This window comes from Candoia aspera, chromosome 1 (genome assembly GCF_035149785.1).
Source record: "Candoia aspera isolate rCanAsp1 chromosome 1, rCanAsp1.hap2, whole genome shotgun sequence".
NCBI lineage: Eukaryota > Metazoa > Chordata > Lepidosauria > Squamata > Boidae > Candoia > Candoia aspera.
The window spans coordinates 72,384,949-72,673,306 of NC_086153.1; the positions used below are offsets into that span (position 1 = coordinate 72,384,949).

The 288,358-nt window shown below is 38.9% G+C and overlaps 7 protein-coding genes and 1 non-coding gene across 13 annotated transcripts; 6 read left to right on the forward strand and 2 right to left on the reverse strand.

Moving 5' to 3' along the window:
- The first annotated feature begins 1,456 nt into the window (after nucleotides 1-1,456).
- GNG4 (G protein subunit gamma 4) lies at nucleotides 1,457-17,880 on the forward strand. Its single transcript, XM_063306562.1, has 3 exons — nucleotides 1,457-1,740; nucleotides 10,755-10,863; nucleotides 16,400-17,880. The coding sequence occupies exons 2-3, from the start codon at nucleotides 10,765-10,767 to the stop codon at nucleotides 16,526-16,528; spliced, it is 228 nt and encodes a 75-aa protein (XP_063162632.1). The 5' UTR covers nucleotides 1,457-1,740; nucleotides 10,755-10,764; the 3' UTR covers nucleotides 16,529-17,880.
- Nucleotides 17,881-30,556: 12,676 nt separating this feature from the next.
- Nucleotides 30,557-67,332, forward strand: B3GALNT2 (beta-1,3-N-acetylgalactosaminyltransferase 2). Of its 4 annotated transcripts, none has more exons than XM_063306628.1 (12): nucleotides 30,557-30,806; nucleotides 36,909-37,056; nucleotides 38,097-38,197; nucleotides 38,636-38,829; nucleotides 41,819-41,914; nucleotides 49,469-49,579; nucleotides 53,002-53,080; nucleotides 57,565-57,748; nucleotides 59,667-59,792; nucleotides 61,635-61,794; nucleotides 62,883-62,939; nucleotides 64,944-67,332. In XM_063306628.1, exons 1-12 carry the CDS (start codon nucleotides 30,695-30,697, stop codon nucleotides 65,076-65,078), a joined length of 1,503 nt encoding a protein of 500 aa, XP_063162698.1. In that variant the 5' UTR covers nucleotides 30,557-30,694; the 3' UTR covers nucleotides 65,079-67,332. The 4 variants fall into 4 exon arrangements, with proteins under 4 accessions (XP_063162698.1, XP_063162675.1, XP_063162682.1 ...); XM_063306605.1 differs by having other exon boundaries at nucleotides 61,641-61,794; XM_063306612.1 differs by lacking the exon at nucleotides 41,819-41,914.
- Nucleotides 66,112-98,886, reverse strand: TBCE (tubulin folding cofactor E). The gene is made up of 17 exons (XM_063306594.1): nucleotides 98,772-98,886; nucleotides 97,486-97,624; nucleotides 95,377-95,461; nucleotides 92,641-92,836; nucleotides 91,936-92,020; nucleotides 90,716-90,815; nucleotides 89,834-89,936; nucleotides 88,796-88,872; nucleotides 77,843-77,938; nucleotides 74,002-74,066; nucleotides 73,855-73,919; nucleotides 73,127-73,279; nucleotides 71,022-71,175; nucleotides 68,967-69,035; nucleotides 67,817-67,876; nucleotides 66,568-66,659; nucleotides 66,112-66,319 (listed from the first exon to the last, which is right to left on the reverse strand). Exons 2-17 carry the CDS (start codon nucleotides 97,583-97,585, stop codon nucleotides 66,227-66,229), a joined length of 1,593 nt encoding a protein of 530 aa, XP_063162664.1. The 5' UTR covers nucleotides 97,586-97,624; nucleotides 98,772-98,886; the 3' UTR covers nucleotides 66,112-66,226.
- Nucleotides 98,887-103,584: 4,698 nt separating this feature from the next.
- On the reverse strand, nucleotides 103,585-110,283 carry GGPS1 (geranylgeranyl diphosphate synthase 1). Its single transcript, XM_063306640.1, has 4 exons — nucleotides 110,038-110,283; nucleotides 107,820-107,922; nucleotides 105,664-105,734; nucleotides 103,585-104,569 (listed from the first exon to the last, which is right to left on the reverse strand). The coding sequence occupies exons 2-4, from the start codon at nucleotides 107,887-107,889 to the stop codon at nucleotides 103,808-103,810; spliced, it is 903 nt and encodes a 300-aa protein (XP_063162710.1). The 5' UTR covers nucleotides 107,890-107,922; nucleotides 110,038-110,283; the 3' UTR covers nucleotides 103,585-103,807.
- A 132-nt stretch (nucleotides 110,284-110,415) lies between these two features.
- Nucleotides 110,416-201,745, forward strand: ARID4B (AT-rich interaction domain 4B). 3 transcript variants are annotated; one of them, XM_063306571.1, is made up of 24 exons: nucleotides 110,416-110,783; nucleotides 111,810-111,872; nucleotides 134,188-134,298; nucleotides 136,907-136,972; nucleotides 140,538-140,628; nucleotides 141,889-141,968; nucleotides 142,821-142,912; nucleotides 153,957-154,095; nucleotides 156,289-156,368; nucleotides 157,785-157,858; nucleotides 159,697-159,846; nucleotides 160,616-160,684; nucleotides 161,726-161,820; nucleotides 164,572-164,669; nucleotides 165,696-165,948; nucleotides 171,865-172,028; nucleotides 181,672-181,920; nucleotides 184,715-184,799; nucleotides 185,995-186,181; nucleotides 188,194-189,378; nucleotides 195,804-195,914; nucleotides 196,426-196,641; nucleotides 198,358-198,504; nucleotides 199,992-201,745. In XM_063306571.1, the coding sequence occupies exons 1-24, from the start codon at nucleotides 110,433-110,435 to the stop codon at nucleotides 200,120-200,122; spliced, it is 4,287 nt and encodes a 1,428-aa protein (XP_063162641.1). In that variant the 5' UTR covers nucleotides 110,416-110,432; the 3' UTR covers nucleotides 200,123-201,745. The 3 variants fall into 3 exon arrangements, with proteins under 3 accessions (XP_063162641.1, XP_063162649.1, XP_063162653.1); XM_063306579.1 differs by lacking the exon at nucleotides 181,672-181,920; XM_063306583.1 differs by lacking the exons at nucleotides 196,426-196,641; nucleotides 198,358-198,504; nucleotides 199,992-201,745 and adding an exon at nucleotides 196,159-196,231.
- A 7,396-nt stretch (nucleotides 201,746-209,141) lies between these two features.
- On the forward strand, nucleotides 209,142-226,029 carry RBM34 (RNA binding motif protein 34). Its single transcript, XM_063306661.1, has 11 exons — nucleotides 209,142-209,236; nucleotides 210,015-210,186; nucleotides 216,269-216,405; nucleotides 216,950-217,163; nucleotides 219,712-219,771; nucleotides 221,823-221,866; nucleotides 222,920-223,003; nucleotides 223,152-223,215; nucleotides 223,305-223,347; nucleotides 224,421-224,539; nucleotides 225,693-226,029. The coding sequence occupies exons 1-11, from the start codon at nucleotides 209,145-209,147 to the stop codon at nucleotides 225,972-225,974; spliced, it is 1,311 nt and encodes a 436-aa protein (XP_063162731.1). The 5' UTR covers nucleotides 209,142-209,144; the 3' UTR covers nucleotides 225,975-226,029.
- Nucleotides 226,030-230,212: 4,183 nt separating this feature from the next.
- TOMM20 (translocase of outer mitochondrial membrane 20) lies at nucleotides 230,213-237,318 on the forward strand. Its single transcript, XM_063306674.1, has 5 exons — nucleotides 230,213-230,407; nucleotides 233,616-233,662; nucleotides 234,453-234,534; nucleotides 235,215-235,357; nucleotides 236,928-237,318. The coding sequence occupies exons 1-5, from the start codon at nucleotides 230,284-230,286 to the stop codon at nucleotides 236,970-236,972; spliced, it is 441 nt and encodes a 146-aa protein (XP_063162744.1). The 5' UTR covers nucleotides 230,213-230,283; the 3' UTR covers nucleotides 236,973-237,318.
- LOC134488688 (small nucleolar RNA SNORA14) lies at nucleotides 232,776-232,912 on the forward strand. Its single transcript, XR_010067007.1, has one exon. It is a non-coding gene; the product is annotated as a small nucleolar RNA SNORA14 (small nucleolar RNA).
- Nucleotides 237,319-288,358: the final 51,040 nt, after the last annotated feature.

Below are 288,358 nucleotides of genomic sequence, written 5' to 3' on the forward strand. Positions count from 1 at the left end.
TAGTGTTTTCTGTAGGATATGTGAAAAGTAGATACACACACACACACTATTCAATATGTACCAGGGTGCCCTAAGTTTTGTGTATAGCAGTGAAGTGTTTAGGAACACTTGTCCTTCACACTTTTTTTGTGGTTAATATGGGAACCATCTGTATATCTTTGGCGAACATGATTCCTACCCAAAGTGTGAACAGTTCTTACTCACCCCTCACTTGTCTTCTTAAATTATAGACTGGAACTGGATGACCTTTTTCTTTTAAACAAATTTGACTCTGTTGCTTTGTGCCGGATATTTTATTGGAAAACCTTTTCAAGGGTAAATTTTTTAGTTCATTCACATTTTTCCTTCTAAAAAAAGTAACATCAACTCCAAATTAAATTTGTCTTTTAAGTTGTAACATGAACATTATATGTATGTAATATGAACTGTATATATAAAGTTAAGTCCAAGACTGGAAGTAATTATTGGAGTCATATTTTTTTTCTGATGCTTTAAAAAGCTTCACCTTTCCTTTAGATTTCTTTGGCAGGGGAGACAGCTGATTTTTTTCCAGTATAGCTCTGTTGCATTGTTTCTATTGTGAAGCCCACACTCCCTGCTGCCTGCATTCCTCTATGTCCTCCTCTGAGCTTTATGCCTGTTTCTGCACTCCTAATAATTTAGAGCAATGATGAAGGCCCTAAAAAAAGGCAGCACGCTGAGCAAATTAGTTTCCTATTTTAAACTCGGTAGGACCAGGAGCACTGTGTTTGCTTCTGCTTCCCTGATACCGAACATATTTATTTGGAAATAAACTTTTTTTTTTTGTTTTAAAGGGCAGTTATTGTCCATTATGAAAAATGGAAGAATAAAAATAATATCCTTCCAGCTACAAAGCTGAGTCTATTGTGCCCATTCTGAGCCTATTTACACGGCCGTCATCAGCAGCCACTCTCCTAGCGGTTCCTTGGAAGCTCCCGGGCTCTGGCCCCGAGGTCTGCGGCTGAAGGTGCTTGATCGCTGGCCTTCGCCGCACGCTGACGACTAGAGATAAGGCGCTACCGACGTTCGGCCTTTTGCGCTGGGAGACCAGTCCTCCCTCTCAGGCTCTCCTGAGAGGGTGAAAAACCCTTCTCGCCGCTGCTTCTTGGAGCTCGGAATTCCTGGCTCTTTTTTTCTGGTCCTGTGTTCACGCGCGTCTTCTTTACTATTTTCTCATCTCTGCCGCCGTTTCCAGCAACAGAGCATACGTGCCTTCATCCCGCCGAGGCTGGACCAGATGACGCTCGCGCTGATGGCCGACATCTTCAAACGTAGAGGAAGAAGTCCACGGCCGCCCGAGGACGCGGGACGCGCGCTCTCCCTCGCCCCGATTGACGTCATAAGCTGGAATTCCTCCTCGCGGCGAACACGGAGGCTTGCGCGCGCTCGCGCGCGCGCCCCCAAAAGCTCGACTAGGCACAGCCACAGCCACAGCCACAGCGAGCGAGGGTGAGCGAGTCGGCTAGCGGCTCTTTCGGAGACCAAGAGTCGCGTCCAGGGGGCGTGACGGACAGGTAGCCGTCTTTTAAAAAAACAAAAACCAGCAACCACACAGACACACAGACACACACAGACGGTATCTTTGCCTCAGCGTGGTCGGAGCCTTTTTCCGGGCATGTGCAAGCTCAACACGTTCCTGCTTGCGCCCGAGGTGTGAGTGTGGTGGCCTCACGGTTCGAATCCTTCTGACTGCTAAAATCCTCCATTTCTTGCTGCACGGTAAGTCTTCGAACAGGGCGAAGGTGGGGGAACTTAAGGAAAGCCCCACTTCGGGGCATTGGGCTGCTGGCAGTGTGTCTCAAAACCTATGGGTGGGGGAGGAGAGGGGGAATGGCTTCTGGCAGGTGGCAGATTCATTGCTTGTAGAGTTGGGGTGTGTCGCAAGTGTTTTCAAGGCATGCATGTTTCATTCTTGGTCTTAACTGAAATAATTTGTTCTAAAAAGTTGTCAGTGGAATTGCCAGAAACAGTAGAGTAAGGCAGTATTTCAGTGATGAGGCCCTCATTCTGCTTCCCATTTTTGCTACTTTCTGCATTAAACAGACTTCTCACATAATTAAGAACTCACCTTACTTCAAATATATAAATCAATGTATGGCAAGAATTGGCTTAGATGACTGTCTTTCTGCTGAACTGAAGGAGTCCCTATATATATGAGTTGGGATTTAGTATCTTGAGCTGCTGGATACTGTATTCCAGGGCCATGTGGCACCTGATCTAGAGAAGCTGAGAAGGCAGAGATGTATGTGTGTCCACAACACATATATGAGGGAGGTGGTAGCAGTGCATCAATCAGAGAATGAAGGTCTGTGGGCAGAAGGCAAATATTCTGTGGAAGTAGGAGATTATAAACTGGCAGCCTTTCATGTTTGTGCCTTTTTGGGATGGAAGATCCATGTTAGTGGATGCTTGTGATTAGAGTAAGCTGGTTTCTGATGAAATTTTAGCCATATGATTAGCTACTGGATGTAGCTGCAGAAGGAAAGGGCAGTCCTGAAAGAAAAAGGTGTTGGAAGCCTCAAACCTTCAAAGCAGCATTCTAAGAAAGGTTGCTTTTTTCTCTACTGATAGGCAGGCAGGATCGAGGAATCTCAATTGGACGGATAAAATAGTGCCAGAACAGATTTTTAGTGCAAAACAAACAGACCATTCCAGTTGTACGACACTGATAGAAGCAGGGTGCTAGCATTAAACATGAAAAAAGATCACAGAGATTTTAAACTGTTTTCAGGGCAAGAGATGGGGAATATCTAGCTACGGTAAGTGTGCTTTAGAAATTATGAACATGTTTCAGAATGTTCAGAATTTGGTGACAAGCATACAAAAACAAATAGCTATTTAGAGATACCAGTCATGGAAAAAATCTTATCTATGTGGTCGTTAGGAGTCAAAACGACTTGAGGGCATGTAAACAATCAATCAATCGATCAATCAAGGCAGGGTGACCTTGGGCCAGTCACTCTCTCTCAGCCCAACCCACCTCACAGGGTGGTTGTTGTTGGGAAAACAGGAGGAGGAACATTAGGTATGTTCGCCGCCTTGAGTTATTTATAAAATAATAAAGGTGGGATAGTAAGTAAGTAAGTAAGTTAGTAAATAAATAATCGTGCCCTGGTCCTCTGATTCAGTTAAAAAACCCTGAGGGGTAACTATTTGCCCCAAACAGTTCTGGATCCGTTTGAAACGAAAATAACTGGCCCTAGTCAGCTGTGTTATTTGGATTGTCTGTTATGTGAGGAGTCAGTGGAGGTGATTGACTCCTCTTCGTTCTGTGACAGAGTTGAAGTCCTAGAAGGCTCAGAAAATGGGTCCTTTCGACGTACTATATAATTTTTTTCAGTTTTTACCTCCTCCTCTCCCTCAGTGCCACACAATGGATGGGATGGGAATAGCCCTTGCTCTGCAGTACAACAGATTTTTTAAAGATGTTTTTGGCTGGTACAAAAATAAACAACAAACCAGAAAATAGAAAGGGGAGAGCTGAAGTCCCAGTGGTTTGGGGGACTGTAAGCATGGCAAACAGGTGATTGATTGGGATATCCCTGTTTTGGTCACTGGGATAGAGGGAGATGATGATGGGGAAGGTAGGAGGCATGTGCATGTAAGAGTATTCATGGGTGCACGAGCAGACTCCCAGACTTCCGGAGAAGAGTTTTCCCCCAGCATTCCAGGGACAGGAAGGAGAGAAGGGGGAAGACTCTTCTCCAGAAGTCTGGCATGTGGTGATAATGGGTGACTTGCTGCTGAGAGGACTGGAGTTGGCAACTTGATATCAAGTTGACATTGATATCAAGGGAAATGTGTTGTTTCCCAGGTGTGAATATCCAGGATGTGATGGGAGAGGCACTGACCTGATTAATCAATCCTATTGATCACTATCCCTTTCTTCTGTTTCATGTTGGAACAAATGAGACAGCCAGAAACAGGCTGGAAGAACTATCAAGGGATTATCAGGAGTTAGGCAGGAAAGCAAAAGAGGTTGGAGCACAAGTGGTATTTTTGTCTATACTTCCAGCCCAAGATCAAGGCCTGAGGAAGGAACAGGGGATTCTGGAGGTAAAATACAGCTCTCTAATAAACTGAGAATAAAAAAAGACAAGTTTTAAAAAATGGAAAGAAGGACATATAAAAAAGCAAAATTTCATGAAATAGCCTGAATTTGTAAGGAAAGGATCAGGAACGCTATGGCGCAGAACAAACTGAGAATTGAAGTGAATGCCAAAAATCAATAAAAAGTGGTTTGGGGGTATGTGTGGAACAAGAGAAAAGTCAAGGAAATTATCAGTCTTCTGGTTAGAGAAAATAGCAAGGTGGTGATGGACATAAGGGAGAAGGCTGAACTGTTTAATTCCTATTCTGTACCTGCCTTTTTGCAAAATGAGAAAGAGATCCAGTCTGTCAGAAGCTCTGTCGGGGAGGGGGGTGCAGAAGAAAAATGCAGGTCAAAACAGACTGGTAGTAATAATTTTTTTTCACTGAAGAACTGTGGCAAATCACACATCTAATTCTTGGCAGTTTATGCCAGAATTTAGGGGTGCAGTTAATAAGGGTCACAAGCCATTTGGTTTGAGGCCCAAACACAAGCCGCAGGTTGCCCATTCTTGCTCTAGATGGTGCTGTTGGTCTGTATTAATGGTTTATTTGATTTACATTAAATACTTAACAGCCAATAATTAAAATACAAAAAATAATAATAAAAATAGCCTTACAATTATTAACAATTAAAGGCCTACATCTGATTATGTTTTTCTTTTTTATCTATACCCATGTGATTAAAACCTGGAATCATGATATGGCAGAAAAAATCAGAGCAGTGTTACAGAGATTTCAGTTCTGATAGGTATTTGTAGGGTTAATGCTATATTTATGTAGTAATTTTGTTTGTAAGCTCTGTCTGAGGACAACCTCAGTTTAACTCCTGAGATATGGTGCTATGAGAGGTGATACAGGAGAAGTGTACAGGAGGAGTAAATACATGCCCAAATGGAAATTTTAAATTTTCAACCAGTGGCAAGACATCTTAGAAATCAAAGGCTGAGTAGGCACTGAACTTTTAGAAGAGAACTCATAAAAAAGTGACATTTGGGTTGGGAAAAGATTTGGTAGAAAATGCCACAAAGAATTAGGGAAATTTGGTCTGTGTTCTAAATCAAAACTGGCATACTTCCCACTTTCTCTTCTAGTTCCAAGTATAATTTGGATGGAAACAGTAACAGAGCAAGCATACAAAAATTACCCTTATTGTCTTGTTCTAATTCAGATATATTTAACTTTTATTGAACATTTTAAATTCTGTGCCTCTGCCATTCTTAATACTACATTTATTAACATGAAATACAGGGATACAGAGGATAAAATTTGGTTTCTTTTTCTAACAGAAAAGATGATAGTAGCAAAAATAGGATTTAAACCAAAAACACAGTGTATTTTTCTGGGCCAGGTGGAGGCTTGAGGGTACAGGAGAATTGGGACCTGAACAGGTATGTGTTCTAAGAGTCCCTACTGGAGAAAATATAGTAATGAATCTTAAATTACTATATATTGATGTCAAAAACCAGACAAATATCTTTATTCATGGAGCTAAACCCTGATTTTATAATCCTGTGTTGTGCTTAGAAATTAACCTGGCATATAAATTATAACAAACCTCTAAGGAAAATCAGGCATGATCTTAACCCAATTCAAAGCAATGCTGTAAGTCAATTAAAAAGCTGCCCATTTTTTGTGCTTGAAGTGCTACAGTCTATCCAGAATCCCAATGCAAAATATATCTATGCAGCAGCATCTACATGATGTCAAAATAATGACACTGACATGATGAGGCCATCACACAGTTGCTACCATTATATACTTGCATCCTGACATTTGACTCAAGTGCTTAAGTTGCAGCATTTGCTTGATAATGTTGTCACATACATATTGCCATTTGCTCCCCCTGCAGAGGCCCATGCTTGGGATGAACCTCATTAGAAGCCAGTCTATTGTAGTAGTTGCCCTTATAAACAGATATAAATGGTACGTCCTTTGAGCAGACATTACAGCAGGCTTACAGAACAATTAGTTATTATTTGCTATAGATTCATTAGGAATATATGACTGGACTTCTCATCCAGAAGAGGCGTCCTCTCCCTGCCTCTCCCTGGTAGGAAAGTCATTGTATGAAATGGGCAAGAGAATAAATTCACTTCTATGAAAAAGTGTTAGGATTTTCTGAATTTCTGCATAATTTGCTATTGAATGTAATCAGAGCTTCACATGGTCTGGCTAGTATCTATATTGACTCTGAGTGAAAAAATAATTAAAGTTTCATTTGTGTCTTATTCCATAAACAAAGGTCATCCAGTATGATGTGCCAGTGTGAAAAATGTAATTGCCCCTTAATTCAATCAGTTCCGTTACAGGGATCACCAGGGCTAGGTGTGTGAATACTTCATTAAACAATCAGGGCTGATTTGTGCTAGCAAGCCCTACCTTATGTAAATCTCACAAACTTTGGCTCCTCTCATCACAGTGAAAGTCTCACCACATCAATTCTAGAGGCATGTTCAGTCTGGAAACAGTGAAAAACAATTTCTGAAGCTCTGGGGCTCCACTGATCCACAATCAAGAGACAATTTGGAAATGGAAGACGGCTTGAACAATAGTGAAGCCTGCCAACAGCAGCCATCCTCTCAAAACCATTCTAAGAGCACAGCATGAAACCATCCAAGAAATTAGAAAGAACCCCAGAACAGCATCCAGGGGTCTGCAGGATTTTCTTGCCTTGGCCAAAGTCAGTGTACATAATTTACCCATCTGAAAAGCACTGGTTAAAAATGGCATTCTTGGGAGCATGGTAAGCAAGGTAGAAGCCACTGCTTACTAAGAATAGTAATTTTTTTTTATCCGTTCAATTTTGTCCAATTCTTGCAGACTGCCTGGACAAGTCCCTGCAGTTTTCTTGGTCAGATTTGCCAAAAGGCATCTGGATAACTTTCCAGATTTCTGAAGGAATGTTTTATGGACAGATGTGTCAAACATGAACATTTTGGGGCTACATGGATATTGTTATGTCTGGAAGAAATCAAATGTTGCATTTTACAGTAAGAACCTCATGCCACTTCTCAAGCATGAGTTGTCATGGTTTAGAGATGATTTACTGCCTTAGGACCTGGATGACTTGCCATCACCAAAGGAAGCATACATTCTGTTTTGAATCAGGAAACTCTACAGGAATATATCAGGCCATCTGTCCATCAGCTGAAACTGCAGCACAAGCGAATCGTGCAGGAAGACAATGATCCCAAACATACAAGGAAGTCTACAAGAGACTGGCTATAGGAGAACAAATTCAATGTTTTGGAATGGTCAACTCAAAGAGAAAGGGGGTAGAGTCTGAAATGAGCAATTCATTCTAGTAAACTTTCAAGTGTCACTGAGCTGAAGCAGGTTGCCACAGAGGAATAGGCCAGAATTTCCAAACAGCTGAATGAGAGACTGACAACCAATGAGAGGAAGCATGTCATTGTAGTTAATGCACCTGAATGTGGTGCAACTAGTTACTATCTCTAAGGGGAGAAGACGGCAATTCACTGGCACATCACATATTGGGTAACTTTGTTTATGAAATAAATGAATCAAGCACCAAACTTTGGTTGCTATTTGCTCATTCACTTTTCTCACTTCACATGCCATTCTTAGGATATTCAGTGGCAAAGGTATGCAAAGAAAAACTTATAGGGAGTGAATATTTTTTTGCATAATGGCTCTTCCTTTTTTGCTCACCACAAAAGTTTTTGCCTGCCAGTGACTTTCACGCACCAACTGATTATGTCTGCTTATTTTGGCTGCTTCATGCCTTTTTTCCCACCAAATAGGCTAGGGTTAGGGTTATTGATCAATGGTTGACAATTATGTCTGCAAATTTATATACCCATGCTGTAATCAGAACAGGGATATTGCATCAATTGATTATGTCTGCAGCAGGCAAAAACTTTTTAGACATGAGATTTTAACACTGGTGGCAGGCCAAAGAGGAACAAGAATCCACAGGACAAGTTTTTATGTGTGCTTGAGTAGTTCTTTAGTTGCATTTGAACTACTCTTTCAGAGCAGTTATGAGGCTGACAATAGGCTTGTTTGTCCAAATATTTTACTGGTTTGGGAAAGGACTTAAGAGCTTTCAAATCCAAGGTCCCTCCCTCCCTTCCTCCCTCAGCCACACCATATCCATTTTCATTCTTTATTTCTTTTATTCATTCTTTTTCATGTCGCTGTTTCTATCTTCAGGAAGAGCTGGTCTCAGTGGCCAGAAGGGCAAATCTAAAACCTGCCTCAAAGAGGAAAAATCTGATGTGCACTGTGTCCTTTGGGATTCTTTCTCAAGACCTATAGGTGTGCAGCCTAGCTTATTCCCTATGTTCTTATTTGCAAAACTTTAAAATAAATCAAATCAAATGGGCTGTGGAAAGGAAATCTCACCTGAAAAAAATACAGACATTTCCAGAGAGAAATCCAAATTCCTGACAAAAATTATGTTCTTGTTGTTTCTATCTCATATTCACATTGAGTGGAAGCAAGCAAAGCACAAGTTGGCTTTTGCTTTTACCTTTTTTAAAAAAACCTTTTAAGAAACCATTGATTCTCAGCACTGATTGCAATAAATTAAAGTGTCTTTTTTCCCTGTCTTTAAAAATAGTGAATTTGATGTGAGTGTTCAGGAGTAATTTTCCCTTTTTTGCCACTTTGCCTTTGGGCATATTATTTGGGAATGCTTTAATCTGAATCTGAACCTCTGCTGCCTCATTTAGTAGCAGAATTTGCAGAGGTTTTGCTATTTTTTTTTTAAAGTTCCTGTCACTCACAAATATTCAGTTCTCTTGTAGCACTTCTCTTCCTCCTGGGCTATGTGCCTACACAATGATAGCTTGTTGTTCTACATGTTAGTCCTCTCATATTCTGAATGTATAATGTTAGCCTTCTCATATTCTGTAAGTCTGCAAAGCTAGAAGAGAGCAGCACATCTTCTTGTCAAATTTTTTGCCATCCCTTTGATTTTCAGATCAAATATCCCAGGAAACCTTAAATTGTGATTCTAAGCTAGATTTGCTATTATTTTATTTATTGATATTCATAAGAAAAATTGTTTCCACTTTTCTGAGCTCTCATATTACAGTACTCAAATTATTTACCTCAGGTAAAACTGTAATGTTGCAATAAAGTATGCATCAGAACAATACAACATGAATGATACATAAAAAGTTTCTTAATATCGAAACCAAGACCTTTACTAACCATCAGTAACAGCAAGAGAGGTAGCCAGGCAAATCAAAGGAAAGTCATATTACAGGGTGACACTGATTCTCAGATTACCTGATTTTTACTGATTATTTCTTTCAAAATCTGGTTGTAACATTTCTTTTAAGACAGAAATAAATGGGTTCCTTTAAGGTGTAAATAAATCAATTGATTCCAATTTTCAGTTCTTTCTTTGCAGTGATTCTGTTTCTTACTATGTTGGTATTAACTCTAGATACAGCCTTTTATACATAAAAATGTGTTATACATTCAGAAATTTTAACCATTCATAAGCATTTCAGTACTACTTTAGTGGGGGTTCACATATTGTGTGAAGGCAGGTTTGTTTAACTATTATTGATTGAATAAATTGCCATAGGGTGAATTAGCATGTGTTAAGCCATAAACCATGATTTATAAATCACAGTTGCTGGGTTTACACAGTCAGTTAAGATAAAGCAGAGGAGAAGGCAGGGGACAAATAGGTAACATTCTGTGTTTTAGTATGAAAGAAGAAATGTACTGAGAACCTAAAACTAAATTACTAGGAAAAAGATATACAAGCTGGTAAACTGTTTTAGCTTCAACATTATTTGTTTATTCTCTAGAAATTACATTACTAGATTTGGAACTGAAAATATGAAACAGAGAATAGATTAAATTTTGTATAGTGCAATTTATGTCTTACAGTTCTATTTGTATTTTGATATGTTGGAAGCCATGTTGGGCACGCTTTTACCCTTAAATCTGGCCTACAGTGTTTTAAATAAACAAACAAATATCAATCTTTTCCAAGGCCGAGATTTCATTTGAAAGACAAATGCACAATTCACTGATTTGTAAAACAAGCCCAGGTTTAGAGAAACTAAGATGCAAGATGTCTCTCTCTCTCTCTCTTTCTCTCCAAAGCTATTGTGCAGGAATGGGTAACTTGTGGCCCCCCCAAAGAAGTTTTGAAGCCCCAGAAGCTCTCAGACAGGTGGCTGAAAATCAGTGGTATTATTTTCCATCACTGAGGATGTGTACTTTCCTGATATTTTGAGGCAGGAAACACAGAAAAAGGCCAATTAAAGAAAGAAGCCAAAATAAAATAAAAAGCAACCTCCCCTGTTCCAAATAACTGGGGGGGGGGGGACTGGAAATCCTGCCAATGCAGCACTTACTCAGTCTCAAATCTGGGGGTTGCCCAAAGCTGTTCTCTCCTGCTATAATGAATGACTTAATTTTGTATTAAATATGATACATTTATTATTAGGTAACCTGGATACTGAATATATTGAAAAACCTTGGGAATGCAAGATTGTAGAGATAAAATTTCATACTGAGAGCTGAATGAGGATTGATCAGTGAAATGAAAGAAGGATCTAAGAAGAAACTGGAGCTAGAAAAATATATCTAAGAGTTGTGTATCTTTGGAAAACAAGCATTTTGTAATGCTCTCATTTTTGTTGATCTAGGAAAATCAGAATGAAGGAGGTAATGCCTAATAACAGTACAACAAGTATATCTCAAGCAAGAAAAGCAGTGGAGCAGTTAAAAATGGAAGCATATCTGGATAGGATAAAGGTAAATTTGAACTTGTAATAATATTTACTAATTGTTACCCCCTGGCTGGACTTCTGCAGAAGTTACTCAGATGTTCAACACAGCATGGCTAGATAAGAATGTTCATGGCATACTGGCATCTGCGCTAGGTTGAAACTAGTTCATTTATTTATCAATCATATTTTTATCACTGCCCATCTCCCCCACATGGGGAGATGCTTGCTTGCCATCTGTCAATATGAGAGTGCAATTTCCCCTTATGTCCAGTGCAGCTTAAGTCTGTAGCTTTCCCACCACCACCATTTTTCTCATAGCTTAATGGACACCTGTTTTGCTTGTCTCAGGTGGGGTGCTAGGTGGCCATTGACACAACCATCACTCCTGCCTTGGCATGCTCCAGTTCTCAATGTAAATCCCACAGATAATACCCTGTGATATTTGTTGTTGGGAGGTTGTAACCAATTACAATAGCCTTTCCTGTTCATGGAACACAATCTATTGCATAAAAAAGCGGGGAGGTATTCTTCCCCCTGTAACCGTAACCCCTGGATTCTCAAAATCTGATGCAGAGAGCTTGGGGAAATCCCAGAGTGGAATGGGCTTATGGTCAGCAGTACGGAGTTAAAGAGAGAAAAGTCCTACTGTTCCAATGTAAATCCATTTGTGCCATGTTGGAATTTACTTAAGTTGCATAAATGTTTAGGTTTTGCTGAAATTAGGGCTATTACTTATAGGGTACAGCATTTATGCTTGAAAGTCATTTGTTCATGAAGGATCAGATTACCCTTAAATTATTTCTTCAGCAGCTTTGCAACCACCTTATTTTATAGATAAATCTCTCTCTGTTGAGAAAAGACCATCCCTCATCCTAACTTAGGAAAAAAGTAGATTATATCCATTGTCACTGGAGTTAGCAGATTTATTAAATGATAGATCTGATACATCCTTTCCCAGCACAATTTACTGGTTCTTGAGTGAACAAAGCAGTATTTTGAAGTGTTTTAAAGCCTTTGACATTCCTTAGATTTTCTTTCCACAGTACAGTACAGAGGACATCTTCGCTTGCAAAATTAATTAAATGTTACAAGTTGGCTCAGTGACAGTTCTGTGATGTTTAAAACCTCCCAAAAACACCTCACCTGCTGTCTTCTCCTCTGTCAGCTGCACTACTAAAATTGTTTGTGAAGGACCTCTTAGGTGCACATGCTCTGAAAACATTGCCTAAGCAGATTTTTCCATTTGTGGTTTGAAATCACTGCTGCACATGACAAATTTTTGGCTTTGAATGTCTTAGAAATTTAAGTTGTGATATTTACATTCATTAGATAAGCAAAATGAACTTATACACATTTACGTTTCTCTGGAAATGAAGCAACAAGTAAGTTGTAGAATAATTAAATTTTATTATTTTCTCAAATAACATTCCCACATAAACATGTACTGTACATTTCTGCATATGCATAAACAGAAGTGACTCACTTCCACAAATACTATACAAAACATTCTGAATGATACATTTAAATTGAAATTTTGAAAAAGCTGATGCTGAGGATCATGAGGATCAGTTATGTTGCTTTATTATATTATATGCAAAACTGCACCTCTACTGAGCAACAGAAACTTTTATGCCTTTGGTAAACACTGTTACTGCCTTATAAAATTGAGTTCATAATTGGGTCCATGTACTTAGCTATGGTTTATATAACCATGGTTTATTGAAAAGCCACCATTGGATGGGTTTATATAATACTTTAAACCATTACCCATTGCATAAAACCCACAGTACTTGGATTCGTATATTTTAGGCTAGTAGCCAAGCAAAGACATAGCTCTTTGTGTTCAATGAATCAGTTCAAAATATATTTAATTTTTATCCCGCCTTTATTATTTTTATAAATAACTCAAGGCTGCGAACATACCTAATACTCCTTCCTCCTCCTATTTTCCCCACAACAGCAACCCTGTGAGGTAAGTTGGGCTGAGAGAGAGTGACTGGCCCAAGGTCACCCAGCCTGCTTTCATGCCTAAGGTGGGACTAGAACTCACCATCTCCTGGTTCCTAGCCCAGCACCTTAACTGCTAGACCAAACTGGCTCTCTTATATGAAGAACATGCAGCCAGGTAACAAAGAGATTAGGTCTCAAAATTATGAAAAGGAGATGACGAAACAAACCGGGGACTTATACTGTTTCTTGGCTATCATTTCCTTCTCTTCCAGAACATTATCTAACATAATTTTATTTCTAAAGCTAAACAGGCCCAATCCTATATATTGCTTGGATGATCACACATCTGGAAACCATATGCAAGCCCTGGGTATGTTCAGATAATGGGCATGTTCAGATAATTACATTTTTATTATTAAGCTGAGAAATACATAATGTTTCTTTGTATATGGAGCTTATTTGCATAGCTATAAGTAAACCCAGATGCCTCTAATTTAACTATTGCTTCCTTTTTTTCATATAGCTAGTGACTTAAAAAAAGCTATTAAACCGATTTCAAAATATTGTAAAGTTTAATATTTTGGTTTCTGCTCAAGTTGTAATAATAGTTTCTCAATTCAGCCAAAATAAGAAACTATGTGGGAGTCTTCTTGGTTTAATCACTGTTTGCGTGAGCAAGAGACCTGTGCATGTTCAAAGTTAATAAGTAAAGACCTGACTGCCCAAACAGGAACTGAATGATAAAACTGTAAAACGTTCAGAATAGTGAACAAAATTCACTGAAAAATTAGACCTCTATTAAAACCAGTAGCTATGATCCAGAAACTAATGCACTGTAGAGAAATATTGCTGCTGAAAGAGAATTCCTTGTTTTAGAAGAACAGTGAAATTGAAAAAGTTAGAGTCTGGTAGAAGTAATTTGTGTAACTCAAGTTTGGAGATACCTTTCAGAACAGCAAAACTATGCTGCTGACTTCTACTCCAGAAACACTGGTTTTTAGCACAAGTATCATTGTGAACAATTGGTACAGCAGCTATTGTGCTTTTCCCATTCTTCTTTAAAGATGGGATTGTTAATTATTTCTAAAATAGTGTTGTGAAATCAACACTGGCATTAGTGAGATGTTTGTGGATGTGCTCATTTTAGATACAAAGCAAAAGCAGAGTGGGAGTCATGGCATGAATAGTAATTATGTCTGTCTTTTCATGGAAGGTGACTGTAGTAATTGCAGCATTTTCTCTTGTCACTGAATCTTATAATTATAGGGTATCTAACAGGATTATGTTCTAACTTGGGCTGTTTTTAATCACCTTCTTTACTCTGAAATGTAATGATAACATTTTCTAGTTCTTTCAAAGACTGCTAACTTTCTCCTAAATCACAAATATCTGGTAACTACCCTCTGAGATAGAATTTGGGTAATATGCATCTATAATAAATAAAAAGGGGTGGAGAACAAGTATAACTTTTCCATTGATAAAGAATGATGAAGCTAGAAAGCATCAAGAAAATTCTTCCCTATCTTTCTTCACACCCTCATCTCTTAATTAGTCTGTATTCTGAAATAAATCAATCTTTGATCAGTGCTATCTTGACAATACAAATACCCAAAATATTCAAGGGTAAGGATGAATTGACCTTTTTAGGTCACAGGGAAGTTGAATTAAGTCACAGAAATTTAAAATTACTTAGAAGGCTTTTGTGAATCATAAAGTTTGAAGGGACATCAGGAGGATTATATAATACAACCATATGTTGATGCACAATGTCCACTATCTCTCCTTAAATGTCATTAAGGAAAAAGATAACCCCTTTTCTGAGACTTGTTTATTCTCATGAGAGTCAATCAACTATTGGCCTTGTACAGTTACATTGTCCTGGATTGTGAGATCTGGAAACCAGTTTATCCGAAGTTGTGTCTAAACGATTCCAAGATAATACTGCTTGGTGAAGGCCACAAAGTCCAAAATTTGACATTTTCCTCAGGTGTGATGTGAGATGATCTACAGTGGTTTCTCCTTGTTTTCCCCTCTGTTACCATTTTACATTCTGTTAGCACAAAAATAACTGACAAATCTAATTGAGCTTTTCTTTTTTTCTTTTTTGAATATTTGTACTTGTGCCAGAATGTACCATTTGGTACATTATCATAGACTAAAATAAAACATGTATAGGAGCTATATATGAATAAAAAAAATTGCTTGGTCATAGCATATCTTGGTGGGCCAACCCAGTTACAAAGTTTCACATGGCTTCCTCATAGCAGATGACCTTCTTTGGAGTGACTTATGGCTGGTAATAGAGCAAGGTGCCCTGTTTGGACCACACAACTTGTGCTAGCTCTTCTGCTTGGTGCAGCTCTGTCATATTGGAATGGCCTCTTGACTACATCACTGGACTCTAATGTAGCCCGCATATCAATTGCAGCAATTGGAGTGAGCTGTGAGTGGTCTGCAGAAAGCACTAGCGTCCAGCCACTGAGTGTTAGTTCTGCCTGCAGCCCATTCAGAGTTCACTCTGAGCATTGCATACAGATTGTTGACATCAGTAGCATACAGTGTACAGTTGACATATCATCAGAAAGAGCTGTGCAAAGCAGAGAAACCATCATGAACCACTTGGTATGAATGAGATGACTCCTTCTATCACCATCTGAGGGTATACTCCAAAGAAGAGGGTCAGTTGCTGTAAAGAATCTATCTGGAGTACTGTCATTGGGGATACCAAAAATAGAGCAAGGAGAAAGAGGAGTAAATACAGTAGGTGGTGCAGAAGAAGAGGATAATTAATCCTTCAATTCTCATATACTCAAGGTTCCATTACTTGTAGTTTGTGGTTTTATGCTGGATGAAACCCGTGAGTAATAAGGATCACCTGTATTGTATTTCTTTGATTTGAGATACTGTATGATGCAAGGAGGCCACTACTTCTTACAGAGGCTTTGCTGTTAAATAGGAGTGTCTAATAAATCATTTAAGTATCTGACAAAGATCCTGGTCACTTTTTTAAATAATTCAGCTCATTCTTTTTGTTTCCTTTTGCATTTGTCTTTGTTCCACTTCTAATGGCACTTTTCTGAAGATTTCCACATTGCTTTTAAAAATATCATATAAAAGATCAAGACATCACATTCTTCATATTCGTTCTTGGACTCTTCCCCATACTCTATACGGGTGCCATCTTTAGAAACATACTATGATTACAGAGAGATTAATAAATAACACACTGAAATAAAGTCTCAGATGTGTATGTGCCTCCGGATCACATTTTCAAAAAAAATCTGATGGGTCAAGGCAAAAGCTTTAATATAATTTAATTAACGTTAAATTGTTTAACTATACGTGTTTAGTACTCTTCTGTTTCTGCCTCATTCAAAATTACAGTGCAGAGAACTTTGGTGAAAGGCTGTGGGAGATACACAGAAAGCTTTCCAGGGTCACATGCAGGCCTGTGGCAACTGGTTCCCCACCTATGATGCAAAGGAATACTTCATAGAAATACTCTTACTGGGTGAATCAATCCATTAACACTACTGCAGGAGTAACAATACTCAGGTAACCCTTCCCCCAATTTCCTTTTATTCTTCTTCTTCTTCTTCTAATGCTCCTAGGTGTCCAAGGCAGCTGCTGATTTATTGGCATACTGTGATGCTCATATGGGAGAAGATCCCCTTATTATACCAGTGCCTGCATCTGAAAATCCCTTCCGGGAGAAGAAACTCTTATGTACTATCCTATGATTCACCCTGTGATTAAAAATGTTACCTGTGAAAATACATTACTGATGGTGCATGCTTTCCTCAAGGTTTCTCCCATATAGTAATTTAGTCTAAAAGTAACCCTTTCTAGAAACACAATATATTCTAGGTTAATACATTTTAAGTGAAGGTCTTTAATGTCAATTTTTCTATCAGTGGTATGTGTTCAGCATTTCTATTGTTCTCTATTTGTGTTTTGTAATAAAAGAATCCTATTTGTTTTTAAGTATGTGATAAATTAGATTTTGTCAGTTAAATTTCATGAACTGTCTTTGACTTGTTTGTACAGTAGACTTACACAATAATGGCTAATGAATTAACCAAAATGCCTGATGGAACACTACAGTGAATCATACATCAACCCTACAGGTTAGGTTCGCACAACATGCTGAGTCACAAACTGGCCAATCACCTTTTAGCCTCATGTGTTGTGCAAACCCAGGCTGTCTTTCAAAGAGACTAAAACTATGATGAGCAATACCCACCATCAATTTCTTAACTTTTTTTTTCTGTTTAAAAAGTGGGAATTCAGCAGAGAACGTGTTTGATGAATGTTTGAACTATGAATATTAAAATCAAATCAAATCTTCCCAACTAGCTGCCTTATGCCGAGTCAAACAACTTATCAACTTACTTGGAATTATCTGTGTTGATGGGCAGCACTTTTTCAGGTTTTGATCAGGAGCCTATTCAAGCCCTACCTGAGATGCCGAGGATTTAATTTAGGACTTTTAAAATGTAAAACATGTTCTTTATCATTAACATGTGGCTCTTCTCCATTTTGGGATTACAGTATGCTAATTGCAGTGGGCAGTAGCACTACTAGTAATGATTGTAATAATAGTATCAGCACATGGAAAACCTGCAGGTCAAATTAAGACCATGCTGATTTCATTCCATAGATCAAACTGGTGTAGTGTGGAGTGCAGTTCAAATAATGAATCATTTCTCAAAATCTTACACATGTTGATTATAGTTTCTGTGGCTACAGATTCCCATTTAACACTATAAAGTATGCAGCCTGCAGCAAAGGATGATGTCATCGAGATATGTTCCTTAATATTCCAGATTATTCCAGATTGGGATAAATACCTCCAGTCTTTATAATATGCTAAATACAGATTTTAGTAGAGTTCAGTGTGTATTAAGCAACATAGATTTCTATGGTCTTTATGTTGGCTCTTATCTTAAAAAATTTCTTAAGCCAATTCTGGCAAAAGATTGTTTGATTTCAGACAATTAGTTACATAGTTCATTTGATATATGCTGTATGATAAAATGTGCTGTTAATCATATTCTTCTTTAATATTTTAATAAAAGTTACTTTTAATTTATGATTGCATTTGTAATAATCTGTCTGCCTGTTGGAGTGATACAAAATATTTAATATAAAGTTGTGCATCAATTTTAAATGATGGGGGTTAAAATTCCATTGATGCCATTGATTCACTGAATGACTCTGGGGAAATAGTTCTTTTTCAGCCTGTTTCTGGTCACAGGTAAGTATGCTATATTTTAATACCCTAAAAATGGGCAGTCTTATTTGTATAGTAAGCACACATTGTTTTAGCTTTTTAAACATTTTAAAATGCAACTCATTTGTGTATATATATTGATGGAGCTCAAAACTTTAACTCAAAATTGTGCACTAGATTGGATTTATTTATTTATTGGATTCACATGGCCATCTCTGGGATTTAAGTCTGGGCAGCTAACACAATAAAAAAATCAGTACAAAAATAAAAACACATCAAAAAGAAAAAAATGGCCACCAAGGATAATCAGACAAACAATAAATCCATATAACTCACAAGCTATATATATCCCAAATCCTACGCCTGAAAGAAAGGTCATGTCCAGAAGTCCAGCAAGTTTTGGGCTAATCTAATCTCAGGAGGGATTGTGTTCCAAGGGGCTGGCACTGTTACATGTTTCCTGGGTCCTGTCAAGTGTCACTCTTTGATCAACAGGATCCAGAACATGCTCATTCTGCCAGATCTGATGGGGCAGGTAGAGACAATTGGAGAAAGGCGGTCATTCAAATATCCTGACTCTGTGCCATGAAGGGCTTTATAGGTTCCAACTAGCACCCTGAATTGCAGCTGAAAACCTACTGGGAGCCAGTGCAGCTTGCAAAACAAATGTGCAACATAGGCAATTAATTAAGGCAAACCCATAATTGCTCATGCTGCCAATTGCAGCTTTCCTTTGAAGAAAGGATAGCTCCATGTAGAACATGTTGCAGTAATCAATTTGGGAGATGACCAAAGCATGAGTGACCGTGCACAGTTGCTCCTGATCCAGGCAAGGTTACCACTGGTGCACAAAACGAAGTTGTGGAAAAGCCTTCCTGGCCATCAAAAATTGAAGAAATTGTGGGGTCTAGCAATGGTTCCTTTAGGAGGGGTGGAAATTGGATTGAGAGGAAGTTAGAGGAGACAATTAAATTTGAGTGGTGCAAACTGAAAGCTGTTCCAAAATTGTGGAGGTGGAGTGTGTAAAGAAACCATAATATAAACTCAGCGTACCAGATTTACATTAATCTGATATTTTGTTCCCACAGTGGCCAGCCAGACCAATGGAAAGCCTAACATGTCTAACTTTAAATGGCAGTTTGGAATTTGGGCAAGCAACCATCCAATAAAATGGTCAGAATCTGCACCTTATAGAAACCCTATTCACCGGAAATAATGATAATTCTCTTTTAGAATTTTGAGGGTTAATATAATAAAAGGACATCAGTGCAGTTATTCTGTACCTAAATAATATTAATGGTAATAATAATAAGAGCCAGTTTGCTGTAGTGATTAAGGCACCAGGCTAGAAACCGCAAGGCCATCAGCCCTAGTCCCAACTTAGGCACAAAGCCAGCTGGGTGACCTTGGGCCAGTCACTCTCTCTCAGCCCTAGGAAGCAGGCAGTGGCAAACCACTTCTGAAACCTTGCCAAGAAAACTGCAGGGACTTGTCCAGGCAGTCACCAGGAGTCAACACTGATTTCAAGCCCCAAAATAACAACAACAACAATCTCCTACCAAGGCACTACCATGCCATGGTTGAGGGGTTTGTGTGCTCTAAGGAAGAGAGCTATGCCAGAGGTTCAACCATACTGGACAGGTCTCATCAGAGGAGCCAGACGAAGAGTGTCTCTCCCAAAAACAATATGGTGAGAGGTAACTTAAAGAAACTTATACCAGATTGGTTGTCACCCAGGTCCACAAGGGCCACGCTAGGTGTTGGAGTTTCTGGACATCTGGTGACATGTGGGCTACAGGACCCAGAATTGTTGGCTGAGCAACCAGGGCCAGCAGCTGTAGGATTACTGGAAGAAAAGTTGCTTACTTGTTGAAAATACACAAAGACTGAAAAAAGAAATAAAGATTTGCTATTACAAATCAAGTCCAATGAGAAGAACATATCTTAAAAGAATGCATCAGTTCTGGAAAGAACAACATCCAGAATTGGAAACAACAGAACAGAGGCTAGCAGTTCAGCATCAATTTATAATACAAAATGAAGTATTCACAGAAATAGAATTGGAAGAACTGCAAAGGTCTACCCAGGGCAAAGAAATTGAAGCCTTGCCAGAAGGTCTACCCAGGGCAAAGAAATTGAAGCCTTGCCAGAAGTAGCTCAGATAGTAGAGACGAACTAGGGGCGGTCAGTAGTAGAGGAAGCCAGCGTTGCTATTGAACCATTTTTATTCCCAAACCAGGCACCCTTTCCTCTACCTTCTCCTCAGAAAGAACAAAGTCCACTAACTGAAAAACAAGAGGAACTGAAACAAAGAATAACTGAGCATCTAGAACAGCACAAAAACAACAGAATAAGGTTGCCTGCATTGAAGCTGGTTACAAAAAAACAGCTAGCACAAGTATTAAAAGATGCCAATACTGTAATATCAAATATAAGCACCAGCTCACTGCAAGAAACAAACCAACTGATGTCCAGCCCAGTTGCAGTTATAACAGAAGATCTTAGATGCAAAATCAACAAACAAGAAAAAAAGCCAAATGATGCATCACCAAAATGGAAGCTCAGGTTGGAAAATAAGATCAGCATGCTAAGATCAGATGAAAACAAGCTAGAACAGATGAAAGAAAAGAAGCTGGAGAACAAGAAGACAAAAGAATACCTGATCAAGAAATATTGCCTAGAGACAAGGAAGATCAAGGAAGCACCGGAAATAATAAAGCAGCAAATAACAGCCATAGCCAAGAAAATCAGCAGATAAGAAGCTTGAAGCTTGAATTGCACACTAAAGGCAGAATCTCCAATTTCAGTCGAATCAGAAACATTTCTACCAATCCGTCAATGGAGAGGCTGCAATAAACCAGCCAACACATGACAAAGAAGAAGCAGTGTAGTTCTGGGCACAGCTAACCCCCCCCCCCCCAATACAACAAGAATACAGCTTGGATAAAGGAGGTAGAAAAGGAAAAAAAAAAGCTGAAATGAAAGAACTTGTAATAACAGCAGAAATAGTGGAGAAAAGGACAAGGAAGATCAAGAATTGGTCAGCACCAGATAAATAGCATGGTTTTTGGTTGAAACATTTGACTGGTCTGCACTCACTCATCGCAAAGCAGTTTAACAACCTACTGCAAGGAGGTGAATTTGAAGATTGGTTAACATCTGGCAAAACCTACCTGATAATGAAAGATCCAACAAAAGGGGCAGCACCAGGCAGCTACAGGCCAATTACCTGCTTACCAACAACTTTCAAATTGCTGACTGGTGTTGTAGCTAATGCAGCCTACAAGCATCTAGTTGAAAACAAGCTCTTTCCCTCTGAGCAGAAAGGAAACCGCCCAAACAGCAGAGGGACAAAAGATCAGCTCCCAACTGACGACGATTTTAGAAAACTGCAAGAGAAGGAAGACCAACTTGAATGTAGCTTGGATTAATTACAAGAAGGCATTTGACTCCCTGCCACATGACTGGATAATCAAATGCCTAGAAATAACAGAAGTCAATAGAAACATCAGAAACTTTGTGCAAAGATCAATAGCACAGTGGAAGACACAGTTGCTGGTCAATGGTGATAGACTGGGAGAGGTTAATATCAAGAGAGGAATCTTTCAAGGAGATTCACTATCACCACTACAGTTTGTCATTGCATTGATTCCTTTGTCAACAATATTGAACAAGTCAGGCTATGGCTATCAAACATCAAAAACATCTGCCAGCCTATCCCACCTCCTTTACATGGGCGAACTGAAGCTGTATGGAAAAATACTATCTGAAATGGAATCGCTGCTCAGCACTGCTGGAATATATAGCCAAGATATTGCAGTGGAGTTCAGACTACACAAATGTGCCACCCTTACCACCGACAGGGGAAAAATAGTGCAAACTGAAGGAATCAAGATGCCCAATGGAAATAACATCAAGAGTCTGGATGAAGAAGATCACTACAAATACCTGGGCATCCTTCAGGCTGACAACATCAAGCACACTGATGTCAAGAAGAAGGTTAGTAGTGAATATATCAGAAGAGTGAAGAAGATCTTAAAGTCCAAACTCACTGGTGGAAAGACTATCAAGGCAATTAATACCTGGGCAATACACCTGGAATAGTGGACTGGACTCAAGCTGGACTAGAAGCTCTGGATAGGAAGACCAGAAAAATAATGACAATGAATCATGCCCTTCATCCATACAGTGATGTTGACAGACTCTATTTACCAAGGAGCATAGGTGGGCGTGGAATGTTGCAAGTACACCAGTCTGTTGAAGAAGGAAAAAGGATATCTGAAGGACAATGAAGAAGATGCACTGAAGCTGGTACACCATGAAGGCTTACTGAATACCAAAGAAACCAGATAGCCTATAAGGAAGACTAAATAAAGAACAGAAAAGAGACATGGCAAGGCAAAGTATTACATGGCCAGTACATAAAAAAACTAGCAGGCACAGCAGATATAAGACTTGGCAATGACTAAGAGCAGGAAAGTTGAAGAAAAGGACAGAGTGGCTAAATCTGGCTGCACAAGACCAAGCCTTAAGAACAAATGCATATAAAGCCAGAATTGAGAAGACAGGAACAGACAGCAAATGCCATCTCTGCAAAGAAGCTGAAGAAATAGTGGACCACCTAGTTAGCTGCTGCAAGAAGACTGCATAGACTGGTTACAAACAAGGGCATGACAAAGTAGCAACAATGGTACACTGGAATATCTGCAAGAAATACCACTTGCCTGCAAGCAAGAACTGATGGGACCAAAATAGACAAAGTAATTAGAAATGAGGAACTAAAGTGCTCTGGGACTTTAGAATTCAAACAGACAAGCATCTGCCACACAACATCCCAGACTTAACAATTGTTGATAAGACAAAAAGGTCTGGATAGTGGACATTGCAATACCTGGAGACAGCAGAATAGAAGAGAAAGAACTGGAGAAAATCACAAAATATAAAGACCTGCAAAATAGAAGTAGAACGACTGTGACAAAAGAAAGCAAAGATAGTACCAATAGTAATAGGTGCCTTGGGTGCAACTCCAAAACATCTGGAGCACCATTTGAACTCCATCAGCATTGACAAAATCACCAACAGTCAATTGCAAAAGGCAGCTTTACTTGAAACAGCTTACATCCTGTGACAATACCTTTAATATTATTAAACAACAACATCTACCTATCCCAGGTCCTTGGGAAGGACTTGATAGGTGGACAAAAATGCCAAATCCAGCCTAAACATCTGGCTGAGCGTGCAACCAACCATAATCATAATAATATACTTTAATCAGGATAATATAGTCATTATCCTTGGAGTGAACCTCTAACTAGAAGGCTGTTTTATGGTGTATAAAGTTAATTGTTGAGAAGCAGTGAGAAGCTCTGCTTAACGGTACCATATTAGATTTGCTGACTAGCATTCCAGCCAAACCCATTATGCTGATTTTGCCAGCTTGGTGGCCTTCAGATATGTTGATCAATGAGAGCTGAACCCCAAATATTTGGAAATATCAGTTTGGGGAAGGCTGCATTCCATGGAAATAAGTTTAGAGAAAACCAAAACTTACATAATTGATAGATGTCATTCATTACACATGCCTTTTTAAAACTATATATGGGTTCTTCATTACAAAATTTAAACATGCACAGTTTAAAGAGAAGTTCTTGTGACAAAATGCTCCACTAAGCAATGAAGAAAGAAATGTGACGTCTTCAGTAAGATACTTCTTCCAAGATTTCCTTTGTTTCTGTCAGTACCATTTTCACACTTTCATCCTATTGCCCACTTTCTTAGGACTACATACTGTAAAGATGCCACCACTCTCCAAGTAATTTCCAGAATCTTCCCTCATTGTGTAAACACTTTTTAACTGCAGGGGTTAAGCTGTACGTGCATATGTGTGCATGTACAAAAACAAAGATCAGCAATTCTACAGTAAGTGTCCGCATGTGTATGGAAGTTAGATGAAACAAGAAATTAGTATTTCATCATATTTCATTCTTCCACCATCAGTCCTAGCACCATAATAAAACTGCAGTTATTACTTCTTAATTTAGGTTTATCAAGGCAAAATCTTATTTTACTAGTAGCTTTGGTTTCTAGAATTGTATGTGTGTAGAAGAGCTACCTCCTTCCTTACATCTACAATGTATTCAATCTATACTTGTATTTAAACAGAAATGGCAATATTTAAATATGGTTTTGGAAAGCAAGAAAAATAATTAGTTGCTTCCTTCATCTGACACTCCACTAGGGAACCCTTTCAACATCATAATTGATTTAATTTTAACAAGGCTGCATCAGTTCCCATGGCAACATATTTACTTCTGCTTTTCCAATTGACAGTGGTCTAACTGGCATAGTGAACATTGAAAATATAAGCAGGGAGTTTATACTCTGAAAATGTAAGCACAGTGTTTATTCTCTTTCCCTCCTATCCAGTGTAAGTAGAACTTATAAGATTAAGTATGCATATAAGCAATTTAATATCATACCACTATATTAATTCAGACAGATTAATTTTTAGAAGGTAAATAAGAAAAACATGATGACGACGATTGTTGCATGGGGGAGGAACAGCTAGAACCCTGAGGTATTGTGAAATATAACTTCCATAGGGCAGAGCAGAATCTCTCAGTTCAACCTTATACTGTAAAAATGGCTACTCAAGCTGGAATAAATTTGTTATGAAATAGTGTTCCTAATAACCCCTTCTGCCAGCTTCTTTACAAGGATACTGTGATCAGTTGTCAACACCTGGCAGGAGGACAGGTAAATTAAATGGCTACACTTCCACATATTTTCTTCTGTCAAAACCAGAATGGAAAACAGTTTGAAATGGATCTAAACTCCAAATGATTGGAACTGCACTGGCATTGTTTGTTCAAAACCTTGGGCCAAAAGGTCAAACCAACTGATAATAGAAAACATCAGCAGAATAGATTAAGGTCTTTTTTCAACATTTAATAACATTTAACAAACTAATACTAAGGATTCATTCATTTATAACTACCTGCATTCAACAAACCAGTTTTGTTCTTATCAAAAGAAAACTGGCGGGTAGCACTTTTAAGCAGTTTGTTAACACCCACAGGTCTCCACAACTGATCTTTTTTCTAAATCTGGTTCAAGTGTGTTCTTAATCCAGTCCCTGTGGCGGTATCTAAATTGACATCAGAAGTTCTGCAGATCTATAAATTTATTCTCAAAAAGCTTAGCAAATAGCCTTTAAGAGTTCTTTGCTATCTACTTTTGCTATTTGATTTCTGATGGAGAAGGCCATGTACTATCTGGAGAAGCCGGGCTTTAAACAGTTTCCAGTATTAAAATAACAACTGTTGATTTGCAGATGAAAAGCAAGAATTTGGGAGAGGACATCAAGTATGGTAGATATAAGCATACAACTAATCAAACAAACAAACAAACAAGCAAAAAAATCAAAACAAAATTAACAATCCTAAATTATTGGGGTTTAGTGGGTTTTCTATTTGGGGTTTTATTTCTGTAAGCCACCCAGAGTCGTCATGAGTTGGGCGGCCATATAAATTTCTTCAATCAATCAATCAATCAGTCAAGTTCATCTATACCTTTTATTACCAATGCTATATGAACCAGGCATTATCAGTTTGCAAATCATACTTCCCTGTTTCATTACACTATTTATATATTTGATAGCCATATTAAAAGCTATTTTATTTTGGCTGTAGTATACTATTGTCTAGCCTCAGTAGCTACATAAAAATTCAAGCTAAAACTTTCGCTGTATAACAATGTGTACTTTTAATTTGGTGATTTATTGTTTTTGTTAGAGGAATATTATCCAAAAAGTAAGGGTTGTATACAGCTACCAAAGTCTCTTTTTCAGTTGATTTGTAAGCTGAAGTATTGCTGCCATCTGCTGGATAAAGAAATAAAAATTATATATATGATCCCCTAATTCCATTAGGTGTTGATGACCGGCAGGAAGCTCTGGCGTGGGCTGGTCCCTGAAGTCACGAAGAGTCGGAAGCGACTAAATGAATAAACAACAACAAAAAATTCCATTAGGACTCTGAAAAAAAGACTTCAGCATTCAGTAAAAAGCAACTAAGTGTATATTCCTTTATATACTTAACTGCTTGCAGAATGTTATTCTTATTATAATAATATTTTGCTCTTTACACACATCATCTGAAGGAAGTCCATATGCTCATGAGAAAAACAGAAGTGGTAGATGTAGAGGTGGGTGGATGTGGCGGGGAGTGTTACTGATTGAGTCAATATTCAAAGGTCTCCTTGGATAGTTTAAAATGCAGCTGCCCATAGACGAATTCCTCGTGTAAATAAATCCCCATGGGTGTGCTCTTGATGAAGAAAAAGCTGTTTATTCTCTGCAGACTTTGGAAATGACATCAGGTAGTGTAGTGCAAAAAGAGAGACAGCAACAATATCGGGCTATAAAAAGAAGTGGTACTGGCCCTAATTCAAATGTTTAGACTTATTTTATTCTTTAAAATCTTATACAGATTCCATATGTTATGATATATGGAATCTGTATAAGATTTTAAAGAATAAAAATGCAATTTCATCAGAATAAAATAAAAAACCAATTACATGCAAAAATTTTAATAAGATCTAAAGCAGGGGTTGGCAACTTCCAGCTCCTAGCTCATTGCATGTCCCAAAAATTTAGTGGCAACTCCATGGATTTTCTGTGACACCTTTTTCCCATTTCTTGAACCAAATTAAGGGAAGCTTAAGGACTTAAGACATTCATTTTACTGTTTAAAAAGTGCTTCCAAATTCCAGTCGGCTAAAAAGAACCAATAACTCTGATGACATCATCACATCAATGGCCATGTCCTCTGCAGCTCTCAGAAGCCAAACTTTTCCAGCACAAAAATGCTGCATATACCAAAGCCTCCTCATAAAAACTAAAACTAACCAATTATAATCAACACAGAGTTAGATGCCATCAAGTCAGGTCTGACTTCTGGTGACAGCATGAACTATAGTTTGCTTTGCTTTCTCAACCTGCCTCAAAAAATAAACTTTAGCTCTTCTGAGGATATACAGTAGCTCCCCCTCCTCCTCCTCCTCCTCTTCATTCCATCTTGCCAAAGATGGTTGTGTTCTGTAGTCCATCATCTGCTTACACTAGTGCCAAAATATGTGAGTTTTTGCTTGCTAATCATCACCACAAGGAAGCAGTCAGTCTTTACTTGATCAGGACTGATTAATTCATCTTTCCTCATGATATAACTAATCTTAAATAGATGGGATAATACTTAAACTATGAAGATTCTTTACAAATGTGTTTGGAAAATATGGGGAGAACTTCCCTGTAAAGATTTCTTCACCCCATCTCACATCACTTTCTTTTGCATTGAGCAGACACATATTCTTATTGGGCCACAATCTTTCAAGATGCCTGAGTGACAAGTTGTGGACAAGGAAGTTCTTTGCACCAGTGACCTGTTACACAGGCTATTTCTGGACATACCAGAAATGCCTTCTACCAAGGCGCTTCTGTATTGAAAGGATTTGCTGGTGATGTCACCGTTCCCTGAGGATGCCCGAGGGGGCTCCTTTCATGTCCCTGTTATTTTCCCAAGTGGTACCTATTCATCTATTTGCATGCTTTCGAACCGCTAGGTTAGCAGGAGCTGGGACAAGTTGATGGGAGCTCACTCCATCATGTGGCTCGTGCTCTCGGGTTTCGAACAGCCAAGCTGGTGACCTTAATGGTCCTCTGACTCAGCGTCTTAACCACTGAGCCACCACGGCCCCCTAACGTTCCCTTGGAAGACTGCTAAACCTGTGTCTAAAAATAGTCCAATTGACAGGTCATTGCATCCCATGGCTCTCCTCTACTCTACCAACATGTCAGCTGGGCTATTTTGGACACAGATTTAGCAGGCTTCCTGAAGAGAGTTCGACCTATGTCCAGAAATGGCTTTAATGACAGGTCACTGGTGTGATAGAGTTCTCCCCCATTTCACCTTGCACCCCTCTATTGTATATGTGACCCATCTCTTGGGCTAAAAGGGGAAGCAGAATTTTCATTAATGACACCCCAGCTTTTATATATTTCAGGTTGATATATGACAGCCTGAGGGTTGCAAGGAGCATTGTGGGCACTCTCCTTCCCACCTCATTCCATAACCCTCTTCTTCTTCACCAACCTGTCAGCCAGACTACCTGTGGTTATGGGTCCCAAGGAAATGCTAGACCCACGTTCAGAAATAGTCTGAATAACAGTTCACAGACACAGTGGAGGGATTGTAAGATGCATCATGCTCCCTCTCAACTTCACTGCACACCTAGTACCTTGACTTGTCCCTTGGTCAAAAGGGGGCAACTCTTGCAAAGAACTCTTGTTAGCTCTCATATATCCCAAATTGATGGGTGCTGCAGGGGAATGGCAGTGTTGGCAGTGAAGAGCCATGACCGGTAGCACTCAGATGTAGCTCATGTAGTACACAACCTGGTGTCACTGCTCCCCACAAAAGTAATGAAAATGCTCCTTGTCCACTGAAGTGGCATAAAACCTATAACTTGGGACAGAATTAACAGCATCCAGCTAGCAGAACTCAGGTCTTTTTCCTAGTTTAAATTGACTCCCTGTGCCTTCTGACCTTCAAAAGACAGATCTAGCACTCTTTCGAACGACTTCTAAACACATATTTTTAAAAAGTGGTCTAGTGCTCTACCAGAGGAATGCTATGCCTATGTACATAAGGAGCATGTAATTCCTGAACAACACTTTGCAAAGTGCACTTTGCTGGTCAGGGATTATTTAGGCTAAAGCTTTTGTAGACACCAGATGTCCAGTCTCCCCAATAAAAGGTAAAGGTAAAGGTTTCCCTTGACGTAAAGTCCAGTCGTGTCCGACTCTAGGGGGCGGTGCTCATCTCCGTTTCTAAGCCTTGGAGCCGGCGTTGTCATAGACACTTCCGGGTCATGTGGCCAGCATGACGACTCGAAACGCCGTTACCTTCCCGCCAAAGCGGTACCTATTGATCTACTCACATTTGCATGTTTTCGAACTGCTAGGTAAGCAGGAGCTGGGATTAACAACGGGAGCTCACCCCGCCGCGCGGTTTCGAACCGCCGACCTTCCGATCGACAGCTCAGCGGTTTAACCCGCAGCGCCACCGCGTCCCTGTCTCCCCAATAGCCCAAGCCAAAATAGCCATGGAGGGCCTTGCCAGAGACTGGAGGGGAGGAGCCTCAAGTGCCAATAGGACCTGGGCAGATCCCATCCCTGACCTTGTCATCACCCACATTGTCAATGAGATGTCATAGATCGTTTGCGTGGCAAGGCTTGTACTGTATCAGAAGGAAAACACTATTATCATGGTTCCTGCTCCAATGTTCCTGAAACATCGCAACGAGTTCTCATGCCATGCTGGTGCTGACACGGGTTGTTGTACAGGAAGGGGCTGCTACTGTTCCTTTGTGCCAGGCAGTGAGCTGGATGATGCGAGTATGAAGGAATGCATGTTTGGGCTAACTTGACTGGTCAAGGACATTACCCGAAGACTGCCAGCAACCGTTAGGAACACCTGCAAAGGGGATGGAATTATACTGACTCTGGGGGGAGGGGTTTGAGATTGCTTGGGAATTAATTGGGAGAAATCCCGTGCTTTTGGTATTCTCAGCTTTGCCTGTGTTTCTGCATACTATTCATTATTAAATTAGATATCCATAGAATACCTGAGTCTGATTGCTATTTGGAATAGGCAGTCATTACAGCTATTTTAACACTGGAACAACTAGAGGCACATTTAGGCTGCCTCTGTGGTGGGCTGGTTATAAATGAAAGTGATACCATGAGGATATTTCCTTTAAAATGGTAAGCAGGGCATCTTCACACATGATTGCTGGGACATGAGAACAAATTGTACATTTGTACAAATTGTACATTTCTTCAAAAATGACAGTTTCCCTTATGGAAACTACCTTTACAAACTTCAGATCTTCCAGAGGATTTTGCATTCCCATTCAATCCTACCTTGCTTACCAAGGTGCCGGCGCTCCATGCGGGGGCTACTCATTCGCAAAATTTTGTTTTAAAAAGATTTGCTCCACACATTCCAACAATTGAAATGGTGGGGGGGGGGCTCAAAATGGAAAGGCTCTGAAGAAAACATCATCAGATGTCTTAATAAAGGCGGGATAAAAATTAAATAAATAAAAATTTTCCTATTCAGTGCCTATTTTTACCTTCACGTCGAGGGACTCTCATTTTCTTTTTTTAAGGAAAAAAGCCACAAAAACAATAAGCGGCGCGGCCCTTTTCCTACCTCCTCTTTCTTTCTTCCCTCTTTTCCACGGAGCTACCAGGAGTTGATTTCGCCTCGAAGCGGGCTTTACTTTCCTCTCCTCCAGCCTCCGCTTCTTCCGACGTGGCGGGGAGGCATCCTCGGGAGAGGCGCTGTCGGCTCGCAGCAAGGTCAAGCCGCTTCCTCTCCGCGGTGAGGCATTGTGGGGATTGTAGTGCAGAGGCCCGGCTCTGCGCACACGCTTTCCTGGTCCGGGGCGGGACTCTGGCTTTGGGCCGGCGGCAGGAGGGGCCGGCGAGGGTCTCAGGCGCTGTGCTGCCGCCCGGAGCGAGGGCGGGCGGGGGAGACCTTTACTGTCCCTGCGGGTCGTCCCGTCTCTGCTCCGAGAGAGGCCGCGACGGCTGGGCAGCGGCCGGCGGCCAATGCGAAATTGGTTGGTACTTCTGTGCCCGTGTGCGGTCGGGGTCGTGCTGCACCTCTGGCTTCTCCTTCTCAGCTGCCCGGCCAGCGGCCCCGGGAAGCAACACCCGGCAGGTAGGTGGCGGAGGAGGGGCCGAGCCACCCAGCCTGCCCGCTTGCCTCCTTCCCGCAGGGGAGGCGAGGGGGCAGAGGCATGTTGTAGGAGGGCCTCCTTTGCGCCCAAGCGACGGCGTCGCTGTGCCGGCGGGCTCACGGCTTCGGGGAGTGAGGCAGGAGGTAGCGGAGGCGGGCAGCGCTGTTTCCTCCTCCTCCCAGCCGAGCGGTGGGGCAGAATCCGCGCGCTCTGGAGGGAAGACCGAGAAGAGGTGGAGTAGCTCCTGATCCCTGTAGAGAAGAAGGGAATGGCCAGCGCCCCTTCTAAGCAAATAAGGCTACTTGGGGGAATAGACGAGACCGCCTCAGAGAAGTGGAGAGTATGTTGGTCTCCTTCATGGAGGAAAGAGCTTAGGAATGGAGGGCAGGGGGCTTGGGTCGGGGGAGATACCCTTTCATCAGGCAGGAGAAAAGGTGCAGTTAGGATATACAGGTCATCAGTCCCGCAAACATTTTGAGAGATGCTGGATAAGAATAAGAGGGAAATGGTGATCTTGTAGATGCTGAAGAACAGGATGGGCCTGATAGTCTTATATTTGATTTTTTTTTTTTTTTTTGCTTTTTTGACTAGTTCCACCAGCTGGAGGCATATGTTTGCCTAACTGCAATTCTTCAAACAGTTAAGGTCACAAATCCTTGCTAATCTACTGCAAATCAGATACAGCTGCCAGTTGATTTGAATAATTTTTTTTATCATTCCTGTTGTAAAGTAAAATGTGGAGCAGAAGTTGAGAAATGGAAGAAAAGAGATTAAATTGCTTTCTGTGTAGACTCTCCTTTAAGTCAAAGCTTAGTTTCTGGTGATTTCATGGATATGTTCATGCAGTTTTCTTGACAGCTGTAGAGAAGCTCTGGTGTTCCAGGAGGTCAGACTTTGGCCCAGATTGGGTTAAGATGCTGCCACTTTTTGAGACATCTTGACTGTAGGAAAACTAAATAGCAATAGAAGGTTCCTCATAGAACAAATGTATTGATAACAATGTTTTAGAAATAAATTCTAAACATGCTTATCAGTAAACAACTACAATGAATTTTCCTCCTAAGGAAGTATTAGAATTTGAAAATTTCATCTAAATCAATCAATCACCTCTTGGGTCACTGCTTATAGTTCCACTCACCACCATATGGATGTATGCCTCTTGTGTCAACATTTCATGCATTTGATGACGTAGGCTCTAATACTTGTTTTGCTTCAATGGATCTATATGATTGGCTATTTGAAGAAACTTGAAGTGGTTGTCTGGAATCTGGGTGGTATAGGAGAGCTAGTAAATGTCAAGCTAAGATTCTGGTTTTCAGTATAGAAGAAGAAATTAAGTGTTGTGGGTGAATTCTGTCAATCCTAATAGTTATAAGAAGTCAGATTTGGAGTAGATTAAGGCCTTCTGTTTGCCTGAACATTAGTTTTCAGTGATACTATGAGTGACTTTGTCTTCAAAATCAAAGGATAAGTCCTAAAAGCATTGTTCCTATAAAACAATGTTTCCCAACTTGGCAACTTCAACTGTTAGGATGCCACAGAAGACTGAAAAAAAGATATGGCTGTTTTAAAAAGCACCTGCGTTTGCAGTACCCTAACCCTAACCATGCCTTTCAAATCATTTTGAAGTGTGCACATCTTTGAAGTGTGCGGGTGTGTATCCCAGAAACTTCACTCCAAAAGAAAAAGGGGGGGGGCAAAGCCAGGACAAATCAACATATACCAACCATTCTCTTTAGCACTCACAAATTTCTTAAAGCACTATCTCCTTTGGGAGAAACAGTCAAAGAAGAATAAGAACAACCACAGTCACGAATGGTGATGGGGTAAAAGGAAGGAGAGGGGGAGAAAATAGAAATTTTATTCTTATCAGCTGGCAGATTATAACTCCCTCCCCCAACTCATAGGTATTATTTGGGGAAAAAACATGGTTTTCCTATTGGGTAAATACCATCTGTTTATATCTCCTTCTGGTAATTTGGGCCAGACACTTCTTAAGATCTTGATTTGCAGTGAAGTAATGCTTTAGTTTGAAAAGGTAGCTAGAACTTAATTATTCATTATATCTGCTTCATAAGTGGTTTTGGGAATTTGATTTCAATTCCCTCATGCTTCTGTTTAATAATCTGCAACAGAAAACTTCAGTGTGTTCATGAAGGTCTGTATTTTTTATTAGCTTCCTGCCTTCTACCATTACTCTGGATGTAGAACTAGGGCTATATGCTGCTGTGATTTATGCCTCGAGATTTGTTGCTCTGTGTCTGTAACCATGTATCTTGTGTGCTCTATGGCCAGATCATGTAACCCTTGAAAAGTGTTTTCTGTGAGATTTAAAACTATAGTTGCAGTAGATGTAACTGTGTTACATTATACACTCTATTTTGTATGGAGTCTATAATTAATCTCTTACTCACTTAGAAGTGCAGAAGTGCCTATTGGTCTCTGAATTTGTTTTTGAAGTCCTGTATATTCTCTTGTTTTTTTAAAAAAAACTGTCTCTGTAGAAAAATTGGTAATCTAAGGAACCAAGGTTTACAGAGAGAACTTCTCTGACTGAGCATCATGAGCTATTACTTGTCATATCTGATTAAAGTCTTGTCAGACTTTTTTTCAAATACTCCAGATGATGAAATAAAAGCATGCTGTTCATCAAAAAACATGCTTTGCATCTCAGTGATAAAACTCAGGTATAAGACCTGCATCTGGGCATGCTCATTGTGTGCTAATAATAAAGTTGTGTGAATTAGCCATGGTTTATGGCTTGGCAGTTGTGCAAACTCATCTGATACATGGTTTAAACCATAGTGTATAAACTGTAGCTGAGTGTGATATGTGGATCCAGTTGCAGTTCCATTATTTAGATTAATTTCTAAAAAGAAAACTCAAGACAAATTCTAACATAGCTTAAAGCAGTGCTGTATACTACCTTCTACAGATTTTGGCTCAAACCCTAGTTATCGGACTCTGCTCCTTACTCTTGACCACGCAGAGGCACGATAATCCCTAATTTCCTCTTCAACTCTAGACTTGGAATGGGGAGAAGAAAATAGTCGTGTTTTGGTAATGAGTTTCTGAGGGATTCAGGGATTTTCCATTTAATGTTCTCAGAGCTACAGCAACAATCTGTCTCCTTTCTTCCAACAGCAGGTGCATGAGCAAGAGGCTTGAGTAATTAACATTCAACTCCAGGCATTTTTGGATGACGTTGATTATCAGGATCTATTTCAACTCAGATTTAAGTGCAGTTTTGAGTCTGACACAGCCATGATCTTCCCAGGGATGGCATTTACCAATAAAGAGACAGGGAGAACTCTGTTAGCTCTCCTGAATCTCTCAGTCGCTTTCCATATCATCAATTATGGTCTATTTCTGAAACAGGCATCTTAAGTTACTGAAATTGGGTTTTTGAGTGATTCTGCTTCTGTTCAGGTGTTTAATTTGAGAAAATAGTGCTGAAGGATTGCCATAGAGCAGAGCAGTAATATTACAGGTAGTCCTCACTTAATAACCATTCGTTTAGTGACAGTTCGGACTTACAGTGGTGTTAGAAAAACGACTTACAACTGGTTCTCACACGACTGTCACAGCATTCCCACAGTCACATGATCACGATCTGGGCACTTGGCAACCAGTTCACATTTATGGCTGTTGCAGTCTCCCATGGTCACAGGATCACCATTTTCAACCTTCCCAGCCAGCTTCTGGCAAGCAAAATCACTGGGGAACTGCATGATTTGCTTAACGACCACGTGGTCTGTTAATGCTTGCAGTGATTAGTTTAATGACCACTGCAAAAAGAGGTCATAAAATCTGGTCTGATTCGCTTAATGACCACTTCGCTTAGCAACTGAAATTTTGGTCCCAATTGTGGTCGTTAAGCAAGGACTTCCTGTATAGGGTTTCCTTGAGCTCTGTTTTATCTCACGTGTTTTATAACTTCTACATGTAACTGTTGGAGAGATTATATAAGGATGTAGGCTGAATTATATTAATCTTATATGAGGATGAATTAGCATTATTATATGAGGATGTCATCAACATATAGCTGACATGCAGTTTTTTTCCTAATTTCACCTCATTCAAGTGAGGAAGTGAATGTCCTGAATCAGTGTCCAGCTGAGTAATGGACTGGACAGAGACCAAAGTTCAGTCCAGACAAGTTAGATGTGCATTTTGTGAGTAATTCACCTGCTAAGTTTTTCCTGAATGCATTTCAAAATATGACTATTGCTATTAAAGCCCCAAATAATTGGGGGGCAGGGTGTCTGGAGGAATTATTTTCCTGCGTGTACTTTTAACTTGGATCATCTTTGGGATCTCTTCTTTAGGTACCTCTGTTGACTGAAGTTAAATGAACGACTACAAGAGAATGGGTGATCTTTTTAGCTGTTTCATCTTGTCCATGAAATGTTCTGTTCAGAAAGGCTTGCCAGGTGGCCACATTGTTTTTGGTGCCAAGTTAAGACTTTCTTTTATTCCAAGCATTAAATAACTGATTTACAGAAAATTTAATCCCTTGTGTTAGAATGGCTATTTCTATACATGTTATATTCTTCAAGCCGATTTTTATTGAATTTTATTGTGCTTTTACTCTTTTTGTGTAATCTGCCCATAGAAATTTATTACTTGATGAAAAAATAATAGAAAGATCAGTCTTGCTGGGGATGACGGAATCCTCACTGATGAACATAGTGAGAAGAATTGTAAAGTGTGGGGCAGTTTCCATTCACATAGCTGCTCCCGAGGAAAAACCTTAGTTTTTATGACACTAATTCAGGCTACATGTCCTTTTACCCATATTTGTACATTGGTTTTCAGCTTATCAGCAACTCATTTTTTTGTTCAATAATGTATTAGTTAAAAGGAACCCAACTATGTTTACACCAATTTTTCTTAACTAAAAAAAGAGATAGTCTTGTGACTTCAAGTTTCAACTGCTGATACTATAGGGCGGCAATGATAATCTGCATAAATGTACTGTATTAGAAGACAGTGATATTTGGAAGATCATCAAGCTACTAGATCTGGAACACACAATTTGTTGTTGGGTTTTTTTTGGGGGGGAGTTCACACTAAAATTAAAACTCTGAAATTATATCTTGTACATTATGCGCAGTCATTTTTCTAAACAGACTTGGCATTTAGTTGATTTGACATCTTAATTTTTTTATTCTAAAATTAAGTGGCATGAGATGAAACTGATCTTTTGCCAGGGCTAAATATAAATCTGAATATATCCATTATAGAATAATTTATTAAAAATAAACCATGGATACATGCTATTATCCATGATAGAATGTAAATTACTTGTTTATTGGACTTAGGAAACCATCATAGTTAAAACTTAATCACTGTATTTTAGTGAAGTTTTTTCCCATAGTAGTTGGGTATAGATATGCATATCTGAGTATGTATCTGCAATGGGAATCTGGCTCATCAGATGCTTCTGAAGTACATTTCCTAGCATTCCTCACCATTGGCATTGTCAGATAAAGCTACTGAAATGGGAAATGTAGTTCAGCAATATCTGGAAAGCCTTAAGTTCCCTACCTTCCTGAAATACTTATAAAGCATGCATATCGCTCATTTTCCACTCCTTGATTAAGTTAACAGTTGTATTAACTGTATAACACCTTACTTTCTCATTTTTAGAATAATTTTATCACATCTAAGAGGTATCTGTTTTATCATCTAAACACTTCGATTTGTTTTTGTGAAAATATAGTAAATAAATATTAATCTTTCAAGGAAGAGAACTTGTCATTGTTGTAATGTAGGAAGCTTACGTATATAACACACACACACTCATATTCATATTCAATATTGATATATATTCATATTCAATTATCTGTGCCAATTTTTTGGTTATCAAAATATGTGAAACTGTATCTCTAGTGTCCTCTAAATTTAAGCAAATATTTTCTTGTAAAGCCTGCCTTCTCATTTTATGTGGGTTTGGCTTGTTTATAAGAATTCTTGCTAAAATGTTTACAAATAATTGAATAAGTTATTTTTTACAAATCCGATCTGCATCCCTGTTTGCTTGTTTCTCTGCTAAGGCATTTTTAATTTATATCTCTTAGGTCTACTGGCTTTCTTTCCTCACTGGAAACCAAAACATTATGACCTTATTGTAGGGATACTCTCTGCACGACACAATGATGGATTGCGGAATGCTATAAGGAATACTTGGTTTAGGCATTTGAAGCAGCACCCAACATTAAGCCATCGGTAATTACCCATACTCAACTGCCTTCTCTCATGAAAATGTAAATCTAGAATTTATAGGTATTTAGGAAAAATCCTCATTGGTTTAAGTGACTCATTTCAAAATATCCTTAGAATCACTTGGATAAAAGCCCAACCCTTATGTTATGCAGAATTCTGGCATGTCTTTCCTGAATGTTCTACAAGAAGTCTTGCTTTTCTTAACAATTTCCGTGAAGTTCTCAGAATTAGCCTATATAGCTGGAATTTTCCAGGCTAATACTTTGATATAAAGATCTGTATTATTGCTTTAAAAAATTGGTAGCAGAACCAGGCTATTGGGCATGTTTCCATGCTAGTTTTTTTAATATGCTATATTTGTGATTATTAATTCATTATGTAGTAAACATTTAGAACAGCCTTCCTTTCTAATGCTTTTCTGAATTACCACTTCCATCATCCCCAGCCCCAAATCCGAAACACATCTGGATGGTATCAGAGAGGCTGGTTTAGATACATATTGTCCTAACAACCAGGAAACACACTGAGACAATGAACTGGTCTCTAATATTTATTGCTAGTACTTAACAGGAATCCTAACAAACTGAAGAAGCGTGGGAAAAACCCAGACATATAACCCCCAAGGGTTAAGGCGGTCCCGATCTGTGTCTCTTTGAATGGCTGAACAATTCATCAGTGCTACGCATGCGCTTGACAGTCTGGATGGGAGCCCCCTGCTCGCCATCCTTACTCATGACATCTATATTCTTAATTTAATAGTATTAATCTGAAACAGTTACAACTTTCTGATTTTCTGTTTCAAATAATTGAGGGATAGTGTCACAATTCTATAGAAACATGTATTAAACATACAGTATGGTGTCCCCTCTCTACTAGTTCCTTTAATCTTTTGGAAAGAAGTAAAAGTGGGACAAATGTATTCTGATAGATATTATGTTATGCAATCTTTAAAACACACACCAGTTAACTTTTCTAAAAATTAGTTAACTTGAATCCATTCTGAAGATAATAGGAGAAAAAATAAGTTATTAATCTTATTTTAGTGTCCTTGTGAAGTTCATAATTGGTGCACATGGATGTAATGTGCCAGTGGAAGATAGAGAAGATCCTTATTCATGCAGACTTCTGAATATCTCTAATCCAGGTAAGAACTGCAGGGTTGGGTGGGGAGGTACATTATGGTACATTCCCATAATCAGTCATACAAAATATTGTAGCCGCTATGATTTCTTATCTGCAGAAGTATTGTTAATCTTAAATGCATTTAAATAGGAGCTCAGTATTTTCAAGTAGCTGTGATAGTTTAGCAAATTACAATTGCCTTTTCATTGTAGTGAGCCAGAAAATAAACCACAATCCCACCTATCCCTGTTAATTTGAATAAGGCTCAAAGTAAATAGGCTATAGTTCCAAACTAATATATTAAGGTTAAGGAGTAAGGTGTAAATACATTTATGCACTGCACCTGCTCTTGATGGTAATTAATATAGAAACTTTCCATATCTAAGAGAGTTACTGAGTCTTGACTGCCTTCTTATTTTAGATGAGCTTGTTTTGCATGCTTTGTTAATTTTTTTCATAGTTCTGAATCAAGAAATTGAAGCCTTCACTTTGCCTGAGGATGATACTTCGATGCTGTCAGAAGACAGAGTTGTCAGTGTGCATTTCAAAGTCCTTTATCCAATTGTCATCACTAGTCTTGGGGTATTCTACGATGCTAAAGGTGTTGGATTCCAGAGAAACATCACAGTAAAACTCTACCAAGCAGAACAAGAGGTATGCCACGCTTCTGTAGTTCTTTTAATAGAACAGGCCAAATCCATAGTCTCTTTAGGCAGTGGGACTAAGTGGGGACTATTGGAGTAGGTATCCATGAAGAAGGAGCAGGCAAAAAGGCTTGTGGTGCTGTTACCTGCAGTCAGTTTGACTATTTTGTTTCCTAATTGTTGTTTTTAATTGGGGCCATTAGAAGTGGCTAGTAATACAGTTAGGGTAAGTGGGAAACGGAATAGCGGTGGGGAAAAAAAAGAAGGACAAGAAATCAATTATACCTGTGATACTGTATATATTTTGTGAGCATTTAGAACTCTGGATGTGGCAATGTGGTAGGGACAATTGTTACGTCATAAATTTTTTGATGTCTTCAATCTGTACTGGAGTAAAGAGGCTCATAGTACTAGAGGGGAAGAACACAGGCTTACTAGGCGGTAAAAGTTGATTTTGTAGAGATCAAAATTATTAGTGACTTTGGAGCTTGATGTGGGGCATGGTTTGGTTTGGCTTGGCTTGGCTTAGCTTTCTTGTTGGCTTCAAGAGCCACTATTCTACAGCAAGGATGTTAACTTTCAATGGCTCAGGGCAGTGCTTTGGATTTTTTTTTTTCTGACCAAGAGCCATACTGTTCATGACACAGGGCAAATAGGGCCAGGGGAAAAATGTGAAAAAACAAGCAGCATTTAAACTTTAAAGCAAACACTAAAATTAAGTTTCTAGCTGTTGAGACACAGTTTGTCACCAATTTCTAACCAAAACAATGGGAAAGGGGAAGTTGGAGATCTCATGGGTCTCAGCCACCCTTGTTCTACATTTGCATTATGTTTAGAAGAGTACAGATATTTTTCTAGCATGCTTTTGAATGGATGGCTTGTGTTTATTGGATTTTTGTAAATTGTATCTCTCAGGTTTGAACATTGTAAAGTGAAATCTAAATACATCAGCAATGTAGTCTTGTAGCCTCTTCAGAAATAAATCCAACAAAGCTCAGTGGGCCTAACCACTAAGTAGATATGTAAAGCATTGCAACCATAATATGAATACCAAATAAAGGCCCATGTCTTGCAACAGTTATTAAAGGCAGAGATTCTTAAGTTAAGAATGTGTGGCCATCTTCCTCAGGTCTCATGAGGCAACTGCCATGTACCACCTTAGGAAGAAAATGTTGTGGGGCCAGCACTGCCTTGCAAAGGGCCAGGCATGCTTGGTCAGCAGTGGGACCAAAAAGATGGCAAAGGTCAGCAAGGGTGGCAGGGGCAGCGGAGTGCAGGAGACCAGAAGGGGGAGTTGGGGGAGTTGAAGGGCCCCTGCAGGTGGGTTGCCAAGCACCCGAATTTTGATCACGTGATCGTGGTGGTGCTGCAATGGCCGTAACTTTGGGGACCGGTCGTAAGTCCCTTAGTTTAGCATTGCCATAATTTTGAACAGTCACCGAACAAATGGTTGTATGTCAAGGATTACCTGTAGTATCTACATTAAAAGTAGGGAAGTGTATAACAATTGGCATTGTATTAGCTCTAATCTTTTGGAATTATTTGTAGGAGCATTCCTGTGTAACATAAATTATAACATGGAAGGCAAGTTGCCATATCTTCATGTCACTGCAGCAGATGTGTTTAAGTCTAAAATGTATTATATTTGTATTTGTATTCAACGATTAGACAATAAAATCGCCTTTACTGGAATTCTGATGCAGAGGACAAAATGTTCATCTGAACACCTCCCCAAAATGACAAGTCAGTTGCATCTGAAATAGTCCTGATTAGTTATGTTAAATTAAGATACATTATTTACATCTAGGTCACTTGTGTAATGTTGTAAATGGGTACAAATAATGTAATTAGTGCCATTTACCTAAGGATGTCATTACCAAAATGATATAAATTCCTGCAAATGGACTATTTCAGGATGTAGTAGACATTGAGGAGTAAAGACACCCCTGCCTCTTCCCCCTGTTAAATCAAGGTTTATTGTATTTGAATACTAAATAATGTTTGCTTTGTAACACAGCTGAGGTATATGTGTGACGTGAGAATTGGTTTCATCAGCTGATATATTTTCCTCTATATCTATTCAATGTCAATTTGCTATGGCCATGTATCTACAGATGAACATGTTTGATGTCTTGGGGTAAATGCCTGGCTCCTTCCAGAGGAGTGCATTGCAGATCACCCTCTAGACGAGAGAGTGCTCATTTATGTTGTAACTTGAATATGGTAAGAAGTGGTAGTAGTTTCTTCGGAGCTGTGCAAGCTGTCTGCTTATTCTCCAGGACAAATAATAGAAGAATCCTCTGCATATGCTAGCTGACTTAAAGAGATTAAAGATGCATTATGGTAATGCCAATATGACTGGCTTTAAACAAGTAAGACCATTTCATCCACAAGTCTGAACATTTTTAAGTTATTATTTAGGTTGTGTAACATTGGATTACTACTGGTAATTAAAAACATAATTTAATGCAGAGGTGGATTAATGTAGTCTGTAGATACCTTGGAGATATTTTTATAAACCTCCAGATGATTGTTTATATCTTTGTTAGGTATGTCAAACTATCTAAATTATTTTTGTTCTGACAGTGATACATTTAAGCATGAAAGGAATTGATTAGAGTGATGAAGTTTTGCAACAGACTCTGTAAAACATAGTCAACTTCTTTTTTAAGCTCGTCTCTTTGTTTTCAACAGTGTCGTAATATTTTTGTAGTTATTAGGTGCAGGATTATTATTATCAAAATTTAATCACCGCCCATCTCCCCCAAAAAGGTACTCTGGGCAGTTTACAATAAAATCAAACTATAATCATAAATGTTAAAATCTCATAAATACTTAGAAGCTTGAATTTATCAGAATCAATCATACATAAAAGTGGTTTATATGTTCTGCTTTGTTCTAAGACCAGTTATATTTTTTTTTCATGAATTGGCCAAGAAGGTATGACTTTCATGAACGGTTTTCCTGGCTCACAAATGGGTTGCTTATTGTTTCCATAGGAGGCACTCTTCAGCGCTCGTTTTAGTCCACCTAGTTGTGGAGTGCAAGTGAGCAGACTTTGGTACAAACCTGTAGAACAGTTCATTCTGCCAGAGGTATGTGCGGTGTATTTCTGGGACATACATAAAACTGATTCTTCTCGATGACATTTTCTTTTCATTTATTCCTATTTGTTCAGCGTTGTGTTGTAATTAATAAATTATTTAATTTAATAGAACTTTGAAATGTCTCACATAATACCCACTAGTCTCCTTTTCGTTTTGAAGTCTAAAGATCTATGATACTAAAGTAACTAAAACCTTTTAATGACCTTAATAACTTAATAACATGAGAGAAATGAGATATAAGCTTTTGTGAGCATTGTCTCCACACTTCGTATAGAAGCAGAAGATTGTACGTAGGGTTTGTTCATGAGGTGAAAAGAAATATATTGCATTCTGGAATTACAAAAAAATTGAAGACTTTTTCATTATTTATATAGTGAAGGGTGAATAGATCAGGACAGATAAAAACAAGATGGATTTAGATTTGACTTCAAGATCTAGCTCAGGTGCAGACAACTCGTGAACTCTAGAGTAAAATTCTGTTTCACAGCCTGATTTCTGTAAACTTGGCCAACTTCATTCATAGCTCTATTCTGAGATTGAATAAAAAAAAAAAATCTACTAAGCAGCATAGAAAGCATTCTCAATGAACAAAAATGTGTGTAGGAAAGGTACATTATCTGAGATCTTATAAGGTCGACTAGGTATTACCACATGCTGAGATCCCCCAGGGATTGATTATATTTAATTTGAAATAATAAAAAAGAACAAAAATCATGCTGCTGACAATACTTTTCCCTACAAATTTGAATGGCATGATTCTGGATGGTTCTTGGGAGTGACATGTTGACCACCCTTGATTTGACCTATGATTAATGAACAAGACAGAATAATAAATCATCATTTTATCTGGTTTATTTCAATAAATGATAATTTAAGATGAATACAGTATCACTGAGATTAGATATAATGGAAAACTTTTGTTAGTTTAAAAGTGGAACCAAAAACCTCTGTTGTCCTTGCAGATATACCGGAGGAGAATGGTAGGACAAGGAGGCTTGTGCATATTCTTCTATCACAAGAATAAGCAATCGTTTCCACACATTCTGGATTATAATTTCCATAATCCCTGATTCTTTGCTATACTGTCTGGAATTTAGTGAGAATTATAGTCCAGAATATTTGAAAGATTTACTTTAGCAAAAATGAACTTTAAAACATTTGTCATGGTTTCAGAGAATGGCAGAATTAATTGTTTTAGTGAAGTTAAGTTTTCATATGTTGAGAAGATGCTGCCGTCTAGACTGAGTATCGTTAATTGTGAACACAAAGGGCTTTGTTCTGAAGAGAACACTTCTGTTCAGTTTGAGCAATGGCACTCGCTGCCAGGCAGCTATTCAAATTCTGAGAATAAGGATTAGGGATGGAAGACAGGATTGTGGATTCAGACAACCACATTGTTGAATTAAGACATATGTGAGGTGTTAATTCAGTAGCACAATGAATGCTAATTAAATGCTTATTCCATTAATTAGACATTTTGCCACTTTATATATATGTTTTTAAAAGCAATAACACCAAAGTTGCAGAGCCTTTTTTATCAGCCTTTTTTGTTATTTTTCTAACATTTTATTTGAATCAGTATTAGAAATCTACCTCAGGCCATCATTTTCAGACATTCAGTAGTTTTGGCAAAAACATTTAAGCGATCATTTTATGTTTATCAGTGCTGCCTATATTCCCCTTCCTTTGAATCTAAGCAAATAATATTATTTATTTTATTTTATTTATTTTATATCCCGCCTTTATTATTTTTTATAAATAACTCAGGGCAGGGAACAAACCTAATATTCCTTCTTCCTCCTCTTTTCCCCACAACAACAACCCTGTGGGGTGAGTTGGGCTGAGAGAGAGTGACTGGCCCAAGGTCACCCAGCTGGCTTTCATGCCTAAGGCGGGACTAGAACTCTCACTCTCCTGGTTTCTAGCCCATTGCCCTAACCACTAGACCAGACTGGCTCTCTGGATAATATTATTATCCAACAACAGAAAATATTAAAAAATCTATTAATATAACATAAACACAACTATAGGAAAAAAGTATAAACCATAGTACTAAGCAACACCCACACATATACTGGGCAAGACTTCGTTGCCTCCACAATCTCCGCATGCCTGCTTAAACACCCAGGTCTTCAGCAGCTTTCCAGATGTTAACAGGGAAGATGCTGCTCACAGAGGATAGCTGGTCCCACAGGAAAGAAGCTCTGGCAGAGAATGGTCACCTCCAGGACCCCTCCCAATACACCTGTGGGGTAGGGGCAGGGGGCGCTCTTAACATGCACTATCTACTTGCAGACCTTGGGCGGGCAGATTCTACTTGGAGGAAATGGTCTTTTAATTACCCAAGCCATGCACAATTTTATAGGTTATTACCACACCTGGAAATGCACCTGGTATCAAGATGGCAGCCAGTGTAGCTCTCTCAGTATAGGTGTTGTATGTCAGTATTAAAGCACTCCTGTAAATATGCATTCTGTGCTAACAGTGGCTTCTGGGTGGTCTTTAAGGGCATACCCATGTAGACTGAGTTATAGTAGTCTGGTTGGGAGGTGGTGAGGAAATGAATGACTACTGCCAGTGCCTCCTGTTTCAGAAACAGACATAACTGGTACATCAACCAAAGCTGGACAAAGGCTCTGCTGTTCACAACTTCTGCCTGCTGATCTGCAGGAGCTGTGAGTCCAGAAGAATCCTCAGATTATGTACTAGATCCTTTTTGGGGAGCATAGCTCCACTAAGAGCTAATGTCAGAATTGCAGCATCTCAGTTGGTTTATGCATTAATAGCTACTCTGCCTTATTGGGTTAAGCCTGAACCTGTTCCTCCCCATCCATACCCTTATAGCCTCTCTACCCTGGGGCAAGACTTCCATTTTATCTGCTATTCATTCTAAGGTAGATTTGTACAGTTGGATGTAATCTGATTACTGATGATAATGTACACCAAACTCTCAAATAATATACTCTTCCAGTGTTTTCATGTAGATATTAAATAAAATGGAGAGGGTCAAACCCTGGGGCATCTCGTACTGCAGTGCCCAAGACTTGACCACTTATTCCCCCCATGCATCAGATGGAGCTGCCCCCTCATAAAGGAACAGAACCACTGCAGAATGGTGCCTGCAACCCCCAACTCTTGCAGATGGTCCAGAAGGATACCATGGTTGATGGTATTAGAGGTCACTGAGAGAGCCAGCAGGATGAGGAACATTGCATTACCCTGTGTGAGTCTCATCATGCTTCACAAATGTGATTAGTGCCATCCCCTGCCTGGATCTAAACCCAGATTGAAAAGGGTCCAGATAATCTCTTCGTCTAGAGTTCTTTGTAGTTGAAGCACCACTACTTTTTCAATAACCTTCTCACAAAAGTAGAGATTGGAGATGGGACAATAGTTGCCTGGCCCTGCTGGATCCAAGGTTGTCCCTTAAGGAAGAGGCATACCAGAGCTCTCATCAGGATCCCTGATATTTCCCTGCCCCAACCCCCAGGGGTTCACCTGACTCTAAAAACTGGCCCATTCTATACATAGATTAGAACCCTTTCCTGGATTAAAATATGAATGTGGACTTGTTCTAAAAATACTAATTTTACATTATTGATATTATTTTTTTGTGGATATTGATTTATCACACTGAACTTTTTAGTGCCTGGATAATATGATAGAAGAGTAATTTTAACAGTGGCTTGTTGAAAATGAAGGTGAGATTTGTCCATCTTCTGATCTTTTTCATGCTTTTAAAGGTGTTAGTGAAAGGAAGATTAATACACTTTAGGGTTTGGAAGCTTCAGACTGATTAAGTAAGGTAGTCCCCAGCTTAAGAATGAATTCCATTCCCAAGGTCTGTCCTTAAGTGGAATTTGTATGTAAGCCAGAACAGTATTATTGTATAATACTGTATAAGTAGTATTGTGTAATTAACTTGAGCCATTGTGTATTTAACTGTATATTACTGCCAGAAGAAATAGCTAAAGAACTAGAACCTATAAGAGATTAATTTAAAGGAACATTGATTTGTTTATGACTCTTCATATTTTAATGCTTTTATTAATGAGCTATGGAACAAAAACAGATAATGTACTTTTGGACATTTTTAAGAGAGCTGCATTATTTAAGTACATCTTTTGGGATACATACCTAAGTTATACTTAGGACAAGCTGGTTTACTTTTGCTTTATTGACTGTAGCAAGGCCTTTGATTATATCAATTATGCCAAAATGAGGAACATATTAAGGTTAATGGGTGTGCCAGAACACCTGATTAGTCTTCTTAGGATTCTTTACAATGAGCTAGCAGCTAATGTGATAACTGAGTTTGAAGAAATACAGTCCAAGTGAAAGAAAGAAGATAAATGCCTTTGAATTAATGGACTTGAAGGCTGTTAGTAAGAGTGCCATGAACTGCAAGAAACAAAGCTGAATACTTCTTTGAGGAGATGTTGAGCAAGCAGAAACTCATATACTTTGGGCTTGTGATGTGAGTGGAAGGTGAGCTAGGAAAAACAATTGTGCCTAGCCAAGTGGAGGGAAGGGGGAAACAGTAGATAAAATGGATATATGAGGTCACAGCTGTCATTGGAAAGTCAGTGAAAGGCTGTGTGTGTCAGATGTCCCTAAAAACAGGATCAGAGAAGAACAGCCAAGGAACAATTATCTCCAAAGTAAAAAAAAAAAAAGGTTGAATTCTGTTATATACAAGCAATTCAAAGTCTTTAGATTCTGGCTTTATTCCTCGTCCACTTTTTGAAAAGCTGATGTAGTGTGCACCTCAGTATCGTTTACATCATAGCTGCTAGCCGCATTATCGGTGTGAGATTCATCTCTTACGGTGTAGATTGTTTCTAGAGACAGGTCAGTATGAAGGGCATTTGTCCTTTCAGTCATCAGGAGACTGGTCTAGCTGGATAGTACCTAATTAAATAAAACTGCAATTTTTCTCTGCACATTTATCTGGGAGTAAATCCCACTGAATTCACTGGGACCTGCTTCTGATTCAGCATTTCTAATACTGATAAATTGATTATTGCATAATGTTTTTGCTATTCTGGTGGGTTTGAATACTATTCTGAATATATTCAGGCTCTAGTGATGACTGGTACAGAATGGTATCATTAATGTTTATTGCAATTCCTTTCTCTCTGTATTTTCTATTTAGTACCTACTTCCTAGTAATGCATATACAATTGGAATATGAATCTTATGGAGTACGTTCAAATCTGCAAAAAATTATGATGTGATTCATTTATAAACGTGAAGGTGTCAGTCTCTCTGCTTCTTGTTGCAACACAGATTAATAGTGGCTGCCCCTGTGAAAATGCTCAGCATTTTATTCTGATGTTCGAGCTGCAGATGGGGAGACACCTACTGAAATGAAGGAGTGATATCTGACTAAATCTGGCTATAAATTAGTTTTGGGGTTATTTCTGTCAGCTTCTCCTCTTTGATGTGCATTAATTGTCTTAATTACCCCCCCAACAAACATTCAAATTGGCTAGCTGCATTTTCAGTGCTGTGTGCATACCTGGAAAGTCAAGTTAATTGTATAACCCCTGGTGCAAGTAACCATGCCATGGATGTATATTTTATGAGCAAGACCACTGTGCCGTGCACTTGGGAGCAGTGCATGATAGATGGTTTGTTTCTCTAACTTTTCTTTGTGCTTCTTTGTAGTTTGTAAAGGAATAGAGTGTCTCTCTCTTTTATTAAACGTCATGGCAGCACATTACACATGAGCCGTAAACCATGAACTTCTCAGGATTACTATCTTCTTCATCTCGTTCTTGTCAGATTTCTTTCTGGGGCCTTAGTCGCCCCAGATTTCTAGAAGGCAAAGCCTCAGATTGGGCTTATTACTTACAGATCTGCCAGTAATTCGCCAAGAGGAATACTGTGGTTTCCATCCTGGGAGTGTAGAAGGTAGGGCCTGTGGAGTCCTTGCTGCTCTCTGAGCCTTGTTGTTTTCTTGCAGACGTTTCATTGCCAGACTAGGCAACCTCTTCAGTGCAAAGAGGGAGTGGGCCTTGCTCTCCGTTTATATACCGTGGCTTGCCCTGCTTGTGTTGGTGGGGGTGTTGTTCTCTCCTTGGGAGTTCCTTGATTGGGCTGTTTCCTGCTTGGTTGATTGACTGAGTTAATAGTTCCTTGATTAGGGTATACTGTGCTGTTTGATTGTTCATCTGGTGTTAATCCTGGTGTTAAGGGCCTGGAGGATAGTCTTCTCATTTGTGGCCCCTCTCTATGGAATAGCTTGCTCTTGAGGTCAGGATAGTTCTTTTCCTTTTGTCATTTAGGAAAGACTCTGCTTTGCCACACAGTCTTTGGAGAGGAGAATCTCATATAGGGTTGACAGCTTTTAGTTAATGAGTGGGCCACTATAATGTTGGCTATGAATTTATGGTGATTATATGTAATGTTATTGTAATCTGCCTGGAATTCATAGAGTAGCATCATATAGAATAAATAAATAATCTAAGTTGAAATTACTATAAATAAAAGGAACTAGCACCATGCAGTTTTTCTGCACTGATATAGTAGATGAGGCTTCTAATTTGTGCCTGTGTAAAACAATAGCTATGCTTAAAAGACAGAGGATATTTTGGATTTAGACAAAACTTTACCAATACAGATAAAAATCTGTGCTTTGTCAGAAGGAAATTCTAGCATATTCAGTAGGGATTGCTCTAATTGCTAGTACGCTGACAAATCAAGCATAGCACTCAATATGAACCAGGCTATCATAGCCTGGTTAGGTAACTGTACTTTTAAAATGTCCTAGGCACTTGCTAACAAATCAACGTGCCAACTTCCCTTGCATCGAACTGTACTTACGAAATATTTTTGGCACCTTTGCATGCTGAAGGAGACTAGTTTTATCTGTCTCTGTTGATCTTTGAAGGTTGCAGTATTTCACGAACTGCAGATATCAGTTGCCTGTATCTTTGACAGGTGTATAAAAGAACTCTGGTGTTTTACTAGTCTGGGTAGTACTTTTTAAAAAACTAAAATTCTATTTAACCACTTAAGAATTATTCCTCATGACGAACAAATGATAAGCTTTGTCTTATCACTGATTTTTCGTTACCAAATATTCAGCTGTTGGCTCAGCTAGGCATATATTTTGGGCTGTTGAAAGCATTCAGAACAGGTGCTTTGCAATGAGTTTTAGTCTGGGCAAAGCACTATAGCAGCCATATTATTTGGAATTCTTGCTCAATTGCTTTGAAGGCTTTCTTTGGGGTTGCCAGTGAAACAGCTGTGCCTACACACACATGTAGACGTGGTCAGGAAAGCAGCTGCAGAGGCCTTCCAAAACATGTGGATTCTTCAGTGCATTGAGGACAGGTGCTTGGCACGTTCTAACAGCTCATTGCAGAGTACTTTTTTTGAATGCTCTGTGCAGCTCTAGTCTGTGTATCAAAATTAAATAACAATTCTTTAGGTTTGTTCTGTCTTCAAAGCATTTTAAAGGATTTCTGAAATACATTTACCTAATGTGTCACATACTGATATACTGTCAATAGTATATGGTGGCTGTTTTGACAGAGTTTTGAAGGCACCATTGTATGGGAAAGCCAGGATCTGCAAGGCCTTGTTTCTAGAAATCTTCATAAAGTGATGGTGAATGATGGCGGCGGTGTCTTCAGAATCACCACGGTCTGTCTTTTTATTCCCATTTCTTTTAAGCAAGTATTTTGGTAAACTTTCTAAATGTTTCAGATTCTTAAATACTTTATTTTCCTCTCTGTCCATACTGATTTATATATCTTTCTCTTTCAATGTTATGTAGCTATATTAATTCACAGTTGAAATATATACCCAGAAATTAAATGCTAGTGTTTCCAACACATGTAGCTCCTCATCAAGGACTTCATTTAAAGCCACTAATCAGATAAACTTTCTTAGCTTAAGAAGGATGAGACACATTTTAGCTAGGAACTATTTCTGAACAATTATACCAAAAGAGTTTTAAGAAAATTAGAACTTGCTGAAGTATAAAATAATTATAAAATATCCTAATTCCTTTCTCTGTCACCATTCACTTTGAAGGTTATGTTCACTGAAAAAGGAACATAAAAGTGTAAAAAAATATTCTGCATAATTTTGGGCAGTGATGGACATCTTGTGCAGATATATAAAATTATATGTATTTAATTGATTATGTGTCATCAAGTTGTTTTCAGCTCCTAGCAACCACATAGATAGAGGTTCTCCATAAATATGTATTTAATAAAATGGGGGAATGTAGGGGTTTTGGGCTGTTAAATACACACATATACCTTTATGCTGTTCTCTTTTGGGGTAAGCAGTGTATGCAAACTGTAGAAAAGGTATAAGAAGTATTAAGCCAAAGCAATTAAAGGCATGGGATAAGAAAATGAAATGAAATATAGCTAGATCTAGTTTCACCAACACTGTTTACTGACTTCTCCAATCCTTTTGAACTTTGCAAGGCCAATCCTTGTTTCTGCCACATTCATCTACCACATTCCCTTTTGTTCTTTATTTCTAAAATGTACATGGAAATATTCAGTGAATGCAATTATTAGTGTTGGACTTCTCACACAAGAACAGAACATGATGCTTGAAAGACTGCAAGCATTGCTAAGGCAGAAGCTAATAACAAAGAAATTATTTTTCAAATCTAGATGCCCTAAATAACTACAGCTAATTTGAGACCAAAGTAACCATTAAACTCCATGTATGACTTCTGTCAAAAACAGCTGCTGTGTGCTATTTCTCCTTAACTGAAGGCCATCCAAAAATGTGGGCTACAGTCCTCCCACTTTTTGTTTGCAGGAGTGTTTGGAACTCTGTTACTGATGCTTACTCAATTGCAAACATAATTGGGTTGACCCGTGAGTTATCAGTTAAAATATCTCAGTTGGATTGCAGTTCTAATCCACTGTATGCTGGAAGCCAATGGTCCTCCTGAGTTGTAGTTTACAAATCATGGATATAGACTAGGGGGCTCTGTATCCAGGACCATTCTTTTATCAATAGTTAACTTTGTCGAGACTCTGTAAGCTTGAATTCCATGAAGGGTATATACAAAACAGAAAATATGTTTTTTTCTGACTGTGACACAAGCCAACGTAATCTGGAAATTCTGCCAAACCATTTAGGGTCAGACACAGCACGACTGAAACAAAAACTGGAGTGTTTTGGTTGTTCCAGATTTTGACTTGAACAAAAGCCAGAGTGGTCTCAGAGTGATTTTATGGGGTTGAGAAGCCAAGCCTGATAGGCATCGCCCACTCTGCATAGCTTATGCACCGTCCCGGCTTCCCAGTACATTCCTCCCTCCTTCCTCACCTCCTTCCCCAGCATAACACATTCCACCCCGCTGCTGGTCTGTGATCTTCCCAAAACCTTCCCTCCCTGCCTCTTCTCAGCTGCTGCCATCAATGTATTGCTGTGCATTTGTCCCTTACCACAACAGTCTCCGCAGTGGGACACAGGCTCCCAGCATGGCATATCCACCAGCTGGCCTGCCCCCCAATTTTCCCTTCCCTTCCCCTCCCCTGCTGCTGCCGATGTCCCAGTGAGAGAAATCCCACTGGCTGGCCTGCCTGCATGCCTTCTGAGCTTCCCAGTGCCTTTCTGCTGTTGTCAATGTCAGTATATGCGACCACCAAGAAAACACTGCAGCTTTGGGATTTTCCTGCTGTTATTTCTGAGCCATTGCTGTCTGAAATAATTGTGTTTTGTTCTGTCTCAGGAAAAAAAGAATCCAGTATAGAGACTAAAACATCTGAAATGTGCATGTTTTGGTTCAGACATGGACCACTTGAAAATAGCTATTCCAGGCATGGAATGTTTTGTGCACAGAATATTTTCCACATTGCTAAATTCTTCATGTAGTTTATGATGTATTATTTCACATTGGGGAGGGGCAGTTCTCTCTATGCATCTGTTTTATGTGAACTGCAATGAATGAGGGTGATCTTGCAAACAGAATGGTCTTCTGGCAAAACCCTTTTATGTCCCTAAGGAGTTGCTGTGAAGGGACAGTCTTGATTTATACTCCTTTCCATGATTAAGGACTGTTAATCCAATATTAGCTGTTTAGGTTTGCACATGTACAATTGATTTTATAGTTTCCAGGATGAGCTTAGGGTACCATGTAGCTTAAGTCCTGCATCATGTCCCATATGTCCCTTCTGTGATTTGCAGCACCATCTGGTGACAGTAGCTGTTTTCAACATAAGTACTGATGAAATGGTGTTACGTTCCAGCTTGTCTCCTTTCTTCTACTTTTCACCATTGTGTCCAGATGAGTATTTTAGTCTCATGGAACATAGAATAGCCAATTTCAGGAACTGGGACATTAGCTGCTAATTTTAATGGAAGTAAAGCAGGGATAAGGAAACCTGTTGCCCTTGAAATATTGTTGGAATTCAAATCATAGACACCGAAAAAGGCAGAGTTAAACCAGAAAAGTGTGTGTTTGCTTAAAAGCCCTACAAATATATCAGCTGGTGGTGCAAAGCATTTAAAGTATATGTTCTGGTTTTGTAAATTATTGCAATATAATTACTATTTGCTCTAGCACATGGCTTCAGCAACACTGAAAATAAGATAAAACTTCTGGATGCCTTGACTTAATGCTGGAATAAAAATCACATAAGCCTAATCTACATTTACATTATGTAAGTGCTTAACTATATCTAGCTCAAACTTGTCTGAAATATTATTTGATGCTTTCAAAATCATAGAATGCATCTTTTGTGACATTTTACACATATCCATGTGTTTGCATGTAGATACATTTTTAGAGAGAAAATGTTGGATCTTGAGAACTGCCAAGTTCTGTTCTATTTGCAGAATAGGATTTTCCTGCCATTTCCCTGGCTTGTTGGCCTGTGTCCATCTCCAACTGAAGGTTTTAGGATTCTTGGGAACAGTAGGAGGCAGAGGCTGTGATTCATAGATTATCAGAGCACTAAGAAATGTGTTCTTAAGAAGGAATCCTGACAGTAGAATCAGAGTTATCCCGTATTAATTGGGCTAAATGGAATAAGTACAGAATACTGTAAATTTTAACTAACGATCTTTTTAATCACTGTCTGCAATAGGCAGGAGAAGGATCACTGCCACATGAATTTACACAAGGTGTGGAGGGGATCGCAGGCGGCTTTATTTATACAATTCAAGGTAAGCAGCAAAAGATACTGATGCTTCCTTCTTTAATGCTAAGCAGGTAGATGAAATACGTATCAGGTCTGGATGAATTGGTGGATTTGTGTTTTCTGATCAGCTACCTCAATCTTGGAGCCCCTATCCAACTAGAAACTGTTGCAGTTGTCTGACTACTTAAAATACGGATGGCAAAAGGGACAGAATTACTGAGGCATGAAGTGTCCAAACCCTCAGTCTTGTTTGGAAGTTTGTCTTTGTTCCAGTAGAGAGGAAGCCTCAGTATTTTGTGGGTTATGATCCACCTTGTGAAAGAAGTTTTAATATATCTTTAGCCAAGTATGGTTGAGAACTCTAGTTTTCTCATCTTGCAGATTTTTTTCTTAGGATTATTATCTATTGCAAAATAGTATGAATTTAAAGAAATAGCAGAGAGACAAGACTATACAAAATAGCCTTGCTTCTGACATAAGGACTTCCATCAGAGGGATGGGGAAGAGATAATTCCACCACTCTTCTGTAGCTGCTACTACTCTGGATACAGTACTCTATATACGGTTTGACTACTAGCTGGAGATTTTGGCAGAATGTAGAGAGGGAGAAGTGATAGGGAAAGGCGTTTTGCACCCATAGAAATCCATTTGTATGGTTCATTATTTTGCCCAATCATTTTTCAGAGTCCCTAATATTTTATTTCCGCCTAATTCTTCATTGGCTTTTGTACTTGACTGCACAAGTTTATTGAACTGATAAATTACCTATGTTGTTAGCTGCCGCCTAGTCGTTTACGACTTATGGTGACCCTATGTATAACAGAACGAAAAGCTATGGGTCTTGCGCAGTATGAGGGAGATGGGCAGTGATAAAATTATGATAAATAAATAAATATGCCTGTCCTAACAGTCAGGAAACCACGCTGAGACGAGGAATAGGTCTCTAGTGTTTATTACTACTACATAAGACAGAAAATCCTAACAAACTGAAGAAGTGTGGGAAAAACCCAGACAGATAAACCCCAAAAGTCAAGGCGGGTCTGTTCTGTGTCTCTTTGAATGGCTGCTTAACTCCTCGGTACTACGCATGCGTTTTCTCCCGTGGATAGGGGCCCCCTCCTGCTCACCATCAGTACTCACGACAATGCCTGAATGTTCCAATGTTTGCATCCATTGTCGTGGCAATTGCATCAATCCATCGCATTGAAGGTCTTCCTCTTTTCCGCTGGCCCTCGACTTTACCAAACATGATGTCCTTTTCAAGCGATCGGTCTTTCCTGACGACGTGCCCAAAGTATGAGAGTCTAAGCCTAGTTACCTTCGCCTCTAGGGAACATTCTGGTTGTATTTCTTCTAAAACTGATTTTTTGTTCTTCTGGCAGTCCATGGTATTTTCAGTAATCTTCACCAACACTACGGTTTGAATGCATCAATTCTTCTTCTGTCTTCCTTTTTTAATGTCCAACTTTTATAGACATACGTGGCAATTGAAAAGACCATGGCATGAGTCAGACGCACCTTTGTTTTTAAACTGACTTCTTTACTTCTGAAAACTTTAGATATGTCTTTGATGGCAGATTTTCCCAGTGCAATACATCATTTGATTTTTTGATTACTACTTCCCTTGGTATTGATCGTTGATCCGAGTAGAATGCAATCGTTGACGACTTCAATTTCTTCTCCATTTATTGTGACATTGTTCGTTGGTCCATTTGTGAGAATCTTCGTCTTCTTCACATTCAGGTGTAGTCTGTATTGCTGACTACCATCTTTGATCTTCATCAGCAAGTACTTCAAGTCTTCTTCATTTCCAGCAAGCATAATTGTATCATCTGCATATCGCGGGTTGTTAATGAGTCTTCCACCAATTCTGATACCCCGTTCTTCATACATTCCTGCTTCTTGAATTATTTGTTCAGCGTACATATTGAATAAGTAGGGTGAAAGTATACAGCCTTGCCGCACACCTTTTCCTATTTTGAACCACTCAGTGTCACGATTTTCTGTTCTAATGACTGCCTCTTGATCCGTGTACAGGTTCCGCATGAGTACAGTTAGGTGCTCTGGAATTCCCATTCTTCATAATATTAGCCATAACTTGTTATGGTCCACATAGTCAAACGCCTTTGCGTAATCAATGAAACAGAGGTAAACATCTTTTTGGTATTCTTTACATTCAGCCAAGATCCATCTGACATCAGCAGTGATATCTCTCGTACTGAGTCCTCTTCTAAATCCAACCTGGACTTCTGGTAGTTCTCTATCAATGTAAGGCTACAAACGTTGTTGAATTATTTTCAGTAAAATTTTGCTAGCATGAGAAATCAACAAAATTGTTCTATAATTTCCACATTCTGTTTGATCTCCTTTCTTTGGAATGGGCATGAATATGGATCTCCTCCAGTCAGTTGGCCAGGTCGTTGTCTTCCAAACTTCTTGACATAAAAGAGTAAGTGCTTCCACTGCTGCATCTGATTGTTGAAGTATCTCAATTGGTTATCTATCAGTTCCTGGAGCCTTGTTTTTTGCCAATGCCTTCAGTGCAGCTTGAACTTCTTCCTTTAGTACCAATGGTTCTTGATCATATTCTACCTCCTGAAATAGCTGATCATTGACTAATCCTTTTTTATACAGTGATTCTGTATGTTCCTTCCATCTTCTCTTAATACTACCCACGTCATTTAATGTATTGCCCGTAGAATCTTTAAGGATAGCAACTCGGGGCTTGAATTTTTTCTTCAGCTCTTTCAGCTTGAGAAATGCTGATTGTGTTCTTCCTCTTTGATTTTCTAGTTCTAGGTCTTTGCATATTTCATCATAATATTTTTCCTTATCTTTTTGAGCTGCTCTTTGAAATTTTCTATTTAGCTCTCTTACTTCATTCTTTCTTCCATTAGGTTTAACTACTTGGCATTTAAGAGCAAGTTCCAGAGTTTCACCTGACATCCATTTGGATCTTTTCCTTCTTTCCTGCCTTTTTAATGATCTTCCACTTTCTTCACATATTATGCTCTTAATGTCTTCCCACAATTCTTCAGTCTTTGATAATCAGTTTTTAGTGCATCGAATCTATTTTTGAGGTGATCTCTAAATTCAGGTGGGATGTTTTCTAGATCATACTTTGGTACTCTTGGACTTGCTTTAATTTTCTTCAACTTCAGCTTGAACTTACAGATGAGCAATTGATGATCTGTCCTGCAGTCAGCTCCTGGCTTTGTCTTAACTGTGTAATCCATCTGGCGAGGTCCATTTATATAGTCGACTGTGTTGCAAAAAGTATTGCAAATAAATAAATCATTGGTCTTACAGAATTCTATCATGCGATCTCCAGCGCCGTTTCTGTCACCAAGGCCATATTTTCCAACAACTGATCCTTCTTTGTTTCCAACTTTTGCATTCCAGTCGCCAATAATTAACAAAGCATCTTGATTGTGTGTTCAATCAATTTCAGATTGCAGCATTTCTAAAAGTTTTCAATTTCATCATCTTCAGCATTCATGGTTGGTGCATAAATTTGAATAATAGTATTAACTGGCCTTCCTTGTAGGCGTATAGATATTAGTCTATCACTGGTGGCGTTGTGCTTTAGAATTGATCTTGAAATATTCTTAATGATGAATGCCACACCGTTCCTCTTCGATTTTTCATTCCCAGCATAGTATACCATATGATTGTCAGATTCAAAGTGGCCAATGCCAGTCAACATCAGCTTAACTAATGCCTGAGATGTCGACCTTTAGGTGTTCCATTTCATTCTTGACAACTTCCTATTTTCCTTAATTCATACTTCGTACATTCCATGTCCCAATTATTAATGGATGTTTGTAGCTGTTACTTCTCATTGTGAATCGTGTCACATTAGCAAATGAAGGTCCCGGAGGCTTTACTCCATCCGCGTCACGAAGGTTGGCTCTACTTTGAGAAGGCAGCTCTTCCCCAGTAGCCTATTGCGTGCCTTCCGACCTGAGGGCTCATCTTCCAGCACTATATCGCAAAACGTTGTGTTGTAATCCATAGGGTTTTCATTGGCACGTTTTCGGGAGTAGATTGACAGGCCTTGCTCCCTAGTCTGTTCTTTGTCTGGAAGCTCTGCTGAAACCTGTCCACCACAGGTGACCCTTTGGTAGTAGTACTACTGGTGGCAGAGCTTCCAGCATCATAGCAACATGCAAGCCACCACAGTATGACAAACTGACAGGCGGGTGGTGGAAATTACCTATAGTAGCATAGTTTTGCCTTTCACTGAATGCATCTGCTGATCAAAACAGAATCTGATAGTGAAATTAATTCCTTCTCCATTTGCACATCCCAGATCAGATTTGGAGGGTTGAGGGACTCTGTGGCTCCACATTTCAGTGGAATGGGGAGAAGAACAAGAAATCCCATGGTACAAGGACATCCACTCATGTAACATTCGATGTAGTTCAAATGAAGTATATCAGAAAGTCTTCAGTGTAAGGACTGTAGAAGATTGTAATGTGAGATAGCCTTTTCCTGCTTCTATTTCAGAAGGTGAGATGCTTTTGCAAACCCTGCAGAGTCGCTCTGAAAGATTCGTGCATCATATGAACAAGCTAGAAAAGGAGGATGCCTTACTGAAGGAAGAAAGCAACACTTATGATGATATAGTTTTTGTTGATGTTGTTGATACATATAGAAATGTTCCAGCCAAGTTACTGAATTTCTATCGATGGTAAGCTGGCATGTGGGGTGGGAATATCAGAGAGGTTTTATTTGTTGATTTCTGGTATAGAAATAATCAACACTTTGACACTGAATACCTGCAAGCCTGAATGAAATGTAATTCTGTTCCCTTTCAAGGCAACCAGTATTATGTAGAGAATAGAAAAAGAGTAAGAAATAAACAGAATAAAGGCAGGAGTAAAAAGAAGAAAAAAAGGAACTTTAACTAAATTTAGTTCATGCCAACATCATTTACTGTAGCTTCCCATGCCTTTCTATTCTATCAAACCATCCCTGCTTCCTTCACTGTGTCCACCCACTGCTTCATACATTGCCTTTTGTTTAAACTTCTCATCTCTCTCTCTCTGAAGATCTCACCAACTCCATCCAACCACAAATTATTTGGTCTTCCCTTTCAATCCATTCACTTTTCTTTCATATATCTCTATACAACTACCTCTGTACAACTTTCACTTCTATGTATCTATTCATTAATTTCACATCATGAGATCAAACCACCTTTAAACCTATTATATATTTCCTCTTATTTTGCCAAACATACAATATATCTATTTTTCTTTCATCATTATTTCATGCTCTTTACCAATTACTCCTTTTACATTTCAGGTCACAATCTTCCATATGCCATGGTTGTCAACTGATGAGCCCATGAATATTGCCCTCTACAACCCAATCATATCTTTGGTCAGTTGAGGTTTTCACATAACCCTTTTTAGTTAAGATAGTGAAGGTATAAACTAGGTGTAGCCTTAGCTGTACCTATGCCACATGTGCAACATTCCCTGCTGAAGTAAGGATAGTACTGGTCAATTTAGGACATTTTGGCTGGTATGTCACAAGCACAACCAAAGCCAATTTTTATCCCAAGCATGCTCACACTATTTTGTGCAAACTAAGATGTACCCAAAAATTAGTTTGCAAAACCACATACTGTTGCCTACATCCCATTCAGGTGGAAGTACAGGCAGTGTACTGGCATACTTAGGATTCCCCAAGAATAGATGTACATTAAAATGGGCCCCAGGTTAGTTTATTCCTGTTATAATTGACTGGGCTATAATTGTACATCACAGAGGCACCTGTTCCCCAGTGTCTGTAATATTAATATTAAGCTATAAGACTATGCAAAATGTTCGAAAGGGGCACTTTGTAAAGCACATTGATGCAAGCAGAGTACTCCCCCAAGTCTTAAAAGCTGCCGCATTCTCTTGTATGTTTGCTCAAATGCTTTCTCTGGCTGTGCATATGTGTGCATGTAGTTCCATCTACCAGTAAAGCAAAGCAGCTCTGTGTATGCATTACATACACTAGGTACGTGAGGAAAATACTCCAGCTGTTTCATTTGGGTCAATGTGCTCTGTGAAGTGGTCCATTAAAATACTTTGCACAGTCCTAATAACCCTTCTTTCTTCCCCAGTTCCCTCATTTTTCTTTTAAATTGTGTGAACTTTTACAGTCCTTGGTTTTAAAAATCATTGGTAGATCTCTCTCAAAAGGCTTCTGTATTTAGGCTTATCAGCAAGGTTAATGATCAGTTTCCTTTTCTTTGCTCCTCTACTAAATGTAGCCTTCAAGGATTCTTAAAGACGTTTGAGAGCTGCTGGTTACCAATGCTGGAATAAGCTTCTATCCTATTGTTTAAAAAAGGGCCAATAACAGTGTGGTTTTCCTTCTGTTGCAAGGCTGTTCTTTCTTTCTTTCCAGTACAGTATAAGAATGAGATATTCTGCCATTTGCTATGTCACAGTTTAATATATTCTTAAAATAAGATGATTGTTTTATTTGCCACTATGGATTTAATTAAAATCTTTATTAGAGTAGTTGCGATCCACGACAAAAAAGCAAGCATATTAACAAATACTTTTTAGATGACGACGATGATGATGATTTTGATAATTTTGATATAGGACTGTAGAAGCTGCAAGTTTTGATGTATTGCTGAAGACAGATGATGACTGCTATATAGATTTAGAGACAATATTTAACAGAATAAAGCTTAAAAACTTGGGCAGACCAAATATCTGGTGGGGAAAGTGAGTATCATTTTACAATATATTGTGTTGTTATTTATAGTTAGTGTAAAGAATTTCATAGTAATCAAAATAGATGCACTGCAGTTAAAGAGAGTTGACTGTTGAAAGAGAGAAAGGGAAAATCTTTTTAACAGGAAAAAACAAACATTTTAAACACTGAAAATATGCTTGATTTGTTCTTTTTGTGACGTACCACTGGGAAGACATCAAACAATGATTAAAATGTTGTTTTAAGAACCTTGTTTCAAACTGTCTTGCTTTGTTAACCAAACTACATTGAGCTATTTTGATTGGTTCTGCATGTCCATCTATAGGCTGTCAGAGTCCAGCCCTGTTGGATTGTGACTCCCATCCTCCTCCATCCTGATAAATCAATGGTTTCACTGGCTGTGGAAGATTCAAGTTTTAGAACAACATATACAGGACATCTAGTTCCAAGAAGTGTGCATGTGTATACTCACTTCGCAAGTTGTGATTATTATGATTTGTTCTGATTAGAAGAAGATTCCAATAAGGTGCAAAAATATGACGGGTGTTTAATCAAGGAGTTGGAAGGGACCAAAGCCAAAAACTTGTATTTCTTTGGCAGGCTTTTTTCTCTCTTATGTTCTCCTTTTTCTTCCAAGACCTGTTTCTGTTTTCCAAGCAGTAAGCTGCTGGTAAAGGACAAATACTTATCGGAAGTCTGAATTTATCTCTCGCAGAGGAACTTTGAAGCTAAGTGCTGGAGGTTTCCCGGTCCTGACTCGCTGCTGTGTGCAGATCCTGACAGAGAGAGTGAACAGGAGTATGGTGAAGCCTCGCTTCACCTGACAAGACTGAGGGGAGGAGTTCTGTGGTTCAGGATTGTCCATTGCATTGCTGAGCTTGATGTAATTTGTGCATTGGTCTAATTTGCCTCAATTTACATCAGTGGTTTTCAAACATGGCGACTTTAAGATGTGTGGACTTCAGCTCCCAGGATCCCCCAGCTAGCATGTCCTGTTTTAACTTTTTTCAAGAATGGTGGGCCAGCAGCACCCAACCTGATTAGTAGTTGGTTAGGAGACTTCTAGAAAATTCTGAGGTTGTAGTCTAGACTGTGGGAAGGAAACAAAAATCTCAGCAGAAGGCAATGGCAAACTACTACTAACATTGCTAATTGTCTTGGAATAGAGTGGAAAAGAATTCCAAATAATTGAATTATTCCTTCGGGATCTTAAACCTGCCTACGGAATTTACAAGAATAATACTCCAACATGCCTTTATTTATTTTTCTTCCTCTTTGGATTGTGTATTTTAATTGAAAATTTAAGTAATAGGTTTTACCCCAAGGTTAAAACATGGTGATGCAGATACTGTTCCTCTGGTACATATGAGTTAATAGAAAACTAAGAAAATTGACTGACCTAAAACACTCAGAAATACTAAGTTTACAATAGAGTGACAGTGAAGACATTCTTTTGGGGGGAGAAAAGATACTTAAATAATCTCTGGAACTGTTCTGTGCTAGTCACTATCTCTCACACTATAAAATGCCCACTGAAATGATGTCTTTTGGCCAACCTCTAAAAGCCAGGAAATGAGTTGCACTCTTCTGTTACTTAAGCCTTTTGATGAATTATTAAAGGGGTCTACTTATCCGCCCTATAAAAGAGCAAGAGGCAAGCTGGGGAATAAGCACATCACTTCTAAAGAAATGGACAAGGCAATTTAAATGTCTGTTTGACAGTGCTAGAGAAAGGACTTAAATCTGCTAGTCAAGCCTGTGAAAGAGAGCTTAGGAAAGCTTCCTCAATTGCACAGATAGGTTAGAGGAGTATTTATTAATTTTGTATGAAAAGAATGATGTTTTGGTTTAAGTTTCAGATTAAATTGGGCAGTTGATCGGACTGGGAAGTGGCAAGAGTTGGAGTACCCAAGTCCTGCGTATCCAGCCTTTGCTTGTGGGTCTGGTTATGTTATTTCCAAAGATGTTGTAGAATGGCTAGCAAGCAATTCTGAAAGACTCAAGATATATCAGGTTAGTCTTTTGACAGGTGGGGAGGGCATGTTTAGAACGAAGCAGGATTCTACCTACTGAATAAATTAGATCATAATAAAAACCTAGCTGATATTAGAGTAATTTTAGAGATAAGTTGTCCTAACAACCAGGAAACACACTGAGACAATGAACTGGTCTCTAATATTTATTGCTAGTACTTAACAGGAATCCTAACAAACTGAAGAAGCGTGGGAAAAACCCAGACATATAACCCCCAAGGGTTAAGGCGGTCCCGATCTGTGTCTCTTTGAATGGCTGAACAGTTCCTCAGTGCTACGCATGCGCTTAACAGTCTGGATGGGAGCCCCCTGCTCGCCATCCTTACTCATGACATAAGTAGCCCCTTCCAGAGGTTCTTTGTGCAAAATTTCACATATTTCCTCTTTGTTGTAATGTAAACTATATACAATTAGAATAATGGAAACATTTGCACATGTGGTAAGAAGGTGAATGGGTGGTATATATGGAATTCTGATTGAAGACAGAATTTTCATATTATACTAAACCAGTGTTTCTCAACCACACCAATTTTCAGTTATACGGACTTCAACTCCCAGAATTCCCCCAGGCAGCATGCTGGCTGGCTGGATTCTGGGAGTTGGTCCCACATCTTAAAGTTGCTGAGGTTGAGAAGCACTGCACTAGACAATCTTGACTTATCCCCCCTCCCCAAAAAGCTATGCAGAATTAGACCCGATTAATACTTGCATGAGACCATAGGAAGGACTGGGAAGTTGAAAAAACCCAGAAGGTGTCAATGGCAAACCAGTTCTGTATTGTTGCTCAAAAAAATCACAGCTAAATCTATGAAATTACTGGGAATCTGCTGTGACTTGTGGGAGTCTTTTTCTTTAAGAAGGTGCTTAACTTCTTCATTATGCTTCTCTTGTCCTGTATAGGGTTGTTAGGGTATCTGTAATCTAAAGAAATGTTGTAAACATAGGTGTTTAAAAAATAAAACAGAAATTATTTTATGAAGCATGTGCCTTGTGTAGCCAGTTTCAGTTCTGATTTTTATTATTTACTGCACTCCTTGTTTTTTGTTTTGACTTAAATTATACGCTTAGGGTGAAGATGTGAGCATGGGTATTTGGATGGCAGCCATTGGGCCAAAAAGATACCAGGTAGGTGTTACTATAAGATTTTCAGAGTGGAATTTCTGAATAAATCTGTATGAGTCAAGGCAGTAACTTTTACAGACCCCTAGTGCACCCCCAACATTTAAAAATAATACCCTGAAATCAATTTTGTGAACTTCTGAAATACATATTTAAGGGGAGGAGTCATGAATGCCTCAAGAAGTGCCTTTTCACAGATACTGACTTATGCTTGTGAAAATGTATGACATCAACTGATAAACACTTCAGATAATTTTGTCTTACTACCTAAAATAATCCCCCAATGATTAATCAAATAAAAGGTAGATTTAAGGCAGAGTTCAGTACTTTCCAAACCAAATTAAATTTCCAAACTTGTTTTTCAGTTGGCCTTTCCCTCTACTCCAGTCTCCTGGCAAATTGCTTTGAAACCTGAGTAGTTTCAACAATTTGTAATACAGTAAGGAGGAATCAAAAGAAGAAAAATTTACTCTGCCAAATTCCTTTAATTGCTTTTTTAAGGCAATTAAAAATACTATAGGAAGAAACATACAAATAACTTTATATGTAAAATGTTTAGACTAAATTTGATTAAATTACTCAAAAGGCCCTTCCTTCTGTCAAATTATTGTTGCAAATCAAGTATAGATTTGTCTATCAAATGTTGTATAATAGTCCATTTATTTATATTCCATGATTGAAGTACCCGTAATGGTGTGTGGATAAATTCTGTATGCTAAATTTATAGTAGGGATGTAGATGAGAGGAATTGTTAAAATTCAAAGCCCTACTGTGGACTAGATCCAGCTTCCTGCTCTCTGTATACTAAAAGAAAAGGTATTCCATGAGAATATTGAAGAGAATGGTATTTAAAATCTAGTATTTGTAGCCCTTAATATGGGATGTTATGATCTAATTCTCCAAAAGAGGTATGTTTTCCAATGTCCACAATTCCATATTTAAATGATTATTACTAGAATCAATGTAACAGCTGCTCAGTGAAGGCACACCCACTCAAAACTTTTCCGTTTTTATTGCTGAGTGTTATCAGTGTTCATTGTTTGACCCGGTCTTTTCCAACAAGAATATGTATTCCTGGAATACTGAAGAGACTTACTGATGCGTGGCCAGACCTTTATGTATTATCTTTGAGAAAGAATGTATAAAGTAACTTACAACTGAAAAATGTCTCCAACTGAAGAACAGTTTAACATTTAAACTGTTTAAACATATCATAAGAAGTTAACATATCATAAAGAAGACATATCATAGACATTATCATAAAGAAGTTGACTGAGAACAGTGCTGTGATTAGCAGAAATGATTGATTTGTCAAGAAAAAGCCTTCGCCAGACTAACATCATTTTATTTATTAGGTAAATTCAATAAATTCAGAAAAGCTGGGGATGTAATATATCTTGATTTCAGCAAGGGACTTAAGGATGGACTGTTTATCTATTAGGTTGACCTTCCAACTCTATGATATTAGGCTAAATTCTTCAACTTGGAAGCTTTGGGCAGGTCCGTCTCTTTCAGCCCAACCAACACTGCCTTGAGCTCTTGAATGCAATACATAAATACATGAAATTTATACATATTACCCAAATTAAGACTTGTATCTCAAGAACTTCATCTTTATTCAGGCAACATCAAAGCTAGATTTATTCTTTGACATATTGTCCACATCTTAAGGAATTCATGTGTGGTTTTTGGTTTTGTTTTGTTTTATCCAGCTTTTTAAACAGCTTATGGAAGGACAGTGCAAAAATCATGTTTTGAATAAAATATTGCCTCTGCCTTTCTTTCCTTTCTTCAAATTGTTTGCTTACCTTGCCAGAACCTGCCTAAACTTTGAACAGATCAACGTATATAATTTGGATTCTTGCCTACCTGTTATTTTTTATCTTTATCTCTATAAATTATGTATCCCAAGAGAACATATATCTAAATCAAGTCTCCTGAAACTGGTTTTGAAGGTATGCCTGCAATGGTGTAGCAGTGTTTACAGTATCTTGCTTTCTCTTAAAACAGGACAATCTCTGGTTATGTGAGAAGACTTGTGAAAGTGGTATGCTGTCCTCTCCTCAGTATTCTCCAGAGGAGCTTGCAGAGCTTTGGAGAATAAAGGAACGTTGTGGAGACCCCTGCAAATGTGAAGAAAGATGAAGGGTGGCCAACGCTCTAAGGAAAACAGTAGAGAGGAAAGGAAGGGAAGGCCCCCAAAAAGACGTTCCATCAGCCTCCTATATAGTCTGTTGCTGGTGACAAACATATGAGTATGTTGCTAGCAGATTTATGCTTCTATTTCACTGGTTACATACAGTGTATGTTCATTTCAGTATGGCAGTGAACTACAGACAAGCTTCACACATTTTTCAAAGAAGTGGTTCATGTAGATGATTTGTCTTGTGTGAAATGGCCCTTAGAGCTATGTTTGCAAACATATCCCCTTTTTAATAAACGGATACATTTCATTTTTGAACATACTTTTACGAAACCAAATATAAATATGAATTCTTTATTAATGTATTACAGAAGTAGATGAACTTGACTCTTCATGCATTTAGTGTATACAAGAGCAAGGGACTGAGGCTAAATTGAGAAAGGCAGATACAATACTGTACATATTGCATAATTAAACTTGCACTTCTCTGCCCATATGCCTTGCTGTAGAAGTCACTTAACAGAGGCAGACTGCACATGTGTTGGCTTCTTAGGAATTGTGGATCAGATGGATGTTTTAATTTCTGTCTGTTTCAAAAATGAGGGAAACAGTGCCTCTTGCTGGGAATACTGATATATTATCACATAACTTCTGTAAAGAAGGAAGTTAGATGCTGTAGTAATTCCATTTATCCTCTGTGTACTTTCAGCCAACATGTAGAGGGACTAAGACAGCAGCCCTTTCTCCCATATGCATATTAAATACTACCTTTTTTTTTCTGTTAAGTGATTTTTATGCTTTCTGGTATTCTGTGGCTACTGGGATGGGTTGGTAATGAAATACCTCAGCTTTTAATTCTCTCAGATACGTTATTTGTATAGTAGTGAGTGGAAGGTTTGTTGAGAGTCCCACTGATTTCTCTAAGTTACTAGTGTAGCACAAATGAATTATTTTTATTTGAAGCTGGTAAAAGCTTTCATTTTCTCAGAGGCGTGATTTAAAAAAAAAGAAAAAAAAAGAACACAAAAGCCTCTCTACCAAACAGTGATATGTTTTTATAAAGGTTTTCCCCAACAATACAATTAAAAATCAGCCTATAAACTTTGCTAGCAGTGTGCAAGTATTCTTCAAAATGTATTAAAGGCAGCTTTTACCATCGTACTAGAATGCAGTCTTCATTTTCAATAGAGTAGAACTGCAAGGGCTTTAGGTCATTGTCCAATTCAAATTCCTTGCCTTTCATCTAGGATAAGAAAAAGATTCAGACAGGTATTAGATTTCCACATTTTAATCTTGTATATTTTTAAAAGACTAAGATGGAATAAAAAGGAAAGGAAGCTAATCAATCTCAAAACGGTAATACTGCTTTTCTTTAAAGAAATCAATCATCCAACGTTAGAGTGCAGTGTATTGATTTTAGCAGTGTAACAAGTTGTATTATTCTGGAAAGTCTCGATTCATGTATTGTTGCATTACTGAATTTGAGCTTACTTTAGAACTTTCATATGATAGTTTCAGTTCTGAGCCTGGAATTTTAAGTAGCCGATACAGCAATCCTTTGACCTTCTGGATAGTCATAGAATCTGTGCATTAGAGAGAGAATTATTTAATTATAGATAGATACACTGGATGCCACAGCACTTGAAGTTCTAGCAAAAGTTGATCCTGAAATAGATTTGTGGGAGTTGAGCTCCTGCAGTTCAGAGGAACCAATTATTAGAACAATTTAAATCTGACATTGAAACAGTACTCCTACTAAACAAACCGTACCAAATTAAAGTCTCAACTTTATATCTACAACACACTGACTGACCTAAGTGACCTTCAAAACATTGTTTATGGCATTAGCTCTTTTGTATTTTAACACTATGAGTGAAGCCTTTTCCTCTGCAGAAAGACTTTGTGGTATGAGGTCCCCAAATCTTTATGTGCTAATTTGTCCAGATTACCATTAACCTTATGCACTTGTATTTCAAATTAATAACATGAACATGAAGGTGTATTTTTATAGTAAGAGTTAAAGGAGTAAAAGTATTATAAATCTGACCCATCTAGAGATCAGCTATGCTGGGTAATTTCCCCCTTATTTCATTTAAAGCTTTATCTGAAGGTACAGCAATAGTGAGTTACTCCTCTATTGTCAAAAATGTACTTTAAAGTATTTTTCTATTAACTTTTTGAAAAAGCTGTATCATTTTATGCAACTTGTGATAAATGTGATTTTTATTTTGAATAAATACTTTTCAAAATACAAGGCTCAAATGGTTTTTGAGTATCTCATTATTCTAATAATCCATTATCAGTGCAGTGGAACAGAGGGAATACATTTTTTTACTGGACATTTTACTGAAAATGAGCTTTACATCTCTAAACAAAATGCACCTCTCCACTGACATGAAAAAAAAATTAGGGACAGATGTCCATTTTCTTTTATACATTATACATAAGAATCTATGTGGACATACAAAGAAACAATCCTTATTGATACAGAAAAAATCTAATTAGAATACTCTGGATTAAATGTACAATAGCCTATTTTCTCTGTATTGATTTCTCTTGTTCTGCTTCAAAACAGATGTTGGCTTGCATTACTTTTGAAGGCTAATGCATTTGCAATGACTTTAATAGGAAAAAAATATTTTCAAGAGTGTTACCACCCTCCTTACTGCAATATGTATAAAAATGACTGAAATAGTTGTACCGTGCAGAAAACATGGAATACAGACATTATTTTCCTTACCTGGAAGTTTCTTCTCTATGGGCTTCTGATCAGCTTTGTCAGGGCACATAAAAGTCAAAGCTTAAGAAATTAAAAAAAGAGAAAACTAACATAGTACAAATATTCTATAAACAAAGTGGTTGAATCTAGAATTTATTACAGCCAAAGTACACCTAGTGAAGCCAACTGAATAAAGTAGGCAAGAGTAACATTTCCCACTGATTTTAATGAATTTAGTTTATCACTGAATTGACTCAAATACAAATATCTAAGGGGGAAAGCACACATTCATTTCCATTCAAACCTTGATGCACGGACTACAAAAACTGGAGGGCAAGCGAGCATCTTTAAGGTAATATGCATGCACTGGTTTGCTGATAACACTTTGGCATGTTTAATTCTAACAAATTTTATCAGGGAATCATGCTCATAGTGCTTATGCAATTGGCCATTTCACAACAAAAGTTACTCATGCATGATGGTTGCAACACAAGAACTACCTTTAGATCAAAAGCAGAAGTCACAATGCTGATTGTGTTATAAAATTAATATATCCACCCCACCCCCAAACCATTCCTATCTTACAAAGAGTAGGGCTGTGCAAAGCATCTGAAAAGGGTGCTTTGCAACATGCATCATGGTTGGTAAAGCACTCTATCAAACAGTTAAGCAATTACATCTTCTAGAAGGATTGGGGTGGTGGTTTCAAAGACTTCTGTCTATTCCAGGGGTCAAACGGGGGGTAATTACCTCCAAAGGGTAATTTGGGCATATTCTGGGGTAATGGAGTAATTTTTAATTGCTTGTTTGTGAGCCGAGGATCCAGTTTGCGACTGCCACTGCTGAAACGCTTGCGTAAACAACTGTCTTCTTTCTTTCTGGAGGTAATGACACTTAAGACCAGGAAAAGGGGTAATTGGGTCAAGCAGTTTAAGAACCACTGGTCTATACAATCACACCACTGCTAATTAAGGCACGTCTGCTCAGCAGGAATCCCAAGTATGTATGTAGAATGCAAACTAGATACGAATAATAGCTATGGGAGTACATTGTAGACATCAAAGTAATTTGCATTGCTAGGAAAACTTAATCAGCATTGTTTACAGATACTTAACAATTTCTCAGCATAGTATTATATATTTAGATTAATTAGTATAAATTTGTGTCTTACTGAGCAGCTGATTTTTGAGAGAGAAAGGTTGTTCTCTTTCCATCTCTCCATCTTCTGGGGCACCATAGACTGTTGAGAGGGAAAACAATAACGAAAGTATATACTAAGCCAGAACATTGCAATATAAAGGGCAAAATTCGTATAGGATGTCAAATTTTCCAATTTATTTATACATAAATAAGCCGCCTAGAGTCACTTATACAGTGAGATGGGCAGCATATAAATTTTGTTTATATATATATAAAAATAAAAATGTATGTATGTATGTATGTCTGCCTGCTTAAGAGTAACAAAGAAGAAAAACCTACTTCTAAACTCTGCTTTAGAAAATTTGTCAGAAACCTTTAGGAAGTCCAAGTACATATTGTTGAATCAAACTGGCCCCAAAGTCTCAGAAAATAAAGGATGTTAAATGATTTCTGTTTTTCAATATAGCACTTAGGTTTGTGAGAGACGTACCAATTCTAAATCAGCAGGACATGACCTTCTAGATGCTTAGTAATTTAACATTTTCCTCAAATTCACCCAGAATAAAGGCTAAAGGTGCATGCAAAATGGAAAAGGTTTTGTTTCAAACCAGAAACAAACACAGTTTTCTAAAAGCCCCGTTGAACCATTTCGGGTTGGTCTTGGATTGGCAGAAACAAAACCTGAAATATTTTGATGGTTCTAGCTTTTGGCCGAAACTAGAACCGGAGGGATTGCAGAGCGATTTTTACAGTGTGAGTAGGACAAGGCTAGTGCTCAGCACCCCTCTTCTTCCACATGGCCTTAGCTCCTTTTCTCAGCCATCACTGACATCCCAAAACAATATAGCCCCTGGGCAATCCGGTCCTGTAGTCTCACCAACACCTTCTCTTCTTTCTCTTTGCTGCCACCATTGCTTGCTTGCAATGCTGTCACCACAAACATCTCTCATTCTTGGCTTTTGCCCAGGTTCACTCCCCTGAAACACTTTTGCCCACATGTTCAGGTTGGGCATCAACTGTTCAAGACTGGCTACTCAGTGCATGGAAAGATTCAGGCATGAAACATTTTGTACATCCTTAATTAAAACTAACCAGCAGTTCTGAATCCCTTCTTAAAACCTGATAGTACACTGGCCACTTTCAAGTCCTCTCATAGGGACACAGGTTTTTTTTTAAGATCAACATTTGTTTAAAAAAAAAAAATACACACACACACACACACGAATGAATGAATGAATGAATGAATGAATGAATGAATGAATGAATGGATGCCATCTGGATCCAGTTATTTTTTTTAAAAAAAAAATTTCAAACTGCCAGTAGCAACACCTCCTGTTACCAATTTTGCTGGATGCCTATTACCTTCCTTTAAGTAACTTTGGGGACTGGTATCTTCAGTCCTATATTGAAGGTAGATACAAATCATCTATTCAACTCCTCTACAATCTCCTTTTCCTCCTCTAAAGCTTTTTTACTTTTCATAATCTCCCCCTAACTTGTTGCTTGCTCCAGTTGCAGTTATTATCAGATTGAAAAAAATTAAACTGGTTTCTGGATACAACCTGGAAACCAGGTTCTTCCTTTGCATCTTAACAAAGTACTGTTACTGTAGGAAGTGAAGGTGTTAAGATATATGAGAACTCTCTGCCTGTTCCTCCCCTTAGAATGAGAATGTAAAGTTAAAGCTATGGCTGCCTTTGGAAGAGAAATTTAGGGCAGATGTCTAGAAGTTCTGCAATCCAGGGGCTTCAAATGAAGCTAGAAAATATGAGAATGGCAGCCACACAGAATCAATATTCACTAGAGCATGTTGTATTGGCTGAGATTCAAACTAAGGAAATTAAGATGGCAAGTAGCTTGGATGGAGCTGGTTGGCTAGTCCAAGAATTTTTAAGCTAGAGAAAGACAATAGCAAGACCAGCACGAACCACAGGGGAAAAGATTCATCAAGCTGTGCAGCAACGTAGCAAGCATGCAAAATTGCCTTCTTCCTATTCATCTGCGAAAGAATCAGAATCAAGGCAGGCAGCTGGAAACTCAAGAGAAAATGCCAGAGGACAGAAACCAAGCTTCCTGCTATACTTACGGTCACAGAGTAACTGAAATCTTGGATGAGCAGCAAGGAATTCCTCACTTGGATTATTTTTCTTTGGATCTTGATTACCACCAGCTTTTAACCAGTGAACTCCATATTTTTTTCTATAGTCAAGTTCTGCTCCCTTCCTTTCTTCAGGAAAAATCTGGGGCAAAACAAGTCTGTATTATATAACATCAGAACAGCCAAATCAAGTTATATGGCATCTTTTAATATTGTTATTTATGGCATTTCTGGTTGGAGCTTTTCTCTAAGAAAGTAGGAATGGTTCAATTCAGAGTCACTCAAGGTTTGAAGATAACAATTACAGGCGATGACCTAAAGCAATCCCCTATTAATCTTATTTATAATTCTAACCTTCCTCTTTAATGCTCAGTAGCGCCCTCTCAGATGTTCTAAATGAAGCCTCCATTCCATTAACCCACAAACATAAGCCTGTCTGGAATGCTGAATGCTCCAGGCCCCATTCAAGAGAATTATATATAAGAGAGTTATATAGATCCTTTCTCATCCCCAAAACAGGCTTTGGACTTGAGCTCCTCAAACAGTAGGCCCTCAGCATATTGCAAGCTTCAGTTTGGCCTCAAAGAAAAACCACAGCAGAAGCAGTTTTTTTGAATGCCAGGTGCTGTTTCCATATGGAACGATTAGCCCAGCTTCTCACAGAAATAGAAAACCGTGATAAGCCAACTTCATTGCAGGCACTTTTAAACATGACTCAGCATATTATATCTGTTCCAGATGTAAATATCAGTTCCAAAAGTTTAGGGCAGACCAATGTCAAAGCCAGTGGTTTATTGCTCCCTTTTTCAATCTAGTGAAAATGGAAGAATTACCGAAGTCTCATATACATGTACTGAAATACAGTACTGGAATTGTATGCAATTTGCTAGTAAGATGGATCTGTTAATAGTGGCCTGCCGCTGTTTTGAGGCACTTTTTTCTGTACGGTATCAAAAGCCACAAATATCTTCAAGACAGGATGGACAAGCTGCTCTTCCAGCATCCAAATTTAAATGACCTAAGTGTACCAAAAGTAGAACCTTTCCTATTGATGTCTGACCCATGGGATCAAATTTGTCACTGTTTGAGAAAATTCAATAGGTGATAAGACTGTACTGGGCAGTTTTATTACATCATCATCATCATTATTCCCTAAAGCAAGGCTTCTTAGACTATGGGTCACAACCTCTTAAGCAGCTGTGAGCAAATGTGAGGGGATGGCAATCTCTCCCACTCTGTCCTCTCCAAGTTGTGCACAGGATCCAAGTATCAGGACTCTCCTCTAAAGGCCCTTGTTTTCACAGCAATGATTTCTGCAGGAGCCCCAACCTATTCCTAGGGGCCATCCAAGGTGACTCAAACAGGCTAAAATATCCTGGGCAGCTAGATCATCTTGAGTGACATTCATATTGCCACTGCTAAAGGAGAGCCCTGGCCTTGGAAGTGAGTTCTGGGAACAATTCATCATTAGGTGTGCAAATGTGGCTTGCACAAGTGTAATTGGATCACCTTCAGACTGCACTCCCACTCTGTCTGATAGCAAAAGCCCTGTCAGAATGCATCCAATATAGATAGTCCTCGCTTAACAACTACAGTTGGGACTGGAACTTCGGTTGCTAAGTGAAGCGAATCCAACCCAATTTTACGACCTTTTTTGTGATGGTCGCTAAGCAAATCACTGTGGACATTAAGTGAAAGTGGTCATTAAGCGAATCATGCAGTTCCCCACTGATTTTGCTTGCCAGAAGCTGGCTGGGAAGGTCAAAAATGGTGATCACGTGACCACAAGAAGTTGTGACAGTCATAGATGCGAACCAGTTGCCAAGTGCCCAAATCATGATCATGTGACTGCTGCGATGGTCGTAAGTCAGTTTTTCCAGCATTGCTGTAAGTCCAAACCATTGCTAAATGAATGTTTGTTAAGCGAGGACTACCTGTAGTTTTGATTCAGGAGAGGAAGTTCACACATTCATTTATTATTGTTGAGTATTTTGGCACCTACAAAGTTTTAGAATCCATGGTTAGCCAACAGCTCTCAGAAAACAGTAACATACATGCCTTCTTAATATCGCTAACGAAACATAAAAATATACCTGCGATTTGTTCAAAAACTTTAACTGGCCTATTTTGGCAATAATAAGCTGTTTCACAGTCTCTACATTTTGGTCTGAATCCATCAAAGGGTTATTCCGACAATCAAATGATTCAAGTTTTTGTAGCTTGTCAAGTTCATTGATAACAGACCACTGAAAACAGAAAAATGGAAAACATGGCAACTTTGAACCGTTAAGTCCGAAACCAAAAGGCGTTCTGTTACTGCTTACATAAAGTTATGCAAGTTATGCTATGCAAAACTCCCTTAGTGACACCTCTTGCAATGATTTAGAGATATCAATCTTATTTATTAAAATGACATAATTGATGAAAATACAAGTTAAAAAATTAACTTACGTAGTTAGCTTTGCAAATGCTCTTCATGACACTTAATAAAGCAATCAAAATATGTTAAATATTTTGATTATATTTAAAGCTGTAGTCTATTACAACTTCAGTCTGACAATGCTATTATTGCTCAGTAATTTCCCATTCATTTCAGTTGGCTTAGGGAATTAACTTTAACAGCAGGTCATATGGTAGATGCAGCAATGGCTATATCCTTGTATACTAATTGCCAAAAAAACATAAAAACCAAATAGTCTGACAAGAAATTATACCATCTTTACTGTGCATTTTTATAAATGATTGACATTTAAAAAGATAAAAGCTGTAGTAAATGAAGAGAATTGAATTCATAACCCAATTCATGCCACAGGTATCTTACTTTTGCTATTCTATTGTCTTTTAATATAAGATGTGTTAATGAAGGAAACCTTCTAGTCTTGTACCCTGTAAAAGAGAAGAATAAACTGGTGAAACAATAGTGACAAATTAAATTACAGACATATGTAACAGTATTTAATTTACATACCAAATGCTGCATCAGGAAAGTGTATAGAAGAAATTCCATTGTTCGTAAGTATTAATCTTTCTAACCTGAAATTTAGAAGTCAAACCATTAAAATATAAGCCAGTAATTTGGATTTCATATCCAATAGCTTGTGGTAAGTCAGAAATTAGCACTGTACTATGTTAAGTCAAATCAGAATGGAAGACACAGGTTGTAACTACGATTCTTTATTGTAAGGCTACAATGAAATGAAAAATAAATCAGGTAAAGTAAAACAATTATTTGAAAAGTAAAAGTAGAAACTGAATTTTTATGACATGGAAACTGTGACATTTTAGTTAAAGATTAGGTTCTTTCCCACTGTGCTGCCTGTAGACTATATGGTATCTTTGAACTACACGCAAGCCAAAAAGCTAGTGATGCAAAGATGGAGTGCTACTGAATATCAATCTGAAGTCAGCTCACTCTCACAGCTCTAGAATCCGCCTAGACAGATTCCAGGGAACCAGCAAGTCTCTTGTACACTCTCACTTCCTCTAAATAAGGAATGGATTTTTTAGGTGCTCCCATTGACGCTTCTGTATGACAGGTATGCCAACATCCCCATACTCCAGCAAACAAGCTTTGTGACTGCAAGGAGACTGAAACCATTCAACATGTCCTCCTTTACTGTAACTTCTACAAGGATCTTTGAAACAACATCTCCTTTTACTCTGAGTGCTGGGGAGAACGGATGATTTCTATACACACTACCTGCTTCCAGAGTCAAATCCTGGTATCACTCCACGGTAGCCAGATTTGTTGCTACAGCAGTCAAAACTAGGCAACAGTTAACTTCAGATTCAACCTGAGAGCTCACTGTCCTTAGACTAATTTATTTTTCTCTTCCTTCTCTTTCTTGCTCTTCTTAGGGGTATAAAAGATACCCCTAAATTATGATTGTAATAAGCATCTAAGTAAATATTAAGTTGCTGCTGTTGTTGTTGATTTCTTTAGTCACTTCCGACTCTTCGTGACTTCATGGATCAGCCCACGCCAGAGCTTCCTGTCAGTTGTCATCACCCCCAGCAAATATTAAGTAAGCATCATTTATTTATTTATTTATCAAATTTATTCACTGCCCATCTCATTCAGAGAGCGACTCTGGACGATTTACATAAAATAAGAATACAGTATTAGTTAAAATACAATAAAACAATACAGTAAAAACAATCTTCTTAATAAATAATATGTTCCAAGGGGTAGACGGCAAAAAGTTCTTAATTTAATTTCCAGCGAGTGTCTTTAGGGTGCTAACCGCCCCCAGGGATGGTTACTGCTCTTCATGCCCCACACGAGAGGACAAAGCCGGGTCTTCACTCCTTTCTGCCTGCCTCACCTCTGGGGGGAAGAGTATTCCATAGGGCGGGGGCAACAGCAGGGAAGGCTGTCTTCCTGGGGCCCACCAGATGTCATTCTTTTGGAGATGGGACCCACAACATGCTCAAAGTACTCCAGGTAGAACTTCCATATTTTACCAGCACATTTTTAATTATCTAAATGTTTTAATATATTCATATTTCAATACTCTACTAAACCATTCAACAGCAATATAGCTTTGTACATACTTAACAGTTAAGCATCTCTTGCAATCTTTGCTGCTTATATACTTAGATATGGTCTGGTGTAGTGAAGAAAACAAACCTAGCAAACAAAATGGAGGTTGCACCCTTTTCTTCCTTGTCTTTTAGGTATGACCTAAAAGGGTCAAAAGCCAGTTCCTCTCTCTGCCTAATCCCACCAGACACAAACTGATCCTCCCTGCCCCAGACAAAGCCCCCCTGCAGTCCCATCTAAACCAAAGAGAGGCCTCCTCACCAGCTCACAGCATACCCCAAGGATAGCCTTATAAGGAAATTGCAACCTAGAGAAACCCCCACCTTCCATCCTCTATCAGCTGATGACCTCAACATTCCATCTCCTTCACAGTGAACTTCCCCAGCTCTGCTGCCCTCCTGAAAGGCCCATTGTGCCTTACCAACCCCAGGGACACTGACAACGACCTGCCTAGCTTCCCCAAACTGGCCAGCCAATCAGATCCCTAGGATTTCCTGCCTTGTAGCCCTCAACTTCTATAAAAATCTTTGCTTTTTCATTGTTTGGGGTCCTTCTTTCTTGTAAAGCAGGTGCCCAGTGATCATTGCAATAAACATAGTCCTTCTCAGTGTTGTGCTCCTTCTTCAGACTGAATCCGCAACATTGGTACTTCAGTTTTCACTTGCTCTTTTTACCTTTTCTCTCCTTTCTCTTCTATGTAAATTCCTTAGCTACTTTATCCCATTCCCTTTTCACTCCCATAATATTGTCACTGAATTGTACCTACATCTGGTCATAAAAGGCTTTGATCTGATTCGATACATAAAAGCTTCCTACAGCAGCAAGTACTTCATACAGAGGCATAAATTATTTGACTAAAACAAATGCCAATATTTTTGGAGCTTTTGTCTTGTGTAAATAAGCTAACATGGTTTTATTCCCAATCTAGAAAAGAACCCAACCAGATGAAGCTGTGCAAAGACCTTCCTGGCCACAGCTGCCACCTGCTTATCAAACAGCTGAGAGTCCAGGAAGACCCCCAAATTACAAACCATTCTTGAATGGGGGGTGGGGAATGCTACCCCATCCAACGTTAAAGATGGAATATCCCCAGATTTATGTGGCACTAACATTCACAGCCACTTGGTGTTGATAGGATTGAGTCAGAGATGATTCCTCCCCATCCAAATCTACATAGCCTCCAGGCACTGGGACAGAATCTTGACAGCCTCATTTGGCAAGCCTGGGGTTGAGAGATATAATTGGGTATTATCAAAGTGCTGATGATACTGAACCACCATCCGGCAGATGACTTCACCCAGAAGTTTCATGTAGATGTTGAATAAAAGAGGAGAGTGAGCTGGATCCTACAGCACCCCACAAAAGAGGGGCCTAGGGAGTGACCTCTACCCCCAACCAACACTGACTGAAACTGGCCCCACAGGAAGGAAGAAAACCACTGTAAAATGCTGCTCTTTATCCCCAACCCCCGGAACCAGCCCAGAAGGATATCACAGTTTATACTATTGAAAGCTGCTAAGAGATCAAGGAGCACTGTCACAGGTCACCTACAGGAGCAACAAAGGCTGTCTCCATACTAAATCCCAGTCTGAAACCCAAATGAAAGGGTCTAGATAATTCCCTTCCTCCAGGGTTCTCATCAACTGCAGAACAACCATCTTCTCAACAACCTTCCCTAAAAAGCAAAATTTGGAACCTGGACAACATTTGAGAAGAGGGCACACCACCACCCCCTTCAAAGCAGGAGGTACTACCCCCTCCATCAAAGAGGCCAACACCATGGACCTACCAGGGAAAGGAGGCTGCCCTGCCAAAAAATAGCTGAAGTAGCCTCCCCTTCCTGATGGCTCTTAAGGTGATACAACCTTTCATGATGAGTCCTTCTCTTTTCTCCCAGTTGCTTTTTGACAGGTGCACTACCAGATCCCAAGTGTCTGAACTGAAAATTAATTTTATGCACAAATGTAGGAAAGAAAGGGCAGAGCAAGTATTTCATCATAGTTTGTAGGCACTGCATTTGAGGATTCCTAAACAAGTAGAGCCATGGAACAATTTTTGGAGCACTGATCTAAATAGTTTGGCAGAAAACTGAAACATCAACTTCACCACTGTGTAGTCTTGGTTCAATGCAAAGATAATGTACCATGACTAAGAGATCAGGAAAACAGTACGATCATGTTCCACTCTGAAGAAAAATGTATTTCTGCTGGATAAAAACAATGTTACATTGACACTGAGATTAACAGTAGAGCTGTACAATGATTACCTGGGAAGATCTGCAATTAGATGAAGTTGATTTTCATCAGTTAGCTGGTTGTTAGAAAGGTCTAGCCATTTCAGATTCTGGAGGACATCAACAGGTCTGTAAGGAAAAATCCTTATTTAAGAAAATTATTAAAACTTTACAATATCATAACTCCTTCACAATAAAATATTAAAAAATACAGTTTACTGTTTGCTACCCTGTATCATACAGAAATTATTTTCTGCCTTATTTTTAAATTTTAATTGTTTAGAAGAGCCATGAAGACTTCGCTTTGGCGAGGGAGATTGAGAGTGAGACCTCTTGCATCATTGTGCTTGCCATCTTTTATCTTTAATGTTTTATTGTAATTTCTTTCTCTGTTGTGAGCTGCCCAGAGTCATTGAGAATCAGGTGGCATACAAGCTTAAATACTACTACTACTACTACTGTCTTTTCCATACTTAGTATTGTTTTCATGTTATTCTACACTAGAGTTTAATGATCACAGATCATAATGCATCCAGGATTGTCTCTACTAAACCATTTATACTTGAGCACTAAAAGGTCCTAAAATGCTAGGAAAGTGTACAGACACCTGTACAAAAATCAGTTCTTCTTTCAGTGCTTTCTACCCTGACAGTGCTATAACTCAAGGTGTTTGTACTAGCATACATAGAATTGACACGGGGTTCTTACTCAGTTTTAACTCTTCTGAACCACAAAAGCTCCATGCCAAAATTATATAGTCCCTGCTTAAATACCCTACGTAGCTTTTATTGGAAGAATTTCTAATTGCCATCCCAGCCTTGCTGCAACCTAACATCTAATGGGGATGCCCTTCTTTGTATCTCTACCATAGTGGAAGTTTAGTTGATGGAGAGAAGGAAAAAGGCCTTCTCTCTCTGACAGGTTTTCAGCAGTTGTTTTGCAGGAATTGTAAATTTTATCTGATATTCTGGTTTAGGTAGTGTACATGTTTGCTTGTTTAATATATCCCTTCTCTGTCATTGTTTCATATAATTTTGAAAATCCATTGTGGTTCACCACCCTGAATACTGTATAAGTGCTAAAGAAATGGAATATAATTTTCATGTAAATAAATGCAATGAATAAACATCTTTTTTATCCATACATTTCAGTTATCCTAACATATTTTGGAGGTTGTTTTCTTCTTAACTAATATAAACAGAACACCAGGAAAATATCAAATATAAAGCAAACAGTAATTAAAAGTGAAAAATACTAAACCATTAAAGGTAAACAAAACCAAAAGTGTTGTACACACAGTCACATTTTTTACTGTTTCTACTCAGAAAAACACCAATATAGTTGAAGATAATATAAGAAGTTAATTGATTAGAGGTATTTGTTTATATACACAATAATGCTGGGTTCTTACAGACTCCACCCCATCCTGGAAGTGCAGTGATCACACAACCTAAAGTTTACTCCTCAAGGTGGACAGATAAAGCAGCAGACTTTTTCTGAACTACATACTCCTATAATCACCACTTATCTCCCCTATTCTACTCAAAAGCAATTTCCTGCTTCTGATCTTGGTTTGTGGCTTTTCTCGAATCAGGACTGAAGGTGCGGATATCATGCAAAGCCTAACAGTCTTGACTGTCACCAAACCACCCTTCATTAGTATGTAAAAGAGCTTTCTACTGGATAATCCTTCAGCAAAGGATCGTTACCTTGTGGTGGTGCTGGAGCTTGAGCACCTCAATGATGCCATGAGCTAAACCGTGAAGGGCCACCCAAGACGGGAAGGTCATGACAGAGAGGTCAGACTAAATGCGATCCCTCGGGAAGATAATGGCAACCCACCCCAGTATTCTTGCCATGAAAACTAAATGGATCAGTACAACCAGAGATATGTCGGTATACCATTGGAAGATGAGACACCCAGGTCGGAAGATGGTCAAAATGCTACTGGGGAGGAACAGAGGATGAGTTCAACTAGCCCCAGACGTGATGACGCAGCTAGCTCAAAGCCGAAAGGACGGCTAGCGGCCGACGGTGCTGGTGGTGAACGGCAAATCTGATGTTCTAAGGATCAACACACCATTGGAACCTGGAATGTAAGATCTATGAGCCAGGGCAAATTGGATGTGGTTATTGGTGAGATGTCAAGATTAAAGATAGACATTCTGGGTGTCATGAGTAAGGATGGCGAGCAGGGGGCTCCCATCCAGACTGTCAAGCGCATGCGTAGCACTGAGGAACTGTTCAGCCATTCAAAGAGACACAGATCGGGACCGCCTTAACCCTTGGGGGTTATATGTCTGGGTTTTCCCCACACTTCTTCAGTTTGTTAGGATTCCTGTTAAGTACTAGCAATAAATATTAGAGACCAGTTCCTTGTCTCAGTGTGTTTCCTGGTTGTTAGGACATCAATCCTAACAAACTCCTACTCCCATCGAAAGAGGGAGGAACAAGCAATTAAGGAGATACGTTTAGAAATGTCTTCAGAAAACCAAGAAATGCGGCTCGCCATCCAACAATTAGCAGCAGCCCTACAACAACACCAACAAGTAGATCTCCAGATCAACACATTACAAGCTGCCATGCTACAGCAGTTACAACAACCAGTTCCGATTAACCCACAACCGGCGCCAGCAGCAGCAGAAGCAGCAGCAGCCCCACCAATAGTCTTGAGATCCCAGGGCAGTCTACCAGAGAAATTTGGAGGAGAAGCAGGACAGCTGAGAACCTTTCTCACACAGTGCACTATGTTCTTCGACAGCAGACCCGCAGAGTTCCCCACAGACAGAACCAGAGTCACCTTCACCCTAGGTCTGCTAAAGGGACCAGCAGCCAAATGGGCTATTCCCATGGTGGAGAACAACGACCTGATTCTCAACGACTACCAGAATTTTTTGGCAGAGTTTCGAGCACACTTTGACGACCCGATCAGAGAGGCCACGGCCAGCCGAGAGATTCGGAAGCTCAAGCAAGGTAACAAGAGGGTGGGAATCTACATTGCTGATTTCAAGTTGTTAGCAGGAGATCTGGACTGGAATGAGAGTGCCTTGAAAGACCAATTCAAACAGGGGCTGGATGAGAAAATTAAGAATGAATTGGTGCGCCAGGGAACACCAGCTACGTTAGAAGCCCTATATCAGTTATCGGTGGTCATAGATGCCAGGCTAGAGGAGCTTAGGCAGATGCAGCCGGGGAGAAGCAGGACCCTAAGAGCGTTTTCAGGATTTCCAGCTCTCTCTGTAGCATCCTCTCACTCAGCACAAGAGGAGCCAATGCAGATTGGGGCAAGCAGGAGACTGATTTCCGAGACTGAGAGGCAGAGAAGGAGAGAGAGAGCCCTGTGTTTCTACTGCGGAGCCCAGGGGCACATGGTGAGAGCTTGCCCAGCGAGAGGCCAAGCAGCTCCAGTAAGAACCCCAAGGCAAGCAGCTGAAACAGGGACCAGCTCCGCCTCTATTCCCAACCAGGGAAACTCCAGCGGTCTCCCTCCACAGAGCTCAGCAGGGAGACCATCAATCAATTAAGGAGGGCTCATTCCGAAGATTCCAGGAAAGCCTTTTACTACTTACCAGTAATAATCCATGTCAACCCAGAGCACCAGGTCAAGCTAGAGGCCCTCGTGGATTCTGGAGCTTCAACTAATTTTATTGATGCGCAGACCGTACAAGACTGCAACATACCGACCAGAGAATTACCATGCCCCATAGAAGTGGACACCATTGACGGCCAGCCTCTCAAAGCAGGGCCGATTAGAAGGCTCACAGAACCGGTGCAACTGACAGTGGGAGACCACACTGAGTGGATTCAGCTTTATGTTACTGCATCGCTAAATGTGCCGGTAATCCTAGGCACGCCTTGGCTGAGGATCCACAACCCGTTGATGAACTGGACTACAGGAGCAATCTCCTTCCCAGCTAAGGAATGCCAGGACCACAAGATTCAAGCCGCTCCACGCTCTCCAGCAACCAACGCAGTCACAGTAGCAGGGGGAGTCCACTTGCCAGCCAAGTATGCAGATTTTGCAGACGTTTTCAGCGAACAAGAGGCCACAGCAATACCCTCCCATAGGGACTGTGACTGCACCATTGAGTTGATACCAGGAGCCAAGATTCCAGCAAGGAAACAATATCCCATGTCCCCCAAGGAACTAGCCACCTTAAAGGATTACTTGGACTCCAATCTCCAAAAGGGTTTCATCCGACCATCTACTTCCCCAGCGTCTGCTCCTACCTTCTTTGTACCAAAGAAGCCTGACCCGTTGGCACCTGCAACCCAGGAGACACCCATGAGTGGTCCACGACTTCAGTTTTTTAAATAAACAAACAAAAAGAGAATCCTATCTTCTGCCCTTAATCTCGGATCTGCTAGATCGCTTACAGAAGGCACGCATTTTTACCAGGTTGGATCTCAGGAGTGCGTACAATCTGATCCGGGGGAAAGAGGGGCACGAATACCTGACTGCCTTCGACACCAGGTTTGGAAAATTTGAGTACCTTGTTATGCCCTTTGGCTTGTCTAATGCAGGAGCCATATTTTCCAGATTTATGAATCACGTTTTTGCTGATTTACTAGATAAGTATATGGTCGTTTATCTAGATGACATATTAATTTTCTCTGAGGATGCCACAACTCACGTAACCCACGTACGTAATGTTTTGCAAAGACTGAGAGAGAACAGGCTGTTCGCCAAGCTAGAGAAGTGTGCCTTTGATTTAACTGAAGTACATTTCCTGGGTTATATAGTATCCACAGAAGGCATATCCATGGATCCTGCTAAGGTCCAGGCAATTCTCTCTTGGCCACCTCCCCGAAATGTTAAAGATGTACAAAGATGGTTAGGATTTTGTAATTTTTATCGCCGTTTTGTCCGGGCCTATAGTGATCGGACCAGACCATTCACACAGCTCTTGAAGAAAGGTTCAAAATTCATATGGGGGGAGAGGGAGCAAGCAGCGTTCCAGGAATTGAAGCAGCTTTTTGCTTCCCAGCCGCTCTTAAGGCACCCTGACCCCACGAAGCCATTCATAATGTCTTCAGATGCTTCAGATGTTGCCATTGGGGCAGTGTTATTGCAATATACAAACAAGGCAGAGAATACATTGCTTCCTTGTGCCTTTTTTTCACATCTACTCTCACCAGCAGAGAGAAACTATGATGTTTTTAACAAAGAGTTGCTGGCAATTAAGGCAGCATTCCAAGAGTGGAGGCACTGGCTAGAAGGGGCGACCTTTCCAGTGAAAGTTTGCACCGATCACAAAAATTTACAGCTTCTACAAAACACCAGATCCCTCACCCCATGCCAAATCAGATGGAGCCAGTTTTTCTCCTGTTTCAATTTTGTTGTTTCTTATGTGCCTGGGGCGCAAAACTGCTTGGCAGACGCCCTGTCTCGATCCTTTCAGGCAAGCCCCCCACTCACCAGGAAGTACAGGCTGCTATATTACAACCTCACAACTTTGATCAGTCTATGAGGGGGAACCAAACAGAGATTTTAGCAGCAGGCAGACAAGCAGAGGACCTATTTTCAAGAGCCAGAGCTCAGCAGCAACAGGACCCGTATGCCAGGGCCAGGATGGATGACCTCCAGAGGGCCCCGCAAGACACTGCCTCCCCATTCAATGTGGAGGCAGGAATCCTCTGGCATAGTGGGCGATTGTATATTCTCCCTTCATTGAGGGAAGAAGTACTGAGACTGTGTCATGACCACCAAACGGCAGGCCACGGAGGCGTTTTCAAAACTCTCCATAGAGCTCTGAGAGACTACTGGTGGCCTAAGATGGTTGCAGACATTAAGGGCTACGTTGCTTCTTGTCACACCTGCAGACGAGCCAAGCCTCTCCCAGGGAAGCCCACAGGACTCTTGCAACCCCTACCCACCCCCAGTAGGCCTTGGGATACGATCTCCATGGATTTCATCACTGATTTACCCCCGGTCCAGGGCCTGACTTCCATACTGGTGGTGATGGACCTTTTCACAAAGATGGCACATTTTATTCCTTGCAAGGGCCTCCCATCTGCACCAGCCACAGCGCAGTTGTTCATAGACCACGTTTTTAGGTATAGAGGCATGGTGAATCACTTGGTGAGTGACAGAGGCCCACAGTTCACTTCCAGGTTCTGGAGGGCCCTTTTCCAGTCATTAGGGGTCCAGATCCACCTGTCATCAGCGCATCATCCTGCCAGTAATGGGCAAGCCGAAAAAATTAACCAGTGGTTACAGCAGTATCTCAGGTGTTACACCACTTATCGGCAAGACAATTGGCCAGCCCTGCTGCCCATGGCAGAATTTACTTATAACAACTCTGTGCAGTCATCTACCCAGATGTCTCCGTTCCAAGCACTCTACGGGGTTAACCCTCGGGTGTTGCCCACCTCCTCCCAGCAGGGAACTGTTCCAGCCGCAGCTGATTTTCTTAAAGAGCAACAAGCCGCACAGGAGTTGTTAAAGGAGCAGCTGAACAGGGCAAAGAGTGCTTACAAGAGGGCGGCAGATGCTCACAGACAGGAGGGGCCAGCGATTGCAGTAGGAGACAAAGTGTGGCTCTCTACCAAGTTTTTGATCTCTACCAGACCCTCCAAGAAATTGGACTCTAAGTTTGTCGGCCCTTTCACTGTGGTGCAGCAGATAAATCCAGTAGCTTATCGTTTACAGCTCCCACCATCCATGAAGGTCCACCCAGTGTTTCACAGAGCCTTGCTAGCCAAAGACCCTCCCCCAAGTAACTTGCGATCGCAACTGCCCCCTCCACCTCCAGTAATTGTGGAGGGAGAGGAAGAGTACGAAGTGGAGGAGATTCTGGACTCTAGGAGGAGGGGAAGGGGCATCCAATATTTCATACACTGGAAAGGGTACCCTGAGGAAGAGCGCACGTGGGAGAATGCCAGAGATGTGCATGCACCAGAACTGGTTCATCGTTTTCATCAGCTTTTCCCTCACAAACCCAAGCCTCGCACTCTACCAGAGATTCCTCTTTCGCCTGAGCAGGCCGAAGAAGCCCAAGCAGAAGAGTTCGTGAGTGTGTATTTCCCCCCCCCCCCCGCCTGAAGCCTTCACTCCACTTACAGAGGAGGCGGGGGAACCGCAACCCTCCACCTCGGGCTTGCATTTCCCAGGGAGGGGGGCTGACCGTGCTAACTCTCTAGATGTTTTCCAGCAGCAGCCACCTGGGCCAGAGGCATTATCGGACTGGGAGGGCAGCACTGCTTCGTCCTTGGAGGAGTTTTCCTTTGAAGACTTGCCATCCTTGCCCAGTTCCCATGGGACTTTAGAAGCAGACGGCACATCTTATCAAGACTCTGGAGGGGAGGGGGCTGAAATGGAATGTGAATCTGGAGGGGAGGGTGATGTCATGAGTAAGGATGGCGAGCAGGGGGCTCCCATCCAGACTGTCAAGCGCATGCGTAGCACTGATGAATTGTTCAGCCATTCAAAGAGACACAGATCGGGACCGCCTTAACCCTTGGGGGTTATATGTCTGGGTTTTCCCCATGCTTCTTCAGTTTGTTAGGATTCCTGTTAAGTACTAGCAATAAATATTAGAGACCAGTTCCTTGTCTCAGTGTGTTTCCTGGTTGTTAGGACACTGGGCGTCAGTGAACTGAAATGGACTGGAATGGGCCACTTTGCATCAAATGACCACCAGATCTACTACTGTGGACAAGAGGACCACAGAAGAAATGGAGTAGCCTTCATAATTAATAGTAAAGTGGCTAAAGCAGTGCTTGGATACAATCCAAAAAACGATAGAATGATCTCAATTCGAATTCAGGGCAAGCCATCTAACATCACAGTGATCCAAATATACGCCCCAACCACAGATGCTGAAGAAGCTGAAGTAGAGCAGTTCTATGAGGATCTGCAGGACCCACTGGACAACACGCCTAAAAGAGATGTTATTTTCATCACGGGAGACTGGAATGCTAAGGTGGGCAGTCAAATGACACCTGGAATTACAGGTAAGCATGGCCTGGGTGAACAAAACGAAGCAGGACATAGGCTGATAGAATTTTGCCAAGACAACTCAATGTGCATAACAAACACTCTCTTCCAGCAACCTAAGAGACGGCTTTATACATGGACTTCACCAGATGGACAATACCGAAATCAGATTGACTACATCCTCTGCAGCCAAAGGTGGTGGACATCTATACAGTCAGTAAAAACAAGACCTGGAGCTGACTGTAGTTCAGATCACGAACTTTTTATTGCACAATTTAGGATCAGACTAAAGAGATTAGCGAAGACCCACAGATCAGCTAGATATGAGCTCACTAATATTCCTAAAGAATATGCAGTGGAGGTGAAGAATAGATTTAAGGGACTGGACTTAGTAGACAGGGTCCCGGAAGAACTATGGACAGAAGTTCGCAGCATTGTTCAGGAGGTGGCAACAAAATACATCCCAAAGGAAGAGAAAACCAAGAAAGCAAAATGGCTGTCTGCTGAGACACTAGAAGTAGCCCAAGAAAGAAGGAAAGCAAAAGGCAACAGTGATAGGGGGAGATATGCCCAATTAAATGCAAAATTCCAGAGGTTCGCCAGAAGAGATAAGGAATTGTTTTTAAACAAGCGATGCATGGAAGTGGAAGAAGACAATAGAATAGGAAGGACAAGAGACCTCTTCCAGAAAATTAGAAACATTGGAGGTAAATTCCAGGCAAAAATGGGTATGATCAAAAACAAAGATGGCAAGGACCTAACAGAACAAGAACAGGTCAAGGAAAGGTGGCAAGAATATACAGAAGACCTGTATAGGAAGGATAACAATATTGGGGATAGCTTTGACGGTGTGGTCAGTGAACTAGAGCCAGACATCCTGAAGAGTGAGGTTGATTGGGCCTTAAGAAGCATTGCTAATAACAAGGCAGCAGGAGACGACGGCATCCCAGCTGAATTGTTCAAAATCTTGCAAGATGATGCTGTCAAGGTAATGCATGCTATATGCCAGCAAATTTGGAAAACACAAGAATGGCCATCAGACTGGAAAAAATCAACTTATATCCCCATACCAAAAAAGGGAAACACTAAAGAATGTTCAAACTATCGAACAGTGGCACTCATTTCACATGCCAGTAAGGTAATGCTCAAGATCCTGCAAGGGAGACTTCAGCAATTCATGGAGCGAGAATTGCCAGATGCAAAAGCTGGGTTTAGAAAACGCAGAGGAACTAGGGACCAAATTGCCAATATCCGCTGGATAATGGAAAAAGCCAGGGAGTTCAGAAAAACATCTATTTCTGTTTTATTGACTATTCTAAAGCCTTTGACTGTGTGGACCATAACAAATTGTGGCAAGTTCTTAGTGGTATGGGGATACCAAGTTACCTTGTATACCTCCTGAAGAATCTATATAACGACCAAGTAGCAACAGTAAGAACAGACCACGGAACAATGGACTGGTTTAAGATTGGGAAAGGAGTACAGCAGGGCTGTATACTCTCACCCAACCTATTCAACTTGTATGCAGAACACGTCATGTGACATGCTGGGCTTGAGGAATCCAAGGCTGGAGTTAAAATCGCTGGAAGAAACATTAACAATCTCAGATATGCAGATGATACCACTTTGATGGCTGAAAGCAAAGAGGAACTGAGGAGCCTTATGATGAAGGTGAAAGAAGAAAGTGCAAAAGCTGGCTTGCAGCTAAAGCTCCAAAAAACCAAGATTATGGCAACCAGCTTGATTGATAACTGGCAAATAGAGGGAGAAAATGTAGAAGCAGTGAAAGACTTTGTATTTCTAGGTGCAAAGATTACTGCAGATGCTGAGTGCAGTCAGGAAATCAGAAGACGCTTAATCCTAGGAAGAAGAGCAATGACAAATCTCGATAAAATAGTTAAGAGCAGAGACATCACACTGACAACAAAGGTCCGCATAGTTAAAGCAATGGTGTTCCCCATAGTAACATATGGCTGCGAGAGCTGGACCATAAGGAAGGCTGAGAGAAGGAAGATAGATGCTTTTGAACTGTGGTGTTGGAGGAAAATTCTGAGAGTGCCTTGGACTGCAAGAAGATCAAACCAGTCCATCCTCCAGGAAATAAAGCCAGACTGCTCACTTGAGGGAATGGTATTAAAGGCAAAACTGAAATACTTTGGCCACATAATGAGAAGACAGGACACCCTGGAGAAGATCCTGATGTTAGGGAGAGTGGAAGGCAAAAGGAAGAGGGGCCGACCAAGGGCAAGATGGATGGATGATATTCTAGAGGTGACGGACTCGTCCCTGGGGGAGCTGGGGGTGTTGACGACTGACAGGAAGTTCTGGCATGGGCTGGTCCATGAAGTCACGAAGAGTCGGAAGCGACTAAACGAATAAACAACAACTGGATAATCAACATGTCTGTAGTAATATTTTAAACAGTGCAAATGTTCTCTTATTGAAAGTTTTTTCTACATACAGAAATAAGATATATAGGCCTAGGATTGTACCTATACACATTATAAAAACATCTAATGCTTACAGTCACATCAATTAGTATGGTTCATAATTAAACATTTCAGTATCAAGTCATGCTGAAAATATGCAATACAAAATCCTTGCTTACTGACCACTCGTTCAGCGACTGTTCGAAGTTAACAATGGCAGTGGAAAAGGAGACCAGTCCTTGAAATTGCAGGCACTGCAGCATCCCCATGGTCATGTGATTGCAATTTGGGTGCTTGACAACTGGCATGCATTTACAACAGTCGCAGCATCCTGCAGTCACCTGATTGCTGTTTGTGACCTTCATAGCCAGCTTCCGACAAGCAAAGTCAATGGGGAAGCCAGCAGGAAGTCGCAAGTCGCAGTCATGTGACATTACGCTTAATAACTGTGGGTGATTCACTTAATGACAGCAGCCGGAACTAACGAACTGACGTTGTAAGTCGGCCTGTTCACATGACATTTCACTTTACAACTGCATCACTTAGCAATGGAGTTGCTGGTCCCAATCTTTATCATATTTGCAAAATACAGGCTGTATGTGTAATTAATCTCATTACCTTTTTAAATGTGAAATGCTATTGGAAGCAAGGTACAGTTCTTCAAGAGCAGGCCACCCTGCAGCACATAAAAGAACCTAATGGGAAAACACCATTTAGTACAAAAAGCAAACTTCATGTGCCTTTATAGGCACAGGATACATTGAAGTCAAGTAGTACCAACTTTACTAACTTATTTCAGAAACACGCAGATCTATCCTGAAATTTATTCCATGGCTAGGGACCTATTTTCACTAAAAAAAAAAATCAGTTTCTTTCTGGGAAAGTATGTTGAGGTCAATAGTCCAAAGTGGATGGAGCTATCTTACTAAAGACAAATGCAGAGAACTTGAAACCAAACACACTCATGTCATAATAGAAAAAGTAAGTGAACAGTGAAGACCTGGGAAACCACCTTTCATGGTACTCTCTGTACCTTCATGTACCTTGAAATGGCAGCTTCTAGAGGGAAGGGAGGAAATTGGACAGGAAACTCTACTGAGCACTTCATGGGCAGGATGGGAAATCTGTAATGGGAAATAAGCTCTACATCTGACTCGGAAAAGCTAGAAAACATTTCAGCAGCTGAAGTAAATTTCATGTGGGTATCATGTGGGAAGTAAGTTTCATGTGGGAAGAGGAGTATCTACCATCATGACATGCAAAGTTAGTAGTAAAACACTGCTTTATTGGAAAATCTACTGTTCTTTTGATTTTTCCAGGATTCAATGTAAGCAAAGTTTACTTAGCATCAATACAATCAGGCTCCTTTAAATAGCTATAAAAAATACCATTTCATGAAACAGAGTAAGGATTTATTTTTTCCCTCAGTTTTCATAAGAAATGTTCTATAGGAACCACAGAAAGAAAAAAATTATGATGGTAGCCAGATCCCTTACCTAAAAAAACCTGCATATATAAACTTTTGCAAAGATTGCATATTTTATAAGGGTATAGGATTATATAACTTTGGGTGTTTTATCAGACTTACAAATCATATGATTATGGTTATTTCCTAATATTTGAAATTAACTTTTTCCAAGAACAAAATTGTATTACCTCACTCCATGTCACTCCAGTCTGATTAAGCGCAAGAATCCTGAGTTTACAAAATGTCCTTGAAGCAGGTGGTAGAACAGATGGAAATTTCATTTTGTTTTCACTATTCCAAAATTGAGGAAAAAATACATTAGAGGATGGAACTAATTCAGCACATTGGTCTTTCTGTTATAACTTAAGGCAAAGTTGTATTATCTCTTCTTTTAAATTTCTGTTAATTTATCACATTTGCTTATATTGGTCTCCCATGTTTTATATCAGAAAGTCAGGCACCACTGAGATTTCAGAGACGTAAAGTAACTTGCAAGTCATTATCAAATCTATGGTATTAGTTTAAGATCTAAGATTCTAAATCCAGAATCTAATTACAGGCAGAACCCTTGTTTTTAGAGTAAAGAAAAGAGCCCCATATTGGTGTTGCGCATATATTCAGGAGAGGAGTTCATCCTTTCCCATGTAACTGTACCAGAGGAGGAAAACAACCATTTGAGGAGAATGCTGAAACCAGCAGGGACTATAAAGTGAGTACTGGTATCCATTAACATATATATGTAAAATGATTTGACACTATTTGATACAGACAAAGGATTGGCTTCAGAGTGTTCTTTCACAAATGGAAAGGCTCCTTCATTTTCAAGAAGGGCAGAAATCCAGCAGAGACTATCATTGGAAGAATGGAAAGGGAAAAGGTGATTTTCTATGATTCTTTTGTGCAATCTCATACTGTTCAAGGGAACTCTAATCCCCCAGAGCAGCTTCTCCTGGGGCACAGTGAAAAAAGAGGAATCAGTGAAAATCATCTTACTCACTTGGTCCAAGAAAAAGTTTCCCAAAAACATAACTCCAAGCCCATCCACACATTATGAAATTATTTGTGAATACCTGAGATTAAGTGTTTCTAAATGTTCAACTTGGCAGGCGATAGCTAACACTTCTTTCCAAGATGATAAAAGATTTTTTGATAGATTTATCTGCCGAATATCTGAGCAAGCATGTTTAAGAAAAATTTTGCAACCTTTAGTTTAAGAAATATGACCTTGCACTGTGCTGGTTTTAGGACATCATGACTCAAGAAGAAATAGTAAAGCTTAAGTAAGGAGAAGGCAATCCCTTGATGGCCAGAGACCATTCTTAGCATTTGGGGACATGAGTCAAAGCAAGCAGAGCCACAGGTTGGGCCACTTCATGCACATGGCAAGGCCAGCCACGTCTAATGTTCTTCCTATTTTTCTTAGGAAAGATTGATTTAAAAAAGGAAGGAAAATACAGTCTTAACCCTATTGTATGGCTTATATATAAAATGGCAGGGAAATTGCACCATCCATTTTCAGTCAGAGGAATACTAAAACAAACTCCAGGGCTGTAGGTTAAATTCAGTTTAAGTCAGCATCTCCATAAACACACAGAATTCAGACTACAGAGATTAATTCTAACATTCTCAAGGAGAACTTGTATTTTTTGATGTTATGGTATTCTTGTCATTTTTGTAATTTTAGCCATGAAAATCAGCATTACTTTTAATAAGTTTATTCCAACTGAAAACAAGATTATTACTTTCTATCTGTTTTTATACAAGGTTCCATTTGTATAATCTTCTTTTTGTATTTAATATTTCCTTCATCATTCATTATTTTCTTGATACATCAGGGAGTTTAATCTTATTTTGCATTCCCAGAAATATATTTTATTGAGAATTAGCTAATTTTAAAATTCATGACTTTTTAAATTTATTTGTGATGTATTTTCCCAAACCCTTATCATCTATTTACTGACTGATGGGACATATTTCATTATTTCTATACAATGCTGGGCATGTACCACCACTAGGTTGGACTTTTCCTCTGCATTATCTTCCGAATTTGCTCCAACTCTTTTCAACAGTTTTGAAGGGCACATGGACGGTGGTCACAGAAACAATAGCAAAAGAAAATGCTACCTTTCATAGTCTTTTTCAGAATCCTTTAATTTTAGACTACTACCAATTTTGTCTAAGGAAGTTTTCTATACTCCTAACCTCATATGCTGCTTGAAATCAACACTATGCTTCAGAAGGAATTCTAAAATACAAACCACATATAAGTTTAGCAACTTAAAAAGGATACTAGGGCATGATTTTCTGATTTCTTCTTCTCGACCTGCAAGGCTCACTGCACACGCATCTACTGAAATGTCACTCAAGGTAGTCAACTGCCTACAAAAGAGTGTCTTATTAGAAGAGCGTTGTCCTTTTTTTTCCTGAGAAGGTACAGTTAACAACAGTGAGGTATTGGGCTACTTTTTTTGACAGACAGAAGAGAGAGCTAGGCAAGGTAATGCAAAGCAGGGCAAAATGCCATTGAAACTGGAACTCTTTAGGCAAAAAGAAAATTAAACACAAGAGAAAAAGTTATGTACTTTCCCTCCAAACCTGATTGCCTTACTTTAATTAATTACTGAGTTTTTCTAATCAAAGGTCTGCTGAAATCCTGCATACTGCCAAATCAGCAGGACCAATAGAAGCCCTTCTCACACGAGTCTTTTATGCAATAGTTCTGTGCAGCACCAAAGACATATCACCACTATAAAAGGAATATTTCTGAGAGGGAACATGCTACAATACATTCAACAAACAGCTAAAGGGCAAATCTAAGAAATAAGACAGTAAAATTATAGAAAAGTTGCACAAGGGCAAGAACTGTAACAGTGAGCATGAAATATGCATATGGATGCATCAGTGGCATGGATGTCAGCTGGGCAAGGTTTCATATTCCAACAGCCTGGAAACACGTTCAACATTCTGATGCTGCTCATTTTCGGAGGAACTGCACTTGCTTTTGTTTTTCTTTGATGGAATCAAACCCGACTGTTTCTACAGTTTTCCTTCCAATTACTAATGACAGTTCTGTTTCACTCTCGGCATCTTGCTCATTTTCATTCAATCCGTACTTCTCCTTAACAGCGGAAAGGAAATCTACTCCAAAATCTGCCTTGTTTGGGCGGATAAAGGATCCTCCTGTAGGATGCCTGGAAGGAAAGTGACACAGTTTTAAAAAAGCAGCGTATGAGGGACGTGCAAAACAACCTGTGCGTGAAACAGTTGATTCCAGGTGACCTATTCCTGAACCAAAATACATTACTTCAGATGTTGTTCCATAGACCAATACAGAGCTGATTTGTTTCAGATATGGTCTGAAACAGAATGGATACAGTTGTTTTTAAAGTTCTGTTTTAGTTGCCATGGTTGGAAGTTGACTTCTGCTGGGGTGATACCTTTTGCATTCTCCTGTGTGGGCCAGTACAGCAGGAGGGACCAGTTATGTCTCTACTGTTATTAGCCTGGGTGGGGCACTCTATCCTGGGTAGAGTTTTGGAGGTAAGGAGAAAGCTTTGGAAGAGCACATGGCACAGTGAGTACCTACATGACAATGACCCTAAACACTCCAGTAAATCTGCCAAGGAATGGCTGGGGGGAAAAAAGGAAGAAATGGAGGGTTCTGGATTGGCCAAATCAAAGCCCAGACCCAAATCCCACTGAGATGCTGTGGGGTGATTTGACATGGGCTGTGCGTGCAAGAAACCGTTCAAACATTGCACAGCTCAAAAACTTCTGCATGGAGGAATGGGAAAAAATTCCTCCCAATTGCTGTTAGAGACTGTAGATAGTTAGAAGAAATGCCTACCTGAGGTTGTTTCTGCCAAAAGGGCAATACCAGGTATTGGTAAGAGAGTGACCTGAATAATTTTCCTATATTGGATTTACCAAAGAGGTTTGTTAAAGCTTTGAAGAATTATGTGAGAAGGGACAAACCAAAAAAAGAAATCAAGTTCTAGGACATTATTTGATCAAGGTTAAAATAGATGCATTGTTATCTCTAGTAACCCTTAATGGGCTTTTGCTGACCCCAAGACTGAAATGACAAGGTTTTAAGCATTTGTTTATAGATAAGAGATAGGATAATGAACGAAGAGATCATTTGTTGTATTTTAAGGGAAGGTGATAAGTTACTAAAATTGTTTATATGTTCTGTGATGAAAAGGGAAGTCACTTCTTTATATATTTTTTTCTTTACTGTATTAATTTTTTCTTTTCTAGTTTTCTATTTTTTTTTCTGCACCTTTTTTCTTTTTGTTTGTATTAGTTTGTATTGTTGTGAATTGTAATCTTTAACAAAATTACTATTTTAAAAAAAAGATTTTGGGCTCTGTATTCCATTAAGAGTTTGCACTTAAAAGTTGCCAATGGCATTGATGCACAATAGCAAAGTTGCATGGTCTTTGAATCATTTAAAGCCAGAGTCCTTGAAGGCCATTTGCATTATAGTGGTTCGTTTGCCAATGTCTTTGTACAACAAGCCAGTCTCATCAGCATTGAAAATCTGCTCTTCCACATAACCCTTTTCCTGTATAGCACTTACTTGGTATTCTTTAAATTCCTGTGCAGCCTCCTGATTGGAGAACCTGCCTCACCTGCAAGTTTAACATTTTTGATGCCATATTGCCTTTTGAAATGTGCAAGCCATACAGCACTAGTCGAGAATGGTTTAACATTTTCCTGACGTGGAGTAATGTGGCTGTAAATTTCTTTAGCTTTGAGCCTCACAACATTGTCTACTATGCTTTTTTTTAAATCGGTCATCTCATGAATCTACAAATTTAGCCACTTTTCCAATTTTTCCATTGCTTCATTACACACTATAGATGTTACTTTGGTGCTTTCAGGAGCAGCCTCATGTACAGATTGGCAAATTTCCTCCTCCTTTTTCTGGACGTATCTTATTGTTGATTGATTAACACCGAACACACGGCCAACAGCACTATAAATCATACCTGAAGAAAGCCTACCTGGTATGTGTATTTTCTCTGCAAGGCACACCACAGCCTTCTTGTGCTTCAGAACACTAGGCTTGGGGGCCATTTTAACCAGCGAGATCACCAGTATGAGAGAAGACATGCGCAGAGCAGCAACTCAAAATTTTCACTGCTCTGCACATGTACACAAATAACCAGGAATGCGTCACAAGTATTGATTTTGAGTTACAAATAAATTTTAGCGAACAGGTGAATTTGCAAATACAGAACCTACACAGAACAAGGATTGCCTGTACTTTTTTGTTTGGTTGGTCTACTGCTTAGGAATATGTGTTTGTGTATTCTGTGCATGTGCTTTGTGATATTCAGCATGCCTTTATAAAGTAATCTTCAAAGCTCAGAAAGCCCCATAATCACAGGAGAAAAGAGAAAAATTAAACTTGAAATATATGGCAGGGAAGGGCAATCAAAAACAAAATATAGATACATAATTTAAATAGTATCTGACCCCCAATAATTCAAATAAATCAGGCAGTTGACTGAGAATTTCAAGAAGATTTAGTAGAGCTTGTAATAAACACCTACATTTCTAAGGCAAACTGTTACAAACATCCAAAGCATCCAAGTTACTGTATGCAATGTAACATTATTAAGACTCAAAAGAAAATTTAATCTTCTTATTGCCTGATTCATTTATAATTTGCATATACTGTTTATTTGTTGAAAAAGTAAAATTTACTTCAGAATTAACTCACCTACATTTGAAATACTGTATTCCTTCATGACTACCATTATGTTTTCCTCTTTCATGGTTGTCCCATTCCACTCCAAGCCAAATTCCTAATATTATTAAAATCGATGCTTTATAAATGCAACTTTCAAAATAATTCAACATTAAACCTCTAACATTAAATTAAATGAAAATTAAAGCTACTCTGCTGATGTGATCTGTCCCCTCTATGCTCAAAATTACATAGCCTGCCTCTTCCTGATGAAATTACTTATATTGACAGAATGCCTACTTCTAAATTTTGAAAAGCTACACTATCACAAATGTATAAAAACATGTATCGTAATATTTACAAGTCTGATTTTAAAAAAATATTTTTCTCCTGGAAGAGCAATTGCTTCAAAGCTACTACGTGTACAGCACTAGGGTTTGTCTCAAGCCCTTTATCAACCACCTCCATCCAGAATTAGTAATACAACTACACAATCAGCAGAAGAACTGAGTTTCCTAATGGTACGTAAACCTTAACATACAGTTTCAGCATATTTAGGTTATAGCTATAAGACAGAAAATCCCCTGATAAATTAGCATTTTCATTTCAAAGCGATACCAATTTCCTTTCTACCCTGAGCAAGGGCTGGACCCAATTGCCAAAATGAACCTTTTCAACTCTGTGATTTTAGCATTCCAATATTAAAAATTATACTGACTGAAAATTCAAAAGAATCTCCCAGATCAGAACTCTATTATGCTATTACGTAAAATGTTAATTGAAATAGATATTCTTCCATCTCAACTATATTCACAGTTCTTGCTTTCTATCTGTATAGTGGAAGGGGCTGCGGTGGCTTGGTGGTTAAGATGCTGAGTCAGAGGGCCATTAAGGTCAGCAGCTCAGCAGTTCGAAATCCAAGAGTGCGAGCCGTGTGATGACGTGAGCTCCTGTCAATTTGTCCCAGCTCCTGCTAACCTAGCAGTTTGAAAGCATGCAAATGCAAGTAGATGAATAGGTACCACTGGTGGGAAAATAACAGGGACATGAAAGGAGCCCCCTCGGGCGTCCGCCGGGCAACGGTGATGTCACCAGCAAATCCTTTCAATACAGAAGCACCTTGGTAGGTGCTTCTGACACGAAAAAAAAATCTGTATAGTGTACTTTGGCTGCAAATCTTATAAGCAATTAATGCCCAGAATTTTCCTAGACGCCTTCCCAAAACTACACAGTGAGTTTAAATCACCTAGAATAAACTCAACTTGAAGACTTAAGCTTTAGTTTGCAGTGCACTGTTTTTTAAGCAGGGGGAGCAACTACTTGCCTTAAGCTACAATTCTAGATTTTAATGAGTCTTTCTCCTGAGTAACCTGCACTGAAAGTATTTCTAACTTTTATTGTCACTTCAGATTACTTTACTATCTGCCATGGAATCACTGCATTTCTATCAGTATTTGCCAAATTGAAGTATACTTCTAGATTCATTGAGGATTTCTTTTCTTTAAAAACATGGCACGAAGACCCAAAGCTCTTTTTCAAAGGGATATCAAGCTGCATGATACATAATTCTAGCAGCTAGTTTGAAGGGCACAAGGGTAAGCCATTTTAAAAGAACAGTTTATGGTGAGAGGCTATTTTTTTCAACTATTACTTCAAAATATACCAACCTATAAGCAAACAAGAGAAATATTTGCACTCACACATCCATATCTGAACTCAAGGTAGAAAAAAATTGGAAAGAAACCTCTGGAAGGCAAATATGGCAAAAGGAAGAGTGATTTAATTCATAAATTCTAAGAGGAATTCAAGGCAACAATCTTATTAGTAGACTATACACTATGGAACATGCTGCCCCCACACATACACCTGGCTTTACCCCTCCCTGCGTTCTGGGAGAGTCTTAAAACCATATTATTTCAACAAGCTTTTGGATACTGATGTGATTGTTTATGACCATCAGAGTGATTTTTTATTGATTATATTACGTCTTATAGATTTTGATTATCAGTGCTATTTTTCTCCTTGTGACTGCTTAGAGTCTTGGGGCAGCTGATAAATATTACAAAATATTTAGTAATATTTTAGTAAATATTGTCACCTTTTATTTTACAATAATACATGACATAAAAATATTATTTCTACCTGTTGTAGGAGGAACTTTACCAACATAAAGTACTGTTCCATATTCTCCATTACAGAGAATTCTTCGACCAACTGCATCAGAGGGAATGGTATCGCTCATCAAGAAAAATAGGGGAGATCAGGATATTTCTTTATGGATCTACAGAAAAAATAACAGTAGTTCTTATACATTATGGTATTGATATAATTAATCACATACATAACATGAAGGTTCAAACTGAGCTAGACTCGTAGTGACTACATAAATATTACCAAGCAGTTTTCTGTTATCAATACAGAAGTGGAGTGCCATTACATTATTCTGGGATGTTATGGTTTTCCATTCAAGCAATCCTGCTTCATTTCCAAGCCCAAGCAAGGTCATTCATATACTGCTACCTACTGAGACAATAATATACATACCTTAAGGAATTAAACATCATCTACCTTAAGGAATTAAAACTGAAGGTGGCTAAAGAGCATATTAAAGACTCAACAGCAGAATGAGTAAATCTAGTATCAAATAATCTTAATTCACATTGCAATACTTCAGAGGAACTATGTAGTAATATGTCTATTAATATTTGGGTCTTCATAGGATACTTACTCAACTCAGGCAACCTGCTGTACCAAACACTAAAGACCAGGGTGGGTTTACTAAAACTAGACTAAAATGCAGTTTTACCATGAACTGCACCATAGCATGATAGGCCTTTGTTTTGTTAAAAGTTCACTCCCCAATGTCTTGAAGTGCAAGAAAGTTTGTCAAATACAGTATTAGCACTTCTGAGGTCAAGAACAGGGTTTTGTGGGTGCGCAATTCCCAAAGAACTTATTTAATCCCACATTTTTTCCTCCAGCCGAGCCACTTCCTCCATAACGTGGATTCCTGAGTTTTGTGGAAACTTTGTATGAAAGTTTCATACAAAGAGAATTAAAAGTCTGTGCTGTTTGAGTGACTGTTACAACGCCAATTATGTCCCCTTTCTAGAACTCCGAGCATCTTTAAAGAGATCCAATCCTCCCATCCAAGCTTACAGCCACCCGGAGACAGAGCTCAGTTACACATCGCTGACACCGCTAAACTTCCAAAACTGGGAGCCGGTGGTCCGTAGACACGGCGGACTATAATTCCAAGGCAAAAGAAAGCAGAGGAAAAGACCAGAGACTCACATGAAGAATGAAAGACAGAAGGGAGGCGCGTAAGGGACCCGCCGCCTCTCCCGCCGCTCGAATATAACAGGCTCCCGAAGCGAACGGAGACGACCAGTGGAGCGAGAGTCAGCGGCGCGGCGGCTTCACCCTACCGCGGCCTCCTCGGCTTCCTCACCGGCCTCGGCCACTCCTCGGCCCGCCTCAATCCAGTAGCAAAAAGCAGAAACCCCACCCCTCCCGCCTAGATCGCTCCTCCGCCTGATGGAGGGAAAATGCGCCACCGGGGCCTGTTGGCGCAGGCGCGAGCTCCTCCCCCCTCCCGTTTCAAGAAGCCCTCTTCGTTTCTCTCCCCCTCCATTTTCTCATTCTCCTCTTCGCCTTCCCGAGGCATCTCGGGAGCTGTAGTAGCGGCGAAGGAGAATTCCCTCACAGACTGCGGCAAATGGGCGGGACAAAACCATGTTACCCAGAAGGCGCCACGACGCCGAGTCCCTGTTTCCATAGAACTGGAGTGAGAATTACATCAGCGTTTCTGAGCCAGCGGCTAATGGCGTTGGCAAGTAGGCGGTCCGGTCGGGTCACGCGCCAATGGGGAGCAGGCAAGGCGGAGAGAGGGCGGGCGTTGGCCTGTCAATCAGGCGTCGGATCCGGGGAGGGGAGGGAGCAGCTTGGAGCTGAGCCGCTGCTGTCGCCGTCGCCACCGGGGTTCGGACGGGAGGGAGCAGCCTCCTCTTTGCGAGCCCTCCCTGCCCCAGAGCCAGACCGGCGATCGCTTGAGGGACCGACGCGGGATTGGGGGCCGAGCGATTGGGCCCGGCGTCGAGAGGAGGCTCCGTCCTCCTCGCCCCCCCGGCAGGTTTGGGGGGACCAGCGAGCGGGCGACAGCCGTGGAACAAAGGTAACGTTGCCCCGGGAAGGAGGCTGCGGGTCCCCGGCCGTTCGCGGGGCTCCCTGGCGAAGGCCGAAGCGTTTGCAGGGGGATCGGCGAGCGAGCGAGCGACGCGCTTTCTGGATTGTTGTTTTTCTGCTGGTTGCGGCGGCGGCGGCACTCGTCGCTTCAGCTTCCCGGGAACCGGGACCTCTGAGTCTCGGAGGAGAAGGCGGGCAGTCCCGGGGCCGCCTGCGGAGGGAGGCGCCCCCCATTGCCGCCCCCGAGCGTCGCTTCTCCGGCTTTCCGACCATCTCCGCTGGAGCAGGGAGCAGGGAGCTGCGGCTGTTGCTGAAACTCCTGCCGCGGAGTCAGCCCGGGGGGAGGGGAGCGGAGCGAGAGGGGCAGGTTGCGGGAAAGAGCGGGGAGCCGCGGCTTTGGACGCGGGATGCAGAGGGGGGGACGTTGAAGAGAGCTGAAAGTCCCTCTGTTCTTGGTGCTGCCGCTAATATTTCTTTGGGGGGGGGACAGTAATATTAGGTTTCTCCTGTATGCAAATGAATATTCTGTATGTGCAGAATATTTCAGCACTGGTTACCTGAGAATTTAAGCAGTATTTCTGACAGATATGTAGGATGGTTGCATAAGTATGCAAACGATTGTGCCTCTAAGAATTAATTTGTGCCCAAAATCGTTTTAGCATACTCTTTTCCTTTGGAGTCTAGTTTGGGAATACTGTGATTGTTTACTAAGAGTTTAGGATCTACATAAGCATTTTCAAGATGAGAAAGTAATTATCAAGACCAGTATATTATGCAATGTAGTGAATCAAAACCACTAAGGGGTTTCAAATAGGAAGGTACTATAGTGTTAAATCTAATTGGAACACTTCTTTTTAAAGTATACTGAGGTAATTCTTGATCCACAAAACAGTATTTTGCTAGATTCTAAAACATAAAAACTTTATAATGCTGATATTGAATACTTGTAAGTTGTCATCTTGACGATTAAAACACAGATGTTATATAATTACCAGTTCATGATTTTCAAAGTATGCTTTATTTTACTTACCAAATACTTTCAGAATGTACAATTTGTAAAATCAACATGCTCTCAAACCCATTTCCAACAAATGGTATGGCTTACATTTAAATCCTTTGGATGCTTTCCAATGACATGTTGCATTGAATGTTATACTTAATGTACTTACTGCTTAATGTTTAGAGAAGATCTTTTTTTTAAAAAACCACCCAGAACTAGTTAATAATGATACATAAAGCCACAAGCCTCCAGAGCAAATTTGGGAGGCATTAAGTGAGGAATTGTTATTTTAAGTCAGGTACTGGCAAACCACAACATTCAATGCAGTGGACAAACACAACTTCCTTGACTCCTGCCCAGCTGCAGATCTGAGCTGGCTTAATTAGGACAAGTACTTCTGCACTTGTTTCTTTTTCTGTTAATTGAAAAAGGGTGACATCTATTTATGGAAATAACATGTCTTCATGAGTTAATACCTCTCAGCTCATGAAATACTGTTTCCACTTTCCACAGTAGGCTGGAATTTCAAAATACCAGCCTGTCTTTGTCTCCCTTTCAGAAATATTGGCCAGCTATACTTCTGGAATTGTGTTGTGAAGACTGATGAGCTGAAAAGGAGCAACACCTGTGGAGGGACTGTCTTCAGTGAGATGGAGACAACTTAAAATTTAGGACTAGAATAACAGATATTCAGCTATTTGACCTTGGTGTCTCCATGGTGATGTCATAGAATGGTAAGAACAATGGGCATTTTTTTTCAGCCAGGAATCACACTTTATTGTCAATATTTTGGTAGAAAAATTGACAATGACATAATATTGCCAGAGTGACACTGGTTGTTTTGGTTTGAGATTTTCTCCATGCTTTTTGGTAAGGACCAAATATTATTTTGCTGAATTATTAAACTATTGAAATTCTGCAACGTGATTGAAGAGGAAGGACAGCTCTATGTTACCCATACTGACATTTCTACCTAAAAGGGGGTGGGGGGAGAGATAAAATTATTTGATTTTATTTCAGTCTGGATTTTGAAATGGACACTAATCAGGATGGCTCTGCAATGCTTTGAATTTCCAAAAAGGTAAAAGGATGACAGCCTCACCTCCCAGCTGATCACTCACCAGTCAATGGCAAAATGCTGTTTTGTGGTCTTCTGGCTGTGACTAGGTGTCTGGAGGACATGAGGGGTGATTCCTGGGGTTCTCCTTGCTATGGAGAATACTTCTGGGCTCTAGGGAAGCCTGCCTGAGCCCAAGAAGTTGCCGCGCTGCCAGTCTAACCCGAGAAATGGGAAAAACCTGTTCAAGCCACCATGGTCCCCACCAGAAGACTCTTTAAAGCAGCAACATCTTTTCCCAGGATCATATAGTAACAGCGTGATCTTGGGAGAAGATGTACCCATTTCAGAGAGTTACAGAGAGATGCTATGTTTCTGCTGTGAATTTTGGAACTGAACCTGAAGTTACATCACCAGCTGTAATAATTACAGAAAGTGGTTCAGTTCTGCAAAAATAGCTACAATTTAACCATTTTTGTCAATTTGTAAAAACAGCTAATTCATATTAGCTGTTCCTATTTTTAAAATACATATTTAAGCATCTGTATCAAGTATAATCATATTTTTTACGTACAAGTGGCAATGTTTGCCAATTTGTAATATCAAGAATTAGCAAATTCCAAGCCCAGCCAAAAGTATTCTACAACCTGAAATGATGCAAATGGGACTTCCAGTAAGAGGTGGCACAAATGTTATATGCTATTGATAGATCCATCCAAAAATTTTAAAGATCAAAGGTAGGACTAGAAAAATTATTTGGCATAATCCTTCAGCTAATGGAATTGTGTGTCTTAATACATATTGCCTGTCTACATTAGTTGTAGTTATCCTACATAACACCCTCTACAAGTCAGACTTAACAGGTAAAACTATCTTGTTTTTTTGGGCGGGGGGGGAAATAATTGATCTTACAGTTACCTCATCCTTTTCTTGCTTTTACATTTATTTATTTTTGGCCTGTAAGTAAGGTTCTGGGCCTGCAGTGATGTAGCTGCAGAAAATGGAGTTTGGGAAATGTATTAGTATATTCACTTAGAGTAAGATTAATTTTCTACAGTTTTTGAGTTCTTGAAGAAAGGCAGTACCTCATTTATAAACTGTTTGCACTTTTTTCCCTAGGTAATAAAGGATGGCACCAATTTAATTCCTTGCCAGATCCTATTTTTCCATATTTTGTAAGATATACATTAAATATTTTTTATTGTAAACCACCCAGAGTCCCCCAGAGGGGCGGTAATATAAATCTAATCAATCAATCAGAACATTCCATAGCTACCATAAAAGGTAATAGAAACAAGTCAGTTTACAGAGTGCAGAGGGAAAGTTAAATATCCACTTGTCCTCACTTACTGACCGCAACTGGGACCAGCAACTTCATCACTAAACAATGTGGTCATAAATTGAAACGTGATTGCACCAACGTATGTCAGTTCTGGCTGTGGGCATTAAACAAATCACCTGTGGTCATTAAGCGCAGCATCACACGACCATAGCTTGCGACTTCCTGCCAGCTTCCACCTTGACTTTGCTTTTTGGGAGCTGGCTGTGAAGTTTGCAAATGGCAATCATGTAACTCCGGGACCCTGTGACTGTTGTAAAGAGTGGTTGCCAAGAGATCGAGTCATGATCACATGACTGGAGATGCTGTGACAGGTGCAACCATGAGGACAGGTTGTAAATCTCCTTTTTCAGTGCCGTCACAACTGAACAATTGCTGAAGCAGCGGTCGGTAAGCAAGGACTACCTGTACTCTGCTTTGGCAATAGGAACTGTATAAAAAGCCTGTAAATAAATTACATACTTCACATATGCAGTTCTCTTATGTCCCATTTGCTTCATACTTCAGTAAAGTTGATCAATTCTTATTTTAAAAAAAATTTTGGGTAGTGCCATCCTCTACCCTCCATTTGATGATTTCCCCCCATCTTAAAACATCTTAGGTCATACTGTACTCATTTTTGATATATGTCTTATGATCAGAATTAACTACAAATCAAAATTATAGTGAGTTGAAAGCTATTTTAATTGGCGTTTGTCACATGATTTTGCATAAGCAACTAAAAATGGAAGTTTCAAGATAATATATTGTACACACAAATCCCCAGTTACCCCTTAAGATCTCTTTTAGCACAATTCATGTGCAGATTAGATACTGTAAAATGAATCTTACTTTTCTTGATCCCTTAAAAACAATTTCCAGAAAAATTCAATTGATAACTGTGTTAATTTTCATTGTCCCTGAACATTTTACTTAAATATTCAAGTAATGCTGTAAGTTCAGGATTCCCCCCAAGCAATTCAATTTGTTTATAAGCGTCAGACTCAAGTTCTTCTAATGTTTTCCGGGTATATTCAAAGGATCCCACATTCTCAAGGTAATGCACACAGTATTTTTTTATATCCACATTTTCAGTTCTCTGTCGCAGAATATTCTGAACCTGTGTGCTGTCTGGCCTGGACTGTATTGCATGAATAGTTGGGAATGAGAACTTCCCTTCAGTTAGGTCTTCACAAAAGCTTTTGTTTTCACTATATTCTTTGGAGTGTAAATTTGCATAGTCATCTCTAATTTGAAAGAAGAGCCCAAGAGTGTTAAGGAGCGGTTTCAAATCATTTTTATAACTGGAAAATAATTGCATAAGGCCCACGGCTAGTCCAAAAAGGCCACCTGTCTTTTGCAGAACCATGGCTTTATATTCTCCTTCTGTAGGACAGGTATAAGTATCTCTCCAGTAAATATCCAAGCCTTGGCCCTTATGGAGTTCAAGCAGTTGACGGGTGAATACTTTTACAGCATCTGGATGATCAAGTGTTAAAACCTTTTGTAAACCAAGGAAATATATGAAGTTTGCACAGTTTATCACAGATGGTATTCCATAAATGCTGTGGGCCACTGGAAAACCACGTCGCAGCTTTGAATTGTCTTCTATGTCATCTATAAGCAAACTTGCATTATGCAACATTTCTGTCACTTCAATTATAACCTAATAAAAAAGACAAACAATCAAATCCTGTCTTATACTATTATTCTTCTATAACTATATTTAGATTCCCCCATATTTCTGTTGTCATTTCTCCTTGCAATGTCAATTCTCTGTGCTAATTAGGCTTTTAATTCCATCTTACTGGCTGCATAAGTGCCATTCCCATTGGGAGCATGCACCCTATTGTCTGTGTTTCTATAAATTTGTTTGTGTAGAGGCTTTTTAGTGTGAATGAACATACACAGTATAAGTGATGATGGCTAACCTACAATCACAATAACTAACAAATGAAAACAAGCTATGTATATATGTACAGAAATCAAATGTATTATACCTGACTACAAAATTAATGCTTGTGATATTACAACACACATGTAACGTTCAATCTTGTGATTAAAGTATTTAAATGTTTGAAAACAGCAATCAGGAAATGAATGCTCTGGCTTGGCATGCTAACCAGGTTATTTGTGCTCTTCATCAACCCTCTTTCATCATATTGTTTACAGAAGAGGCAGAAGTATATGTGACGTGATGCAAACAAGCAGTTTTCCTCATGCCTGTATGCCTGGAGACTTGAGGGAGAAGTAGATTCATATCTCATCCTTGCTGATATTTTGAAAGAGCCCATAAGCCCTCTTTTATAAAAGTATAGTGATGGTGTAGTATAGGAGAGAGTTGCCTTCCTCAGTGCATAGCACAAATTACTGTGCAAAAGGAAGGGATGTGTTTCAAGAGGTACTTGCCCCCTGATGAACAGGTACCCAACATTTATCAAGGTAGGCATCACTCATGTAGGTATTAGATTAACAGCACAAAATAAAAAAATTTTTTTAGAAAGCCTGAACTCTCTTTTCCTTGCCACCAATGTTCTGTTGCAGGATATCACAATCTGAAGCAGCTGCACAGACCATAATATCTTGGCTTTGGCCACCACAGAAGTTTACATGCTATATTATTGCAATGTATTTATTTTAGTTAAAAGATTTAGATATAAGCGGAGTGAAGAAGTAGTTATATTTCCTTTCACCATGTTAATACATGCATTATTTTAAAACTGTATTAACTGACAAATCAATTTAACTTACACAACTCACCTGGAGTTTATCTTCAGGAACATTCAACCAGTGATTAAAGGCTTGGGAAAGTTTGGTTCTGACCTGCTTACCTATGATTTTAAAAAGTACAGAGAAAATACTATACATTTCCAGTCTACATCATTTATTTATAATAAGCCCCAGGAAATGTATTAAACAAATAGGGGTAGTTTCTATCAAACTGCCTTGAGCACAAAACTTGAGTATTTTGGAAATACTTCATGCCTGAAACAATGTTATCATCATTTATAATTTATACTATTTTATAATATCATCTGAAAAATTCTGTCACAGCTAATCCTAACACCATTTTAGACTATTAGGACTGATTATACCATATAGAATGACTGACATTTTTGGAATAAAGGCTTAGGCAGATGAACTACTAGTTTATTTACAGACCACACCGTATTATATTGTGAATCATCACCACTGGGCCTTTGTTCACTCAGAAGAACTTTACACAAGGCAGCTGCAATTCTTAATACTAGCCAAAGAATTGTAATTGGCATTTTTTATCAGCATAATATTGGTACATTATTTTCCATTATTATATTAACCCTAAAGCACTGCTAGCAGAGGTGACAGCTTCATAGAGCACTGTAGTCTACTGTAGTCTGCAAATAGTCTACTGAGATGCAAGATAATCTGGAAACATAATCCAAATCTTACTGTCTACTACACTGTAGTTTGGCAATTGGTAGAGAAGAAGAAAAAATCTTGTGGACGACACAAAGATACTAACTGAAGGCTGAAATTGTATCCCATGCAGGCTTACCTGAAAATCTTACAGAGCAAAGACTTTTTTTCCAAGGAAATAATGCATGGGATCAAGATTTAATATCGAGAACTTTCCAGAAGCAAGGACAAGGAATTTGTTTTCTATACCAGGTTTAACTCTAAAATTCATAGTCATCTTTGTTAGGACAACTCAAAAACCACAAAAAACATAAGCTTTCAAGAATTTTAGAGCTCTTCAGATGCTACAAAAAGGTAGGAGAGAGAAAAATCTGACTACATACAGAAATCTGTAAAGCTAAATTAAAGTAGAAGACAGCAGATTTTGGACACTTAAATATAATTCTTGTAATATCTTGCTGAATAAAGAGATTAAGATCTTAAAAGCACACTGTTAAAAAAAAATCTTGCTCTATTTTTTTTTTTTATATATCCTTACATCTTGTTGTGGTAAAAAAGAGCAACCACTGAACGAGCAGTTTTGATTCCTGGCTGCTCTCTTCATTTCTGTTGCTTGATAGATCACAAAAAATAATCAGAAAATCTATATTTACATTTATTCATAAATGCAACTATATTATGGCTTTGCATGGTGATGTACATAAAGGTATCAGCAAACCACCATATAAATGCTTAAAATATGTTCACATATCAGCTCTGCCCTAACAGTGAAATTTTCTCCATTTTGCTACTTAATAGACAAAATGGTAAATTAAAATTCCAGTCTTAAAACCACTTAAATAACTTCTTGAAATAATTATTCAATATATATAAACTATAATATCACTGATTTTAAGTGACAGAGATTAGCATGCATCTCATAATGCCATTTTAAATGAGATTAGTATTTAACCCATAATGGGTTAAACACAATATTCATGCAAAACACAATATTCCACTAAGCCATAGTTTATTAACAAAATACAACCTGCTTGCTTTATACAACAACCTAAGTCAAAAGCAAACAATTCATATTAGGCTGGGTTCACACATGGCACAAAGCCAGAAGCAGTTTATTTTTTGCTTAGTGTATGTAAGTGATCTGCAAAAAGAAACTGGGTGTTTAAAGAAACCACTATTTGATCATGTTTGTTGCTATCTCTGAACCCAGAATCTTTGTTTATTTTTGGCTTTTGTGTTCTTCTCAGATTTTGGCAGAACAAATTAAAAAAAATGGTCCAACCATTATCAATTTACTTATCTGCAAGACAGACTGATTTGCTCAAATCATCGTTAAAATAAATCTTGGTTTATATGTTAATAGCCATATCATTGCAGAACAAGGCTAAGTAAATTGAATACAGAACAAAGGCTGATTTGGGGCAATAAATGAAAAATGTGTAGCTCACAGACCAAAGAGATTGCTATGGCTATCCCAATTTATATGTATCACTAGAATTCAAACAATAAGATATTACCGGGGAGTTGAAGTAGGTAGTTGTATGGCTCTAAAAGAATCCTCTCGGATGAATCTTTTAGTAGTTCCATTTTTAAAAGGTGATTCCAAAGGACTGCCTCAGCCTGTTTAACCAAAAAAAAAAATGTTACAGATTGTTAAAATATATACAGCTGTCCTAATAAAATATGATGTAGGCAGGGGAAACAGAACAGGAAAGGTCACAAAGCATTGACTATGTGCCAATATAGAAGTGACAGGTACTACTTCTCTAAAGTATTTATGATGTCATTTCAAGTAACCATTTAATACACTACCCAAGATCAACCAATCACCATATTACTCAGAAGATACTATGAAATTTTTCTGAACATGTTATATACTAATGTGTCTAATATATATCATTTCATAATCCAAAGCCTCATCCTTCAGACTAACAGTGTTGCACATAGGACACTTAACATCCTCGGATATTTAGTCCAGCTCTTCTTTGGGCTTCGTCTCTTTTTTCCCTCTCCTCTCTAAATGTTTCTTACTGCACTGCAGCTGCTGTAGATTAAAACAATTTGTCTCATGCAATTTAAATACAGAACCTGCAGTCATAATATGGTCTGTGCCAATCTGACAATCATACTGTTGACTGGCTAACACCTAACAAGTTGTTATCTAGCATATAATTTTAACTATTTTCCAATAGCTTTACTTTTGTTTTATATAAAGAGAACATGTTAGTGCAACATTTTAACTGTAGTAAAATGACCAATACTAACAAACTACTTTAAATCCACAAAGCACTGGAATCCATATACTGAAATGAAAACCTGAACTGACAGCCTACTCATATCAATGCAGTCTAAACTAAGCAAGTGCCTAATACTCATTAAAATCGTGTAAGCCAAAATTAATTAAGTGAATCAGAATTTAACACATGGTGAGCCCAACCCAAGGGTGGGGCTGCACACTTGCCTGATGTCCTCTTTACATATTAATTGCATTTTTGTTCAGTCTAAATTTCCCCAAACATTCCTATATGTATTGAGAAATTTCAGCAGAATTGGAGCTGTTAGTTCTTCATGGAAGACCAATGAAAAATACAGTACCAGAATTGTAAACTAGACTGATAAATTAAACAAACTAAACATCCAGAAAAAGGCTGTGGTACACTTTATAATACACTGTTCCTCGTAGTCACTGGAAGTCAATTGGAGGCTATAGTACTGTATTTTCAAAGCTCCTGTGGTTTGTAAATATTCTTTCAAAACTTGTACCACAAACTCTATACTGACTTTTATAATGAAATAACATCAGTTTAATTTATTAAACTACTTTAGTCTTAAATCCATTTGACATTCACTGCTGAAATAAAATTTCAAACCTCAAGAATTTGACAGTAAATGGTTAATTACACAACCAATTAACAGCTGAAGTAGTTAACCCTAGTTTATGTTCCTATCTACTAGTTTTTTTTATGTTACAAAAAATTTGGACAAGACACATTTTCCTTACACAATGAATTCTGAACTTATTTTCCTAGGCACCTTTAACGTTCAATTTAAAAAATGTGAAATAGTTCACCAAGACACAATTCAATACTGTATGTACTCAGCTAAGAAAATTTCAGTACGGTACTGAATCCGCTTTAGAAACTTAATGAAAACGCATCAAATGACATCAACATTTTAAAAAGGTAGAGCTGATCCCGCCTGTTCTGCCAGCAATTGTATTTAAATACAACTTTGTATTTAAAAGAAAATCCACAAAATAGATACTGTATTTTTTACACACTTCAATACTCCAAACTGAATAAAGTGATTACCCCCCAAACAGCCATTAAACAATCAAATTGGCAAAAGACTAGGCCAAAAAGCTACCAATTTACATTAAAGGTTTTAAAACTAGAGCCTCTCATAAACATCAAGCGAGCCCGGCAAACCAGCAAACACGTTTCCACGCAAGAGCCGCCCCCTTTTCATGCCGGCTCAAGCGAGAACACCGAAAGAGGAAGGGGAGGCAAGCTAGCGCGCCAACACCCTCCCCGGTTGTTTACCAAAGGGCGACTTTCCCCTCACAAAGGAGCACCGGCCTTCTCTTACAGCAGTGACCGAGATCTGACGGCAAACAGAGGGGGGAGGCGCGTAAGGGACCCGCCACCTCTCCCGCCGCTCGAATATAACAGGCTCCCGAAGCGAACGGAGACGACCAGTGGAGCGAGAGTCAGCGGCGCGGCGGCTTCACCCTACCGCGGCCTCCTCGGCTTCCTCACCGGCCTCGGCCACTCCTCGGCCCGCCTCAATCCAGTAGCAAAAAGCAGAAACCCCACCCCTCCCGCCTAGATCGCTCCTCCGCCTGATGGAGGGAAAATGCGCCACCGGGGCCTGTTGGCGCAGGCGCGAGCTCCTCCCCCCTCCCGTTTCAAGAAGCCCTCTTCGTTTCTCTCCCCCTCCATTTTCTCATTCTCCTCTTCGCCTTCCCGAGGCATCTCGGGAGCTGTAGTAGCGGCGAAGGAGAATTCCCTCACAGACTGCGGCAAATGGGCGGGACAAAACCATGTTACCCAGAAAGCGCCACGACGCCGAGTCCCTGTTTCCATAGAACTGGAGTGAGAATTACATCAGCGTTTCTGAGCCAGCGGCTAATGGCGTTGGCAAGTAGGCGGTCCGGTCGGGTCACGCGCCAATGGGGAGCAGGCAAGGCGGAGAGAGGGCGGGCGTTGGCCTGTCAATCAGGCGTCGGATCCGGGGAGGGGAGGGAGCAGCTTGGAGCTGAGCCGCTGCTGTCGCCGTCGCCACCGGGGTTCGGACGGGAGGGAGCAGCCTCCTCTTTGCGAGCCCTCCCTGCCCCAGAGCCAGACCGGCGATCGCTTGAGGGACCGACGCGGGATTGGGGGCCGAGCGATTGGGCCCGGCGTCGAGAGGAGGCTCCGTCCTCCTCGCCCCCCCGGCAGGTTTGGGGGGACCAGCGAGCGGGCGACAGCCGTGGAACAAAGGTAACGTTGCCCCGGGAAGGAGGCTGCGGGTCCCCGGCCGTTCGCGGGGCTCCCTGGCGAAGGCCGAAGCGTTTGCAGGGGGATCGGCGAGCGAGCGAGCGACGCGCTTTCTGGATTGTTGTTTTTCTGCTGGTTGCGGCGGCGGCGGCACTCGTCGCTTCAGCTTCCCGGGAACCGGGACCTCTGAGTCTCGGAGGAGAAGGCGGGCAGTCCCGGGGCCGCCTGCGGAGGGAGGCGCCCCCCATTGCCGCCCCCGAGCGTCGCTTCTCCGGCTTTCCGACCATCTCCGCTGGAGCAGGGAGCAGGGAGCTGCGGCTGTTGCTGAAACTCCTGCCGCGGAGTCAGCCCGGGGGGAGGGGAGCGGAGCGAGAGGGGCAGGTTGCGGGAAAGAGCGGGGAGCCGCGGCTTTGGACGCGGGATGCAGAGGGGGGGACGCGGAGGAGGAGGAGGGCAGCTTTATCGAGCCGCCCCCATCTCGGCTTCTCGTCCTAGTACAATGGAGAAGCCTCCCCTCCCGCAGGGAAGAGTCTGTGTGTGTGTGCGTGTGCCCGGGCGAGAAAGCGTCTTCGTCCGGACTGGACACCTCTCGACCTGTCTCGCTTCCCCCTACTTAGCCCCACTTTGTTCGGGGATAAGGACCCCTCCTAGTCAGCCGATGATGAAGAGCTTGTTCCTTCTCTGGCGGTGCCCAGAGAGTAGCTTGCATGGAGGGAAGCGAAGGGAGGGGGTTGTTAAGAAGCGGTTGTTGTTGTGGCAAGTTTCTGCTCTGACAGAAATGGCGTCAAAGGCAGCGGGTGAGGGGGAAGCCAGCCGCGGTGTGAGGCTCCGAGAGAAGCGGCTTTTTGTGGCTGGAGCGGCGAGGCGGCGTGGAGAAAGGGGGACTGTGGAGAGGGCATCGGAGAGGTAGGCTGAAACGGGGGACTGGGGGAGAGGTTCCTGCAGAACGGCCCCCTCCCCACACTTGCCGAGAGCGCCCCGGTGAAAAGGGGATGGTGCGGTGGCTCAGTGCTTTGTTTTAAATTTCAGGTCCAGCCTTGGCAGCGCGTTCGCTTTCGGATTTTTCTGCTGCAGCCTGAGTTCATCATGAAGGTAAACCTCTTGTGGGAGGGGGGAAATGGGGCGTCGCGGAGGGTTATGTTTCTCGGAGCTCCACTCCCTGGTGTGCGTATTGTAGCCGTTTTCAGTTCCAGACTGCGGATTATTTTCTTCCCTTTAGCTTTCAGGAGAGGTGTGTGTGTGTTGGATTTTTTTTTTTTTTTTGGTGTACCCTTGTTCTGTGTGCTGAAAGTAAAATGTAAATCCTGCGTGCTAGAGTTTTTCTTCTGCTACACCTTTTCAAAGGGAAATGAGGACATGGCTGCTTAGGCCAGAGCTGGTAGTTTGCTGGAGGAAAAGGGAGGATTTCCTTTATTTCTGGGGTGCTGGGGAAGCTTCTTTACCTCGTTTTGTTTTCATTCATTGAAATTAAAGGATCGGTGTGATGCATTTTCTTTGTTCTGAAGTCTGATGAAATAATTTTCAGAGTTCCCAGAAGTATCTTTAGAAATGATTTATTAACTGCCTAAATATTGCTGCAAGCTGTAGAGATCGTTTGTAGAGATTGTTGCAATCTTAAAAAACCTCAGGTTTTTACCAGAGGATACAATGAGCATTTGTTTATATGTCTGTTAATTGAAAAACACTGACAGCTGGTGATCAGAATCTTAAAAGTAAACGGGATAAAAGAAATACCTGTAGTGGGTTCATTTTTAAACTTGTATTATCCACAAATACAGCATCTGGTATAATATCCAGATCATGAATATCATCATTTTTAAAAACTGTGATAAAGTTGATTTTAGTTTCCTTATAGCCTGCTAAAGATGTTTTTGAATAACTGAAAATGGAACATTGTAGAATACTGGAATGGTAAGCACGGTCTACCATCTTTGTTATTAAATATTGCAAGTTACTTCATCTGTTAAGGAAGGCTTTTCTTGAGAGTTGTGGATAGCTGCAATTATACATCAGCTGTGCCGGAAACACTAGGAATCATATCATATCAAATATTTCATACAAGTGTGGCTGTTTTCAGCTAATAAGCTTCATCCTGAATCTTTTTTCATCTGATAGTTGTTCTTTCTGAAATAATTAATATTAAGGTTGTTTGCAGCAACAAGGAGAAGCAAAGGAACATTTTTCTTAGTGCAGTGTGTTTGTTTAAATAATATACAGAACTTATTTTCATTGTTTATATATGAAATTCAAAAATAATTTAGGATGAAATATTCATTTTGTTTAGAAACTATGATTAGAGCAATAACCACACAGTTTTGAAATATATGGGTGTAGAGTATTGGAGAAGTTGTGAATAGAAGAAAATATTATAGTGCCATCTTTGCTCTGTAACAGCTCAAAGACTTGTATATAATAAATTCTTTTTAATGGAACTGGTAGTTATAGTTTTGAACAAATTCTTGGATATGTATATAAAATGAAAGTTACTTCATAATTCAGACAGTGGTGTGTATGGACACTGATGCCTAATCCATGCTTCAACAAGTGGCTTTCTGGTATCATATACATTAAAATATTTTAAAACATTAGAAATAAAATGAATCAATATACTGCATAAATAATTACAAATGGGTAGTAAAAGATTATAAAAATTAAAAATAATGTGATTCTTTAAGGAGTAATCTGCAGTTTTGCAAATGAATGATCTCCCAGGACCCTCTCTTTTTGTATACATACCAATTGTGGATTTCTGTTGTAGAAGTCAGAATAGTATCCATACTATTACTAACCATGGCACTCTGATACTCCTGTTTCAATCTGGTATCTCTTGTGTTTAGAAGCATACATGAACCCATTTCTCTAGGCTTGGCCATATGTACTGCCATAGCTGAATTCAAGAGTTAGGGGAGATTTCACAGTCTGTTTATCTTACTGTCCTACTTCTCTTTCAGTGACAGAAAGCTGATGTACATGTTTCTTTCTTACTGCTTTATCCTGACAATAATATGCCTGTTGGATAGTATGCTTAGATGACACTAGCTGAAGATTATTCAGTGCACTTTGTGCATGAGTGGGGATTTTAACTTGCGTTTCTTTGTTCCTAATTTTGTAAATTGTGTGAATTGAGCCTATCATTCTAAGTTAATACAACTAAAGATAATGTAGAATAGGAGAGGGTGGAATGGATATAGAGTTTTCAGAATATATAAAGGTAAAGATGACTGCTCTTCTTCAGATTAAAATTGCAAACTGGTACTTTTCTTGGAATTTGTTCCGCTGTGCTTGAGGTCTTTTAAACTTAAGTAAGGAACAGCTCGTCCTTTTGTTTTGATCATTAAATAAGTTCTGCTTGGACAAGCCTGTTCTGGATTGGCTATCAGTTGGCTACCTGATGAATCAAGATCACTGCCCCTGTTGACATGATCACTTCTTGTTTCTATTGTTTGTAAATAGGATGTAGGAGTTGTCTCAGAAAGTATGACCAAGATCCTAGCATTCTGACTTTGCAAATGGTGAATAACAGAGCTACTAGTGAACTATCCATTCAAATGGCTGTCACTTCTGGCAGTAAAAAGGTAAAGAACTTCTCAAGCCATGCTTAACTCATGACTCCATCCATCCAGTTTCTTGGCAGTGTTAGCAGTGGCTTGCCTTTGCTTCTTTTGGGATGTTTTTTTCAACTTCCTTATCTAACCACCAGCTCCAGAATTCCCAAGTGGTCCCTCATCCAGATAATCAACACCAACCCTGCTTAGCTTCTGAGAGGTTGGTTAGGTGCTGTCATCTTCTGAGCCACTTCTGGCAGTAACAGTCTTCAATTAATGTAGAGACAAAAATGATGTCCCATGGGTCTAGTTGGAAGCTAGTTTCTAATATGTTCCCAATTAGTTAACAGTGGAATGGTATTGTTTAGGAAGTAAGTTTAGAGTTACACTTGAACTGTAGGAATAAAGGAAGAGCCACATTCTGCCAAATTTTGAACTTTGTAACTTTTTAGAGATACAGGTAACCAGTTACAAAAGTAGACAAGGAAGAGGAGGGAATTCCAGCAGGGGAAGATTGCATGACAAAGCACACCTGTAGACATTTGTGCTTCAACACTCCATTCAGGGTTGTTGTCTGCTTTTGTATCTGATTGTGCTAATTTTATCCTCTTTGGAGAGGACAGTATGAGTACATAGGAACTAGAGTGTACAGTGCAATAATACTGGTAAAAATTATGTGGTGCAAGAATATTTGCATGAACTCAAATGAAATTTATTATTGGAGATGGGAAAAGATCTAGTAAGTGCTTACAAGTAGTATTGTTATATAAAACTGTATATCAGTTCATGTATAATCATAATGTACATGGCACAAGCAAGAATTTTTCTCCATTTGGTTGGGAGGAGGAACAAATTAGGATTTAGTTTAAGCTTAGCAGATTTCCTAGCTTGTGATGGGCAAACTGGGAATCCTGATTAAATACATTCTAGTCAGTCTGTTAAACAGTGCACCATGGGTACTTTTGCTGGCTTAATTAACACACAACAGTTTATTTTAAATCACAATAAATAACATAATTACAAATCAGGAATCAGCTAAAATAAAAATGAAGTTTAGTTTTTTTTCCCCCCAAGTCAGACTGAAGAAGGTGAAAAGAGGGAGGACCGTGCCAATTTAGTGCTTCCTGTACACTCATCCCTGTATGTGCAACTTTATGGATCATCTTTGTTTATGAAAGTAGCACATGTTTCATTCTTAGAAGAATCGGAGCTAAGAGCATGTGATAAATATGTGGCTGGATGAGAGGAGAAACTCATCTTAGTTTAAGCTGAGCAACAAACATATACTAAGAGAAAGCGTTGAGATGAAAGAAATTCTCTGTGTAGCAAATGAAGTTATTTCTTTCCTCTCCCTGTCCCCTTGGTTCAGATTTCTGACGTTTCTTACTTAAGTGAACCATATTTAGGTTTTACATGTCTGTGCAAGTATTCAGATTAAGTACAGCAGTATATAATTGAAAATGTCTCTTAGAAGGATGAATAAGGACTTAAAAGTTTATTGAAATCCCGTAGTTTCCTGGAAGTAGTAAAATGTTGAAATGTGACAGATTTTGTGGATCTTTGGGGGATTTTTCTGTTTCTCTTGCTTGCTTCTGATGCTAAAGAGTGTTCTGCTGTTAGAGCTGAGAAGACCATGTGGAAAGTTGCATCATGGATTCACTGAAGTAATTTCTTTGATCTCTTCTAAAAAAAACCCTTCCTAAAAATGCCAGGTGTGTTTTTAATGTTTGCTCAAAAGTGGTTATAAGTGAAACTAATTTTTAATTTTGCTGAATTCAGATTGGTTTTTAATAGGGAAAGTAGAAAATGTATTTTGATTGTATTTTAATGCAAACTAATTCATCTTTCCTGTACTGGTATAAGAATCAGAAATCAATTATTTTTCATTTTTTACACTTCTCCAAGTTGTGGTGATCATTCATATATTCTGTCTGTCTATCTGTGGTAAAATTATGAAAAATGCATTGGGGAAGCTGTGTAAAACATGGCATATATTAAGGAAAAGTGCTGAGAAATTGGTGGATATTGTACAGAAAAATGCACACAGTTTTATGCATGAGCTTAAAAAAATCAAGTTGATGCAAAAATATATCAGGAATTGATTTCTGAAGAAAAATGCAAACAATATAGAAATCAGAGCTGATGACTTTGTCTGTTTCTAGCTCTGAAAACTAAGCCAGTTACATTCTAATCAGAACTATTTTTCATAAGTTTCATAATCTAAGGTTGTCTTTTATCTATGCTGAGAGGCAAGCAAATGTGACATTTCCAGTAATTTGGTGGGAGAGAATCAGGAGAGTGGTAGATAACATGCTTTATATACAGAAAGTCATAGCCTTGTTTATATTGTCTTTTGAAATGGATAGTACTAAAGTTGATGACATTGTCTGACATACTCGAATAGTATATGCATCCATAATGGGGCCAGGTTATTTGCAAGACTACTTTCCCCTGAGAGTATCTGCCCATCCCACCAGGTTAGATAAGAGTGGGCACACTCCAGGTCTCTTCCCTTAAATGCTACCTGCTTATGAGACCTAGGAAGTGTCCCTTTTCTGTAGCAGCCCCTGTCCTGTGGAACTTCAGAATCCATCAAGCCCCCATCCTTTTAACATTCCAGAAGGCCATAAAGAGCTGGCTCTTTCCTCAAGCACTGGGATAAGGTGAGGTGGGAGCCTGTGGATAGTCCCGTTGGATGCATTTGAGGAGGATGGCTGGAACACCATGTTTTTGGTTTTGGTTTTAATTGTTGTCTGGTTTTTATTGCTATTCTGAGCTGCCCAGAGTTGCCCAGAATTCTGAACACAATTTAAGTGCAAGGACATACCTGTTTGCACACATGTAAATGACTTGCCTTTGTGTATTGGCCATTTGTGCCAGTACCTCACTTAGTTATGGTTATTTAACCCTATTACCAAATTCTCTCTTGTCCTCTTCTGAAATCACAGAAGTTCTGTAATGGCTGAAGTTTAACATAGCAGGCATTTTCTCTTGCTTAAGTTTCTCTGTTTGAGGTGCTATATTGTGTTGTGATTGGTTCTGGAATTGGTATAATCCTGTCCAAGCCTTGTAGATGAGGACAAAAGTACCTTATGCAGTTTCACTTATTTATTGATGTTTATACGTTGCTTTAATAAACAGCAACATAATAAACAATGCATAAAAATAATGAAAGACATACTAAAGCAGCATAAAATCCTATCTACTAACAATTTAAAGAGGTCAGTTACAAAAATACCTTTATTTCATTCCAAAATATAAAGAGAATGAATCCATATGACAATCTGAAGAATAAGTGTTCCCTAATTTAGAAACAAAGCAAAAGAATGCCCTTTCCCATGTGCTCAGGAAGTGAACTTCTGCAATAAGTTGCATTCAAGGATTTTCTGCAGAGATTAGTAATTGCCCATGTGCATAAAAAGATGGGAGGTGACTCAGATTGCCAACTCCTACACAGTTTAGTGTTTTAAAGATTAAGACCATCACCTTGAGTTGAACTTGGAAAACAACTGGCATATTGTCAGTACTGAAGTGATATTATGATTCCATACAATGACCAGAATAAAAAGAATAACTTAAACATATCATTCTATACTGTGCTAAAATTGCCAAAATAACTCAGTTGTAAAGTCTATAAATAATAAAATATAAAACTAAACAATACATTTTAAAATGAAGTTGTACAATGATACTTTCTTGTTACTGATCAAGGAGTACTCCCAAGCTGTGAACTTTTTCAGCAGTTCATCCAATTTTTGAGGCAGGCTTTCTACTAATAGCAGTCCTTCATTCTCAGTTTATTCACCTTTATGTAATCCAGTATTGCATCCCTGCAGTGTTCAAGGTGTCCACTGATTTTTTAAATAACGAAGTGTGATAGGATTGAATGTCATCTTTAGCGTACTGATAGCACTTCGCTCCACAATTCCAAATCATCTCCCAACGGTTTTATAACTTTAAAGAGAATATCTATGTAGTCATCAGGAGACAAGATTGATGCAAAGGAGTATTTACCTTGAGGAGTTACTACTGATTTGGCCCAGTGCATTCTCAAGGTCTATTGCATAGAACAGCTGCTATGTTTATTTCCACAGCATGGCATATGTAGATGTATGATATTAGAGACACCTTCTAGCTCAGAAGAGATAAAGGATTGCGTCAGTCAGAGAACTAAAAAAATGAATGAAAGCTTGTGGTTTAACATGGTGAATGGGCTTTGGACCATTGGTTTTCTAGATTTTTTTTTTGCAGATCTGATGAGTTATTCTGTAATTTCCTCCTTGGCCAGTGCTCAGTGGTGGCTCAAAGGCAACTCGTAGCCAAAATGTTCTGGGGTCAGGAACCATTGCAGGACTGGCTATTGATGCATGCAATCAGGTATGTCTTGGAGTAAAAATAGGTTTGTACTCTGTAATGGATTTCAGCATACAACTATTTTTTTAACTAAAAAGGAAATAATTTCTCTATAATGAACATATTAAGTTCTCTTCTGAAAAAAAACCAAATAGCTATTTTTTCTCTATTATTTCTCTCAAGTAATAGTATCAAAAAGTGGGAGAAATTAGTCAGGTTTTGGTATGTGCCAACTTTGTATTCATAGTTCTATTGAACCACATTTTGATATTAATCTGGGTTGGTTTTTTAAAAATAAGTACACAAATATGTGTTCAATACATGTTGGCATGTCTTTAAATCTGAAAATTATATTGCAAAGTTGGGAAATATGAGAAACCAGAGGCATAATGGCGTTCTAGGAAATATGGGTAGTTCAGGAATGCGAATTACACTGATTCTATTCCACATACTGACAAAATTCACAAACATTCTTAAATTTCTATGTGTGTGTGTCCTCTCAGTGGCATTGACTGAATATATAATGGTGCAGTCTTTTATCTTTAACCTTTTTCTTGTGTGACTATTACATAGAATTCTCTTCAGGTGTTTGACAACCTTGTCTTTGTGCTGCTTATTTTAAAAGTCCATGTTTTTCTCCCCTGTTTATTATATTTATTCATATGATTTTTTTCATTGTATAGCTTTTTTTGTTGTTGCTTTTCTTTTTTGGTTCTTACTGAATTTGTTTAACAGATGCAAAGTTTTGTCATTCCAAGTGCCCTTCTCTTTGTCTTGTACTTTAGTAGGGACTTATGCAACTTCATTATGTACAATGCTTTTCTTTAAATGACAATACGTGAATCATATGTGGTCATTCTGCATGCAGTTTGGGAGAAAGTACTCATTTTTCAGTATTTTCATACTGATTTCAACAGTGTGGTGGTATGCCTGGTTCAATATATACATTTTTATTCATTTTCTGATATGATTTTTGCATGTTTGCTGGAAATAGTTCTCCTAAATCTTGATCCTTTTGTTAAACATTTCTGAAAAGATTTCATGTTGGTTAATCATCTTGTATGATTTCTCTTAATCATGAAATTAGATAGTAAATAATTCTATCTGTATCTTTTTTAAAGTAAGTAACTTTTCCATATACCTCTTTCATCTCTATGACAGAATTGTTATTTGTTAAATTAGACTGCTTACAGAAATTAGAATTTACTATTAAGGATTTTTATAATCTTATTAATGTTAGTGGTTATATTTGACTTCGGCCATCCTGATTAGAAAAAGAGAACACCAAGCTGGGGAATACTGTTCTTGAGATTCAGCATCAATGTATAAGAAGCACCCAGCACTTCCTACCCATTTATAAACATTTCTCCAAACATTTTCCTGCTAATGTTTTTATTGTTTTCCCCAACAGATAAGAAACACTGCTGTTCCTAAGAATGAATTGTCCTGTTCTCTTAAAGTGAAAGTTTCTTGAGATTGCAACTACTGTATTCATTCAGTTAGTGATATAATTACCTCAAACTTAGAATTCTTTCATATTCTATTAGTTCCACTCTCTAAGGGAAAAAGCAAATATTATAAAAAGTATGTACAGTAATAAGCTGGTTTTAATCTGTTCCAAAATAATCTGATCTAATAAAAAATCTCTCTAGTCGCAGAAATAACTCTTGAAGCAACCTTTGGCCAAAAATGAGTATTTGACCCATCTTCAGCTGAAGCTTGATTCACCAGATCTTCAGCAATGACTTATGTAACTTTTGAAAGACTATTCATGAAGGATAGATTATTGGTAAGGATTAACCATGATAGCCATTAATGAATCCCACATGACTAGAAATAATATTTCTGTGTTCCAGGTGTGTAGGACACATGCAGAATGGCTATTGTTATTAAGTTGTATACCTGAAAGCTTCCTTTTAGGGACATCTAAGTAACCATTTCTGGAAAAAGAATGGTTCAGTTCTACTTTGTTTTACTTTTTTGACAGGCCATAATATCAACAGGAGTGATATAATGTCAATATAGAAGCTCTGTGGATCAAATGAATGTGTCTACTATTTTGTGGTCAGAAATACCCTCCCCTCAACATTTTGTTTTGTTTCCATAATCCTAAAGTTGACTTGTTTGCCTCATTTTGCCCTTCCTTTGCCATAAGTGTCAACTGTGACATACATTTTTCTGACCCCATCTAAAATGAACCTGGCTCTCTATAATGTTTGTTGCCTTGCTGCCTACTAGCATGCTCTGGCTTAAATATCTAGAGACACATAACAAAAACAGATACAATATATTCAGTTCTGTCAGCTTGGAGATTAATAATGGTGATCAAAGCTAAGACTTGTAGCTTTTTGGGTGCTAATCATGATGTAAAAGAAATGACATCAGAAACAATACTTACAGCACATTGGTACAGTGACCCTCAATCATAATTTAAGGCTGACTAGGAAAGTGTATGTGTATGTTTGTGTATTTATGTGTGTGTATACTGTATCTATCTGTCTATCCATCCATCTATCACAGCTCTCTACAGAGGAGGTTTATCCTTTACAGCACTTTCTGGAAATGAGTATATGACCTTAATTTGTCATTTTTTGTTTCCTTTCCCCTCATCTCTTGGTGTATATAATTACATATGTTGGATATACTATAGCTGAGGCAGGCCCATTGTTAATAGAGGTTAGGAGTGACATTAAAATCTTATCTCTTCACTCAGGAAGTTTTAGAGGTTTTATACTGCTCTTTATATCATTTTGAGTATGATTGTGTAATAGATTAACATGATGTTTGAACCCTGCCATTTTGACTTGTAAATTGTGGTTCACAGCCAGTAGATGGTTGTGTGTATCCAGCCAGCTGTGAGCTTATTGAAAAGCAAACAATAACTTGTTAGGTTGTGAACATGGCATGCATCTTGCCCACAACCTTATTACAAATCACTACTGAGTGGCTGATTATATAGAATCCCAACAGTTTAATGCCTTCATTTTAATGGTCATTCTGGATTTTAACAAGCCAGAAAGTTTTCTCACATGGTAGTTTTAGAAATTAGTGGAATGAAGATGGGGAAAGAAGCTGAATGAGCTGATGTGGAAGAGAAAGACAGATATAGGTCTTTAGAAGATGTCAGAGATCCCAGCATGCATCTCCATTTGCTCTTGTCTTTTTTCAATAACAGCAACAACAACAACAACAATAGCTGCCTGACTCTCAAAGACTCTTACAATTGTTAAAACATTGAAAAACAAAGAACAATAGAAACACACACACAAACAACACAAGACAGAAAAACAACGATGGCAAAGCAAATACACCCAGAGGGGAACAGAAAGAAAGGGGCATCAGTTATCCTCTCTAAAGGATGGCCCTTTGAAAAACCAGCAGGGTGGGAGCCTTTGAGTCTCGGGGGGGAACGTCATTCCAGAGGGTAGGTGCAGCTACAGAGAAGGGGCGCTTCTAGTGGTTTATTCGATGGAACCCGGAGCATACCAACCCTGCCAGATTGAACTGGTTGGTCAGATACTATGGGAGACCTCAAGTAACCAGGCCCTGTGCCATGTAGGGCTTTATTTATTTATTTATCAAATTTGTGACTGCCCATCTCCTCCAAACGGAGGGACTCTGGGTGGTTTACAGCATAAAACAATAACTATACACTAAAATTACAATATAAAATATAGACTAAAACAATTTTAAAAACTACCAAATATAATAAAATCCCAATGGCTATGGTCTCATTCCATCCTTGCGTAGGAGGGGCACTTCAAGGCACTAGCCAACCCCAAGTATGATTATTCTCCTCCCTGCCCCAAGCCCAGTGGCAGAGCCAGGTCTTCAATACCCTCCGGAAGGCTAGGAGTAATGGGGCTAATCTCACCTCCAGGGGCAAGATGTTCCAAAGGGTGGGCGCTACTGCCGAGAAGGCCCACCTCCTGGACCCTGCCAGATGGAATTCTCTTACAGACAGGGTCCATAGCATGCCCTCTCTGCATGACTGGGTGGGATGGGCTAATGAAGCAGGGAAGAGGCGGTCCCTTAGGTAACCCAATCCCATGCCATGTAGGGCTTTAAAGGTGATAACCAACACCATGAATTGGACCCGGAAGCAAACTGGTATCCAGTGCAGCTTGCGAAGCAAAGATGTTATATGCACCCTTCTAGGTGCACCAAAAATAGCCCGCGCAGCCGCATTCTGGACCAGCTGAAGCTTCCGGATACTTTTCAAGGGTAGCCCCATGTAGAGCCCATTGCAATAGTCTATATGGGAGATAACAAGGGCATGAGTGACTGTCCAAAGGGCCTCCCGATCCAGGAAAGGGCGTAACTGGTGCACAACACGCAGCTGTGCAAAGGCCCTTCTGGCCACGGCTGCCACCTGCTCTTCAAGCAGGAGGCGTGAGTCCACAAGGACCCCCAAGTTACGCACCGGGTCTGTCTGGGGCAGTGCAACCTCATCCAGAACCAAAGATGACAAAGTCCCGGATATGGCAGAGCCCTTAACCCACAGCCACTCTGTCTTACCAGGGTTCAGCTGAAGTCTGTTGTTCCCCATCCAGACCCCCACAGCCCCCAGACACTCAGAGAGGGTGGTCACAGCATCACTTACTTCACCCAGGATGGAGATATACAATTGAGTATCGTCAGCATACTGATGATACCTCATCCCATGGTGACGGATGATCTCACCCAACGGTTTCATGTAGATGTTAAAATAGGAGAGGAGAGAGAACCGAACACTGCGGCACCCCACAAAGGAGGGGTCGAGGGTCGGATCTCTCACTTCCTATCACCACCGATTGGGACCGGCCCTGGAGGAAGGAGGTGAACCAGCACAAAACTACGCCATCCACCCACCCTAAACACCCTGAGCCGGCCCAAAAGGATACCATGGCCGATGGTATCGAAAGCCGCTGAGAGGTCAAGAAGAGCAAGGATGGATGCGTTACCCCCATCCCACTCCCGCCAGAGATCATCCATAAGTGCGACCAATGCAGTTTCCATTTATAGGTAGTGACCAGCACCTTGAATTGCACCCAGAAGCAAACTGGTAACCAGTGCAGCTCGCGAAGCAGAGGTGTTACATGGGCATACTGAGGCATGCCCATCATTGCCTGAGCTGCTGCATTCTGGACCACCTGAAGCTTACTGTTACTCTAAAGGATCTATGTACCAGGCAGCATAAATCTACATAAACCATTGTTTATAGTTCACATACTGCATTAACTCAGTTGATGCATGGTTTTGTTATAGTTTTAGTTTAGAATATTATGAACCCAGCCATAGATGGCTTTGTTCTTATTTTTAAAAAAACTTTTAATTCTCATATATTTAAATTAGCCTGTACATTCAAATATAGTTCCAAAAGTAGAGTGACTGAAGAGGAGCGAAGAACTGCATTTTTATTTGAGCCTGCTAAAGAGACCTTCTCTCTTCTAGCCACCCTTTCTTTTTCTCTACTGGTTGAGAAAGAGAAATACTTAATTCTCTCTTTGGCCAATATATTAAATTATCTTCCAATAGTCCCCCAGTTGCCTAATGTTTAAATATGTGTCTGATTTAAATTCTGTCATAAAATGTCACGGTATATCTGAAGTTTTCTGAATATACTTCAGTACAGTAGTCTTTCCAAACATGCGAAAGATAGTAACCAGACCTGCTGAACCTTAAGCTGTGGGGAATTTCATTACTAATGTAACTACATGTTCAAAACCATTTTATGGAAATTAAGAACCAGTTGTCATATGTTGGTAAGCTAATCAAACTTTAAGCGTATTGTCTTTGACTAATAAGCTGTGATGACTGCTGGCTGTTGCTCTTTTGAGTTAGTTTTATAACTTTCTCCCATTTCTTAACATGAATAAAGTCAAAACAATAAGTTTATAATTCCCTGAGTTATATTATTACTTTTCAGAAAATAAGGCACTATGTCATCTGGTGGCCACATTTTGAAAATTGAGAGCCTTTTGTGGACATTTACCCAGAATGGTTGCCAGGGGGGGACTTACCGGCAGATCAAGTAATTGTTACATTTTGGTGAGCATGGCCAGTCCCAGAATATCCATTCACCAGAAGGCAAATTGGTGAGGCAGTTCCTTTTTAAACTCTCTACCATTCTAATGTGTTTTCCCTTTTTCTCTGGGCAGGTAGGCGCACTTGTAAACCAGTGAGTAGGCTGCAGCCATAAGGAGTTAAGAAGAGTTCTGCACTTACGCACTCCACATTTGCAGAGCTGCCTCTATATTCATGTCTCAAGATCTCTGTAGGCAGGGTGGGGATGTTTCTTAACTTTGCCAGCTCTTACTCCAGCCCCAGCAGCCCCAGTATAGGCAAGATTTCCATTTTGAAACTAGAGAATGCAACAGTATAGCCTCTCCTCTCCTCTCCTCTCCTCTCCTCTCCTCTCCCAGTTGGAGAAAAAGCTATCTGTGCTGATAAGCTTGGCAGCACCATAGAGACAAATACCAATCACCTAGGGCTCAACTTGCTGAGCAGACAATAAAGTAGAATGCAGATTGCCCATATTGGGCAATATGTAATAATAAATTAGAAATTTGTTCTCAAACAGTGGAACACTCTGTCCTCTTCCTCTTAAATCCTTGGGAGCAGATTTCTGGAATATGAAGATGGAGTGCTAAGCCATCATTAGCTTAACCAAGTTTTACTGAATTAACCACAGTTTGCTGCAGTTACTTAAACCATTAAATAATAAACTGTGGCTTATAAACAGCACTGCCTGAGTGATTGAAACCACTGGATTAAAATGACAGCCTATTTTGGTAGATAGCTCCTCCTGAATTTCAGTTATTAGCTGGATTCATGTATCTTGCAAAGCAGTAATGTACTTAGTTTTTGGCTTTTTATGGTTATAGCCATTCTGATATATAAACCATGATTATGAGTTTTCAACAAGCTCTGGTTAATGCCAGCTATGGATTAGGGTTGCATGTGAACCCAACCAGAGTGCCCTGTCACTGTGGTAATTTATGTTTCTGTGTTGTATATGAGCTAAGAAAATTAAAATATCTTGTGAATCAGCAGTTCTCATTCTTCTTTTATATGCATTACCACATCTTCATTAAAAACTTTTGAGGATCACCGCATAACCTAGGGTTAGCATATGTGATTTCCTCCAAATGCCATCCATGTGATTCCAACATTAAATAAAAATTGTTTTTAATGAAAATGACTAAAACTACCACCAAATCATCAAATCTCTTAAAGCTTGGGCAATCTTGCTTGAAATCGTGCAAGATTTTCAACAGTTAAAAGAAGTTAAATCTGTTTTTATGCCTGCATCAGCCCTTGTGGACTGCTAGTGATCTCCAGACCAAAGGTTTGAGATGTTTGCCGAAAGCCATAGTTCAATTCATAGGCATCTGCAGCAAGCCAAGATTGCATCAAAATAACATGCACACAGTGACATCATAATGCAAACTCTGCCTGACATATTTAATATCTGATGCAACTACTTAAGTTAGTTTTTTTGTGTCATGATGTTGTGATGCATATTTCATTACTTGATCCTGGTTGCAGATTCAGTTAACTCCATAGTTAAGTGCCAGGGGTTCAAGTCCTATGATATTCAGTGTATAGCCTGTAGCAGTTTATATTGGGTGATAGGGTTAGTGAGGGCAAAAATGCTATTTTGATGATCAGGCATTGCTATTTTCTAGTTTTTAGGAACTCTGGCCCTAATATTACTAGGCTACAGGCTTTCTAGGGAAAAGGTTTGAATCCTAGTGTGGTACCAGCATTTCCATACAAATAATGCTGGGAACACTTCATATAACAGGTTTGTGTTAGTGTCTACATGAAGGAAGCACAAAACTTGCTGAATTACAAACTATATTTTTACAAACCACATTGGCTAAACACATATCAAATGAATCACATTATGTCTTTGCATGTTATACAAGCTGGGTTATTACTTTGAAACATAATGTCTGTTTGTTTGTTTTGGTTCAGCATTGTTTGTAATTACAGTCATTCTGATTTATTATTCATAGTTTAACATTTTATCTGAAGTTTTCTACAGAGTGACATTCAGACAGAAAATGATATACAGTGGGATCATGATTAACGTTCCAGTTTTGGGGGAGATATCCTTTAAATTGAGAGAATATGTCATCCATGGTGATGTCATAATGCAAATGACTGAAAATGCTGTAAATACAAGGGGGATTTTGTCCATTGCATCCAAATTTGCTGCACCAAGGTTCCCAGATCAAGGTTTCACTGTACACTTGTGTTCTCTAAAACATTCATACCATTTAGGAATCCTGTTGTCAACAGTAACTCAAGATGGAAAGGGCTGTATGATACTGACGACAGGATACATTTTTGTCTTAGTTCATGCTGAATTTTTGTCTACTGGAAGTCTAGTGAGTTGTGATAAAGTGATGGCAAGTAATGATTACCAGTTGCCAAATTTCCAGTGTTTTGATCCTCATTAGGGTTTGAATACATACTAGCTGAGAAAGGGCGTTTTCAGTTTGAATGGTTTAGCTGCATAATCTACTGTCCAACTTGTCCATCTGCTTACCTTCTATTTAAAGATAGAAATAATGCAGTTATACCTATAGCCAAGGTCACCTATCCTATATAGGTAGTCATAGATCCTTTCCAGCTTCAGTCAGCAGCATTCTAAGTAGGTGCCCAGCTGCTTTACTTGTAGGGGTATACTGAGAGAATTTGGGGGAATTTTTTTTTCTTTGCAGTCCCTGGCCTGATCTGGCCAATTTTCATTTGTTGACTTATTCTCCAATACTGTATTTGGTCCCATTCCATTCCGTTTTCAGACAGTTATCCTGCTATTATACAGGGAAACATCCAGACAGATTCTTGAGCCCCTTTACTTAATTTCTTTCCAGAATTCTGTTGGGTTGGAAAGAATAAAAAGCTATCTTAACCACAGTTTGAAACAGTGGTCTGTCTTGGCTTACCTGATCCATCCGTGGTTCTCTGTTTTGGGCAGATCTAAACTAGTGGCTAGCCTTTGGTTAGACAGCCGTTAGTTTACTTGAGACATAAGATGGATGATATGAATAGCTGCTGCTCTGACATTTCTTTTATCTCCTGTAGATATATGAAGGGTATTGCTTTTAAAATTAATGAGCTGGGGGAAGATTGGGCCAACACAGGAGTAAAAAAAATGAAATGATCAATTCCCAAGTAACCACAGTCTCCCTTTGCAGGAAGTGTTGCAGAGTATGTTCCTTGAATAAAGGAGAAAGATCTGGCACAAACTGCTGTTAGAGTAGTTTGTGAGGTCTCTTTGCTGCCTTGTGGATGAATGTTTTGCTCATGGTTATGCTAATCACAAGAAATTATCATGAAAATTCAGAATAATGCTAAATTAAAACTACAGAATAAAGGAAAAAACATATGATTGAAAGACTTATTGTAGCCTCTTTTAGTAAAATTAATATAATTGGTAAATCTACGGGTTTTGCAATTTATCATGCACATTAGTGCATGAAACTAATCAAGATTCACCATTAAATACAGGCAGCCCTCACTTAACAACCATTCATATAGTGACTGTCTGGAGTTACGATGACACTAAAAACCTGCACTACAACTGTCACAGTGTTTCCCCCTGGTCACATGATTGCGATTTGGGTGCTTGGCAACCGTCGCACATTTATGACCGTTGCAGTATCCCGCGGTCATGTAATTGCCATTTTCAACCTTCCCAGCTGGCTTCTGATAAGAAAAATCAATAGGGAACTGTGTGATTTGCTTTAACAGCCATGTGATTCACTTAACAGCCACCTCAAGAAAAGGCCATAAAATCAGATCTGGATTCGCTTAATGACCACATTGCTTAGTAACCTAATTTCTGGTCCCTATTGTGGTCGTTGAGCAAGGACTACCTGTACTGTATAGCACATCACCACAGAGTAATTTAATATGGTATGGAAAACCAGAAAATATGAAAAAAGCTTTTAAATGCCTGATATCTCCAAAATAATCCTGATTTCTTGAGATATTTGAATTAGCTTATATAGCACTAAGTATCTCTGGTAAATCATCTCTGTAAAAGTACAACTATTTTAAACTTGCTTAAACGATGATCTAGAACATAATTAAACTCCAAGTCTATTTTTTTTAATTTGTTCAAATATTTGCTCTGTTTTTGTTCAATAAACTATTTATTCTGAGTATAACCCATTATTAAACCTTATGTTCTGTCCATATTTTTAATCATAGAAGTATATATTTGAAATTCAGTAATTTTCTCCAAATATCCATACTTAATTATTAGTTTATATCTCAAGCTTGAGAATATTGAAACCAGGGAGGCTGTCATTCATATGTATGTTCGTTAGCTCATCATGCAACATTATGCTGTTACATACAAATTGTTGATAAATTGTTTTGGTAGATTTCAGAGGTTACAATGTTTCCTTGTTGTTTGTGGGTTGAAGCATATGCTGCATTTTTGTCCAACATATTTTTATTCTATTATTCTTGGCAAACCAGTTGTTTAAATAAGTTACTGACATAATATTGAACTATGGTAGAAAGGTGGCCTTTTGTTTTATTTGACAGTGTCAGTTGTACATTACCTGCATACAAGGTGATTTTAAATTCAAGTTACTAAAATTGTATTCCAAATATATATTTTAAATTTCTCACAGAAATGACTAAAGTTTTCAGAAAGAATGTAGACAGTAAAGGTGTAAATGGACTGCTTTAACAAAGATCTAAGATTCTGCCTTGATATTTTATTTTAAAAGACATAAGATCTTCAAATCTTCATTTTGAAGCAGATGTGTTATTTTATAACATATACACACATTCATGTTTTGCATTTTTCCTCCAAATGATGTAATCTGGAGTAAAATATTTGGCAGAAGATGACTTTTCTTCCCTTGAAATGCTCCTACTAAAGATCAAGTGGCTCTGGTGTAAGTTTGGTACTTCTAAAAATCAGGAAAAGAGGCATTTTCTATGATATTTAGAGGTCTCATTTCCTTCCTCATATTCCTGCTTGCATCTCACCCCATTCAGCAGTGTCACTTGAGCTTCAGGTGAGGTAATTCTGGGGGGGAAAGCAGAAAAATTCACTTTCTGGCTGCATTTTCTGCATGTTTTATTCTTGATCCAGCTTAATATTTTATAATGCAATCATATGGATGTCTGTTTAGAAGTAGGTTCATTTCAGTGGGGCTTGCTCTCCTGGGTCCTTGCATGGCAGTGGGTTTTATAGTGATTTTGATATTTTTTCTTAATAAATGCCGGACATGTTAATTTAGTTTAAAGCTACTATCGCTTGTGGAGATATGGTGGCCAAAGAATTTGTTTTAGAGTGCATTGTTTGAACCTAATTGCCCTATCCAACATATTCCACTGCTAAGAAACGGGTTTTCCACTGGAACTCCGGAGATCCATATGCAAATTAATATGGATATACAGGGTGTACCAAAAGTCAGATCTCATAGACAGTTAATTACTGTATATAAATTACATTAAATGTTCAAGTTGGTTGCCATTTTCTTCCTGAACATTTCTTTACTCATTTAGCACATGACCTTTGAACATTCCTAAGTACAGTAACATTTTCTCTGGGGGGAAAAGTAATTAACAAAAGTAATAAAACATATTGTGATTGGCTTGTGAGGCCTGACGTTTGGTACACTTACATATTCAGTCACAGAAAAAACATAGTGTAGGTAAATGAGATGGAAATTATCTGCATATGGATTCATATTTAGATAATGCATGGATTTATTATGCTGCCCTGTATAGATTCATAGAGTATTGATATATTTCGTCCTGAATTGTCAACTTTGACTTGATAGCACAGTCTTAGAGGTATTTCCCAGTCACCTCTTTTTCACAACCAAAGTCCTTTTAATTTGAATGTACAACATGTGAAAATGGACCAGCAAATGCTGTGTGTATAGAGCAACAACATAAACAACAATTTTCATTCTTTTCACTTGCCTTTTTGTTTTCTGCTCATTTTATTTCTGTTGCACAAATTAATTTCTGTTGCAAATTAATAGAATTTACTATTAAAAAGGGGGTAGGTCAATAGTGGCATTCCTTGGTTATTTTTATGTAATATAAATAGAAAAGAGAGTGTTAATTTGTTAGTTAGCATCAATGTTTATGCTTATGAGCAACATTCCATCATTGTGACATACTGCTAAGCTGTGACAGGAAGATAGATATCTTTTTTGTGACCTGCAATATTATCTTCTGTGAGTTCTTTGAATGGTTTGGAAATGACAGGACTTTTTTTTCAGTCCATTGTCTTCAGTTTGTTTGTGTCAGAAAGGACATTGCCTAAACATAGTACCAGATGAAAAGTTGTTGAATGAATTCAAATACAACTGTATAAATCTCTATTTATTGTGTCTCTAGCAGCACCTGTTTCTTTCTGTAAGCCACATATTTTTAACTGTCTTTCAGCCAGCTGGGATTGCCAAGTATCTTGGTGATAGTAAATCCCATAAATCATGTTGTTCACTTAAGTCTATAAAAATGTAATTTTTGGTTAACAATTCCTTGTGTTTTCCTAATTGCCCTGTTCATTATGAACTACTCCTATTGCTATTCCTTTTGTCCAATCATGACAATAGGAACATTTGAAAACCCTATTAATCCTTAAGTTTTGATAATATATGTGTCCTGACTAAGCAAAGACCATGCCGAGACGAGGAGAAAGGCTCTAGTGTTTTATTACTGCTATTGTAGACAGAAAATCCTACCAAACTGAAGAAGCGTGGGAAAACCCAGACAGATAAAGCCCAAAACTCAAGGCGGGTCTGTTCTGGGTCTCTTTGAAGACAGCTCAAAGTCTCTAAACTACGCATGCGTTTTCCCCCCGGGATAGGGGCCTCCTCTTGCTCACCATCCGTACTCACGACAGTATATCTTGCAGATTTATTAGTTATTCAAATGTATGCAAAACTGTTGAAGAAACCATGTTTTAATAGTGCATTTAATATTTTCCATATATTTTTGTTGTTAAGATCTGAGTACAATTTGGTAGAAACTTTAAAAGCTAAAAAATGCATCCATACCCATCTCACCAGAGTTACATTATTAGTTAGACCCAAGCGTAACAATGCTGCAAAAGTGTAATGGATGCAGTAGTCTAAGAGTAAACAGCCTGGTGCCCACCAGAGTTTAGACTGCATTTCCTATAAGCTCCACCCAACTTGAAATATGGTCGGTGATTATGAGAGCTGTAATCCAAAACAGCTGGAAAGTGCTAGGTTGGTTTTGTGGTTAATAGTACTTTTATTTTCAGATATTTCTCTTTTATGATAGGACTTTGGGCTAAAATGATAGCTCTTCAAATGAACGTTATTTTAAAAATACATTTTACTGTATGAACAAGAAGCTTGGTGAAAAAAATTGGCTGAGAGCCAACATAAAGGTGGATTTTCAACTTTTTTAAAAATAGCAGTCAGCAGGAGTTCAGGGTTTGGTTCTGAGCCAAGCTGTGGTCCTTGGCAAAATTTTCTGCACTCCAACTCTGAGGGATAATGAACAGATTTATAGTGGGGAAAATGGTTCAAGGAGGAAATGATTAAAAAACAGTGATCCAGCATTGTAACTGAACTTAAAATTTGAGTTACCTGTCTGTATATGAGTAGGTGGTGAACTTTAGAGCTATGAATATCCTTCAAAACAAGTGCTTTGCAACATGCAGTTGTGCATACAAGGCACCTCTTTTTAAATCATTAAAACAAACAGCCTTCTTCCCAGCCGAGCAGCCATGCATGCAGAAACAAGCCTGGGAAAGGATGCAGCTGTTTTAATGGTTCAAAAAAAAAAAAGATGACATGCATACAGAGATTTCTGTATCCAGCAGTGTGGGTGCTTGTGTGTGTGCACACATACACAACTTCTTGTCTGTGGTAAAACAACTAATCTCACAATATTAAATCTATGCCAGTTCTGCTGTCATTGGTCACTAAACGCAGGGTTGATTTGGGGAGAACAGAGATTTTTTGCTGTGCCTGTGTGAAGTCTGACAATAACATGTTATGACTCTCTTAGTGGGAGCTTCAGAATTTTCAGTGTTTAAGGGCTATGTTGACACAGCACTTGGAGCCATGGTTTGTTGAAAGGTACAGTTTGAGCTTTGCATAGCATGTAAGCCACAAACAGGCAAACGATCTTGAAATATATTGTGTGAAATTCCAAGTATAGGTCCTTTGTCCCAGAAATAGTGAGGGATATTGAGAATTGTAGCTTGTTGATATCTGGAGAACCACATATTCTAGATCCATGATAAAAAGGTTGAAAACTGGCTCCCTGAGGAATTACTGAACTAGCAGAGGTGAGACAGAAACTTCAGGAATTTATTGCGGCATACTGTTCCTCCTCAGATTGAAGTTCTGCAGCTATACCAAGTTCCCCTCTCCTGAATAGGTGTGAAATCCCTTCTCTCTACAGGAAGGGATGTCATAATCACCAAAGACAGCTATTTTTCATTCCTGAATTCAGAACTTCCAGCTTGTCATAACTTTTGCGCTGCAGAATAGCATAAACTATTGTCTCATTCTGGACAATAAACTTCTGTAAATGCTTGACACCTCCCCCCCCCATGTTCAGATTGGGAGAAAGAAATGTGATTTTTCTGAACCAGATCACTGCCACCTGGAATGTTTTGTGGAACGTTCCAACAATAACAAACTAATTATCAAGAATATGAGAATGAATGCTAGCAACGTATGTGTTTTCCAGTAACAGCTGTTTAATTAATTCCTATATAGAGAACTGTTCTGAGACTAACAAGCAAAGTTAAATATTTATTTATCATATTTATTCACCGCCCATCTCGTAGAACGACGACTCTGGGTGGTTTACAAATGAATAAAAAGCATAAAAGATACAATACAAAATATAAATATATATGAATATAAAAATATAAAATATAAAATCCAAGACGGTCTTAATAAATATTTACTTAAGACTATAATCTTCCACTTGTGCAATGAGATTTGCCTTTGCTTTCTTCTCTCAATTCCCTGTATATAACCCAGATCTGTTCCGGAGATGCAGATAGAGAATGAAGAATCTTTTCTGACGGATGTTGTCATTCTGTTAATAGAATGAACCATAGAACGTATCCATTAGAAAAATGTGATAAGGACATGTTTTTTTTTTAATCTTTGATTCATATTTTAATGTCTGAAATTTAATTGCAAATAATTTAATTGTTCCCACTTAAAATTGTTTTGGTAGTAGCTCTGGCCGAAATTTAACATTAGATATCTTATTTTTACAAATACATTAGTACTTTTTTAAAGGACTTGCCTGTGCTGGGCTCACACAGCACAGTGCGGTTTATTTTGTCTTTTGGCTTAGTGTGTTACATGAATCAAGCCACTGTGGTTTAGTGTGTTTTATGAATTCAATTATTGTGATTTATTAATAAATCTTTATTAAAACAAAACATTGCTGACAGTGATGTAAGAATCCAATTTGAGTAGGTGTGAAATAGCTGGAAAAGATTAAAAGCCAAATGTGTTCTTTTCTCCTAGGCCCTTGATGAACCGCCATATTTGACAGTAGGCACTGATGTGAGTGCAAAATATAGAGGTGCCTTTTGTGAGGCCAAGATCAAAACAGCAAAAAGACTAGTTAAAGTCAAGGTATGTATGTATATATGTGTATTTAAAAACTAATTTTTTTTAGGTATACTGTATGTCAAATATACAACTGAGGCATTCTTGAGAAGTGATCTCTTGTGACTATTTTCCATATGAGCAAGTGACTGGCAGGCTACACTTTTTCTTCCATTTGATTAGCTAGGCTCATAGCAATTGAAGGCATATAAGAAATGCAGAGCGCTGGAGTTTGAATTGAAATGTAGTAATTATTTCTGCTAAATTTGCCTATATCTTTAATATAATGGATCTGGAAAAGATAAAAGGAACAGCACTGTCTGATTGTATGTGCATGTTGTCCCATGTAATAGCAACCTTCTGATTATGATACTGGCTTTCTAATCTACAGTCTACATGCTGTAGCAGAAAATTCATTTATTTTACAGGGGATTGCACAAGAAAAATTTAGTCAATTGTTTCCATAAATCCAAATTCCAAATGTTGTGTCAGCTGTCTAATTAGAAACTATTTCCATTTACTCTTGAATAAGTGAGATCTGGATTGTAAACCTGTTTGCAAGACTGAAAGCATGAATTTGTTAACGTGATCAATTCCTTAATTACATTTTGGTCATCCAATTAGGACAAAATAATTAGACCTTTTGGCAAAAAAACAACAATCCATCTCACCCCCAAAATCTCAATTCTGGCATACTCTGAAGTAAACTCCCTCTTGTTTTCAAATATTCTTGTCATCAGTTGTGTTAAAGCAAACTTCCCCCCCCCCCCACTTGTCCTTTCCAAATTATGGGAGGCTAAAACTTTATCACACACAAAAAATTAAATGTGCATATTTATCACTGGCTGATTTGTACATACACATGGTAAGAATATTAGCCTTTGTGATCTTAATGTTTAAGATCCTTAGGGCTATATCCAGATTGATGTTTATGGAATTTTGGGGTCTTGTAAAGCTCACATGAGAGGGAAACATGAAATCTCAAAATCTGCTCCAGGAGTCCCCCCAAGCAGACTTGAAGGCTGTAGAGGAGAAAACAAATTCACTGTATTGATGCCCTAAGTGGACTTCACTCCATGTATCTGACCTTCCCATTGACACTACATGTATCAATGGAATAGTAATTCATCTTTCTCTTGTACCATTTTTTTTTTTTGGGTGCCATTTTACCATAGATACTGAAGTCAGACATTAGGTTAAAAAAAGTGGTTTGATGTATTTGGATCCATAAAACTTTACTTACATCTACTCAATACTCCACTTTGTAATAATAATAATAATAATAATAATAATAATAATAATAATAATAATACAGATGGTCCTCGCTTAACGACTGTTCATTTAGTAACCATCCAGAGTTATGATGGCACTGAAAAACCAATTTGCAACAGTTCCTCACACTTATGACTGTTGCAGCATCCCTGTGGTCACATGATCATGATTCGGGCACTTGGCAGCTGTCACACATTTATGACTGTTGCAGTGTCCCATGGTTGCGTGATCACCATTTTTGACCTTCCCAGCTGGCTTCCGATAAGCAAAATCAATAGGGAACTGCATGGCACATTTATAAAGATCATCATGTGATTCACTTAACGGCCATGTGATTTGCTTAATGACCGTGGTGATTCCTCAGCAACTGCTGCAAAAATGGTTGTAAAATCAGGTCCAGATTCACTTAATGACTGCACTGCTTAGCGACCTAAATTCTGGTCCCAATTGTGGTTGTTAAGCAAGGACTACCTGTAATAATAATAATAATAATAATAATAATAATAATAATAATGCAGTATCGAGCTAAAAAATGAAGTTTGTGTATTTTACTACTTAGTTCATTGGCTTCCAATTTTTTAAAAAAGGAGTTTCTAAGGGTATTCTCTTAGACGCTATATTTTTGGAGTAGCACTTAGAAATGCTTATCAATAGGGGAATAGTTATATCTCTTTGCAGCTGCATCCTAAATGTGTTCTGTCTGTATAGTTTAGGGATAATAACTAGATGGGAATGGTTTGATTTCATTTCCTCTTGCTGCTGTGCAGTTAAGTTGGATCCACAGAACTCTGCTGAAACCCACATTTCGGATGTTTTGTAGGTGAGGCAAGAAAAAGTTGTAGAGGATGAAGATGAAAGAATAGTTGGTGTTATGAACTAATTGTGTAGTTCTAACTTAATGTTATTTCTACTGATTACATTTGTGTGTTTTCCTTTAAGGACTTCAGGGAAGCATTCATCTTTCAACAGTAAAGGCTAGGTTAGGCTGGGAGTTACTTGTTCAAAACCATCTAATTACCTTTATGACTGAGCAGAGATTTAAAGGAATGTTTCCTGTGTTTGTATCCTTTCCATCAGCTCTTAAGTTCCTTTATAAAGGGAAAAAAGAAAGAATAAATCAATTGATCTTTATAAATGTGCGATAATTCTAATCTTTTAGATAGCTTTTTATGTTTTCTTTACTACAATCTGGTTGTTATACTATGAGAGAAAGGGGGTAAAAGATGAGAAATGCAAAATTTGAGTTTCATTTGAACATCAGTAGCATCATTAATAGCTACTGCAAACAGGTTAAGCCTGGGATCAGAAATATGATAGCTATACTTATACTTGCTTTAATTATGTTTAAAATTTTGTGTTCTAGGTAACATTTAGACATGATTCATCAACTTTAGAAGTTCAGGATGATCACATAAAAGGTCCTTTAAAGGTAATATATTTGAATAATTGCTAAAAAAAATGAGTAGTTCATGGCAAATTAGAGTATTGATACAAGTGTATTTGAAAGATGTAATAACTGAACAGTTCAACAATATAGCATTGAAATTATCCTCTGAATCCATATATTTATTATTTAAATACAATGAAATGCAGTTTGCAGAGTAATGCTTTGTACTGTAGAATTTAAGAACTTATTCCTGTGGTAAGATTTTGTTGTTTTCTGTACAGTGAATAGTACAGAACAATACGCAATGCCTATATTGGGGATCAGGCAACATCTTCCACCAAATACTTGTGGAAGTATCGTCATCTACATATAAGGCTCCTTGGAATCCACTTAGTAGCCTGTATATTTTCTATTAAAAATATTGAGATCATTAGTATGCAGCCTGTGATCTTCAGGCTGCATGTAGCTCTCAGTGTCTTTGGCTCCAACCTGCCACAGGTCCCTATCTCCTGAATATATTTCTTTTACAAGCTTGACATAAAACTTGGCTGGAGGGAATGGTATTGTTGTGTGAAAGAAATACTCATCTCTTTTTCATGAGCACCAGCCACTGAGCTCATCAGTTTCACAGTGCTTATGGGAGAATTGGAAATTCTCTTTCCATGGCCTCTGCATCAGCAGCAACCAGGAGCCCTAGCACAGGCATCTGCTGTTGCCTAATATATCATAGGTTTGGCTTAATCCAGATTTGGCTTAATAGTATCCAATGTTTTAAAAAGGACTCAAGGGAGATCTGGGAAATTATTGACCTCTCAACTTAATGGCTGTTCTGAGCAAATTGGTGGAACTGATGATCAAAGAAAAAGGAATGAAGCATATAAAGGAAAAATTATTGGTAAAAGAAAATCTTCACAGTTTTTTTTTCTAGAAATTTTTGATAGAATCAACAGTTAGGTGAATAATGTCTATAGCATATAACTCTGTTGCCATGATATACCTGGATTTTCCCAAAGCTTTGACAAAGTTACTCATCAAAAGCTTTTGAGTAAGCTTGGTGGTCTTAGGATAAGAGACTCTGTCTTTTTATGATTTGCTAACTGTGTAAGAAACAGAAAGCAAAGAGTAAGAATAACAGGAATAACATGTCCATAAATTATTTTAATGTAGGGTTAAGTGATGAATTGGCCAAATTTGCAGATGATACCAGATGATTTGAGGTAATGAAAATCAAAAGTTACTACAAAGAGCTCAAGAAGAATCTGTTTAAACTGAATAAATGATCAATCAAATCAAAAATGAAACTCAGTTAATTTTAGTAAATATAAAGGGATGCACATTGGGGCAGAAAACTTAACATGTGGACTGATAGGATTGGAGTAACCTGACTAGCAGAAAGGATTTTGGGTGATGGTGGATAGCTCAATGGAAATATCGACCCAGAATGTGACAGCTGTGAATAAGCAAATTCCATGTTAGAGTTCATTAGAAAATTGACTGAAAATAAACTGCCAAAATTGCAATGCTTTTATACAAATCTATGGTATACCCACATTTGGAAGATAATAGAGCTGGAAAGCATGCAGAAGAGGACAACCAAAATGTTAGGGTCTCAAATATTTGTGAGCCTTTAACTTAAGAAAAAAATATAGCTATGGGATAGCATAATCATGGTTCTAAAACTATGGATGGTATGGCAAAAGTAGACATGGGAAAGGTTTTTTCCCCTCTCTGAAAACCCTGGGACCAGAAGTCAGTGAAGCTGATTGGAAGAAAATTTAGAACAGACAAAATAAAGCTTCTGGATAAATTCATAGAGGATAGGTCTATCAGTCTTGAAGATACAGTGTCACTTCAGGTTGGGGCCACATGCTTCCAAATATCACACAAGGAACAATGGCAGGAAAGATATATGTCACCATCTTTTGCTTATGAGCACCTCAGAGGTACCTGATCAGCCACTGTGAGAAACAGAGTCCTGGACTAATATGGGCTTTGTCCTGATCCAACAAAACTATTCTTACTATTTTTTTTATGTAATAGTAAGTACTTGACATAGATTTCTCATAAAGACTATTTCCCTCTCAGTTAGGGACTCTAGTCCAGAAAATGGCAGTGTGTTTAAGATGATTCTTTTACTCCTCCTCCCCCACTTCCTCTTTCAGTTTTTTTGAGGAATGTATGGGGTCTATACAGTATGTATAGTGGTTAATGAAAAGGAATATATGAATATTAAATAGGACATTTAAAAAAATAATGGGTGCTTTCCTCTTTTTTTGTCCAAAATAAGTCTTTTACAGTGATTAGAGATATTCTCTTCAATCTTTGATATGCAGAGAAGCTGAAACTATATTGTATACTGTTTCAGACACTTAACACTCAGTACTAAGAAGCTTGCCTAGCTTTTGTTTTAGATACTATTTTAGTGAACCATTTTGACATCAACTCTTGTTCACCATCTGCTGGCAGTAAGGAGGTAATAAAAAGAACATCACTTTACATGTAAAAGGATTTTTTAAAAATAAAACCTCAGAACATCCCTTTTACAAATAATTTGAACAGGCTGATCAACAACTATTTTAAGAATTCTGGCCATACCCTAAGTGGCAGGTTTTTTTTTCCTAAAGCAATTCACATTGCTATAAATAAGGCTAAAATGATATTCAAATCTTAATGCATATAAATTAACTTTTGCTTTATAGCTTAATTGAACATTAGGATTTATATACAGTACTGCCTGTAGGGCCATTTAGACACTTCTTTGTGGGACAAAATTAAGCTAGATGTGTAGCATGAGTGTCTCAGCCATGTGTTGAATAGTTACTTCATTACATCTTTACATAAGCATACTTCAGTAGTATGTGTCAGATTCCAACAGCAGCAAAGTTACTGTGGTAAGTTTTCTTCAATTTTGGATTCAGAGAATTGTTGATATATGACTCTTAACTATTTGGAACATTTTAGCAATGGTATTTAAATTATTTTATTAAAAGTCTTTCCGGGTCCAAAATAAAACTGCAGCCTGTACAAGCTGAGATTCAGAGTGTGCTATACATGCGTCATGGCTTTTTATCCCTGTCGTGTGTATATTCCTGGAGGGCAAAGACTGTTATCCTCAAAAATAGCCTGAAGTGTGCAGTCAGAACATGAAGTTGTCTATTCCACCGCACCCTGCCACTTGTGTAGCTTTGTTAATTACCTGTTTGGATCTTCAACACATTATATTTTACCTTTTAAAAAAAAAAAAAATTCTCTATATGCTACATTTGTGTGTGTGTGTGTGTGCGCGTGTGCTAGTCAATGTTGACTCCTGGCAGGTGCCCGAAGTAATCCCTGCAGTTTTCTTGGCAGGATTTTTGGTTCACCCTTGCTTCCTTCCCAGGGCTGAGAGAGAGTGACTGCCCAAGGTCACCCAGTTGGCTTTGTGCCTAAGGTGGGACTTGAACTTACAGTCTCCAGGTTTCTAGCCTGGTGCCTTCACTACACCAAATAGGCTCTCATATGCTACAATACAGAGTATAAAAACTGAATTTAATAAAAAAGTGAAGTGGTTCAGTATTTTATAACAGAGTGCCTCTTTAAAAACTTTAAAGTTGTTTTTATGTTACAGGTAGGAACTGTGGTGGAAGTCAGGAATCCAGATGGAACTTATCAGGAAGCTGTCATCAATAAATTGACGGATGCTAGTTGGTATACTGTAGGTAAGGAAAACTTAAACTGCTTTTTTCACCAACTGAAAAATTAGAGGTTGGAAAAAATGTACTTTCTTCTATAATAATTTCACCAAGGGTTGGTCTTTTTATTCACTGAGCACTTTTAGTTTCAATATAGCATCTCCGCTGAAATTGACGTGCAATCACTTAAGAATGTTTTGGGACAGAAGCTGCTTGGTAACGATGAAAAGAGAAATAGAGATTGGAAACAAGAGTTAATTGAAAGTTGTGCAACAGTCTTAAATAATAATTTCCTGCCAATTCATAGAAATTAGAATCTGACTCTGTTTCAAACTTCAAGGTATAAATTGCATATGTATCTCGCAGCCCCTTTTTTGTGATTTGTTTTTTGTACAGTACTGAATATTGTCCTATGTCTGTCTTATTGGGGCATCTTGTCAGCCCAGAGCTGCTTCCGGAAACTTAGAACAAATTCCTACTGTATATGCATAGAATTTGCCAAATAAAATAGCCATGAGATCTGGACAGGGTTTGGTAGTTCCAATAACCAGTTGTGAGCTTCAGTCTCATTATCATAGTTTAGCACTATTATATATATATATTTTCAATACAAAACATTATCTATAAAGCTGTGTAATTCTGCTTTATGTAGGGTTTCGTTTTCATTATTATTTGAGAGTCCACAGTTTACACCATGTTTTCAATTTTTTCCCCTTTCAAAATTTTAAGATTCTTCTCTGTCTGTTGGGCTCCCCCTCCTTCCTTCCCTTCTCTGGCTTTCTGGCTACACAAATCTTTTTGTTTTCTATAAATCACAATCTTAAAGCAATGGCTATGATAGTTCTATAAATCACAATATTAAAGCAATGGCTAGTTCCTGACACAACTACAAAATGTGAAGTCGATGTATAGTTTGGGCTTATTTTTATTTTCTGTCTAAAACATACTATAAAAAAGAAGAACAGTTGTTTCTAGAAAGTGTCCTTAAAGGCTAGACTCTTACACTGCACAAGTTTCCTTAGGTTAGAACCTATAGTATTTCTGATAATCTGATTAAGTGAAACTCTGTCATTATGATTTAAAAATGCTACATTTATTTATTTTTGGTTAGAAGTCATAATAAAACTACTGATCAAATTAATTGATAAGTATGGTGAATTTATTTTGAAAATCATGGGACAAGGTAGGCTCCGCTGTATGTTTAACTGAAATTTAATTAAACTTAAGGAAATTTTTAAAAATCTGTACAAATTTTTGTATTTCGTTTCCTTTTACCTTTGGTAACAGTATTTGATGATGGAGATGAAAAAACTCTTAGACGCTCTTCACTTTGCCTAAAAGGAGAAAGACATTTTGCTGAAAGTGAGGTAATTTTTTTCTTTTTAATTTAGCTGTGCTGTAGAAATTTAGCATGCTTTTATCAGTTTGTCCACTGATTAATGGAATGGAATGAATAAGTTGTGCTTCACTGTCAACAGTGGAGTACAGTTGTGAAATCTAGAAAATCTGTAATTCTGGTAAATAGAGTCTCTGTTACTGTCATGTGTTTATGTGTCAGTGGCTTAAATAGCATACCTTTTACTTCAAATTTAGTTTTCTGTAACTGGAAAATTAGGGCAAAGACTTCTATTTGTAAAGCATATGTTTCATGGACATTATAATTAGATTTCAGTTATGTGTTAAAAGTATAGAACAATGTTTTATAACTCATACTAAGAACAAATAACTACAGCTAAACAGTTTGCAATAATAAGAACCTTTTAACTTAATAGATATTGTAGTTTTAATTCTTAAAGCATACCTTTCCCACATTTTGATTGTTCCTGTACTGCATCTCCTCTCCTGCACAGAAAAAGTATTTTATGCGGGATGAGGTGAGAATGATCACCTCCTTTCTTGTCTTGTATGGAGTGATTTTCTTCTGCAAAATGCTTGTTCTTCCATGTGGAGAGATGACTACAGGAAAGTTGGGCTTTAGTCCATAAGATAGAGATTCCCTATCCAGAAACCTCACCCCTTTATGTTATTTACCTTACTGAGGGTAGGAAGGGAGAAGGTGGCATTTGGGATAGATTTATGACCTCTATGAAATACCTTTGTACACACTAGAACCTGCTGTCCGAATTATCTTTTCAAACTAAAGTATTTTTTAATATTCTGACAAATCTGTGTTGTGAAATTCTCTGCAATAATTGAAAAAGTAATACTTTTGTCAACAGACATTAGATCAGCTCCCTCTTACCAACCCTGAACATTTTGGGACTCCTGTCATAGGAAAGAAAACCAATAGAGGAAGAAGATCTAATCACATGTAAGTTTTTTATTTAAATGATTATCTGGTTCATGATTATCTTAATTTTAGAATTATTTGAACTAAGTAAAACAGCAGCAAATAATTCAAACTAGAAGATGAAAATGTGGGAAGTTACCTGGAAAGCAGAAGCAAATCTTAGTTTTGTTTTGTTTTGTTTTTAAATACAGGCAAAGTTTAGAATGGATTAGGGAAAAGGCTGTTGTTAATCTCTTATATCTACAGTTTAGATAAGCATAAGCTTGCTGGATATTGAATGAACCTTGTAGTTCACTTAGCTGCTTCCTACACAGGGCAGTCCATTATTTCTGAGAAGCAAGACAGAAAGGAAGATGTCCTGTTCCACTGTTTGCAACCTAGCAGTGGAAACTAAATGGCATTATGAAGGTGTATTCCAGAAGTTGCTGAAAATGCTTTTGATCACTCCTGAATATACTGCCCATTCATTCCAATGGATAATCCCCTTTTGGAGGTTGGGGGTTGGAGTAGCATTGCATATGAAAGCATAGGCGCTTTTTTTTTTGTATTTAGTAGTACAAAACTGTTAGCCCCACTAGCTGTACACAGGATGCTGGTGCAAAATACATCCTGAAGTCTTTAATCTAGCCTCAACATAAACACCTTTACTACTCTGAAACATCCTCAGCTCTTCCTCAGTAGCATGTTGAATGTCATCTGACCTGAGGGGCCCATCATCCAGCACTATATAGCTGCTGATAATCCAAAGCTGCAAAGAGAATTATAATGGAAGCATGGAACATAAGCAGCATGAACTTGGGAAAATTCAACACAGTGAAAGATTAAATAAATTGACCATCCATTGGCATCTGAGGCATCAGTGAATTGAGATGGACTGGAATTGGACACGGAAAATCACATTGTTTATTACCCTGGGCACAAAAAACAAAGAAGGAATAGCATTGCTTTCATAATCAGGAGAGATAGCAAGAACAAGACTTAGCTACAATGCAGTCAATGACTGAATAATACAACTAGACTTTAATATAATGATTATCCAAGTTTGTGCTCTAACCAGTGATATGAAAGAAGAGGATGGTAATGAGCTTTATGAGGAGGCTGATGAGTTCAATCTGAAATTGACAGAATATACAAACAAGATGTGCCACTTGTGGTTGAAGACTGGAATGCCAAAATTGGAAATATTAAGGAAGAAAATGAACTTCTGAGACTTCTGAGGTTTCCCAGATCTCTACCCCTAACTCTGGCCTCGCAAGTGGCTGTATTGGGGGGGGGGAGATTGGAAGAGCTTGGCCTCCATACCTGACGTGTGGGTGGTGAGACTGGGGGAAACCCCTGGGCAGAGCAGCAGTGAATGGCAGTAAGCGGCAGGGAACAGGAGCCCTGGTTGAGTCTCGGCGGCTACAACGGCGGCTGCTAACTCCAACAGCACTTTTGTGCTGGGACCTCCTCCCTTGCTGGAGTTTTCTCCTCCTTTGTGGGGAGGCGCTGGGATGGGACAGTGGACTGGAGCGACGCGGAGGTGAACCCCGGTGCAGCAGATGGACCCTGCGCTAATTTTAGTGCAGCACCCCGGTGCGGCAGATTATTCGGGACCCAACTTGAGACAGTGGCCTCACACCAGACTTAGTTTTCTTGTCGGAGCAGTGGCAATGTGATCTGAGGGGAGAGTTACTGTTAATATGTTTTCTACTACAGATTAAGGTTACTATGGTGACTAATCATTTTGGCCGGGTGAAGAGGTTGAATTTAATTGTCCCCTTTTCACGTGTTAATGGTTGCATTGCCTAAGGGAGGAACTTGCCTGAACTTGTTTTAGTTTCAGTTTCCCTTCTGTGTAGGCTTGCAGAGAATATGCAGCTGAGAGAAATCTCTCCTCTCAGCAAACAGCCTTTAAATATGTTTGTTTTCTGTAAATAAAATTATTTTTATAGAAATGCCTGGTGTGTGACTTTTCTGATCTCTCCTGGGCCAAATGCTTTCTTAGCACTCTGCCAACAGTTACATCTTTCCTCGTTGTCATGGTCAGACCACGCCCTGGTGGCCCTGAGTTTCTCCTATGCCACTCCCCTCCGCAGGGAGACAGGACCTGTTTGATCAGTCTGCCCCTGGCGACTAACGGACCTAGTGGGGTTTCAGAGGGAGCTGGGGATTATACCCGAGGACTTGCTGCATGGCCCAGCAGAGGCCGTGGCCACTGCCTGGAATAGGCAGGCGGCTGGGGCCTTGGACAGGATCGTGCCTGTGCAGCCTCTCTTACCCATCGAACCTGATACTCCCCGTGGTTCATGGAGGATCTGAGGGTTCTGAAGAGGATTAAGAGATGCCTAGAGCGCCACTGGAGAAAGACGAAGACTGAACCCATCCGGACACAAGCTAGAGCTGCAATTAAGGCCTACCTTGTGGCGGTAAGAGTGGCGAAACGTCAGTACTTCTCCACTCTTATTGCATCCGCAGAATGCCGCCCGGCGGCCCTGTTTAGGATCACCCAATCCCTGTTGGGGAAAGGGGGTCTGGAAAATCATCTACAGGGCCGTGCTGAGGAGTTTTCGGAGCATCTGCAGGATAAAATTGCTCGGATTCGTGCTAAGCTGGACTCCAAGCATGAGACAGGGTCTCAGGAGATGCCTGGGGAACGTACTTACCCAGTTATCTGGGAACAGTTTGATCCTGTTGGGCCTGAGGAAGCAGACAAGATCCTCTGGACTGTAAATTCCACCACCTGTCAGTTAGATCCATGTCCATCCTGGCTAGTGAAGGCAGCTTGGGAGGTGACGTTTGGTTGGGCCCAGTTGATGGTAAATACATCCTTGCGGGAGGGGGTATTGTGCAGCGGCCTATAAGGAGGCACTGGTGCACCCCCTCATCAAGAAACCATCACTGAACCCTACTGTACTGGATAATTTTCATCCAGTCTCCCACCTCCCCTTTATGGGGAAGGTGGTTGAGAAGGTGGTGGCATTGCAACTCCAGAGGATCCTGAATGAAGCGTATTATCTGGACCCCTTTCAGTCAGGTTTCAGGCCCGGATATGGAACAGAAACAGCATTGGTCGCACTTATGGATGATCTCTGGCGGGAGCGGGATGGAGGCAGTGCATCCATCCTTGCTCTCCTTGACCTCTCAGCGGCTTTCGATACCATCAACCATGGTATCCTTTTGGGTCGGCTCAGGGAGTTGGGGGTGGGTGGCGTAGTTTTACGCTGGTTCACCTCCTTCCTCCAGGGCCGATCCCAGTTGGTGTTAATAGGGGAGGAGAGATCAGGCCCACAGCCCCTCCTTTGTGGGGTGCCGCAGGATTCAGTACTCTCTCCTCTCCTTTTCAATATCTACATGAAATTGTAGCAAGTGAGATCATCCATCTCCATGGGATGATCTGGGTGAGATCATCCGTCTCCATGGGATGAGGTATCATTAATATGCTGATGATACTCAGCTATACATTTCCATCCCGGGGGAAGTAAGTGATGCTGTGGCTGCCCTTTCCAGGTGCCTGGGGGCTGTTGGGGTCTGGATGGGGAACAACAGGCTTCAGCTGAACCCTGGTGAGACCGAGTGGCTGTGGGTTAATGGCCCCACAGCTCCCAGGAATTTGCCATTTTTAGTTCTTGATGGGGTTGCACTGCCCCAGACAGACCCGGTACGTACCTTGGGGGTCCTCTTGGACTCACAACTCCTGCTTGAAGAGCGAGTGGCAGTCGTGGCCAGAAGCAACTTTGTGTTGTGTGCCAATTATGCCCCTTCCTGGAGCGAGAGGCCCTTCGAATGGTCACTCATGCCCAGGCCATCTCCTATATAGACTACTGTAATACGCTCTACATGGGGCTACCCTTGAAGAGTATCTGGAAGCCACAGCTGGTCCAAAATGTGGCTGCACGGTTGATTTTAGGTGCTTCAAGATCAGCACATATAACTCAGCTGCTCTGCAAGCTGCATTGGGTGCCAGTTTGCTTCTGGGTCCAATTCAAGGTGTTGGTTATCACCATTAAAGCCCTACATGGCATGGGTCCAGGTTACCTAAGGGACCATCTCATCCCTGTCACATCAACCCGTCCCACCCAGTCATGCAGAGAGGGTATGCTATGGACCCTGTCTGCAAGAAAATTCCATCTGGTGGGGTCCAGGAGGCGGTCCTACTCTGCAGCAGCTCCCGCCCTTTGGAACATCCTTCCCCCGGAAATGTGGTTAGCCCTCTCTCTTCTGGACTTCAGAAAACAGCTGAAAACCTGGTTTTGTCACCATGCTTGGAGTGGGGAGAGGAAGAGCCATTCTTGGGGCTGGTTAGTTCCCTAGCCCTGCAGGGACCAGCCTTATACCTTTTTGGGCTGAATTTGATTTGCCCGTACTTGGATTTTATTGTATTCTATATTTATTGAATATTGGTATTATTTATAATGTTATTGAATTTTAAATTGTTTTTACTGTGAACTGCCCAGGGTCTCCCATGTGGGGGAGATGGGTGGTGATAAAAATACGATAAACAAACAAACTTTGGCCTAGGAAACTGAAATAAAGCTGGAGAATGACTTACCAATTTCTGTAAATCCAATGATTTCTTCATGGCTAAAACAGTTTTCCAAAACCAAAACAACACACACGTGTATGTGTGCATGTATATACATTACCAGATAGAGTATACAGAAATCAGGTTGACTATATTATTGATACAAGGAGGTGGAGAAGCTCAGTTATAACAGTAAAGACATGGCCAATGACTGACTCTGGAATATATAATAAACTGTCCATGTGCAAGTTCCAACTTAAGCTAAAGGAGCCGCAGAAGAAAGCCAACCAGTTTCCATGATGTGATCTTGACTGTATATAATCCAATTTCAAAGAGAACTTCCAGAATCGCTTTGAAGTCCTGAATCTCATTGATAGGGAACCAGAGAAACTGTGACTGAAATCAGAGAAGTTGCTAAGGATGAATGTGAAAAGAGATTGCTAAAGATCAAGAAACAAAAAAAAAAGCAAACTGGATGTCAGAACAAATTGTGGAAATTGCCAAAAAGAGAAGAAAAGCCAAAGCCAAGAAAGACAAAGATCTCACAAAATAACAAAGAATTTCAGAGGGCTGTTAGAAGAGACAAGAAACAGTATTACAACGCTATCTGTAATGACATTAAAGATTGAAATAGTCACTGAAGAGCAGGAAAAGATCTTGTTCTTCTTTAGATCTTCTGAAAGATCTCTGAACTCAGAAGAAGGTTCCAACCTCAAATTGGTATGCTAAATGACACCATTGAACAGATGGTAATTAATTCCAAGAAGATCAGAGAAGGATGGAGTCTATAAAATACTGTATAATAGAGATGTCAGGATCCAGGATAATTTAGAAGATAAGCCCTATTTACAAGAACTTCTACTGTACTACAAGATAAAGTTAGATCCGCACTCAGGTCATTACCAAGTTGGAAGGCTGCAGGAATTGATGACAATATGACAGGCACCAATAGAAGAATCTGTAAAGGTCCTAACCAAACTAGGCCATCAAATCTGGAGAACAATATAGTGGCCAACAGATTGGAAAATACCAATCTACAATAACACAGAAAGAAGAGTTAACAGAGTGTGCAAACTGTTGTACAATAGCATTAATTTGAGATGCTAGCAAAATAGTATTTAGGATTGTCCAATGCAGAGTCCTTTCCTACATGAAAAGGAATATGCCAAATGTTCAAGCTAGCTTTAGAAGAATCCAAGGAACAAGAGACATTATTGCTAATGGTATCATCAGCAATAATCTCTCTTGTGGTATCATCTTGTGGTATCATTTGCATGCTAGATGATTTAGAAAACCAAAGAATACCTAAAGGAAGTCCATATGTGCTTCATTGATTAGAGAAAGGCCTTTGATTATGTGGATCATTTCAAGCTGTGGAATCCCCTTAGAAAAATGAGAATTCCGGAATACCTCATTATCCTCATGTGAAACCTATGCACAGGTCAGAAAGCCATCATTCAGACAGAAAGTGGCAAAACAGACTTGCTCCAGCTTAGCAAAAGAGTAAGACAAGGCTGTATGTTCTCCACTTATTTACAACTCTGACAGTTGAAAATGCAAATGATCTTCAAGTTCCAGTAATGAAAGTCAAGTAGCATAGTGAAAAAATGGCACTATAATTGAATATAAATAACACCAAGGTAATGACAGCAGATTCAGCAATCAGCCTTAAGACTGACAATGAAGATATTGAAGTGGTGGAAGTTGTTTTGTTGTTTATTTGTTCAGTTGCTTCCAACTCTTCGTGACTTCATGGACCGGCCCACGCCAGAGCTTCCTGTTGGTTGTCACCACCCCCAGCTCCCCCAAGGACGAGTCTGTCACCTCTAGAATATCATCCATCCATCTTGCCCTTGGTCGGCCCCTCTTCCTTTTGCCCTCCACTCTCCCTAGCATCAGCATCTTCTCCAGGGTGTCCTGTCTTCTCATAATGTGGCCAAAGTATTTCAGTTTTGCCTTTAATATCATTCCCTCAAGTGAGCAGTCTGGCTTTATTTCCTGGATTATGGACTGGTTTGATCTTCTTGCAGTCCAAGGCACTCTCAGGATTTTCCTCCAACACCACAATTCCAAAGCATCGATCTTCCTTCTCTCAGCCTTCCTTATGGTCCAGCTCTCGCAGCCATATGTTACTACGGGGAACACCATTGCTTTAACTATGCGGACCTTTGTTGTCAGTGTGATGTCTCTGCTGTTAACTATTTTATCGAGATTTGTCATTGCTCTCCTCCCAAGGATTAAACTTCTGATTTCCTGACTGCAGTCAGCGTCTGCAGTAATCTTCGCGCCAAGAAATACAAAGTCTGTCTACATTTTCTCCATCTCTTTTCCAATTATCAATCAAGCTAGTCGCCATAATCTTGGGGTTTTTTTTAGGTTTAACTGCAATCCAGCTTTTGCGCTTTCTTCTTTCACCTTCATCATAAGGCTTCTCAGTTCCTCCTCGCTTTCAGCCATCAAAGTGGTATCATCTGCATATCTGAGATTGTTAATGTTTCTTCCAGCAATTTTAACCCCAGCCTTGGATTCCTGAAGCCCAGCACATAGCATGATGTGTTCTGCATACAGGTTGAATAGGTAGGGTGAGAGTATACAACCCTGCTGTACTCTTTTCCCAGTCTTAAACCAGTCCGTTGTTCCGTGGTCTGTTCTTACTGTTGCTACTTGGTCGTTATACAGATTCCTCAGGAGGCATACAAGATGACTTGGCATCCCCATACCGCTAAGAACTTGCCACAATTTGTTACGGTCCACACAGTCAAAGGCTTTAGAATAGTCAATAAAACAGAAATAGATGTTTTTCTGAAACTCCCTGGCTTTTTCCATTAGCCAGCGGATATTGGCAATTTGGTCCCTAGTTCCTCTGCCTTTTCTAAACCCAGCTTGTACATCTGGCAATTTTCGCTCCATGAATTGCTGGAGTCAACCTTGCAGGATCTTGAGCATTACCTTACTGGCATGTGAAATAAGTGTCACTGTTTGATAGTTTGAACATTCTTTAGTGTTTCCCTTTTTTGGTATGGGGATATAAGTTGATTTCTTCCAATCTGATGGCCATTCGTGTATTTTCCAAATTTGCTGGCATATAGGATGCATTACCTTGACAGCATCATCTTGCAAGATTTTGAACAGTTCAGCTGGGATACCATCATTGCCTGCTGCCTTGTATTAGCGATGCTTCTTAAGGCCCAATCAACCTCACTCTTCAGGATGTCTGGCTCTAGTTCACTGACCACACCGTCAAAGCTATCCCCAATATTGTTATCCTTCCTATACAGGTCTTCTGTATATTCTTGCCACCTTTTCTTGATCTCTTCTTCTGTTAGGTCCTTGCCATCTTTGTTTTTGATCATACCCATTTTTGCCTGGAATTTACCTCCAATGTTTCTAATTTTCTGGAAGAGGTCTCTTGTCCTTCCTATTCTATTGTCTTCTTCCACTTCCGCGCATTGCTTGTTTAAAAACAATTCCTTCTCTCTTCTGGCGAACCTCTGGAATTTTGCATTTAAATGGGCATATCTCCCCCTACCCTTGTTGCCTTTCGCTTTCCTTTCTTGGGCTACTTTTAGTGTCTCAGCAGACAGCCATTTTGCCTTCTTGGTTTTCTCTTTCTTTGGGATGTACGTATTTTGTTGCCACCTCCTGAACAACGTTGCGAACTTCTGTCCATAGTTCTTCCTATCTACTAAATCCACTCCCTTAAATCTATTCTTCACCTTCACTGCATATTCCTTAGGAATATTGGTGAGCTCATATCTAACTGATTTGTTGGTCTTCCCCAGTCTCTTTAGTCTGATCCTAAATTGTGCAATAAGTTTGTGATCTGAACTACAGTCAGCCCCAGGTCTTGTTTTTACCGACTGTATAGATGTCGGCCATCTTTGGCTGCAAAGGATGTAGTCAATCTGATTTCGGTGTTGTCCATCTGGTGAAGTCCATGTATAAAGTCGTCTCTTAGGTTTTTGGAAGAGAGTGTTTGTTATGCAGAGTGAGTTATCTTGGCAAAATTCTATCAGCCTATGTCCTGCTTCATTTTGTTCTCCCAGGCTATGCTTACCTGTAATTCCAGGTGTCATTTGACTGCCCACCCAGTCTCCCGTGATGAAACTAACATCTCTTTTAGGTGTGTTGTCCAGTAGGTGCTGCAGATCCTCATAGAACTGCTCTACTTCAGCTTCTTCAGCATCTGTGGTTGGGGCGTATATTTGGATCACTGTGATGTTAGATGGCTTGCCCTGAATTTGAATTGAGATCATTCTGTCATTTTTTGGATTGTATCCAAGCACTGCTTTAGCCACTTTACTATTAATTATGAAGGCTACTCCATTTCTTCTCTGGTCCTCTTGTCCACAGTAGTAGATCTGGTGGTCATCTGATGTGAAGTGAAGTGTTGTGATGTGTTTTGTTGTCATGTGAAGTGGTAGATAATTTCTGCTTTTTATTGACTAACAACAATACAGGTAGTCCTCTATTTGGGACCAGAATTTCTGTTTCTAAGTGATGGTGGTCATAAAGTACAACCGCATCGCTTAGCAGTGGCAATCCCTGAAGTCCTGGTTGCTGTCATTAACTGAAACCCACAGTCATTAGGTGAGGCAACGTCCTGCCGACTTCCCACATCCAAAATCAGTGGGGCAGCCAGCAGCAAGTTGCAAGCCCCAGGCCAGCAGGCAGATAACTGGCTGCTGCCTGGTGGGGGAGGGAGTGAGGGGGTGTGGGGGGGGTGCAGGGAAGGTGCGGGAGAGGTGCTGTGAGGGTTGGGGAGGGCGTGTTGGGCTGTGGTGTGTGGTGTGGGAAGGATGTGCAGAGGTGCACAAGAGGTGCCACATGTGTCAGAAAGGATGCAAGGGGTGCGCGAGAGGCACTGTGCAGGTCGGAGAGGGCATGCAAGGGTGTGACGCAGGCCAGGAAGGGCGTGCAGGGGTGCACAAGAGGTGCCTTGTGGGTTGGGGAGGACGTGTAGGTGGGGGAGACTTACCCCAGCGACTTGCAACTTTCCCTGCCGGCTTCCCTGTTGACTTTCTGGGGAAGCTGGCAGGGAAGGTTACAAAAGGTGATTACTTGATCACTAGGTGCTTGGCAACAGGTTGTAAGTGTGAATGGGTTGCCAAGTGCCCTGATCGTGATCATGTGACTGTGGGGGCACTGCAACAACCTTCATTTCAGGGACCAGTGGTAAGTCCCTTGGTTAAGCACCGTCGTAACTTCAAATGATTGCTGTCAGGCTCAGCCCAAGAACAACAAAGAGTCAGTCCATTCAAACTCCAGTTATTTATTTGCTCACACCGTATAGACAGAATCTGGTCAGACTAAAAGTACTCTACCTAACCTAAGGGGAAATAACCTGGAAGACTCTAGGACGGGGCTATCCTGAACCTCTTCCATTTTCCCACCATTGCTCCCCAGACTGTGCCTCTGCTTATCTCCTCCACCTCCTTGGAATGTGCTCCCTCCTTTCTGAGAACCAGTGGCACTGCCGAAATCCACTACATCAGCCCACCTTCAGAGACACACTCCATAACAATTGCTGAATGAATGGTTATAAGTCAAGAACTACCTGTAAAAGAACCAGTAGTCAAAAATGCACCACAAACTAGCAGTTGGTAGAGTAGTAATGAAGTCCTTGGAAAATATATTCAGATGCTGTGATATGACCCAGAAATATCAGAATTGTATAGGGAATGGTTTCCCCTGCAATACTCTATAGAAGTAAAAGTTGGACTTTGAAGAAGCAGGATAGAAAGAATATTGATGCTTTTGAACTTTGGTGTTGGGAAAAGACTCCTCAAAATACCATGGATAGGCAGGAAAACAAACAAACTGATTATTGAACAAATCAGTCCACAGTTCTCACTTGAGGCACTTGTGACCAGGCACAAGTGATCCTACTTTGGGCGCAATATGCAAAGACCTATCTCTTTTAAAAAGTCCATAATGCTGGGTAAGGTGGAAGGAAAGAAAAGGAGAGCTCAACCAGCAGCAAGGTAGATGGATTCAGTTAAAATGGCAATGGATGCATCGTTGGAAGACCTGAAATAACAGGTTATGGACAGATTATCATGGAGAAAACCTATCTGTGTTGTCACTAAGGGTCAACACTAACTTGATGGCACATAATCAGTCAATCAGATTGGTTTACTATAGTCAATTTATATTTCTCTTTTCTCAGGTTGGCTCATAATACATAGTCCAAACAATAAGAAACTAAGCTTAGAAGACGGTATCAATAAAATTCACTAGCACTAACAAAGGCAGCTGATAAAATAATAAATGCAATTATTCTAATTTTAAAAAATGTATTGGATCAGAATTAAGGCTGAGTCAAAATGCCCTTTGGTACTATATGACGATGGAGGGCTGTTTAATGGAAAATTATTGATAGTAACTATTTTTCTAGCATCAGCCACCATATTCATTCATTCATTCCATAGTTCTCTCCTCTAGTTCACTGTAAAGGCATAAAGCATAAGCCTGTGCCTAAGCAAAAGTTCACTTTTCACACCAATCCTAGCTGTAAATTCTATAATAAAAAATTATATGGGAACAATGTTTTCCTTGTAGCCCAGAAGAAGAATCTTCCTCATCCTCAAGTGATGAAGATGAAGATGACAGAAAACAAACTGACGAATTATTAGGAAAAGTTGTATGTGTAGAAACTGTTACTATGGACAAAAAGAAAAATATTTGGTTTCCAGCTTTGGTAAGTATTTGCCTTCTGTATTCTTTAAAAAATTGTTTTGAAAGAGATAATATAGTCCTAGAAATAAGATTTAAATTTTAGTTGCAGTCTTTAATAAATCAATGCTTTGATACAAAACAAATTCAGAATGACGCACAATTTATTGAATATGCAGGAGACTAAATTGATAAAAGGCCTTATTTTAAATTTTTGATGCTTAATAGCCATTGAAAACAACTATTTATTTTATTTATTTATCAAATTTTTATCACCACCCATCTCCTCCACATGGGGGACTCTGGGCGGTTCACAATAAAAATAAAAATTTCAATAAAATCATAAATGCAACAATAACTATACATGTAACTATAAGTGTAAATTGCGGTTTGTATATACACAATATAGAGTATATGTTTAGGTAAAATGGAACCCTACTTTTCCCTCTCCGCTGAGTTATTGTAATGGTTGCCTATTAAATTAAAATTACTGCTTTTAATTACTAAGGTTGACTGAGACCAATCGGGGACCTTGCCTGCCAAGGCTTTAAATTCCAGGGCATAGTCGGCTACCGACCTGGGGCCCTGGATGAGATCCTTTAGCGCCTCCTTAGCTCTTGCCTTGGCCAGAGGATCCTCAAAATGCAGCTTTAATGCCAACAAGAAGTCTTCAAAGGACTCGAGCTCAGGGGCGTCAGCCTCTGTTAGTTGGACATACCAGTCCGCCACTCTGCCTTTTAGCTTAGTGGCCACTGCCGTTATCTTAGTCTTTTCAGAAGGGAAGCATGGCCCGAATTGCTCCATGTAGCTCTTCGCATTAGTTAGGAAAAAGGATAGCTTGGTGGGATCCCCATCAAATTTGACAGAAAAGTCCTTCACCGCCCCTCCTGCTGGAGCGAAACCAGCGGCAGGTCGAGCGGTGGGACCCCAGGTCACGGTAGTGGTTCCTCTTCGGGGCGGAGATCCATCCTGGAGTCGTCTGCGGCCCCGCTTGGCCAGCGGTTCGGGGGAGAGGAGGGTGATGGTTGCGTGAAGCTAGGACTTCCATCGTATCTCGCCTGGCCGCCCATCGCCAAAGGCAGGTTTTTTAGCAGATACTCCACCGATTCCATTTTCGCCTCCAGTACTCTCAGCCTCTCAGGGGTTTGAGATTCCTCCCTCTGTCACACGCCAGGCTGCCTCCCCGCTGCTACCGTGGTAGATTCCACCTCTGGAGTCAGCGGGAAACGGTGCTTCCACGATGCCTGGGACGTCCCTGGCTGGGGCTCTCCCATTGTATCCCAGCTGATCAGCTCTGCGGGTGATCCACGCGGTGCCGGTTGCTCTGGCTCTCCCCCATCGCTAGATCCCCCCAGCTCAGGGCTGGAACTCGACTCCTTCGGGTAATACAAAAGTTCGGGGTGGGGGTCGGCTCTCTACTCCGAACTGTTGACTCGAGTAATGGGTTAGTCGACTCCTCAAGCTCCCCGGATGCTAGTTTCGACTCTGCCATCGCTAACTGTTTCCCTCACAAGAATTGATCTCGGTAGGAGCTAGCGGTGTACTTTGGAGATTCTCAGCTTTATGTAATGGTTGCCTATCCTAAAATACTCTCAGACTCACAAGCAAGAGCTTAATAAAATCTGGTTTATTTAAGAATAGTATGCAAGTACAAAGAAAGCTGAGAATGGGAAAAGCGCGCCAAATGCAAACTAAAACCCCTCGGTACAACCAAGATCCCTCCCCCCGTAGAATCTTCCCAGGCTCACAATCCCAGGTGCTCCCAACAGCTTCTGATGATGCGGTGTAAAAGTCCTTGAGCCGAGCACATAACCCAAACACATTCCAAAGAAACGAACATAGATACAGAGCTTGGCACAAGGTCTCCCAGCAGCTCTCTCCCAACAGCCACGCGCGTCAGCGCCATGGCATGTGAAACGTTACGATGTACAGTGCACATTGAAACAGTGAACATAACAGTTATTGGCATATGGCAGAGGACTGATGGAGTCCAAGGGTTTTGTTCTTCATGCAGGACACAATTTAAGATCCTCTCCCACAACTTTCTTGAAATATCTAGAGCAGTTGGAAAAGGGGATTTTTTGTGCTAAGCATCCATGACAACAACCAGATGTATGGACTCTACAATATGCATAAAAATATGTTTTTGAGATCTTTTATATAATTTTAACTAAAAATTTTGGTGTAATTTAAATAATTATTTTTTATTTCTATACAGGTGGTTTGTCCAGATTGTAGTGATGAAGTTGCAGTAAAGAAGGATAATGTTCTTGTTCGTTCTTTCAAGGATGGCAAATTGTGAGTGAAAATGTTTGTTTTAATTACTATTTGTCTAACTGCTGAGATGTAACTAACAGAGATGGCAGATGGACACAGACCTGTTTTATTCATGAGAATGAAGGAGAGGGATAGAATGAACAAAATAATTATGCATCTTGCCCTCTACTTCCAAATATATCAGGAAGCAGTGTGCTGTTTTGTAGTAATATCATAGTGGATGGATAGAATATTTCTACAACTTAAAGTCTGTTTTTGCTTTAGTATTTCTAAACAAAATGCTGCTTTTCCATTGTTTAGTATGCTTGTAAGTCATTATGATAATGACAATACAGTCTTATTTCAGTCAGTTTGAAAAGTATCATCAGTGCCATACTTTCTGCAATTTTTGATGTTTCTCACTTCTGCTGATTTAAAAAAAAAAAAGCAGTTGGACCAAAAAAGAAAACAAAAGATGTCAGCCTAGTTCTGAAGTCCCAGGATGATACTTCGGGGCACCAGTGTGCTCATGGATACCTCCTTCAGTACATACCAGGTTTTCTCCTGTCTCCCTTGAATGTTGGAGTCTTGGCATGTTGTAAACTTCCACCACCATCTTTATTTCCAAGAATGTCTCTGGGTTTCAAATGGCCCATAAGCTTTCTTAGAAAATAAAGTGATAGGCAGCTACAATTAAGTGCTGAATTTGAAAGTGTGCCCATTTGCTCCATAAAAGAACAAAGGCAAATAGCAGAATATGCAGTGCTTCAGAAATGATTAGGAAAAATTGCTTTGGAGTGCAACTTTTAGAACCTGTCTGCAGCTTCTTAAAGTCGTCTTTTCCTGAGATCATGCAGCTTCCCTCTGCAGCTACTATATGATTACAGGAAAAGACAACTGGTCCTATTCCCCAATCTTGTTAGCATGTTAGGTACCCAGCCTAGGACACTATGGTCCAGTTATGTAATCCTTTAGTAAAGTCCATTGAATTGAAGGGAACTTTAGTGTAGTTTATTTTGAAGAAACTTACTTCTCAGAAGGCATACATATGATTGTGCTATTAGGCAGTTATCTGTGCTTCATCACTAGGAAAACTGGGTGTTCCCCTTCCTGTTTTTTCATTCTGTGTTTGGATGTAGAGCTCTTATATTTTTTCTGGGTTTTTTTTAAGAAAACCTTTTAGCACTTTTTAAAACTTCAAATCATAAATCTTTATTTTCCTCTTTTAGTAATAACTAATATTTTTAGTAATAACTGACAAGATCTACATGAAGAAGTCTGAGAGGGTTTTTTTTAAAGTTTTCAATTTTTAAAGTTTTTTTAAAATTCTTTTTTCTTTTGTACCAATAGAAGATTCACATTCTATATATAGTTAATAATAGAAGATTGCTTTACTTGACAAAGGTCAAATACATAAAATTTTTATTTTTTAAAATATTTTTATCACAATTTGTTCAGCTCTTCAGTACCAAGGAAAGATGTTCGGGAAATTACTGAGTCTTCACCAAAACCTGATGCTGCATTAAAACAAGGTAAAAATTAACCTTGAAATTAGAAGTGGGAGGCAGTGTTTTTAAACTCAGTTATAATTAGGTAGAACAGAAATGGGTTAGTTAGATTAGATTGAGAATTCTGAAAAGTGTTGCCAGGAATACCAGTAGTCAACTTTTTTTTCTCTCTCTCTACCTTTCAGTCAGAATTTCTGCACTTTTACAAGTGTGAACTTCCTTGTTGGTCTGCCCTCTGTATTTAACATTGGGGGCAAGGGCCACAGAGGGTGCCTTATGATAGAAAATAGGTAGGACATAGAAAAGGCCAGGATTTTTTCTTTCTCTCTCTCTCATTTCTTTTTTACCTTTTCTCTTTTTTTGGTAGGGATATTTATTTCAGTGAGAGTATTTTTTTTCTCATTTTTCAAAATAACTTCTTTATCTTGAACAATATTTTTCTAACATATAAATATACCCACAAATATATTTTTATATACAGTACATTTCATAACATTGTTATCCATTTCAGTGTTTGTACTGCTGTCACTTTAACATGTAGAGCTTGGGATTTGATCTTTTCAGTAAATGTACACTACGAATAAGCAACTTTTCCATGCTTAAGGGCTAGATTTAAATTTGGGGGGGGGCTCTTTGAGGACTTACCCCACCCACCAGAGCACTTGCCCTCACCTCCACTGGGCCAGTTAAGAGTAGCTTCTGGCTGTAAAAAAATTGCTCATTCCTACTACCAGGTAACTGAAAAAAATCAGATGCCAAGCTCTAAATGTTAACCTTTTCCTGGGTTGAGTGGATTGGATTTTCTTTGTTTTTAAAACTGTGTTATGCCTATTTTAGATCTTATACTACAATTTTCATGTGTTTCCTGTCCTAAAATGGCAGGAAATCATGCCAGCAGTTTTCAGCGGTTATGCTGCCTACTTTCACCCATGCAGTCAAAGAGTGGTCTACCAAGTCTTGATACCATCTCTAAGTTTACCACATAATTAAAAATAAAGAGAATCAACAGTACAAATCAAGCTGTAGCAAATTAAAACATTTTAAGGCTTAAAAACAATTGGAGAAACTGCAAGCTTAGCCATAAAACTTATGACAAAAGCAGTATCTTTAATTGGTACTTGAAAAAACAATTAAGGATGGTAAGGCTAGTAACTACAACTGAAAAAGCCATATCCTTTATTGCTGTCAATTATACTTTAGGAAACTGAAGAATTGTAATTAGTAACTTTGATCTTCATAATAAGGGATTTTTTCATGGAATGAAGTATTTCTTAGGTACTTGAGTCCCTAGCCATTTAGAATTTTGTTCAGCAAAGCCAGCACCTAGAATTGTGCACAAATATAAATTGTAGCCAGTGAAGCTTTTAAATGCCAACAAAATAATGTTTCCTGCTGACCTCATTTGCCCAGAAGAAGATGAAGAAAGTTATTAGCAAGTTAAAACAATTGTTTTTAGGCAGTTGAAGCCAAAGTCCCTATTTCCACAGCATGGTAAGCTTGGTTAATCTAGTTAGCTGTTCGTCTTGTTAGTTGTATCTATTTGCTGGCTGAGCTACATCACTTTTTGAATAGGAAAAACTCTGACTTCAGATTAACCATGGGTAAGAGCTTGCAAGCAAGCTAGGAAATGGAAGTCAACTTCAAACCAAGGCATATACTGTATCCTGCCTTGTTTAGAAACCCTTAAAATTATTTTCAGTTCAGGCATAAGCTGTTGTTAAACTTTTTTACCTTATTTGTTCATTCACACAGTTAAATAGAAGGAAAGGGACTCTGTATAGCTGCACAAAGCTCATATTAAGTCAGGATTTGACTGTTTCAGGTAGGTCATTCCATTCTAATAAAATTAATTCTATTTACAGCTTTTGATCAGGCCTTAGAATTCTGTAAAAACAGAACTGTTCCTAGTAACTGGAAGACTGAGTTGAAAGAAGAAAGTTCCAGTAGTGAAGCAGAAGAGGAGGAAGAAGATGAAAAGGAGAAAGAAGATAATAGCAGTGAAGAAGAGGCAAGTATAGTCCTATAGTGTAATAGGTTTGTATTACACTGCATGTATTTAGGTTTGTATTTGCAAACCTTGCTAGTCATTTCAATCAGGCTTCATACATACAGTAGTGAAAATGAGTATTTGATCAATGTCACCTTCAGGGAAATTCTCCGTCACTTGTGGAACCCATAACTGGGTTCTTTAGTCAAGAATTATAGCTTGAATAATGGAAGGAATATGTAAATGTAAAGCTAATGAAGCCATCATTGCATTCGTAACTGTGGGTTGAGCTCTTGAACTATCAGCAAATGTTTATCAGTCTAAAAGGTGAGGAATCCACAATAAAATATGTTGTTTTTTAAAGGAGAAAATTGAATTCCCAGTTCATTGCTTTAATCAAATAACATGCAATAGATTAATGAATTTAGTTAGATATAATTGTACTTAAGTGTTCATTAAGGCAGGTTAAAGCTTCAGTCCTGTAGAAGTTTTCCTAGGAGTAATCCCACAGAAAGCAAGACTAATTTCTCAGTAGAAATTCATAAGATTGCAAGTTTTGTTTGTATTAAATTTTCTGTACTTTTGCACAGTGGAACTCTCTAAATATTTTGTGATAAAATAGATTTGAAAAAAGATTTTTAGTTTAAAGATATTAAAAACAATATTGACCTTTAGAGTAAAACATTATAATGTCCTATAATAGTATAAAACTTAATTTTAAAATATTTTATTTCTGTGTGGTTGGTTTTTGAGGTGACAGGCTATGTAAATTTTTTCTTTATTTCATTAGGAAGAAATAGAACCCTTTCCTGAAGAAAGAGAGAACTTTCTGCAACAGCTCTATAAATTCATGGAAGATAGGGGTGAGCATTTCACTGGGTTTACCATATAGCTTGTTTAACTGTATGAGAATTTAATACAGTTCTGTATCATGTTGCATTTCATTCCTGATAGTTGAGTGTGTTCCTTTTTTAGATTTGCATTCTTAGTTCATAACATCTATACAATAGGAATCAAAATTAATTATAAATGTTTTAGTTTGGTAGTGTTCCCAAGGCAGCTTACTATTAAAGTTACAGTGCAGTGTTAACAAAATATTAATTTAAAAGGCTACAAAATGTAGTAAATAAAAAAAAAACCCTCTCAGATGTTTTTATATCATATTTGTAATAGGCCTGCACAACTTCTAGGCTACCAAAACCAAATATAGCCCACCACTAAGTGCTGTCACTTACCAAGTGACTTTTTCCCAATTTTTGCAGTCCTAAGCAGGCAATTAAAATTTATTTATTATCCTTGCTAGCTCCTGTATTTGGCAGATAAAGAATTATGGGTGCAGGAAGGAAAATCACCCATGGAATTCCAATTTCTTCCTCCCCCAAGGTCTTCCCAAGGCCTGGATCATATGGGATGTTGACAAGAATATTGTAAGGCAAATAGGAATTCTCTAATTATTTGCCAAATACACATTAGCAAACGCAGGACGTTAGCAAAAATTTCTATTAACATGACTTTGCTTTAGTTTTGCGAAAGCTTTTTAATATAAGGTTTCCCGTGTAAGTGCTGCTGAGCTCTGTTCTGGCTTCCTCTGGAGCCCATAGGTACAAGCTTCTCTAAATTATTTGGAGGGAAAAAAATCATATTATAAATAAAGCCATTATTTGGACTTTGTTATGTACCTCTTAATTAGGAAGATAAAGCTTCAGTTAAACTCTACACATTTATTTGGAGTAAGTGGCACTGAACATGGCTGTGATTATTTTTGGCTAAATATGCATACCATATATGTTACATTATTTTTCTGTGAACCTGAAATTCTAAATTAATTTATTTTCAGTAATGTTAATATGAAGAATTATTCTCACCATGCTCAAACACACAATTCAAAATACTTTCTTTCACAGGGACTCCTATTAATAAACGACCTGTACTTGGATACAGAAACTTGAATCTCTTCAAATTATTCAGACTTGTTCATAAACTTGGAGGATTTGATAATGTAAGTACCCAAAACCAAGGTAGAAAGAAAAAAAAGCTCACAATCTAAAACAACTATAATAATGTCGTTTTTGCTCAGCTATGAAAAGAGCTGTGTAGAAGATGAGAACACAGCTCTTAGGGCAGCTTTGTATATTTGTTTTTCTCGTGCAAAGAATGTAATATAGTATTTGAATAACATTCTCCTTTTTTGTGCTAGATACATTTATAGAAATAACTGTATATACCACAAAAAGTCATTAATCAAATACTACAAGGTGAAATCCTTTTTATATATGAGAAGGAGTCCTAGCATTGGAAGAATAACATGTAAAGGAGCTTTAAAAGTTGAAAGAAAATTATCCAGTAAAGTTCTGGCTTAAGGTGTATGGGCTGATTGTATTCTGTGCTTCCTTGAAAGCATAGCAATTGCTTAGAGTTTAAGTGCATCATCATCATCATCATCATCATCAAAACATCCCAACAGCAACCTTTATTTTGTTCTTCAATAGCCAAAATTGACTTGACATTGTGTGTGGTAGTGAGTTATTATATATAATGGAATTTATGATAATGGAATTGATACTTCCTTAAAAATATTAAGTAAATGATAGAATGGACATCTAATATATACTGTTTACTGGAAAAATAGTTACTGTGCCTATGGCAGTACATTAATATATTTATTGAAGAGAGAGAAGATCAAGATATTTCAGAATTTAAGCTCTATTAGGGTTTAGATTCTGATTTTGACAGCTTCATGATTCTGTTAAGTAGGTGAGACTTGCTCACATATCTAGAAATAATGATCTGCAAATATAAAGTAGCTTAAAGATAAGATTCTTAAAAGTGTGGTTAAAATGGGTCTAGACAAAATACTAGTTTGTATTGGATACAATGCTAACATCAATATTTGTGAAATAGCGCTTGCATGGATTGATTTAAAGCAGTGAACTGACCACTAAGTGGGATTTAAAATGGCAGCTCCAATGGTAATTTGCAGCTATAATGTATTCAGTATTAATGAATTCATTAATCTAAGAATTAATCTGAAATTAAGAGTTAAATATTCTTACCTCTAGCAATGAAAACCTGTTTTACACCCTCAAAATTGGAATTTATTTTAATTATCTATAAAATAGCTGCTTGGAATAAATCTTAATTTAGAGGTACCACAAAATACATGGATTAATTTATATGTAATTTAAAAAGGGATCCAGTAATCACTTAGACAGAACATACATTCTTTGATAAGGTAAGAATATTGTTCCATTGACGAGAAGGAAAGTCTTTGTTAAAATTGTAGTGAATGGAGATAACAGCCAGTGGGATGTGCCTTTTTGAAGTACCCAGGGTGCCTTTAGGTAGAAATGTCTAATAACTTCCACTTTGTTTTTTATTTGTTTTGAGGAAGGAAAGGTTAGTAAGAGAGAATTATTTGCTTGGCACTTCATGTCATAGCTTCTCCAGATAGCTTGTAAATCCAGCTGTCAAACAAGAGGAATGGTATATAAGAGGGAAGTGGTTAGTCATTTAATGTAATAGCTTAAATTGGTTTTCTTTGTTGTTAATGTTACTGTAATTAAAGTTGTTGAGTCATTAATAACAAAGCTAAAAAAAGTTGAAATGATTTAACTTTCATGTAATAAGTAAGGAACAAGCAAGATTATGTAAATGAATTAAGGTGTACTTAATTTTGAATCGCTAAAAATGAAATGTTTGCTTATGTGTCATTCTCATCAACCTGTTCTGTTATCCACTGAAGCATTATTCTTGTATAACAGATATCTGTGGATTCTAGTGCTGTGGCTCATTGAACTGTATAGCTTAGGCCAGGCTTTCCTCCTTATTCTAGGTCACCTTAAATTTCTTTGGGTAATGTGTCATGTGCCACAGGAACACTGAAGTGTTTTTAAAAAAAAAAAAAGTATAATCTTTATCTCACAATTTATTTATTGATTTAAAACATTTATATGGCCACCCATCTTAAACCAAACTCTGGGTGGCTCACACCCCCAAAATAAAAGCAATATATACAGTATATCAGCAATAAAATAAAACATTAAAGCAAAAACAAAAAAGACCAGGCACTACAGCTAAACTTTCCCATGAAGCCCACAACAAGTTCATTTCACCCTATCTCATTGCTTGGGGAAAAAGCCAGATCTTAAGTGCTTTTCAGAAGGTTAAAAGGGTGGGGACCTGCTGGACCTCAGGGGGAAGGGTGTTCCATAGGGCAGGGGTTGACATGGAAAAGGCACACTTCCTAGGTCCCAAAAGATGGCAGCATTTAAGGGAAGGGACCAGGAACATGCCTACCCTATCTGATCTGGTAGGATTGGCAGATGTCCTCAGGGAGAGGCGGTCCTGCAAATAAATTGCCCTTTGTTCAACTTAGATGTACCAAATTTTGGTATAATAGACACTATAGGTATGCCAGTTAAGTCCTTTCAGTTATACATTCCTTTCGTCACCCTTTCCCCTCTATTCTAGAGGATTGGGCAGTTCTTTAGCTGATCAAGAAGAGAAAGGGACAATTCCATTATATGTCCTTCTGCTTGTGCATATATCATACTCCTCAAGTAATGCATCTCTAGTGAAGAGACTTGGGCAGATGAAAATACATGTTTGTATATCAAAGCAATAAAAGGATATTCGTTTACATCAAGTATTTCTTTTCTTGCAATTTCAGACCTTATAGAATTATTTTAATTATCAGTGTGTTATCATTTATTTAAGTGTAAACAAAAAATATTTTCATTGTGTTTTACAGATTGAAAGTGGAGCAGTCTGGAAGCAAGTATATCAGGATCTTGGGATCCCTGTCCTGAATTCTGCTGCTGGATATAATGTTAAATGTGCTTACAAAAAGTAAGTAATTAATATATTACACTGAATGCTGCAGTTTGGCACTCAAAACCTGATTTCTTTACCTCACCCAAATGTGCACTGCAGCTGTATTCTGTTCTAAAGCTGTCCTATAAAATGTTTTGTTGTTGTTATTGTTCCAGTATTTTAAAAACCTGTACATGTTTTTAGGCTCTTACTAATTTCAGTCTTCCATCCTTAAGCCATTTATCTGGATATAAATCCTAATAAAATTGGTTAAACTTAACAGATTCATAGATGAAAACATAAACAATAATGTATTTGAAGGTACATTTTTGAGTATATCTTTTCAAAAATAATACTCTTGTGTAATGGTTGCCTATTCTAAAACACCATCAGACTCGTGAGTGTGAATTCAAAGATATCTGATTTATTAAAGAATAGTATACAGGATCACAGAGAAAGCTGAGAATGATGAAAGCGCGGCAAATTCAAACTAAAAACCCTCGGTGCAAATGAAATCCCTCCCCCCGTAGAATCTTCCCAAGTTCACAATCCCAGGTGCTCCTAACGGTTTCTGATGGTCTGCGGGAAAAGTCCTTGAGCAGAGAAGATAACCCAAACACATTCCATTGTAATGAATACAGATACAGAGCTTGGTACAAGGTCTCACAGCAGCTCCCTCCCAAACAGAAACGCGCGTCAGCGCCATGGCATGTGAAACGTTACGATGTATAAATTACATTGAATCAGTGAATATGACATCTTGTTTTTTTCATTTTGCTGTATCATGCCATCTCTAGTTAATAATTTCTCCAGTCAAGTCTACTTCTGAAAAGGATCAAAGAATGTGACATAACTGCAGCTGTAAATTCTCTTTTAATTCATTGTGGAAGTTTATTGAACTTTTTGTGAGAGATAAGCTGTACAAAGTATTTAATTGTTACTAGGATCCTTTGTGAATTATTCCTAAACTACTGTTATTTAACTAATGAGTTTATATCATCAAAGTGTAATTGTAAAGCAAACCAATGCAAAATGAATTTGCTTGTTGCTGTAATCTTTTAGATATCTCTATGGCTTTGAAGAGTACTGCACATCAGCTAATGTTGAATTTAAAATGGCACTGCCAGAGAAGGCACCAAGCAAAACCTGTAGGGAACATGAACAGGAGGTGAAAAAGCAGGAAGAAGTTGAGCTAAATATAAAGGAAACAAAGGTGAAAAATGAAGAAAAAGATGAAATAACAGTAATGAACAAACAAGTCATGCTAACTGAAAATGAGAATGAAAGAAAAGAAAATGATAAAACCTCTTCTTCGGTAAGAACAACCTTTTTTTTTCTTTATTTGTTTCCAGAGATACTAAGGTTTTAATGTATTTAGATCCTAATACTGTCCATCCAACAAAGGTGCTACATATATATATTCCAAAGTTGCCCAAGTCGGAAAATTAACATCAATTGTTGGCTTCTGATATTTAAACTTGACAGTAGGTAAGCATGATGATATAGCTCCAGAGCTGGGAAACCAAATCCTCCCTCTTTAATTGGTAATTGCATTTTCTGTAAAGACATTCTTGGAATCGAAGAACCCCCTAGAAATTTTCTAAATAAAGAATTCATTTCCTGGAAATATTTTCCAGGCATATAAACTGGAATTCCTCTCAGAATATAAATTAATATGGGAATAATATTCATTTTGAGAGTATTCACCTTTCTCCAAAGGGTGAGGTTTACTGACTCTCATCTATTGATATCTGAAGAAACCTCTCTATATATTTTTATATTGCATGTTACTAACTGAGCTATATCTTTTGGTATACACATACCTAGATATTTGATGGATTCAGTACAAATACAGAATTGATATTCCTTAAATAGATGGGTAACCAGATTTTCACCTGTCAGCTTCAATTCCGATTTGGATCAGTTAATAGAACTATTTTACTAAAGGCATCTATCATTTGCATCAATGCTGGAATAGCAATGGGAGGTTTAGAAATGAACAAAAGAATATCATTTGCAAATAAAACCAATTTGTCTTGGCATTTGCAGAGTTAACAGAACTTCAACTTATTTTGGTCAAAATAGAACTTTGGAGGATCTACTAGTCAAAATGTTTGCAAGATGCTTGATTTAGGCCGAAATAATATGTACAAATTATACTGAAGGAAATAGAAGATGTCCTTGTTTGCTAATAGCAGTTGAAGGCTTCTGAGTTCCAATCAGAAACATGGCAGACAAAAGGTTCAGTGATTCTTCTGGATGCCACTGTTCCAGTGCAGTTTGAGCTTCTCAATAACAAGTATTAGCTTATAAGAGAAATACTTTTATAAGGCCAAATTACATGTTATTTGTGCCTATAACAGCTTAGCAATTGTTTTAAAATGTTATTTAGAGGCCTTTTGGATTCCATATTACTTGGACAAATTACATGCAAATACTGTATTTAAATATGGATAGATTTGCATAATTTTATCTAATTAACTTTGTACTTTTTAGATAGTGTAGTGTCACAGACCATCACATTTTTTCTGTTCAAAGTAAAAAAAAAAAAATGGAGAAGTAAACATGCAGCTTTTAAATTAGAAAAGAAAGGGCTTGGAATTAATTCACTTATCTAATCTTGTAGTTGGGACGCGGTGGCGCTGCGGGTTAAACTGTTAAACTTCCGAGCTGTCGATCGGAAGGTTGGCGGTTCGAAACCGCGCGGCGGGGTGAGCTCCCGTTGCTAGTCCCAGCTCCTGCTCACCTAGCAGTTCGAAAACATGCAAATGTGAGTAGATCAATAGGTACCGCTTCGGCGGGAAGGTAGCGGCGTTCCGAGTCGTCATACTGGCCACATGACCCGGAAGTGTCTATGACAACGCTGGCTCCAAGGCTTAGAAACGGAGATGAGCACCGCCCCCTAGAGTCGGATTCGACTGGACTTTACGTCAAGGGAAACCTTTACCTTTACCTTAATCTTGTAGTTACTATTTATGTTTAACAAGACAAGTATTAATCACAGCATGCTTACTTTGTAATCAACAAATAATATATCATACTAGTGATACTAACAATACAAGTGAAGAATAATTGTATCCATATCAATTAATTATTTTCTAGACAAGAAAATGTTATTGTTCTTCTTTTGTATTCCTCATACTGGAAGATAAGTTCAGAAATCATTCCAGAAAAAAGCATTAGAGATTTCATTAGGCATGAAAGCCGGCTGGGTGACCTTGGGCCAGTCACACACGCTCAGCCCAACTCACCTCACAGGGTTGTTGTTGTGGGGAAAATAGGAGGAGGAAGGAGTATTAGGCATGTTCGCAGCCTTGAGTTATTTATAAAAATAATAAAGGCGGGATAGTAAATAAATAAATAAATAAGATCCTTATAAGTGGTCTACTTGAGGGAGAACTTTCAGACTACTACGAGTAGAGTTTCCACACGTAATTTTATTGGTGGGAAGTGAAATTTTACAGGTAGTATATAAAGGCCTAGTTGGGGGGTGAGGGAGAAGTGGGGAAAATTCAGGGGATAAATAACACTGTTTTCTAAGTCTCAAATGATCTTTTGAGATCCAGTTTGGTGTAGTAGTTAAAGGCACCAGGCTAGAAACCGGGAGACTTGAGTTCTAGTCCCGCCTTAGGCATGAAAACCAGCTGGGTGACCGTGGGCCAGTCACTCTCTCTCAGCCCAGCCCATCTCACAGGAGAAAAATAGGCAGGAGTGTTGGGTATGTTCGCCGCCTTGAGTTGTATATAAAAAAAGGTGGGATAAATAGTAATAATAGTAGTAGTAATAATGCCAGCTGGACAACTTTGGGTCAGTTATTCAGCCCTAGAAAGAAGGCAGTGGCAACCCACTTCTGCAAATCTTGCCAAGAGAACTGAATGGACTTGTTCAGGCAGTTGGCAAGAGTCAAGACTGACTTGAAGGCACACACACCCAAAACAAAGAAAAAAATTATATCACTTCAGTGATGGCTGAGTGATGCTGTGAAGACACTTTATCAGTAGTGTGGAAATGACCTGAGTGAGATACTTTTCAAAGTAGTATCATGAAATGTTATTGCATTCAATTCACTAGTGCAAGTCTGAGATGCCCCCGAAGTGCTGTTAATGATAATGAATTTGTTGCTGCATTTATATTGGTGCAAAACAAGCAGTGTTTGATATTGAAGATCATCCTTTCAAATGTTGCAGAATTCAGAACATGCTAGATATTTGATCCAGGAATCTACCAAGCATATTACTCTTGCATCATTCCATCTTTGCCTTCATATGACATATTCTTGACTAGCTTCTTTTCTTCATTAAGTAACATAAGTCGATTTTATGTTGGAAAATACTAATAAAACTCAAGTCCTTTTAGGCTGCCCTTTTTCATCAGTGATATTATCCTGTTGAGTTCAGTGTCATTATAAATTGTAATTGAATATTGACACATATTAATACTCATTTACCTTACAGGTGGCCCTCATTTAACAACTGCTTGTTCAGTGTCCGTTCAAACTTATGTCAGTGCTGAACAAGTGGTAGTTACAACCAGACCTTGTACTTACAGCTGCGTCCTGCAGTCACATGATTGCGATTTGCAACCTTCCCTGCCAGCTTCCCACAAGCAAAGTCAATAGGGAAGCCACCAGGAAGTCAGAAGTCGTGGTCACTTGAGGTCCTCGCTTAACAACCCGCATGGTTCTCATTTAACAATGGCAACCGGAACTGCTAGAACTGCCGTTGCTAAGCGGCATGGTCACGTAGTTTTTCAACTTAGAACCTCATCCCTTAATGATGGAATTTCCAGTCCTAATTAGCGCCGTTAAAGGAGGACTACCTATATAGGAATGCTTACTTTAAAACAACCTTTTCATTAAAAATAAGGGGAGGGGTTAGCATGGTAATACTGAGATATATATTATTTTCTATCCCAAATAATTACTATAATTAACTGAAGATTCTGAGTATCCCCTGCTCCAGTTACCTCTGAATTTGGCAGTAATTAACTTGTCTAACATTCACTCAGAAGACTACAAGATACCATTGAAACAAACAGCTGTCTGCAAGGCACAGTTGTTTTTGAAGATTAGCCATTGCCTGGGAGGAGCCACATACCTGCTGAATCTCTTTTCAACCTCCTTCCTTCCTCCCTGTTTTGTTTTGCTTTTTCTAACCTCTTCCTAGTAAAGCTTATACTACTTTCTTTTGATGTCTTCTGCTGTAAGGAGAGAAGGATTACCTTTGGAATGTGCTTCTCTGTGTGTGACAGAGCATTGTATGCTAATAAGGGATTGATTAATTTTATAAAAGGACTTTATTTTACAGGCAATTAATTTTAATCAGTAATTTATGAATATGAATTCACTTTGCTTGTCTTGCCTTGCCACCTTTTGGACAAAAGCTACTGGCAAATATATGTGGACATACACAAGTTTGTCGTATACACACCTTTACTGGAGAGGAATAAATCTCCATGACTGGTTAGACTAGGTGTGGAAGCTAAGCATTATATAGGGGTTTTTTTTTGAATTTCTGTCTACTGTTTGCTTTGGTGGCAGGGGGCAGGGTTTGAGAAAATATCCTCAACACAGTACAAGTAGTCCTCATTTAGCGACTGCCTTGGGCAGTGACAGTTTGCAGTTACAACAGTGATGAAAAAGTAACTTTGTGACCAATGCCCACATTTATGACCTTTGCAGTGTCTCTCTCTGTCATGTGTTTGCCATTACAGTCTGTTAGTAAGCATTGGCCTGTGCCTGATCCTTTTTTTTTTCTTTTTCCCCGCTTTGCAGAGTGGAGAGATTGCCTAAACAAGCTCTCTCTTCTTGAGCTGCTTTGGCCCACAACACAGCAGGTCCCTAAAAAGTGTTAATTGCAAGTTAACAAGCTCAGCTCTGTGACCTTAATTAGTTGATTAGAACCCTCCCCTGCTGCCTGACACTGACAAGACCCTAATCAGTTTCACACTGAAGGCTTTTTTGGCCCCTAAGTGGCTTGAGGCTGACAGCTGTGAGTGCACTAGGCAAACAGCTGGTGGTAGTACATTCCTTTCAATGTGTATTCCCCACTGTGTGCCTGCTTACTCTCCTGTAATCCCTTCCTCTCCAATGAATGTAAATGCAAACATCAATTCTCTTCTTGCTAATTATCCCAGCGCTGGGGTGAGTATTCCAAAGGGCAGGGGAGTGGGAGAAAATGGCCATAAGATTTGTTCTTTTACCTGGTTTCCTCGTGAGTCAAGTTCCGGAAATCCTTCCTGCCATTTGGATTCACCCAGCTGTTTAGGGCTGTATCCTTCTTATGCTCTATAGCAAAGGAAAGCTGAAGTAAAATCATAAGCACAGTCGCAGTCATGTGATTTTCACTTAGTGAACACTTTGCTTAATGACTGAGTTGCATGTCCCAATTGCAATTGCTAAATGAGGACTACCTGTACTGCCTTTTGGGGGGATAAAACAATGTGCATAAAAAAGTATTGCATCTATCTATCTTCAAAAGATGGGACGCGGTGGCGCTGCGGGTTAAACCGCTGAGCTGTCGATCGGAAGGTTGGCGGTTCGAAACCGCGCGGCGGGGTGAGCTCCCGTTGCTCGTCCCAGCTCCTGCACACCAAGCAGTTCGAAAACATGCAAATGTGAGTAGATTAATTGGTACCGCTTCGGCGGGAAGATAACGGCGTTCCGAGTTGTCATGCTGGCCACATGACCCGGAAGTGTCTATGACAACGCCGGCTCCAAGGCTTTGAAACGGAGATGAGCACCGCCCCCTAGAGTCGGACACGACTGGACTTTACGTCAAGGGAAACCTTTACCTTTACCTTATCTTCAAAAGAAAGAGAACCACAATTTCCCCCCGTGATGAAATTTCACATAGTTTCATCGAAGTTCTTTCCATGAAGCTTTTTTGATAACAGACTTCCATCCTATCAACAGACTTCCATCCTATCTTGCTTGAGATTATGTACATCATCCTCTCTTAAAGATGCTGGGTGAGGTACCAGTTTGCAAGCAGATTTATTGCTAAGCATGTGCAGTTTTCCATACCTATCAGCAAAGAGAGCCAATTCATCAACACATACCCACTCTACACCTTCCTTAGCAACAAAACATGAAAATGGATGAGTATAAAGGATGTAATATTGATTGTTGCTTTTTGGACATTAGTTGGAAAAATGGCTGGTCCAAAGACAGTCCATGTCATAATTAATAGTTTCTAACTGTGAGTGATAGTGATGTTCCTTTTTCATTTAGGGGATTAAAAAATGTTTTCAGGAACCTCCAAATGACCAGGAGAAAGAGTTAAGAATAACCATAACAGATGATGAAGCCAATGTGGAATGTAAAGAAGACACAGAATATAAAAATGTGGAAAATCAGAGCATCATTCCAGAAACTGAAGAGAGAGAGATATCAAAGTAAGATCCTTTTATTTTCTTTAAATTCTATGAGAGAAGCAAGTTTTTTTTTAACAGCTTTAAAAAGATTTAAATTTTAAAAAACTGTGGATGACATAGCATTTCTTACCAGCATGCTGCCTTACTTAGAAATTTCTGTTGGATATAATTTGTCTGGCTATCCAGTTTATTTGCATCAGTGTTGTAAATGAAATTTTATTCTGGTTTCTGATTAACAGAAATTCTGTAGGTATTAAGGAGTTTGTTGAAGCATTTGCTGAAGTAGTTCCGCTCATTCTTCCACTCCTCCCTGGTTGTGTTTGGCTGGTCAGTATTTGACAGAATGAACGATCCAAATAAAATCACTGGATTATAATTCCAGCTCTGAAATGAACATAGCAGTATCTGTGATTTGGCTATAATATACTAGTGTAGGGGCTCAAACTGAGGGCTTCTCTGAATAATTGACTTTCAGATATGTATGCAAGTGAGGTAGAAAAAGGTAATGTTAATCAGTGTTATCTTGTAATACTACTTTTTAATGTGAATTTACAAGTTGCAATTTGCCCACAGTATTGTTCTATTATTTAACAATCAAAGGTAGTTGTTTCTTAATACTGAAGCCTGTGTGCTTCTTTATTGTGAATTTATCTCTTAGGCTATTAGATTTTTGAGGAGGAAAGGACTCTCAGAACTAATGTGTAGGAGCTTTTCTGTTCAAATTTCATATATTATTAGTGAGACAAGTGAGTTAATTTTTCAGTTAACTGCACTAGCTGTCTTAGTGAGAATGCTATTACCTGTTCATCATTATGTGTTTCTAGTGATTTTGTTGCTGTAGTTTTGAAATTAGATTGTGACAAAAACCTGCCAAGAAAGTGGTGAAGTAAAAGGAGTAAGTAAAAGGAGCCTTTTAGGAAATATAGGGAGGCATTGTAGGTATGGAGTAACCTTGAGATTCATTTTGGAAAAACTATGTTGTCTTGCAGATACTTTAGAATTCAGTAACATATGCCACCTTTGAATGTTTCATTAACAGTACAGCTGTAACCCATGGTAATGGTAAATACAGTGAAACCTCAACTTAATGGAGTTCTATAGACATTACATGGCAGTTTATGTCATTAGCAAAATGATGTCTTTGTTTAAATGACATACATGGCGTAATTGGCATCATTAGCATGACACAAATTACATCATTTGTGTCATTTGATGTAATGTTCTCCTCACAAACAACAAATGTATTCAAATGATATAATTTTCATAATCTACATAATGTCATTATGCAAATGACATAAACCATTGTGATTATATGACTTCTTATTTAATGGGCATTTGTTAATAATGAATACTTCTTCCCCCAATAAGTCTGTTAAAATGAAGTTTTACAATATATTGCTACTGTTCAGATGGTAATGTCTTTTACTAACCCAAGCTTGATCTGACTCCCTTATACTTTTAGGTAATAAAAAATATGTTGAAATAATATTTTTTAAAATATTAAAGCTTTTTTAAAAAGTCATTTTAAAATAGTAGTCCTTGCTTAACGACCACAATTAAGACTAGAATTTCAGTTGCTAAGCAAAGTGGTCATTAAGTGAATCCAACCCAATTTTACCTTTTTTGTAGCGGTCATTAAGCAAACCACTGTGATTGTTACGCAAACCACATGGTCATTAAGCGAATCATGTGGTTCCCCATTGATTTTGCTTGCCAGAAGCTGGCCAGGAAGGTCAAAAATGGTTAACACGCAACCACAGGATTCTGCGATGGTCATAAATGTGAACTGGTTGCCAAGCACCCAAATCATGATCATGTGACCGCAGGAACGCTGCAATGGTCGTGTGAGCACTGGTTGTAAGTCAGTTTTTTTCAGCTCCGTTGTTAAGTCTGAACCATCACTAAACAAATGGTCATTAAGTGGGGACTACCTGTATAGCCCTCATGGTTTCAGGAAATCTGGGCATTACAAGTAGAAATGTTGGTTCTGGACTGAGTTTCAATGGCATACAAAGATCATATATCCTTGCACCAAAAATACGTTAGTCGTGTGATTTAAATATGTAGTGTCATTCTCTTGTTTAAGGGTACTGGGGCAATAGAATGATTCCAAAATGTTTCTTTTGTGTGTGTGTGTGTGTGTGTGTCAGAGAGAGAGAGAGAATGCCTTTAGACCCACTTGTCAATGTGATGTTTATATGATTATGTTTTAGATGAGAAGATACTGGCCAACAGATCACTTTTACACCTGATGTTAACACAGAAAGCATTAGTAATTTGCATTTGGGTCTGCAGTTTTCACTGTTCCTTTGTTCTACTTCAGTTCCATAGCTTGTATATACTGATAGGGCTGTTCAGTCCCATAGGTAATGAATGTACTGATGCCATTAAACTTAACAAACGATTTTTATATCTGTGGATGGAATGTGGGGTATATGCATGGAAGATAGCCACACAGTTTCCTGTGTGGATCTTTTTTCATCAAAACTTCATTCTTGTGCTGGTTAATGACCGCAGTAAAGTCTTTCATCATCAAACTTTATTCAGGTATAGTGTTTTGTAATATTTTTTAAAAAGGAAGTTGAGAACCTTTTACTAACCTGCAACAACATAAAATATAATTGTGATATTACCTGAGTTGCCATTAGGTTTCTGGGCTTTCAGACTTTTTTACCCAATGCTTTCAGATTTTGAGATTTTACATCTTTGTTGCAGCTTTGTGCAGATACGTAGAGGGATTCAGAGTCAGGCTTATGCTGTAATTCAAGAAAAACAAACTTTGAAACTATATAGCTATAAATATTCATTGCTGAATTATACAGAATTCTGCTTGATATATATCAGATTAGATTATAGCATATAACTATGGCTGTTCAGATTTTGTGATTAAAGAGACATTTAATTTGATGAGATACAAAAGGATCAATGTTTAAGTTATGATATTATCATAGTACATATAAAATGGTTTCAAGGTTATATATACATATCTATCACCTATCTGCAGATTTAGACATTTTTAATCTATTTACTAATCTGTGTCCATTTCTAACATTCTGCAACTCTGATTCATCAGTCCCAAGGTCTTCCCTTGTTTGTGTATCAGGGAGTTTGTTAATGCACTGTCTGGAACTGTTTTTTTTTTTTTTTTTACTTGTAATTTAGGGAGTTTAGACAAAGGTGCCTAATTTTCATGGGAAAGGGGGATTTAGTGATTTGACATACATATATTTTATACTTGCACACAGTTTAGGAGAGATGATAGTCTACTAAAGCTAGTGTTAGGGACTTATCTGCAATTTCTGTAGAAAATTAGATGGGAATATATAAATATATATTAGTATAAATTTGGTATCTATATAATCTGTTAGTAACTGCTTCATTCTGGAGATTAATTATAGTATGCTTGCACTGAAGGGACTTATTTAAGTGAAGTTTCTGTTACTTTGTTACAATTAAAATTGTTGAAATTACAAAATGTTCCTTACTACTACTATTTGAGTATTGCCAGTGTCTGGAGTTTCACTGAACCTGTATAATTACAGATGTTCTTTCACTCTGCATGGGCTGCATTTTAAAGCATAGGAAACTTCTAATGCTGTGTGACCATTCAGTATTCATTTAAGTCAGTTTTAAGGATTGGTTCATATGTAATGCTAGATTCCTACAATGATGATACGCCTTAGGAATATAAACCCCTCCCCATTCCTTCTCTCATTTCTAGAAAGGAATCACACATTCCCCATTTTAGCTGAGATTTTAATCCTCATGCATGTAGCAATGCTAAGCCTAGTTAATTATTACTGATTATTACAATTATTACTAATTGGAGTTTCCAAATTCTGATGATTTATCATAGTTTAATGTCAATACAAACAATAAGGCTACATTCATGCATAATTTGATTACTGAGTTAACCCCCTCCCCCCAACACACACGCAGGTTAGTGCCAGAATTCTCGGCAATAACTGGGATGGAAAATGAACAGCCAAGAAACAAGTCTTTCTGAGTTTTGATTAGAGAAAAAAATATATTTTAAGTAATTGCACAAGAATTCACTTTTGCTTTCAAATGTGAATCTTATATAGAGGCAATTCAAGAGTCATTAACTTCTTGCTTGCTTTCTCCTGGCCTTCCAGTGAATTGGGGAAGAAGCTTTTTTCCAAGGAAACAGGGAGGCCTGCACCAGGATGTTGCTTCTGTAGTGGGTGCTAGCTTCATTAGAAGTGTAAGAATACCTTCTCACAGTCAGCATGACCAAGCTTAGAATGGCATGCACATGCAGCAGCTAGATCTTTAATTGATCAGGTTGATCAGTTGAACACACCCGTTGTGTAAATATAGTCTAAGCCTAGCAAGCAGAGGATATGTGGCTTCCCATTCTAAATCATGCCTGGCAAGATGTCAGAGTGATGTCTTTGATGGATTTTTTTGAAATTCAATAAAATATTTTGCATATTAAATTATAACTTGCTTTCTTTTCCTTTTTTGAGTCAGAGGAGTTTATATCCTTAGTAGCCTTCTATAAAATGTATATAAGAATAGCACTGCTTTCCAACTGACATATTGGGTGTTTGCTTTCTATTCCTGTTTTCTGCCCTCACCATGGCATCATATTTTTCCAAAGTCAGCGCTCTCTCTCTCTCTTTTATTATTAGTTTGTAATACTTTATTACGGTCTTTGAACAGCCTTTACAATAAAAAGAAAAAGAAAATTGGTTTAATTCACCATTTCATTGTCAGAAGAAAAGAAAACAAAATAGTAAAACAATATATCTAGTTAAAAATTATGTGTAACTGTATAGCTTGATAAAAATATTTGTATACCAGGAGTGTTTACCAATCGTCCTTTATTATTACAAATCCATAAATTCTTCTGAAATGCATTGTATTGTAGTTTTGGCCTTAATAATGAAATCAATAACACTTTGCCTTTTATATAATGGCTGTACTTTGTTAATCTCTGAAATACAGCAAGAGACTTAAAATTGTGCTGTGAGCTTTACTGACACAAATCATTTTGTTTGCGTGGAGCTTTGGAAAAGGGAACTGTAGAATTTTGAAGCAATCTGTCTTTTACTCTGCACTTAGAAAAATGTGCTTCATGTTTGTATAGAGTCAAGTTTTGAATTATGTCACTTGGTTTTGTTTAGAATTCCAGAAAGGATTTTAATGATATATTTTTTTAGTCATTTGCAGACAGAGGAATAAAAGACCAGCTAATAAGAGTATCCTCTGTCTAGATAGCTGTTGAATTTATAACATTGTAACATTATATTTGTTAAAAGATATTTTGGAAGATAGATTTATTAAATGATTTCTTAAAGATTTTTTATGGTTTGAGAATTTGATAGAATATTCTTTCTATAAATGCAAACTAGTTTTTATTTGAGAAAATGTTTTCAATTTACCATTTATAATAGATAAGTGTATGTGAGCAGCATAACACAGAGATCAATCTTCTGATGAGTTATGCTAGTAGGATCACATTGATTTCTACCAGATACTGTTGTTGACTATACTTTGTATGAACTGTTGAAACTTTATGGGATAAATTTTAAAAAGTCCAAGGTTACTCACTCTTCTGCTGAAATATCAAAGATTCAGATATGTCATTGGATTTACCTCATTAATTTGCAGGACAGTTAAATGCTTCCTTTCCGTGTATTCTTGCAAATAGAAGAGACAGATTAACTAGTTAATTTTTTCTAATGTGGGAATATTGACTAACAGAGCTCCTGTTGAATTTAGCTGGCAGACATATTCTTAAGAGGGATCTGATGGCAACTGATATTTTTCCTTTTCCAAATACTGTAGAGTTAAAGTGTTGTAATATAGTAGCAGGGAGACCCAAATTGTAGTCCACTTGCAGCCATCGAAGCTTACTGAGTGACTTTGGGTTAGTAACTCTTTATCAGACGAAGAGAAAGGGTGGCTGTTGTGGGGAAAAATAGGTCTCGTATTATTTTAAAGCACAAGTGCATGGCAGATAAAAATACTAAATACTGTTATTATAGGAAACCTTATTACAAGTGATAAGAATTCTTTTGCACACTTCATTAATATCAATCTTATACATTTATGGTCAGGACATATGTGTCCTCATTTGCTACGGACATTCTAATCTAGTTCCTTTTGTTGCTGCTTACTGGATTCTTTCATTTACCTATTCTGAAGGTTAAACCTCCTATTTTCTTTAATATGTTTACCTTGCTTGCTTGGAATAGTTTATATATGGGAACTGCTTACATTCTCATCTTACTTTGCCATCTTATTGCTATATTGTACTCTGATTCTGAAGCTGTAATACTCTAAGCCTGTGGTTGACTGCTTTCTAGAACCATGATTTTTGCATTGCTATTTAAATAAAAAATTTACACTTCAGTTTTAGGAAAAATGTTTAAGAGTTGTGGATATCAGCTACTACACAAATCCTTCTTGCATTAGGTTTACCAAAGTTGGAATATAAGAAAGCGAGCTTTTACTTGGATGCTGACATGGCAAAGTAAATTTCCTCAAAGCCATACTAGTCTTTTCTCCTAAGGACTTCTGCCTGAAGGTGTTCAATACTTTGCTTCTTATCTATATATCAAGATTTTCAGTTTGGGGATAGGTTGCTTTGGTCATCATACTACAACAATCTATTGAAAAACATGCAACATATATTCTTAATCATTCAGCTTTTCCTTGAAATGAACATCCTTGACTTTAATTACATCTTGTATCTTCCATCTGTGATTGCTAATCACTCTTTATTACTTAGTAATAAAAAATGATCTGTGCTTTAACTTATTAGCAATCTTGGTATTTACTCCCAGGAGATGATGCTCCCTGATGTGAGGATTTAAGAACTGTTAGGATTGCTTTCATGCGGCCATGATTTTTGGGAGCTTTTATTTGCAACAAGGAATCTTAGAAATTAACCTTAACAGGAAAAAGATGAGGACGTGTAATGTATATTATTTTACTTTTATTTTTATTTATCTACAGAGGGCTGGAAAAACATCTTGTGGATTCTAGTTTGGTTCTTCTCCTGGATCCCTGGGGTCCAGCATTTGGAGCCAAATATTTCCATTATAACTTAATGTGGCACACATAAGGCTAAAGGGTACTGCTGAACACATACTGCAGCCTGGGAATTTACTTTATCAGAACTGAGCTCGTAATCTAGCCACAGAACAATCCATTCTTAGTTTCCTTTCCTACCCATTTTTCTTTATTTCCATAGCTAGAATCACTTTAATCATTGTTGATTTAAATAGTTGGACATAACACAAGAAAAAGAAAAATTCTCAAGTTGGTCAAAATAAAAAATAAAAAATTCTCTCTTGGGTCAGTACTTTTTATTAGGCCATCACAAAGGCAACTTGGTGAACAAAGCAAAGGAAGGTATGAGGATAAGTAGTGGCTTATATACAAGCCCATGAGTCTATTTAACTGCATTTGGTAGGAATGTGAGAGTAGCCTTCAGGTAAAGCAGCTCCATCAGTTGCTAAGTTTTTATGTTATATCCCCAATTTTTCCAAGAGCTGATGGATAAACAAGAAACAAACAATTTTTTAAAAATGTAAAATTTAGCTTTAACTTAAATCTGACTCCATTATTTCCAATTTTTTACTGCAGGTCAGCTAGGCATCTACCAGTAGATCCTCCTCCACTAGCTGCCCATTCTCATTTCATACTACCATAATACTAAACTATGTATCATGTTAAAGGGGTAGAATGAATGAGATTAACACATCTCATTCATCAGCATACAGCTTTAGATTTTTTTAAAATAAGAATTAAAATACTGGTGATATAAATTAGATAGAAAGCAGGGGAAGGGAATGGGAGATAAATGCTATATGCTGTTCTTAGATCTCTTTAACACTCTTTAAGAAGAGTATTTATGATTTCCAGTGGCCAGCACTGAGAATCACTTGAGCAGTTCTGCACACTCAGTGGCATTTTTCTGTTCAGTTTTTAAAAGTATTTTATCCTTTTCTGCTTTCTCCTTTGCCTGCCTCTGATGTAGAGCAAACCACTTTTGCAGTGCTGTACTTTTATATACAGTATAAGAAAAAAGGGGTTTCTGTTTAAAAACATTTTAAATAAGAAAAAGCTATTTGAGTGACCCCCAAACTCCATTAGTAGTGTTAGTGTCTTCAACAGTATTGAAAGTATTAAGGTATAGTTTGACCTTTGGGGGAGACTGATTCCAATCTAAGTAAGTAATATATCTGTACTGAAATGAACTTTTATAACATAACTTTGGTGGGAGAGAGATAATAAATTGCATTTAATTAAAAGATGAGGTTTTTTTGATAAATTAAAAATTAAAGTTTAGGTTTGACATTTCTGTTACAATATCTCTATGTAATTATAATCTGTTCAACCATGTTTGCTGTGGCTTGAGATTTTCTTTAAAATAATGCTCAGTTATTAATCATAATTGTTTTTAACTTGCCATGAGTTAAATACATTACCAGAGCAAAATACAGAGAAAGGACATAGAGCAGGAGTGAACTGGGAGAAACTAGAGCTTTGCTATCTGTTTGTTATAATTATTATCCAGATTAAGAGGCAGGCTGTTTTTAATACTGGATAAAATCACATGTCTTCAGCAGAAGCAAGCAAAGTTCACTGCCATCTAGTGTATTTATTTTTGGCCTAGCCAATCAAATATAGACCTTAATTTTGAGTTCTTTCCTTTCCCAAACTTAAATTCAGTAGAGAAAATAAAGTTCCTGTCCAGCACTTAACAGGGATAGAAACCCATAATGAATGAATGATTTATATTTATATATATATATATAACGATAAGTATTGACTTTTACAGTTCATATTGTTTTGAAATTCCCAATAATATTCCTATTTTTTAAAAAAATATTTTTTTTCTTTGAACCACAGAGCCCTCACATTACTCTGATATTCTCTTCTGTTGTCAAGAAACAGTCTTGAGGCTTAGGGTACTGCTTCAACTTTGGCAAACACTAGTTCAGAGCATTTCTGGATGTATAGATTTTAAACTGAGATATTAATCACCAATAAATAAATAAATGAAATAACCAAATGAGCTTTCTAAGCAATCTGTTACTGACTGAATCACCATAACAAAATGAAATCACACATATATAGTATACTCTAAAGACCAGTCATATATAAAGCACACTGTGAAAAAAAATCAGGCTAGTCAGTATAACTAAATTGATAAGATTTAAAGATAGAGGGAAACCTATTTCAGCTAAGAATGATTTGCCCCAGTAGCATTGTAACATACATCTTTAGCTTCCAGAGATGGTAATAAAACATTTTTCATTAAACCAAGTCATTTTTAAAAATCTTCTGTTAAATGCCTCTTTTTGTCACTATTCTGATTGCTTGCTGTTTTCTTGTCAGTTGCCAATTCTAATTAAAAACCACCCATCTTAAAGGATTTCATATATATATATATATATATATGTATGTATACATATATACACACATATATACAAATGTGTGTATACATTTATCTAGCTATATCTTTCTATCTATCTATCTGTCTGTCTATCTATACATATAAATATATATGGAGCCTGCTGTTCCTCACCTTCTGTGCATCTCCAATATTAATCAGTATACACCATTTGGCACTGAACACTTTTTTCAATATTTTTATTAACTGACATTTTTTAAACCTTTCAAGCGATGGCACCATTAAGGAAGAAGAAGAAGATGAAGAAGCAGAAGAGGAGGAGGAAGAGGAGGAGGAGGAGGAAGAAGAAGATGACAAAAATGAAGAGGAAGAGTTTGAGTGTTATCCTCCAGGCATGAAAGTCCAAGTGCGGTATGGACGAGGGAAAAATCAAAAAATGTATGAAGCTAGTATTAAAGATTCTGATATTGAAGGTGGAGAAGTCCTTTACTTGGTGCACTACTGCGGATGGAACGTGAGGTAATTGAGATTTAGCCAGTGATTACTTCCTTTAAAATACTCTAAAATACACTTGCGTATTTTAAAACACACAGAATATTGCTGCTATATGAAGATCATTATACTATGTAAAATTACTTATATTCTAAGTTAGAGCAATAATAGCTTAGTAAGTAACCTGTAGATAAGAAAAATAATCTTGTTGAGTCAGTCTCCTGCCTCGGTTTTATTTTAATTAATATTAAGCAGTGAAATAGCATGTACATTTCTTATTCTGCAGTCATGTTATGTTGGACAAAACATAATTAGTTCTACACATTTTTCAAAATCTAGACTAAAATCAAACATTTAACATGGAGTAGAAATGAGATGAGGTTTCATTTGGAAAATCTGGATTAAATCAAATAACCATTCTCTCTGAGTACCTAGAATCTTTATCTATACTTTCACTTGGTCAAACTTAGTTTCTTGTTGCCATATATTTCTTAAGAAGATCCATCTTTGCATAGTCTTGTGTTTCTATTTTATGTCTGAGCATCTTCTCTTTATTATGGCTTATTGCCATAACTTAGTGCTTTTGGGGAAATGGTAAATTTGACGTTTTTGCCAAAATATTCTTGACATCTTTTATGCCATTAAGTATTCCGATCTGTGCAGTTCCCTTATTGCTGTATTCTTCATATCTTTCAAACAGTTCCTTTATTGAAATATTCTTTGCAAAGACTTCGTAACTGGCCTTTTATTTCTTGATGTTACTGAAATAGGCTCCTAATCATCTTTGCTTTTCATCTGCATTACTTTGTTAGGTAATTTTGTTTAGAAAGTTTTGAGAAAGGCCATGCTGAACTCTTTGGGTATTGGCAGAGACAGCCAACATGAGCTGTAGCTGAAAAATCTTGTCATGCTAACATCTTAATTTTTATAATAACTGAATTGTGCTAGATGAAGTCACTGCTAATCAGACAAATAAGAAGCTGATGTTGAAAATTCTGAATATTGGGCTTCTTACTATGTTTTGCTTCCTTAACTTGTGCCTCACTCACATTCCTCTTTAACTCCATGGGATATGTATTTCAGAATAATAAAGGAATGGATTTTATGTTACAGAATATGCACTTTCAGGATTCAAGTGTGCATGGAAGCCTTTGCATGATGAAGGCTTCCTTGCTGGAGATATCACTGAAAATGTGGATGTCTTTAATGCTGCAGATTCAGAGGCAGGGACTCTGTAATACTTATACATGAGTATATGTTTTCAGAATCATTTTAATTCTCGTGATTGTTGTTTAGATCCTAGTGTTTACAACAGCTTTAATTATGGAAGCTTCTCTTGAGTAGGATACTAAGATGTTGTACAGAGTAGAAGATACAAACTTTGAAGGCAAAGCTGTGTGATTCTAATTCAGATTTCCTGTTGAGGTTGTGTTACTACCTAGCAAAACTTCTACTTGTACTACAAACCCTAAATATATACCCTGGACTTCTTACCTTAGATTACAAGAATAGAGTAGTGCTTCATTTTGAAATGAGTCATACAGTACAGTGTGTGTGTTTGCATGTGAGTTTATATGAATGAGAGATCACTTTGGTGGTTGTATTTCTAACTGCTTGGCTATATCCTTGATGTTCTTTTGTGATAAAAAAATATGCTACTGTGGTTCACTGGATCCTGCTTTCTACCGGAATGTGTTACAATCAGCTGTGTAGATCTCTCACATGATTGCATCTGCCAGATGACTCAGATAGAATAATATAAATTATCCCGATTAAAAAGATTACATAGCAGTAGTACGGCACTGTTTATTTTATTAGTCTTTTTTACCCTGGGGCGGTGGGGACGTGGTGGCGCTGCGGGTTAAACTGCTGAGCTGTCGATCGGAAGGTCGGCGGTTCGAAACCGCGCGGCGGGGTGAGCTCCCGTTGTTAATCCCAGCTCCTGCTTACCTAGCAGTTCGAAAACATGCCAATGTGAGTAGATCAATAGGTACCGCTTCGGCGGGAAGGTAACGGCGTTCCGAGTCGTCATGCTGGCCACATGACCCGGAAGTGTCTATGACAACGCCGGCTCCAAGGCTTAGAAATGGAGATGAGCACCGCCCCCTAGAGTCGGATTCGACTGGACTTTACGTCAAGGGAAACCTTTACCTTTTACCCTGGGGCAGGCAGGGAAGGAGGGAGGGAGGCTGGGAGAGTATGTTAATTCTGATTATATCAAAGCTTTGTTGGATTGTGTAATTTGAATTAAATTCTCAAAGTATATGTTGTTGATGGGAGGAGGAATCTAGTGAATATTTCCTGAATGTGTATATCAGAACTATCACAGGTTTTATAGGAGTATGGAGGCGCAAGCACAGCAAAATTATTCTTTGGTGATTGAAATAATAGCTAGGAGTTCATATTCTGGAACAGATATTGCTAATAGATTGGATTTTGCCTTTATCTTGCATCCCCCAATGTTCTCTCTCCTCCAAGTCTGCTCCAGAATGTTGGCTGACTGAATCTCTAAAGCAGATTTGAGATTCTGGGTTAAGAAGGGAATCTCCTCTTGCCTGGTCAAAAGTTTGCTCATTTGATATTGGATTTAGCCCTACAGTGTTTAATACTGCTAATGCTAACAACTTGCTAATGCTTCTTAAAAGTAAGCCACTTTTGTGGTATCTCCAGAGTAATTATTGTTGTTTTTGTTACATAATGAACATAAAAATATATTAATTTGTTAGAGAAGGTATGATTTTATAAAATGTATATTTGTTTTTCTGCAGCCTACATTTGATTATCTCCAAAATGTAAGTTTATGCATTTCAATTCCTTCTAGGTATGACGAATGGATAAAAGCAGACAAGATAGTGAGACCAGCGGACAAAAATGTACCCAAAATAAAGCATCGAAAGAAAATAAAGGTAGATTATTTTGGACTGCTCCTGCTGAATATTATCCATAGAAATAGAAACAAAGACTGCCATAATGACATTCTATTGATAGTAGCTGTTCTATCTGGAGGAAGAAAAGTAACATAGGGATATCATTTTCATATTTACTTGTCATTATGTCACTCATTATGAAGTAATATACTAATGTCCTCTGCTGATTTGTTGACAAAGTCAGCAGCTAACAAATATGATTATTGTATTTCAGACCTATGTTACCATGTTTATTCAGACACACAAGTAGCCATTTGATAGTCATTTGATGAACTACATTATTTCTTTTAATAAGCAAACTTTCTAGCCTGAAAAGATTTTTCTTCACATGCATAGGAGAAATCAGTGATGCAAAACAAGACAGTTAAAATAGTCATGCAAAGAACTAGAACTTAACTAAGACCACACTGTGACCATATCCTATGATACCCATAAAAAGAAACTCCTTCCTACTTACAATTGTAATCTTACATTTAGGTGTTCTTTGAACAGAATTTAGAAATAACTACCTGTAAGACCAGGGTTAGACCAGGGTTGAGCAAATGCCCCCAAGACCACTTGGGGCCCTTGAGACACATTTTGTGGCCCTTGAGGCCTCCTTTGAACATGATTGCTAAAGTTAACTCATACAGTTTTCTGCCATAGTGAGGTAGGAAAGATTAAAATTAGCATAAGCCCTAAAATAGACTTGAAACAGTTTTAAAAAACCCTCCAAACTGTTCCTCAAATGAAGAAATATAAAAATCCTGCTTTGCCTATTTGCATAATCACTTTGCCACTGTACCCTTGAGTTCTTCCCAGCCATTAAACATGGCCCTAAAGCTGTTCAACGCTTCCCTGCCCCATGATTTCCAAGTCATTGAATAGAACTCACCTGTAGACCATAATGTTGTGTCTTAATTACCAGTTTGAAAAGTGGATACTTAAAATTCTGCAAGTAGATGTGTGTCAGACAGGAAGTGAAATGATTCTGCACAGTGTTAAGGTCTATAAATATATTTACATGTATATAGTATAGATACGTTTCTTCTAAAAACATGCTTAACATCTCAGTTAGATTTACTTTATGTGGTATCTTGCCATTTGATTTTGTTTTATTCTCAACATACTGTTAACTCTGATATAAGATAAATTATATGGGTTATTAATAGAATATATATTTCTTTTAAACTAGAATAAAGCTGATAAAGATGAGAAATATTCTCCAAAAACATTTAAATTGCGCCGTTCATCAAAACCACCTTTTCATGTCAGTATATCACCTGAGATGGCATCCAAACCAGACAGCACTGAAGCCAAAACTTCTGAACTAGCTCCAAATAAATCTTTAGAGATTATTTCTATCCTCAATGGACTGCAAGGTAATGTGCACAAAAAAGTGGTTTCTTTCTGAGAGGAACAAATGCAACTCCCTGATCTTCATGACAGCCCAAAGGCAGAGCCATCTGTGGTTTTTAAGCTGCTCCTTACAAGTGGGTATAATCTGAGCAGCATGCATCATCACATAGCTTGTGCTCCCGCAAACCAGAATACCAGTGAATTTTGGCTTCCCATGACATGTGAACCCACTGAGCTACTTAACTCAGGCCTTCTTTTTTTTTTTAATTGGACTGGACTTCTCTATAATGTTCATAGAGTTTGGCTTTTGTTTGTTATCTCCTTGGTTGATTTAAGAATAAATGTATAGTTTTCTATACCAGTGTACTGGTATTATCTCCTTTTTGATTTTTATTTTGTTAGTTTCTTACCAGTCCACATTCATCTGTTCCTTTGCTTAGGGAGCCATTTGGTCTAGTGGTTAAGCCAACGGGCTAGAAACCAGGAGTCTGTGAGTTCTAGTCCCACCTTAAGCATGAAAGCCGGCTGGGTGACCTTGGGCCAGTCACTCTCCCTCAGCCCAACTCACCTCACAGGGTGGTTGTGGGGAAAATAGGAGGAGGAAGGAGTCTTAGGTATGCTCGCCGCCTTGAGTTATTTATAAAAATAATATAGGCGGGAGAAATAAAAAATAAAAAATTCTAATTCCAATTTTAAATTTTGGTTAACTGGAAGATCCTTTTAGTGTTCAATTCTTTCTGATTTTTAATAAGTACTTTGGATGAGTTCAAGGGTTTGTGTTTGTCCAATAGAAGTTAGGCTGATTTAAATGATCTCTAGGAAATCCATTTCAGTTTAAAAAATAATCTGAATCAGCAGGCTGCTGATTAAGATGATAAACAGTTCTTGGATACATATAGTTATTTGCTTAGTTCTTTGTACATAGTCCCATATAGTAGGGATACACAACCTTTTTTTGTCTAGATGCTGTATCTTGTCTTTCTGCCTTCTCTGAGAGATGTGGAAAATGTGGCTAGTAAATGGGCATCCTCTAAATTATTAATTGGTTTTTGGGCTTCTTGAAGTTTGGGGGAGGGCTAAGAGGTACAATAGATGCCTTAAGCCTTGTAGAATTTCCCAACCCTAAAAAAAAACAAAAAACAGAAAAACTATTAGGGCCAAGACTGCTTTCTTTTTAGCGGGGGAGAGGGATCTTTCTCCTTTTCTCATTCACTTTTTCCTTCTATATGCAGTATATATCTGTCATGAGTAAGGATGGCGAGCAGGGGGCTCCCATCCAGGCTGTAAAGCGCATGCGTAGCACTGAGGAATTAGGTAGCCATTCCAAGAGACACAGATCGGGCCCGCCTTAACCTTTGGGGTTTATATGTCTGGGTTTTTCCCACGCTTCTTCAGTTTGTTAGGATTTTCCTGTTATGTAGCAGCAATAAAACACTAGAGACCTGTTCCTTGTCTCAGCGTGGTTCCTGGCTGTTAGGACAATATCTGTCTTTATATTCCAAAGCATAAACACTTCCAGAATAATTCTCATTTCTATTGTCTGATTGCTATTTCGCCAGAATCTGGTTCATCGTTTGTCTTGGATTGTTTAATGAAAGTATGTTTCTTTCTCTGCTATATTTATAATTTTTGTATTATTTGTATTCAAATATACAATTAATATTGACTATAACAAATATTATTTATGATGCCAAAAGTTTGGGAGGACAACGTTCTGTTGTTTTATCCCAAGATATGATGTAAAAAATTGGTTAAATTGAAAGATGTTTACAGGATGTCTTCTGTTTATTACAGAAAGCTTTGTCCTTAAGTGGGAGTTTGTTCATGGAATAGAAACTTTGGATTCGATCCACCACCATACTTTCAAATACACATTTAAATATGTTTTTTTTAATTTTTTAAAATTCAAGTGGAGATACTGACCTTGGAGAGTATCTCTTAAAGGCTAATGCAGATGTTTGAAACATGTCTAAATATAGGATTTAGATGCTGGATCTTGGGATCGATTTTCTGACTTTTTTTTTTCCTCCTATAGCATCCGAAAGCTCAGATGATAGTGAACAAGATGATGACCAAAGTGCTCCAAATGTCTATAACAATGGGAAGGATGATCCTCAAGATGAAGCTCTGACCCAAGACAATAATGAACTTTGTCTGAAAGAGCAAATCAGCTTATCCATGCCAGAAGAGACAGTAACTCTTGGAGATGCCACAGCATCCAAATCAGTATCAAAATCCCCAGAAAGACTGCATAAAGAATTGACAGAATTATCTGATGATACTGACTATGATGGTGAGCATGCAAGTGCCAAGAAGAGGAAAGAGATAAAAAAGGAGGCAACAGATAAAATAAAACGTGGTAAACGAAGGTACTGTGTACCTGAGGAATGTCTAAAAACTGGGTCACCTAATATTAAGGATGAAAAATCAAATGGCAAAGATATACTTAGCTTGGAAAACAGTAGTAACAGTTCCTCAGATGAAGATGAAGTAAAAAATAAGTTAAAATTAACACCTAATAAGAAGTATAATGGATTAGATGACAAAAGGAAATCTTTACGGACAAATGCTTTTTATCCTGGGTTCTCTGAAGTGGCAGAGAAGAGAATAAAGCTTCTAAGTAACTCTGATGAAAGGCTTCAGAATACTAGAGCAAAAGACCGGAAAGATGTGTGGTCAAGTATTCAGGGACAGTGGCCTAAAAAAACCCTCAAAGAACTTTTTTCAGATTCTGACACAGAAGCAGCAGCTTCTCCACCCCATGCTTCTCCTGAGGAGACAACACCAGAGGAGCATCTGCAAACCCTTGTGGAAGAGGATACTTCTTTGTCTAGTTCTAAAGTTGAAAGATCTTTGCCACTAAGCACAGATACAAAACCTGTTGAAGAAAAGCCAACTGAAATGAATGACAAGAAAGTTGAATTCCCAAGTAGTGGCAGTAATTCAGTTCTAAATACCCCACCCACTACACCTGAGTCACCCCCATCTGTAACAGTAGCAGATTCCAGCAGGCATCAGTCAGGCATATCTGTTTCTGAAACTCTGGCACCGAGTCAAGAAGAAGTACGAAGCATCAAGAGTGAAACAGATAGCACAATTGAGGTGGACAGTATTGTAGGAGAACTGCAGGACCTTCAGTCTGAAGGAAATGTATCTCCTACAGGCTTTGATGCCAGCGTCAGCTCCAGCAGCAGTAATCAACCAGAACACACTGAGAAAGGTATAATAAATACAGTGCCATTTAGTGTTTATTTCTCTGACTGGGGATTATGGGAGTTGTAGTCCAGTGCATTCAGAAGATGCTAGATTCAGAGAGGCTAATCTGGTACATGATAGTCAACCATGGAATTGAACAAAATTGTTTCAAATTTCACTGTGGCGTTACAAAGGATGTCAGATTGCATTTAACTGTATCTGTTCGTTATTGCCAACTAGCCCTGGTAGATCCTGGTAGATTTTTTTTCCTTCAGGTTTGCCTCCTTTGAGTCTTCTTATATTACCATATATTCAAAATAAGTTTTTCATCTCTTAGGAAAACCTGTAGATGCTCATAAGCTAGGGTAATATGGTCTCAGGCTAGTAGTCTGTTGACAAGGTTGAATACTCTTAAGTTAGTAATAAAATACTTTTATTCCTAGCAATACTGTTTTTAATAAGGTAGTACTGAATGTATCTCACATCTAAAGCCTGTCTAATCTTAAAATGTGAGGAAAGTCTATGGCTTGATACACTGAAAGTTTGTTTTAATGCACTTAATTATATATGTATTGTTCTGTTTTCCTCTAAATTTTGATGAATCATTTAATGCAATCCTTGTTTAATTCAGAGTAAAATTCTTAACTCCTTTGGTTGGGAAAAAGTGCAGGAATATACATTTTTGCCACATTTGTGTCTACTGTTTAGAAGCAAGATGCTTTCTAAGCCAAAGCTTCCTTGTTTGGTAGTGAATGCTATGGCAAAAATTGCTAGCAAAATTCAAATTTTGCCTGTGGATTTCTCCTACTTGGATAGGTTCATTTTTTTTTAGTCTTGGAGTATTTATATCAGTGACTTTGCATTGAATCTGGAAGTAGATCCAAGTTTTAATTTCCCCTAAGCTAGTTGGATTTTTGTGAGCTCCACCAGAAGCTGTGTAAAACATATGTAAAATGTATTTTAGCAATGACAAAATATGGACTCATATGTTGTATTTAATGGATCAAGCTGCCATAAATCCAATTTTCCTCCACAGAAGTGACTGGGAAAGTGAAACTCCCAGGGTCTAGTTACTAGAAGGTCATCACTATACATCTAGCATTTTTTCAAAATACTGTTTTGAAAAAAAAATTAATTTTAATTTTTTAATTTTGGTAGTTAAACCACATCAATAGAATCAAAGTAGACTTTTTTTTCTGTTTTTTTAAATTGTTTTCTTTTTTTTTTAACTGGTACATTCCTGTGTCCTACTCCCACCTCACAAAACAAAGTACTGCAAAGGTCTATTGAAAGCCAGTAGTAAACCTTTGCTTTGGTAGAACTAATTCTCCCCCAAATAACTTGGCTCATTTCAAACTTCTTCAGAGCAAGCTTCAGGGTTAAGATTGCCTTTACTGAACTGATAATTTTGTTTGGAGATCTTGTTGGCCTCTCAGCAGTTTTTAGTGATAGATAGATTTTATTATGGTCATGGACTAAACGAAAAAAACCTGCATAAGTAAAACATAGCACAATCATTATCGATTACAGGTCATAATAGGGCAGAGTTCATGCACACAGTATAACAGAATTTGACAGCATTTAAGGAGAGAGAATTATCTTTGTTATCTAATAAATAACGTAAGTAAAATAAATCAGAATGCCATAGGGATTTAGAAAGGAGAGGGGAAATAACTGCAAAGAGTTATACTGCAAAAAACTGATAGTATAACAACATAGGCTGTAGTTTCTTTCACAGCTGCACTACAGGGACACCAACCTTTAGCAAATGGGATTTTCCTGTATTTCTCTTCCAACACTGCTGTAAGGAGAACATTAAAATAAATTAGGGATAAGTCTCTTCTGAATTTTGAAACAGTGATCTTGTCCAGGTAACCAGCTGATTTTAAAATTTAGAAACTGGTTGTTAATAAATATATCATGGGGACAAGTTGCATAATCCAATTGATCTTCTATATCTAAAATCCTTTGTTTGAAAATTAAGTTAGCTTGCTGTAACCCCAAAGGCAAAAGAGCATCCCAGGAAAAACCATAGAAATGTAATTTCCTGTAATTATTTTTTTCCAGGAAGAATCAAAATCATCTGCTATAATTAAAGTGGCCAATCCAGATGAGCTATGTAACAATCTCAACCAAAAATTAAAGATAATCCAGAGGCCAGATACAACTCTAATGACTTCTGCTTCTCAACCTTTTGACCCTGGAGGAACCCTTGAAATATTTTTCAGGCCTCAGGGAACCCCTGTCCATTCAGGCTCAAATATAGGCCAGAAGTTACAAAATTACTATATTAATTTCATGTGTAAGCCTCTATATATGCATTAACAGTGTTCTTAAACTAAAAATAAAGAATGAAGCTTACCTCTTTAATGTGAAGTTTCCTGAATTTGAAATCATGATCTTTTAGGGAACCCCTAATAATTTTTTAAATAAATCATGATCTCTCAGGGAACCCCTAATAATCTCTTGTGGAACCCTAGGGCTCCATGGAACCCTGGTTCAGAATCCCTGCTCCAGAGGCTTGGAAAACCAGTCCTAAATATTTAAAGGTTTTGACTTGTTTGATGGTATGCCCTCCTGTTTGCCAATTCTGTAGCTTGGGACATTTGGAAAATACTAGGATCTTAGACTTAGAATAGTTTAGGGCACACAAACTTGTTTTAAGGCCTACAGGACTCAAGGACAGAACTATCATGTTGTCAGCATATAAAAGTGAATTGGTAGGCTGTTGGGCCATTTCAGGATGGAAAACTTGGTTGCTTAAACTGGATAATTAGTGGGAGGTAATATGCAGCCCTGCCTCATCTGTTTTCTCACTCGTATTTCTTTGGTTAGATGTCTTTGAGCATTACATCTGACTTTTACTCTTGAGTCCTCATACATTTTAAATATTAATAGGAGCAGATATTTCTCAATTGTGGAATCATTAAGTTTGCACCACAGTTTGGTCCTGAATATTGAATTGAATCCAAGCTTAAGTCAGTGAAAGCCACAAATAAGGGATGAACCACGTTTCAAAGAATACTTTTTTCCCAGATGCTGAAGTACTATAGTGTGAGCTAATGCAAATCTGCTTGCCCTGAACCCTGCTTGTTTGTCTTTCAGGAAGGATTCATATTCAAGCCAATCTGGGAATTTAATCTGCAGGTGCTTAGTTTGCATTTTACTGATTTGGCTCAACAAACTGATGGGGGGTGGGTAGAATTGGCATGGCCATCCCTTTTGCCTTTCTTATCGATTATAGCTCAGCCCCAGACCTTTGGAATCTGGCTGGAATGGTCTGTGGCCATGAATAAGGAAGCTAGAATAGATGCCCGCCAGTTCAAATTACTGTTCGTAATTTCATAAATCATATAATCTATACCAGGAGTTTTCCCAGGTTTGGATGTATCTTTAAATGTATCTTTGATTTTTAGAATGTGAACTCTGGGCCACATGATTAAAGAAGTCACATCTGACTCCAAATCTAGAGTCAGACCTAGATGCGGCCTCTGACTCCACATATGAGATAGTAAAATCTTCCTAAACTCCACCCAGTATATGAGGGATGCAAAACATTCAGAAGGGGCAGTTACCAGTCTCCAAAAAATAGTAGGATTCATTAAATGAGCAGTTGCTATCCATTAAGCAGTTGCTATCAGTAAAGCGGGATTTCCTTTATATAGTCTGAAAAATTGGTTCAGACCTCTCCTGACTTCTTGACAATCGTAATCAAACCAAACTTGAGACTTAACAGGTAATATGCAAATGTGAGATAGTTATGGTGAGCTGAAGTAGTTCAAATAGTTTATCATAGTTATTCAAAACAGTCTCATTGGTGATACCTCCCACAACTGTTGCATGAAGATGGCTCTGATACAATATATTTGTCAGTCTTAACCATCGGTCTGAGAAGACCAGCTAATAGGAGTGAGGTGAGCTTTGTCTATTACAAAAATAGCAGGATAGTAAAATAATCCTATCAAACATTGTTAAATATATTTGGGCAATGATCACTGTCAAATTTGGTTGGCGACTGTAAACTTAAATATATGGGGTTCAGCAACACTACTTTATAACCAAGCAACGATGGACTATTACCAGCCCAGAAGTATATTTGGCTGGATAATCATTGCCAATGGATCCATTTAATACTGCCAGATTCAATTTAAAAAACAGCTTTGTATAAAGCAAAATTGTTTAAAGCAGAACCCTCTAAAATCCCAAATTTTGTCATTGGATTGTTGCTGTAACAATGTCATTATTATTATTGGATCTGGGGACTGACTATGCAATTTGGGAACAAGCTCCTCCTCATCAGTCCCAGTTCTTGCACTGAAGTCTCCAGCCAGTATAAAATATGCTGATGGAAACCTGTTTAATAAGCCTTCCAAGTATAATGTTATTTTTCTCCACACAGCTTCGATTTGCACTCAAATAAGTAAGGGAGGAATGAATACATTAACAATAAATGACTCTTGGGGAATTTAAATAATACAGGGCATTTCGTTCTTCCGCACTGACATGGCATATTGTTCTAGGGATTGCAAACTGGTGACTTGGACCTGTAAAGAAGTGGAAATTAATAAAACAAGACCAATGTAAAGCTCCCCCAGCCCCACCCCAGTAATAGACTTATATTACTCCAAGCACAATTCTCTCATATGCCATGTTTTCTGTAATAAAACTACATCACAACTGAAGATATAAGCTAGGATGAGACAGCCCACAGCAGTTCATAGAGTACCCTGGTGAAGTTGTAGATAACAGAAAAAATAGAGGTAGAGAGACTGTCTGAAAGTGGAACAGAGAACTTTACTGCTCTTTCTGAAATCTGCATCCCTGGTCTAGAATTATTTGGTGATATTCCTAAACCCATAAAAGGATTCATCTGCTCCAGAATATACAAAGGGATTATTCCAAGGAGCTTGATTTTTATGAGTCTTTTTAAGTATTGACTGATGCAGGGCTATTTTTAGTTTCAGACTTAAATGCTGTAACAGTGTCTGCTATTGGCCTACTGCTATTGCTATTGGAGAAGACATCAAAGAATTCCTTTAAGGAATCCACTTTTCCCTTTATTGTTATTAATTGTTCAGATATTGAGATAATTGTTTGTGCCGTCAGCAGACACTGCTAGAAATAGTCTGTGGTGTTGTCATTTTTAAAGCCTTCTCCTGACCATCAGCCGCCTTGATGGAATGGGTTGATAAAATAGAATTCTACAGTTCTGACTCCTCTTGGTAAGATGAGGAGAGTACAGACATTTACTTACTTTCAAGTTCTGATTGTTCAGATTATAGAACCCACTCCAGTGCCTTGCATCTATTTGGCAGGCATCTAGGGCTTGGTCTTCTTGATTTTACTTACATTTTCCTTCTTCTTGGCTCCATTGAGGTCTTCTAACTTCTGTTGTTTGAATAGTTTATGCGAAGCTGGTGCACCAGGACTTTCTGCCATTTTCTTCTCCTTATAATAGCTGTCCTTCCTTTTAATGCTGCTATCCATGGTATCCTTATAGATTGCCTGAGAGATCTAAGAATAGAAAGGACTGCTCTGAAGTGGTTCTATTCCTCTCTCTCAAGATAGCTTTCAAATGGTATAATTTGGCAATCGTTGCTCTTTGAAATGGGAACTATTATGAGGAATCCCTTACAGCTCTGTTCTGTCAGATTTGGAGTAGGGTACTATTAATATGCTGATAATCCCCAAATTTATAGTTCTATAACATCTTCAAGTAATGTTTTGGTTCCCTTGAATGCCCACCTGTAGTCAATAATCGGTTCAGTGAAGAATAATAAATTGAAACTGAACCCAGGCAAGATGGAGGTGCTCATTATGAGGGGTCTCCGTTCCAAAAAGGTGGTAGATATCCCTGTTCTGAATGAAGTCATCTTCTCCCAGAAGGAGAAAGTACGCAGTTTGAGCGTGTCCGTGGATCCCAATCTCTGACTGAGGCAATGGCCAGGAGCGCCCTCAGCTGATATGCCAATTACATCTCTTCCTAGAATAAAATGACCATGAGATTAGTTCACGTGCTAGTAACATTCAAGCCTAATTAGGGCATTGTGCTCTATGTGGGGCTGCCTTTATGTCTAGTCCAGAATCTTCAGTTGAGACAAGTTAGGTGGGGTTCATAATCTCTCCCTATTCAATATGAACAAGGATTTAACTAGGAGTTTTTGAAAACTTTGTCTTTTCTCTCCCCTCCCTTTTTAAATGTTATTACACAGCTTCCTGATAGCTTAATGAAAGCTGTCTGATTGCATATTTTAATATGTTCTAAGATGTCTGTTTTTAGGTTAAGCTGCAGCCATTTTGAAATCAGGCATATCATTTCCAACTAGGATGTAAAAGGGTTGTTGCTGCACAATAGTAGATAACGGCAAAACAAATGATACAGATCGTTAAAATCAAAATGAGTGCTTCTGATATATTGTATGTAAAACATATTGTTTTTATGTTAATAAGCTTGTACAGGCCAGAAAAGACTTAAAGATGGACAGGGCGGTGGTTCCTCGAAAAAGCAGAAAAGAAGTCATAAAACATCTGTGGTGAACAACAAAAAAAAAAGCAAAAGTAGTAAGTATGGCAAATTGATGGAGTGCAAAACTTGGTCTTAAAACTTATGAATAGTAGATTAAGAGCTGAATCCAAAAGTGCCCTCCTGGGATCAGGAGAAAGGAAAGTTTCATACCTTGCTGAGTATTTTTATTGGCAGAATGGAGAGGAAGCCATTTTTGCTGGTTCCTTCTCCCTGCAGCCCTCTCTGATCTCCCCCAAAGCATTGAAGGTCCTTTAAAAGCACTTCCCCTTCCTCTTTCAGCCTGCCAAAACATTCTAAATTGAACCCCGCTTAAAGATTGCTTCCACCCTTAGGAAACTGTGCAGTGCCCCCCCAAGTGAGTCACATTCTTACTTATCTCTAAAAAAAAATGCAAGTTTTTAATTTGTCTATGAAAATATTCCATTACATACTTTATTGGAGGATAAGAAGATAATGTTTTTTGTGACTGTATATAAGCACTTGAAGTGCTGAGATGTTTAGCAATAATCCACGCCTATAAAATTCATTTGTTGTGTCTTCCTGCAGCAAACAGTAGTGATAGTGAAGAACTATCTGCTGGAGAAAGTATTGCCAAATCTCAGCCAGCAAAATCAGTTTCTACAGGGATGAAATCTCAGCAGACAAAAACTCCAGCTAGAACACAGTCTCCTGGAAAATGTGGGAAAAATGGAGAAAAAGATTCAGATCTCAAAGAACAGAACAGTCGTTTGCCAAAACTTTACAAGTGGAGTTTCCAATTATGTAAGTAAGGATTTCCTGTGGCTGAGTTTGCTCCTCCTGAATTCTGGAAGTATACCAAATGCTTTGAATTCAAATCTGCTGAATTCCCAAGAATGGACATAAACTTTAATTTCTATATGATGAAGTAAAATGCAGTCAGTGAACTGTATGAGGATGGAGGACTTTTCTTTCATACTCCTCCTTTTCAAAGAAAGCAATATTATGCAAAGCTCCAAAAAAGAGTAAGAAGTAGTAAAACCTAAAAGGGAGGAGATTAAAGGGAATCTAATTAAATCTAGTTTATACCTACACTCTTCACTATACCCCTCCATACATTTCTATTCTTGAAAACCACTCTTGTTTCTACCATAGCCATAAGTGGCTTCATATGTTACCTTTTTTGTTCTTTAAACTTCCCATTTCTCTTCTTTTGAGGATCTCAACTTCAACAACTTTCCCAGTCTTTTCCTTTCTGTCAACCCGTTCATCCTTCATTCAGATACTTATTTTGCAATTCAAGCCCTGCTCTTTCTCTCAATATGACCTAAACACCTCAATGTACTTCTTTTGTGCTGGTAACTCTTTTTTGTATTCAATCCACATTTATTGTTCACCCATTTATTCTAAGTTCTATCTCTTCTTGTTTTACTGCATACATTTAAGTACTGTTTGTACTACATTCATTTCTCCTGATGTAACCAACTTTAATTTCCATATAATATAGTGGGCAGAAGTATGCCTTTATACACAGCCATTTTTGCTTCTTTTGACAAACATTCCATTTTTTACAACAGGCCATATAGTTTCCACGACCCTTGTACCGGCATTTGTATGTCTTAAAATTTCTTGATAAAACTTTCCCATCCTTTGTAAATATTTTACCTGAGTCCACAGATTCATCTGTTTCCTCTAATTTTTCACCAATTATGTATAACACATGATCATTCACTCCATTTTCCCTGTCAAACACAGCTGCCTTGGTCTTCAGTACATTAATGTTCAGATCCATACTCCTCATTGTATCATACAGTCTCAGTACAATCATGTATTGTACTTTCACTACAAATCATAGAGTTCTCACCCAACATTCATATTCCCAATCCTAATCCTAACACAAGCATTCATTAAAGATTTATCTGTAAGTAATTAAACAACCAAAGCCTTCAAATATTTTTGTCTTATTCTTTACTCCATATTTAACCGTTTACTAAATATTCCATTTATTCTCACACTTGCTTTACTTCCATCATGTTCCATTGATTCAGCAACCAGTTTTCAACTACATACATATTTATGAAAACATTCCATAATACAAGGTATTCACTTTATCATATGCTTTCCTAATTTTTTCCCTCCAAGATGAGCTTTCGCTCACAGAAATTGTTCAGTCAGAAGATGCATAATTGTTAATTAATTGAAATATTAATAAATTGTGTTATATTGACATAGATACCATAATTACTCTAATGCGTAAGTAGCTAGTTCTGACGGGTTGAACTACTTAAACTGTGAAAATTGGTCTCCACCAACTAGTGGAAGCAATACTGTGAGTGTGAGCAACAGTTGTCTCTTCATTTTGTCAAGAATTGCTTTCTACAGAGAGGCTGTGGGAGTGGCGTAGATTGGACTCCATTCTTGAGAGATGCTGAGTGTAATGCTGCATTTGTATTGCTTTCACCAAAGTAAGAATGAATTGTGATTTTGATTTATACTAATAAAAGTTGCTTTATTTGTCAGCTGACTTAGAGAATATGACCAGTGCAGAGCGCATAGCAATCCTTCAAGAAAAACTTCAGGAAATCAGGAAACACTACATGTCTTTAAAATCTGAAGTAGCTTCCATTGATAGAAGAAGAAAGCGTTTGAAGAAAAAAGAGCGGGAAAGTAAGTGATTAGGCCTAAATATGCCTTCCTTTACTGAGACTAAACAGAGTTGCTAAACTTAGAATTTCACCCTTGGATGCCTTTTAAAATATTAGGTCTTACTCTGCAACTGTTAGAGTTATATTTAATGACTTTGAAATTAAATTTCTTCTTTGAAAGGAGAAAATATTTTTTCTTTCAAAGAAATGCACCAAAGTCTTATACTATTTTCTAAATAGATTTACATGGGAGAAAAGTTTTTTCAATAGTCTCTGTTTTTCCACATAATGGATTTTCAGATCTATAGAATTTCTTGAGAACATTTTAGAGTCTCTAGAATAAGGGTGAACACCTCTCTTTTAATCTCACCTATTATTTTCAAGCTTGAAGTATGCAAATACAGTATCTTAAATTGATTTTTAAAAATTCTTCTGAGGGGAGACACAGTAAAAGAAAGGTCCACAAATGGTGGACTTAATTTTTGACCTAGTATGGGGGAAGGGGGGAGAGCAAGTGAAGTTTGGAAGAAAGAGAGGATTATCTAATTACAATTACTTAGTCATCAAATGCTACCTGATATGCATTGTTGGAGGGGTGAGTGGGAAAAACTAGCCAACTTTTTGCCTCATCCATAGGCTTAAAAAAACAGGCAGGGTTCAGGCTAATATTTTAACTATTCAAATGTCAGCAACTAATTTTCAGCTACTTGCAGTATCCACAAACTGTCACATTCTGGTATTTATCCTTATACTTCTCATAATTACTTCTGGCATATGTAAGAAAACAGTTACACTTTCCCTAGTATAATTCTTAGATCTAAGTGGCATTTATTTAGAACTGAACCAATTTCTTTCTGTGTATCCCAACTCTGTATATTCTTTTTATAGAATAATGTTAAGGCATGGCCTTAACATTATTCTATATATTGACTGATAATAATGTTGGACACACACCCTTGAAGAGTCTCTGATTCGGAAAGCAAGTGAGAACATATATATGCCTTGGGGGCCCATTTTGTATGTATGTGGGAATTATTTGAACATAGAATCTGCCTGATGCTGCAGTTTTAAATTCAGAAAAAAATAGTCTGATACTGCTTTTTGTAGAAGTCATGTCTGATTTACTGCTTGTAAGTTGTAAGTGCACTTATTAATTGGCTCTCAGTTACCTGGAATTCTTCAAAAATATAAAACAAGCAACTTGGCGATCCCATATACAGTATATTTTTCTTAAGACAAAATGTAACACCATGGATTCTTATAGATCCACTATAATAAATAGGGATAGTTAGCCTTACTAAGGGTGCAGTCTTCCAGTTCTCTTAATTTAATTCAAAATAAGTGTCTAAAATTGTGCATAAATATCCTTAAGGTTACTTTACTAGACTACAAGTGTTGAACAACTAGACCTTTCTGAAATGTACAGGTGTATATGCCCCATACTCTCTTTTAGTTTCAGGAGCAAACATTCTGATGGAATTATTTATTTGTTTACTGCTACCATTACAGGTGCTGCTACCACATCCTCCTCTTCTTCCTCACCTTCCTCCAGTACCATTACAGCAGCTGTTATGTTAAGTTTAGCAGACCCACCTGTGTCCCATTCATCACAGAATGGAATGTCAGTCGAGTGCAGGTGACAGCAAGACTTGCCGAAGCACTTTGCACTTAATGGCTGCTGAGAGCCACTTTTTATACTGCACAGTGGCACAAAATTCAGACAAGCACTATTTTGTATTTAAAAAAAAATCTTGACAAGCTAACTTTGCACTTAAGTGCACTTTTATGAAGAAAAAGTACAACAGACTGCTTTTCCTCAAGCAATAATTGTTTCCAACTTGTCTGGGAATTGTATGTTGAATGAGTTGAAGGCCTTCCACTGTGGCAAATGGAAGTTGTTCACTGCCAGTAGAATCAGTGTGGTAAGCATGCAGTTGTTGGGTTGGCCAAATTAAGATATTAAAGTGGCTTACTGTTCACATATTCCCTGGTATTTTGTTAAAGCTGGAACATTTGATATTTTTCCATTCTTTAGGAAAAATGAACCTATTTTCATTTTTACAAGATAATTGTTTTTTAACTGTTGCCTTAAGGGTGACTATAACTGTACAAGTCAAGCACAGGTAATTCAGTTCCAAACCTGCCGTTAATAGGATGTTTCTCATCAGATCTGACAACCAAATATAAGGATTCTGCTTAAAAGGATGACTAATGTTTACAGGTTTGAATTAGGCAAAATAGGTTATCATGGGTTTTTGATAGCCCATGAATTGGAATGAAACTACTGTACTTTGCCATTTTTCTATGAATCAGTATTTTTTTTAATTTTGATAAAAATACATTGTGAAAAAAGGAAGAAAACGGCTAACAAACTGTATTAAATCTTAATGTACAAAGATTGTATTTAGCCAGTTTAAAGTGTATATTTATTCATAATGAATTATAACACTTATATTTTTGTGTTTTCTTGTAAAAGTTTCTTTTCAGTTAAAGCAACAAATATTTCATTAGTAATGCTTATTTTATTATGAGCTGCAACTGAGAGGTCTTCAAGAAGGAGTAAAGGGTGTTAATATTAAGTCATTGTTGAGAAGAACATTGCCACAAAGGGATAGTTGTTTATAATATAAATAGCTAACTGAGTGGTTGAAATGATTTTTTTTTTAATTGCCTTGTACAAAATCCAAAATCAACTCAGTTGTTTTCACTTCTATTGACTTTATGTTGTATGGAACCCATGCCCTCTCTTGTTTGGCACTTGTAATTTAATTACTCAACTTTGTAAGACATTTGTATATTGCGGGAGTGTTCATTCGAGCTATTTAATACCTGGCACTGTTAATACACAGTACTTTACTGTACAGATTGTTTTACTGTTTTAATTGTAGTTCTGTGTACTTTTTTTGGCTGGGCTTATGGGAGCTGGCATGTTCTTTCTTTTTCTGGCAATACAACATGTAAGAATTTCGAACATTCTGTTTGTAGATGCTAGAGTGTCAGAATCTTTACATTTGACTTTTCTACGAAAAGCATTTTCAGTCTTAGTAGTGTGTGCTTAAAGGTAACTGATTTTATTGAAAATGGTTTCAAGCTATTCAGATATGTACAGGACTGTAAAAATTGTTGACAAACATTGAAGGAAAGGCATATAAAGAAAAGCTATAAAATATATATTAGGTTCTGCAGACAATGGAATTATGTAATATATTGTACAAATGTAAGCAAAGGCCTCTGAAATAAAATGCCATAGTTTGTGAATACTGGATTCTGTTTCTAACAGTTTAATTAAGACATTTCAGCATATTCAGCAGCTTCAGCTGTAAATCCAGTGTTGTTCCTTTGTTGGTCATAATAACATTTGTTATTGGGGTAACGTAAGTGTTCCTTTTGACCAAATGTAAAATTCAGGTTTCCGGCCTAAATTTATCTTCCTTGCCTCTGTAACATTATGAGTTCCTCACGTCAAAAATGCCCAAAGGGGAATGTGCAAAACATTGATCAGTGAACAAGGTAGCAAGAGTCCAGATCCTTAGTAGGCTGTAAACCTTGTCAAGCCTTCTCACACCTGCAGATATTTCTGTCATCTTGACTTGAAGTAAGCACCTTTAAATATTCCCGCCCATTGTTTCTAAGAGAGGAAGGTAGGGCTGTCTAAAAAGAAAAACCCACCAACAATCCAGAATTGCTCTGCTAATCTAGAAATTAGTACCAGTAAGACTGCTCCAAATTCCACAGACATTGTACTGGTTCTCATGATGCATAAAATAAGAAAAAACAGCAGTCAGTTACAGTATTATGCTGTAAACAAGTATTTTGTTAGCTCTCTTGTCCAAATACAGACTTGGGATTCTTGTGGAACAAATGCCTCAAATAAGATGCAGTATGTTTATACTTTTTTCCTTTAGCTTTCCTTTTGAGAGGAACAAAGCAGAGGTCATGGTTTGGATAATATGCTAAGCAAACCATAGATAGAGCTACCCATGATTTATTACTGTTGCCTACTTGCAGATAGAGCAAATATATATTGTAAGTAGTGTGCACTAGGACATTGCTTGTTCATCAGTAAACCATAATGGGGCCCTCCCACTGAGTTTTTTCCAAACAATTCAGAACAGACAGAGCTGTTACTTTTTCAGACTTGTTCACATGAGCAGAGATTGCAGTTTACCAAAAATATTTGGTTGTATCAGTTATTAGTTAGCAAAACTAAATTTAATTCTGGTGCATTCACAAATAATTCAGCATCTACCTGGCTCTTCTAAACTTGAGACACATTCTGCTTGAAAAGGGCACTTGCTACAAGGTGCTCTTACGACCAGTCCTTGGAAAGCTGTTAGCTTCTTAAAATATTGTTTCCAACGAGAACAATAGGAAATAAGCAGAATTCATTTCTACATAACATAATTTATAGATTTAACAATAAAGATAATGTGGAAAGCAATTTGGCAACAATCTCTCATAAAATATTAATTCAGTGTGGCTCTAAGTGGGTTTTTGGTCTTTGGGATTCACATTAATAAGTACATAAAATAGAAATCAGATTTTGATAAACTGGTCAGTTGTGATGCTTCCCTTGGAATAACACAGATTTCTGATTCACATCTTTATATAATAGCTCTATAGCATAAAACAGACCAGAATTAATTACCACCAGGTTTTTTTAAAAAATGGTGGAACTGGGTGTCAGGAAAGATTGGCTAAAAAGGTGAGGACTGTATGGTAGTGTAGACAATAATGAAGTGAATAATGTGAATATTGAATAATTTAAAAATAATGGAGAGAAGTTTATCTGAATCCAGTTCAATTAAATTTCAGGCTGGAATACAGCACACAGACAGCATTGATCATTCTTGTTGATGACCTTTGGTGAAGACAGGATGGGGTGGTGCATCCATCCTTGTGCTCCTTGATCTTTTGAAGGCTTTCAATACCATCAGCCATGGTATTCTTCTGGACTGAGTGTGGGGTTTGGGAGTTGCAGGGGCACCATGTTATGGTGCTTCTCTTTCCTCCTCTATGGCTGATTCCAGTCAGTGTTGTGGGGGGGGGGACTTCAGTCCCTCACTAGTGGGGTGCCTCAGGACTGGATACTCTCACCCCTCCTGTTTAACATGAACTTGAAACTGCTGGGTGAGATCATCCATTGGTTCAGTGTCCAGTATCATCTGACCCTGGGCTGTTCAGACAATGCTGTTGAAGTCCTGACCCAATGTCTGGAGGCTGTTTGGGTCTGGTTGCGAGGAACAGACTTGGATTCTATCCTAACAAGACTGAATGACTAGGTTTATTTGGTGCTCCTGGATCTGAGGATTTTTCATCTCTGGTCTTGGATGGGATTGTGCTTCTCCATTCAAGACTGGTAGGCAACTTTGAGGTCTTCCTGGATTCATAGCTCCTGCTCAAGGAGCAGGTGTCAGTTGTGGCCAGGATAACCTTTGCACAGGTCCATCTAGTGCACCAGTTGTGCCCTTTCCTAAGTGAGGGGCCCTTCAAACAGTAATGGCCTAGTCACCTCTCAACTGGATTACTGCAGTGCACTCTACATGGGGTTGCTCTTGAAGACCACTTAGAAGCTACACCTGCCCTTCCATTTATTGCTGACATTGGTGTTACATGATTGGAATTCTAAACAGAATGTCATCATTACAATCAGCACAATTTCATAAGTCATAGCTAATTAAGTAAGGTATGGTACACTCATATTCCAATGGCTGAATTAGAAACAATTCAAAGTGTTCATAATAACCTCTTTTCTCCTCACCTTGGTCAGGACACTTGTACTTTAGAAGGAAGTAGTACCTTAATCCTCTGAGCAACATTTTTTCAACAGCCATGCAAAGAAGCCACACCATAAAGTCATGTTGAGATAAATCTACACAAATAAGAGCATGGAAAGCATTCTGAAGTTGGAACAAAACACTCTACATTTCAAATGTTTGGCTCCAAAGCACTTTTTTCCCCACTGTTTCAAGTATTCCAATGTCTCATGCTCAGTTCGCTTTTTTTTTAAAGTCCTCCAAACCATACAGATGAAGGCACATCTGTCAATACAACAGCTGGTACAATCATCCATTTCTCTTGTCATAGCTTGAGTTGAGAGTAGAAAAAGTATGGAAGTGAAAGACAGTCAAGAACATGTTCAGAGATTAACCATTTGGGACATAAAACAAAAACTGTTGCCTGTCTGGCCAATTGGTGTAGTGCTACCTTTCCTTCTCTTCTTCTTCTCATGGAAAAAGTAAAGTTCATGGATTATAATGAAATGCTGTTGTTTCTATGTGTGCTGGGATTATTTTTCAGGCAGCCTGTCAAATCCAAAAGTGCACTGTGTGCCATATACAAATTGCAGATATATGGTATTGAGCTTTCAGGTTGAAAATGCAAAAAAATGTTGAGCTTTGCAAACTGCATTACAGATATTACTGCATGGACCTGTATCATAGCACGTTGGTTGAAGTTACTATTCTTTCCCACAGGTTTGAGTTCTTTCCTTATTGAGGACAATTACAAATCAATATGGTTCAGGACAGTCTCACAAGAACTCCAACACCTAGGCTTTTCTGGGGAGGCATTCCTAATGGTGGGTTATGAGCGTGCAGTCAGCACATTTAAACAAGGTGTCACAGACCTGGAAGCCCAACAGGACCCGTCTGCTCTACCTAGGAACATTTTTCTCAGCAGTCAAGCCCCTTTTTACAAACCAGTGAGATACTTACACCACGTAACTGTTTCTAAATTCTGAAGAGCACTAACCTTAGCATGCTTCAATGCTCTCCCCATAGCAGTTTTGGAGGGCTGATACAAAAAAGTCCCCTATGAGCTGAGACTGTGCCCCTGAGGACAAGGGGCTGCTGAAACTACAGCTCATGTCCCGCTATACTGTACCCTCTATAAGGACTCAAGGACCCGCCTTACAACTCTTTAGCTGATAAAACACCCGGGAAATACTGATCTTTTTTATGGATAGTTGTTATCAGATCAGCATGATTCAGTATCCTTGAAGGTAGCTAAATTTTGTTATACTGCCAGTAAAATTAGGCAGACTTTTATTACCCACTGACAAACCCACCACAAATTGTAATATTTTGTTTTTTGTTTTGTTTTTACTTTATTTTTATTTTTAATGTATTTTTGCTTGTAATTCTGGTCAGTGACTGTGATAATAATGATAATAATAATAATGGGATAGTACTGTGATCTCAGAATGGATTAACAAATGATTTAAACTCTATACTCATAATTACCTTGTCCAAAGTAAAAACATGTTTAAAACACCTGGGTAATATATCTAGTTAATCTTTAATAAGACTACTGAATTTATGGAGGAAAATAAATATTGTGAAAATATTACTTCAAAATAGATGCATTTACTTAGCAGTATTCCTGTGTCATGTGGGAGAAAAATGGCATTAGTTACGACAAACAAATTACCGGTCCCCAAATCACCTTTCCCAGAGAAAAATAAAACTCTGAACTCAGCCATAAAACATTTAAGCATAACAATGTTGATTAAACTGTAAAAAGATACTGGAGGTGAGAACAACTCAGGGAAGGCCAAAAGAAGATAAAATTTAGGGAAAAAATAACACATCAACAATAACCTGATTCCAAAGAACACAGCCTTTGTCTTCTCCATACAACACTCTTTGTCGCACCACCTTCTCTACTTTCATGGTTCCACCCAAACTGCCTCAGAATGAATATATATATATATATATTCATTCTAATCTGCACAACTCAGGTTTGCTTTTGCTGCCTCTGGTACTGTAATAAACAACTTGGGTTTCAATGGAAGGACATAGTTTTAAACATTTTAAACAAACTCTTGGGGAATTTATGGGAGAAATTTCTCCTACAACCAATACATTTGAAGAGTTAAATGTTTTTATGCTAAGTACAAATACCTAGACTTTTTTTTCTATCTAAATTATACGTATTGTATATATTATCATAAATTTTCTTGATTTGCAGCTTTATCTTTGGGCATACATTTTGATTTCAATTTCTGTATGGAATACAAATGAACAAGTAAAAAAATATTATGGTTACAATTCATTATTAGGTGACTTCTCTCATACCATGGCAGGAGCTTGGATCTGTAGTTAGCAATACATGATGTTGTTGCATTTACTGACTTAAATGATGCAAAACATATTTGAAGATGTAGAGATGAAAGCATGTTTTTACTATTGCTGTCATGATAAACACTCTGGGACAATCCCAATTTGAAAATTACAACTCTATTTTTTTTAAGTCCTGTGCCAGCAGGGGTATTAATACTTGAATCAGCTTATAGCCAATCAAGGTTTAAACTGTTTGCATTGTTGCAAGAAGTATTTTGATTGCCCCAAATTGCAATATGGCAATATATTGAATTAAACATCTTTTAAATTTGCAATGTAGGCAAGATGCACCATCTAAAAGTCCTGAATTATTCTCAGTATTGTAAATTGGTTTTGGATGCTTTTAAGACTACAGTATTTGTTTATAAACCTTTAAAAAGTGCCATTCAGATAGGTATTTACAGGAACTCTGGAATGAAGAGCTAGAATACTCCATGTTAATAAAAAAAATGGTTGGGTTTAAAAGAATATAAAGCATGATTTAAAAATGAGATTAATTCAAACTAAGATTGTCTTTTGCATTTACTGGACACCTCAGAGAATGCTTAAAAAGAGTTGTCAACCTTACTATCCTGGAAGTGTGGAATGGGTGAGAGGTCACTGATGCAATATAGATGCACCACACTATCACTCCCTTTTGGTTTAATATCCATACATTCGTTAATATGGGGTTATAAAGATCCATAAGGCTGAAAGATGTGGTTGTGTTTTTGAACTATACATGAAAAAAGCTGAGAACGACTTGATGGCCTATAATCAATCAATGTAAAAAATGGATTTTATCACTGTATGAAGAACTATGGATCTACAGAGCTTGGGTTCCATCAAAAAAAGAGTTCCATCTTGGAAGGACAGTTTAATCACAGGATTACAGTCCTGAATCAATACTGTACATGTTGACTTTATCTATGAACTGGCTCTCTACTGGTATAACAGTATTATTTGTGAGGGGAGAGGTCAAGACTGTAATGTGCTTAAGAGATTGCACTGAGTATATGTGCAGTAGTTCTCTCGTTCCGTTTTTTGTTCTTATACTTAGCGTCTCTTCGCTGCCATCTAGCATTTTCGAATAGTTCACCCAGCAGAGCGCGCGCGAGTTCTTCCACAACCGAGTCTATTCACTCGAAGATAAGACGTACAACGTCGGCGACGGGGAGCTAAAATCGAAATGTTTCGGCCTTGAGGCCGAGGCGCTGACTAAACGCTTGCATACTACATAGAATACATAAATGCATAAACATGTAGAGTGCTCCCACCGCGTTTTTCGAGCTCAGACTTCCGGGTCAGAAATCCATAATTTCTGTCTCTACAGGAGGAAGTGAAAACTGTCCACTGAAATATATGGAGAAATCGAGCCTTTTAGTAGACAGTGATGGCAGAGCCTTGCGTTCATCCAGGAGCAAAAGATGGCAGTTCACCCCCCTAACTGACAATTTTTTTAAAAAGCGAGGTTTTAAACTTTTTTTTTTGTTTTAGAAAATTGTGCTGGTTCAGGTACAGGGTTTTATTTCATATGGTGGGAAATCTGTAATTGGGAAGAGACAGTCATCTAATGGCAAAGCCTGTAAAGCAGTGTTTCTCAACCTTGGTGATGTTAAGTGTGAATTTTAACTCCCATAATTCCCCAGCAAACAGGCTTGCTGGGGAATTCTGGGAGTTAAAGTCCGCACATTTTAAAGTTGCCAAAGTTGAGAAACACTGCTGAGGTTATGGTCTGGAGTAGAGTTCAGGTCAATCTCCCTGCTATAAAGCAGCTGGCACCCTCAGCATACTGTGTTCCCCAGGCAGCTCAAATCCAGCTGTCAAGCACACCTGAGCTTGATGGTCCAGGATCCTTGTAAATCAGCAGTAAACTGTGCATATGTTTGTTAAGGAGCCTCGATTATAATTACCTGGGATAGCCTTCCCTTGCTTAGGATCATCCACTCCTGCAGTGCATCAATGCCCATAGCTGCCAGCCAAGCCCAACACATTTGAAAGCAGTCAGCTGAGAAAGACAGATAAATATGGCCATGAAGTAACCTGTATACCATGCAAAGCCATTGTGATTTCTGTGACATGTGAACCCAACAATCACCACGTGCATCTAGCTCATTATGGCTTATTCAACAAATCATGGTTAAATAAGTGATGACTTAATATGATTAAATCCTTCAGTTCATCACTGATTGCTTAATCTTTTGAAATTTTATATAGCGACCGCCGGACTCCCAAACGACTCTGAGTGGCTTAGAAGTAAAAAACCCAACTTACTAGAAGAAAAAAAATTACAAGACTGGGAAAATAAAATATAAAAAGCAAAGCCAAATAAAAAAAGGGGTTCCATGATAACTCTGCCTGGGAGAATAACCAGGTCTTCAAACTGCCAGATATTGCCCCTTAATTATCTAGGCAAGGCAGGGAGACAGCCGTATAGCAAATCCTACGGAAATATCTTTTCTACCCAGTCGGCAATAATGCTGTAGACTAGCATGTTCAGATGTGATTTGGAAACACTTCGGACAACATGAAGTCTCCTCTACTTTGTAAGTTTAGATCTATGCTTGATGGAGAAGGCGGAAGTGGCTGCAGGAGCGGCAACCGAGGGAAGATGAAGGGCACCCGGGCAGTCGTAGTTTCTCCAGCCGCAGGGTGAGGAATGCGGTTGTGGGGAGTTCGTTGTTTTCCCGTCTTCGCTCTTAAAGGGCCTGGGGGGCTTTTGGCGGTTGTTTTCTTCCTTTGACCCCGGAGCTAGATCGCTTCGCCTTGTATCGTGCCGTGGTGGCCCCTCCAAGAAAGGAGAGTTGCTGGAGCTCCAGCTGCGCCTCGGGTGCCACGTGCTTTCCCCTCAAAGTCCCCATCCCAATTTTTCTGTCTGCTCCCGCGCTGAGAAAAAGCACCGGCGACTTAAAAGCTGATTTGGGGCAATAAAAAGGCTCTGGGCCAGTTTTGTGCAGCGGTGAAGGCACCAGGCTAGAAACCGGGAGACTCTTGAATTCTGGTCCTGCCTTAGGCCCGAAGCCCCCTGGGTGACCCTGGGCCAGTCATTCTCTCTCAGCCCTGGGAAACAGGCAAGGGCAAACCACTTCTGAAATCTTGCCAAGGAAACTGCAGGGACTAGTCCAGGCAATGTCCAGGAGTCAACACCGACTCGAAGATGCACATAAACAGGTTCAGAAGTAGGGCATGACTTACTAGTAATAATCATTATGCTTACAGTAATAAACACTGCATTCTTAAGCAGCAATTCCCTACAAACTGGCAAATTTATTTCTTAATACAACTATCCCTTCATATAGGATTCCACTGTTGATAATTGCTTCATCAATTCTTTTACATTTCAAAAGTCTTAGTGTAAATCATCTACAGTTTGTTTTTGCATACAATTGTTAGCTGAAGTGAATCATGACTAACTTGATCTTTTTAATAGGAAAACATGTGACAGGGATGCTGTTGCTGAATCAAGTGAAGATTATGTTGTGGGGCAAGTGGCCAGCAGCCTCTTTCAAAACAAATCTGCAACATGTGATTCAGATTTCCTTGTACGACTCTTCAGTGCTCCTGGGGCTGAAAAACAGCCTATGTATGTTGCTGTGGCAAGAGTAAGTTAAGCTAATTTATTTTCTGAAATGGGTGACAATATCATCGTGAAAATGCTGTGACTTGTGAACCAGTTTCAGACATCAGGACACAAGAATGTAATGGTGGCATTTGTGTGATGATGCCATTGTGTGCATGGTGTCATTTTTGTGTCACTGCACTTTTCTGCAGACACTGCTGGTGGTAGGGTGCGTCAAAAGACTTTTCCACCTTGAGATGAAGGGCCAGATGATGCCTCTACTGACAGTGAATAACATCTTCCACTGTACCTGGATAGTTTAGACAAGCATTATAACCTTTGGCCATTATTCATTGCTAGTAGGCTGCATTTTGCTAGGGAAGTTACAAATGAAAGAGTTCCAGTACAAAATTAAAAAAAAATTACGGGGTTATATATTTGGACAAAGAAATGTTATTTTTGATTTTTTAAAAATTAACTGTTTAAGAGGTATCTATACTATTAAGGAGAAGATGGTAGAAATGTAGTAGGCAGGGCCAAGTCAGAAAACATTGAGCAGAGCCAGGTAAAAATTAAATGCAGTTAATGATTAGTTACACATGCGTACCTTGTTTTGTTCATTATGTCTATAACCACAGTTGATTTCCAGTCTACATAAGAAAGTCCCTCTTGCATCAGGGCACCAATTTTATCTAATTCAGAATAGTTTGTCACATAGTAGCCATCCTGATACAGTCATTAAGCTCACCAACATGGACAGGAAGGGAGTAGGCCTCTGTTCTTGTATCTTTGACTAACATAAAAGCTGGTATTCAAAGACTTCCTCCTCTAATTTCAAAGCAAGAAACCAATCAAAATTAGTAGCTACTAATAGCCCAATCCTCCATTAAATTTTCCATTCCTTTTAAAAATTGGCTTTACTGACAACTGTTGACAGTAAATTGCACAGTTTAATTGTGAGTTTTTTTTGTAGTAAGTTGTATTAGGTTTCAAGAGAAGAATGTTGTTGTTGTTTATTCGTTTAGTCGCTTCCGACTCTTCGTGACTTCATGGACCAGCCCACGCCAGAGCTTCCTGTCAGTTGTCAACACCCCCAGCTGCCCCAGGGACGAGTCTGTCACCTCTAGAATATCATCCATCCACCTTGCCCTTGGTCGGCCCCTCTTCCTTTTGCCTTCCGCTCTCCCTAGCATCAGCATCTTCTCCAGGGTGTCCTGTCTTCTCATTATGTGGCCAAAGTATTTCAGTATGGCCTTTAATATCATTCCCTCAAGTGAGCAGTCTGGCTTTATTTCCTGGAGGATGGACTGCTTTGATCTTCTGGCAGTCCAAGGCACTCTCAGAATTTTCCTCCAACACCACAGTTCAAAAGCATCGATCTTCCTTTGCTCAGCCTTCCTTTTGGTCCAGCTCTCGCAGCCATATGTTACTACGGGGAAGACCATTGCTTTAACTATGCGGACCTTTGTTGCCAGTGTGATGTCTCTGCTCTTAACTATTTTATCAAGATTTGTCATTGCTCTTCTCCCAAGGATTAAATGTCTTCTGATTTCCTGACTACAGTCAGCATCTGCAGTAATCTTTGCACCTAGGAATACAAAGTCTTTAACTGCTTCTACATTTTCTCCCTCTATTTGCCAGTTATCAATCAAGCTGGTTGCCATAATCTTGGTTTTTTTGAGGTTTAGCTGCAAGCCAGCTTTTGCACTTTCTTCTTTCACCTTTATCATAAGGCTCCTCAGTTCCTCTTCACTTTCAGCCATCAAAGTGGTATCATCTGCATATCTGAGATTGTTAATGTTTCTTCCAGAGATTTTAACTCCAGCCTTGGATTCCTCAAGCCCAGCTTGTCGCATGATGTGTTCTGCATACAAGTTGAATAGGTAGGGTAAGAGTATACAGCCCTGCCGTACTCCTTTCCCAATCTTAAACCAGTCCGTTGTTCCATGGTCTGTTCTTACTGTTGCTACTTGGTCGTTATACAGATTCTTCAGGAGGCATACAAGATGACTTGGTATCCCCATACCACTAAGAACTTGCCACAGTTTGTTATGGTCCACACAGTCAAAGGCTTTAGAATAGTCAATAAAACAGAAATAGATGTTTTTCTGAAACTCCCTGGCTTTTTCCATTATCCAGCGGATATTGGCAATTTGGTCTCTAGTTCCTCTGCCTTTTCTAAATCCAGCTTGTACATCTGGCAATTCTCGCTCCATGAACTGCTGAAGTCTACCTTGCAGGATCTTAAGCATTACCTTACTGGCATGTGAAATGAGTGCCACTGTTCAATAGTTTGAACATTCTTTAGTGTTCCCCTTTTTTGGTATGGGGATATAGGTTGATTTTTTCCAGTCTGATGGCCATTCGTGTGTTTTCCAAATTTGCTGGCATATAGGATGCATTACCTTGACAGCATCATCTTGCAAGATTTTGAACAGTTCAGCTGGGATGCCGTCGTCTCCTTCTGCCTTGTTATTAGCAATGCTTCTTAAGGCCCACTCAACCTCACTCTTCAGGATGTCTGGCTCTAGCTCACGACCACACTGTCAGAGCTATCCCCGATATTGTTATCCTTCCTATACAGGTCTTCTGTATATTCTTGCCACCTTTTCTTGATCTCTTCTTCTTCTGTTAGGTCCTTGCCATCTTTGTTTTTGATCATACCCATTTTTGCCTGGAATTTACCTCCAATGTTTCTAATTTTCTGGAAGAGGTCTCTTGTCCTTCCTATTCTATTGTCGTCTTCCACTTCCGTGCATTGCTTGTTTAAAAATAATTCCTTATCTCTTCTGGCTAACCTCTGGAATTTTGCATTTAATTGGGCATATCTCCCCCTATCACTGTTGCCTTTTGCTTTCCTTCTTTCTTGGGCTACTTCTAGTGTCTCAGCAGACAGCCATTTTGCCTTCTTGGTTTTCTCTTTCTTTGGGATGTATTTTGTTGCCGCCTCCTGAACAATGCTGCCAACTTCTGTCCAGAGTTCTTCTGGGACCCTATCTACTAAGTCCAGTCCCTTAAATCTATTCTTCACCTCCACTGCATATTCCTTAGGAATATTAGTGAGCTCATATCTAGCTGATCTGTGGGTCTTCCCTAATCTCTTTAGTCTGATCCTAAATTGTGCAAGAAGAGGTTCGTGATCTGAACTACAGTCAGCTCCAGGCCTTGTTTTTACTGACTGTACAGATGTCTGCCACCTTTGGCTGCAAAGGATGTAGTCAATCTGATTTCGGTGTTGTCCATCTGGTGAAGTCCATGTATAAAGCCGTCTCTTAGGTTGTTGGAAGAGAGTGTTTGTTATGCAGAGTGAATTGTCTTGGCAAAATTCTATCAGCCTATGTCCTGCTTCGTTTTGTTCTCCCAGGCCATACTTACCTGTAATTCCAGGTGTCATTTGACTGCCCACCTTAGCATTCCAGTCTGTGGTCCTCTTGTCCACAGTAGTAGATCTGGTGGTCATTTGATGTGAAGTGGCCCATTCCAGTCCATTTCAGTTCACTGACGCCCAAAATGTCTATCTTTAATCTTGACATCTCACCAATAACCACATCCAATTTGCCCTGGCTCATAGATCTTACATTCCAGGTTCCAATGGTGTGTTGATCCTTAGAGCATCGGATTCGCCGTTCACCACCAGCACCGTCAGCCGCTAGCCATCCTTTCGGCTTTGAGCTAGCTGCGTCATCACGTCTGGGGCTAGTTGAACTCATCCTCTGTTCCTCCCCAGTAGCATTTTGACCATCTTCCGACCTGGGTGTCTCATCTTCCGATGGTATACCGACATATCTCTGGTTGTACTGATCCATTTAGTTTTCATGGCAAGAATACTGGGGTGGGTTGCCATTACCTTTCCCAGGGATCGCATTTAGTCTGACCTCTCTGTCATGACCTTCCCGTCTTGGGTGGCCCTTCACGGTTTAGCTCATGGCATCATTGAGGTGCTCAAGCTCCAGCACCACGACAAGGTAACGATCCTTTGCTGAAGTGAAGAGAAGAATAAAAGCTACAAAAAACAAAAAACTACAAAGAAATTTTAAAAAACTAAAAAAGTGTGAAAACGCAAGAGAAAAAGTTTAATTGTGTTTTGTGTAAAAAAACACTTCCTTTTAATGTTATATGAGGGAATATCTTCCCTCTGTCCATATTTTCCATGCCATGCATAATTTTATATACTTCCATCATCTTTTACCGGCCTTCTAGCTTTACAGTATTCTTTTTCAGGTGTAGTATCTAGTAGTTATTTTCATAGTGCTTCCAAGTAAGGTCTCATCTTTGAGAGGTCATATAAGGTCATTATTGTATTGGCTGTTGTACATTCATTTCCCTTAATGATTCCAAGAATGATATTTACTATTTTATAGCTGCCCTAGTTGGGAGCACCTATTTGACTGTGACTCATTTTGAAAAATTAAGCAGAGTTGGGCCTTATTAATTTTGGGGTGAAAGACCACCAAGAAATAACATGGCTATAGGCTAGACTGGGAAGTTGAAAAAACATCCCAGAAGAATGCAATAGTAAGCTCCTCCCATATTGTTGCTAAGAAAATTACACAAATGTGTTCATGAAGTCACCAGGATTCAAACTTGTTTTGAAAGAGATTTTACATTAGAGTAGCTGTGCACTGGGTTGACATTTTCTTTGACCTGTTTACCCTGAGCCCAAAATCCCTTTTCTGATAGTCACTACCAGCTGAAATGCCATGAAGTATAGTGAAGTTTGGATTTGGTGTGCTAATATGCATCACTTTGCAAGTTGCATTTCCCACTTTGAAGCCTATATGTCCACTTTGGAGAAATCAGTGCTGTTCACATTATTTTTCTTGTTCTCATTTTAACATTCATAAATAATTTGTACTATCAGGAAATTTGGTTACTTCAGTGTTCACTCCCTAAGTCCAAATTTTGTATAAGCAAATTAAAAAAAAAAAACTTGATCCAGTTCCAATCCCTCTTACACTGTAGGGCAGGAGTTCTATAACTGCATTTGGAGACTTGCTAGAATATAAAACATAGGAATTTCAACTGGTTCTTAGTTCATGTGAAATTAAGAGCCAGTTGTTGTCATTTATTCTAAATCTTACCTTGTTTAACAATTTTTATAATTGTTGCTTTAAAATGCAATTTAAAAAGGGTTTTCAACCTAAAACAAAGTTGTGTTCTTGAAACTCTTCTTCACAATTTGATTCCAAGATTGTGATTTATTATTGCAATTATAATCTTTTCAAAAGTCACATAACTAAATCCTTATCACAAATTCTTTAAATAGAAATGAGTTGGAGATTGTGATATTTCTGTTTAAATGATTGGGCTCTCTCAGTTCTTTGTTTAGTAGCTTTAGTAATGAGAACAATTAGTAATGAGAGAAGAAACAAACTATGAGGCTTCTTGCTAAAATGAAACCAGCTAAAACTGGTCTGTTCCAGGCCTGCCAACATTTTCTTAGGCTCTGTTGCATAAAGAAACGTTTAGCTCGGCAACATACATCACATGCTCCTTTCTCTAAAAAAAATACAGCCATGTACTAAAAAGAGGCCTGGAATAGAAGGACCACAGATACAGTCCTCTTGTTTTTGTGACTTGAATTGCTTTCCGTATCACAAATATGTTTCTCCCTGTCCCATTAGTGGTTTTTGGACCCATGTGATCATTAGACTTTAGGAAAAGATGGGCTCAGCTTTCATTTTGCTTCTACCTTATGGAGGATCTGGCTACTATTCTTAGGGGCAACAATTAATTTGAGCAATTGTCCAGTTTCCATTTACAAGGTATATAGTCTGGAATGCTGTGAGGCGTTAGTACTAGCAAATTGCCAGTGGTCATCTAAGTTTCTCACTTTTAGCCTTTGGTGTGAGCTTTTTGTTGCTGGGTTTAGTGGCCTGTAGTAGTAGTAGTAGTAATAATGTTTATGTGTATTGTTCCAAGATTATTGAACTCTTTTGTGAATTGATGTTTGGGGTCTCAAAGAGTAATTCCTTAATGACTTCTTAGAGTTGAATCTTCTGTTAATTAGTATCTGAGCAGAGCAATATCTAACCTGTCGTTTAGCAAAACAATATATGCTCTTGTCCCCTTCTTGGGATTGTACAGTATCTTATTTTTTCATGTTTGTGTATTAATTCTAAAAGGAGAATAAGAAACGCAACCATAAAGAAGAGGAAATTATCACAGAAATTCAAGGTTCATCAACTAAAAGACAGCCTTTTAAAAAAATGAAGAAATTTAAGAAAGATACCTCTCTAGCAGATGAAACAGTAGCAAACAGGTAAATGAAAAACAGTACAGAGCATCTATATGTATTATGCTTAATTTCATGCATCAATTGGTTACTGCTTCTGTGTCCTAAGGAAAGGGCAGGTTAGTGATTTTAAAAATGCAGCATGAGAGTTGCCTCTTAAAGGGTCTTATTGCTATTAGAATAAATGTACTGTATCCTAGTTGAGAATGATAAAGACTCATGGCAATTCTATATGCAACTTGAACTGTCTCTTAAGATGCAGTACTATGTATGATTACTTAGAAATAAATCTAGTTCAAATCAGAAGAATTTATTTACAAGTAAGTATGTGTAGCTAAAATTGTAGCTATGGTCTTTCTGTGTTTCTTTTTTCCTCAAAGCTTGTTGTTTGCACTCAGTTTAAATGATAGTAATTGCATACTTTTAATGTAGTTATTTACAATCTCTCTAGAACTGATATTTTTCACTGAATAGATAGTTTTAAAATATTGATTCTTTTGGTAATTATGTGACCATATACAATCACATACATACACTGAGATTAACAACTTGGTTATAACTTTACATCAAGGGAATGTGCTTTGGCTCATGTAACTGAAGCAGGAGGAAAGGAAGCAGTACAAATGAAAAATAGACACTTTCACTTGGCTACCAAACATATTCCATCTTCAGAGGAAGATGTTCAAATAAAAAAAAAGAAAATCCAAGTTAACCTGGTTAAAGAAAAGTTAAAGAACAAGAGGACTCTTTTTGTGGGGAATTTACCTGTTACCTATACAGCACAGGTAAGTAAGTTTGATAACAGACTGTTCTTTAAAGATTATATTAAGCATTTTTTTAAAAAAAATTACATTAATACATACATATCATGTTCTGTTCTGGGATAAGCAACTTTAAGCAAAGCACAGAAAAGAAGTAAAGTGTGGTATATCCAAAAACTTAAAACGTGAGATAAGACAAAGAAAAGGGAATATAACTGATTTAGTTTATACCACCATCATTCATTATACCTCCATCTTTGCTCTGAATACTTAGTTTATTCATTACATTTCTAATTGCCTTCTGCCACAGGGTAGAAGTGCTCTATATGATTACATCTCACCTCTGCCCCCTCCCCTTTATCCCTGAAACAAGTGGCTTGGGATCATGTGGTTTTATGAATGTTTGGAGAGTTGAATCTGGGTCTCCCTGTTTCTAATACAGTCCTCTGACCATAAAAGCTACCAGATGTGGCTGCATGTGTCTAGGTGCACTGGTTGAAAGCAAAGAGATGCCGAAAATTCTCCCCATTTGCTGTCCCCCAAATGGACAGATTTTTGCAGCCTGGATATGTTAATCTATAACCACTGTACTGTGCTGGCCTACTGATTTGGTAAAGCACATTTTCTTGTGAGGGAAAGAGGTGAAGTGTTTTATGTGGTGTTTTTTTTTATGTTACTCTATCAACTTACACAAGAAGCCCCCATCAGGACCAGAAATATTGGAACAAGGATAACTGTTTTGGCATTTGGCTTCTATACACCACCACATTGAAGTTGAAAGGAAACACACCCAGATGGGAGCAAAGTCAGGACTTTTACTGTAATTCAAGGGGTTTGACAAAAGTGGGGCACTAACCATTCAGGAAGTACAGCCAGTGGCATGCACACACACCCATTGTTGGTGGCTCATAAGTAATGGAACGAATGGCTGACAAGCAGCAGCATAGCCAGGTGTGGCCTGTTTCCTGGGTACCCCATGATCAATCAAGCAGATAAGAGGCCTGGAGGTGGTTCTGAGTGTTACATTTGCTTTTGTTAGCTGTTCAGTGGAACTCAACATGAGATCCAAAGAGGTGTCCATGTGAGTGAAGGAGGCCATCATTAGGCTGAGAAAACAAAATAAACCCATCAGAGAGATAGCAAAAACATTGGGAGTGGCCAGTACAACAGTTTGGAACATCCTGAAAAAGAAGGAATTAACTGGCAAGCTCAGCAACAGCAAAAGGCCTGGAAGACCATGAAAGACAACTAAAGTGGATGACCGCAGAGTTAAGCTCATGGTGAAGAGGAACCCTTTCACAACATTTAGCCAGGTCAAGAATGCTCTTGAGGAGGTAGGCATGTCATTGTCAACATCTACAGTCAAGAGTCGGCTTTATGAATGTAAATACAGAGGCTTCACAACAAGGTGCAAATCACTGGTAACACTCAAGAACAGAAAGGCCAGATTAGACTTTGCCAGCAAACACCTAAAAAAGCCTGCCCAGTTTTGGAATAAGATTCTTTGGACTGATAAAACCAAGATTAGCTTGCACCAGAATGATGGGAAGAGAAAAGTATGGAGAAGGAAAGGAACAGGTCATGATCCAAAGCATCATCTGTCAAACATGGTAGAGGCAGTGTAATGGCATGGACATGTATGGCTGCCAGTGGAACTGGGTCAGTGCTGTTTCTTGATGACCTGACTGCTGATAAAAGCAACAGGATGAATTCTGAAGTGTATAGGGCTATACTTTCTGCTCAGATTCAGCCAAATGCTGCCAAACTGTTAGGACACCGCTTCATATTGCAGATGGATAATGACCCAAAACATACAGCAAAAGCTACCCAAGAGTTTCTCAAGGCAAAGAAGTGGGATGTTCTTCAATGGCCAAGTCAGTCACCTGATCTCAACCCAATAGAGCATGCTTTTCACTTACTGAAGACAAGACTGAAGGCAGAAAGACCCACAAACAAGCAGCAGCTGAAGGCAGCTGCAGTAAAGGCTTGGCAAAGCATCTCGAGGGAGGAAACTCAGCATTTGGTCATGTCCATGGGTTCCAGACTTCAGGCAGTCATTGACCGCAAAGGATTTTCATCCAGGTATTAAAGGCGATCCTTATGTTTGTAATGATGTTGGTCTGTTCCATTGCTTAGAGCCACCAACGATGGGGGTGTATGTATGCCACTGGCTGTACTTCCTGAATGGTTAGTGCCCCACTTTTGTCAAACCCCTTGAATTACAGCTGAAAGTCTTGACTTTGTTCCCATCTGGGTGTGTTTCCTTTCAAATTCAATGTGCTGGTATACAGAGGCCAAATGCCAAAACAGTTATCCTTGTTCCAGTATTTCCGGTCCTGACTGTATAATGTTAGTTTTAGATAATGTTTTCAGTACTGACTTAGTCTTTAGCAATTCTTTTAGAAAAAAAATCAACTAATTTATTTTTATTTTATCCTTTTTCATTGATCAAATAAATATTATTTAGGGTCCCTGGTGCTTCACTCACTGTATATGGATGAAGTGTTTGCTGCTGTTTCTCTATCACTGATATTTGCTTTGACCAAATAAACTAATACCTGTTTGAATTTAGATGCTGAAGGCATTTTTCAAAGAATATGGACAAATTGAATCAATTCGTTTCCGTTCCTTGGTATGTTATTTACTTCATTTTGTGATTTTTTATTAGGAAATAGTCTCAGTTTCTGGATTGAAACAGAACTGCTCCATATATGAAAGAGTTGGTTCATATTCAAGCTTTTACCAGTATAGAACCAAGGTTTCCCTGCACAAGGGTTGGTGAATCATATCATCTTGTGGACTGGCAATTTATCATAGTAGAAATATGAACATTAAATTGAGAATCCATTGAAATATGCAGATGGATATTTCTGAAGGATATTGATCGCTTAATGATGGGTTGGCGTCTTTTGTAGTAAAATACTACTTATGTTTACTTGGAGTCTTATCCACTTAGTTGATTACTTCCTAATAAATATATTTAAGATTTGGAATCCAGAAATTATTTTAAAAATCTGAGAAAAGCAGAAATGTGAACTCTAATAAGATAAAATAGTGGTTACAAAAATATTGTTGAATATTTAAGTAGGTGTCAGCCTTCCCAGGTAAACCAAACAGGAAACACAACCAGATGAGTTAATTCTACATTGTTGTATGGCTACAGTAACAGAATCTTGCAAGTCTGAAAGTAAAATTCTCCCACTGACACTTTTAACAGCCTGATCCATTAGGGTGGGTCCTTAAGTTTCTTTCTCTCTCTCGTCTGATTGTTTCCTAGACAGCATTTCTTCCCCTCATCCAGGCTCGCAACTAGGGTCTCTGTCACCCGGGGAAAACATGGATTCCGCACCCATCTTGGCATCCCCCCAGCGCTCATTTTGGCTCCTCCCCAGCCTGGCATCCGGGGCACATGCCCCGCTTGCCCCCCCAGTTGCGGCCCTGCCCTCATCCCTCAAGGTAATGCTCACATACCATCACAGTAGGCTAGGTGGTGCTTTTTCTCTCTAGAGGCACCACTGCTTTGGAATGGCCCCTTATTGGAGATCAAGCTCTCCCTCTCCCTACTGGCCTTTAGCAAGCTGTTAAAATACAAATTAGTGTAGAGAGAATTGTCATAAATTTGTTGACTTAATTTATGGTGCCATGTTTATTATCTCATTCTCTTTTATTTATAGGCATTGCTGTTGATATGTTACATAGATGTTTAAATTGTCATTTCACTGAATTTGTTGTAAGCCCCTGAGAGTCTATTTATTATGGTGGGGTATAAAACCAGCAAATAAATAAATAATATAATTTGGTCAACTGCTGAATGCATTTTAGTATGTAAGACAATTCAATTCTGTTTCTAAAAAGCCACCTCAAGTTTCATAATGGCATGGAAAGTATGCATAGAGTTACATGTGGAATGAAATATTACCGGATAGTATAAATACTTCATTCTTCTAAACAACCCAGTTCTGTTCATTGACATTTTCTCAGTCCAATCTTTCCTGAGTTGGTTCCAAATTAATGTGTTTTGAAGATACAAATTACTTGCTTATACTGTAAACTAGTGCTATTATTTTAATTTTTATTCCATTGATTCTGCTTTTACTGGCCCCCGAGAAATTACTGACAGGTCTTCTGCTTACTCATTTTTTACCTGCTTAATACTTAGCCTTAAATGGCTGCAGCTAATAGGATCATACTGCATTTTTAGACAAATGAAGGAGCAGATACGGAGGAACAGGAGAATATCTAAGAGATATGCATAATTTAACCAACGCCTAATTTCCTTCCACAGTTTCTCTGAGAGCTCAGGATAGATTTCCAATAGCATACCTGACCTTGGAGTTGGCAGGAAGTCAGCAGCATAACATGAGAAAACCCTCTGTTTCCTCGAGGCAAAGAGAAGAGAGGAAGGATTTTGCATACATTCTTCTCACTGAATGCTTTGTTCCAGGCTGCTTCATTTTAGAGATTTGATCTCCCACTGAGTGCTCAGTGTAGTTTTTTTTTTTTTTTAGTTTATTATTTTAGTGCTATAAGTTGAATGCTAGCATTGCTGGAAATGCTTATTCAGTTGATCTCTCCTGTAGTGTTGGGTTGTCTAACTGTGTTTTAAAGAAATTGTAAGTGTTTATAATATTGCTGAAAAAGGCCTATTTAATAATATACTTTATTTTTTTTCTCTCCTTAAAGATTCCAGCAGAGGATGCAATATCCAAAAAAATGGCAGCTATAAAGTATGTGATGTAATTTGTGCATAAGGATAGATTTAAACATTATATTTTGTTGATTCCTATTATTGGGACTACTACATCTGGGCTTCAGAAATCTGGATGACCACTAGATAGCCGCAAAGAAATATTTTTAAAAACTTCTAGTTCTTTGCTGCCACTTAATATGTTGGTGGTGGGGGGGTTGTTTTTGTTTTTTTGCAGCCTGGATCTGATAGCCCTAATCCTGAAATAAAATGTTTATAACAGATAATGTTCATGTGTCATAGCAGTGCATTTTGCTTATATTAGGGCACCTTTCAGCTGTTATGGCCAAAGTGAAAATTGAAATTAGCTTTGTAGCATGTAACCCAACTTTGTAGATTACGGTAAAGTTTTAATTATAAGCCTGGAAGCATAGACTTGGTACAAATAAAGACCCCTTCAGATGCTACCTAGTGAATCAAGAGATGGTCATGTTCCTTCACCACAGCAAAGTGCCTTACGTATAACATTGCTAGAAATTGTGGAACCAAAATAATGAAATTGACTCTATGGGCTATAGAAAGAAACCTGTGGCCTTTCAGTTGGCTGGGGAAATGTAATAGTAGTTCAGTATACCTATGTTTGAGCTGTAATCCAGGTTCAAGAAATTATAAAATAATGTATTCCTTAGAAAATATATTGTTCCTCTTAATTCTGAATTTAAATAGAATTTAAGTTTAAGTAAACATATTAAATGTTGTGTAGCAAATCCTAAGTTCTATTATGAGTACTGCCCAAATGTATAAAGGTTCTTTTTATATGATAATATAATTTTCAATTATATAATATTATGGAATACCCACCCTCTGGAAGTTAGGTTGCATTTTATTGCTGGCCTTCCAGAAAGTATTTAAGACTAAGTTGTTCTGGAGGGCATTAGGGGAATGAATGGACACTGTCGCCTGTATTTTTATTGGATTATTTATTCTGATGCATGTTTATGTTTTTATGATGTAACCTATCTGGAGTTGTTTTTGAGTCTCGCAGTATAAAAATATAACTAATAAATATTAAGATTTCTTCTTTTTCCTTTAGGCGAAAAATACATCCTAATATGAAATATGTTAATGCTTATGTTGTTTTCAAGGAGGAATCCGCAGCAAGTAATGCCTTAAAATGGTATGTCTATTTTTTTAAAAAAATTACCATATTAAGATATATCACCCTTAATTATTAAATACTATTTCTAAAATAAACAATGTGTAAATCAAATTTAGTGGTAATTTCTTGTACTGTTATTTTATTTTATTTTGTTATGGTTTTATAGTAATGGAACAGAAATTACCAGTGGATTCCATATCAGAGTTGACCTTGCTTCAAAATCTACTTGTGTAAGTAATTCAAATGCTATACAAAGATGCTTTTTTCTAGCTTTTTCTTTTGGTTACTGATACAGTTCTTTCTGTTGTTTGTTTTACAGCATGATAACAAGAGATCGATATTTGTGGGAAATCTGCCTTATGGTATGTATTATAATTTAATGTTGTTCTCTTCAAACAAGTGTACATTACTATGATAGAAAAGTTCTGTATTAGCCAGCCTTACAAAATTTAATTTTTAATACTTTTGCATATTAATGGAGTTGGAGTTTATCTGTAAAGTTATGAACAACAAACTTAAATGTACAGGGTGAAATGTAATAGTTGCTTTGTCAAAAGTGGCTAGAAAATTATGACCAAATGTATTGTGACAGGTAAAGGAAGTTGTAGAGCTAGTTTACAATTAACACTAACACCTCTTCAAGCCAGAATGAAGTCTCAGCTCACATGTTTCTCTCATCTTGTCCCAAGCTGAATTTTGTTTTATTCAGTTCTTGATTTATCGTTATGTATAAACTATAAATTGCAGGTAAGGCAAAAAAAAAAAAGTTGCTTTGAATTGGTAAATTTGTAATCTTGTTCAGGAAGTGTGCCAAAATAAGATAACTAAAAGATAGGTAAAGGATATGGAGCTGTTTTCTTGCCAATACTGTCCCAATAGCCTTGTGTAATGATTGCCTATCCTAAAACACCATCAGACTCATGAACAGGTTCATAAAGATATCTGATTTATTAAAGAATAGTATGCAGGATCACAAAGAAAGCTGAGAATGGAAAAAGCGTGCCAAATGCAAACTAAAAACCCTCGGTACAAACGAGATCCCTCCCCCCATAGAATCTTCTCAGGCTCACAATCCCAGGTGCTCCTAATGGCTCCTGATGGTCCGCAGGAAAAGTCCTTGAGCAGAGCACATAACCCAGACACATTCCACAGATACAGAGCTTGGCACAATGTTTCACAGCAGCTCCCTCCCACCATAAACGCACGTCAGCACCATGGCATGTGAAACGTTGCAATGTACAGTGCACATTGAAACAGTGAACGTGACACCTTGATCTTTGTTGTAAGCAGATAACTTTTAGAGGCAGCTTCTATATTTGTATTTGTTTAAATAAGAGTAGAAACTTCCATTTAAATCATAATAGAAGTTCGGCCATGTAGCTAAAATTGTTATGTTTTAATAGCTTCACATTTCTGAAAAATGTTATATTTACAGAAATTGATGATGATACTGTAAGAAACCATTTCTTGGAATGTGGAAATGTGACAGGTGTACGAATTGTGAGAGATCGAAACATGGGCATTGGCAAAGGATTTGGCTATGTTCTGTTTGAGGTATGTCAGTTATTCAACATCTTGAATGCCAAATTTAGCATAGCTTCAAATCATAACTATATTTTTATTTAATCTAGCATTCAGTGTTGTACTCAGGGGATAGCAATACAGTAAAGCATCATGGTAAACAATTAGGAATAATTAAGCATCTCCTAAATAATTCACTGAAACTGCACAGAATTCCACTAATACCACATCAAGACATCTCCCTTGTAACTGCACAAAGAAAGCTCTAATCATCACGTTATATGAATATTGCAGGCTTGATAACATATGCTGTATTCTCGAAGATGGCAATTTCTTACAGTAATAATTTTTAAGAGGATTAGGATGGGGAACTGTACTGGAGAAAAACTTAGTTAGTAAGAGGGGTACATTTGTGGGTGTAAATGTCATCAGTAATGTTCTCCCAACAGTAAGACGTGAAACAGGACAATCTGGGGGTTGAATGCTCAACAATTATCTTACTTTCTGTTGGAAACAACAGCAATAATTAAAAATCCAGCCATTAAAAATGGTGAGATGGATATGCCACTCTGTGCCTTAGATGGCATGAATCAGCCAAGTTTTGAAAGCAGCAGGCAATGCTGTATAGAACCCTAATTTTCAAATCATTTTGTTGGCAGATTATCTCATTCTTTCTCACTTTTTACAGTTTACACTCCATTTTCAATGGAATCCAAAACATGAGTATCTTGCATGGTTATCTATAGATCATTTGTGGAAAAGAAGGGAGCAAAGTCGTCATCTTTTCATTTGCAGCAGCCAAAAATGGCATTAGGAGATCTCCTGTGTTGTCTCTTGTGACAACTGTAGCTAATGTGTCTATGAACAGCAAAACTCATTCATGTCATGATACAAATCCTTCTTGTACATAGTTAAATGGATTTCCCGGTGGATATGCCATGCTGGAAATTAAAATGCAGTTATTTTAGTAGAATGTGCCATTAGGTGACTGGAAGTCTGCTCCCTTGAAGGAACTGCTTTTTATCTTTTTACCGTGTATTGTACGGATCTGCTCTGAAGAGTTCCTTACCCTCCAAATCACCTGTTAAGGATGCATGGGGTTGTATTGTAAGGAGGGATTTGCACCCCCCAGCCCATGTAAGAGGAATTTTATGAGTTACTCTCTTAATTATTTTTCCCTTTAAAGACTACAGATGCTGTACACCTTGCTCTGAAACTAAACCAATCTGAATTACAAGGAAGAAAGCTAAGAGTGCAACGTTGTGTAAAAAGAGAAAAAGCAGAACAGAAGAATTCAGACAAAAATGCAAAGAGCTCTGTTGGATTGAAATATACAAAGACTACTTCTCTAAAAAATGTGAAAGGATCTTCTAGTAATTCTTTTGTTGGTGAAAAGGCAGACCCAATGAAAAAGTGCAAAAAAGCAAAATCAAAAAACAGCATGAAAAAAATGAGGAAACCCAAATGATATTGTTACTCTGCAATGTTATTGTATTTTTAAATAAAATTTATTGCATAGACAACCTTTTGGAATTCTTACATATTTTGTCTCCACTTTCACAATTTAGAGGGTTATCTAAATTAATTTGCAATATTAACATTGGAAGATAAACTAAAAATCTCAACATAATCTAGTAATTTATCACTATTTTATTAGTCTTTCACATACTGTATTTATAGGATAAATAAATACTAGAAAGCCTCTCTTTAGAAGTATGTTCTTAATAATGATTATTTATCCTTTCTATTAAGTGTGCATGCAGTAATGATTATTTTTCAAATTGGTACCACCGCCCATCTCCCCTGAAGACCCCAGACCATCCTAGTTCAGGTATCTTTTTTGCTACCTGGTTTCAGCCTGCTTCAAAAGATAAATTTGTGCCTAAAGAACTGTGGTAACTTTATATACAGTGAAATCCCCAAATTATGTTCTTGTATTTAGCCAGGACGGTATTAGGACAAAAACATTGTTGAACATAGTAACAAATGAAATTATTATTTTTACTATTTATTACTTATTATTAACGTATTATTTGTTCATAATCACAGAACAGGCTCACCAGAACAACACTCCAACTTGCCTCTTTTTACTCTTAGTATGAAGAAAGCATTTATTTTGTGCCATGTATCCACCCCAGTATTCTTGCCGTGAAAACTAAATGGATCAGTACAACCAGAGATATGTCGGTATACCATCGGAAGATGAGACCCCCAGGTCGGAAGATGGTCAAAATGCTACTGGGGAGGAACAGAGGATGAGCTCAACTAGCCCCAGATGTGATGACGCAGCTAGCTCAAAGCCGAAAGGACGGCTAGCGGCCGACGGTGCTGGTGGTGAACGGCGAATCCGATGTTCTAAGGATCAACACACCATCGGAACCTGGAATGTAAGATCTATGAGCCAGGGCAAATTGGATGTGGTTATTGGTGAGATGTCAAGATTAAAGATAGACATTCTGGGCGTCAGTGAACTGAAATGGACTGGAATGGGCCACTTCACATCAAATGACCACCAGATCTACTACTGCGGACAAGAGGACCACAGAAGAAATGGAGTAGCCTTCATAATTAATAGTAAAGTGGCTAAAGCAGTGCTTGGATACAACCCAAAAAACGACAGAATGATCTCAATTCGAATTCAGGGCAAGCCATCTAACATCACAGTGATCCAAATATACGCCCCAACCACAAATGCTGAAGAAGCTGAAGTAGAGCAGTTCTATGAGGATCTGCAGCACCTACTGGACAACACGCCTAAAAGAGATGTTATTTTCATCACAGGAGACTGGAATGCTAAGGTGGGCAGTCAAATGACACCTCGAATTACAGGTAAGTATGGCCTGGGAGAACAAAACGAAGCAGGACACAGGCTGATAGAATTTTGCCAAGACAATTCACTCTGCATAACAAACACTCTCTTCCAATAACCTAAGAGACGGCTTTATACATGGACTTCACCAGATGGACAACACCGAAATCAGATTGATTACATCCTTTGCAGCCAAAGGTGGCGGACATCTGTACAGTCGGTAAAAACAAGGCCTGGAGCTGATTGTAGTTCTTCTTGCACGATTTAGGATCAGACTAAAGAGATTAGGGAAGACCCACAGATCAGCTAGATATGAGCTCACTAATATTCCTAAGGAATATGCAGTGGAGGTGAAGAATAGATTTAAGGGACTGGACTTAGTAGATAGGGTCCCGGAAGAACTCTGGACAGAAGTTGGCAGCATTGTTCAGGAGGCGGCAACAAAATACATCCCAAAGAAAGAGAAAACCAAGAAGGCAAAATGGCTGTCTGCTGAGACACTAGAAATAGCCCAAGAAAGAAGGAAAGCAAAAGGCAACAGTGATAGGGGGAGATATGCCCAATTAAATGCAAAATTCCAGAGGTTAGCCAGAAGAGATAAGGAATTATTTTTAAACAAGCAATGCGCGGAAGTGGAAGAAGACAATAGAATAGGAAGGACAAGAGACCTCTTCCAGAAAATTAGAAACATTGGAGGTAAATTCCAGGCAAAAATGGGTATGATCAAAAACAAAGATGGCAAGGACCTAACAGAAGAAGAAGAGATCAAGAAAAGGTGGCAAGAATATACAGAAAACCTGTATAGGAAGGATAACAATATCGGGGATAGCTTTGACGGTGTGGTCGGTGAGCTAGAGCCAGACATCCTGAAGAGTGAGGTTGAGTGGGCCTTAAGAAGCATTGCTAATAACAAGGCAACAGGAGACGACGGCATCCCAGCTGAACTGTTCAAAATCTTGCAAGATGATGCTGTCAAGGTAATGCATGCTATATGCCAGCAAATTTGGAAAACACAAGAATGGCCATCAGACTGGAAAAAATCAACTTATATCCCCATACCAAAAAAGGGAAACACTAAAGAATGTTCAAACTATCGAACAGTGGCACTCATTTCACATGCCAGTAAGGTAATGCTCAAGATCCTGCAAGGTAGACTTCAGCAGTTCATGGAGCGAGAATTGCCAGATGTACAAGCTGGGTTTAGAAAAGGCAGAGGAACTAGAGACCAAATTGCCAATATCCGCTGGATAATGGAAAAAGCCAGGGAGTTTCAGAAAAACATCTATTTCTGTTTTATTGACTATTCTAAAGCCTTTGACTGTGTGGACCATAACAAATTGTGGCAAGTTCTTAGTGGTATGGGGATACCAAGTCATCTTGTATGCCTCCTGAAGAATCTGTATAACGACCAAGTAGCAACAGTAAGAACAGACCACGGAACAACAGACTGGTTTAAGATTGGGAAAGGAGTACGGCAGGGCTGTATACTCTCACCCTACCTATTCAACTTGTATGCAGAACACATCATGCGACAAGCTGGCCTTGAGGAATCCAAGGCTGGAGTTAAAATCTCTGGAAGAAACATTAACAATCTCAGATATGCAGATGATACCACTTTGATGGCTGAAAGTGAAGAGGAACTGAGGAGCCTTATGATGAAGGTGAAAGAAGAAAGTGCAAAAGCTGGTTTGCAGCTAAACCTCAAAAAAACCAAGATTATGGCAACCAGCTTGATTGATAACTGGCAAATAGAGGGAGAAAATGTAGAAGCAGTGAAAGACTTTGTATTCCTAGGTGCAAAGATTACTGCAGATGCTGACTGCAGTCAGGAAATCAGAAGACGCTTAATCCTAGGAAGAAGAGCAATGACAAATCTCGATAAAATAGTTAAGAGCAGAGACATCACACTGACAACAAAGGTCCGCATAGTTAAAGCAATGGTGTTCCCTGTAGTAACATATGGCTGCGAGAGCTGGACCATAAGGAAGGCTGAGCGAAGGAAGATCGATGCTTTTGAACTGTGGTGTTGGAGGAAAATTCTGAGAGTGCCTTGGACTGCAAGAAGATCCAACCAGACCATCCTCCAGGAAATAAAGCCAGACTGCTCACTTGAGGGAACGATATTAAAGGCAAAACTGAAATACTTTGGCCACATAATGAGAAGACAGGACAGCCTGGAGAAGATGCTGATGCTAGGGAGAGTGGAAGGCAAAAGGAAGAGGGGCCGACCAAGGGCAAGATGGATGGATGATATTCTAGAGGTGACGGACTCGTCCCTGGGGGAGCTGGGGGTGTTGACGACCGACAGGAAGCTCTGGCGTGGGCTGGTCCATGAAGTCACGAAGAGTCGGAAGCGACTAAACGAATAAACAACAACAACATCCCTTTCATTGTAATTGCTATGAGGGATCCAATACGTCTCGGGGTTTCTAATAATGTGAAATTATGGCCTGGTTCTGATAAAGTTATAATACAGTAGACTTTTTCTCTGTTCGCCCCCCCACCATGTTAATATTCTCAAGGGTTTATCGTTGATAGTGGATTCGGAAAAATAATCATTTAGCACTAATTTCGACTTAATGCTGATAGATAGCTAATGTATTGATTTGCATGCTTTCTGTCCAGTCAAATCCCATATAGGGAATTACTTCTTAATAAACAGACACGCACTCGCCCGAGCTGAACATGCAGCCAAGATAGCATTCTCGCGCTTAACAAAAAGAGCCGCGCGCAAATCCTTCACACATGCGCAATGCAAAGCAGAGGGCGATCCCTGGTGAAGAGACGCGTGCACGGACACATTTCAGGTAGGAGGCGCTTGGCCTCCGTTTTTCAAGTGCTCGCCTCGGGCAAGTGAACCGCTTGCCGTCGCCTGCTGATGACGTACGGTTCCTGTGTGAGGCGGTCCTTCCTTTCCTGCGTGCCTAGCCAAGGTGCCTGGGAAGTGCGAGGCGGGCGCGAGGGCAGAATGATGGGGGGCAAGACCAGCGCTATCGCCGCGGGCGTCTGCGGCGCCCTTTTCATCGGTTACTGTATCTATTTCGACCGCAAGAGGAGGAGCGACCCCAACTTCAAGAACCGGTTGCGGGAACGTGAGTCTCTCGGCCGCTCCCCTCGTGCGCCCGCAGCCGCGGACTGACTTCGCGCTTCCCGCCCGCCCTTTTCACGACCCGATGGTTTTTCTTGCCTTTCCCTTTGCGGCTGGGCGTGTAAGGGTCATCCTCCGCCGTGCTTTGAAGGCTCCGTTCCCTGCCCTGACTTGTGGCTTCCAGGGCCCAGGTGACTGCTGGTTAGAGCCTTTTCTTCAGTGCCGAGGCCTCTGCCAGAGAGGGGACCTTGGATCTGTCGCAGCCCCACAAAGGCAAACTAGGTCTCAGGGTATTCTTCTGCCTTGCTTTAATGACCTTTGATGTGCTTGCTTAGGAGAAGAGGTTTACCTCATAGGGTTTAACGGTTGAAGGATGCCTTGGAGATCATCTAGTCCAATCCTAAACTCAGTGCACAAATCGACTACTACACATCCCAGCAAATGGCTGCCCAGACTTAAACACCTCCAGCTAAAAGAGTCAGCCGTCTTTCTGAGGCAACCTGTTCTATTGTTGAGTATTTCTCCAGATGCCCAACCTAAATCCGTTTCCTTGTAGTTTAAACCCATTATTTATTCTGGAACATTTCGGAAGAATTTGGCCCTGTCTTATACATGACAGCACTTCAGATACTTGATGATAGCGATTGTGCCTTCCCTCAGTCTTCTCTCTATTCTAAACATAGCCAGTGCTTCTAACCATGTTTTTCATTCTGGGCCCCTTATCACCTTGGTTGCTTTCCTCTAAGCATACTCCAGTTTGTAAATGTTCTTTCTAAAATGGCATGCCCAGAACTAAATGTGATACATAGTCTAGGTGTGGTCTGACCAATGCAAATAAAAAGGAATGATTACTTCCCTTGATCTTACACTACTTTGTTGCAGCCCAGGATTGCATTTCCTTTTTTTAACAGTTGTATTACATTCGTGTTTGGTTTGTGATTCATCAACACTGCCAGATCCCTTTTGCAGGTGCTGCCAGTATGATCTCCCCATCCTATATTTATGTCTTTGATTTTTCCTATCCAAAATAAGGATTTTGTATCTTTCCCTCTTGGGATAAAATTTCCTGAATTTTGATATTGTCCTCTGAGGAATTTGCTATTTGCCCCCACCTTTATGTCATTCACAAATAATATTTTCTTACCTCTCAATCAAGGTGTTTATAAATATATTTAACAACACTAGACGCAGAATGAGAGTTCTGCACTATACCATGAACACTTCATTCCACTCCTCACAGAGCCATTTACATATACTTACTGGGTATGGTGTTCAACCAGCTCTGTTTCTAATGGTAGCAAACCCACGTTTTGCTGTCTTCTCTTTGAGGATCCCACAGGAACCTTTGTTAAATGCTTTAGTGAAGTTAAGGTACATTATGTCTATTATATTCCCATGGTCAACTAAAGTGGTCTATCAAAAAAAGGAGATCTGGTTGGCTTGATAATATTTTGCTTCTGCCAAGTAATGATTGTGCTCATCTAAACTCTCCTGTCAAAATCCTATTTGCTCTCTGTACTTGCTTGCTTAATTAGATGTTTCATTCATCACCAAAATCTCCTTCACCTTCAGTGTTAGCCAGCCACAATTTTGAGATTCAGTAGATTCAGAAATGAATACTGCTTTGAACACTGATCCTGACATTTGAATACACATAAGCATATATGTTCTTAATACGCAGAGACACAATGTGTGTGCAAGAATTCTGTGTCCAGTGCTGTTTTAATCATATAGTATTGTCCCAGGAAATGAGGTTTGTTTTGCTGTGAGGTTAAATAATAAACATACATGTTTGTAACTGTAGAATATGTAATGTACTCAAATTAAATTGTAGAAACCTTCATGTTTAGAGCTTTGCTTTACAAATACTTTGTGTATTCATAGAAAAGTTATATAATCTTCTAAAATATTTATTCACTAAAAATCAGAGGCACAGTAATGGCATATTTCATCATTTCTCCTAATGGTAAGCCCTAGTGGCTGAATGCTAATTGAAACCAAAAGAGGGTCAGTGGGAAACAAGACTTGATTTTCTCTTCCCACTCTCCATGCAAATGAAAAATAGTTAAAATGCACAGTGGACACTCCCCCCAACATGTTCATTAGCCATCTGAGTGCCACAGAAGGTAAATGTGTCTTGGAAAAAGAAACCTGAGGAGGAAGAATCTTGCTTTTAATACTACATAGAAACTCTAGTTTCCTTCACATTGTAATATTAAATACTTAGGCTTCAGCATCTACAAATCCTACTTGTAGAGTCATGAAGTTTCTATATGGGCAGGTATTTTCAGTTCTTTTAGTAAAATTGGTTGATATATTAAGTTTTCTGAAGTTTGCTGGAGATGAATTTAAAAGCGACTCTCTACTGTGTAATGCATTCTCAAACCCTCCTGGTACTGTTGCACTAATAACTTCCAGGATAAGGAGGAATGCAAAAGGAAAATGTAGAGTTATCCAAAATGCAGCATGTTCTTTTATAGTTCTGCATTATTTCAGCTCTTCAACAAGTACTCAATGTCCTTTGGTATGTTTTCCCTTAATAAAAAAGCATGCTTGTGGAAACCTTTTCCCTAAATTGTGAAATAATGCTGTCATATTTAACTTGATAACTAAGGTGAGTTTTATGCCGTCAGAGTAAATGTTTCTCCAAAGCAGTTTACAATAGATGGTACTAAGAAGAAATAACTAGCTTGCTTCTTATTGATGTAGGGGTCACAGTGCTGAAAACTCCCTGATTATGTGGTAATCCTATCACTGCTGGTCTCCCTATACCTGTGTGGAAGAGCCCACCGGTGAACTTAAATTCAGCATTTGATTAAAATGTGGCTCCTGAGGTATTTATTTATTACATTTATAGACCACCAATTTTCTAAGGACTCTTGGTGGTTTATAAGATAAAATACACAAGAAACAAACTCAAGTCTCTAGTGCTAGAACAAGTAAGAAAAGTATAGGAATATTTTAATAACATCTTTCATTGACTCTTGAGTGAGCTCAGTACCTCACGATATAACTTTGCATAACATAATAATTGTTCTATATGTAAAAGGTAATACTCTTTTTGATGTTGCATGTGAGCATCTCCCTCAGTATGTTCTTTGCTATGATAGATATTGAATTCTATGGAGGTGGGACCTCCTTTCCAAAAGTTAACTCTGAAGTGCAAGTAGTATGATTGCTTGAAAATCAATATATCCTTATTTAATCTATAGGAAGAAAGAAACAGAAGCTTGCCAAAGAAAGAGCAGGATTTTCTAAGGTATTGGTACGGTTTTTATGCTGCATATATGCTCTACTGGCAGGCTTTGGAGCTAATGTGAACATGATGCCTTGATCTTACTATATTTACTTGTGCTTGCTGTTTTATTTGGATGGCTTTTCTTGTGTTATTTTGTTGGAGCTGAGATTTCTTTCCTCATTTTATAATCTCCTGATAACTATCAAGAATCTCTGAAGTGGGATGGTATAAAAATACTTGAATAAATACAATAAAGTTTTTATCAAAGTGGTCTCTGGCTTGAAACCATTGTACCATCAATGCTTTCTAGCATATATTCAATAGCATGATTTCGGAGAAGCAAGAAGCTGACTTTCCCTTTCTCCCTTCCCCTTTTCCATTGGAGATCCCTCAACTAGTTTTTCAGCAAGCTTCCCTTCCTTTTGAGCTCCCAACCCAACTTAGCCCATTCAGGAGCTGCTGGGTAGGGGCAAATAACCTTCTGCTATTCCCTTTTATGCATACTGATCCATGTATGCTTTATTAGCGTGGCGAATTGTGGGGTGATACAGTTCATGAATAGCTAATTTCTGTAGCAAACAGGAAGACTAAGAAACAAGGGGATTTTTTTTTCTCTATTTAACGATTTGTAAAAAAAAAAAAAAAAGGAATGTAATATTCCTTGTAAACTTCTCTTTGTTCTTGGGAAGTTCTTAGTATTCTTAATTTTATGGACATTGAAAGTTTAAGTATTATATTTAAAAGCATGGTGGAAGGAGGTGGGAGGTTTTGCTATGGTACTTAAATGGCTGATTTGATGTCATTTTTGTAGTTGCCTGATCTAAAAGATGCTGAAGCAGTTCAGAAATTCTTCCTTGAAGAGATACAATTGGGAGAGGAACTTCTAGCACAAGGTTGTTGCATTTTTTTCTCTCTTTTTGCTAACTTGTATGTAGTGGATTGGAGATATAAAATTAGTATAAAGAATACTTATGATTGAAACCAGTTTTTTGGAAGATAAAATAACTGAATATCCTTTAAAGGGCAAGCCTGTGTACATTTACAAACATGTAATCCAAGCCCTACCGAATTTGATGATTTTTTGTTTGTTTAATAAATTTCCATCAGCGCAGTCCTTATGAACCTACTTAGAAGTGAGTTCGGCTAAATTCAGTTGCACTAAATCCCGGGGCATAGGATTGCAGGCCAAATTACATTTTGAGAGTTTAAAAAAACATCATAGGATCCTCAATTTAAAACTGTACTTTCAAAACGTTAACTTTATCACTGTTACTTTAATGTACGGTATGTTGTTTTTCTACGTAAATTTGTCTAAAATAGCTCATAATTCAAGAATGTCACTAACAGACTAAGAGAAATGAAGCCTGAAAATTCCAGGGTAGTGATTTGACCTTTGAATGGGTGTTATTTTGTTAACAAATTTATAGATGTGGCATGTGGATATTTTACCTCATTTGTTGAAATAAGTTGTTGAAATTTCCAAAATATTACCTAACAGGTTAGTTCCAAGTCTACTTTAAATGTCATTATGTCTAATCAATAGCCACTATAATATGGTTGTTTTTTTATTCAGGAGAATATGAAAAGGGTGTTGATCACTTGACAAATGCCATTGCTGTTTGTGGACAACCACAGCAGTTACTACAAGTTCTCCAACAGACTCTTCCACCACCAGTTTTCCAAATGCTTCTTACTAAACTTCCTACAATTAGTCAGGTATGAAAATATTTATTATTTGGTTTTTGAAATAGAATAAGTCATTATCAGTATTATTTGGGCATGCCCAAAGCATTTGAGGAGAGCTGAGATAAAGTTCAGAGTGCTAAGAAATGGGTTTAATACAAATTTCTAGATATTGTTGGATATATGAAATTTATCCATAAAATAGTTGATTTTGTATTAGATCTTACTGCAGTAGTTGCAAGAAGCCAATTCAAATATCTCAGCTCTTTTCCTGCCACACATGTTCTTATTTCAATGTTGCATAATAAGAAACTTTAAAGAGAAACAGCTACCATAGCTTATAATAAGTTAAAAAGGCTTATCCCTGCTAAAGCAGTGCTGTTGAATAACATTTTTTCCCAATGGTGTGTTCAGAGTATGATTTACTAGTTAAATGTGCCCACTGGATCCATATCATGAGCCATGTGGCTAAGAAACACCGATGTGGAGGGTTTTTTTTAAGTTTATTGTCTTGTCTGACAGGTATTTCGGGCATAACTAACTAGACTGCCTCCATAAATAAAGCTACAGCAAACAATGAGGATGTTCTATAATTGTTTGTTCACAGAAGTACATTACAAACAACACACTAAACTCAAATTTTGGATGGCTGTTTCCAGACTGTGGTATTCTGGGGAAAGAATCAAAGTGCATCCATATATAAATCATGCTTATAGTTTGTTGTTTCATCTGAGCATGTTGTGTGTATGGTGACTACCTGGCTACCTATTCCTGTTACTATAGTACTTTAATTAGCTGCTTGGGTTGCATCCAGTAGTATCCTTCCATTCCTGAAGACTCTTCAATCCAGTAAAAGCTTCAGTGAGCAGAAGGAGGGATTCTGCTAACGTTCTCTTGAGTTCATTTGTATTCTGCTTCAGTTGTTTGGGGAGAAATTCCAGCGGGGAGAAAGAACTGGAAAATACCTTCCCATTAGAGAAGGCTTTACTACATGAAAGGCTTCCAAAAGCAGAAAAAGAGTATTACATACAATTTTCAATAAGATTAAAACATTTTCAGTGGTGCGCAGAAATCTCTACTTCAACCAACACATTTATAGTTGTGTCTGAGATGTGCAAATCCTGCCATTCCAGGGATGGAACGTTCTGGAGTACACCAAAATAATAAAAAATGGATTGAATACAGGAGTTCTTGGTGTACTCCATTAAGCATGTCTAATGGCCAGATGTTGAGGTAGTAGCCTAAAACTCTGCTGTGAGAGATTTGTGAGGCATAAGAGAGTGAAATCACTCTTATGTCCTGGCTTAAAAACTATTTTTGAAACAGTATATACTGAGGTTTTCAGTATGTAGTCTGGCCAGATTGTACAGGATCATTTCCACCTTACCATATGTTCTCTTGGCCCTTGGCTGTCTTGGTTCATTATTTCTCTAAATACCTTTAATTGCATGTTAAATACTGCTACTTACTGGTGTTGATTTTCAAAGGAGAGGGAGGTTGATTTTCAAAAGATAGAGACTGTGACTGATTTCAGTAATGTGCTTAACTGGAGAAATACACTAACAGTTTTATTTTAAAGTTGTTCCCGTATTTTATTTTACAGAGAATTGTAAGTGCGCAATGCTTAGCTGAAGATGATGTGGAATGAGAAATCTCTCAGGAATGCCGCTTCCTTAATCAAAAGATGAGCATCTGGGGGTAGGGAGGAATAAAAGAGTAAGCATAATAGTCATAATGGACTATATACCACATTTAAGCCTGCCAAAGTTAATTTTAACTCTGAGTAGGTTGGTTTGGCTGGACTTATTTATTAACTAGTGTATTTTGATAAACTCATTTTATAAATGCGCCATGTTTGAGTTATAAAAATTCCATTAACATCAGTACAAATACAGTTGTACATAGACAGAATGTAAAGTTAAAACACACACACCCCATGCTCATTTTTGAAAAACACAAAGCTTTGTGTTAAAGACATTAAAGATGTACCTGCACTTTCATGTGTAAGCCTGTTTTTTTTCAGCAATCAAAGGTGGGGAGCAGTGTCAGCAGATTTCAGAATCTCATGGAAATTTCCTATGCTTCTTACTCAGAAAGGGACTCACTGTATGGAAAGTGAGTAGTAAAGGTAAAGGTTTCCCTTGACGTAAAGTCCAGTCGTGTCCGACTCTAGGGGGCGGTGCTCATCTCCGTTTCTAAGCCTTGGAGCCGGCGTTGTCATAGACACTTCTGGGTCATGTGGCCAGCATGACGACTCGGAACGCCGTTACCTTCCCGCCGAAGTGGTACCTATTGATCTACTCACATTGGCATGTTTTCGAACTGCTAGGTTGGCAGGAGATGGAAAGTGAGTAGACCTGACATTTAATTATATTTTTATTAGGACATCGTACATTGTTCCCTTCTTCTCTGAAAGCTGCCTACCAGCCTTTTAGATCAAGGTATCTGAAAGGAAGATGATCCTGAATTAAGATGACTGCCTCCTAGGTTTGACAGAATATAAGATGACATTCTCATTTTAAATGTAAATTAGTTGAGGAGAATATTCCTTTCAGCCAAATACCATAAAATAATCACGTTACATATTAGAAGCTTTCCTGTAATAAATATAGAACAATACCATTGAGAATCAAAATCTGGTTGCAGGAATATGTGGCTTGCATCTACATGAAAATCACTTTTGAATTATACATCGAATTTACCACCAATTTTCCATAGTGGCAACTGTAATATTTTCCTTGCACTCTGTAGCAAGAGCACTAGCCAATTTCAGGCTTATACTACCTTTTATGTGTTCTTCCCACCTCAAAATGTAGAGGACCTATGATGCCTACCAAAGGGCAGTGCAAAAAGACAGGCACTTTGAAATAAAGAATTGAAGTAAAGAATACCAAGCTTAGAATTTCATTTTGTGAAGCAGAACTGAGTAAAGTTCCCAGTCCTGCTACACGCAAACCCACTTCAGGCTTATTTATTTACTGCATTTTTATCACAATCATTTTGTCACTTATATGATAGAAAAACAATGTAAGACATCCACCCGAGGCATAAAAAGCATAAAATCAAATCTTAGTCCTGTTAAAGATAGCGACTCAAAAAGAATTAAAAAGATGGCCAAAAGGTAATGCAAGACTTCAACTTTTTAGTAATACAATTAAGAATGGGGGAAGGTATGATTACCACTGCAAGCAATGGAATTTTGCATCTCAGTTATTACTAACATTTCTTCATTGGACCACCCTTCCCAGATCTTTCAAGATGGATTTCATTGCTCTGTTTTAAAAATGTACTAAAATAACAGGTACTGGTTGAATTAATTTTCTAGCAAATTAAGTTTCAGATCCTATGGCAGACCACACAGGGTGTGGTGGCTTGGACCCTGCGAATTCCCACAAGGGGCCTCCCAACCTTCCTTCCATAGTTCCTGTGCTGCAGCCTCCCTGCAAGTCCCGGGTGAGCTGGCTAAGTATGCAGCCACCAGCCCTTTTACTCTCTGCTGCTGGTTTCCTGAGCAGGAGGTAAGATGTGTACTGGAGGCTAGATCCCTTTCCCAGAACAAACAACAAATTCTAGATATTTAGGATTTATATATAGCAATGTTAGAGGCCTAGAAGAAAGTTGAAAAGGGGGAGAGGAGAAGTGGGCAATTGCTTTCCAAAGAGGTTGTTCACAAGCCACTGCTCCCTCCAGCCCAGGATCTCACACAACACACCCCAAAACAAATGTACACAGTCTGTAAAATAGAACAATCTGTATTGCAACCTTACTGATCCTAGCTTGCTGTTCAAATCCAAGCTCTGGCCTTGCTGTGGTCCACTGAGGCTTTCCTGTTTCTGGGCCAGTGGAGATTGCCTTCTGCCTGAGAAGGGAAACCTACCCTCTCAATTAGCTACTGAGGTCTGATTTTCCTGGGCTTTGGTTTTCTGTGCTCATAATCTGGCTTGACAGGCCTGCTTTTTTCTTTTAACCCTTTCAGTGTCTGAACCTCCTGAAATGAAATTCCTAATATTTACTACACAACCTTCAGGATGAACAGTATACACAGACTGGTTTGTGTTTAGTTCGACACAGTAGCTTGCATGGGTTTTAGAATGCATTATAGTTTTAACTGATTACAAACCAAATAACTAAAATATCCATTGCCACCAAAGCAACCCACAACATTTCACAATGGGAATTTCCCATCCCTTCTCACCACTGTAGCCCTCTGTGTGCCCTTCCCCAAGGCTTCCTCTGAGGATTGGAGGCTGCAGAAAGTGCAGGTGATGTGGCTGGAGTGGAGAGCGGGATGCTTGGAATTTCTTTTGGGTGTCATTTGGAAGAAACCATCTTAAATACAAGTAGTTTGGAGATCATCTGATGGAAATAACATTCTTAACTGCGTTGCCTGAATGGATGCTTTAATTGACCTACAGATAGCCATGCCAGAATACAGGTCGGATAGTAACTCCTGCTGAGTGAAAGTAGATCTTTGCTGGAATAGTTTGTTATTGCTGGCGTGCAATGAAGACTGACGCAGTTTTATTAGACTGTATTGCCATATGGAAGTACCAGTTGAAGATTGCAAAAAAGGTGGATAAAAATAACGGCAACAGCAACACAACATCTATTAAAGCAGGTGCTATGAGACTACCATTTTTGTTCTCGCATGCAGGTAAAAAGAACATTTTTATTTATGGGAATTTCAAAAAAAATTGGGATCATTTTTAATAATGAAGAACTGGGATTTTACAAATAAAAGTGTATTTCACACAACAAAAAATTAGGACTCACAAATCTTTTGCTTGTATTGCATGTAGTGATTGCAGCATTCAGATCTGAAGTGGGCACTGGTACCTCAGCTGTGGCATGAAGTACTGGTTGCTCCTTAGGAAGAGCATGGCTTTTCCTCTGCATGGGTTCGGGAAAAGGGTTCGGGAAAAGGAGTTCAGAAGGCATGAAGGAGGTGATGTCATGGTTACACCCCGTGCCGCCTCAACTTAAATAGGTCTCTTCCTGAGTCCGTGTGGCTACTGGCAAGGCCAGGAAAAGGGGTGTGGACAGTTCCTTTAAAGAGGAGCCTGCTTTCGGTCCGATTCCTGTACATCTCAGGATTCCAGACACAATTTGAACAAGACTCTCTCTCCCTCCTTCCTCCCTCCCTCTCTCTGCTTCTGCAACCAACCACACACATATCCTGGAAGGTTACTCACGGAAGACAGTATGCCAGTCAGGACCTCCTTGCACTCTTTCGATACAAAGTGCACACAGATTGTAGAATGTTTCAGTCTTCCCCTTTCTTGCACAACAGATAGGATATCATTGACAGTAAGGACCACAAGTCCCTTGAACGCAGATTGTACTGTGGTACGGAAGGCAAAGCTCCCTTTGGTCAATGCCAGACATGCTGGGCAGCAGTGGTGGTAGGTGGAGCAAACAATGCAGATGAGCAACCAAGCATGATTTCATACAGGGCCTTCACTGCTGAGATAAAGGTACTGACAGGTTTTGATTCAAGGATGGGGGGACTTCCAAACCCAGTATGAAGTGCCTTAACTCATGCTTTAGTCTTCTTCTGGTTGGATTATTGTAATGAGCTGTACGTGAGGGTCCCTGAAGAGTATTTGGAAGCAGCTGGTCCAAAATGTAGCAGCACAGGCAGGTTTGGGCAGTCCATGATGTGGCTCTGTAACACCAGCTCCACAAGCTGCATGGGCTCCCAGGGGGCTTTTGGATGCAATCCAAGGTGCTGGTTATTACTTATAAAGCTGAACATGGCACAGGGCCAGGTAATTTGCAGGACTGCCTGTCTCCAATCATCTCTGCTCACCCCAGCAGAACTTGCAGAGTTGACATGCTCTAGGTTCCATCTATTAAGACATCTTGCAGTGCCTGGCCTGGGGACCCACCTTCCCCTGGAGATCTGGATGGCCCCAACCCTGTTGGGCTTTTGTAAAGCATTAAAGATCCAAATGTTCCCACAGGAGTTTGGACTGGGAGGATGAGTGAGCCCCATCAGTTGGCTGTTTAATTACTGTTTTCAGTGAAGAAGTGGAATGAAGGTATTATTTCTTTGTTTTTAATCTCTGTATACCACTTAGCATCACCTTGATAAGATGGGTGATTATATAAATAACTGAATGAATGTCATTGGGCTGTTTCTCTCCACAAGTCAGCATAGCACATCAGATTTGGCATGCCTTAGAATTTCTGGCAGCAGTGGGGAAATAACTTTAGCACTAAAATAGTTAAGGACAACTGAAACCTGTCTTAGCTGTGGGATGAAGTTGACGGTAACAATTCCAGGGGCACAGCAGAATAAAGAGGTTGCCAAGACATGCTTGAATCATGCTTAGAAGCCAGCAGGGACCTGACCATAGTCTCTAGTGTCCCAGGAGCCATTTCAGGCATGCACAGGAAAGAATGTTCCTCCCCATCCCATCCAGCAGGTTACAGCAGGAGCAACAGCAGCAACCAGCCACCTTTTGTGGAGCAGGGCAACTTTGGTGCCTTTCTTCCAAGGGGGAGGTTTTGAAAGTGGTTTATAAAATGATAGTTAGAACTTGATCTTTCAACAATACAAGAATCAGGATCATCAAGTCAAGCTGAATAGTGGGAGATTCAGGACAGACAAAAGGCACTGTTTCATTCTTCATAATTAGGTGTGGAGATTGCCACTGACTTGGATTACTTAAAAAGATGAGAGAAATGCATCAGTGGCTACCATTCCTGTGTAGCTGTTCAAAGGGGATTCCAGCCAAGCACCCACCCTAAGAGGCTTTGTAAAGCAAAGTTGCCACCTGGCTTCCAACGGAAAAGCAAAGGGGCCATGTTGCTTCACTCGCCTGCTGCGGCTGCCTTCTCTGGCCCGCAAAAGCTGAAGGAGGCCTTGCTGTCAAGAATGCCTGGTGCCAAGAAGTACCTCACTGAGACAAATCACCCCTGGCCAATTCAGGGCTAGGCAGCCTTTTCAGATAGCAGGCACCATCACGCAATCTTGTGCTGAGGTTCTAATGCCCCCCCCTTTAAAAATGACCAAAATTTCACACAGTCATGAAATCTTGTCAGATATTGCACAAGCATCTCAAGTATGTGTGCAAGACTCCAATCTCATAGGATTGTCAATGTTTTCCTTCTAAACTTTCACCTTCCATAATTGCAAACTACAGGAATAGCTGGGAGACAAATAAGAATGAACGAACATATATTAATCTAAGTTTCACAGGCTTGTCATGATACAAGATGTGTGATAAGCTGTATGCAACATCAGACCAAAGCCCACTTTCCCCTGGAAAGTAGAAGTAATCTTGTCTGTGTCAGGCATTATGTTGCAGCAGGTGGCAGCACCTAGCTGGTTTAGCTGACCTTGAAAAAGCAAAGCAAGATGGGACCTAGTTAGTACTTGGATAGGGCACCACTAGGAAATCCCAAGCCTAGAGCTTGCATTGAGAAGTTTAAAAAAAATCCCAGAAGATCATAGTGATAGACTATATCAGTCTGGTTGCTGAGAAAGCAACATGAATGTGCCCATGTATTTTTATCTTAATGTTTCATCTTATTTTACAACCACAGTCCAAAACAGACATGCTAGGGGGGGGATGGGAGGGAAGAAGAGAGAAACCCACTGTAGATAACCAAGATTGTACAGACAAAAATATATATAAAAAGGGTTGAAGTTACCAAACTTGCTAAACAGTTTGATTGTGATGGTGATTGCAACAAATTAAGCAACTCTTAAGTCCGTGAGTCATGCTGGCCACATGACCTGGAAGTGTCCTATGGACAACGCCGGCTCTAAAGGCTTAGAAACGGAGATGAGCACCGCCCCCTAGAGTCGGACACGACTGGACTTTACGTCAAGGGAAACCTTTACCTTTACCTAAGCAACTCTTCTAGCAACTTTTGATGACCTATCAGTTAAGAGGAAGAAAGGGTGCGACTCTCAGCTGGTGTGAGAATTTATTTATTTATTAGATTGATATCTTGCCTTTTGTTTTGTACAACTCTGAGTGGCAAAGTTCATGATCCCTCCTCCTATTTTCCCACAAGTGAAGTAGGTTGGCTGATGCCAGAAAGGGGAGAGATGGGCATTATTGGGTCAGCTTGTTGCACCAAATAGAAAGGATGGAATAAAAGCACATGGGAATCTGTTTCTATTTCAGCCAGCAGGCGGGGCAAAGTCTCTGTTCTGAAAATAAAGATGGCAAAAACTGTAGCCGGACAGGCAAGAGAGATTTGCTAAATACTTGGCACAGGAGAACAATTTCCCAAAGAGGCCCACTGCATACTGGGCTAGGGCTTCACTTACACCACACTAGGTATCAATATTGAGGACTTCGTTTTGCTTCAGATCAAGCTTGCTCAGAGCTAAGCAAGGGCAAACAGTGAGCTGATACCAATCGAAGCAAATATTTGTAGCTCAGGGTTGAACTGTGGAGTCCTTGGTGCTCTCTGAGCCTTGTTGTTTTCTTGCAGATGTTTCATTGCCAGACTAGGCAACACCAAGGAACTATTAACTCAGTCAATCAACCAAGCAGCAAACAACAGCCCAGTCAAGGAACTCCCAAGGAGAGAACAGCACCTCCACCAACACAAGCTGGACAAACTATGTGTCCTAACTTAGAGCGAAGTACCACGCTGAGACAATGAGTAGGTCTCTAGTGTTTATTGAAGGCTCAGAAAGTAAGAATCCTGCCAAACTGAAAGAGCGTGGGAAACCCACACAGATAAATCCAAAACCCAAGGTAGGTCTGCTCTGAGTTTCTTTGAAGGACAGTTCAAAGCCTCTAAACTATGCATGTGCTTTCCCCCCTGGATAGGGGCCTCCTCCTGCTCACCATCAGTACTCATGACGCTATGGTATATAAACAGAGAGCAAGGCCCACTCCTTTTCGCACTGAAGATGTTGCCTTGTCTGGCAATGAAACGTCTGCAAGAAAACAACAAGGCTCAGAGAACAAGGACTCCACAGTGAGCTGATAGTTCATAATAACTTAAGTCTGTAATGAGCCCTCTCTTCCAAAAGGATATAACATTGTTCTGCAAGGTCAAGATGCCCAGGGTGGTGCCCCCACAAAAAAAGGTAGTTTAATCCAGTATTTCAAGCCTCAAAGCTGCATCTGAATCAGCATGGAATTTAGGCCAGTCTCGAGGGTATCTGATACACCAGTGTTTCTCAACCTTGGCCGCTTTAAGCTGTGTGGACTTCAACTCCCAGAATGCTGGCTGGGGAATTCTGGAAGTTGAAGTCCACACATCTTCAAGTTGCCAAGGTTGAGAAACACTGGTCTAGTCAATACTGTTGGAGGTCCCAGCAAATCAGCATGCCTCATTAGTATGTCTGTGAGTTTGCTCTAGGATGCAAATTATGTACTCCTGGAGGAAGCTGTTTGTTGCCCCTCCCACATTCCTCACTTCCTCCTCCTTCACCATCCTGGAACAGAGCATGCAGCTGCAGCTCTTCCATCTTGGGCCATGCAATGGGCCTTGAATCAGGAGGTTCCCCCTTTCTGCATGCAGCTCTTAGCAGCAATGAGGGCTAAGAGTTAATTCAGTTTAGGGACAAAAAGGACAAGAGTCATCTTTTCTGAATGGATGTAACTGGACCAAATTTATTTATAAATGAGTAAGACTTCTTTTTACTTACTTTTGAAACTACTTTGTCTAAGTATGTAATTCTTTATGTTTGGGTGGGCTAAGTGTGTAAGTTCAATAACCTATATTTCTCTAACTTGCTCATTAATGTTATTTAAGATAATATTCTTTTTCTGTGCGCATCTTTCACTTTGTTAAGCTCTGCTCCATTCAGTGGTCTTATCTGTCCACTAATGGCTTCAAATATAAGGACAGTTAATAGAACTGAAACCCCTGCAAGTCCCCCTTCAGGATTCCCAGCAATGGATACACAGAGAGTACACAAGTTGAATCTGGTGGCCATTGCAACAGGCTGCATTGCCTATGATTAATGCTCATGTCTTTGGAAAGCTGAAGATGGAGTGGGAGCAAACGGTTGCCCGGAGCAGTCCTGTCAAAGAAAATAAACATTTCATCGTATGTGGCAAGCCTAGCATTCAAGTCCCCAGCTGTTAAAATGCCTACATCTGAATGCAATCAAATTAGATCCAAAATAGATGCCCCCAGTTTAGCCCAAATACTAGTTTGACGCAGGCATCCCCAGGGGAGGAGGAGAGCTATTGAGAAAGAGGAGCTGATGGTATCTACTTTTAAAAAGAGGGCTGTGGCCAGGGGAGGGCAGGGATAAAGAGTCATTAGGAACACTTTGTCTGAGGTCAGGCTATAAAGACACCCCCCCCAGGTGACTGTCTTTTATCCTCCCCACATCTTTCAAGCTCAGGAGACCCCACTTCCCAAATTTACTGTAGTCGAACCATGTCCAGTTTTACAATAAAGCTTGCAAAGGAGGGGTTGGTCTACTCAAGGGAGATGTTGCCTATTTTATCTTAAGGCATGTATAAAGTATTTCCTGAAGAGCAGGGGTGGGGAATTATTACGCAACTTTCTGCAGGCTGGTGCATTTCTAGCAATTGGCCATGATAGCTGCAGATACTGGCTGTTATTCTGCAGAACCTATGAAAAGCATCAGGTTAGGAAAGGGCAGAACATTAATGTTTAGCCCCCTTTACATATTGAATCAACATAATTAGCTTGAATGTTTTCAGTCTTCCAAATACTTGCTGGTATCAACCACTCCAAACTATGCCCAGAGTGATAGAAGTTCTTTGGAAACTTAAAATCTTACAGTTGGAAGGGATCTAAGGGGTCATCTAGTCCAATCCCTCATTCATGTAGGATTTGCATTTGGGGCAGATGGAAATCCCGCCTCTGTATGAATGCCTCCAACAAAGGGGAACACAGACACTTCCTGAGACAACCAATTCCACTACCTGGCAGCTCTTACAGGCAGGAAATTCCTTTTAATATTTAACCTGAATCTAATTCCCTGAAGTTTCAGCCCCTTTGTTCTGGTTCTGTCATCCAGGGCACCAGAGAACAAGTCTACCCCCTCCTCTATGTACTTCTTTAGATATCTGCAGACTGCTATCCTCTCTTCCCTCAGTTTTCCCTTCTGCAGGCTAAGCATACCCAGTTCCTTTAACTGTTTTTAATATGGTTTCCAGTTCCCCTCATTGCCTTGGTAACATTCCCCTGACCTCAGTCAAGTTTGTAGATGTCCTTTTCAGATGTGCACACGTTGTTTAGAAATAAGCCCAGTCTTCCAAGTGGGGCCTGAGGGAGGCAGAAAAGAGTGGGCAACTACTTCCCACGACCTGGATTCTGCTCCTGTTAATTCATCCCAAAATAGCATTTGCCTTTTTTAGCAGCTGCATCACAGTGCTGGCTCATGTTTAACTTGTAGTCATACCCAGATCCTTTTCACATCTACTCCTGTCAAGTCAGCCTGCTCCGTCCTATCCTTGTGCCTTTCATTTTTTTTTTCTTTCCAGGTGCAGGATTTACATTTCCCGCTGTTAAATTTCATCTCATTCGTTGTGGCCCAGCATTCAAGTTTTTTGAATCTTCTCTTTCAGTGGAACCCCCACCCCTTTTGTATGTATGGCATGCCCCACAAGCAATGGGGCTTTGATCACAACCTGGCAGATGCCATCTTGCAGATACTGACTCCCACCACCAAGACCTTTTTTTTCCTTCTAAAATATTAGCTGCTCCTCCTAATCTTGTGCATATGTGTATTTGCTAATCATCCCCTCATTCATTTCATCCAGGTCATTAACAAAAATGTTGATCAGTGCAGAACCCAGGACCCTCTGCTACTCAATATTACTCTCCAAGCTGCTGATGTGAAGCCATTTTCTAATCTACCCCCTGCCCCCATGATCTATCAATCTATTTCTATCTATATCTCACAACAAATTGTATTGTTACATATCAGGGTTTAAATAAATCAGAAACTAATGCCAGGATTGAACTGGATGACTCCTTTAAAGCTTTATGATTAAGCAACTTGATCTTCTTGATCTTCCATAAACCATTCAAGACTGCTGCCTTCACACTCCTAAAGAAATCTAGTCCCAGAAAAGGGGGTGGAAGGTCACCAGGGATAAATTAGTTTTCATAGTTTCACTGTCTGGCATTGAATATTAGTTTTCTCAATTTGAAAGCTGTAATAAAATGACATGGCTATCAGAGTTCTGGAAGCCATTTCTTCCAGAACCAGCAACCTTAGTAGGAGGATCATGCCGCTTTCTAAATGGTTACCACTAGGGGGCAATGTGGCACTCTTGTAGCGTGAGAAATTAATTTGTTGCCGCCTCCTGGACTGATTTCGCATGAACTGATTATTTCACCCAGCAGTCCATCTGAAGAGAAAAAGAAACGGCTTGATGATCCATTAGGAATACTGTATTTTGAATCTGTTCCTAGACTCCTGTCTATTGTAGGAAACAGTGGTGCAAAAATTCCATCTTTCTCCAAAAAAACAGGTAACTGCAACCCTCTCAGGAGCAATTACTTCTGAGAAAAGCTGTTCTCAAAACAATTGCCAGGAAATATCCTTTTGACCAATATTTGTAATGCAGGGCTGAGTTTCTCAGCAATGTTATTCCAGGCGATTGAAAAGCAGGCGGCTTTCAAAATCCTTAAGCTGCAATTGTGATTTTACCTTGTCAATGGCCCCCAGCCCCGCCATTTTTCAAGCCTCTGCATTGCTGAGTTGAAATGCTACCTACCCATCATTCTGTCAGCAGAAAATTGTACCAGCAAGGAATTTGCTGTCCTCCTTGCTGATCTCTATCCTGCTGGACCCACCCCTCTTTCAAGCCACCACATTCACCCATGTCCTCTTTAATGGGTGACAAAACATAACAGATTTTACGGACCTTGAGGCTGTTCTTGGATGATGTCAGAATAAAGGAGGACAACACCTTGACTGTGATATAGTAAAAGACAGCTTCAGCCTGTCTTAGTCATGGGGAAGGGATTAAGATGAAGAAAGCAACTTTGCTGGGATGCAGCAGAAAGAAGATGCCACTAAGGCATGCTTGTGCTGGGGATAGTTGCAAGTTGGGGAAGGCCTTTAATGGAAAAGCTTGAAGCTGTGATATTTGCAAGGTTAGGCAGTTTGAAAAGTCTATGGCACAACAGTTCTGTATTCTGTATTTTGTGTTTTAATTACATCTTGAAAATTAATAATGCTCTATTTTAAAAAAGTCTATGGCACGACAGTGTGAAGACCTGCACTTATGTTTCTATCCTCCTTGGGAACAGTCCAGCTGTGCAGAACAGACTCTTTCCTCGGCCTGCTGGCTTCCCCATTTTCCCAGCCAACCTGGCCAATGACTATGTACAAGCAGTGACAGAAGCTGTAATCCAGCTCATGGGGTGGGCATTGTGTTGGGGCAGTGTTTCTCAAGCTCAGCAACTTGAAGATGTGTGGACTTCAACTCCCAGAATTCCCCAGCCAGCATGTTGGGGATACAAGGGATACAAGCAGGACCCGAAGAGCTTGGGCACGCCAATACATTCTGAGATATTAAAGCCTTGGGCAATAATAATTAGAATAAAGAATTTGGAAACACCATATATTCCCATCTCTTTCTTTCCCTTCCATCTTCTTACTATTTCCCATTCCTGCAACAATCTGGGGGAATTACAGTGGATGGACTCCACCCATTTGTGACTTAAAATGCAGCCCTTTAGTAATCTAAATTTTATTAGAAACACATTCAGCTGGATGGCCACTTGTGACATCTCTTGCTTTATTCAGCACCTACAAATATTGATATGTGCATCCTAATATGTAAAATATTCCCAGAAGATTCTTGGCTGAGCCAAGTCCCTTGAATTCAGCACAAAACGTCATATACTGTGCAACTGCTGCAGTATGTAAAATTTTGGATTTGTTGCCACCACACCTGTTTTCCTGTTTCTTGACCTTGTGACCTTGTGTTTGTATAGATGCTGTTCTTCATGTATAGGGTGGGGCTGTTGTAATTAAATAAGCAGTTCAAATCATTTTGGGAGTTAAAATGGCTATATTTTTCTTTGTCTACCATGGAGTGGTAGAAAAGCAGTGAGGAGATGCTTTATTGGTTTCATTTCTTTGCATCATGCTAGAGTTGAAGGCACTGGAACAAGATTTTATTTTTAAAAAGAAAATTATTTTCTGACTCACAAACAGTTTTTACTCTGATGCAGACAAGAAGAGGGAGGATATTGGCCGGGAAGTGAATTTTTCCCCTTTGTTTGAGTGTGCACAGTGCACACGTGTGTAAAAGTAGATTTATTGGGTGCTAAGAGATCTGCCTTGCTCTCTGGGACAGGGTGTGAACTAAAGCACATTCTGGAAGGCAGACAGCAGGGTAATCCATTCATTCAGCTCTGTCTGCAGCTGCTTTTTATAAACTTGGCATAAATCAGCACTTCGTGAGGCCAGGCCTGTGTTTCTGGAAAATATTTTCCCCAGCCTGCCTCCCCCTGCCCCCAGCCCCCAAAAACAATTGGACAAAGAGCTCAGGAATTTTGTGTAGCTTGGGATGGCCTCACTTGTGGTTATTTTTCATGACTTCCTCTGCTCATTTTTCTCCTGCCAATTGTAGAAGTCCATAAGTCAAAGTCGTTAAACTTTTCCCAGTTAAAATGTAACTCTAAGAACAAAGTAATCTGATCCCTCAGAGCCAAGTAATCATCTTTTTAGAAGCTGTGGCCTGGGAAAGTCTCCAATGTGCTGGCAGGTTTGCAGGCCGGAATGTGCGCTGATTTGGGCTCAGGCCGGGAGCGTGTGTTCCAATCGCCCCTCCAGGTAAACAGTTCCCAGGGAGCAGAAAGGCTGGCGTGTTCTTTTCCTCTCTTGTAGCACAGTCAATACTGTAAGGTTAAATGCTGCTTGTGGCCATTTCAGACACCACCAATTTCTATGGGAGCAGGAAGGGATCCAGCTGCAAACCTTTTGACAAATAGGAAGACAGTTGCCTTTCAGAAGAAGAGAAGTTGCCAAGTGGGGAAATGAATAGACTTTGGACACATTTTAAAAACCAAATCAGTATATTTTAATGCCAGAAGCAATATTTTTTCTCTCTCAACTTCCCCACATTCAACAGTAATTGGATCTGCTCTCCCCCACCCCGAAGAGTCTTCTCCTCTCTCCCAAGGGACTTAACTACCATGATCAATCTTGAAACTGTCCTTTCAACAGGATTTGGTTCAGCATTTGCTGTTTCGTTCCCCCCAATTTCCTCTGCTTACTTCAGCATTTACTTTCTACCCATTAACTGGCTTTCAGTCATTTTTGTAAAAAAAAATGTGGTGGCTCAAATTACTTAAGCAGCCGTTTGTTTTTAAAGAGGCTGGACTGGTCAAGGACGGCATTGGCCTTCAGGGTATCTGCTGCCCTTTCCCATCTCCTGGGTTGGAGTACTCTCCACCATTGTGGAGCTGGTGGAAAATGATGCCGGCAAGAAATTGGCTTTGCCCTTTGCCAATCCCTATCCTGAGTCTGTTGCTTCTTTCACCAATCACTGCAGGCCTCTAGCTTTCCTCCAAGGTAATGGGCGAAAACCCTAACTAATGTTCTATTCTTTGAGGTTCCCTTTGGATGGCAGTGTGATAAGGGGGAAAATGCTACTTTAACATTGATACAACAAAGGACAACTTTAGCTTGTCTCACTCGGGCTGGCAACAGGCCATGTCAAAAGACACCAACCACACAATCTTAATGTGGCCCTGCACATAGAAAAAAGTGATTGCTGGGGCATATATGCACCATGGTTATGTGAATGTGGAAAAAGGTATCATATTTTAATAGGGGGGATCATTGGCATCCGGAGGACATCAGGTTGGGGCAGGCTTGCATGACAGCCCACTGACTCTACCTAAAACAGGTATTAACTACCAACAACCAATTATCCATTCCTTATGCAAATCACATCCCAATCACTTTAAAGACAATTTGCATTCACCACATTTTGTTCTCATCAACAACTATCAACTGTCCAAACTGGAGAAAGAGGTCTTTTTTCCAGGAAGGATGCTGGTAGGTATCATGCCTGCAGGGAACTTAGCATGTGAAGTCTACATGTTTATCAAGAAGTATGTGGGAGGAGTGCAGAGACGGTCTGTGGTACTGTCTGTGAGGGGAGGAATGGGGTTGAAGATCCCAAGACAGTTGAGAAGTAATAGCATTTCAAGACTCAGAGCTATGAATCTGGCTATTAGGGCTACCACACCTGGGCTGCATAAATCCAAAACCACTAGATGGCAGCAGTGATTTCCGTATCCTTCTGCTGATATCTAGTGGTCATGCAGATTTTTGCAGATTGCATCTGGGAGCTGTACTGTCTATGGCAAAGCAACTGGTCCCCAAAGACAGTGGGGAGGGACTCAGTCTGCACTGGAAACATAGAAATATGTGTTTCATCTGCAACAAAAGCACAGGAAAAAAAAATCAATGGACACATAGAAGTTGAGTATTTCACTTTTTATATCATGTCATCTTGGTTGTATCGTGGACAGAGCCATGGCCAAGAGCACAGGCCCATTAAGATTGTGTGGTAGGGCTCACTGATACTGGCATAGGAAGCAAACTCTGAAGTAGACCCAGATGGCAACTTTGTCCCCATATCTACTCTAGCGATACTATTACAAGATCCGTTAACACCATTTACAACATCAAGGGAACTATGTGCATCCTTCAATATGATGTATGCCATGATCTATCAGAAGGACTGCACAAGATTTTAAACTGGGCCAAACTGACCACAAGAAAGGAAAAATGGACACAGAGCTCATACTGGGGATGGCAACAGCCTGAAAGCAATAGTAAGTCTCCAGGAGATCCTATGCCAGATCTAAAGGTGACAGAATTTGCAAAAAGGAACTTACAATGATTTAAGAAACAGTGTAAACAAATTTCCCTAAAGATTCCACATAATTTCTCATGGATTGAGTGTGGACATATTATAGCTTTTAGCTAGCTAGTTAATCAGTGCTACGAGATCCATGACAAATAAAGAATCACTAACATTTGGTCATTTGCAAAATAATCCTGTAATTCACCTTTGTTTTTACCATTTCCACACATCATATTTTCTTGCCTTCCAAACTGCATAAACACAAACAACTGTGCATATAAACTTTCTCAGGACCATAAATCTCATGAGATAAGGGAGTTGCTGATCTTTTAGAGAGCAGACAACTTTGCGGCATGGAACTGACTCATAGCCCTACTTTCCTTACAACCACTATATAAACAATTTTGTTTCTATGCTTCTTGGTCCTCAAATCGATCCTGCCTCTTCTCATCATCTCCCATTTTCTATTCCCCCCACTCTCCTACAACTAAATATAGTTAGAAATCTCTCTCACAGGAATTTATTCCATTTGTCTGATGAAGTGAATATGTGGCCACAACAGCTCATGTGATAACAACATTGGTTAGTCCTTAAGATTCCTCCCTGAGTTAACTGTGGGCAGATACATAATGGTAAAGCAACACAAGTCATTCTCATCAGTGACTTCTGATCATGATGAGGTAACTGTGGTCATTTTCTTACAACAACCCACAGAATAGGAGTGAAAGTGAGGCTTTTCTGTACTGCAGAGCTTAAGCTACCGAACTCCAACTGGTTGGAAATGAAGCTGGCTTCAGAAATCCTGTTTGGATTTCATTCCCTTCCTACATTTTAGCCACAAGGATGGCCTGATGTTCTGTCTGGATTGCACTTCGCACAATCTGATTGGTGGACTCTCCTTTTTTAAAAGCCCCTCCTAGAACAGTAAAAAAACCAAACCAAACCCAAAGACCACAGTTTTATCGCTTTTCCTGTCACTTTGCCTAGAAAGGGAAATGGCAGAATACTTGTCAATTTCATCAGGCTTAAAAACAAAGTGGAAAACGAAAAGGCAGGTCCATAAACAAAGCCCTATTTAAAGGAATGCAGCTTGCAAAAATAACTAAAGTCTACTCCTTTAAAACTTCCAATCTCTTCAAATGTAAAAAGTGGGCCACAGGTTGCCCACACCCGAGCTAGGAAATCCCTGTATTTTCTTGTGGGTTACTATCTCTACCCTGTCTTAGAAGGCTGCTGTCATCCTGAAAACCCAAGGACTGTATATAGCTTTGTGGAAGAAAGGTGGGATGCAGTGCAATAAAAAAGCAGTCAGTCTTAGATGCCTGAGGTTTAAGGAAGATATTAAATCTATGCTCTGATCAAAGATTGCTAAGGGATGCTTCTCTCTCAATGATAAACCTGATATTTCATTTTTTTAGTAAGGACAATTTCATCCCCAAATGTCAAAAACATATGCCCTTCTATAATTGCTATGCACCATTTTGCCTGGATTGACCTAAAAGCAAATATACTGTTGCTTCCTCCCTTATCCCACTGCCCATTTTCAAAGATTCCTGAACTTGAATTAATTAGTACAGGTACATGTGGCCCATTGCTTCAAACCATAAGCCAAGATCAGGAACATCAAGCTACCTGGCATCTCTTCAGTCAGTCATATGGCATGTTTCTGTGGAAAAGCTTCATTTGGAGGCAGGACTTAAATTCCTTAAAATTTGATCCTCTGAAGAGAGATTACCACAGACTGAACTCCAGCTCAGGATTTTGCATGAAAAGGATTGTTAGCCTTGGCCAGTACATATGAGCTTTGCTCAACCTGGTTCCTCTCCAGGTGTTGGTATCATCCCAGCCAGCAGGCCAACAGACCTGGTGATAGAGGTCAACAGATGTTGTAACACCTTTGGGGGAAACTAAATTGGGATAAGCTACAATAATTGAACTTGAAATGTTTTAAGAAATGTGAAATGAAAATCACATTAAATTCAAACCCCTGAAATGATAATCATATTAAATACAAAGTCTAGTCCTATTTAGTTCAATTCTTGCAACAAATGAACAAAACTGTCAAAGTCTCCAGGGATCATGTATTTTCCTTGATATCATCCTAGAACAGAAAATTCCTTTGACCATGGTACTGGAAAGGTTGGTTTGAAGAAATGTTGCATGTTTCAGAGATCAGTTATTTTTACTTTCCAGCTAGGATTTCCACTCCCAGAATATTTCCAGCAAAGGCAAAAAAGCAACTTTAATAAGTCTTTTAACTTACCAGAAAGGCCTCAGCTCCCATTTTATTAGAATATGTAAGAGGTCTTTCATGGAGGGCAAATGATGATAGGTAGAGAAGAAACTGTACTTCATTCAGGTAGACTGCACTGGAAGAGTCTTTTTCCCTATTCTGTAATGTGTCCTCTACAGGCCTAGAGTACATCATGGATTTCAGATTCCTCATTGTGCCATCAATTACTTCAGTCCTTCAAGAAGGACAGCTTTATTCCCTCCATTTTCATTCCCCAGATCTCCTACTGTGAGAACACTGCAAATTCTTGAAGCATAAAGCCTAGTCTTATCTGAAGACAGACTTATAACCCATTTCATTTACTGTATTTCAGCTAAAACCACCTAGTTTAACCATCCTTCTCAAACTCTGGATATTTACACTAAGCCCTATTTTCCTATCATCTTCAAATATATAGAGGCTCCAAGAGCCATTTTAGTGAAATGCTTATTGGCCATGTTAAGCAAGTAATATTGGTTTTTGTTTGTTTGTTTGCTTTTAAGATAAACATTACCCCTCTTAGAGCCTGTGATTTTTTATGAACCAATGTGATCCTAAGATGGATAAAAGAGTATCTTGCAAAAATGTCAATGCTGGCTGTTTATGATAAAAAAACTGTGCTGCACTGCATTATGCTAGTCTATTAAAATCAGGGAGTCTACACTAAGTAGAATTAATGTTGGATTTCAGTACGATTTCAAGGGAAATATAATATACACCAATATTTCAACCTTATTTGTTGTTTGCCAATGCACTGTGTTTTAAAGAAAATCCTTGATTGTGTATAATGAGTCCTGTCCAAAGCACTGATCACTGAGCTGAACAAAGGTGGCTTTCACTCTGTATTTTTTCTCTGGTACAGAATGTTTTGCCTGCTAATGTTTTTGTTGATGATCTAGATGCTTTTTTTTCCCCTTCATGTTCTATCCCAGGTTTTTGATGCAATGTTCATGATTTCTGGGAGATGAAGACCAACATATCTGGGCAATAAAAGGAAGCAGACCAATATCTTGTAGATGGCAGAATGTTCATAGCAGAGATGAAGGTATAGTTTATAAATTTCACTTTCAAATACTTGAAATATATTGAGCACAGAGCCTTTATTCTATTTTTTTCCTTGAAAATCAGAAACTTCCTTTCTTTCATCTCTGTATCTAATTCATGTAGTTCTGCTACAACCTTGAGATACAGTTCATGCAACCCTTATGATTTACTACTTAAGAATTCTCCTGCCCCAAAGCAGTTGCAATGATAGCAAAGGAACTTCTATATGGGAAGGATGGGGAAGTGAAATTCCTTCCAGTGCAGTGACAGTGGTTAACACAACTGAGGGCCACTGTATGCACATGAGGACTGTGCTGTGTGTGTGTCTGTGTGTTCTTTCTTAGGGATGTGATGCCTTTTCTTCCAACTCAGGAAGCAGCACCTAGCTAATCTTGACTATCTCAAGAAAGCTAAGTGAGGGTCAGTCCCAGTTAGTACTTGGATGGAAGACCACCAGAAAAGCTTAGAGTTGATTGGAAAATAAAAATACTTCCAAGAAGAAGATGAATTACTTTTGTGTAGTTCCCAAGAAAACCAGATGGATATGCCTGTGTAGCCATCAGGAATTAAAGTCAATAGAGTCTTACCTTTTGAAACTGTTCGTTTGGCTTGTATACCTCTTTGTTTCCCACTGAAAGTGCAGGAAATCATCCTTCCATTTTCCAGAAGTCTGTCATCGAAGTTTGGTGTTGTGTATGGGTTATCTGCAGGCTGTGGGTTCCCTTGACTTAAGGGGAAAGATTTTTCTTCCTAAACAAACAGCAACTATGGATGTGTGTGGTGAGGGAGGACTTTTAGTGGGAATAATGAAAATTCTCCCAAAGCTGTTTTGGCAGAAGACACTCTCATTAAAGTATGAGTGAGTTTTACAAGCACAGCTACCCCTTTGAAAAAGGGGAAACCAGTTCATATAAAATGGCGACTGCACAGTCATGCTAAGTAGATAAAACCTTATGTAGAATTAGGAAAAGAAATAGAACCAGATGTTTTCCCATGTTGTTTAAAAGGTTTAATTATTTCATCACTAGATAAAGAAACTGGGTGTGGTTACAGGGAAATGCCTTATAATAGGTTTTGGATTAGAGTAATGTTTAGTAACCATGCCTGTGGTATACAATCACACACATTTGCTTGCTTCAGTTTTCTGGCAAAATCTAACTGGATACCACTGTGGACTCACAGCAAAGATGTTGCACAGGAGCTATGAAAAATGTAAAATGTTTGGAAAATTACAGATTTATACCACTAGTACAGAAAATCAGGTCAAGAAAAAAAAAGACCAGATGATGAGCTAATATACAGTACCTAAAGAACAATAAATATATGGACCAATTCACAAAAGGGCAGTGAGATGCATGGCTAAATATTATCTGCCATTGTCATTTATGAAGAAGTTAAATTTCTCATGGGCAATTGAGATAATGGCCGTACTGACACCATTATAAAACTGTGCCACAGATTCAGGCCAAATATCTGAATTGTATCCCATCTGGGGGAAGGAGTACACTTTAAACACTGTTGCATTCCATTTGCAATATGTTGGGCCCAAGTGTGACCCATCCCATTAATAAAGCAGACTGTTGCCACCTTGGTGACAGATAGCATTAATGGAAATGCAGCTAACAGAAGACCGCTGTTGTTCTGCTTTTGCTCATAGTACCTGCTTATGATGCATTTCTCCTCTGCTTCTATTGAGCCAGGAAGAATCTTAATGATAAATATTAAGTAAGAAACAACAGAGAAACTATTGTTCCCATAATGGGAGGTGGGTATTTGAACACCCTAATAGATGCTCACTGCTTTATTTTTAAAGGGGGTTCTGATAAGTTTGGAAGGCCAAGTTAATGATGATTTTGCCATAACCAGCCCTGGGAATAATGTTGTCTAGAATAATTTGCTCTCACCCTTCATGCAACGTGGATATTTCAGTTCTTCAAACATGCTGTTGAATAAATAAATTTATTATCTGGGTAAAATCTGAAATCAGATCAATGCTGTCCCCTCACATTATCCTGTAAGAATAGAATCATTTTTCATCATCCTGAGACACATCAGAGTGACAGCCAGGGGTTGAATTCTGAGGTAGAATAAGTCCATTTGAGACACCTTAGCTTCAAACAAGAGTGTATCAGAATCTGATGTAAGAAGATCACTTTAATGGTAATCTCATCTCATAAGATATTTTAGGCCTTAAAGGTGGACATCAGTATTGTGTTTCGAAACTAAGGAGAAAGCAGTGAACCAATGCAATGCCTTCAACACTGGTCTTATAGATGCTACTTCTGGCTCATGCATTTGAACACATCACACTTTGCAAAGCTTTAAAGGCAGCCCCATACAGCCTACACAGGAGTCATTCAATCCAGACACCAGCAAGATATATATTGTGGTATTCAGTCATCCTGAGGAGCTATAATCTCAGGGTTATTTACCTTGGAATAAGCCTCATGCTGAAGCCATTAAGTTTGCACAAGCATATATTGTAAATTGATAAAAGGAATTCTATCTACAGGTACTATCTAAGCATTTGCAAATTCCAATTTATACATGGAATCAAATTGATATTACAGTATTGTGGTATTGTTAGGTGAAAGGTTGGAGCAAAGTCAAGTAGAATTCTCTTCTCTTCTCTTGGGGTGTGTTGTTGTTTATCTCAGCCAGAGAAAAGCTCTTAACTAGAAGTTTGATTCTTTGTTCTTTATCCTTTTGTTTGCAGCCTAACTCTTTATTTCCTTACTGCTGTAGCGACCCAGTCATCATTTCAGAATGGTGGCAAGTAGTCAAAATTAGTTGAAAAGGGCCTCAAAGATTCAATTGAAACTCCTGCTGATGCAGGAAATCAACTACTTCAGCATCTCTGGCAGGTAATCTCCCAACCTTTGCTTAAAAACCTCTAATGAAGAAGCCCATTGTCAAATAGCTCATACCATCAGGAAGATCTTCCTAATAAATTAATCAAAATCCCCTTGTAATTTGAATCCATTCACCCTCCAAAGCAAAATAGAGTGGTACTATTAGTATGATCTGGACACTGTACTTATGTTGATGTAGTGTAGAGTTGCAGAGCCTTTTCAGCTGCAACATCAGATTACCGCCTTACATTTAGTTTGTAATCTACTGAACAAAGGACTTTATATGGACAAAGGGCTTCTTTCACATACAAGATAAAGCCATTTTTGTTAGCATTTGTGATGACATTTGAATGTGGTTCTTTCTGTTGCATTTGAGACCCATTATTCTTTGGCTGGCTGTGCTGCCATTATTATTGTTGTTATTATTATTTCAATATATCCTTCTATTCTGCCCAGAGGATAGAAAGTTAAAGCATACCTGTAGTTTAAATCATTTTGCTATCTTTAACTCACAGTTGAAGGTAAGAAAGTGAGGTTTTCTCAGGCTCAAGAATATAGATGAACAGTGTGCACTCTGAGAAGAGGACATTAATCTTTGGGAGGAAAGCAGTGACAAATTTAGAAAGATCATGCAGGATAAGAAAGGATATTTCTAATACAACAAAGGTCAGAACAGTTTAAAGCAGTGAGATTTTTTTCCCAGTAGTAAAGAAGAGCTGTGAAAGCTGGACACCGAGAAAGAGTTAGAGAAAAAAAGATGATGGCTTTGAAATACAGATCTGGAGATGTTACTAAGCATACCAAGGACTGCAAAAAGAACCAGTGAATCAGCTCTAAAGCAAACCAACCAACTGCTTCCTTAATGCAAGGATCAACAAGCAGGAACTCACATAATCTGGGCATCTGATGTGAGCAGATGACAGATTAGAAAAAAAGACTGTGTTTGACAAAGTTGAGAGAAATAGAAGAGGAAGACAAAGGATAAAGTGAATGGATGTGATACAAGAGATCAGTGGAATGTCCTTGGAAGAGCTGCAGTTATCACCACAAATAGATTGATATGGCAAGCATTTGTCCATATAGTTGCTAAGGGCTAGGCCTGACTAATTAACTAATTTTGCTGGAAGCAGTAGTAAAATCTGGGACATGGAAAATTCAACACACCCATTTCTGGACAGATGATGAATATTATTCAAATTTCAGTTTCCCTACAGCTACCTTGTGTAACATGTTGGGTTGCAAATTATTCCTTATTTGAAGCTCATAAATCTTAGTGTAATCCATGAAGATATTGCCAACATTAAAACAGCCAGATTTCCAATTGCAGGAACTGTCTTCTATTTGCCTACGATTATTTTGGCAAGCCTCATTTCCTTATCCACCCATGTCTATATTGTTATTGCATTTTTCATAAACTTGGCTACTACTCTATAGTTTCAAATTGCTTGTCTATCAGGTTAGAAGACCTACTATTTATAAAGATTAGAGTGTAAGGTATTACACATTGACAATCTTTACCACAAACAGACCTAACAATTTTGAATAACTGTAATTTAAAAGGAAAGCTAAAGATTTAATCTATATTCTTAGTTATTCTCCCACCTGGTACCCTTCTTATGAGTACAACTCCCAGAATTTACATGATGGATCAGAATTGTGGAAATTGGAGACTCATTATATCTGTATATTGCTAGGTTGGTGAAGACTGGTCTCAGAATACTGTAGGTAACACTGCATTAGAAATGCTACCTATATTTACACAGGTAAGCAAAAATGTGTGGTACATCTTCATATCTTGCATCAATAGCTTATGCTTGCTACCTAGAAGGCAGTCTAGGCTCTATTTTTTAGAATTAGTGTGTGAAATGGTTCGGTCACTGTTCAGATCTTTACAAAACTTGAAAGTTAAAGGGAAAGAGATATTTATAGAAGTATCCTAAGCAGGAATGAAGAACATGGTCCTCCAGATGTTGTTGAACTATGCCCCCTACCATCCCTCACTATTAGGCATTATAATTGAAATGGGAAGTTTAATTTCAGAATATCTGTAGGGTTCCTCATTAGCCTTCCAAAGAGTAAAGTCACAATAATTTTTTTTTTTTACTACAGTATGTTAAGGCTCCGGGCTAGAAACCAGGAGACTGAATGTTCTAGTCCTGCCTAAGGCATGAAAGCCAGCTGGGTGACCTTAGGCCAGTCACTCTCAGCCCAACTCACCTCACAGGGTTGCTGTTATGGGGAAAATAGGAGGAGGAAGGAGTATTAGGTATGTTCGCTGCCTTGAATTATTTATAAAAATAATAGAGGCAGAACAGAACATTTTAAAAAATTATACTAACGTTATTTCCTTGTCCTTAAGTGATCTAAAAACCAATTTAGCATAGTGGTTCAGAACATGGGGAGTAAACTGCTAGATTTGTGGTTAAGTTCTCACTTCTGCTGTATGCTTGCTTGAGATGCCACTTTCTGTCAATTTACTGTCTGCAATGGGAAAATAATCAAGGAAATCCATACGTGCTAAGAAGTGCTATTTTTGTTCTTCATTTAAGAATTGGTGGTGATCTGACAGATTAGATGTGGTCCAATAAATAAATACATACATATATAAACAGTGTATCCTATCAATGTGGAAAAATCATTGGCTTTTGTTCTATATTTGCTTCTAGTGTTAAAATCTTTTGTCCAAAAAGTTTTTGCCTGCTTTGGATGTAATCGATGGGTGCAATATCCTTGTTGTGACTGCAGTGTGGATACATACATTTGCAGAGTTAACTGTCAACCATTGATTGATAACCCCAAGCTTAACACATATTGTGGGGGGGAAAGTGTGAGACAGATGAAATAAGCATATGTGATCAGTTGGTGTGCGAAACTTACTGGTTGGCAAAACCTTTTTGTCGGGTAAGAAAGGAACAAGAACTAAAACATTCAAGGTATCCCTAAAAGCAAAGAAACTGATTATATTTTGTCTTCTGAATTTCTGATCTCTCATTTCAGTAAAACTAAGTTGTACGTGCAGGTGTGCATGTATATATGAATAAAAGGATAATCCCACAGAGAACAGTAAACATGTTCCTGTACTGTCACTTTTACCAGGTAGGTACCTACCAAATAGATTGGAGTTTGACTCCTTCAGGTGCGTGAGGTCCTTTCAGTCTAAACGTTGAACAGGAGAAACTACAAAGGAAGGGGAGGAAGGCAAGAGGACCATGTAATTAGGGAAGAAATATGCAATTTTGTCAGTTTCATCAGCTTAACTTTAACTTCAGGTCAAGAAACAGTAGGTAACCAGCAATTAAAAACAAACAGACCATAATACTCTGGGGGGGTTAGATACAACCCAACCTACATTTGGAGGATACCAGATGAAACACCTTGGACAAATAAAATGTCTTTGCCTGGCTCTGCAGTGATAGATATCAGAGGTGATACTTAGGGAGAGATGGGTACAAAGGGTTGTGGGCGTGTGTGTGTAAAAACTGAGAAAGCCTGTTACTGCTTACTACTACTACTACTACTACTACTACACAAGCTTTGGTGATCGGAAAGAAGGCCTAATCTGAAGACAACCATCGAGCTGGGTTTCCTTTGTATTATTGCCTTAATAATCTGCTGAGAATGAGTCTGTAGTTTGGAAAAGGGCATTGAAAAGGAAAGGAAATGAATTATTCGGGAGAAGTAGAACAAGTGCCCCCTTAACTTACTCCCCCGACAGCTTTGGAAAAATGGCTTCACTTTCATTAGTCCTGCTCCTGTTTTGCTTTTCTCTTATTCTGCACCTCTCATGACTCATCAGGTTCATGAGAACGTGAGCATGTTTCTCATTGGTGGGCTGTAGCTATATGTGGCATACTGCAGTGTTGCCATGGCAACTGGCTGGGAATGAATTAGCAAGTGCAAGGAGAAAGCAGTTCAGTTAAGTAGGTTAGAATAAAATGAAGGCCACAGATTCTCTTTTATGAACTCTAGCCATGACATGACACAGCCACGCTGCCCTATTAGCAGCTTATTATACTGCATTTAATACATTACCAATATTAAATGGTACTTTTAATGGTACATCATATTATCAGTGTGTTAACAGCCCCATTGTTCAGCCAGAAGGCAACCCAAAATGATGCTGTATCGATAGATCAACGGGGTAATCATATGAAAATATGAAGACCTTACTCTTCAGGATAATAATATGGAAACGATCATCTACTGCACAGAAGCAGAAAAGTCCTACGTTTTCTTTGGAATGTATGAGAGGTGTATTCAGGACACATAATGAATAATATGCAAAAGATTCCTGGCAGGAAATGATTGTGCACAGCTCCAACAGCTGAGAAATATGGAACGAACAAGGGCCAACATGCTAACTTACTTGCTGTCTAGAATGTAGCTGAACCACACAACAAATGCAGGAAGGACTGCAAATGCAAAAAAAAAAAAATCCTTACTGTCTCAAGGCATCTTGCAGAATGGGTGGGACTGACCGCAACTCATTGTGCTAATGCTTTCTACATTCCCTAGTCCTAGTCCACAAGGTTTTGTGGGGAGAAGACATGAAAAAAGAGAGATATTTAAGATAAAAAACATGCTGGTTAATTCCTTTTCCCACAGTTACGTACATGTGAAGGGGCCATGTTGATTAAGGGCTTTTCCATAATAAGAATCTTCCTGACTACATGAAAAGGTCACATACACCTATGTCAGTATATATTTATAGTCCTTACATATGACTACTAGTGCATGAACAGCTGGTGATGTTGCCTCTGTCTCTGTGTGTGTGTGTGTGTGTGTGTGTGTGTGTATGCAGCTAATGAAGGGCAAGTCATGATAGAATCAGACTAACCTTCTGAATGAAAACAGGTTGACATTTCTGAGTTGAACATGATCTTAATGAATCAGAATTTCTGTATGAGAGACTGCAGTATCTTCCCAAATACTCTCCAAACTTAAAAAAAATGGTGAATATGTAGACAACAATTTCATAAAGCACAGCTAAAGCAGAATTTACTCTTGTTATTTTTTGCTTCTTTTATTTTTGAAATAGTTTTTAAAAAATCTGTTCAAGTCTTCATGAAACAAGAACCTGATGGGAAATGGGGCAAAACATCTTTTAAAAATTTCAGGTGGGATTCCAAATCTTCTGCCTCTGATATCTAATTTAAGAACTCATGACACTGGAATAGGCAGGATCAAAACGGAGAAAATTTTTGCAAAGTACTTTTGGGATCTTGCTCATATAATGCCCTGGTGAGGAGAGGGATTACTGGAATCAAAGATGGGTAAATTTATTGTCAAATCAGAGTGACCCTTGAGATTGGTCACCTCAACCCCAGACTTTTTGATGGGTGGCAAGATTGGTGTATGTGCCTGTGTGTCTGCATCTGTGTATGGGTTTTCAATGTTATGTAATCACATCGCTTTGTTGCTGAAAGTTTGTGTGTGTGTGTGTGGTTATGTGTGGGGTAGCTATACTCTTTCTCGCAGACAATCAACTGATTAATTTTTTTCATTATCCTTCTCCCCATTCCCACTTGCACATCCTTGAGCTAGTTGGTTTATTTGTTCAACTTTCCACATGCTTCCTTTCCCTCTCAATCCTTTCACAATTAATTCCATTTTTAACATTTTGTTTTTTTAAAAAAATCAGTTTTTTCCCGTTAGTCCCCCATCACTCATTTATCTCTCTCACAAATCATTCATTGCTTATTATTAGCTTTGCCTCCATTTAAATAATTGTATATAATAAATCATGAGCTACCTTTCAGGTCCAGCAAAAGGGGAACTACTTTCCAAGGTGAAGAACTGGTTGTAAAACAGGTTGGGTGGTCCTTGTTTTTAGCTATGGCTGAGAACTTTTAATAGCCAAAAGTTGTGATATATTTCTTAGTAACAGGTGGCATTCATATTTTACATGAGGATTTATTTCCATTCTTCAGTGTTACCATAATATTAGTTTTCTCATGCTTATTGTTATTTTCACCTATTGCAATTTTGAGCTGCTTTCCTATGTTTGTATAAAAGAAAAATTAATAATTTCATCAGGCTTGGTTCTGAGAAATGAAATAATCATTTATTTTCAACTCAAATTGATTTGGCTTGGAGCTCAGTTTCAACCTTACAGTTCCTGGGGCATAAAAGCTTGAGGATGGCAAGTTTCACTTGTGTAATTTTTGGTGGAAGATTAAACTTCTACAGTGCATCAAAACTCTTAGTTTGGGAACTCCACATTGATTTAGCCCCCCTCCCTTTATGAATGGTAAATGCCAAATAAGACATCTGTGTTTATATTTTCTAGAAGAGACGGCCAAAATCCTGAATGTATGAGGACAGCAGTAAGAATCTGAATTAACTGCTTCCTGCACTGTAAGTTTCTTAAACTGTTTTTCTACCACAGATATTGTCCATTATTTTCAGCACAGCAATACTTGTTAAGAAGAATGTATGTGTGATCTGCCCTGCAATTCCTCTTTATTGATCTGTTTCCAAGTTAACATAGTAGTGATAACCAGTCACATGTCAATTATATAGAAAACTCTGAGAAGCTTCTTATTGTTTTAATGTTTAAAATGTTTAAAAAATGTATATACCATCTATTATCCTATTTAGAATTCCAGGGAAATGTATAATACACTTGGCTGCAGAGCTTTCTGCACCACCAGAAATCTGGATCAGATCACACATTTCGTAATTATGTGATAATTAATAACTGAACGGGATGTGATTGCTATTGTGTTGATGCATCATTAATGACTGCCTCGTACTCAAGCTGTCACATGGTAGCTTTCCTACAGAAGATATGGACAGTGAGGAAAGGTTTCCTCCTGCTGATTTCACTGTATGTCAGAAATTATTTTTATTAATAATATGACCCACTAAAAAGGATCATGGGAAACATGCCTTCAGCAGATCAAAACAAGCTGACAGCCATACACAGATATACTATACATAGCAAAAACCCCAGGTCAGTAAGTAATAAAAGGTATTTGGCATTACCTGGTTGCTAGGCAACACAGAAACAGAGCTCTTATTTAGGTCTACAGTCTGAGTTATCTTTGCCATTATACAAACAAATTCATTTTATTTGATCCGATCTCCTGTCATTGCCATTTCAATATCTTCATCCTCACCTCTTTTTAACCCTTTTAAAAGTTAATCCAGATTGTCTTATTCTGGGGCATCAGCCTTCCCATAATTCCCTGTTTCTTCTGCATGGTGGCCCTATTTTCTCCATTTCCCCCTTTTTTTCTGATATAGCGAGCGCTTTGTTTCTACGTATACCAATCTATTCTTTTGCCACATGACTGATGTTGGGAGTCTAGCAAGTGATTGCAGTGGTATGCAAAACTGATAAACATATACATTTTATTTTATTTATTTATATTTCAAATTTCATCACCGCCCATCTTGCATGAAGCATATAAGCAATATATTTCAATGATCTTCATCTTTAGCTTGGCTGGCAATTCAGCTTGGTCTGGTAGGGCAAATATGCTCTAATTGCTAAGACACAGGAGAATATATGAAAATCCCACCTGCTCTTGAGCTGACACTGAAGGAGATGATTTTTGTGCCTGTGTGTGTGTGCCTTCAAGTCATTGCTGACTCCAGACGACTGTCTGGACAAGTCCCTGCAGTTTTCTTGGCAAGATTTTTGGAAGTGGTTTGCCACTGCCTTCTTTCTAAGGCTGAAAGAGAGCGACTGGCCTAAGATCACCGAGCTGGTTTTGTACCTAAAGTGGGACTAGAACTCATGGTCTCCTGGTGCCTTAACCACTATACCCAACTGGCTCTCAATAGCTATTTAGCAACTGCAATTTAGTGTCATCTGGAATGGAAAGAGGTAGCTGGGTAGGCCAGTTCCAAGTTAATATACTTAAGCCCAGATCTTGCTGGCAGATACGCAGAAGAAGCTAAACTGTATTTAACCAACTGCTGCTAGATATATCTGTCAATGTCTTTTATGTCATCTCAGAGGCTGGTCAGCTAGGGAATCTCTGCCTGGACACTTAGACAAAATAACCTGTTCATTAAATAGTTGGGCAGCAGAGATCTTCCAGCTTCATAGCATTATATGGAACAAGCATTTTCACCATAACTTCTTTTTGTTATGTTTATTGAGAATCCCAATGTTTTCCCTATTCTGCTAATATCATTGTGCTGTTTGTATCTATATGCAAAAATTGCACTTGCATATCTTGCCAACAAACTGATATTCCTTCCATTCTTATTTTAGGATTATGTAAGTAGTTTGGCAAATTAAGCAAACTGCATCATGATTCAGCACTTATCATTTCCCTCAAGTCACTCACTGTGCATAAGTGCCAGGCCCAGCACTGCTGAAAGGTTCTTATGTTTCATTTATTATTGATCAAAAGCTTGTACTCCTGAAATAAGCTTAACACAGTCTCTTTATTCACTCTTTCTTTCATCAACAAAAGATAACAGGTATCAGTAGTAGATTCTGCAGTGTAAGTATTACATTTATTTTTCATGCAGTCGTCAACTTCGTAAATATTGACACAGCTGCATTATTTGAATGTATTGATTAAGGCAGTGTTTCTCAACCTCAGCAACTTTAAGAGGTGTGGACTTCAACTCCCAGAATTCCCCAGCCAGCATGGTGGCTCACAAATATTGGAGGATGAATGCTTAGAATGCTTAGAATTCTTTAAGAAATTTGGTAACTGATTTGGAGGAGTTCAAGGACACCTCACTCTCCCGTTTTTATCCCACTTCCACTTTTTAAGCATGACTTTTTGTTAACAGAATTGGCTAAACTAAGAAGGGGGAAGCAGAAGACTCACTTCTGCTTACTGAAGTTGGTTCATATTACATTTGTCTCTAACCCACTCGATACTGTTCCATGCTACTTAGGAACTGATTGCCCTATGTGATTTCATAGGGGAATTTTCTAAAAGGACAAATCAACAAACTGTTCTTTTGTCTGCTTCTTTTGAATCTTTTCAGGCACTTAAGCTATCCAAATGTTATAAAACAGCATTTTCTTTTCTTGCATTTTGTTCAGCCTCTCTTTCTTCTTACATGAAACTCTAATTTGGATGTTGATTATTGCGTAAAGAGCCTAACTTGTTGAACTGTTCGTTTAACTGTCCCACAGAATTTAATAATGTAATAATTAAATCATTCTAATTGTGTGGATTTTTGAAATGCCATTCCAGTACTGAGATCTGAGAAACAGCAACTTGTTGGAAATTATTTATTTATTTATGATTTTAATTTCTAAGGCGACACAACTCAACAGCAACTCTGGGTAGTGTACAAATTAGAAACAAAACCACAGTACATTAGACCAGAAAGAGTAAAAGATGACTGCAACAAAGGGAACAACTATATACCATAAACAAACCCTAAGGGGAAAAACAGGCCTTCAAGGCTCATTTAAAGGCTAGCGTGGTTTGTAGGGGGGATACAAGGGAAGATGCCACACAGAGAAGGCATGCTTTGTAGGCCTCATCAGAGGCCATTGCCTGACAGATCGCACCCAAAGTGAGCTCATTCTTTCAGATATTGTGGGAGGGCAGAAATGATGGGAGAAAGGTGTTTCCTCAGATAACCAGGCTTTGTGTCACAATGGCTTTGTAGGTGACAAGCAGTACTTTGATTTGCAGTGGACTCTAATTGGTAACCAGTGCAGCTTGCATAGCGAAACTGTTATGCAGATGTGCTAAGGCAGACCTTCATTCTGTTGCATTCTTGACCAACTGTAGTTTTGGAGTGGTCTTTAAAGACAGCCCCATGTAGAGCACATTGCAGTAGTTCACATGTGAAGTTACTAAGTCAATATCAATAGCCTCTTGTGTTCTTTATAAACTGTTAATAGAATTTATTTAAATGAAATTTGATAGAGTGGAGAAAGAGATGGCCAATGAATTGTAGCTGGACAATAGTATCTACTACAGATGCATCACCCATGCACACACATATACACACAGAATTATGGCATAGTAATTCATACTTGATTGGTTGGTTCCTTCAACTACCAACTTGTTCTTTAGAGTCAAAGTAATTAAAGGTATGAGGTAATAAAAGGAAATATAGCTAAAATGAGTTTATATCAATACCATTCACAATTACCCTAACTTTCTATCCTTGCAAACCATCCTTGCTCCTACTATATACATACACTGTTTCATACGTTACCTTTTTTTATTTTGAACTTCTTACCACTCTTTTTTGGAGGATCTCATCAATTCTATCCAACCAATACTTTCTTGGTCTTCTCATTCATCCCAACCCATTCACTCTTCCTTCACATACTTGTTTTTGATTTTGTCCCCATTCATTGTGTATGACCAGACCACCTAAATGCCTGTCAGCCAAAACCATAAGCCTGGGGAACTCCGCCACCAACCCAGACATAGAGTCCAGGAGCAGGCAGGGATGCTGCTACACTGTAGGGAGGGAGGAAGGTAAGTGAGCAGCAATCCCCACTGATCTCTACGGCCCAACCTCACAAAGAGGGTCTCACATCTGGTGATGTCTAGCAGGGCCCCTAAAGGCACGGCCTTTCATCCCAAATCATTCCATCACTTCTTTTTTAAATGTCATTCACTCTATTGAAGTTTCCTTGTTAGTTCTCTTCAACCACTTCATATTTTTTACATTATTTAAATAGCTCTGCATTTTTTCTTCCTCTTTTCATCTTAACGTTTCCTTGATCTCTTTGACTCTATTCCTTGTAGTTATATTTTCTCTGTCTACACATTATCTAGTATCTTTCTCTCACCCTCATTTTGTAGCACCCACTTTCTTATTTTTTTTTTCTCATCCACACCCTCCTTTGCTTCATCAGTCTACCAAGTATCCTTTTTCATATTTCCCATTAGCATAACTCCTACACTTCTGTAGCACTTTGTAAATATATCCACTTTCCATTCTTTCTCTTAAGAGATGAATGCATCTTTGAATACGTTTTCATACAGGCCTTCTTTTGCTTTTTCAATAATCAATCTATTTTCACTCTCCTTTCTTTCATTTCTTTTCTTCTGTGTTCATTTTCCCCCCAAGGTCCTCTCTTGACACTACCCAAAATTGGTCTGTCCTACATTAAGAACCCCATCAACCTTGTATCTTTCACTAATTCTCTCAATCCTTCACCATAAACAGTCAAATCATTCATGTTTTTAGATTTATATTTGTTACTTTGCAATAGTTACATCTGAGTACACTTATATTTACACTAAGTATAAAAAAAAAGATATTATTCTACGCAGATGTTTACCAGTCACAATTCTCATTAAGTTGGGTGTCTCTGAATGGCCAAATCGTTTTTTCTACATTATTTTTTTTTGTTCCCACTTGCCATTCATGCTACCTAAGAAAACAGGTTTTTTATGCCCCTTGGATGATATTTATTCATAACATTACATATTTTCCCCAAATACTTATCTCTGGTTCTTCTGTTATCACCATTCACTGGAATATAACATGCACCAAATCACCAAACTGGATTCCCAGTTTCACATGCACCAGCAACATTCTGGATGACACCAATTCATACTTCCTGATGTATACTTTAACTTTTTAATTCATAATTAAACCTACACTTTCACTTCCTTGCATGTATTCATCAGCTCCACTGCACAAGATCAGATTGCCTTCCTTTAGATTTATTATGTTATTCCTCTTTTCTCTTAATTTTACATACAACTTATCTATTTTTATTTCATCTGTTAATTCATGCTCATTACCATTTATTTCTCTTACATTCCTGAACTGCAGTCTTTTATATGCCAATTTCCTTGCCAAATGGGTCTATAGATATTGATCTCTGCTGCCTATCAGAGCTTTGGTCAACTGAGGGTTTCATATAATGCTTTTTAGTATGACAGAGAAAATGTAGAATTGCCAGTTTTAGTTGTACATTTGCCACATACAGCACAGTATGGATGGTACTGATCACTTTTGGCACAATTTTGTCACTATGCCACAAGCACCACCAAAACTCAGTTTTACTCCAAGAATGCTCATGCTAAGATCTCTAATTTAGCAATTGCTGTGCATTGCCTGCATCCCAGCCACTGAGATGTATTGACACACAATTAAGATGGTACTAGAACTTTCTAAAGTCTCACAGACTGAGAAGTTGATTATTTCCCAACTAGGTAAAGGTAAAGGTTTCCCTTGACGTAAAGTCCAGTCGAATCCGACTCTAGGGGGCGGTGCTCATCTCCGTTTCTAAGCCTTGGAGGTGGCGTTGTCATAGACACTTCCGGGTCATGTGGCCAGCATGACGACTCGGAACGCCGTTACCTTCCCGCCGAAGCGGTACCTATTGATCTACTCACATTTGCATGTTTTCGAACTGCTAGGTGAGCAGGAGCTGGGATTAACAACGGGAGCTCACCCCGCCGCGCGGTTTCGAACCGCCGACCTTCCGATCGACAGCTCAGCGGTTTAACCCGCAGCACCCCAAATAAAATAGAATCTTCAATTCATTTGCACACACACACCCCATTCCAATTTTGTTAATGCCTGGAATTGGCATCCTAGGTCCCTGAAGAAGGTATTCTCATGTAGAATTTTTAACCTTTTAGGATAGCAACAATAAATCTATTTTATCTTTCTTTTCTACTTTCCCCCCTCTACTTTCCTCTCTTTTTCTCCATTTCTAAGAGATCGCAGCAATGAGGCTTATTTTTTCCAGGTGGGAGGATTTTTTTTTGCAAGCGGGAGGTGTCTTAATTCAAAGAAAGGAATGGTTATACTTGTTCCCTAATGTTTTTCTGTTGCTCCTCCAAATTGCCCCTGTATGGTGGTTAAGCTTAGGGGGGAAAACCCTTTCATTAACGCTAATAGAGGGATTTTCCTTTCCTAATCAAAACTGAGACACTGGGAAATTGTGGGTGGATGGAATAAGGAGGTGTCACTGCATGTCCTGAAAGGGAAGGATTAATCCTTCTCTTCCTAGTTTGAATCCTGTACAAAATCATCCTTATGACATGAGGCATAGAAAAAAAAACCTGTCTGGAGAAATATCTGGTTGCTGGGGGAAAAAAATGGAGAAATGAATGGAATGAGGAACATAAATTGCTGCTTACCCAGTAAATCTACTCTAGGTTTAGCCTATTGAAACTTCTTTCCGTAGGCATATAAAATCATTTTTCAGAGAGGTAGAGAAAACATCACGTATAGGTAGTCCTCGTTTAGTGACCACAATTGGGACCAGCAACTCAGGTGTTAAGTGAAGGGATTTCTAAGTGAAACCGGGACTGTGCTTACGATTGTACTTCAGCTTTCCTTTGCTTTACAGACCTGTGAAGGTCATAAATGTGAGGATTGGTCGTAAAGTTACTTTCCCATCACTGTCATAACTGTGAATGGTTGCTAAACAAGGCAATTACTAAACAAGGACTACCTACTACCTTAGATATTTTACAAAGAAAGAAACACATTATAGTACAATGACCTGTTAATACATATTTAGGGGCAAAGTGCATATTTTATATCACTCCAGATAATGGAGTGCCCAGCTAGGTGGTAGCATCAAGCCAATCTTGGTTGAGCTTGAAAGGGACAAACATGGTTAGTACTTGGATGGGGGACCACAGAAAATTCCAGGGTTGTAAAATGGACTGGGAATTAAAAAAAAAAACATCCTGGAAAACCACTTCCGCACTATTGCCAAGAAAACTGCATGTTGTCTCCATGAAGTCATCTGGAGTCAAGCTTGACTTGAAGGAGGTTTTACCTTTTTATGTAATTGCACCTTGACACTGTTTTAAAGAAAATGGGTTGCCATTAGTGGCGTCATTCCTCAGAAATCCTGTTTGCCCCCTTTCGCAAGTGTCAGCTCCATTATTTTGATTCTGCTGATGCAAGCACTTTCACAATCATTACCTCAGGACACTAAGTGTGGCTTGTACTGATTGTTCTTTTAGCATTTCCATCACTTCTGGTGGAACAATTCCATCTCTCGTATTTGTTCTGATAGGGGCAAGGAGGCTGTTTGAAGAAGCATAAGAGAAACACGCCTATGAAAATCAGAGGGGTGGGGAGCCGCCGAGAGGCGTTTGGAGTAGAGAAAACAGTTCCAAACTCCCCCTTTTAAAGCTGCTTTCATTTAAAAGGAGTGTCAGAGTTCAGTTACATATTTGCATAAAACATTTGACTAACTCTGTAAACACCAGTCGGTTTGGCCGAAACATTTTCAAATTATGTATTGATTTGGCAAACTGTAGCCAGCTTTTTGGATCATTTGACAAATGCTATTTATGCAAGGAACTGGCAGATGCCCTTCTCTTTTGAGGCAGAAGAATTTTAGTGAGGACTGTAGAATTCTAAGATGACATATTCAGAGGAATATTGTGGAATCACTCTGGGTGACAAAAGCACTACACTGCAGTTACCAAGATATTTTTTAAAGCTACACACTGGAGTACAGTTGTGGTTTCCTGATTTTAATATTAGAAAACCTAAATAGGCAGAAGGGAAACTCAAAATGTGATTCAGTCCATATGATCTACTGTCTTAGAAGGTGATACATGACTCACCCAAGGAAATTTCCAAGCCACTAGTGTTTCTACCTCTTCAGTCCTACAAAAACAGTTTAAAACTGACCTGGGATTGTCCTCATGTCCACATTCTTCAAAGTGCAAACAACATGCAGACAACATCACGGACCAGTGTGTTGCCAGCTTTCCCTCCGGGTGTCTATCAAGAGAATGCAAAGAATGCCATCCAATCTGAGCCCCATTTCGGAGCTACCGGTGGTTTGGGAGTAATAAAAAGCCCCTCAGTGCACTCAACGCGGCCAACACAGCTGCTCGTCCCAGACCACCACTTTAATAACTACACCATGTTGTTTTAATTTCTGTTTAGAACTCCCATCTAGCTTAGTCTGGGATTTCTATGACAACTCTCTGATGCACAATGTTTTTCCAGGGCGATTGCTTTCCATCGCACCAGATTTTGTATCAATTCATCTTGCTGCAGACGGCTGCACAGTTGCGGTATTTCTGACTTCCTCTTTCCTACATACTACGCCTGACAGAATTCCCCACTGCTTTTTGCACAAACCTGATGCTTAGTCCCCGAGGTGCCCTTATTTCTCTCTTTCCTCTGCTGCGATTCTGGATTCCTTTAACTTCCAGTTCTGAAAAGTGACGGTTGGACTCTGTTGCACATCAGCTCAGGTAACAGAGAGCCAATCTTCTTTTGGCCTGTAGCCTCAGCCTGCCTTTTTGCAAATACAATTCTCTGTCAGAAAAGCTTTAAGTTTCAATGATTTTTTAATATTTTGCTATTATTTTGCTTTTCAGCTGGGGTTGAGCTGGGTGAACCATGGTCTGGTTCCAGCTCTGGAGGCCCTACCGTTCCGTATTGTTCTACTGCTGGCATTATAAAACCAGAAAATGAAAAACATCATTGTCCAAAGCCCAGGCTGGAACTGCAGGCCCATAATTTAGGCCAGGCTTTTAAAGCATAATAATAGTTATTCTATACCACAGCGCTCTTAAAAGGAGCATCTGCCTTTCCCACCAGCAGCCTTTCCGAGAAAAATCGCCTCGGCGGAAGTGTTGGATATCAAAGCAACAGCTCTGCGGTGCCCACCCAGATGCCTGGCCTTTCCAAAAGCCCCCATCTCTTTTGCACTTCTAACCCTCGCCCAGATACTTCTGGGGCCAAATGTCTGATGCTCAGCTGTCTTGGCATCCCTTTAGCTTGGCTACTTCTGCAACACACCATCAGTCTGACTAAAAAATGTATTTTTGCATGTATAGTATCTTGTCCAAGGCCTGAGTTCAAATCACCAAATTAATAGGGCTTTCCTCCCAGAAGCTTTGGGTTATCTTTTTTTTTTTTCAAGGTGAGTAATACCAGCATTGAAAGACATCATGACAGTAAAATACCTTAAATTGGACAATATGTAGCAGTATAAAATGTTATTAAATTTGAATCCCACCCCACACATTGATGGTGGCAACTTGGATTTCACCACAAAATTCCACCTTTGATTTCTGGCTTTACTTTAAGACCCTTGGCAGTTTTTCAAGAATGAATGTTGTATTTCAGCCACCTCAGCTCCAAGTGGAGCCCAGAAAATCCAAGTTGTACATGATAAGGTTGTTCTATAGGGTTGAATATATTGTAAAAAGTATACTGCATCAGTAATTTATAAACCCAAGACATTTCTGTATAGTTTCTAGAAACTTCATCATATAGTTCTCTGCAGTAAACCAATCGAAGAAACTTTGGTATCTTAAAGATAACTATTATTTGCTGTTATGGATAGGTGACATAATTCTTTGGTGTTCAGACATCCAAATGGTAGTAAATAAAGCTTCAAGTGGGTTCCAAACTTATTTTTCTCTGCTTTTTTCACTAGTTGGACTGTTCTTTCCCCTGCATCTCATGGACACGTCATGCTAAAACCTGGAGAGACAGCTTCTCAGTTTTAAGGATGCCATTAATGAACCAGCATCAGCCAATCATCTTGGACCATTTTTATGCCTGCTATTATCAGCCTACTGTTTGGCATGCTAATGATGGCCTCCTAGCATAGATGAACCTTGTTATGGAAATACAGTCAGGCAAGGCAAGGCAGAGCAATTGTTACCTACCTCTCTTCTACCTTTTTTTTTCTTCACATGAAAGGACACAGTATGTCCATACACTTGCATGTCAGTATAGTTATTTCTCCATACGCAAGTCCTTCTACCATACACACCACACTCCTTTTGTGTAGGAAGTTGCAAAAAAGGAGAGGAAGGAATTCCTTGAGACATTTCTAGACTTTCCCCTGGCCAGGAAAGGTGAGGGGAGAGAGAAACAGGTATAACAGAGTTGAGCAGGAGCATCAGAACATCACAGAATATAGTGTCCTTTGGAAGGATGCTTGTCACAATACCTGGGGTACAAACCTCATTCTCAAGACTCTGTAGTCACTGCTGGCAGGCCCAGGGCACCACTCAAGATAATTGGTGTCCATATTCTGCACTTTAACATTCCCATCCCTAAAAGGGGGAAAATAGGGGGATTAAACATTTTTATTCTGCACAATGTCACTGCCACACCATCTATGGCCCTTAGAGGCCTTTAAAAAACAAACATGCAAACACATCCACTCCCTCCCCCCACCACCCAACTTGGCTTTTGAGTATAGGATTTCAACTGGCTGATGTTATAAATCAGCTCAACTTGCTTTGGAAGTAGATGGTTTTATCACATAGTGCAGGCAAAAATCAAACCACTCATTTACATGCAGCTGATTCCTCACAACAGCTACAGATGACTATTTCTAATTTTTTTTAGCATTATGTCAATGAGTTGCACATCGAGACTCCATCTGCACCGCAGGCCATTACCTCACTGATCGTGCTTGCAACAAGAACAGGATACGCCTGCTGAACAGCAGAGTGGCTATGGGGAACTTGAAAACAAGCCAACTCATTTTTCACTGTGATAAAGAACTGGGTTAATTCTTAGTGCGGGAACAGAAGGCCTTCAAGGAAATACCAGAATGCCATGGGAATTAGTGAGATATATTGGTTATAAAAGGAAGGGCTGCTGTATCAAGGCTTTGAAAATCTGGATGACCACTAGACGATGCAAAGAGATAAATAAAATCTGATTCTTTGCTGCCATCTAGTCACCATGTGGATTTTTGCAGGACAGTTATGGTAGCCCTAATACAAATATGATGATTGAAGTCGATTCTGAAGTCAGACACAATAAACATTTTGCAAATTGGCCAGTTGTAGGCTAATCAGAAAAAGCTGTCCAAGTTTTCCTTCTTGCTCAACTTCAACTTCTTGCTCAATTTAAGTTTCTTTTTTTTTTAAATAAGATTTTTTTTTCAGACCCCACCCTGTTGAGGCAGTGAAAAATGTCCACATGGTGGTGCTAATGCAATGTGACTGAGCAAGGGCATGGGATGATGGGTAGAATGTATTATGTTGAACTGGCAAATTTGTGATCTTCACCCCATTTTTTTCAGAAATGGTGTTTTTCCGAGGGAGGACTAGTGGGTAGGAAGGGACCTACTCCCTCCCAAACCTGCAGATTCTCTCCTGAAAAATTCTATTCTTCTTTGTTGGACTCAAAACCTGACTGGGGAAAAATATTGCTTTATTGGGGTGATTGCTGAGTAGAAACAGCAGGCAAGGAAAGGATTAAGGACCTCCTGCTTGACACTTCTCGGCTGCTAATGTTCTGCAGCCTCACCTTTACACTGTAAGACAAAATTACGATTAACAAAGCTTTGCTTTCTTCCTAGTACCTTGTTTTGCTCTGAGTGAGCCTGTTTTTAGGAAGTAAAGAAGTTAATGTATATGTGGATGATTGAGCATAGAGAAAAAAAGCAAAATTAGAGGGACGTTGTTACTGTAACCTCTTTTTTTAAGAAAACACAAATTAAAACATGATATATAATTTTGAAATATTAAATAAAAACAGTTGCAAATGCATGTGGCTATGAACCGCTTGTCCCCTTAGCATGCTGCTTCTGACATGTTACTTAAAAGACAGGCCATGGCATGTAAAATGCAGGTGTCTGTCTGATGGCGGCCTTCAAACATACAATTTTGTGTTGGTTTCCACACAAGCCTGATGGTGCGGGGTTCCATTCTGAGAACCCTTCTATGCCATTCTCACCAGTATTTAATGATGCTTAGTGGCCAGTGTTTTATAATGGGTCAAGTATTAGACTAGGACTGGAGATGCCACTCTCAGCCATAGAAACCTACTATGTAGGTGACTGGGGGAGTCACTTTCTGGCCAACCTACTTCACAGGGTTATTGTGACCTGACCTCCCCCACCCCCCACCCCATAAATCCACCTTGAATTCCTAGAAGAAAGGCAGAATATCCATCTAGCCAAAAATAAAAGAACTTCATTTCAAGGATAAACATGCTTTGCCACTGTAGGCAAAGTTCAAACATTTCTCTCTTGAAGGATACAAATTCCTATGGTCTGGCTACACAAGAGCTCATACTGGCATTACTTCAACCTAATGTAGACACCATTTAATGCATTCTTGGCAGTGAAATAAAAAGCAAAACAATGCCAGTAGAAACACGAAATAATGTTTCAATGTCAAAATTCCCACTGAGCACATTACAATTTGGCTACAAGCCATCATTTATGGTGCTGCACATCAACATTGCTACAATCCCCATGCTCAGTTAAACCAATCCCCATGCCCAGAACACATCCTCTCTGCATGCAGATTGCAGAACCAGAGACACCAGGAGACATCACAGTCTTTCCCCCTCATGTACTGTGCAGGCCTCCGTTCAGCAGAGACAGGGATATAATAGAAGAACCTATCCATTCATAACCTCCAGGATTCTTCTCAGACTGCTGGCTGCATGTCACCCACAGCACTTGCAGCATGTAATTCATTCCCCCAGTTTGGCTGATATGTCCCTTTGGGTGGAATTTAAGCTGCAAAATGGCCTCTACACGGCTTAGAGCAACTATTGTATTCTTTTAAACTTCCACTGATGCCCCAAAATCTAAAAAGCAGGCTGAAAGTTTTGCCCTTCCCAGTTCAGTTCTTGCAGCTTTGGAAGCAGAAAAAATTACAAAGCAACCAGCCAACATTGCATAGATCAGACCAGCTGCAAAAAAATAAGATAAAACAAAATAGAAGATAAGATAAAATCAAATCAAATCAAATCAAATTTCTCTACCCTCAGAAGCACAACCAGATAACTAATGGGAAAGAGCCACCAAAGTAGGTAAAGAAAAAAAAAATACTGTGCTTTGAAGACTTGTCTGTGTGATATATTTAGATCTTTTTTCCAATCTCTATAGTTAGACTCTGCTGCTCTTAACTGATTGCTGTATTACAATGTTGAATGTTATTTGCATTTTTATTGTATATCATCCTGGGAGCTATTACCTAAGGGATAGCAATAAATATATAAGCCTATTTGTACTATAGGTTATAAAACAGCTCAGATTTAGCAGACAGAAGGTCCCAAGTGCAAACTTTGGGTCTGGCACAGGAGAGATACCCAATGAAAACAATGTCGTTCACAACCAAGTTGAGGGTATGGAAACTTCCCCTCTTGCCTGATTATTCTTCTGTTTTTCTTTTCCTTTGGTTGTTTCTCACCAAGCCACTTTTGTATGATTCCAATGTTCATTTACTCCATCTTGGATCAACAATCCAAAATTTATATGCGTATGTACATAGATAAGAAAAAAAATGACTTACTAATTAAACAGTGTCACCCATTTACACTCAATATGCCTATAGTTAAGATTGTATGTGCCCAGCTATGTGTCCAGATTTATCTGATCTTGGCTGATCTTGAAAAGCTGAGCAGAGTTGGGCCTGGTTACTGTTTGGAAGGGAGGCCATCAGGAAGTACTAAGATTGTAGGTTGAACTGAGAAGTTGGAAAAAACACCCCAGAAGGCAGCAGTGGAAAACCTCTCCTGTATTGTTGCCAAGAATTACACTGCTATATTGGTGAGGTCGCCACCTCAACATGAAGGTGATGCTACCTTAGGGTTGGGTGGGCATCTTTCACCCTACACCAAATCAAGAAAAGTTCAAGAAAAGCCCCATTCTGGGGTCAAAATAAATGCCTCAAATTACAGTAAACAAAGTGAAGAGTTTACTCATTTTGAGTCATCAATTCTAACTGACTGAGTCAAGGACTGAAAGAAGGAACTTCTTGGAGCACAAAAGCTGACATTTTCCAACTGCTGAAAATCCCCTCTGCTTCTGGGATTTCATCACAGCTATATAGAATTGGATGTTGCTCTTTTTAAGCCGAGTTCCAGGGTGCACAGCAGAATATTTTTCAGCAATCACGTTTTATGCATACAGGGGTTGATAGCCAACACATGTCTCACCTTAACCACCTGGGAAAGAAAAATAGGCAGGGTTGTAAGAGTTGATTTGATTACGTGAAGATACAAGGCCTTAAGGCAAATACTGTGCAAGGAAAGCAAGCATTGTGGAGTGATGGAAGACGTTCACACTCCCCTGAACACAGCAGAAACTCTACTTAGGGTCCCCTTGGGCATTCCATATCCCCGTGCAGTATGTTTTAAAGCTTTTGCTTACCCCATGACTTGCTAAGACACCACTGAAGACTAAAGCTTTTGAACAAGTCTGGAAACTGGAGCTGTAGGATTTTTAGAGCAGGGGTGGGAATTTAGTCACTTTTGGGATATTACCGAACTAAAACAACAAACAAACAAACAAAAAACAACCCTCCCAGTAGCACCATCCAAACATGGGGGATCTTGAGGGTTATATGGAGATGTACTAATTGATCAATAACTGCAGGCCACTGGTTATCAGCCTTATCAGCCACTTGAATATATGGGGAGGTTCTGTGTGTATATGTGTTTATTGGCTAGTAGTTTGCATTTTGCTGCTTTTGAAACTCGATGATATTGTTCTAAAAGGACTTAGAGGGCTTACCAGGAATGGAAGAATGCTAGATATGCCATCTTTTGTACCTGTTCCAATATTATTATTTTAGATAAAGCCCAAGGTTGTTAAAAGCAGTTTTGGTTCATTCTGCAGAGTGGGACCTTTAATTTCTGCCCATCTTCTACTCTTGGCAGCAGTATCGTCAAGCACTGATGTACCTCCTGGTATCTTGACGCCTTTTGACCTTTTAAAATAGATTCTATTTTGCCTATCTGCCACTGGAGGAAATGGATAAGAAACATGGAGAGGCAATTAGTAGAATTTGGGGGGGGGTGTAGGGGGGAGTTTAAAGCACTGTAATGCTGTGCAGCTGAATATGGAGTTTTAAGATTAGAAAAATGGTAGCAAAAGCAGAATACAACAGATAACAGAATAAAACATCCTGATATTTACTCCCTGGCCCCATTCTTTCATGTGTATATAGGAGTTTTCAGATCTACTCTTTCATAATTTTTTTTTTGCCTCCTATTGTCTGCCTGTTCCTAAGCACTTCCTACTTGTAGAGTCTGAAGCTTTGGTTTTATTTTTGTGCTTGTTAGGCACTGAATTGGCACAATGGAATCTGGGCGTAGTTGAACCATATGGTTCCCAAGGTCTGTCCTTAAGCTGAATTTGTATGTAAGCTGGAACAGTATTATTGTATAATACTGGATAAGTAGTATTGTGTAATTAACTCGAACCATTGTGTATTTAACTCAAATCATTGTATATTTAATTCGAATTGTGCTACAATAGGCTCCATTCTTAACTATGGGTTGTCCATAAACTGCGCGTTCTTAACCCAGGGACTACCTATTACAAGAACCAAAGGATGATAGTAGATCACAGAATGCTGTGGTCCAATCCTGACACAGTTGCAGGCAACTACCCGAGCATAGCAGCTTATGACCTCATCTTCACTGATAAGCAAGATCCACTGCAGGAAAGGGTGGTCAGCTTGCAGCTTGCCTTTGCAGCCTCCAGAATCCACCCCACACCCAGAAGGTAGGGCCTAAATATTTGAACCTCTTTAGCACTTCAGGTGATGAGTGGAAGGATGCTTTAAATCATCATTCATTGTACCCCTTAAAAACACTGACCCTTTCTGCTCTGGCTGAGCCTATTTTTTTGGAATTTTTAAGAGACCAAATAGATGCTTTATGTTCCATAAGGCTCAAGGCACCAGTTTTGCTCCTTAACTCCCAATACCACCTCCAAAAGTGGTCCAACTATTTTACACCTCTCATCCAATCTTATATCCTCACAGTGTAATTAGCCATGCCCCTGTATTAGCCTTGAGGCAGGAGAGGAAGTTGTGGTCTGGTCCTCATTCCTATTGCTGCTGCTAGGTATTTTGGAACACCTATTCCCATTTCTTTTCAGGCAAAATGATGTGATTGCCTGAGATAGAATATACTGTAGCATGAATAGGCACATCATTCAAAGATTATTTCTTGGTTGAAAAACTGTACAAAAATGTATATATACAGGGAAGCAGCTTGAGAAAGCTCTGTGTGTGTGTTAGGAAAAGTTTAGACGCATAGAAAATATTGTAAAGAAAGCTGCACATAAAAACAAAAGCAGGGTGGGGTTTTTTTTGCAGGCAGATGCATATTTTTGATGAAATATGCTGACAATTGAATATAGGGGAACACTGACTGTTATAGATTGGATACAGATATCCAAATTGTGATTTATGATTGTGACCTTCTCTTGTAAAACATATATAGTAGTAAATTAGATTTTAAAAAAGAGCAATTTGGGGAAGAAAAGGGATTTGATGTTTTCCACAGAATTTCTCTGGTGGTATAAAATCATTGATTACAGCTGACAAAGTGTTTATTTGAGATTTTATACTATTTAGCTGTACATTCTTGGTCACTTTCACTATGGCTATCTTAATCTGCAGTGAAGATTCTCATATGGGATCATTGTCTGCACAGTCTGAGACTACACAGTTTCTAAATTTGGCATGTTTTGATTCATTTGATGGTCATTTAGGCATAGAGAAGATGATTCAATGGGCTTTGAAAATGGCATCAGTCCCTTTGCAGAGAAATTCAGAGAAAACCAGCAGAGACAAAATGAAGATGGAAGAGATTACACAACTGAGAGGGAAAAAAAACATTCAGCTAGACATAATTGCTAGTTAGCTGTATGTTAAATGTGAGGCCTGCAAGGAAATACTGCAGGAAGTGGTCCTGGTGATTCAGTAATGTAGTTCTCAGTAAATGAGTCACTGCTGGCACATAGCCCCCAAAGAAAAGAGTGGAGCTCACTGGATTGTGTTTTCTGCATGACCCAATCTTATACATTAAATACTGAGAAATAACTAAATGCAGCTCTAAACAGAGGTGAAAGGGAAGAGGAAAACGGGAGGGTGGGCAATTGCTACAATGGCTGAGCACATGCCCGCATTGTAATCCCTTATCAAGTGGTACAGTCTGAGTTGTATTAACATGATTGCACAAAGATAATTCCTAGATCTCTTTCCTTTGTTAACCTACTGTAATGTTTGAAGATGCAACTTGGCCATTACCAATATGGCGATATTTGCAAATGTTGGTTGCAGAAACATTGTACAGTTGCACAAGTTCCCCCTTTATGCTTTACATTAGATGTGTGAAAAGAGGAAGTATGACTCATTCATGGCCAAAAGTCCCAAGATTTTGGCAGGGGGGAAAGAACAAAGCAAGGGTGCATGTATTTATTTATGATAAACATTTACACTGCAATGCTATATTTATCTGTGTAAATGCAGCCCCTTGGAATATACTGGGGCTTGCTCCTAAGTAAATGAAGAAAGGACATAAAACAATATTGAACCCAGGCAAAGCAGTTAGAACACAATAAGCCTAAAATGCTGGTCTTCCATTTAAAACAAGTAGAGATATTATAGAAATGCTGAATTTGTGTCATTGTACATGTGCACATGTACCTAATGAATTAGATATACTATATTGGCGAATCCGATGTTCTAAGGATCAACACACCATTGGAACCTGGAATGTAAGATCTATGAGCCAGGGCAAATTGGATGTAGTTATTGGTGAGATGTCAAGATTAAAGATAGACATTCTGGGCGTCAGTGAACTGAAATGGACTGGAATGGGCCACTTCACATCAAATGACCACCAGATCTACTACTGTGGACAAGAGGACCACAGAAGAAATGGAGTAGCCTTCATAATTAATAGTAAAGTGGCTAAAGCAATGCTTGGATACAACCCCCAAAACGACAGAATGATCTCAATTCGAATTCAGGGCAAGCCATCTAACATCACAGTGATCCAAATATACGCCCCAACCACAAATGCTGAAGAAGCTGAAGTAGAGCAGTTCTATGAGGATCTGCAGCACCTACTGGACAACACGCCTAAAAGAAATGTTATTTTCATCACAGGAGACTGGAATGCTAAGGTGGGCAGTCAAATGACACCTCGAATTACAGGTAAGTATGGCCTGGGAGAACAAAACGAAGCAGGACATAGGCTGATAGAATTTTGCCAAGACAATTCACTCTGCATAACAAACACTCTCTTCCAACAACCTAAGAAACGGCTTTACACATGGACTTCACCAGATGGACAACACCGAAATCAGATTGATTACATCCTTTGCAGCCAAAGGTGGCGGACATCTGTACAGTCGGTAAAAACGAGGCCTGGAGCTGACTGTAGTTCAGACCATGAACTTCTTCTTGCACAATTTAGGATCAGACTAAAGAGATTAGGGAAGACCCACAGATCAGCTAGATATGAGCTCACGAATATTCCTCAGGAATATGCAGTGGAGGTGAAGAATAGATTTAAGGGACTGGACTTAGTAGATAGGGTCCCGGAAGAACTCTGGACAGAAGTTGGCAGCATTGTTCAGGAGGCGGCAACAAAATACATCCCAAAGAAAGAGAAAACCAAGAAGGCAAAATGGCTGTCTGCTGAGACACTAGAAGTAGCCCAAGAAAGAAGGAAAGCAAAAGGCAACAGCGATAGGGGGAGATATGCCCAATTAAATGCAAAATTCCAGAGGTTAGCCAGAAGAGATAAGGAATTATTTTTAAACAAGCAATGCACGGAAGTGGAAGAAGACAATAGAATAGGAAGGACAAGAGACCTCTTCCAGAAAATTAGAAACATTGGAGGTAAATTCCAGGCAAAAATGGGTATGATCAAAAACAAAGATGGCAAGGACCTAACAGAAGAAGAAGAGATCAAGAAAAGGTGGCAAGAATATACAGAAGACCTGTATAGGAAGGATAACAATATCGGGGATAGCTTTGACGGTGTGGTCAGTGAGCTAGAGCCAGACATCCTGAAGAGTGAGGTTGAGTGGGCCTTAAGAAGCATTGCTAATAACAAGGCAGCAGGAGAAGACGGCATCCCAGCTGAACTGTTCAAAATCTTGCAAGATGATGCTGTCAAGGTAATGCATGCTATATGCCAGCAAATTTGGAAAACACAAGAATGGCCATCAGATTGGAAAAAATCAACTTATATCCCCATACCAAAAAAGGGAAACACTAAAGAATGTTCAAACTATCGAACAGTGGCACTCATTTCACATGCCAGTAAGGTAATGCTCAAGATCCTGCAAGGTAGACTTCAGCAGTTCATGGAGCGAGAATTGCCAGATGTACAGGCTGGGTTTAGAAAAGGCAGAGGAACTAGAGACCAAATTGCCAATATCCGCTGGATAATGGAAAAAGCCAGGGAGTTTCAGAAAAACATCTATTTCTGTTTTATTGACTATTCTAAAGCCTTTGACTGTGTGGACCATAACAAATTGTGGCAAGTTCTTAGTGGTATGGGGATACCAAGTCATCTTGTCTGCCTCCTGAAGAATCTGTATAACGACCAAGTAGCAACAGTAAGAACAGACCACGGAACAACGGACTGGTTTAAGATTGGGAAAGGAGTACGGCAGGGCTGTATACTCTCACCCTACCTATTCAACTTGTATGCAGAACACATCATGCGACAAGCTGGTCTTGAGGAATCCAAGGCTGGAGTTAAAATCTCTGGAAGAAACATTAACAATCTCAGATATGCAGATGATACCACTTTGATGGCTGAAAGTGAAGAGGAACTGAGGAGCCTTATGATGAAGGTGAAAGAAGAAAGTGCAAAAGCTGGCTTGCAGCTAAACCTCAAAAAAACCAAGATTATGGCAACCAGCTTGATTGATAACTGGCAAATAGAGGGAGAAAATGTAGAAGCAGTGAAAGACTTTGTATTCCTAGGTGCAAAGATTACTGCAGATGCTGACTGCAGTCAGGAAATCAGAAGACGCTTAATCCTTGGGAGAAGAGCAATGACAAATCTTGATAAAATAGTTAAGAGCAGAGACATCACACTGACAACAAAGGCCCGCATAGTTAAAGCAATGGTGTTCCCTGTAGTAACATATGGCTGCGAGAGCTGGACCATAAGGAAGGCTGAGCGAAGGAAGATCGATGCTTTTGAACTGTGGTGTTGGAGGAAAATTCTGAGAGTGTCTTGGACTGCAAGAAGATCAAACCAGTCCATCCTCCAGGAAATAAAGCCAGACTGCTCACTTGAGGGAATGATATGAAAGGCAAAACTGAAATACTTTGGCCACATAATGAGAAGACAGGACACCCTGGAGAAGATGCTGATGCTAGGGAGAGTGGAAGGCAAAAGGAAGAGGGGCCGACCAAGGGCAAGATGGATGGATGATATTCTAGAGGTGACGGACTCGTCCCTGGGAGAGCTGGGGATGTTGACGACCGACAGGAAGCTCTGGCGTGGGCTGGTCCATGAAGTCACGAAGAGTCGGAAGCGACTAAACGAATAAACAACAACAATATTGAGAATAAGGGGGTAACCAGGTTGAATCTCTGCTTAAACTGATTGACTGGGTACCACACTACAGTATAGGTGACGATATTTAATGATAATACTGTGTAAGTTCAACCCAAACATTTACAAAAGTGAAATAATGAAGGATAAATAGTATGACAATGATGAGAAACCTCCCCCACCCACAACTCCTTCTCAGTATGATTGTTAGGGAACATACCTCTTTATTAATGGTTGTACTTTGGTAATGTGCAGAAAAACACAGGATGCTGAGTGCTACCCTGTCAGACCTTAAAAACAAAAAGAAAGCTCACTGGTGTGGGTGCAGCTTGAATGACTAGAATGACATATACACAGGACCAAAAAGAAAATCAAAAACCAATATATAAAATAATGTGCCAAATTCCAATCCTTGGAACAAACAGTGGGCTTTGCTGACACAGGATTAGTTATTTATTCAAGCACAACATACACAGGAGAGAGCTGTTGAAATCACCACTGACGTTTCTTCAACTGTCCTTAGTAATTCATTTGAGAGTTTAAGTCTATTTGAAGTTTGGTGCAAATTTTGGAAAACTGTAAGCTTGGCAGGGCAGAGAATGTTCACTGATGCAAGCTCACTGTAACTCAGGAACTAACAGATGTCTGGGCTTCATGCTTAACTTGAAAGAGATACAAGAGAAGGAACTAGTTTAGATGTGGTGCACAGCTGCAGAGATCAGATGACACTGTCAGCTGAATTTTCCTCCTCACTGGCTCTGTATGATTTATCACAGGCAAAACTCTGACCTTTGTTTGGTTGCAAAAGATTCCATCTTAGGAACTTTAAAAAAAAATAAAAGCTGATAGAGTAAAAGCTGACAATGATGGTGGTAATAATTCACAAGGTAGAGAAGACACAGTGGCTGTAGATCATTGGAAGATTTCCAGAAATGAAACATGGGTAGCTGAACTATTTATGATCTGATCTCATTTTAGATTCACAGGCATGCAGAATCAAAACGGGGGGCTGGGGAGGAAACAGGGCCATATCATCCTGACCCTTGTAGCATGCCGTCATGTCCAAGAACAAAAGGTGCAAGGAAGCCAAACCCCCTTGCAAAAAAGAAGAGTCATCCCTAAGACACTCAGTGTCATTTGTCAGCACTGCAGGAAGTAGAGGACCATCTGCTCACCATGGAGACAGCAGCACAGATACCGTTCTGAAGAAGGGGAAGGACTTCTACTCAGTATAACCTCCTGACATGAGTAGGAGCTACCTCATACTTACAGAAGTCTCAGTAGGAAAGTATTCTAGTCTTTTTTACTCTGAGGGTCCCACATGGCCTCGGGGGGGGGGCAAGTAGATTTGGCAGGACAAACAACTGGGTAGAAGTTCTAAGGTGCAAAGTAACTCAGCTCAATTATATTTAACTCTCCCTCCCGCCCTCCCTCCTCACCCCTATGGGTGGTATGTGTCTTCCTCAACCTTGGGTCCTCTACCAGAGGCTTGGGAGTTTGAGGGTTCTACGCAATATCTTAGCTGTTCCTAGCACTGCACCCTTCTGGACAGAGAGCTCTGATGTTGTTCCTGGGATCTGTTGGAGCCACTCTCCCAGCTTAGGAGTCACAGCCCCAAGTGCTCCTACCACCACTGGGACCACCTTGGCCTTCATTTTCTATATCCTCTCTAGTTCTTCCTTCAGGCCCTGGTACTTCTCCAGCCTCTCATACTGCTTCTTCCTGATGTTGCTGTCAGTTGGCACTGCTACATCTATCACTGCTGCTGTCTTCTGGTCCTTGTCTACTACCACAATATATATCCCATTTATGCTGCATTAAAAATATAATTTAGCATTAACTTTAGGTAGAGTTCTGGAGGCTGATCCAAGGCTTTAATGAACTCCATGTGGGCCTGTAACAACAGGTTATGCAGCTGAATTATAAGTGACTTCATGCTTTTCTCAATGTTGGATAGTGTCCATATAAGAAAATTATAACGCAAAATGAGCTATGTTAATATATGTCACTTTAAAATGTATGGAAAGAGCTCATTTAGCATCAAATGTATATGTTACTATTTTAAAAAAAATGTTAGGAAATTTATATAAAACATGGAAGAAGCTATTCAACAACTCATCCTGTTATTGTAATTCAATTCAGTAACAAATTCATAATTAACTAATACATAATAATACTGCAGCATTTTATACACATACTAATTCCTGAACACAGAAAAACATGTATACTTCTAGCTAAATGTTTGTTTTTTCACTGAATTGACTCAATTCAATTCATTTTGTCTTCCCAACTGTATACTGGTGAAAAAGAACAAGCATGTTAGTTGATACAAATAATCATTTCAGAAAAAATAAAGTAAATTTCAAAATAAAGTAAATTTTAAAGTAAAATCTTTCATTTGCTGAAATGAAAGATTTCAGCAAAATCTTTCAAGTCACTGGAAGCCTGAGGTTTGCATGGGCACATCCATGGAGCTTCTTCGTAACAGTGCAGACACAATTTGTGATTGCTTTTTTCTGGGATTCCTAGCTTACAGGCTTGGTATTCTTTGATGGTATCCCACCTAGGTTTGACCCTGCTTTGCTTTTCCAGATCAGTCAAGGTCATTTCAGCAAAGCAGTGCCTAAAATCTGGTCTATAATCCCAGTGTAGACTCAGTAAGGGCACATAAAACCCTCCTACTTCTGGAATGGAACCCATTAAGATTTGACTGAGGGTATTCAGGATGCAGTCTTTGTTCTCTTCACACCTCTGAAGATATAGTCAGAAGAAGACAATCTCTTTGGCATCATCCCTTTGCTGTTGCCCTTTGATATGAATACAACTTTTTCTTAGAAGAGATGAGCAT

Bases quoted from the DNA above. Each gene is read 5' to 3' on its own strand.
- GNG4 (XM_063306562.1), top strand. From the start codon at position 10,765: ATGAAGGAGGTAATGCCTAATAACAGTACAACAAGTATATCTCAAGCA. The intron at 10,864-16,399 runs GTAAATTTGAAC...TAATGCTCCTAG, and splicing joins CATATCTGGATAGGATAAAG to GTGTCCAAGGCAGCTGCTGA.
- B3GALNT2 (XM_063306628.1), top strand. From the start codon at position 30,695: ATGCGAAATTGGTTGGTACTTCTGTGCCCGTGTGCGGTCGGGGTCGTG. The intron at 49,580-53,001 runs GTCTGTCTTTTT...TGTCTGCAATAG, and splicing joins GTGTCTTCAGAATCACCACG to GCAGGAGAAGGATCACTGCC. The intron at 62,940-64,943 runs GTAGGTGTTACT...CTCTTAAAACAG, and splicing joins TTGGGCCAAAAAGATACCAG to GACAATCTCTGGTTATGTGA.
- TBCE (XM_063306594.1), bottom strand. From the start codon at position 97,585: ATGAGCGATACCATTCCCTCTGATGCAGTTGGTCGAAGAATTCTCTGT. The intron at 90,816-91,935 runs GTATCCTTTTTA...ATGCTTGCTCAG, and splicing joins AATCAGAAAATCATGCCCTA to ATATTCGGCAGATAAATCTA. The intron at 73,920-74,001 runs GTATGTAAATTA...TCTCTTTTACAG, and splicing joins CTTTCCTGATGCAGCATTTG to GGTACAAGACTAGAAGGTTT.
- GGPS1 (XM_063306640.1), bottom strand. From the start codon at position 107,889: ATGGAACTACTAAAAGATTCATCCGAGAGGATTCTTTTAGAGCCATAC. The intron at 105,735-107,819 runs GTAATATCTTAT...TTAAAATCATAG, and splicing joins CTACCTACTTCAACTCCCCG to GTAAGCAGGTCAGAACCAAA. The intron at 104,570-105,663 runs GTGAGTTGTGTA...CTTTTTTATTAG, and splicing joins TTCCTGAAGATAAACTCCAG to GTTATAATTGAAGTGACAGA.
- ARID4B (XM_063306571.1), top strand. From the start codon at position 110,433: ATGGCGTTGGCAAGTAGGCGGTCCGGTCGGGTCACGCGCCAATGGGGA. The intron at 165,949-171,864 runs GTAAGAACAACC...TTTTTCATTTAG, and splicing joins ATGATAAAACCTCTTCTTCG to GGGATTAAAAAATGTTTTCA. The intron at 181,921-184,714 runs GTAATTGAGATT...AATTCCTTCTAG, and splicing joins TACTGCGGATGGAACGTGAG to GTATGACGAATGGATAAAAG.
- RBM34 (XM_063306661.1), top strand. From the start codon at position 209,145: ATGCTTGATGGAGAAGGCGGAAGTGGCTGCAGGAGCGGCAACCGAGGG. The intron at 221,867-222,919 runs GTATGTGATGTA...TTTTTCCTTTAG, and splicing joins AAAAAAATGGCAGCTATAAA to GCGAAAAATACATCCTAATA. The intron at 223,348-224,420 runs GTATGTATTATA...TTATATTTACAG, and splicing joins TGTGGGAAATCTGCCTTATG to AAATTGATGATGATACTGTA.
- TOMM20 (XM_063306674.1), top strand. From the start codon at position 230,284: ATGATGGGGGGCAAGACCAGCGCTATCGCCGCGGGCGTCTGCGGCGCC. The intron at 230,408-233,615 runs GTGAGTCTCTCG...TTTAATCTATAG, and splicing joins CAAGAACCGGTTGCGGGAAC to GAAGAAAGAAACAGAAGCTT. The intron at 235,358-236,927 runs GTATGAAAATAT...TTTATTTTACAG, and splicing joins AACTTCCTACAATTAGTCAG to AGAATTGTAAGTGCGCAATG.